This window comes from Schistosoma haematobium, chromosome 3, assembly GCF_000699445.3.
Source record: "Schistosoma haematobium chromosome 3, whole genome shotgun sequence".
NCBI classification, from domain to species: Eukaryota; Metazoa; Platyhelminthes; class Trematoda; order Strigeidida; family Schistosomatidae; genus Schistosoma; species Schistosoma haematobium.
This window is the reverse complement of record NC_067198.1, coordinates 6188001-6476358: the sequence shown is the minus strand read 5'-3', so window position 1 is coordinate 6476358 and position 288358 is coordinate 6188001. Positions and strand designations below refer to the sequence as shown.

Sequence of the window (288358 nt, the reverse complement as noted above, 5' to 3'; positions counted from 1 at the left end):
CGATATTATTGAGGTTTATCATTATCAATCCGATGAGCTTTCTAGCTTTGGATGCTTGAGATATAATGTGCTCAGAAAAGTTCAGACTGTTGCTATATCTTAAACCCAGGTCACGAACAGTATTGAGAGGTTTGAGTGTATGTGTCTGTACAGTCAGATTTAAGTTAAGGCAGCGACCAATGTGAATAAATCCACTTTTGTCAACATTAAGTGGCATATTCCACGAAACAGTCCATTCGTACAACTTGTTTATTTCCTCTTGGATTACCGCTGAAATATAGCTTTCTTTCGTGGGGGAAGAGAATGAATCAACTACTTTCAGGTCATCAGCAAAAAGGAAAGGCTTACCATACTGAAAGAGGGAACGCACGTCATTGATAAAAAGGAGAAAGAGTAATGGGCCAACCACACTTCCTTGTATAACCCCACTGGTTACATTCACAGGTTTAGAGTAGCGATATCCAAAGCGAACGATTTGGCTACGTTATTCTAAAAAAGATTTGATGTTTGGTGAACGTTGTTTTGATTATGCCTTGTGAGTTAAATTACCAGTCCCATCCTTACTGTCTATGGGTAACTCACACTAGTTCAGTAGGATGTCAAATTTCATATTGACCTGAGTAGCAATACATATCCCAGTACGTTTTCGATCCTGTTGACATCTGTATTTCGAATGACCGCAGTCTTCACTGGGTAGTCGATTTGGTGAAAATGCTCATTATGTCTGCAATTACTGTAAACTAAAATACCATATTCAAGAATGGGTAAGATACATTTTCTGTATAATAATAACAATCTCGATTCGATATTATTGAGGTTTATCATTATCAATCCGATGAGCTTTCTAGCTTTGGATGCTTGAGATATAATGTGCTCAGAAAAGTTCAGACTGTTGCTATATCTTAAACCCAGGTCACGAACAGTATTGAGAGGTTTGAGTGTATGTGTCTGTACAGTCAGATTTAAGTTAAGGCAGCGACCAATGTGAATAAATCCACTTTTGTCAACATTAAGTGGCATATTCCACGAAACAGTCCATTCGTACAACTTGTTTATTTCCTCTTGGATTACCGCTGAAATATAGCTTTCTTTCGTGGGGGAAGAGAATGAATCAACTACTTTCAGGTCATCAGCAAAAAGGAAAGGCTTACCATACTGAAAGAGGGAACGCACGTCATTGATAAAAAGGAGAAAGAGTAATGGGCCAACCACACTTCCTTGTATAACCCCACTGGTTACATTCACAGGTTTAGAGTAGCGATATCCAAAGCGAACGATTTGGCTACGTTATTCTAAAAAGATTTGATGTTTGGTGAACGTTGTTTTGATTATGCCTTGTGAGTTAAATTACCAGTCCCATCCTTACTGTCTATGGGTAACTCACACTAGTTCAGTAGGATGTCAAATTTCATATTGACCTGAGTAGCAATACATATCCCAGTACGTTTTCGATCCTGTTGACATCTGTATTTCGAATGACCGCAGTCTTCACTGGGTAGTCGATTTGGTGAAAATGCTCATTATGTCTGCAATTACTGTAAACTAAAATACCATATTCAAGAATGGGTAAGATACATTTTCTGTATAATAATAACAATCTCGATTCGATATTATTGAGGTTTATCATTATCAATCCGATGAACTTTCTAGCTTTGGATGCTTGAGATATAATGTGCTCAGAAAAGTTCAGACTGTTGCTATATCTTAAACCCAGGTCACGAACAGTATTGAGAGGTTTGAGTGTATGTGTCTGTACAGTCAGATTTAAGTTAAGGCAGCGACCAATGTGAATAAATCCACTTTTGTCAACATTAAGTGGCATATTCCACGAAACAGTCCATTCGTACAACTTGTTTATTTCCTCTTGGATTACCGCTGAAATATAGCTTTCTTTCGTGGGGAAGAGAATGAATCAACTACTTTCAGGTCATCAGCAAAAGGAAAGGCTTACCATACTGAAAGAGGGAACGCACGTCATTGATAAAAAGGAGAAAGAGTAATGGGCCAACCACACTTCCTTGTATAACCCCACTGGTTACATTCACAGGTTTAGAGTAGCGATATCCAAAGCGAACGATTTGGCTACGTTATTCTAAAAAGATTTGATGTTTGGTGAACGTTGTTTTGATTATGCCTTGTGAGTTAAATTACCAGTCCCATCCTTACTGTCTATGGGTAACTCACACTAGTTCAGTAGGATGTCAAATTTCATATTGACCTGAGTAGCAATACATATCCCAGTACGTTTTCGATCCTGTTGACATCTGTATTTCGAATGACCGCAGTCTTCACTGGGTAGTCGATTTGGTGAAAATGCTCATTATGTCTGCAATTACTGTAAACTAAAATACCATATTCAAGAATGGGTAAGATACATTTTCTGTATAATAATAACAATCTCGATTCGATATTATTGAGGTTTATCATTATCAATCCGATGAGCTTTCTAGCTTTGGATGCTTGAGATATAATGTGCTCAGAAAAGTTCAGACTGTTGCTATATCTTAAACCCAGGTCACGAACAGTATTGAGAGGTTTGAGTGTATGTGTCTGTACAGTCAGATTTAAGTTAAGGCAGCGACCAATGTGAATAAATCCACTTTTGTCAACATTAAGTGGCATATTCCACGAAACAGTCCATTCGTACAACTTGTTTATTTCCTCTTGGATTACCGCTGAAATATAGCTTTCTTTCGTGGGGGAAGAGAATGAATCAACTACTTTCAGGTCATCAGCAAAAGGGAAAGGCTTACCATACTGAAAGAGGGAACGCACGTCATTGATAAAAAGGAGAAAGAGTAATGGGCCAACCACACTTCCTTGTATAACCCCACTGGTTACATTCACAGGTTTAGAGTAGCGATATCCAAAGCGAACGATTTGGCTACGTTATTCTAAAAAAGATTTGATGTTTGGTGAACGTTGTTTTGATTATGCCTTGTGAGTTAAATTACCAGTCCCATCCTTACTGTCTATGGGTAACTCACACTAGTTCAGTAGGATGTCAAATTTCATATTGACCTGAGTAGCAATACATATCCCAGTACGTTTTCGATCCTGTTGACATCTGTATTTCGAATGACCGCAGTCTTCACTGGGTAGTCGATTTGGTGAAAATGCTCATTATGTCTGCAATTACTGTAAACTAAAATACCATATTCAAGAATGGGTAAGATACATTTTCTGTATAATAATAACAATCTCGATTCGATATTATTGAGGTTTATCATTATCAATCCGATGAGCTTTCTAGCTTTGGATGCTTGAGATATAATGTGCTCAGAAAAGTTCAGACTGTTGCTATATCTTAAACCCAGGTCACGAACAGTATTGAGAGGTTTGAGTGTATGTGTCTGTACAGTCAGATTTAAGTTAAGGCAGCGACCAATGTGAATAAATCCACTTTTGTCAACATTAAGTGGCATATTCCACGAAACAGTCCATTCGTACAACTTGTTTATTTCCTCTTGGATTACCGCTGAAATATAGCTTTCTTTCGTGGGGGAAGAGAATGAATCAACTACTTTCAGGTCATCAGCAAAAAGGAAAGGCTTACCATACTGAAAGAGGGAACGCACGTCATTGATAAAAAGGAGAAAGAGTAATGGGCCAACCACACTTCCTTGTATAACCCCACTGGTTACATTCACAGGTTTAGAGTAGCGATATCCAAAGCGAACGATTTGGCTACGTTATTCTAAAAAGATTTGATGTTTGGTGAACGTTGTTTTGATTATGCCTTGTGAGTTAAATTACCAGTCCCATCCTTACTGTCTATGGGTAACTCACACTAGTTCAGTAGGATGTCAAATTTCATATTGACCTGAGTAGCAATACATATCCCAGTACGTTTTCGATCCTGTTGACATCTGTATTTCGAATGACCGCAGTCTTCACTGGGTAGTCGATTTGGTGAAAATGCTCATTATGTCTGCAATTACTGTAAACTAAAATACCATATTCAAGAATGGGTAAGATACATTTTCTGTATAATAATAACAATCTCGATTCGATATTATTGAGGTTTATCATTATCAATCCGATGAGCTTTCTAGCTTTGGATGCTTGAGATATAATGTGCTCAGAAAAGTTCAGACTGTTGCTATATCTTAAACCCAGGTCACGAACAGTATTGAGAGGTTTGAGTGTATGTGTCTGTACAGTCAGATTTAAGTTAAGGCAGCGACCAATGTGAATAAATCCACTTTTGTCAACATTAAGTGGTATATTCCACGAAACAGTCCATTCGTACAACTTGTTTATTTCCTCTTGGATTACCGCTGAAATATAGCTTTCTTTCGTGGGGGAAGAGAATGAATCAACTACTTTCAGGTCATCAGCAAAAAGGAAAGGCTTACCATACTGAAAGAGGGAACGCACGTCATTGATAAAAAGGAGAAAGAGTAATGGGCCAACCACACTTCCTTGTATAACCCCACTGGTTACATTCACAGGTTTAGAGTAGCGATATCCAAAGCGAACGATTTGGCTACGTTATTCTAAAAAGATTTGATGTTTGGTGAACGTTGTTTTGATTATGCCTTGTGAGTTAAATTACCAGTCCCATCCTTACTGTCTATGGGTAACTCACACTAGTTCAGTAGGATGTCAAATTTCATATTGACCTGAGTAGCAATACATATCCCAGTACGTTTTCGATCCTGTTGACATCTGTATTTCGAATGACCGCAGTCTTCACTGGGTAGTCGATTTGGTGAAAATGCTCATTATGTCTGCAATTACTGTAAACTAAAATACCATATTCAAGAATGGGTAAGATACATTTTCTGTATAATAATAACAATCTCGATTCGATATTATTGAGGTTTATCATTATCAATCCGATGAGCTTTCTAGCTTTGGATGCTTGAGATATAATGTGCTCAGAAAAGTTCAGACTGTTGCTATATCTTAAACCCAGGTCACGAACAGTATTGAGAGGTTTGAGTGTATGTGTCTGTACAGTCAGATTTAAGTTAAGGCAGCGACCAATGTGAATAAATCCACTTTTGTCAACATTAAGTGGCATATTCCACGAAACAGTCCATTCGTACAACTTGTTTATTTCCTCTTGGATTACCGCTGAAATATAGCTTTCTTTCGTGGGGGAAGAGAATGAATCAACTACTTTCAGGTCATCAGCAAAAGGGAAAGGCTTACCATACTGAAAGAGGGAACGCACGTCATTGATAAAAAGGAGAAAGAGTAATGGGCCAACCACACTTCCTTGTATAACCCCACTGGTTACATTCACAGGTTTAGAGTAGCGATATCCAAAGCGAACGATTTGGCTACGTTATTCTAAAAAAGATTTGATGTTTGGTGAACGTTGTTTTGATTATGCCTTGTGAGTTAAATTACCAGTCCCATCCTTACTGTCTATGGGTAACTCACACTAGTTCAGTAGGATGTCAAATTTCATATTGACCTGAGTAGCAATACATATCCCAGTACGTTTTCGATCCTGTTGACATCTGTATTTCGAATGACCGCAGTCTTCACTGGGTAGTCGATTTGGTGAAAATGCTCATTATGTCTGCAATTACTGTAAACTAAAATACCATATTCAAGAATGGGTAAGATACATTTTCTGTATAATAATAACAATCTCGATTCGATATTATTGAGGTTTATCATTATCAATCCGATGAGCTTTCTAGCTTTGGATGCTTGAGATATAATGTGCTCAGAAAAGTTCAGACTGTTGCTATATCTTAAACCCAGGTCACGAACAGTATTGAGAGGTTTGAGTGTATGTGTCTGTACAGTCAGATTTAAGTTAAGGCAGCGACCAATGTGAATAAATCCACTTTTGTCAACATTAAGTGGCATATTCCACGAAACAGTCCATTCGTACAACTTGTTTATTTCCTCTTGGATTACCGCTGAAATATAGCTTTCTTTCGTGGGGGAAGAGAATGAATCAACTACTTTCAGGTCATCAGCAAAAAGGAAAGGCTTACCATACTGAAAGAGGGAACGCACGTCATTGATAAAAAGGAGAAAGAGTAATGGGCCAACCACACTTCCTTGTATAACCCCACTGGTTACATTCACAGGTTTAGAGTAGCGATATCCAAAGCGAACGATTTGGCTACGTTATTCTAAAAAAGATTTGATGTTTGGTGAACGTTGTTTTGATTATGCCTTGTGAGTTAAATTACCAGTCCCATCCTTACTGTCTATGGGTAACTCACACTAGTTCAGTAGGATGTCAAATTTCATATTGACCTGAGTAGCAATACATATCCCAGTACGTTTTCGATCCTGTTGACATCTGTATTTCGAATGACCGCAGTCTTCACTGGGTAGTCGATTTGGTGAAAATGCTCATTATGTCTGCAATTACTGTAAACTAAAATACCATATTCAAGAATGGGTAAGATACATTTTCTGTATAATAATAACAATCTCGATTCGATATTATTGAGGTTTATCATTATCAATCCGATGAGCTTTCTAGCTTTGGATGCTTGAGATATAATGTGCTCAGAAAAGTTCAGACTGTTGCTATATCTTAAACCCAGGTCACGAACAGTATTGAGAGGTTTGAGTGTATGTGTCTGTACAGTCAGATTTAAGTTAAGGCAGCGACCAATGTGAATAAATCCACTTTTGTCAACATTAAGTGGCATATTCCACGAAACAGTCCATTCGTACAACTTGTTTATTTCCTCTTGGATTACCGCTGAAATATAGCTTTCTTTCGTGGGGAAGAGAATGAATCAACTACTTTCAGGTCATCAGCAAAAGGAAAGGCTTACCATACTGAAAGAGGGAACGCACGTCATTGATAAAAAGGAGAAAGAGTAATGGGCCAACCACACTTCCTTGTATAACCCCACTGGTTACATTCACAGGTTTAGAGTAGCGATATCCAAAGCGAACGATTTGGCTACGTTATTCTAAAAAAGATTTGATGTTTGGTGAACGTTGTTTTGATTATGCCTTGTGAGTTAAATTACCAGTCCCATCCTTACTGTCTATGGGTAACTCACACTAGTTCAGTAGGATGTCAAATTTCATATTGACCTGAGTAGCAATACATATCCCAGTACGTTTTCGATCCTGTTGACATCTGTATTTCGAATGACCGCAGTCTTCACTGGGTAGTCGATTTGGTGAAAATGCTCATTATGTCTGCAATTACTGTAAACTAAAATACCATATTCAAGAATGGGTAAGATACATTTTCTGTATAATAATAACAATCTCGATTCGATATTATTGAGGTTTATCATTATCAATCCGATGAGCTTTCTAGCTTTGGATGCTTGAGATATAATGTGCTCAGAAAAGTTCAGACTGTTGCTATATCTTAAACCCAGGTCACGAACAGTATTGAGAGGTTTGAGTGTATGTGTCTGTACAGTCAGATTTAAGTTAAGGCAGCGACCAATGTGAATAAATCCACTTTTGTCAACATTAAGTGGCATATTCCACGAAACAGTCCATTCGTACAACTTGTTTATTTCCTCTTGGATTACCGCTGAAATATAGCTTTCTTTCGTGGGGAAGAGAATGAATCAACTACTTTCAGGTCATCAGCAAAAGGAAAGGCTTACCATACTGAAAGAGGGAACGCACGTCATTGATAAAAAGGAGAAAGAGTAATGGGCCAACCACACTTCCTTGTATAACCCCACTGGTTACATTCACAGGTTTAGAGTAGCGATATCCAAAGCGAACGATTTGGCTACGTTATTCTAAAAAGATTTGATGTTTGGTGAACGTTGTTTTGATTATGCCTTGTGAGTTAAATTACCAGTCCCATCCTTACTGTCTATGGGTAACTCACACTAGTTCAGTAGGATGTCAAATTTCATATTGACCTGAGTAGCAATACATATCCCAGTACGTTTTCGATCCTGTTGACATCTGTATTTCGAATGACCGCAGTCTTCACTGGGTAGTCGATTTGGTGAAAATGCTCATTATGTCTGCAATTACTGTAAACTAAAATACCATATTCAAGAATGGGTAAGATACATTTTCTGTATAATAATAACAATCTCGATTCGATATTATTGAGGTTTATCATTATCAATCCGATGAGCTTTCTAGCTTTGGATGCTTGAGATATAATGTGCTCAGAAAAGTTCAGACTGTTGCTATATCTTAAACCCAGGTCACGAACAGTATTGAGAGGTTTGAGTGTATGTGTCTGTACAGTCAGATTTAAGTTAAGGCAGCGACCAATGTGAATAAATCCACTTTTGTCAACATTAAGTGGCATATTCCACGAAACAGTCCATTCGTACAACTTGTTTATTTCCTCTTGGATTACCGCTGAAATATAGCTTTCTTTCGTGGGGAAGAGAATGAATCAACTACTTTCAGGTCATCAGCAAAAAGGAAAGGCTTACCATACTGAAAGAGGGAACGCACGTCATTGATAAAAAGGAGAAAGAGTAATGGGCCAACCACACTTCCTTGTATAACCCCACTGGTTACATTCACAGGTTTAGAGTAGCGATATCCAAAGCGAACGATTTGGCTACGTTATTCTAAAAAGATTTGATGTTTGGTGAACGTTGTTTTGATTATGCCTTGTGAGTTAAATTACCAGTCCCATCCTTACTGTCTATGGGTAACTCACACTAGTTCAGTAGGATGTCAAATTTCATATTGACCTGAGTAGCAATACATATCCCAGTACGTTTTCGATCCTGTTGACATCTGTATTTCGAATGACCGCAGTCTTCACTGGGTAGTCGATTTGGTGAAAATGCTCATTATGTCTGCAATTACTGTAAACTAAAATACCATATTCAAGAATGGGTAAGATACATTTTCTGTATAATAATAACAATCTCGATTCGATATTATTGAGGTTTATCATTATCAATCCGATGAGCTTTCTAGCTTTGGATGCTTGAGATATAATGTGCTCAGAAAAGTTCAGACTGTTGCTATATCTTAAACCCAGGTCACGAACAGTATTGAGAGGTTTGAGTGTATGTGTCTGTACAGTCAGATTTAAGTTAAGGCAGCGACCAATGTGAATAAATCCACTTTTGTCAACATTAAGTGGCATATTCCACGAAACAGTCCATTCGTACAACTTGTTTATTTCCTCTTGGATTACCGCTGAAATATAGCTTTCTTTCGTGGGGAAGAGAATGAATCAACTACTTTCAGGTCATCAGCAAAAGGAAAGGCTTACCATACTGAAAGAGGGAACGCACGTCATTGATAAAAAGGAGAAAGAGTAATGGGCCAACCACACTTCCTTGTATAACCCCACTGGTTACATTCACAGGTTTAGAGTAGCGATATCCAAAGCGAACGATTTGGCTACGTTATTCTAAAAAAGATTTGATGTTTGGTGAACGTTGTTTTGATTATGCCTTGTGAGTTAAATTACCAGTCCCATCCTTACTGTCTATGGGTAACTCACACTAGTTCAGTAGGATGTCAAATTTCATATTGACCTGAGTAGCAATACATATCCCAGTACGTTTTCGATCCTGTTGACATCTGTATTTCGAATGACCGCAGTCTTCACTGGGTAGTCGATTTGGTGAAAATGCTCATTATGTCTGCAATTACTGTAAACTAAAATACCATATTCAAGAATGGGTAAGATACATTTTCTGTATAATAATAACAATCTCGATTCGATATTATTGAGGTTTATCATTATCAATCCGATGAGCTTTCTAGCTTTGGATGCTTGAGATATAATGTGCTCAGAAAAGTTCAGACTGTTGCTATATCTTAAACCCAGGTCACGAACAGTATTGAGAGGTTTGAGTGTATGTGTCTGTACAGTCAGATTTAAGTTAAGGCAGCGACCAATGTGAATAAATCCACTTTTGTCAACATTAAGTGGCATATTCCACGAAACAGTCCATTCGTACAACTTGTTTATTTCCTCTTGGATTACCGCTGAAATATAGCTTTCTTTCGTGGGGAAGAGAATGAATCAACTACTTTCAGGTCATCAGCAAAAAGGAAAGGCTTACCATACTGAAAGAGGGAACGCACGTCATTGATAAAAAGGAGAAAGAGTAATGGGCCAACCACACTTCCTTGTATAACCCCACTGGTTACATTCACAGGTTTAGAGTAGCGATATCCAAAGCGAACGATTTGGCTACGTTATTCTAAAAAAGATTTGATGTTTGGTGAACGTTGTTTTGATTATGCCTTGTGAGTTAAATTACCAGTCCCATCCTTACTGTCTATGGGTAACTCACACTAGTTCAGTAGGATGTCAAATTTCATATTGACCTGAGTAGCAATACATATCCCAGTACGTTTTCGATCCTGTTGACATCTGTATTTCGAATGACCGCAGTCTTCACTGGGTAGTCGATTTGGTGAAAATGCTCATTATGTCTGCAATTACTGTAAACTAAAATACCATATTCAAGAATGGGTAAGATACATTTTCTGTATAATAATAACAATCTCGATTCGATATTATTGAGGTTTATCATTATCAATCCGATGAGCTTTCTAGCTTTGGATGCTTGAGATATAATGTGCTCAGAAAAGTTCAGACTGTTGCTATATCTTAAACCCAGGTCACGAACAGTATTGAGAGGTTTGAGTGTATGTGTCTGTACAGTCAGATTTAAGTTAAGGCAGCGACCAATGTGAATAAATCCACTTTTGTCAACATTAAGTGGCATATTCCACGAAACAGTCCATTCGTACAACTTGTTTATTTCCTCTTGGATTACCGCTGAAATATAGCTTTCTTTCGTGGGGGAAGAGAATGAATCAACTACTTTCAGGTCATCAGCAAAAAGGAAAGGCTTACCATACTGAAAGAGGGAACGCACGTCATTGATAAAAAGGAGAAAGAGTAATGGGCCAACCACACTTCCTTGTATAACCCCACTGGTTACATTCACAGGTTTAGAGTAGCGATATCCAAAGCGAACGATTTGGCTACGTTATTCTAAAAAAGATTTGATGTTTGGTGAACGTTGTTTTGATTATGCCTTGTGAGTTAAATTACCAGTCCCATCCTTACTGTCTATGGGTAACTCACACTAGTTCAGTAGGATGTCAAATTTCATATTGACCTGAGTAGCAATACATATCCCAGTACGTTTTCGATCCTGTTGACATCTGTATTTCGAATGACCGCAGTCTTCACTGGGTAGTCGATTTGGTGAAAATGCTCATTATGTCTGCAATTACTGTAAACTAAAATACCATATTCAAGAATGGGTAAGATACATTTTCTGTATAATAATAACAATCTCGATTCGATATTATTGAGGTTTATCATTATCAATCCGATGAGCTTTCTAGCTTTGGATGCTTGAGATATAATGTGCTCAGAAAAGTTCAGACTGTTGCTATATCTTAAACCCAGGTCACGAACAGTATTGAGAGGTTTGAGTGTATGTGTCTGTACAGTCAGATTTAAGTTAAGGCAGCGACCAATGTGAATAAATCCACTTTTGTCAACATTAAGTGGCATATTCCACGAAACAGTCCATTCGTACAACTTGTTTATTTCCTCTTGGATTACCGCTGAAATATAGCTTTCTTTCGTGGGGGAAGAGAATGAATCAACTACTTTCAGGTCATCAGCAAAAAGGAAAGGCTTACCATACTGAAAGAGGGAACGCACGTCATTGATAAAAAGGAGAAAGAGTAATGGGCCAACCACACTTCCTTGTATAACCCCACTGGTTACATTCACAGGTTTAGAGTAGCGATATCCAAAGCGAACGATTTGGCTACGTTATTCTAAAAAAGATTTGATGTTTGGTGAACGTTGTTTTGATTATGCCTTGTGAGTTAAATTACCAGTCCCATCCTTACTGTCTATGGGTAACTCACACTAGTTCAGTAGGATGTCAAATTTCATATTGACCTGAGTAGCAATACATATCCCAGTACGTTTTCGATCCTGTTGACATCTGTATTTCGAATGACCGCAGTCTTCACTGGGTAGTCGAGTTGGTGAAAATGCTCATTATGTCTGCAATTACTGTAAACTAAAATACCATATTCAAGAATGGGTAAGATACATTTTCTGTATAATAATAACAATCTCGATTCGATATTATTGAGGTTTATCATTATCAATCCGATGAGCTTTCTAGCTTTGGATGCTTGAGATATAATGTGCTCAGAAAAGTTCAGACTGTTGCTATATCTTAAACCCAGGTCACGAACAGTATTGAGAGGTTTGAGTGTATGTGTCTGTACAGTCAGATTTAAGTTAAGGCAGCGACCAATGTGAATAAATCCACTTTTGTCAACATTAAGTGGCATATTCCACGAAACAGTCCATTCGTACAACTTGTTTATTTCCTCTTGGATTACCGCTGAAATATAGCTTTCTTTCGTGGGGGAAGAGAATGAATCAACTACTTTCAGGTCATCAGCAAAAAGGAAAGGCTTACCATACTGAAAGAGGGAACGCACGTCATTGATAAAAAGGAGAAAGAGTAATGGGCCAACCACACTTCCTTGTATAACCCCACTGGTTACATTCACAGGTTTAGAGTAGCGATATCCAAAGCGAACGATTTGGCTACGTTATTCTAAAAAAGATTTGATGTTTGGTGAACGTTGTTTTGATTATGCCTTGTGAGTTAAATTACCAGTCCCATCCTTACTGTCTATGGGTAACTCACACTAGTTCAGTAGGATGTCAAATTTCATATTGACCTGAGTAGCAATACATATCCCAGTACGTTTTCGATCCTGTTGACATCTGTATTTCGAATGACCGCAGTCTTCACTGGGTAGTCGATTTGGTGAAAATGCTCATTATGTCTGCAATTACTGTAAACTAAAATACCATATTCAAGAATGGGTAAGATACATTTTCTGTATAATAATAACAATCTCGATTCGATATTATTGAGGTTTATCATTATCAATCCGATGAGCTTTCTAGCTTTGGATGCTTGAGATATAATGTGCTCAGAAAAGTTCAGACTGTTGCTATATCTTAAACCCAGGTCACGAACAGTATTGAGAGGTTTGAGTGTATGTGTCTGTACAGTCAGATTTAAGTTAAGGCAGCGACCAATGTGAATAAATCCACTTTTGTCAACATTAAGTGGCATATTCCACGAAACAGTCCATTCGTACAACTTGTTTATTTCCTCTTGGATTACCGCTGAAATATAGCTTTCTTTCGTGGGGGAAGAGAATGAATCAACTACTTTCAGGTCATCAGCAAAAAGGAAAGGCTTACCATACTGAAAGAGGGAACGCACGTCATTGATAAAAAGGAGAAAGAGTAATGGGCCAACCACACTTCCTTGTATAACCCCACTGGTTACATTCACAGGTTTAGAGTAGCGATATCCAAAGCGAACGATTTGGCTACGTTATTCTAAAAAAGATTTGATGTTTGGTGAACGTTGTTTTGATTATGCCTTGTGAGTTAAATTACCAGTCCCATCCTTACTGTCTATGGGTAACTCACACTAGTTCAGTAGGATGTCAAATTTCATATTGACCTGAGTAGCAATACATATCCCAGTACGTTTTCGATCCTGTTGACATCTGTATTTCGAATGACCGCAGTCTTCACTGGGTAGTCGATTTGGTGAAAATGCTCATTATGTCTGCAATTACTGTAAACTAAAATACCATATTCAAGAATGGGTAAGATACATTTTCTGTATAATAATAACAATCTCGATTCGATATTATTGAGGTTTATCATTATCAATCCGATGAGCTTTCTAGCTTTGGATGCTTGAGATATAATGTGCTCAGAAAAGTTCAGACTGTTGCTATATCTTAAACCCAGGTCACGAACAGTATTGAGAGGTTTGAGTGTATGTGTCTGTACAGTCAGATTTAAGTTAAGGCAGCGACCAATGTGAATAAATCCACTTTTGTCAACATTAAGTGGCATATTCCACGAAACAGTCCATTCGTACAACTTGTTTATTTCCTCTTGGATTACCGCTGAAATATAGCTTTCTTTCGTGGGGGAAGAGAATGAATCAACTACTTTCAGGTCATCAGCAAAAGGGAAAGGCTTACCATACTGAAAGAGGGAACGAACGTCATTGATAAAAAGGAGAAAGAGTAATGGGCCAACCACACTTCCTTGTATAACCCCACTGGTTACATTCACAGGTTTAGAGTAGCGATATCCAAAGCGAACGATTTGGCTACGTTATTCTAAAAAAGATTTGATGTTTGGTGAACGTTGTTTTGATTATGCCTTGTGAGTTAAATTACCAGTCCCATCCTTACTGTCTATGGGTAACTCACACTAGTTCAGTAGGATGTCAAATTTCATATTGACCTGAGTAGCAATACATATCCCAGTACGTTTTCGATCCTGTTGACATCTGTATTTCGAATGACCGCAGTCTTCACTGGGTAGTCGATTTGGTGAAAATGCTCATTATGTCTGCAATTACTGTAAACTAAAATACCATATTCAAGAATGGGTAAGATACATTTTCTGTATAATAATAACAATCTCGATTCGATATTATTGAGGTTTATCATTATCAATCCGATGAGCTTTCTAGCTTTGGATGCTTGAGATATAATGTGCTCAGAAAAGTTCAGACTGTTGCTATATCTTAAACCCAGGTCACGAACAGTATTGAGAGGTTTGAGTGTATGTGTCCGTACAGTCAGATTTAAGTTAAGGCAGCGACCAATGTGAATAAATCCACTTTTGTCAACATTAAGTGGCATATTCCACGAAACAGTCCATTCGTACAACTTGTTTATTTCCTCTTGGATTACCGCTGAAATATAGCTTTCTTTCGTGGGGGAAGAGAATGAATCAACTACTTTCAGGTCATCAGCAAAAAGGAAAGGCTTACCATACTGAAAGAGGGAACGCACGTCATTGATAAAAAGGAGAAAGAGTAATGGGCCAACCACACTTCCTTGTATAACCCCACTGGTTACATTCACAGGTTTAGAGTAGCGATATCCAAAGCGAACGATTTGGCTACGTTATTCTAAAAAAGATTTGATGTTTGGTGAACGTTGTTTTGATTATGCCTTGTGAGTTAAATTACCAGTCCCATCCTTACTGTCTATGGGTAACTCACACTAGTTCAGTAGGATGTCAAATTTCATATTGACCTGAGTAGCAATACATATCCCAGTACGTTTTCGATCCTGTTGACATCTGTATTTCGAATGACCGCAGTCTTCACTGGGTAGTCGATTTGGTGAAAATGCTCATTATGTCTGCAATTACTGTAAACTAAAATACCATATTCAAGAATGGGTAAGATACATTTTCTGTATAATAATAACAATCTCGATTCGATATTATTGAGGTTTATCATTATCAATCCGATGAGCTTTCTAGCTTTGGATGCTTGAGATATAATGTGCTCAGAAAAGTTCAGACTGTTGCTATATCTTAAACCCAGGTCACGAACAGTATTGAGAGGTTTGAGTGTATGTGTCTGTACAGTCAGATTTAAGTTAAGGCAGCGACCAATGTGAATAAATCCACTTTTGTCAACATTAAGTGGCATATTCCACGAAACAGTCCATTCGTACAACTTGTTTATTTCCTCTTGGATTACCGCTGAAATATAGCTTTCTTTCGTGGGGGAAGAGAATGAATCAACTACTTTCAGGTCATCAGCAAAAAGGAAAGGCTTACCATACTGAAAGAGGGAACGCACGTCATTGATAAAAAGGAGAAAGAGTAATGGGCCAACCACACTTCCTTGTATAACCCCACTGGTTACATTCACAGGTTTAGAGTAGCGATATCCAAAGCGAACGATTTGGCTACGTTATTCTAAAAAAGATTTGATGTTTGGTGAACGTTGTTTTGATTATGCCTTGTGAGTTAAATTACCAGTCCCATCCTTACTGTCTATGGGTAACTCACACTAGTTCAGTAGGATGTCAAATTTCATATTGACCTGAGTAGCAATACATATCCCAGTACGTTTTCGATCCTGTTGACATCTGTATTTCGAATGACCGCAGTCTTCACTGGGTAGTCGATTTGGTTAAAATGCTCTTGGAGTAAGACCTGAGTAGATATGACTCTCGAAATAATCACTTATGGCTTCTGCTCAATTCCAGTCTTCATTTTTCATGTAATATCCATTCCCGTTATTAAATAAATTGTGAATCCACGATTCCACTCTCATCCTGTAATTAATATGAGAACACTCGCTTCAGCTGTTCGATTGCTAGTTATGCAGTTGATTTTAGCACGCTCTCTGTGATACATGGGATATGTTTATACATATATTCTGGGTCGACTTGTAATTTTACATAGCATTTTCTGAGCCAAGATTGATTTCAACATACATGCCTTTTTAAAATTTCGCCTTGCTGACCATTGAATTGCCTTCGTTTATTCAAGATAGTTGTCTATCTTCTTTGTCGCTGTTCAGAACATAATCTATAGTGATACTTGTGTCTCTATGACCTTCGCTGGTCTATCTGAGCCAATTTTCTGGTCTTCAATTTAGGTCGCAGAGTTAATCTTTATGTCTGCCTACCATAGAATAGGCTTGAACAAAACAGGAGTACTGTAGGTTATACCTAGGGGAATCTCTAATATCCTGAACCACATCTATCGCAGTTTTACTTTGTAGAAATCCGCAACAGATTGAATTCAGTTCTCTGTGCATAGGGTGTATTGAAGTCATCTTATATAAGGTCTCCGAATCTCCTTGATCAGGATTGCATTTTACTTAAAAAATCATCAACCGGTGCTGACTAGGTATTAAAAGATCGATATCGAGCTGATGGAATGTAAATCCTATTTACTTAGTTTGTATTCTATCGACAGCTTAAGTTGGTTGATAAACCTAGATGAGTAAAGCTGAATAAGAACTGTTCTTAGGACAGGTAAATGAACATATATGGTAATATTTAACACTAATGCAGAGAACCGGAATATAATATGACCCAGTTCATACAAGTTATGTAAGAAAGACAGTAAGTGGATGTAAACATACTAACATACATATCTGTTATTATTATTTGTGATACAAGTGACATAGTTGCAAGTGAATAGTTGGAAGATTTTCACCTTGTGAAAGACAACTGACCTTTGTCGGATATCTGGGTTGATGACTCTTAGATTGCTTTCCTTGGACTTCGCTCTGTAAGAATATGCAGCATCGACGTTCTTGAGAAACCAATCACAACTCGGCTGGTCGATAAGTGAATTTCGAATACTGTTGAGAATAGTTCACCTCTAAAACGTTTTATCTTTATTGTTTCATATTTAGGAACGATTGGGTGATGGTTTTTTATAGAATGGACCATTAAGGTCAGCATGTTTGCCCTATTAATGCTAAGGTCCGTAGTGATAGGTTCGGACGTTAAGGTGCAGAAGTATCAAAATTAGGGACAAGGAGCAAGGAGTTTATTGTCATGATCTACGATTTAGAAATTTCGTGGTTGTTAGAATTTAATTTATTTAAAGTTACAAAGTAGTGTTAATCAAATGAACAGAACAACGTTGTCTAGCATAAATCATCGCTACTCAGCACTAATAAGTTTATTTATAACTTCAAGGCTTCTAAATCCTGTCCTCTCACTCCTCTATTCTTTGCAATCTGGTTTGGCTGAGGGTGTATGGGCTTGACCCTTGCTTTTCCGAAGCTTATCCCAGTCGAGTATTTCCTTCATTTCGTTTCTTACACATGTATTCTACACTGAGCACATCGGGATTTGACATGGTCTTCGGTAAATGAATTTGAAGATCTTAGTCTGAATCCAGAGAACTAAACATTTCTGCGCGCCGTGTGTTGTACCATTTCTTCAGTCTTCAGTGATAAGGATAGTAGATTAGTGAACCTGTATTAATCCTGACACATTGCTTTCCAGTGAAGGTCCAGCTTCTCCTTGAAAGTATTCACTGATGGGGCTGATACCACTTGTTCGGATAAGGCGTTCCAATCCTTGACTACTCGATGAGAAAAAAGGGACCCCACTTTAAGTTTTTTAGATCGTGGTTTATGAACCTTCTTGCTATGACCGCGGAGATTATTAGTGCAGAAGGATCAAAAAGATAAGACATATTAACACTCAAATCATAATTAAAGATATGAAATGCCAGTATAAGGTCACCTCGCGTCCTACGATACGACAAGGGGAAAGGTTTAGGCGTTTTAAACGCTCATCGTAAGGAAGTCTAGAAAGATCCTTCACTAATTTCGTTCCCACACGCCGGACACGCTCAAGGGAGTTAGTATCCTTTACCAGACACGGGCTATCAGCTAGGATACAGTACTCTAAATGTGGTCTTATATATATGGGATATAAAATTCGAAACGTTTCCTCGTCAAAAGATTTGAATGCTCGGCGAAGTGACAATAACGCACGAAAACCTTTGACAGCGGCTGCTTTGCAATGCGTAGTTGTTTTTAAATCATGACTTATTACTGCTCCTAAGTCTTTATGTTCTTGAGCACATGGAAGAGGTTTACCCTCAATAGTATGACGGTAACTATTACCGTGATCGATGTGCATTAGCACGCTCTTCCTAGCATTGATTTTTAAGCCCCACTCTCCAGTCCATCTAATTAAATTGTTTAGATCAGCTTGAAGATCCAAATGATCAGCCGCACTTTTTACTGTTCTCCAGATTTTTACATCATCCGCAAACAATATTATCGACGACCTAAGCAACAGCGGTAACTCACTAACGTAGAGAGGGAAGAGCAGAGGGCCTAAGATGGTGCCATGGGGTACACCATTTTTGACCGGCTTCTAATAGGATAGCGTTCCGTTGACCCTCACTCTCTTTCTGGGGTCACAGAAGTTTCCTATCCACTCATGTACAGTACTTATTATTCCGAAGCTCGTGAGCTTCTGCATAAAACCTACGTGTGAAACCCTGTCAGATGCTTTGCTAAAATCTATGAATATCACATCGACAGACAAACCAATATCTAGGGCTGCTGTACAATCCTCTCTCGCAATAAGCAGGTTAGTCAAGCATGAATGCTTGTTACGAAATCCGTGTTGCTCAGGGGCTAACAGATTGTGTAAATCTATGTGGCTTAGCAACCTAACCCGAATTATCTTTTCAAGTAACTTAAAGACCATGCTAGTTAGACTGACAGGCCGGTAGTTAGATACTGTCTCTGACCGTCCTTAAATATAGGACTAACTATAACGTCCTTCCAATCTCTAGCGAGTTGAGCGAGTGAAAGGGACATGTTGAAGAGTGTCGCGAGCGGTTTTGAAATAATGTTCGCAAGAGATGACAGCAACCGTGAATGTAACCCGTCTGGGCCCGGTATCTTACCAGGCTTGAGGTTAGTTATCAACAGAAGGATAGTTTCCTCAGTCACCTGTACAGATTCAATGGTTGGTATCTCGGTGTGAGTGGGACAAGTATTTGTTACAATAAACGTAGAGAAGACTTCGCTAAAATAGTCTGAAAAAGTCTCAGCTAGTAATTCTGAATTTTCGTGTAACAGTAACGGGGAGAATACCATCACTACGTTTCATTTGCCGTTTAACATACGAAAACAATCGTTTCGGACAAGTACGGCTATCATATACTAACTGTCGTTTGTAAGTGGTACGGGATTTGGCTATGGTTTTCTTACAGATATTACGGAATTTTCGGTACTCATGCTTAAATGGTGCATGATCTGTCAACAAGAATAAGTCCCAGATATGTTTCCTATGCTTTAACAGCTTCCGGGTTTCCTTATTAATCCATAGAGGGAAATGTGATAGCTTACGTGCTGACCATGGAATAAATGGCGACGTTACGGACTCGAATGTGGCCTTAAACTTATTCCATTCATCTTCGATCAATCCATCTGCGTCGACCGACCAACCAGTCGAGGTAGCACAGTTTCTGATTTCCAGAATATTGGCTCGTAATATATTGGGACGGGGTGGAGCAGATACGAATTGTATACTATGTGTCCTAAACTTAAAGTGGATTACAACGTAATCACTGTTCACTAATGGGGGAAGGTGCTGAATAACAAAGAAATCCTCTCAGTGGTGCGTGAGAGCGAGGTCCGGCGGTGACGGATCGTGATTGAAATCACTATGCGTCGGTTTTGTGATACATTCTACAAGTGCACACTGAATAACGGTAGATAAAAGGTCGCTATCGAAACCACTACCTGGAACTGTAAGCTCTATCCATTTGATATGCGGTGCCTTGAAGTCCTCAATGATGAGAGAACATTCTGCCATACTCCAAGAACAGATGTGTCTTAGGAAAAGTCGTCAGCAAGACAAAACGGACTGCATTATATTCCCCCTATAGTCACTAACCTATTTCTAGATTTAATCTTACAATATGCTACCTCACATGTGCCACTGATATGAGCCTCCGATATGGTTGATTGTATGCGAAAGTGATCCCTAACGTATAATATTACACCTCCCCACTTGCGACTTAAAACTCTATCACTTCTAATACAGATATAGCCAGCAATGATGGGAGAACATTCTATGTCTGCGGTGAACCAAGTTTCTGTAACAACAATTATATCGGGACATAATTCATCCACCATCAGACTTAGCTCGGACCTTTTATTTCTAAGACTACGAGCGTTCGTGTAGCACACACTCAAGGTGTTTTGGCAATCTATCGTTCTACCCATACAGGTCTCGGAAGCATTGGCTTCCAAGACCTGACTACCAGAAAACCCTTAATGGTAAGGTTATTTTCGTCATTTAACTTGCGGGTTCTCAATTCAGTAAGAGCATTCTTCCACTTGATTCGATCCTCAAGTGGCCAATCTGGTCGAATACGGATATTTGAGTTACGAGTTTTTAGCATGTTTTTCAATAATGTCTCTTTCTTCAAAGCTCCCGAGAACTAGCCTCAGGTTTCTTCTTGAGTGGGTCTCGCCTCCATCCCATTTACCAAGTCGTATTACTTTTGTAATATGTACCCCTGAAACCTCTTCAGGTAGTACATTTCTTACCACAGACTCCACTAACTGCGGGTCATGTGCATGCCTTCTAGCACGGTCGTTGTCTTTCGACTCCTCCAGATTCCAAATAATTAAACTAGGAAGGAGTTTAGCTTCTTTCGAAATTGTGTTAACAGCTTCCGAAAGTGACGTTGGATCCTGTATATTAACTACTGGTAAATTACGATTAGTTTTTATTGTAACAGAGTCCTGAGAGTCGAGCGAGTGACTCACAACAATGTTAGACGAGGCTTTACTTCGGGACTTTGGCGGATTGATCTGAGAGTCCACCACGGATGTGTCAAGTAAACAGTCATTAGTTTTAGCTGTCTTTCCTACTATTCTGCGTTTTCGCGTCATCCATTTTCCCTCAGTCGAAACATCTACATTATAACAACCCGGAACAGTAAGTGCCTTATCTTGATCACCAATCGCGGCTGTAGCAATATGGCCACCAACGTCTAATGAGGTGTCACTCACTGTTCGTTTCGGGGGAGAACGTTTAACTGCGGGTTGCACAGGTAGGTGTCTGGCTTGCGCCGTGACAGCGCTCACGACATTAATGCAATCTTCGCCATCAGTACCAATGTTACCAGTACGGCCCTCATCAACCTTCTTATTAGCCAACATCAGGAGGCCAATTGGTTCCTGGATGAGCAGTGTTTTGCTCGATCAACAAAAACTACAAAGCCAATGAGAGTTTGGCTTTGAGCACCTTTTATATGCAGTGGGGCTTGATCAGGTGCACATCTTATGGAACCACTTATTACACTCATCACATTGCATCCGTTCCTCCACGGGGAATAAGCAATATGGTTGTCCACATTTGTGAGCAGAGCTGGCTATCTTGAAAATCAACTACAATGGTGACACAAATAGGATATGTAAAAAAAGAATTCTCAACCCTAACTAAATAAATCAAGTAAAAGTCGATCAAGTATACTTCGATGCAATAAATACACAAAAGCAAGATCTAAACACTTAATACAATATCACTTTAATTGGAGTAGATACAATTAAAGTGTAAACAGTAGTTTTGATGCGTAATTTACGATCAAAACAGTTAATTAACTCAACGAGGAACAATACCACTGTCTTTTTTAGATAGCACGCGCTTTCTCCGTAGTGACCTGCTTTTATCAAGAGAACGCAATTGGTTTAATGGAAACAATTATTATTATAACCACTTGCACCAGTGATTGTTTTACTGTACTTGTTTGTTTAACTGTACTAAAGACATTCTAGCTTCCGTTGATTGTGAACTTGCACGCACTTACGTTTGCTCAGTTATTCCTCTTGTACTCTTTTAACACGATCTTGGTATTCTCTCGATACCACGGGATCGCCACTTCCTTGTAGTGGTGATCATAGTCAACTGCGACTCGACCCCGCGCTACATCTCTCTCGTGTGTTTGACATTTTCGATTGAATCTCTATGAGCAGTGGTGTGCCCATGATGGACTATATTGTTGCGACATGCATTATTCGTGTCGCTTGGATTTGATATTAGAATATTCATTACTTCCAATACGTACTCAGTTGGTATAAGTAACTCCATTTTATCCATAGATTACTGTTTACCTGTAGGTGGCTTTGTAGATGCCTTCAGTAGCTCAATAGTTCAAAGCGCCAGCAAAGATCTTGTGGAGCAACACGAACCACATACTCAAGAAACTATGAATTGAAATACCACTATATGAGACTGGGCTTAGTCCGGCACACACTTTATTGTGCCTCTTGTCTAACTTATCAAACTCTATCATGATTGTGTGGAGATACTCAAACAAAACTTCTATATCCTAGTGAAGATAAAATTTCGGTTAACTTCTGTAAACTAATAATGGACTAATATGTCATATATTCCTCCTATTATAAGCCTTATTTTGATCTATAGATTATTATGATACAACTTACTATTCTGAAATTATATTCAGTTTATTGATCACAGTCTCCCACACTCATAACCACATTTTGGCTTGATCTTGTATAAATATTATTTCCTATTTTGGGTGTGATGCGGTCTGTTTGGCTGGTACATAAACTAAGTATGTTTGGAATAAGTGATTCGCATAGTAGAAGCTCTTATTTGTGTTCTGGACTCAGCTTGCAGGGCTAGGAGGAGAAAGGACCATTACGGACGCTAGGCTGCTCATACCGGTCGAACGTCATTTGTTTGGCACGGTACTAAGATTGAATAAGTCGCATTACGATTGCAAACACATCACGTAATCATTTGCTGGGCTTAAAGTCACAACAAAATCTATGTAAACTGTCTACTTTAGAATCTTGAAGACTACGCTGGTTAGACCTGGTGAATGACAATCCTCACACTTATACCTCATGTTTTGGTGAAAGTAGCCTAGTAACCTACCTTAGGTTACGAACGGGTAAAGCGGACATTTATGGGATGTCTTTGAGGTAACCTGGGAATCATTCAGTTAAGTAGCGTGTTTTCTATTGAATTCAATGAACATCTCAAAGATATTGAGACAATTTCATAGTCATCGTATCCATAAAGCGTTTGTAGAATTTAAATGCGTCTCCGAAAAATATTTTTACTGTGGTTGTAATAATGTAGAAATCCTTCAACTCTATCAATCATATCATGCCAGCTTCAACATGAGACCTGCTGAAAGTGCTGGAACACCGTTCCTTGTTCACACAGTACTTGTTATCGAGCCTTTTCGGGTTTCTTTATCCCTCAGTCTCGGTCAAACATTTTGACGTCGCACATTAATTTTCGCAATGTTTGTGCATATTAGATAGCTCTTATCGCAGTAAATAGTAGTTTGACATAATTGTTAACCCTTGTAGCGTGGCGTCGAGTTGAGATTAACTGTGAACACCGCTACCAAGAAACACGTGCCAAATAGATCAGAAGGCGTAAGAAGCTCGTTCCAAATGACTCCATAAAATCCCCGAGAAGCCAAATATCAGAAGGCGATTAATGGACCAAGTCGAGGTTTATTAGCTGGCGATCTCGTGGCATCGAAAGGATACCGAGATCGTGCCAGGATACAACCTTGGTTACAGAAGGTAACCGAATTCGCGCGAAGTTACAATCAAAGTGTGTATATAAGAATGGAAGCACAAAATAGCTGTCATTAGCACAGTCAAACAAAAGCACATTAAAACAAACACTGGTACAGTTGGTTATAATAATAATTGTTTTTATTAAACCAGTCGTGTTCTCGTGATAAGCGTGAGTCACTACACCCTAATGTGATTATTGATATCGATCTAAACTCAAGAGTATGGAATTCACTGTTTATCATGTCAGAGATGGAGTGTTATAAGATTGTTTAGAAAAAGGCTCTGAAAACTTTTACATGCGGTGCGTTGTTCCAGTCTACGGTCGACGTCTTAAAATCACAGAAAATGTCACGAGTATTAGTTGACATCCTCTTTCTTGATATAGCCTAAGGTGGTGTAGGATAATAATAACGTTAGCAACCTATTAAAACAATGAGATCTATGACAGATAGCATACATCATGTTAATATCCCCATCTTATCTTTTGGGAATCAGCAGGTTCCACGTTGAATCTCACTGGTGGGAAGAACAGAGTTGATTTATTTCTTAGTATTGGTTAAATTGTTCGCATTTAAAGCAGATTAAATGGACTGGAAAAGTAGCAGTATTGAGTTAACACCAAAATCAGATCTCTTTGTGTTTGAATTGTATTTATATTGACAATGGTAATTGAAATAACTAGCAATTATATTAGTATAGAAATAACGCTGACACAATAGAATTTCAGGTAATAACATTGTCGTGAAATATATCAAGGATTAAACTCTACTAGTCTAATCTGCATTTTGATGAGATGAAAACAAACTGTCCTGAGCGTCGTCACATCTCAATTATTCATAAATCAATGTAGTAACCGAACATGATTAATGAATATATAGACACACAGACAGACAACCAGATAAAAGAATATTGAGAATCACGTACAGGTCATTATGATTGGAAGTATTTGAATTATTGTACTAACTAGGAGTTCCCGAAATAGTGCTGTTTAAGTCAAGCAAAAAATTAGATGCGTACAAATGGACGTATTGTATTTGGAATTCGCAATCGGTGGGCAAGTAGGCACAAAGGAATCATTAGTACAAATGGCACAGGCATTCAAACTAATCACATAAATGAGCATAGTTTAACCAATATCATTAAATCAATATATCTGGAAGCCACATGCTCGGTAGGATATCATATTCTAAAGTGGATTTACAATTATCTTCATTCAACATGTTCTTAGTAAGTACCATAGCTCTTCCAATAACAAGGCTGTTCACAGTTCTTGAGATAGGCTTAGTGTTATCATATGCTACATAGCTGACAGAGAATGGATTCCCTAAACAGATGTTTAGAGGCAAATATAGTGATACATTGACTGGAAGGTGAGAGTCAATGCGGAACACTATGGCTTATACTACTAAACAACTATCATTTGTTAGTTTGCAGCAACGGAAATGTCTCTTCCAATTGTTTCCACTTTTTAAAACTGTTTTTAAGTGAGTTCAGCGTTACTGTCCCCCAATAAGTTGACTGTATGAGCTTAATTGACTCGGACTGAGTATCTTTACATTTAACTATAGCCATATGTATAGAGTATTCCTGTTCACTGTCTTTATGTTTACTGAAGGCGTTTCGCCGTCGAAACCAAAGAGATTAACTACCACTTCACACACAAGAGACGTGTCGGAACATGTTATAACTTGCGGCCTGTGTGCTCTGTTAACGTATAACGTAATGGTACCTCCAATTAGAGAACAGTGAATTATCGATCGAACCAAGGACGCGTAAAACACGTGCGAGCAGTCTAGTGTCTTGATTAACCCTGCTTTCCGTCTAGCCCAGCCAGTTAAGTCCAGAACACCAGTCTCAGCCTCTACAACATGAATCATGTGTTTCAAACATACTCTGTTTATATACCAATCAAGCAGACCACATCGTACCATAAAATAGAAAATAACATTTGTACAAGATTTGGCCAAATGTGGCTGTAAATGTGGGAGGTAATGATTAATAGACAGGGAATAATTCAAGAGTGGAAAATCGTATAATAACAGTTCATAGGTTAAAATAAAGCTTATGATAAGAGAGACACGAATATGAATAGTTTAGTTCATTAACAATTATACGATAAAAATATACGTATAGTATTAGACCAGAAATAGATTCTAACAATTACCATTCATTATTCTCATCGAGACATATCACTATCGTCATGACAATTGAAATGATCTTAACCTTTATAGAAATTAAAATACAAAAAAGAACAACCTCAGAACGAACACTAGAAAATTTATAAAACTAACCATTAATAAAGATTTTTTTTAGATGGAAAGGGTGAGAAAGTAAACACTTGCATTTCAACGACTGTACTTCATATTTTGCAGTTAAAAGTTGATAACCATAATAACAACTTTTTAAAAATAAATGCCCACATACAGATATTCATTGAACTATATTGAAATTTGCATAGAATCAGTTGATTCTGTAGTATTTTGTCTAAGATGTGTATCCAATTGATTGACTAATTTATCTACCTAAAACAATAATTATAATACAAATCAATGATAGGGACTTTTTATGATGTAAAAAGCTAAAATTATAGATGGTGGAAAAGATTTGTATCTCGGGTAGATGATTTTAATAAAGTTTTGTTCTCTGAGCTGAATGGTTTGGTTGTGGAGCTAAAATTATATTATTTTCATCATAAAAAAGTGTTAATACATTTTTAAATAGTCTATAAATTAATTTACTGGACAATAAATCCATCAGTAGTCATTTGGAGGGACTTGGTTTCATATGAATGTGATGGTATTTATAACTACAAATAGAACTACAGTTACTTAGTGATAGCCAACGATGATTATAAAAGTACATCATGTTCTAAGAGTTAGTAATAAATAAAAATGTGGAATATTTTATCTAAATTAATGATGATTGTTATATTTTTCAGTGTTTGAGGTTTGACACTGAGATACAATCTTCCTATAAACGAAGCCAACCGGCTACTCAAGCGTAAAAACCGAGAGAGAAAGGAAATTTTTTGACTGAAGAAATAGATATGTATAAGTCCATATAGACTTACTCCTGTTAAGCCTCGTGGAGGAGCATAGACCGCTCACCAGCATTCACCATCCAATCTATAAACATTCGTTTCCAGCTGCTATTCCTCCTTCGCATATCTGCTTCCTATTCCTGACGCAGTGTGCTCTTTGGCCTTTCTCTTTTTCGTTTCCCTTCAGCATTGTAAGTTTGCGCTTTCCTCGTGATGCAGTTTGATGATTTCCATAACGTGTGTCCTATCCACTTCCAACGTCTTTTCTTAATTTCCTCCTCAGCTAGAAGTTGATTTGTTCTCTTCCACAGTAGGCTGTTCCTGATGCTATCCGGCCAACGGGCATTCAGTATCTTGTTTATACAATTGTTTATAAATACTCGTACCTTTTTAATGATAGTTGTGGTACTTCTTTAAGTTTCAGCTCCGTATAGTAGAACAGTCTTGAAGTTCGTACTGAAGATTCTCACTTTGATGTTGGTTGAAAGTAATTTACCGTTCCATATAGTCTTCAACTGTAAGAATGCTGTCCTTGCTGTATCAATCCTCGCCTTTACGTCTGCACCATATCCTCCACGTTCATCGATGATGCTACCCAGATATGTGAAACTTTCCAACTCCTCCAGAGTTTCTTCATCAAGTGTCATTGGGTTGTTATCCGTGCTGTATTTGAGGATCTTGATTTTCCCCTTTTGTATGTTGAGGCCAACTTCTGCTACATCGTTTATCTTGACTTGCATTTGTTGATGTGTATGGGATAGAAGGTCCAGGTCATCAGCGAAGTCCAAATCGTTTGGTTATATCCACATTGTTCATTGTAATGCGTGCTTTCCCTCAGATGTCAAAGTCTTCGAAATCCAGTCAACCACCAGAATAAAGAGGAAGTGAGAGAGTAGACAGCCTTGTCTGACTCCAGTCCCTACTTGGAATGCATCTGTCAACTGTCCTCTATGCACGACTGTTCATTGTAGTCCGTCGTATGAGTTTCAGATAATGTTGACAATCTTCTCTGGTACACCAAAGTGTGGAAGAAGTTTCTATAATGTTCTGCTATCCACACTGTCAGATACCTTCTCATAATCAAGGGATTTGATGTATAGTGACGAGTTCCATTCAATTAATTGCTCAACAATGATCCGTAATGTCACGATTTGGTCTGTGCACGTCCAATCCTTACGTAATCCAGACCGCTGATCTCGAATTTGTGCGTCTAGTGAGTGCTTTCATCCGGTTTAGCAACAGTGTTTAAAACATTTTCTGGTACTGATAGTAGTGCGATGCCTCTGTAGTTCAAGCACATGCCCAGATCTTCTCTCCTTGGTATCTTGATGAGGTATCCTTCTTTGGTTCCTTCTCAATTGTCCTCCATAGTAGTTTCTTCTTCGTTGAGTAGATGTAGAAGGGAGCTTAGAACCTATTGTTGAGAACTATCTTGAATTCGTTGAGTTCGTCAGTATCTCGAATGAAGTCTGTATTAGATTTGTAATAATGTTTTCTTATCTGTCCATTTCTTCTTTAGCTTCTGTTTCCACTTGGCAAACACCAGGTGGTGATCTGAAGCTATGTCAGTCACTCTCCTGGTTCCTACGTCTTCTATTGGCCTTCTAGATTTTTTAGTTCAAAATAGTGTGGTCTGATGAGATCCATGTGCCTTTGTGTATGTGTTTGTGTGTAAATATTGTGCCCCCTATAACCAATTTGTTGAATGCACATAGATTTGCAAATCTCTCGTCATTCCCGTTCCTTTCTTCTGGCCCATGTCGTCCTGTGATATCTTCGTAACCGTAGTTGTCTATTCCGACTCGGCCTTTTAGATATCCCATCAGAATGGCAGATATCACAGAAAATAGGGCTTGTAATAGACACGGAATACGTATGCAAAATTAATTTCATAAAAATAACGGAACAGAGAATAATCAAAACCATTTGAATGGAAATAGTAGTATAAGTAGTGAATATAAGTAGTATGATGTGTGTATTCTATGAATACTTAAATATTTATATTGAACGGTATTTTGTATACAAATACATCAGACTCAAGTTATTGAAACAGTATTAATGTCAACGTATCATGAATAAAGCTTTTATATGAGACATTTGCAAAATAATATTTTAGTATGTTGTTTTAGATATTCTAATGCCAGTTATGCCTTCTTCCAATTAAGCACGTCGGTCTCACCAGTTTAAAGTTTTTGAACGCTACCACCGAGCGTGGTGGTGTATATCAGACGAATATAGATGTTAGTTGACCTAAATTAGGATATTTAATAGTTATGTTGAACAGGGTAACCAGTTATTTACATTGATTATATTTAGGAGAGGGAAAGTAACAAATGAAATAAACATTGTCTCGTATACGAAAGTCATTATATGTACATATAATTTACGTTGAAGATCAATTATCTGTAAGTTATCTCGATAAAATATGCAATACGAGCAGTTCTGACTGTGAGGTTTATGCAGTATAGTTTTGATTGAAGTAGGGAATAATCATATACCTGAAACCCTTAATACGGATCAAACCTAAAGTGTCACTAAGATTGAAGGATGAGGTTGCAGATGTCACGCCTAACATTCCTCCATTACCCGGGCTTGGAATCGGCAGTAGCCCTAGAAGAGCTACAGGTGGAGTTATATATATTTCTTAGAAAATTTAGGCACCAGTGATGTATTTTACATGCCTTGAAAACGAAAATCGTTTCCTAATTGAACACGTGCACTTATTATTTTATCGATTTCTGATTAGTTTAATATATCGTTAACTCACTTTTACAAAACTAAGTGACTTATTCTAGAAAACAAATTCCAAGTCTCCAATGGCAACTATCATTTATTATTACTTACATCATTTTTATTCACCCAATATGGTAATTCAAATTCACTGGTTAAATTAAGTTTTTTATATTTTGCAAACATTTGATTGGCCAATTTTTTGTTTGATTTGACAAGAAAATTTGCACAATTCAAAATCACTAAAGGATTTTTACTAAAATGTTAATAATTAAAATAGATAAATCACCATAGTTTACATAATAGAAAATTTCAATTTAAATAAATACTATCCTTATAAAAATATTCATGTTATACACCACTAGGTAAATATCATAGTATAGGAACCGAGATAACCAATGTTGGAATCTCGAGCGAACTCCAAGAGTAAATGAAGTTTATCTTATGTCATATAAAACAAGCAGTTAAGAGCTGAGAATACTCAATATGAAAATAAAACAAAAAAGTGTTGCCATCATAGAGTGAAAATGATAGTATGAAATGTGAGTTAGAATAGCATACATAACCGAATAGCATTGTTTCCAATTAGACCCTCATCAGTTCCGTAAATATTGCAAGTTCGTTTTACTGACAAGCACCAACTAACAAGATACCTTTATCTAAGGTTCTCAACTGACTACCTCTAATTACCAAATATAAATGAGACAGATATACTCATTAGACTCACTTGCTTTGTTTATATGCATTCATAAAAGCTTCATAAGCTTTGGAATATTCATTTAATTTAATTAAACAATAACCCAAAAAACAATATATCATGCCAACATCATGAGTAGTTTTATGGTTATTTTTGTCATCATTATCATTTATAACAGAACGATGGATCGATCTTTGTTTAATCATATTAAACAGATTAATTGATGTAGTGATATGTTGAAATGCACTTAACCATTGTGATGTATGCATATAAATTATACCCAGATTAATTGATATTCTCCAATCGAATGGTGTTAAGTAACTGGCACGTTTAAAACAAGTAATAGACTGTTAATTTTGAAAGTGATTGACAAAATAGAGGAAGAAAAGTTAAAAATGAGTTATTTCCGAAGTTAAAATGATGTAATGGGCAAAAATTAAACGTAACCAGTCAGAGGTTTTAATTCACTGGAACACAATCAGAATCCCAAGAAGATATGACACAAGGACTTTATAGTATCCTAATACAAGAGACTAATAAATCTCGGATATTTATGGTATCAAGATGAGCATTAACAGAGTTTTAATTAAATTTGTTGTAACTCATAAACGGAAAATCTTATAATTCAACTCACTTGGTGTAGTTTACTTGTATCTTCCCATTAAGCAAAGATCTTTGCTTATAAAGCTTGTGACTTCAGGCAATATCGAGGCAGTCCACACAGAATGCACACATGCCAACAAGAGACTGATCAATTGTAGTCCTAAATAACAATGGGAAGATACAAGTAAACAACACCAACTGAACATAACTTCACCTCATCGCACAAGCAAGTGGCTGTCAGGACTCAGTAGCAAAGTAGATAACACGATGGCGTTTGAAGCAAAGGGTATTGGGTTCGAGTACTAGAGTGAACACCAATTTTGAGATGCAGGTACATTCAGCTGATGAGTCTCAAATAGGACGAAATGCGCGTCCTGGATTCCGCTGTTAGCCACTTTCCACCTTTGCTCGTAAATCATTAGTTTAATAAATAAATACATTAAATCACTCCAGAGAATCGCTTTCACTGTTCTACATTTTCCAATTATTCGTACTTCATCCACCCGCGAATCTCCAGAGAGTTAATTTACACATCTGTTGAATCTCATTAGTCAAATTATTTTTAAATTAGTCGAACATTTACATGATTTTAATATTTTTGGACTGACATTTTAAAAGGAGTTAATATGGTGAACTGTATTGATTGACACTATCTGCGTGATTCAGTGGAATTGAGTCAAATAAACTGATTCATTTAATGAATGGTATTATGGCTGAAGTTATCTGTAACGTTTTATTGTTCACCTTGTTATGTTTAGACGTCGTTTACTTATTACGTGACTGTTGAATAATGAAGGGTAATTTTCATAAGAAATATGAACCGTGGGATACCAACTCAGTGGTCTAAAGTTTACTCGCTCCTCAAGGTGCCTGAATAGTTTGCGTTCGATTTCTAAAGCAACTGTCTGAAAATACACTACGGCACAACAGCAAACCAGTGCTCCGTGGTAAAAAAAAACTACCCTCAAAACAATCGATATCCTCACCCCCATAATATATATATATATATCCAAAGGTGTAAAAGTCTGACTTTGATCAATCTGCGATATTGTGCGAATATCTTCGATTGTCTTCGATGGGTCCCTTCCTCATGCTCAGCACGATTAAGCTTTACCAGCCACGGCTTTCCACTATAGCCTCAAAAGTAGCATCTTGAAGCCAGTCACTTGTGAGCATATTATTATTATTATTAGTGAAGGGAGTCTGTGGGAATCGTGGAATTCTCATGGTTTAAACCACAAACTAATTTTAGATAGATCACTATATAAAACCCGGAAGCATTGGACGATCATTTCGTCCTAGCATATATATGTCACAAAACATTTTAATGACTTACAGCTATTAGGTTTCTTTTACCCATTAGTGCTACACCAATATTATTCCATAATATTGAACTTTCAGAAGATTGTTTTAATATTGATCGATATTTGTTCAATGCCACATCATAATCTTTATGCAGTGTAATAACTAAACCAGCTAATTGATTTGCATCAAAATGATCCGGTTTTAAAATAATTGCTGAGCTTAAACATTCAAATGCTAATTGTTCTTGATTGGTTTGGAAATATAATGAACCCAGATTAGATAAGATATCCGGATCTTCAGGTACTAGTCTGTTTTATCAAAAGAAAAAGATACAAGTTTGCATTTTATATTGTAAAGTGCCGAAAGAGTTTCATTCTCAGAAAAAAATAGTACAAAATGCTTCTTCAAAAATCGTCTGATTCAATGACTGAACCTTAATGATAGATAATGAAGTTGTTGAATTAACCGCTGCGGTTATATTGTTATTCTTATCAGTTCTGTATCGGAATAGATTCAGAAAGCTCCGTCGGTTTTTGTTAACTTCCATTACTTGTAGTGAAGTCAAGATATCAGTCTGCCAACCAAAATATAATTATACTAGGCAGTTGTTCATATTGTCTTAGTTTATGACTTCTGCCATAATAGCTACTAACTTGACTCTCTGGTTAGATTTCCTTATCGTGATGACCCACAAAAGATGTGCCGGCTGAAAAAGTTGTTCCATTAGGTTCTTCCATGCCAGGTAAATTTCTTTAAGAGTGGTAAGACTAAAAACGGGGAATTAAATTCTAAGGATGAAGTAATACTACTAAATGAACAAGACTGTGATGATAGTTCGTTGTTTCTCTCAGATAACCAGCATCTTCAGTGATGTTACCTCCTCATAAAGTAAGGGAGAGATTAAAAGTACTCGGCTCAAAAGATGTCACACTTAACCTTACTCCATAGATTTCCGTCTCTAGCAATAAGGCCTTGAAAGTAAAGAGCCAAAACATCAAAGACTAGTTCAAGAAAGGTCCTATGTGAATGACATCAAACAGTTGTCACTTGGACACTGCTGTCACACTTCCAGGTCTTCATGACTATTTCACATCCAATTATCTTTGCATGTCTCTCAAGAATCAATATCATTCCATGGAATGGGAAATTGGAAACGACAACCGCTCTTATAGCAATCGGAGGACCCTTATTCACGTTTTAGCTCTCAATATTAAAACATTATGACAAATTAGATAAGTCTTCATTAGCTGGAAAAAACATTGTAACTGTGAAACAGCCTCTGCAAGTAGAAAATACTGGCAACTTACTAGTGTTTGAACACAAACCTCTTTGAAACACTTCTTTTGTATTTTGTGTACACTAAATGAGCAATGCTGAGGTTAGACCCGGGGCTCTGGGTATGGATGGTAAACCGGTTAACGGAGTTGTGAATCGTTATTAATTGATGTATTTGAGATATCTATAACATACCTAGTATTTCTTAATGTAGCTTTCCCACGGAATGGGGTTGTTAATCCCATGCCCGAAATTCCTCCTATAACTGGGCTTAGAACCGGTAGTAACCCTATAAAGGCTCTAGACGGACTTGCATATGTCTAACCTCCACCTAAATTGACGATTGGTGTTACCTGTTGTTTTAGTAGATTAAAGTTGGAGACGACCAAAACAAGACATAGTATCAGTTTATGGGGCTATTGGTCGTTAGTTTGAACCACGTTAGCAGATGCGGACTACCTGGTTAGGGTTCATGCAATTATCATGACCTATCGTTGGAGACGTTTTGCGAATCGACTTAAAACAGATTGTAATCGCGTAGATGCATTCACGGATTGTTTTTTCGTAAAGGCTATCTTATGAGTTTTATTTCGCCAATTAACATTTTCTTCTCGAGCCATATTTACTAAGCTGAATTTCATTACAACCACTGATACTGTTACCACTGCTACTATTCTGGCATTTGTTATGATAATTCCACTTACCTACACTAATATAATGCGTTAAATTGAAGCGATTCATATATAAATGCCAGCTTCTACGCTGCATATAGTCAGCTTACTTACTTACTTACTTACCTACTTACTTACTTACTTACTTACTTACTTACTTACCTACTTACTTACTTACTTACTTACTTACTTACTTACTTACTTACTTACTTACTTACTTACTTACTTACTTACTTACTTACTTACGCCAGTTACTCCTAATGGAGCATAGGCCGCCGACCAGCATTCTCCAACCCACTCTGTCCTGGGCCTTCCTTTCTAGTTCTATCCAATCTGTGTTCATTTTTTCTCATATCTGTCTCCATTTCTCGCCGTAATGTGTTTTTTGATCTTCCTGTTTTCCTTTGGCCTTGAGAATTCCATGTGAGGGCTTGCCTCACACCGCAGTTCGGTGCTTTCCTCAATGTGTGTCCTATCCACTTCCAGCGCTTCTTCCTGATTTCTTCCTCCACCGGGATCTGGTTTGTTCTCTCCCACAGTAAGTTGTTGCTAATAGTGTCTGGGCAACGGATCTGAAGAATTTTGTGTAGACAACTGTTAATAAACACTTGTATCTTCTGGATGATGGCTTTCGTAGTTCTCCAGGTTTCCGCCCCGTGGAATAGAATTGCTTTGACATTTGTATTGAAATAATAATAATAATAAATAAAAAGTTCTGACGTTGTCGTTGGTTGACAGTTGTTTTGAGTTACAGATGTCCTTCAATTGTAAATTTGCTGCTCTTGCTTTGCCAATCCGCGCCTTTACATCCACATCAGACCCACCGTGTTCATCAATGATGCTGCCATATAGTCGACTGTTTCACATAAAACAGAATATACGCTATACATTCCAGGAATTCACTGATGTTTCGATGAATATAGACATACGAGGTCAGTCCGAAGAGAAGTGTAAATACAAATCTACATGAATGAAGTTTATTGAGTAATATTCAACTAAAAAACTTAGTAGGAGGTAAAAAGTAATGCATGCAAATGCACCAAAACAGCTAACTTCAGGACATGTAATACAGTGTCCGAAATGATCAAATTATGATTATTCAGCAAATCCAAACGACTTGATGATTTTTTGGATTTATGACATATGATGACCTGATCACCCCTTACAATTCTTTAAACTTATAGTTTTATTTCAGTTAGGACTGTTCGCCAGAGTTAGAGTTAGGCTTGAATAGCCTATGATATGATATTAAAAACAACATCACATTTAATAGTTTGATTATAATTTGGCACTAAACAACTCACATTTATACTATAGACAGAATTAATAACTAAACATTTAGGGTGGTAAGAAGCAATCAACAAGAGGCCCAACTAATTCAACTCCTGTGGTTGTTAGCACTTATCAGCAAGTCCCCTATACAATCTTCATGTAATCGATGCTATTTGTATGATTTAAACCTGTTTACAATTAGTAACGTTTCCAATGAATTATCCATGTTGAGATTTTTCCTTTTGTAAGAGGCAGATATTCACAACATTAAACATTAAATAGTAACAAGGACTTCTTAAGCTAAATTCGTAGTTCTGATCGGTTTACATCAAAACACCATGACAATGTCTAGCGATCGTGGTACTTCTTGATAGATGAAATTTAATCAGGGCCAAGAACCACACAAACATTATATTAGTCAGTTCTGCAATAGTTATTTACAGTATATCCATAAACATGGTTGAAACAAATGTTTCCAATCTTATTGATCTTTGGTAATTTCCATTTTCACCCCGTTGCACAAGCAAGTAGCTATCAGGACTCAGTAGCTAAGTGGATAACGCGATGGCGTTTGAGGTGAAGGATACTGGGTTCGAGTCACAAAGTGAACATCAACTTTTGGATGCAGGAACATTCAGCTGACGAGTCCCAAGTAGGACGAAACGCGCGTCCTGTATTACACTGCTAGCCACTACCCATCCTTGCTTATAATGCTTGGAAATCAAGGTAATATCGAGACAGTATGCACGTATGCCAATAAGAGACTGATCAACTGTAGTCCTAAACATCAATGTGAAGATTGAAGCAAGTAATACCAAGTGAATTCATTTTCTTTGTTTCCCAGAAGATGATTAGACTAGATTCTCTAGCTGATTGTTGAAATTATTTAATATTATTTGACAAAAAGTTTTATGGGTATAATTTATTCTTGATATTTCCTATAGAAGTATTGTACAGAACTGTTGAGGTATAATTGCCCAAGTTGATGACTGATAAAATATTATGATGTTTCTGGTTGTGTGAAAAATAACAATAATGAATATATATATATATATATATATATATATATATATAGAGAGAGAGAGAGAGAGAGAGATTCAACGTACGAGGTTGCTTTCTTCAAAGTTGCAATAGCAGAATTTATTGAGCTCTTTTCTAAATGAACTTTTGTTAACCATTTCAATGGTTTAATACTTTTGGTAAGTTTACTAGATTTTTTAAAATACTTTTCAGCCTAAGGAAACAAAGAAATACATTGAATGGATTAGGATAATTCATTACTACACACAAACCGATTCAAATTTTTTCATGTAGAAATAACATATACCTTGCCCAAATGGTATTTCCTGACAAAAATGTAAGAAGATGGAATTAATAGATTATTACCCAATCATTTTGATTAAGTTTTAAAGCATCTTGATAAATTTCCAATGCTTCATTATGATGACCTTGTAAATACCTGTAGAGAAACAAATGTACACATGATAAATGTTTTAATGATTAGGCCATATTTATGTTCAAAGTGATGCTTAGACACAGTAGAGTAAATAATCGGTTTATTAGAAGAGTACTTGAAATATTTCATGTTTGAATTTTGATAGCTTCTGCTTATTCAGTTATAAAAAAGCATCGGTCAGCATATTATTTTAAAGAGCAGAAACGACATGTACCATTGACAAACTAGAAAAATTGACAGACGTCGAAAGGATTCTGAGAGACAGCTCTTCACTTTGGGAAAATATCGACAATTATAGAAAAACTAAAAACCAATATTTACCTATCTTATTCTTAGGAGTGATAATGTTGAGATGACAGTCAGTGGAAGATTAAAAACTACATTAACCAGAACCTAAGCTGCTGCAAAAATATTAGTCCAGATTAAAACAAGATGTTCACAAAGTCAAAAATCAAAAAGTTCCCCTTTCAAATCACCACCACGTATGCTTATAAATTTACGTATATATTCCAAAGCGGTTAAGTTGATCTGGGTAAAAGGATTTATCTTGAATTTTTTTAACATGTTCCAAAAATATTTTGTTTATGAGGAATTAGTACTTTGCAAGGAGAAATTCCTGGACATCTCTTGAATATATGACATTGCGTCCATACTTTGAGGTCTTTCAAGATGATTAACAAACAATCATTCTCTAGTCTTCCAAAATCTTCTGAAACTATTGTTATTAGGCGTCAGGGCCCTGATTTGTGTCCAAAAGGACATAACTGTTAATACTTTTCTGGTCTGGTTACACATAATACCTTCGTTACATCATAAATGTTCGTTTAACTTTTTCTTATAATTGATCACATTGTCTTATTTTGCCATTCTTCTAAATCAGTGATTTTATCTTAACTGGCTGGAATTTACTAACTTCATTCTTATTTATCATTAGTATTCATTTATTACGTAACAACTTATTTCCAGCTCATTGAATTTTTATTACAATTGATGCTGTACAGTGTTCTTTTATAAAAGATATATTTGCAAATACAATATTTAATCTTATAAATGTATTTACATCCTTTCTGCACTATACTGTTGTGTGCTGAATTACGTAAGTAATTTTGACCAGATTCCTTATCATGATTTTCAAATATTATAGGTTGTAAGTAGTTGACAGGAACCAAACGAAATAATATGAATTGATTCGATCTGCTCTTTTTGAAATCGGATGGAGTTTGATCAATCTTGATCATGTCGATGAATAAATAATGTATTTGTACACATGTGTGTTGGGAATAGCCTAAGCTATTCAACACCGAATATTATGAACTGTCGTATAGTTACTTAATCAGAATGATGAGTATAAAGGAAACCTAGAGAAGTCATAAATAAAAACCAGATATTACCACACTGGTTACTATTCAGCAAGAATTTTCAGAAATCCATATAGAAATTGATCATTAGTTACTACACACGGTAATCGTTAATTAAGGTTGTTTTATGAGGATTTTTAGTCTTTTAAGATTTTTTCATTACGTGGAATGTTGTGGCGTATGAAGATAATTCCATCAGTATGAGGAGGTAAATTATTGATCGTACTGCATGACAATAATTCTGTATTAGGAAGTCGATTACAACTGCCAACTTCACTTAACAGTTGCGTCTGCTTATCATGATGACTCAATAGAGCTATAATGTCTGCAACGTACTGTCTTACACCACTGTGGTGCGACGATATTAAAATGTTGCCCTCGAACTACCAGCATGTGAAGCTATTCTGTTTCAACACAATGAAAGGAATGGTTATAAAAGATCAGCTCAAAAAATAGCATCTCACCTTGATCTTTAGAGTTCTGATGCTGATGAGTAATGTTTTTGGAGTACGAAGGTAATAGATTTAGTACTATTATCAATATGGTCATCCAAAACCAAACTTAATTACCTGTACCTTTGGATCTGTAGTCACATTTGCTAGATAGACAAGATCTTTACTAAGTATTTGAAATATTCTTTCGTAGTTTGGGTAACTAACGAACTGAAAACAAAGCACACACTAGTAACAGGACTTGAAATCATTTTGCTTAAAATCGGCTTCTGTAGCAGCATGACCAAGGTGTACGGTTGTACTAGACGCTACATTACTTATAGTTGTACTGCAACTTGACCACAGTTAAATATGTGAATTATCAAATCTGACTAATTTATTTTAGACTACCCAGGAGATCTGAAAGTCATGGGTTTAACGCTGTGTACGACTGAGAGTGGGGTAATTACTGATAACAAATGTTAAAATAATAAAATCTTTATTTTAATTCGAGATAATTTTAACTTGTTTTTCAACTTATATCGATTTGTGGTGAGGATTACTCTTCAGTTGTACAGAAAATCACCCTCATAAATATGAAATGAGGTACGTGGGTACTAGGTAGATCTAGTAAATCACTTAGTGAGGTTGAGTCCTGATCAACTACGGCGGTTGAAATGTGTATCATGATCCTCAACAGCTACTCATTTAAATGTGCAATGTTTTCTGGTGTAATTTGGTAGAAAGCTGAAAGCATCGATACCAAGACGTGTTACCAACCCATATAGTCACTAGATGCTGGGTTAAGCTGTGTGGATAGGCGCACACAACCTAGTTGCCATAATCAATAGTTAGATATGTTGGGTGACATAGGTCAATGGCACAGAGGTATCGATGAAATTTACAATTATTTCATGAATTCATCATTGTCGAATCTTATTTTTTACTACCACCGATACTTCTACTTTGATATGATTCTTAGTAACTAATCACTTTTCTGCACATATTTATCAGGTTCTTATTTGCATATGACTGAACGACTGATAAAATGTGTCTAGTTTCATAAAATTTACACTCTCTACCAACAGTTTGTGTCTTTTCCAATAAAATTTGAGTCATTTATCCAGTGTTCTTAATCAGTAAACTGAAAATCGCAATCCTGTTTTATATACAAAAAAAGACAAATTTTATTCATTCGAAAATATCTATATGAAGAATAATAGCAACAGCAAGGACACTTACAATGACTTTGCGATTTGCTTCATTATATCAACTGACTTGTTGTTATGCTCCAAACATTTAAATAAACTATCCAAGGATTGTTGTATACACCCACCAAGTCGATTTATTAGACTTAAACAATACAAATGGTAATCGTCATTTAACGTAAACTGCCCATTAGTACACTTTTTAATGATATCTGTACACTTGGAAAACGCTGATTGGGTATAAAGTGTATGTAATAACCAATTCACACTTCCAATTGGTTGAATATATAGAAATTCTTCGGTATCATGAAGGTATTTTTGGAAAATGAAATAACTTACCTCTATGCATTATTCAAACAAGCACTTGTAAAGATTATTTTACTGAACGACACTAACTGAATAATGGGAATAGTAAAAACGTCAGTTAAACCCCAAGCATAATGATTTAAGTTGAGAAGAAAAAATGAAATAAATTGCATGAGTATTTGTTGTTTTATTCTAAAAACAAAAGTTGGGGTTTTTTTATTAAGTGTTATGTCGAAACATTGCTTTCAAAAATCATGTAAGTTAACTTATTTGAAACTATTTTTGAAGTAAATATTGCCTCAATCAATAAAATATGGTATTTTTAATAGTAACGATGATATCAAATAAAGTTATCATTAAAAATGGTCTATTCAATAAAATGGGTAACTAAGGCTTTTGACAAACTCTGAAAAAACTCTGAAGAGAGATAAAAAACGCTGAAGACCATATACAGAGATAAAAGATTGGAGAAAGGGTCCCTCGAAACGTGAACCAGGTGTTTCGGTAGGGAGCATGATAAATGTAAGGGTAACACAAAACTTAAAAGAATGCTAACCCTCAGTGTTAATGAATGCAAAAAAATTGAAGTGGTCAGCAAGCCTGACTTCTTAACAATTCCAGGAACATTCCGTATGGCAGAAATGAAAACCAAAAAAGAAAGCTGACAAACATGGGTTGTCTTTTTGGAAAAATAAAATTAATTTACCCTCAAATTTGTAAAATAAGGTTTCTACGACCATGGTTCGTGTATTTACGTGACAAGTAATGTATACGATACTGCAGTGTAAGATATTGTCTTTGGTGCTTTTCTCGGTTACAGAACAATACAATCAATTATGCTTGTAATGCCTTATAATTACAAAAGTTTAAAAGTGTAGGAGGAATTCCATTTTTAGAGATACATACTCGCTTTATGGCTATTTCATTCTTTATGAGTAATCTAACAGGGATACCTAAACAATCACGTATTTTTTCTTGGAAATCATGTTGTGACGTATTGAAAACAACATAGCTATAACAATGAGTAAAAATTCAGCAAACCTTTAGGTAGTTCAAAAATAGGCACTAGGATCTAAAAAATGGTCATTGTCACTGTGGTAATTTTTTATATGCATTCTTTTATCACTAAATAACTAAGATGTGTTTAATAGGTCAAACATTTTTATTCAGATAGTTAAACCGAGTATGAAACCTGGAAATCCAATAACTGTGTTTATAGATAGCCTCATGTCATCGCACGTCCAGTCGATGCTTATCGTTAAAATGATAAAAATATTACCTTTAGATTTATGTTGAGTCTTAATCAAGCTAGACTCTTCTTCCAAATTCCTTCATTTACATGAGTACCAAATCAAATAAATCCTCATGATTAAGCCTGATTCGTGGCATTCACAAATTTTTGATACCATATTTCTTACTTGTGAAGTCTGATTAGTTAATTTTTCTAATTTCTTATTTGTATAATTTCACAATTATTTTAAATATTTAACATCTTGTGATTAGCACATTTATTTTAAAGATAATACTAAAATCAAGTAATTTTAATGTTGTTATTAAGTTAACACGTGGTAGAAAAACCTATTTACTATTGTGAAGCCAAATTAATGGCGTTTTGTACATTCTATATTGTTAATGCCTTATTGGAGTATTTAATAGATAGATTGTTCCTTCTTAAAATATTCGTCAAATCATAATGCGACCGCAGTCCATAAGTGAACGGCCATTGGTTTGACGCATTTTTTTAAAATGGAGGCTACATGGTAGGAGCCAACGCAACAAACCCAATCAGCAGTTGGAGACGTTTTGTGACATAGATTTATCAATCACAATAGCAGAAACGTATTTGCTTCATCGTACTTTAGATCTTCGGTGCCAGTATTTCCTCCTAGGCGAAAGGCTTTTACCACTTTCAGTTTGTGTGGACTTTCCTTCCCACTTCCTTTACCATAGAAGGTAAAGCTTATGAGAGAGAGAAACCAAAATAAAAGAACGTATTCTCACTTTAAAAGTATCTGATTTGATTTCAAAAACAAAACGATAACAACAGGTCAGTTTACAACTCTGTAAAATACTAACTAAATCAACGTCAAAATGACCCAAAAAAACAAGTAGAGCCTAAATAATTTCCCATCAGAAATGCTAATGAGAGAAGACTTGAATTTTTTATGCCACGTAGACCCAAATCATGCTCTAAACACAGAAAATTTCATTCAATGAAACATTGAGCAACTACCTCTAAGACGCACCGGCGCATTTATAACAATTTATATCATAGGAAATCTTCTTCATCTGGAGAAACCAACATGTAATAAATGAGATAAATGAGACATTCTGTTATTTCTGCTCAAAGCAAGTCCAAAACTACGTTCATCATAAATAGTCGTTGATTTTCATCTTTTTAAAAATGATACAAAAATTTGTATCGACTAAACCAGTTTTTGAAAATAATTTGAATATAACTAACTCCATCCTTTCATCCACTTAAAGCTTATCATCCAAAGGTACATTCCAAGGAAATACAGGGATCGAAATCACATCATCTACATCTGGTGTTTTACGCAAAACTACTTCTCGCATCAAGTAGTGAAATACGAGAATTCGACAACATAATATGTAATAACAACACCTTCTGATGGTGCATCTGAAGCGAGATTGAATACAAAAATTAAAAAGATTAATATAGATCGTTCGATCTTCTATCCCTAGTAGTGAAGACAAATGTTTTGCTAACCCTCGAATTTTAAAAAAAGGACCTTGACAATAGCAACGGCTTTAAGTGTCGGGTGATTGAAACAAACAAAACGTTTCTTTCCACACCCAATTGATGGGATGTAAATTCGAACTCTCGTGGAATATTTTTACAAACAAACACCAATATTGAATCAATACCTTTCTCTTAAGCTAGTAAAAGCTGATTAATTCCTTGTTGTTTTTCTGATACAGATTCAGGTATTCCATAATGTTCAGTCGGTGGTAGTCTAGCAACAAGACTCAACTAATTCTACTCAACTTGGCATTTGTTTTTCAATATTTGTGTCTTGTCGCTTCGTTAAATGTGTTTGTCGCGGCGAATAAGGGTTTCTGGATGACTTCATATATATAATTACTAGGCAGAGGTCAGTTGATTTCAGTGAGAAAAATAATGAAGATAAAATTCGAATGCAGGAAAACTATGAGATGTGCATCATTCATATGTGGACCAAATGGGATATCTCAGTCCATGTGCGAAACTGTGTTGGTCGATTTTCCTGTAGTGGCTGTGCTTCGATAAATAATCAACCTCGAACCGTTATCGTACAATCTTCAACGGTGTTTGAAATCAGAAGGTTAAAAGTAGCGGCTACCCCAGTTTAATTAACAGATAGTTTTGACCACACAGCAGAGGGACAAAACGAATGTGCAAGCGAACTACGATTGTAGCAGTAGCAGTAGAATATATATATATATATATATATACATAGGGAAATGAATGAGTCATCGAATAGATTAAGCAGCTTGTAGTGACTTACATTTATCACGAGAACACCACTGGTTTAATAAAAACAATTATTATTATAACCAACTGTACCAGTGCTTGTTTTAATGCGCTTTTGTTTGACTGTGCTAATGACGGCTATATTGTGCTTCCATTCTTATACTCACACTTTGATTGTAACTTCGCGCGGATTCGGTTACGTTCTTTAACCAAGCTTCTATCCTGGCACGATCTCGGTATCCTTTCGATGCCACGAGATCGACAGCGAATATATATCGATTTGGTCCATTAACTGCCTTCTGATATTTGGCTTCTCGGGGATCTTATGGATCTGTTTGGTCACGTTCAACCTACGCCTTCTGATTTACTTGGCACGTGTTTCTTTGTAGCGGTGTTCATAGTTAACCTCAACTCGACACCACGCTACAAGCTAATAATGAAGCTAACAGAGTGAATATATATTCGTAGGCGCTAAATAATACTCAAGCATACGTATTTCATATAATAATAAAAATACAAGTTATTACAGCATGGATGACTTTGTCCATTAAATAGGTTAAAAAAGACCTTGACTGATCTAAATGAGAATAAACTCAATTTCACGTGAGTCGCTATACTCCTCTTCGTGCTATCCGCTGATGGGGTTGTGGTCACTTCGGTTGAATGGGAACAACTCATAATGAACAAAGTGTGAAAATAGTTTATTGTTTTCCATTGTTTTGTTCAAGAAGAGTGGTTATGGTGTTCTGTTAGTGTGCTTATTTTGGGGTGGCTTGGTGTACTTTATATGTTGTATCCCATTACCGGTCACCCCTTATTCTTTTGCAACTCAATAAAAATGATCCCAGGTGTTGAAATCTGTCATCATAAGAGAATGTCAATAAGAAACTAATCATCGGTCAGGATTCGAGCTCCTAATTAAAAGGCTACTCGGACGTCTTGGAAAAAAGAGAGAGCAGCCGTATGTGCAACTCCACACCTCTGTGATTAACCGTAAAGAAAACAACTTGAGAATGTAGACCTCTTCACTATGTCCTAACGCAGATTATGAGGTAATCAGAATTTGATATTTAGATTACTGGGAAATGATTTTGAGCCTTATATATATTCTCTTCCTCTTCCTACCAGATCGATGAAACTCAGAGGACAAAACGATCTAGTAACAACGCTAATGGCAGGCTGAATTTCCGTGGAATACAGGTTTACACCCCGAGTAATCAGTTCTTGAAACCTGTTACCTGAAGAAATGGTGCCCACATCGTCACTTGTCTTATTCAAGAGAAGACTGAACACTTTAAAAAGCTTACTAAGAAGTATCTATCGAAGTCTATAGGCCCTAAGTCATTAATACATAAATTCGAGTCTGATCAGAATTTGGATGTGGATACAGTTTGAACGAACGGATGATCTTAATTTTTTAGGTCGGCACAATTTTGAGTATGTTCGTTACCCCTGGTTGTTTCCTGAAGTGGTCTGCTACTGTGGATGATATTGTTGAGAGAACATCAACCTTAATCAGCCATGCCGTTTCAGTATATGACAAAGTGGGATCATCTGAACCTGCTTCTTTTAAGTCAGTTGTTCTAGTAAATATTATTATTCAATATACTGACATTTTTCCAGCTTATGTCACTGTTTGAAGCTGGATATCAAACAGAAAAAAACGCTATAGACTTCCTTCAACATATTTCCGCTTGTAAAGCTATAAGAGACGCCAGTTATGATGCCACTCGTAGACTTTCTGATGTGAAAGTTGAATTAGAGTAAGTTAAATCTTTTTTCATTCGAATCTTTTCTACAATATTTGTTTTAAAAAAAAACAAGCACCAACTTAACCTACGTAACGAATTATTTGTAGCTGGCATAAAAACCTACAGATGTCTTAACTTAACCACCAAATCTCCCTATTTCGGCGTTTCCTCAAAAGTACCGTGATCGGCGAGGTTGTTGATCCTCTCCATAGTTTGGGGAAATTTTGAGAGTTTTGTACTGTTTTCTCAAAATTTTATATTTAGACTTCCCCGAAATTTCCTCAAAGAGGATAAAAGTTTCCCTTGAGTCGGGAAATTTGGCATTTAAATGTTTCAATAAATTTGTCGTCTATTTAGGCGAAAAGCAGACAACTTAGAGACATTCGAGATACAGAGCAACGAAATGGGTGAAGTCCTCACTATCCTTCCATGATAGGCAAAGAATCAAACATTCTGACGCGGTTTCCTATCATTGCCTTTCATTATATAACGGAATATCCCTTTTATTTCTTTTTTGTTCTCGTTTATTTCCACTTTATTTGTTGCTTGAACCCACTTGTTTCACAGCCATAAACAAATAAGCGTGTGCCTCCCATCAAAATTCAAACTATTTTTGTATCTTGGTCTGAGAGGCCGTAAGATAAATAGGGCTTACTGCGAAAATATTGAAAAACAAAAAGCCAACCGTGTTGGTTGCCATCGACTTGAGTAATCAAGAGAAAATTCGTTTAAATTGATTGCTACCTAATTTACTGGGATGTTTATGGAATGTTTGTTTTAGCCGTAAAAACGACTCACTGATATTGAATTGTACAAGGTATTCCAAACTTTTCAGCCGTTATCTGTTAGTCGTAATCTACTTTTTAACACCATATAACCCTTATCACAGTCGATCGTAATCAGGCTAACCTCCTTTTATAAAACTGTAGTTCTTAAAACGCAACATATTATCGGATTCCTGGAGTTTATTCCAGTTTAACACGACCTATGATGCTATTATTTATTTCCTCTCTATGTACTAAATGCTCTCTAATTTTAAATTACTTAAACTAGTACCATCTGTCATGTCTTACTACTATTTTTCTAAATTTTCATTGCCCAGGATGCGAAAGGACGTATTTGAGAAGTTTGTTTCAGTTCAAAAAAATATAGATTCATCATTCCCCGATGAATATCGTCGTTATGTTGATAGAAAAGTTCAGCTCGGTCGGAGAAATGGTTTGTTGCTTGTTTGTGTATGATATTTATGAATAACTGTAATTGTGAACAACAGGTCTTCATCTGGATGACGATAAAAGGAAGTTGATAGAAGCCTTGAATAAGGAAGAAAATCAATTGTGCATTGATTTCCAACGTGCTCTAAATGAAGAGAACACTTTGTTAGAGTTTACAGATGAGGAATTGAGTATGTTAACAATAACAATGATAAAGTTTTAGATTAACTGAATAAGATGTTAATGACATAATTATGATAAGCCATGGTGATTCTATGCTTTGTGTGTTAATTGTTTGCAGTGTTTTAAGGCTAGAAAGGTAGGAGATGGTTATATAAACATATCCAGTTACCAGAATTGCAGGCTCGCTAATGAATTTGTCGTGTTTTTGATTATTTTATTTCATTGGTTATGAATGTTATGCATTGGAACTGAAGAGCTATTTTTTCTTTCATGAGATAATCAACAGTGATAGTTCCCTTGAGCGACTCGTCTTGTGGCGATAAAACTGGTTTTTGTATATCTTTTGTTAATGCGACCTTCTAATATGCCTTTAGTTTAGCCACAAGTCCATTATCCAGTATCGGTGGAGTAAATCGTTAAGTTGTTGCCTCGTCAGTCATACAATTTTCAATTGATTTTTCTGTTTAATGGGTATTTGTTTGGAAATCAACAAAACAATGTATTTGTTTTTAATAGTTGTAGAAAGTATGACAGTTTAGATCCATTTTCTCTGTGTTGTTTGGTTTAGCGATTCGTTTGTGTGTTGTTATTAAAGTAGCAGAACGATGATGGATAAAACATACTTCAATGATGAAATGATGTAATGATTTTCTTGTGACAAACGGTTTTTGGAGTAGCTAGTAAAACGTTGCAGGTAAATCTATTTTCGTGTGCCGTTTTTTTATGGAAATTGATATAGTTTAATTTGTTTGTTTTTAGCTGGATGTCCTGCTGATTTCATTGATGGTTTGAAAAAGGTGATTCTGTTTTTTTACGCGTTATGTTATTCTGTAGTTGTACATTCTTGACTTTTTTTCATGCAACCTAATGTTGTAATCAGTGAGGATTGTTATGCCTCAATTGTTGATTTTGAGCTGCAGTACTGAAATTACAAGTTAGAGAATGCGAACATAGTTTGAGTAATGTGTGATATAGATAGTCAACAACAAATTGTCTTAGGTTAATTATTTAAAGAAATTGATCATTAAAGATTTGTGTGGCGCATATGTATTTGGTGCCTCCTTGTACCAATATCCATGTGTTAAAATAAATAAATAAAAATAAAAATTTGAATTTATCAACCACAGAATAAGAATCACATCTCAACGATTTCATAATAATAATGATATTAATTGCGAAATTTCCTGTACAAATTATTTATGTGCTGCCTAATATGTTATTATTTCTTTTTCAATGCACTTATGAATTAAAAATAGCTCCCTTCTGGCAAACGTGAAGTATCTCTCAAATATCCACACTACTTCCCGATCATGCAAAAAGCGTCTAATCCAGAAACAAGGAGAACATTAGAAACAGCTTTTAATTCGAGGTAAATTAAACGTTTGGCTACTGATTTTCTTTAGAGGCTTATCAAAAGTACTGGTCGTCATTATTGATAAATGAAGTTTAATGGGATTTGTATGGATGCGCTCCATCACCGTCTAGGTTTCATTTAAAATAAGTGGTTTTGTGTAACACACTTAATTTCCAACCTCTAGGTTGGAGGTCAGAATCCTGCTCAAACTAATTCGGTTTACGCTACTTGGTAATGTCACTAACCCTCCCACAACAAACAATATGGCCCAAGTCTATGAAAACAACTTTCATGAATCAGTAGATAATAGTTAGTTGAAGGAGATTTTAGAAATGTCTGGTTTTCTGACTTTTATTATGAACCTAAATTATAAATTAGTATAAGGTATTTTCTTATAAATTCACTTTGACTGAATTTATTTTCGACTTATAATTTATGTTTTTAGGTGTGTTAAAGAAAATTCACCCATATTGAAACGTTTAATGGAACTACGAAAAGAAGTATGTTATTTTATTTGTACCTGTAATTAAATAATTTCAATGTACATTAGTGGATTGAGAGTGGTTGCTATTCGCCCATCATTATCATTATCAGTACTGGTATTGCTGCAACATAATGTAGCGATGACATTCACGTTTACACACTAGACTACAAACCAAACTGTATTGTGATGTAGTCCACTTATCATGGTAACCAGCGAAGAGTGCAAACACATTGTTCACACTAGGATCCTTCTAGTATGGAACACTTCAGTGGCAGTGACATTCCGTCGCCCCAAGATTTTCAGACGTCACAATGAGCGCTTGACCTTTAAACTAATGAGTTTACATCCAAATGTTTGCATCTCTATATCGAATTGGTTAGTTTTCCTTCAATTAAGGGGAAATATGAAAATGATTTAATAAGAAAAATTATAAATCCCATACACATAGTTCCCTTTATCAATTTGAAGAAAGCAAGAAAAAAGATTCTAGCAGAATAGCATGAATTTATTTTATTTCGTTTATTTCGTTCTCGTTAGCTGCTTTTAACCTAGGATATCTAAAATATGATTACGAAATGGGTTTAAATCACTTAGGTGAAAGCGTTTAGTTGGAAGTTACGTTGAAGACACACTAGTATAGTATAGCAACAGCGTAAATGAATTCAATAGACTGAATATTGTAAATATATACCTTACGTAAAAGAACATTCTACAACATTGATTGTGACTAGAGTTCAAACGGCTAGAATATAAGTGAATACACAATGAATAAACGCTGATAGGAATAAAATGAGTAAAGCTCAGTTAATAAAATTAGATTACTAATTTGGAAGACAGTCGAAATGAAAAAAACCTCAGTTGTGTAGCAAGTACAAGAAAAAGTTTTTAAAAAATGTTTTAAGATCCAATGAAAGAATATTCGTCCTCAAGGCAAGGAGATATTAATAACCGTCAGTTTTTGAACACCTAAATCAGGTTTTTGACGTCTGATAGCAACGGCCCCAGTAAAGTTCAGAAGACTGGAGTTTGGTTGCTTACTAATCACCTTAAAAGATTGCAAGATATCGACCTGATGTCCTTTATCTAAGAGATGTTTAGTAATTGCACTGTTTAGAATCATTCTCTTTTTTGTTCTAAGGCCTTTTGGAACATTCTCGAGAAAATCCATATGTCCTTTTTTGTTCAACCAATGTAGCTGTTTTGGCAGGTACACTTAAACTTATAAACACAGTTGACGGTAACATGAAAGGGGTGCTTATCGACCTTTGATTGGGTTATTGGACATGTTGTTTTATAAAGAATTAATAGTTTGGTTGCCGAGTAAGTTCTGTCTAATGCAGAATTAAGCCTCCTGCTGATTGTGCTTGCGATGTCATTACCTTTGAAGTTGAGACTTATAGATATCGGTTTTTTATTGACTGTAATCACTTCCGTCTTGTTTTCTTTGAGTTTTTGTCAATAGATTTCTGTGGGTAGTAGTTGTCTCTCAGGCATTTTCCAACGTTCATCATTCCTCCTAATTTGTTTGTGGCACATATCTTTTCTACCCTATAAAATTGTTTTGACTAATGCTTTCTTGTAACTGATTTGATAAAAACTATTGAAATTCAGGTAAAGGCCATTCTAAGTACTTTTTGATAAACCGAACATCGAACTGTCCCGTCTCCCCTACGTTTTATGGCAATATCAAGAAAGTGGAACGTGTCATTCTGTTCGTGTTCCATAATAAATTGTATGTTAATATGTCTTGGTTACTTGTTTGAGTCTTATAAATATCAACGCGTCAGTCAGTCAGTCAGCTACAACGTAGGACCAGGCACATATATGCATCGGTCCAGGTTGCCATACCTCATTAGCACAGCAAGATGAACACCGGATTCATAGGAGTGGTTAGGTCAAAGGTGGTAATATATATGAGAAAGATTGCATATAAGGATACAGTACAGGAAGAAAGAATTAGTTAGTAGAAAGAAAGATATGAAGTGGTTTTAATCTTTTAGTTTAAGGGAAGACAGGGAGTGTATACACCTACGCCATTGTGATCGATTCTGAGCCATGTCACCAAGAGTCTCCAACCGTGGGTTACGATAGTCACGCGGACCCCAACCAAGTAGTCTGCACCTACCAACATGGCTCAGACTAGAGGTTAGTGTCTTCAAGCACTGATGCCACGTTTTGGTTTGGCCGTCCCTAATTCTCTTCCAACCATCTCTAACACCCGTTAGCATTGCACGTCGTGGTAATCGGTGTTCAGGCATACGTAACACGTGGCCCAACCATCTCAGTCGATGAAGATTAACAGCCTCATCAACTGATTTACCATCATTACCTAATACCCTGCGTCTAACCTCACTATTACTTACCCGGTGATCCCAACAGACGCCAGTAATATTTCTAAGGCATATGTGGTCAAATACCTAGTAGCTTACGGGTGTCTTCTACTCTTAAAGGCCATGTTTCGCTGCCGTAAAATAAGACAGAACGGACTGCCGCGCAGTGTACTCGTCCTTTTATTGATAGACGGATATCTCGTCTTTGCCAAAGGTGACGTAAGTTGGCAAAAGCCAAACGAGCTTTTCGAATCCGTGCTAAGATTTCGTCCGATACCAGCCCATTAAGGTTGATCAGACTTCCAAGATAAGTGAAGTTGTCGACGCGTTCGACTACTTCACTCCCTATCCTTAGTTCAAGTGTTGACGCAGGCCAGTCCTGAAGCAACAACTTGCATTTAGAGGGAGAGAAGCGCATTCCAAACATTCTGGCATTGTTGCTTAGTGCTGCCAAAAGACTGCATTTTGTCAGCGTCTTCATCAAACGGGACTATGTCATCTGCGTATTCTAAGTCGATAAGTGAACCTCCTGGTAGGAGATCAATACCCGAGAATTCAGTAGACGAGAATGTTATTTCCATCAGTAGGTCTATGATGAAGTTAAACAGAAATGGAGAAAGTGGACAGCCTTGACGAACACCACTTGAGGTTGCGAAATCAGTTCCTCATAAGCTCTGACTCGGCTAGTAGTGTTCGAGTAAAGAGCCTTTGCAAGGTTTATGTACTTCTGGGGTACGCCTTTCAATGACAGACACTACCACAGAATCTCGCGGTCTACCCAGTCAAATGCTGCTTTTAAGTCAAGAGAGACCATTGTCGGACGTCGATAAGTATGCCTGTGTTCTAGAATCTGACGAATGGTGAATATGTGGTCGATGCAGCCACGACCAGGTCTGAAGCCAGCTCGGTTCTCTCGTGTTTGCAGTTCACGAGTCTTAGTTAGGCGTCTGATAATTATCGAGGCTAGTATTTTAGATATTATATTAGTTAAACTAATCCCTCTGTGGTTGTCACAAGATGATTTTGACCCCCTCTTATATATTGGGACGATAAGTGATTGCGACCAGTCAGATGGAATAACGTCTAACTCCCAGATCTTAGCTAAAATATTAGTCAACCTAATCGCTAAAATTGGACCACCATCCTTAAAGACCTCTGGAGTCAATCCATCTGAACCAGCTGCCCTTCCTCGTTTCAGATTAACTATAGCCTTTTGAACTTCTGCTAGAGTTGGGGGACCTACTTCAATGTTCCATTCACACTGTCTGGGAATGATGGGTAGTTGTAGAGTAGCTGGAGGCCAGCTGAACTGCTTTTTAATGTGTTCCGCCGATCTTTCTAAACGTCTGGACTGGGAGTAGATGAGAGTATCGTCTTTTTCCGAAATAATCTCACACTTGACTTATTAGTTCCAGTTTCTTTTATTAGTCTATAAAGCTGTCTTGTGTTCCCTATAGTCGCCGCCTTTTTCATCTCTTTTGCTTTCGTTGCCCACCACTGCTCACGGTCGTTTCTTAGACTTTTGCTTAACCTAGATCTGATTTGTTGTCGCTCTTCATCATGTTCGGAACCTGATGGGACGAGTTTGCGAGGATCCATCAGTGTGATATACTTGGAATAAATCCACTGGTTCTTTGTAACTCTGTGGTTTAAGTCCTTAATAGATATCACTGCTGTTTCCACAGCTGCTTGTATGTCTTTCCAAGCAACATCTGGGTCAGCCTCGTTCTCAGAACTACCTAAGTGTGACCTCAGTTGTTCCTGGGACCTACTTTTGGTTTTCTCGTTACTCAACTCAGTTCTAATGGGTCTTTTTAATGTGGCTGTTTTGCGTCCAGTGAGGCGCAAGCAGATGCGTGCCCGTATTAGGGCATGGTCGGAGTCCAAGCAGGTACTCCAGAATGAGCGTCAGTGATGAATTTCCTTTAAGTGGTAAGTATTATCATCGGGAAATAGTCAGTTATCTGGCTGAAAGACAGTCTTTTTGCACTGGCATTCTGTGCTCTTTCTTATAGCATTGACTCCCTCTTCCATCTCTGTATTACATAGATTTGTGATAATTTCTCAGTTTCATAAAAAGAATTTAAAATACTTGATGGCTTTTCACACATATATTTTTAAATGTTTCTTTCATTTCTGAATCCTTGTGATTATCATTCCCTCATATTATGTCCTTACGTTTTAGCGTGCAACAGTTCTCGGTTTTTCTACACATGCAGATTTTATGCTTGACTTATATACGACTAAAACTTCTGCGAATATTAGCGAATTTTTAAATAATCTTGGTAATAAACTCGAAAAACTCCGACTGAAGGAGATTACTCGCTTACTGGAATTGAAAAAAGAAGAGGTAAGATTATTCTATGGACAAAAAGTGCTTTTGCTCTCTACATTGGTAAATTATTTCTCTTGTAATTGTAGTTATTAAAATGTGTTTTGATCACGACTTAGCTGTGAAGTTACTTAAGAGTAAGATACATTCGATCCTAGCATGTCTAGACCGCAGTAAACAAAGTTGGGAATACTAAGCTAGTGTTCTGCGAAACAAATCTGTTGTAGAGTTGAATGCATTGATTAATAGGCATTCATACTAGGGATATTAATATATATAATATATATATATATATATATATATATATAGTAAAATAAAGGCACCGGATCAAGCGTCCACACCAATTCTTGGCAAGCCAGTACTCAATTGATACAGAGCTTCACATCCCCTAAATAACCACGAACCTTCCAGTCCTATACTTGTTCACCTCTGTGAACTACCAAACAAATTATTCCTCCTAACTATTATCGTCTTCTTCCCTATTACTCTCCGTGGGGTTTTTGCGCTTTGTCCGAGTACAGTGTTTCGAAGAACTTAATGTTGGTGCCCCCGATCTGGATATTGTATCAAGTCATCTTTTGTAGTGGACCAGTTGTTTGGTTTTCTGAAGACAAGTCTGTGAGTTTGTCCCTTGCTTTTGCCTGTTTTTGTATGTGTAGATTTTTATCTTCGTCATGTTTGAACAATTGCCCAAACTTATTCAGGTTAAGACCCATACATCCCCTTACTTTACAAATCATTTCAATTTTCAGTATGAGGACCGATCAATGCTAAACCACCAGTGATTGGCTCATTATTCCGATATCTTCCCAATTCGCTGAATAAGATTGATGGTCGGTTCTGCTGTGCAAAGAAGTTTACTTTAAAGAGCACATCATGACCAATTTACATGCTAAATTCCTTGGGGTTTTTAAATCACCTATCGAGACGAACACGTACATTTCATCTAGTATGTTCGGTAATAATGTCTCTGAACCATACGAAACACTTAAAAATGATATGCCTGAAGGCAGGAGGTATAATCAATCAGCAGCGATTAACTAAACCATCCCACAACATCGAATTAGAGGAGTTAAAGGCCAAGGAATATTCGACGAAATTTGTTCAAGCAATTTTTTTCCGCACACTGAATTACTATTGAGACCATCCAACTTCGGCCGTTTCATTCTACTTGTCACTCGATGTTCCAGTCTCATGCTTAACGTGATTAAACTCTACAGGTCACGGCTTCTCACTAGAACTCTGGGCATTTGTTGGTCATCAGTAATCGCATGATGATTGTTGTCATAGTGTGTTGTGTAGATTGTTAATCCACAGTAGGTTCGTGGATGCGTACTTCCATTGAGTAGCAGTCCCCTGCTAGGTTATAAATAAATATCCAATGCTTCCCGGTTTACAACGTACAGTGATCCATATTATTCGTTTTAATAGTAATTGACTAACTGATATTTTTGTAAATAATGTCATGTGTACATGAATATGACTAAGGTAGCATACTTGCTGCATAAATTTGATTATCATGGGTCCGTTTACTTGTGCGTTTATGGGTTCGAATCACTGAGGAGTTATAAACTAGGTTAAAACAATTAATTTCGGTGCCCTTGATTTTTAATCGATTCTACTCACGTGGTATTTTCGGACCATAATGAAGATCCTTTTCAGTTGTATTCTTCTCTCCAACCTTCATTTAATGTATATACGTAGTTTGTTTCTCTCTTCCAGTGTGACCGTTTAGGATATACGTTTAATAATTGCCTAAATCCATGGGACACACGATATTATATGAATATGGTTAAAGAACGAGATTATTCCGTCGATGAAGTGGCTCTAAAGAAATATTTTCCATTGGCCACTGTAAAATCAGGTATATTGCGATTGTATCAACAACTGCTTGGTTTAAGATTTGAGCGTGTTTCGAATGCAGAAGTTTGGCACGAAGAGGTAGAAATGGTTAGTTTACAAATTTGGTATATTGATTCTTCAGTTTGGTCAAGACTGTATTGTTTTATTTCTAGAGCTAGCGGTATAGTGCTCGACTTCCCAAACTGAAGTAGTTGAGTGTGGGATTGAGACTTATTACATTGTGATTAGATTTTACATAGTGATAACACAGTGGAGCTATATTAGCTGGGAAAATGATCCATTTAGGTTCTACAATATCAGGAAGGTCGCTTGGAGAATATAGTATAGTTAAAAGCAAGAACTGAGAGCAAGTCTGAGAGCGATATCGTTGTACTAAGTGTACTGGTATGTGACGGCAGTAAGTTGGTGATTCTCTCAAACAACTAGCATTTTCAGCGATGCTGCTTTCCGATAACGGACTAAAAGTATTAGAAAGTGTAGGCTCTGAAAATATAGATCAGCTTGTCCTACGGATTTCTGTCATCAGTGGTAAGTTCTGCACGGAGCTAACACATTAAGAACTACCCCCAAATAGGCCTTGTGTGGTCGGCCTCGAACACTTGTCATTTGGGCATTGTGGTTGCGCCCCTAGGTCGTCAAAATCACAGTGTTAGCAACCAGGAAGTAAAAATCACTCTGGTTACATAGAACAGCACTCAACTGATCAACCCATCGCTATGCACACTTGTTCAAGGTAACGCTTATATTATTATTATTATGGATATCCTTCAGACTGTGTAGACGGAGCAGTGACTCTCGGTTTCGGTGTTCGACGTTTAGCCACTAAGTTGCACGTTTGAACCTCACCATGACTACTTCGGTTTCGTCAACGAAATAGCATTGATAGCCGTCACTTGAAGTGTGTCTCGAAGCCAAGCACACAAATCTGTACGCGGTTAATGATAGTATCCCTACTGCTACATCGATATATTTGTTGAGTAATGAATTTCAGAAACTCGATTATATACTTTTGTAGTTGATGATATATACGCACATATTGAATTATGTAAGGTCTATGCCTTGGTCATCAGTCAATTCAATTGTTACCTTCATCTATGAATTTAATGTACCTTGAGTGTTTCCCTGTTGAGTACTAGCGATTTATATTACTAAGCATTATTTCTATCTAATTTGTTGTATGAGGGCTAAACACAGTTTGTAAAGCTTATGTCAAACTACTGACTATTCAAGTGCAATTCAATCGATTCGTAGTGTCAATAGTTCTCATAAACAGTATGAACATGCCATATTTGTGTTTATAGGTTGAGAATTCGTTTATCTTGGAACGAAAAAGACATTCAATTTATGTGAAATACTATATACACTGTCTTAATTTTCCATAAGTATGTACAAGTGATATCTGTCCAGGTGAGCTAACTCCTTCTATTGATTCATCTGAATCGTGTAATCATTCGAGAGATAATTCTAGTGATGAGTCGTGACTGGTGGAGTCTAACGGTATCAGAAGTGGGGCAGTTATCCACCACTGATGATGGTTGCTCAATATCATATATTGGTTTGAGTTAGAAATGTAAACTGCTAGATGCGAACTCAGTGGTCTAAATGTTAATTTCCCACCACTAGTCCTGGGAATTCTGTGTTCAATCCCCAATGGTGTTGTAGATGCATACTACTGACAACTTTCTTACTGGTATGAAATGGTTATTTAGTGCTTCTAAGTCTTCAACAGTTGTTTAACTAAAGTCAGTCCTTGATGTAAACTATTTTTAAATGTTATTAAAAACTTAAAAACCATTTAGTTTTGTAATTAACTGTGAATCTTTCTCTCTGTTTGTCTGTATAATTTTTCGTTGTAGTATTCAGTGAGTGATTCTCAATCTGATAGTTTGTTAGGTTATTTCTATCTTGACCTGCATCCACGTGAAGGTAAATATGGACATGCAGCTGTATTCGGTTTACAACCAGGATGCCGTAGATTGATGAACTCCAATAATATTACAGTGGATGAACATAGTCATTCCCCATCATTGGTAACCTCTGAACGTCAATTGGATATATCAGCAATGGTTACTAATTTCACTGCACCAGATAAAGAAACTGACCAATGCTTTCTATTTCATCATGAAGTTGTGACTTTCTTCCATGAATTTGGTCATCTTATGCACCATGTATGTTCACATACTGAAACAGCTTTATTTAGGTAAGTAAATGTTTCTAGAGATTGAAATGAAGAGTAAATTTTGGTTAAATATACGTGAAATTCATTTATTCCTGGTCTATAGTTTTTGTAATCAAGCGGAATGGTGGCTCAGCAATTAAAACGCTCGACTTTCAGCCACTAAGCCACTGGTTCGAACCACTCTACAATTACTCAATTTTGACAAATGAGCTTAGAATCTATGACCCTCACTCATAGAGTGTTTTTCGAAGCCTCCCAAATTATTATGTACTTGGTGAATCAGTTGAATTATGTCGTAAATATTGACATTGGGTAGAGCGATTCATTGTGGTAGTCGGAAACCGTATGCTTTAATATGTACCTACGACGCTACGTTTCACACAATGTTCATATTTCAGTGTTTTATCACGTTATCGATGTTTATTCAGTTGTTCGATTAACAATCTGTAACGAATTATTTTTCGTAGATAACTAATTAATTAGTTATTTATACTTGACCTCCCTTTCTAAACATCATTTTCAATATGGTTGATACAATAAAACCGACTTCAAATATATATGTAGTATTTTTGTTTTCTTGCAACGTAGTTTCATCGACATATTTCTTTTGCTACTGAACTTCGTTTTGGGATTCTCTTACTCAACAGGCTAATGTTTCTTTACGAAATTGTCCTCCAATATAAAATTAATTATTTATTTAGAGAAATCAATCCTGTTTGTTAATTTAGTTAAAACAATGAACAGATGGAGTTGATTTGGAAAAATGTAATGCATTTGTGTTATGCATTTCAAACAATCTGGTCACACGTATACTTGTCAACGCACTTATACATGAAAACTAATAGTGATCGATAGAATGGAATCACCGACAGACATCAATTGATAGTTGTAAATAAAGATCATATGGAAAGAATATAAACTTGTTACATCACCATCTTACCCTATAAAATAGCTCAAAGGTTGATTACCAGGGAAGACTCAGGGTTACGAAAAATTAATTCCGTAAACATAAAGGCGTTTGAATTTGCGAGTAACCAAGGATACTATAAACCTAAGAATTCATCCATGACAATTTCTACACAATGTTTTAAAAGTTGTGTTAATGTAAATTGTATGAAGAGTGGAATAGAGAAGGGATGACAAAATACTGAAGCTACTTTTTATGAGATACTGTTTCGCTTAATTGAAAGTCTGTTTTGTGACTTTTTATTCCGAAACCTTGCCCTTTTGTCTTTACAGCTACGGTTTGATCTGGAAATGGAATGTAAAAGATCTCCGTCACGCTCTCTGCCTTATGCTCGGCTAGCATTTTAGGGAAGCGTTCAAAGCCTTGTGAAGTATGAAACAACCACTTGCATCTTCCTCACTATTCACCTACAATTTATTACGAAGTCGGATCAAGGACTTTTAAGGTTTTACTTCATCTGTCGTTACTGTAATTAATTCTAGTGTTTTTCTAGAAACTTTTCAGTATCATAAAACTGTTCTTCATTTAAAGCAGTTAGTCCCCTTCAGGTGTATAGCAATGAGATGTCATTCAGTCAGCTACAACGTAAGACCAGGTACGTATATGCATCTTTCAAAATTACCACACATAATTAGCTCAACAAGATGACCACCAAATTTATAGAAGTAATTACTTCAATGGTAGTAATATATAAAAGAAAGATTACATATAAGGATATGGTGTTGTGGTGTATGCTACTTATGTTTGCCGATATAATTAGTATGTAACACCAGTCGAAAGTGAAATGTCTGCGAACAGAAAGTTGAGAAGATTAGAATGCAGAGGAGAGAGAAGGAAATTGAAAGTAATCAAGATAACAACGAGAATGAAGGGACGGTGAAGCTTGTAATAGACGATTCAGAGATGATGTGCAAATCATATATGATTTTCACATTTTGTTAAACCACTGTGTGACCGTGCATTAAAAAATAAATTGGTTATCCCCATCTGAGTGTTCATTCACTACACTATTTCTAAACTCATTTAGACTCATCAAGATGTTTTATTCATTGACGAGATTACTTAAGGGTCGACGGAGATAGACTTACTCTGTATAGTAGAATCCAATGAGGATTTTTAATCCTAATTAGACATCAGATTGTGTGAAGGTGTATACCCCTTGAATATTGGATTTTGAACTAGAGACAAAGCATTGATAACATTTACACCATGATGAATAAAGACTTAAGTTATCCCGTTGTTGATATTGTTGACTGAATTTTGATCAGTCGTTGTTGACATATGTGTATCGTGTGTAGACTATCTCGATATAACCACTTTGTCGTAAGTCTTATGGACTCGATGCGTTGTTGTTAGCAGTAGTGAATATCAAGAACGAGATAATTCTAAACCCTTACCATTAATGGTTATGCAAACTCACTAGCTCATGGAATAGCAATTTTGGCGTTTTGAGTAGAACATACTGGGTGTGTGCCCCAATGTGACCATCGATATACTGTAATGAATGTAGATTGAGCCACGACGAGTCTCAAATAGGAAGGTGACACGGGCGTTCAAGATTTCACTGCTCTTTACTATCCATTTATTATGTTGATAACATTTGTTCTTATTTACTTGTTGTTGTTTTTTTTATCTCTGAAGTGGTACAGCTGTAGAAACAGATTTTGTTGAGTGTCCATCACAAATGCTGGAAAATTGGGTATGGAATGTTGACGGACTGAAAGCGCTACTTGGTACAAATGATGATCCAATTCCAAAAGATTTATTAGCTAGTCTAATTAATTCACGTATAGCAAATGCTGGTCTATTTTATTCTCGACAAATACTTTTAGCCTCATTCGATCAAGCCATTCATACAACGAACTGGGAAGTGAGTTTGATGCTTTTGGGTAAAGAAAATAACAGGTTCTTGATGTTCGTTTTCTGGCTTTTCCCTGGACACACTAATCACTTGTCGAAATGTTTTGATCAACCAACTCCACCATTTCCCCAATGGAATCCTCTTTTTCATTTGATGTGTGTTCCCGACCGTAGCTGCTACCTTGACGCTGTGGTCGGGCTTGCCTATCGTGATGACCCAACCGAGCTATATTGGCTGGAACATGTTTCTGTAGGTTCTACCACACTAGGCAAGTCGATTGATGAACGGTAAGACTAAAAGCAGCAACTCAAGGTCTGAGGACGAAGTCGTACTGCTGACTGTAGAGGGGTGTGACAGCAGTAAGGTGTTTCCCTCGGACGACCAGCATCTGCAGCGATGCTGCCTTCCCACAAGGTGGGGTGGGGTTAGCTAAGGTCGACCCTAAAAATGTCACACCTCACCTTACCTCACGGATTTCCGTCTCTGGCGGTAAGGCCCTTTGAAGAACGAAGCTAACACATTACAAACCTTCGACGAAAAGGCCGTGCGCGACCGGCCTCAAGCAGTTGTCCCTCGGGTTCTGCGGTCACGCTCCCGGGTCGTTAAGGCCGACATTAATTCGACTTCCTTTTCAGGTTCCTCAAGAAATACCCTTCCACGGTGTGGTCAGCCGGGAAGTGATATCAGCCCTCATACTCGTAACAGCACACAAGACCGAGTCGGTTACATTCAAATCCTTCCTACACCTCCTAATACCACTCTTATTTCCCCGACTAACCCTTCTCACGTCCTTTTATCACTTTGCACCGCTAGGGCAAATGATTCGAGTACGTGGAACGCTTTTCCTGGTCTCCTGAAACCACGCTCTAAACTTCATGTTGGAGCTTATAATGTCCAAACACTTTGCCAAATAGGACAACAGACTTCCTTAGCTAGGACTCTAGAATCTCGTGCCATCGATGTGTACTGCGTCTCCGAAACGCGCATACAGGATCTGAGTAGCATTATTCATTTGACCTCACCATGTCAAAATAAAGAACCAAATCGATTCAGAGCAGAACTAGCTCTCTTAGACTGGATCCCAGTAAACAGTCGTTTGTGCTCTGTCCGACTGAATGGAACAGTAAGGATCCGAAAAGATAGGGACACTCGTCGTCGTCTCCAACTGACTTCAGCGCAGATGATGTAAAAGATGAGTTTTACAGAAAGCTTTCCAACCTCCTCCGAAAAGCTAGGCGCTCTGATATAGTAATAGTGGCCGGTGACTTTAATGCTCAAGTAGGTAAACTAAGAGAAAGGGAAAGACACATGGATGGATTTCATGGTGTCGTGGCTGAAAGAACAGATAATGGCGACCGTCTGTTGCAGCTATGCTCAGATAACCGCCTGTTCCTTGCCAATACTAACTTTAAGCATAAGGAAAAACATCTTTTAACATGGCGACCCCCTAATTCGTCCCAACGTTGGACCCAAATAGATTACATCGCTATCAGCCACCGATGGAGGGGCTCGATAGAAGACTGTCGCTCATTCTGGAGCACATGCTTAGATTCAGATCATGCTCTAGTGCGAGCGCGTATTTGCTTGCGTCTTACTGGACGTAGGAAAGACGCTGTAAGGAAACCTCTTAGGGGCCTACTTAATGATAGTCAAGCTAAGAGTATATTTCAGGAACAACTAGGAAAAGTTTGGCAGCCATGTATGTGATGTCCACCCCGATGCAGCATGGAATGATATCCGAAAAGCTGTGGAAACAGCAGTGATATCTGCTCGTAAGGTAAACCGTAAAGTTAGGGAGAAACACTGGGTCTCAGCAGCATCTATCGCACTGATAGATGCTCGAAAACTCATTCCACCTGGCTCTGAACATAATGAAGAGCGGAGTCAGCTTAAGCGCAAGCTGACAAGAAGTCTACGCAATGATCGTGAACAGTGGTGGGTAGCGAAAGCAAGAGAGATGGAAAAGGCAACGGCAATAGGTAATAGCAGACAATTGTTCAGACTCGTTAAGGAAACCGGAATTAGGAACGCGACCGTTAGCGAAACAATCTCAGAAAAAGATGGACATATTATTCATTCTCAATCCAGGAGATTGGATCGATGGGCAGAACACTTCAGGGATCAGTTCAACTGGCCTTCAGCCACACTTCGGTTTCCCACGATCTCTAGTCAACCTGAATGGCAGGCTAATGTAGGTCCTCCGTCCCTTTACGAATTTGAAAAAGCCATAGGAAATCTGAAGCGAGGGAGAGCAGCAGGCCCTGACAGGTTTACTCCTGAGATTTTTAAGGATGGTGGTCCAGTATTAGCAATGAGATTAACCGAGGTCTTAGGTAGAATTTGGGAACTGGACGTAATCCCATCTGACTGGTCTCAATCACTGATTGTGCCAGTCTATAAGAAAGGACAAAAGTCCTCTTGTGACAATCACAGAGGAATCAGTTTGACTAATATAGTGTCTAAAATATTAGCTTTAATAATACTTCGACGCCTAACTAAAGCTCGTGAAGAGCAGACTAGAGAAAATCAGGCTGGTTTTCGACATGGACGTGGTTGTATAGACCAGATATTCACACTACGTCAGGTTCTAGAACACAGACACACATTCAGACGCCCCACAATGGTAGTATTTCTCGACCTTAAGGCGGCATTCGACTCTGTTGATCGTGAGGTCCTATGGCAGAAAGGAGTACCAAAGAAGTACATTAACCTTATAAAGCCTCTCTACTCGAACACAACTGGTCGAGTGAGAGCTTATGGCGAACTGTCATCAGAATTGATTACCTCAAGTGGTGTTCGTCAGGGCTGTCCACTCTCTCCATTCTTGTTCAACTTTGTGTTCGACGTACTTTTAGAGATATCACATTCCTCGTCTAAATTTCCAGGGGTTGAACTTCTACCAGGAGATTCACTTGTTGACTTGGAATATGCAGATGACATAGTTTTATTTGGTGAAGACGCTGACAAAATGCAGAGTCTTCTGACCACTCTAAGCAACGATACAAGCATGTTCGGGATGCGATTCTTCCCTCGAAATGTAGAATGTTGCTTCAGGATTGGGTTGCATCGACACCCGAACTAATGACAGTAAGTGAAGTAGTTGAGTGTGTCGACCGCTTCACTTATCTTGGAAGTCTCATCAGCCTTTGTGGTCTGGTGTGTGACGAAATCTCAGCACGGATACAGAAGGCTCGACTAGCTTTTACCAACTTGCGTCATTTATGGCGTAGGCGAGATATCCGTCTATCAACCAAAGGACGGGTTTACTGAGCAGCAGTTCGTTTCGTCCTACTTTATGGCAGTGAAACATGGCCAGTAAGAGTAGAGGATATTCGTAGGTTACTAGTATTTGACCATAGGTGCCTTCGAAACATTGCTCGTATATCCTGGGGCCATCGAGTAAGTAATGTAGTTGTTAGGAAACGGGTACTAGGTAAGGATGGCAAATCAATTGATGAAGTAGTGAAACTTCATCAGTTGAGATGGCTGGGACACGTGTTACGTATGCCCAACGACCGACTGCCTCGACGTGCGATGTTCAGTGGTATGGGAGTAGGTTGGAAGAAAGCTAGAGGCGGCCAGACCAAAACATGGCACAAGTCCATGAAGCCACTGACCAGTAGACTGAGGTATGTTGGTAGGTGTAGACTAGCTGGTTGGGGACCGCGAGATGATAGCAACCGATGGTTAGAGACCCTGAATGACATGGCTCGAAATCGTTTGCAATGGCGCAAGTGCGTCCACTCTTTGTGTTCTCCCAAATTCTAATCTTCTGAATTCTTCATGTTCCTTTTTTTCTCTTTCCCAATTTATTTCACTCGATTATACTCATTGAATAACATCTTGAAACCTTAATGTTTCTGATTACTGCTTATACTTTTACTACCTCTACGACTATGGGAGTAGAATCGACAATTGTATCTCTGTGCTAATGTGGTGTGGCAACTCGAACTGATGTACATATGTACGAAGTTCTACGTTGTTACTGACTGACTGATGTGTGTTGGTTCTCTTTGGAAACTATAATGACCATTATTATTATCATTATTTATCATTAACATCATATTCTTATAACTTCATTTTTTGTTTTGCATTTTAAACACAGGATGATCCTCTAGTTACTTTTACGAATTTAAGTAAAAAATGGTTGGGTATTCAACCGATACCAGATACTTTTTGGCCTGCATCTTTTGTTCATTTAACTTGTGGTTATGATGCACGTTTCTATAGTTATTTAGTAAGTTAATAAATACAGTCACTTATGTACTTGTAATCCTAAATTTCTCTCATGGCTATCGTGATTCATCATTAATGGAAATAAATCAATCACAATCGGGATTGACATTTCTGTACTGAGTATAGTTGTTCGAATGCAAACACCATTTACTACTGTGGTGTATGCTACTGATGTCGACAGATATAAGTAGTATGTATCATCAGTCGAAAGTTATCAAACTTCACTAGAGAATTAGTAAAAACACTTAAACTCAACATAAAACATAACTGAAATATTTACTTCACTTGTTGTTATTTTACTTGTATCTTCCCATTGTTATTTAGAACTGCAATTGATCAGTCTCATTTTGGCATATGTGCATTCTTGCGAATTGCCTCGATATAGTCTCAAGTCACAAGCTTTTTAAGCAAAGATGAATAATGGCTAGTAATGGTATCCAGGACGCGCGTTTCGTCCTATTTGGGACGCGTCAGCTGGACGAACCTGCAACGCAGAGTTGATGTTCACTCCGGGACTCGAACCCAGTACCGTTCGCTTCAGGACTCAGTGGTTAAGTGGATAACGCGATGGCGTTTGGAGCGAACGGTACTGGGTTCGAGTGCCGGAGTGAACACCAATTCGGTTGCAGGTTCGTCCAGCCGACGAGTCCCAAATGGGACGAAACACGCGTCCTGGCTTCCACTTCTAGCCATTATCCATTTTTGCTTGAAATATTAACTACTCATTGTTTGTAATTAATTACGCTAATTGTTTATATCAATGTAAAAATCATAAATGAATACACTTACATATCTAGAATTCGGTTACTAATCTATTCATAAGCTAGTCTATATTGATTTCAAAGACTATGATTTCTTTTCTCTCGTCAACTATTTATATGTAAAATATTTTTAAAGTAATTGAATGTGTTTGGTGTGAACGTGTTCTCTTGCTATGCTTGCATCAATAAATAATACTGGTATCCACTCTTCAGCCAATTCATGTATACTGACTCTTAAGGCCTCATGTGGGGCCTTTTCTCACCAAGCTCCGATCAAAATACAAAGAGAACACAACTGATGTACTCTCTCTCTCTCTACATGTGTATTGTCTTGAAAAAACTCACGTAATTTACTTATCGATAACGGACTACAAATAAACAACTAGATGAACTGAAAATATGTAGTCGAACAAACTTGAGGTGTTAACTGTTTTGGCCAATTAAGAGACGATGAACGTAAGTAAAATATAAATACTGATTTCCTAATGATTAGCTTCTAAACCTTGCCACTCACACTTATTCATCTTGTTTTAAAGTATATAGAATATTGTTTACTTATAGTTTTTTGGTTTTGTCTACAAATCCAATCTATTCTAACATTTACTTTTTACTTAAAGTTGAGTAGAGTATACAGCACTGATATGTTTGAATCACGTTTTCAATGTGCTATGGATAGTGGTTGCTTAAGTAAATCAGTTGGAAGAGATTATCGTGAGAAAATTCTCCGTCCTGGTGGTTCTAAAGATGCTGCAGATATGTTGAAAGATTTTCTTGGACGTGAACCAAATGATGATGCTTTCTTCAAATTATTAAATGTTAATTTACCATAATTGAAGTCATTTGTCTTTCAACTTTTATTTTGTAAAGAGATTTAATTATTTTTATTTGATTCCTTATTGTTTCTTATTTTCAATAAAAGTTTTTCCCAGCTTTTTATTACTATAGTTCTGATATCTTTTTTTCCCGAGATTCTCCTAAATAGCAGTCGTTTTTATGGAAGTTATTCCATCTTCATTGTTATTCTAGTCTATTCTGAATGAGATTGTGCACAACGGTTTCAATGCTTAATTATGATGTTGTGGGCAATATATTCGGGTATTTTCCTGAATGTTCAGTGGATAAGTATTATTATTATATATAGGTTGTATACTTTTCATAAACGCGCTTGAATAGATTGTGTGCACAATAGACATAATGATGTGCTAAAACAAACAATAAAACAGATAACTTGATGAAATATCTAGATCGGAGGAACAGGTAGCCCAGATATTCAAGCAGGCCGCCTTCATGTTAAGTGAAGTTTTCAATTTACCTACCTAAAGATATCCGTAAATGTTTGATACGAATATGTCTAATGTATCACAGTTCAGTATTTTGGAGGGAAAGCGCAGATTTCATGAAAGTTAGGGTCTGAAACACATTGCCTAATGGAGTTGATACTACAATACGACACTCATTCACTAAATGAATGAAAACATTGCCGATAGTGCTGCATACGACATATTTCTTGAACATTAAATGTGTTGTTAACAACTTTGATGTGTTATTTTAAAAAGAATGGCTAGGTTGGCCGATGGCTATTTGGTTATCGATTAAAGGAAGTATTGAACAATTTACATATTCAATAGTATACAAGATTTTCACCTCCAAATTGTTTGTTTGTCAACGAGTCACAGATTTGTCAGTTAACACGATTCTAATCGTTGACATTTTCCCCTATGAATCAATTCATGACTCTAATAACTTTTTCAGGTGGTTAAAAGTTTCTGTTAGACCGTCTTGGCATGTAGCCAATGAAAAAGTAAATTTTAAGGTGTTAGATCGTAGGTTCACTGAATTATGACAGTGTAGACTAAAGCATAAACCTAGTGGCATAATAATTACATTTCCCAAACTCTGTAAAAAAGGTTTGAGCATTACGCGAATAATGATTGTAATAAGAAAGGACATAGGGACTAGGTGAAGTTGGTTATAGTTTAAAGATTAACAAAAACTATGACGTGTATGGTGGCGACTCTCGATGACTATCTAATATGGTCCAATAACTTGCGGCATAATTGTAAAGGAGTATTACTAGAATCATAAAAAGTCCAATATTCGAACACTGAACAATACCAAGCATTTGGTCAAAATATACTCGGCGTTCAAAGTCACTTACGAAGTAGACAAAAATCCAACAAAGACAGTGAGCTTCTATCTCAGCATTACTACATCCTTAACTATGCATTTAGACAAGCTGGAAGTGTGTCTGTTTTAGGGAGTATAAAGGGCAAGGCGTTTTTATTACATGTTTTTGAACTCAGTACAATTTAACTAGTTATATTTTCCAGATTCCTATATTTTAACTTGATGCCTTTTTGTCCAATAAGTATAGAAATTAAAGTTATAAAAATTATATTTTACAAAATAAGTGATAAATCTCCCCTGTATTATCGTTAAAAGTACTCGCCATCTGTTGTGGTAAGTTTATTTTCATCTCGACGGTTACTATGAGTCATTAGATGTCGGTTACTTTTCTATTTAAGGTTTACTTGTCACATCTCCCCTATGCTTTACCATTTTACATTTATCTGTAGACAAGTGTTTTACCGCAAAATGTAAATAATTTTAAAAGGGATAAAACTAATCGCAAATCCATTGGACAAAGTAGTGTAATAAAATAGTGTAATTAAAACTTTCATTGATTAGTAGTATAAGCAGAATTCAAGGTGATATAGCACCAAGTATAATACGACGAAGAGTTTTATTATTGTTTAAAACAGCCTTTATTTATCAGTTCGTGTAATTGGTGTACAGAGTAGTACTACATTTGGTTGCAACGTCTAAAAATATGCAATCTCGTTTCCAAATCACACTTGTATGCTTCTCTCAATATTTAAGAATGCTTCAATACATCATATACAACTTAACCTCCCCTTTAAGCATGATTGAAAATTGTAGATTTGGATTACCAATCACTTTTATAACAAACTTCAATTGCGGTCTTGGATTAAAATGAAGTGCAAAACTCTACTATTAAATGACGAGACGTAGTTCTTCTATGTTACGTTATTACGTTTTTGAACTCTCAGTGATTGTCATGAAGGTTGTTTCAATGAAATTAGGTGAGTCGGGTTTCGAGCCTGAAACCCAATAGTTGGACAATAACGTGAATCTAATTGTTCAGTTGGTTATTAATAAGGCTTCGAAATGAGTGGTGATCAAGTACCACATGCATAGTTTCAGCTGAGATTGTATTATTATTTAATATAACTTCCGTATTGTGACATAGTAATTTGTGTTATTGTATATGATAACACTACGTAATCATAGATCCTAACGCGAATTCATGGTTCGATAAAGGCAAAATGACTTCGTCAATATACATGTGACCTTGAAATCAGCTCATCAGAAAACAGCCAATCAACATTCAGCTTTTATGAAAAGGACTTGAAAAAAACTGATAAAATTATAAAGGATTTAAAGTTTTAACAGGATTAATGAACATACTAGGGTTAACTATCGATACTGTAATCCGACTGACCCCTAACAGCTAAATCCACAAGAAAATCATCAAGTCCTTTCAAAACGCTAAATCTAATCAAAATCATGGCTCACAGTAACAAACTATTCACAATAGTGCTTTAAATTCGCGCTAATATCTAACGTCAGGTACCTTAGTTTTGACAGGTCCCTAACGACAATCAGTGTAGCATAGTTTTACTTATTCGTAAGCACAGTGATGACATTATTTTAAATATACTTAACATTTGGATTATGGAGATTTGTATCGATTGTATTGTCTGTACGACTTACTTACGCCTGTTACTTCTTGTGTAGTAGCATAGGCCGCCCACAAGCACTCTCCATCCAACCCTATCCTGGGCAATCCTTCCCGGTTTTTTTTCAGTTGTTATTCATCCTTTTCATATCTGCTTCTATTTTCCGACGTAATGTGTTCTTTGACCTTCTTCTTCTCCGTTTCCCTTCAGGATTCCAGGTTAGGGCTAATTTCGTGATGCAGTTTGTTGATTTCTGTAATGTATGTCCTATCCACTTTCAACGTCTTTCCCTAATTTTTTTCAGCTAGAAGCTGGTCTGTTCTCTCCCACAGAATGGTGTTGCTGATGGTATCCGGCCAATGGATGTTGAGTATCTTGTGTTGACAACTATTTATGAATACTTGTACCTTCTTGATGGTGGTTGTAGATTGTCTGTACGAACATACATCAAAATTTGCACGAATAATTTCACATAAGACATGATTGCGATCACGATAGCAACAGGAATGAAGTAACAATGAAGCTTGTACGAGACAGTTCAAAGATGATGTGCAAATGATGTATTAGATGTATGATTTTCACATTTTGTTGAATCATCGTACAATTGTGCATTAAACCATAAATTGGTCTTCTCCACCTGAGTTTTCGTTCACTACTTTCGGTGTCGCTGCCAAACGAGAGGTGGATGGGGTGAAATCCTGCGGAGAGGAGTCGCTAGTCTAAGCGGACTTGCGCGGAAAGGCGTGACTTGTAGAGTGTTTTAGCGGGGCGGCGTTGGCTGTAGCAGTCGCTGTCGTCTGAGGGAAGAAGCAGCGCGTCCAGTCTCTGGGCGGATATGGTTCAATGGGTTGCTGGGGCCACCGCGCCGGCGGACTCGACATTCCAGCGTAGCACAGACTGCGGAAAAGAAGAAAGTGATACGGAGAGCAGAACGACCGCAAGAATGACTTTCTTTTAAACGGGGCGGACAAGTACGTGTATGGTACTTATGCTGACAGGTATAAGTAGTATGTAGCACTAATCGGAAATGGATTTAATGTCAGCAGAAGGTCAAGAAGATTCAACTGAAGGGAAAAGAGAGTAGTTTCAATAAAAACGGGATCGAAAGAATCATGAGGCACGTAAAGGATAACTGAAGAGAGATGTATAAATTATTCATTTAACGTATGGTCTTTTTTTACGAAGGCACTTTGTCGTTTCGCACTAAACAATAAGTTGGTTTCCCCCTAAAAGTCTTTATCTACCACAGTAGGACGTGGGACTTGTAGATCAGTTTATTTGATTGAACAAAGTCACCTTAAAATGTCTAGAACATCAAAGTAAAACATCATTTTGCATATGTCGCGTTTTAGGTCTGAAAATTTGATAAGTTGGTGTCAGCAGTTTTTACACATGACACTAATTTTCATTGCAACATACTTTAACTAAATAAACGTATTTAGATAATTATTCTGTATTCTCATACTACTATGTTCATCATACTACTTATAATTACATTGGTTCTCAGTTGAGCATACTCAACTCATATGTTAGTAATGACTTAATATGCATATGTGTGTTGCGTTTCTCTCGAGCTCAGTTTTTATTAAATATATCACTTCCATTTCCTTGACTTTAATTACCCATTGCCATAATTTTAACACTTAATATTCAAAGACTAATATTAATCTTTTATCATGATGGAGATCTCTAAATCTTAATATTCGTTGTTTTTACTGGTTTTTTAATCTTTTCACAGATTCTCTCAACTGTGATTTCCTCTATTTCCTGTAGATTTTCTAAGTCTTCGCACTTTTCGTTGAGAGATGTCTTGAACACTTTAGTGTTGTTGGTTTCTCGAATAAAAACTTTATTAGACTATCATAGTAATAAAGATCCCACAATCTACACAAACCCTCCCTTACTAAAAATGTTGAAATTATTAAGAGGTTTCGTTTTCCTTTTGTAGGTAATAATAATGATAATAATATTTGTTGAACAAAATAATTGTTTTCTGGACTCAATAGCTCAGTGCATAATGCATTGGCATTCCAAGTGAAAGGTGCTGAACTCGAGTCTCATTGTGTACATCAACAATGGGTTATAAGTACATCAAACTGATGTCTCTCAAATAGAATGAAATGTACGTTTTGGACTCTACTGCTAGACACAACACATTCATTCTTTAAAACGTGTGATAAAACGGCTAACTCGCGAATATCTATACAAGATGCATATTTGGTAACAAGGACTGATTAACATTCTATCCTACAACGAGATAATTCAAACTCTTTCGACTGATGATACAAACGTTCTATTCGTTCAATAAGGAAGTGGATCTACTCATCGGTTTCTTGATGTTCACATAGCTTTAAATACCGTGCTATTCAATAAGCTACTGAGTTCAGATAACTGAAAACAAATCTTTAAAAATGTTCCTTTATTAAACATCTATAAATATTCAACCATTATCAAATCTATGGCAGTAGCACACAGTAACAATGTAATGTTTCTCATATAAAACCTATTCATATCCATTAAAAACCATTCGTCTAGCTCTACACTCACTTATAAACACACACTAATTGGACACTTTAATGATTGACGTACATAATCAATCACTGCTAGATTGCATGCAATCACTTACACATAATTATTCAGTGTATTTCACTGAGAAAGAGACATGTCTTGTAACAATTATATGTATATATAATAATAAACATTATTATTATTTAATTACACCATTACATAATATGTAAACATTCATATTACTGTTTGCTTTTTCTTCCATCTCAGTAAACAATCACTACATATTTGTGAATAAAGACTTCAACAATACAGTTCGACATTCAATCTATGCATGATTGTGATCATGTTTAATGGTGCATTGAACATCCTACCAATCATGGTTCAAGTGTTTTAAATCATTACAAACGTCTATTAAACTAGGTTAGTATAACTTCGAAGGGTATATACCTATATATGTCGTCATGTAACAATATGCATGTGACCAACCAACGGAAACACATTGAAATACACATTAACTATTTGTGAACAGACTGTAACACTTGTGTTGGATGTTTTGTGGGAAATATAAATAGTTTTTCATAATTTTAAACAATAAAACTTTTTTCGTCCATAGTTCATTCATTCACTGATTGTTTAATTCAATCATTGAATCATGTTTGTAACTATGGCGTTTTTACAATATAATCACTGCATATAATTTATATTCTACTTCAAATTGAAGTTTTAAAATGAGAATAATTTCATGCATCTAGTAATTTGTAAGTCGAATTCAACAGTTGTTTTCCAGGTTTAGTACTATAGAACATCTGGAAGCTAACAACAGTTGTTTCGTCCTGTTGTCGAATAACAAGTCGACTATGTGGTCACCTCAGTGGATCAATCTTCTTATCATAATCCAGTCAACTTATTCGCACAAGACAGTGTAATGTGAACATTGCCAGTGGATACTCGTTACCATTAATTCAATATTATCTGTATTACGGAGTTTTGAATATCACGTAAGGACAATTGACAGCCTAATGCTCAATATACAACTCTAATTTGTGACAAGAGAATAGATCATTCATTGTGATTCAGTTCAATAATTTAGCTAGTAGAAATGTACAGTACACAATCACAGAGCTCTACATGTTATTGTACAAAATACGATGGGATTTAAGATAGTAAAAGGTTGAAAGTGGTTTATAATACATTGAAAAATCTATGACAGGTTCGGACAATATATATGTTGTGGATGCGGAGGAATAGAACCAATAAGTATCATGTTAAGTCCAATGGTGTCCTTGGACTTCAAATGGACATTTCCTATTGGTCGATATCTGTTCACTTGTTGAGTATTGTACAAAATGTTGTTTTCTATTTTTATGGTACGATGTGGTATGCTTGGTTAGTATATAAATAGAGTATGTTTGAAATATAATGATTCATATCTCCGAGGCTGTGGCTTGTGTTCTGGACTCAACTGACTGGGCTAGACAGGGAAGCGAGACCAATCGAGATTCTAGGCCGTCCGTTCGTGTTTACGTGTCACTGTAATCGATCGATAAGTACACTGCTCTCTAATCTCTTCAGTCAAGGACACAACAATTAGCACAGGGTAAAAATCGACAGCAACTTAAAGCCATAACAATATAATTGAGTTATCACTGAGTAACTATCAGTTTCAAGTCTGTCTAATCTCCTTAGGGTTAATCGAATGCTATTGACCAACTTCCGATATGTCCACTAGTCTAAGTGACTCGACATTGCGTACACTATGTATGGTGTTCCGTGATTGTAGGTAATTAAATCCCAGGGAATATCTAATCTAGCTTTCTCAACAGTTGGCACTCGTCAACATAACATGCCCGAAAACTTGAAGGAACTAGTGATTTTTGGTGGGTTACCAGGTTTCACAATCAGAAATATCACACGGACCTATTCGTGTCACGTATGACCCCTCATAAGAGTGCGATATCTTCAATTGATTGATTATTGAGAAGTGGACAACGTCATGTTTGTGTGGTCCTATCATCTACTTCCAACCAGCCAATGTAGAAATATACTTTACTACAGTATCTCAGTAGTATACTATGAAAGTTCTTTTCTTCTTATTTTGGTTAATTATAAACGTAGGTTTGTGTTGTGTAACGCAAGTAAATTTATGAATTGTTTTTCTCTTTGAAGGAGAACACCAAGTTATTTTGTAAGTAGTAAAACCCATTGTATCATTTGAGATATTAACGAATATCATTTAAGGAAGTCAACCCTAGAAATTCTTTACCTAAATTACATGTAATCATGTATTCACGTGTGTCTACCCGAAACAATCTGACTGACAAATCAAGTGCAATATATTTATAGGGACTTAGTAATTACAATTAAGGAATTGAGAGTGATAGATTTAATAGAAACTGAACTCGAGAGAAACACAACACACATACAAATCAAATTATGCTGATATGTAGTCAGAGCACATACAACCATTCATGAGTGTAAATATTAGTAGTATGGCGTGATCATAGAATAATTATTTAAATAGGTACATTTGATTATAGTCTGTTGAAATGAAAATTTCGTGTTAAGTTGTTGAAAGTGTGCTGACATCAACGTATCATAAGAACCAAGTTAATGAGTGATTTTCACATGTTATACAAAAATGAAGGCTTCCTGTCTAATTTACCCATTCTAATTAATTGGGTGCTCCAATTAAACGTGTATGAGCACCAGAAAAACTTGGATTATGATGCTACTGTAGACAACTCTAAATAATAATTCATTAATAAGGGTTGTTTGAAGTTTTTTGATACTGAGAATTACAGTTGATCAGTCGACTTTGGTAAAATGTACTGGGTTACAGTACCGATGTGAATACCAACACTGAGGTGCAGGCATATACAGTTTATAAGTCTCAAACTGGGAGAAACGACCTTCTGAAACCTTTGACTATTTTACTATGGCGAATAATTCAACATGAAAGGACTCAAAAATCATGTAAAAATTGTCTTATCATTTTAATCTTATGACTTTTAATTCTATGTTGTTTTATAACCAGACACAAATTTCTGATGGACTAATAAGACTTTCGGGGTATTCAGTATAGTTTATTTCCATCTGTTCGGCCTCAAGATTATTTCCTGAAGTGTTAGTGAGAAGTTATGACCAATAAAGTTCAATCATGTCTATGGTGGATAAGTTATTTAACACAGATATTAGATAATAGCCATAATATATCTCCTTCTTATTGAAGCTAAGATTGCAGACGGCCTGAATTGGTGAATACGCACTGATTATTAGGTTATGAGACTAGAATAAAACAATTGTCTAACAATCTCTGACTTTGATTAGTACCACGATTGCTATTATTTATTGACGAATTTAACCTTGTAAATTAGACATTTCCGTATGTATAAATCTGAAGTGCACACACACAAGTTATTGTAATTATTACGTTTACATCAAACAGATCCATGAATTGGTATGTGTATTTTTGTGTCTATCAGCATTAACATTTATAATAAATGTGTGTTGAGACAGCAATTCTAATTTGTGATAGTTTTTACTTAAAGCCTAGTTACTTCACTAACATATAGTTCAGTATTCATCATATAGACCCGTCTTCATGTCTAAAATACTAGTAAGGAGAGAGAGAGAGAGAGAGATAAGGTGTTAAAAACGACCTATCATCGGTAGAACATGTGTCTAGGTAGTACAACAGTTCCATTGATAATTCAATCAATTGATTGTGTGTAATGTACATATGACATGATGCATGTGAAAAGAAAAAGTGATCAGGTGTAGATTTATTTAACACAGCGAAACGAATTCACAACTTTATTTCAGTACGTTTGTTATATTGATTGACTTTACATTGATAAATATTTGAATTAACCATCACTTGGTCAAACTTGATATGGATTTTATTGAAATCATGAACGGATCAACGTTAGACCACCACCGAAAATCTGGAAACACTGGACCACTGTTTCGTCACAGTACCGGACCCCTCAGTATTACACAGTCCCATACTATAACGAAACAGCATCCAGTGTTCCCAAGTTTTCAATGGTAGTTTAACATAGATCGGTTCATCATTTCAACATAACCCAACAGTCCACACTACCCTATAATGACAATCAAAACGGATTGATCAATAACTTATTTTATGCACCTAGTTCACCAGATTTTGGAAAAAAGTATCACAATCACTGAGGATAACTGACTCATTACATTTTCTCTGTAAAATTATTATGAATTATTTATTCCTGTTGTATAGCTTACATAAGATTTTCTGTCCAAAGATACCATTTATCCAAACTATACAATAGTATTTATAGTGATTTAATAAATAATGTAGTCAGTAAAAAGACAAGAAGACGATTACGTAACAATTTGTTTAGAAATTTCATATTTCAAAACAGAGCTATTTAGGGAACAATCATAAAATGATGTCTTAATATGTGAAAAGAAATTGTGATCAATCAATTGTAAATACATCTCAATCCTACAGGAGGTCAGTTACGGCCCGGACAGCTCAGTGGTGACGTTTGTGACTGTGAAGCTGGGTGACACAGGATCAAATCAATCGGGGAGTATCAGTTCCCTCGGGAATAATACAGGTACACCTTGCTGACAAGTGCCGAATAGCACGAGACTGGGGTCCATGGTTTCCTGTTGACTACCTGCAATCATCATCTTATCTCAACATAGTGTACGCAGTGTCGAGTCTCCTAGACTAGTGGCCACATTGCAACTTGATCGATAGCATTCAATCCGCACTAAGAACGACCTGACATACATGACATTGATCACCACCCAATGATCAATCAATTGTAAAGAAACTGTTCACTTGATTTATCTGACAAAAATTAAGAAAAAAATTTGAGAAACAAGTAAAGGTAGTAATAAAAAGAAAATGCCAGAAAATAGAATTAAGAACTAGTTTACTAAATATAAATTGAATCGCGTGACCATGCAGATGATTTTGATGGATATAACTTGTGGAGTATTGTAATTGATGTAAATGTTTAAAATAATAGGAAATAAGATTGAAGTTAAGTATAGGAAGATAAACAATACACCGTTACTTACAGTTGACTTCTATAAATTTGAACAACAGTGATATTAGTAATATATATTTCACTTGACATTTGGTAATGTTTAATCGATCATAAGCAAAAGAAAGAGAATGGTACTAATCCAAAAGAAATAGTAATATAGTCTTGTAGAAAGATATGAATAAGTACTGTGTACTGTGTCCATTAACTGACAATGGTACGAACTCTTCTTGTACTTGAGTATCGATAACACTCGAATTAAAAGATTGGCAAAAAAGAAGTTTATAGGTTAACCGGATCGATTGTATATCTACTCATAAATAAGGGTGTCTGTTTCATAAAAGATCACGCCTATTTTTGATTTATGTCTTTTCCTCGGAAAATAAAAGCCATCTTTATTCCAACCACATTCACTAATCATTTAGCGATTTCTGATTGATTGATTGTATCATATTCCAAAATGTTGGCATTGTTTAATATAAACTAATTTCAACCAGTTTGCCATTTTTTTAGAAATAGACTTGCTTATTATAAGCAAGTAGTAATCTAAACAAAAGAAGATTCTATTAATTTAACCTACAATTTACAAAATTTTCACTATGACACACTGTTTGATCACTGAATAGTTGTAATCCATATAGCGTGAAACTAGTCCTTAGTACCGATTGTATTTTATTAGAACCTACGTATGTAGCTTTCTATCAATGTTCAGTGGTAATATTTATGACCATTGGACTGTGTATACTGTTTCTCATAATCCCAAATTAGTATGGATTTTGTATCGTAAATATCTCAGGCATATATTGCGACTTCTTATTTACCAATCCTTTAATTTAGATATAATTATGTAAGTTCTTTAAATTAGGATACAGATAGTGTTAGCTGTCTATATCACATGTTCCAGAGAATTTAGCTTTAGTCAATAAGCTTTGGTATATCACGTCACTAAGTTATGGGAATATGTTTCATCGATTTGCGCATGAAAAACGAAGGTCATGCCATGAGAGTGAAGTCACTTTACTTATAGGAAGCAACGAAACCCTAGAATATTAGATGGAGCAATATTAATTTTTAAGAACGTTTTCCAGGAATACTATTGTAGTGAACCAGAACACAAATCGGGACAATCAAATGTACCTGAACATAAACTTAAAGCATATATCCATCAATTGTCTCAAACTTGACTGTCCCTTTTGCAAAATGTCAGTCAATCGTCTCAGACTTTATTGTTCCTCCATTTTCATACCAATCGTCGCCTTCTAATCCTGACTATCGTTACATACTACTCATGTCAATGTAAGTAGCACACACCACACTATGACTTTAGCCCACAATTATATGTAGACATCACATTTATGAACATGAGAACCAAAAAGAAGCATGTGACTCATAAATTATCTTGAAAAAGATTAACTTCTTAGATTAGGCTTTAAAATAACGCACAATGTAAAAAAATAATTCGATGTATGAATACATCAAAAAATCCAACTCGATTAACTCATAGTATGATTTGAACATAAAATAAAATGGATTGTGGGTGCGCACTGCTGAGGAGTCTCACTTTAGGAAGAAACAGTCGTCTACTGTTTCCAGGTTTTCCATGGTGGTCTAGCTTCAATTAACTTATGAACTCAACTATTAAATCAATGTATTATCCACAAAACCACTTTCTGAAAACAATGGTCAAGTGTTAATTAGGATAGCCATAGATTTTTGAAATTATGGATTGATATTTTTGCCGTTTTATGATTTATAAGATCGGCGGTTTAATGAAGAAGCACTTAATCTTGTTCTAGGCATCATTAGCGCTTAATTCGACTCAAAAGTTTGACTTTCCTTAGTCAAGTTCGCATATGCGTTTGTCTGTTTGCACCGTTAAATTTAAAAAATGGGGTTTAAGAGAATCTCAAAATAGATCATGTACCACATAGATCATATTTCCCAATATAAACGGTAGATTTTATGTCGAGTGTTCAGCAGAAATACAAAAACAAATGGAGTTAATGAAATCCCAGGATAAAATCATTCGTGGATAATGTTATCGGAACAGGTCGACTTGTCACTTGCGGAATAATTAAATAATTTACTTCTACATGAAGTAAACTTTGATGACATTGTCCAGAAAGACACCGAAAGCTTCAAATTAAACCAACGATCTTCGAGGCTGCAATATAACCGTGGTGTTTAGCTAATGGACGTTGTTACGTTGGACCAAACTCCAACTTACTTGCTCACTAGTTTGAAATGGACTAATGACAGTGTTAGTTGGTAAAAAAACACCAACAAGCGTTAGACTATAATTAAAATCTTGAATAAAAATGCAAAAATGATAGTGGTATGAAATTGGTATATGACAATGTTTATTTTAACAACAGTCTTGTCAATTCTGGATTCTGGTGGCCAATGAAATTTTGGGAAACTTGCGAAGAGCATACTTGGTGTTTAGTAAAGTTTGGCAATCACTGGGTATCAAGGAGTGGATATGGGGTGCAATAGTTATCTTTGCCACTCTATATGACCATGAAGTAAGACGCTCATATATAAACACGTGTGTGTTACAATCAATCATCAGCCAACATCTCAAGATGACATGATGGTTTATCAGGAGAAAAGATAACCGTTGCCCTTAAACAAGGCAAGTATAATCTCATAAAGTCATTGACCTTATAAGTGTTTTAAATCACAGAATTTCTAGTTTTTTAATGTATGTTTTGACATAGTACGGTTTTTGTGTTGAGACGGCCTCTAAGAACTACAACGGAGCTTCTAGAGGCCATAAGGGAGCCGAAGAGTTTCCATTCAATCAGAACATGATGGAGCTTTCTATAATATCAACGTGGCATGCTACTATTGGATAGTAGCATAACATGTCTCTTTGCGGATTAGCTGAATTATAATGTTGATTGCACCATTTAGCTCATGGAAAGTGACACTCAAATGAATGAATAACATTAAAGCCATCAAGTGTATACTGTCCTAAAAGACGTTTTACAAGGTTATGTTAAAGCGTTAATATTACAGATTGGCACAGCACGATTTAGTTCTCCTTATTTTTTAAAAAAACTGATCAATTAAAATAAACAAATTTTCAATAGGTGGGGATAGATAATCGAAATCATTAAGAAAATAAGGAACAAAGTTATAATTGTAGAAGACTGAAATCAATACGTGTATGTAAAAAGATGAAAATAGTACAATTAATTCACTGAGGGAATTCGATACCGCTTATTACAATGTACAGGCACAAAAGCAATGTAAGAATTAGTTAAACTGCTTACTAATCTTTGATAATGTCCCCATCGCTTTTTAAATATTTCTCGCATCTTTGTAATTTTATCTTTACTTGTTTCTAGTATCACTTCATTTCATTTTACTCCCCTGTCCCGGGCGACTTGCCTGAATACCTGTTCCTGCCATCTAGATATTTCAACAAATTTTCTGTTAGCCTGTTTGTTTTAACAGATCACTATGTCATATAGTTGCGTAACCTATTCAGGTACGTATTCGAAAAGTTTACGACCTTTCGGAGACATCATGATGGCTGGCAATATACATTGGAAAGAACGAATACTATTCAAATGTCGACTTCTGAAATGCTAACATCTAACTGGCCATCAATCAATATTTATCGTCAATATCGATCAAGAAACAAGAAACATAAACTCGCTGAAATTCTTTTGCTGGGAATTCTACACTGTGCCGAAAATATAACGTTGAATAAAGCTAATAATAATAATAATAATAATAATAATAATAATAATAATAATAATAATAATAATAATAATATCTTTAATCACTGTAATACAAATGTTTTAATTATCTTACTCCATTGACATTATTATCCGCTGCTAACTTGTTAATTTTACGAGACTGTTTGTACAGACAGTCTTTTCTTATAATTATTTACAATCTGTAAAGTTCGTGTTTTTCCTTTAATTTAAATTTATGTCTACTTACTAATAAATAGTAGTATAAATGAAACGTTAAAATAGTCAGAAGATGTCATTTCTGGGTCAAGGTATCTTTGCTGTTTTATCTGATCGTTCATTATTACATAAATTTATAAATATCGTTTAATGAATATACAGACACTAGGAGAACCTTGTGAGAAACGAAGTGAAAATAGTAATACATTGTAGTAAATAACTAGATAAGTAAAAGTGTAAGTTGATACTGCCTGTGAGGTTTTTTCCAGTTTTATCCAGTTTCTCAGTCCGAGAAGCTACCACTCAGCCAATCGGAACATGAACAGCTGCCCGTAAGACCAAGATATTCAAATTGATTGACCATTGAGCATTAAATAATGTTATCTTTGGTTATTCCTTAGACCTGATTAAATTTTATCGATAAGGTTACGATTTAGACTCTAGTCCAAGTGATCCGGGAATGCGTTCCCTATGTTGAAGTATTAGATGGTTGGAGGTAAGCAGCACGAAACTTTGGATTCTACCAGCACCAAAAACTAGACAAACATGTCATCTGTGAAAGCTCAGTGATCAATCGGCATAAACCGCTAGTCCTACAATTTATCGAGTTAATAAGTAGTGTAATTATTAGTCATTAAATTTATATGCAACAATTTAATTCTTAGGAAATAAAACGCTGTATTTACTGACACAGATAAGGACAAGTAAACCTTGTCTTTAGGCAAATAAACAATTGCCTCCACTTCTGTTACTTACTGTTCGAATTTGAGATACCGTGTGATCTGTCTTGTAATCGTTCCGTCTATAAGATTACTTAGTTTTGGGAAGGCTAAATCAAAACTCGAGTAGTTTTTTATTCGAGCTGGATAACAGTTATACCATAGTAAAAGACAATCTAAAATTACAGCGCGAATCAACGAATCCCGGATGATAGAGAAACAGATATCATGTCAATCACATGAAGCCTATTATATAACCAAATCCCAACTTGTGCAAAATCATAAACTTAAACAAATACCTGTTTACTACTACCCTCTTTCTAGTGTGTGCTTTCTGAGACAACCTGAAAAAAACTGGTATTTAGAGTACAAAACCTGAGATTTGCACAATGCAATAAATAAAACAAACGAAAATTGATGACAAATGAAAAATTTTATTCACTCTGCATGACAACATCTTAATGGAATACGTTAATTTATGTAAAGATATTACTTACATTTAATGATTGGTCAGTGAATATCATACATGACTGAAGATATTGGAAGTACAAAGTGAATTTTACTTTGAATTAATACAAAATGTATGCTGAATGTGTTATCTTTAATGAATATTATACTAGATTAATATAAAAGAACATTATATGGAACAATGAACAAACTAAATGAGAAAACGATCTCAAGTTTTATCCCATCTTAACACTATCATAATGGATATCAGTTTGTATTGTGAAAAAAATATTCAAATTATAATTCAATATTTATAATAATTTAATAGTTGAATTGATGAATCAGTTGAAGCTAGATCACCATGAAAAACCTGGAAGTACTAGACAACTGTTTCGTCTTAGTGCGGGACTCCTCAGAAGTGTGTATCCAAGATCTAATATCCACAAACGCCCTCTCTGGATATATTTATCATATGCTTACCGGTGACAGTGTCCAAGAGGTATTTCCTGGAGTTCTAGTGAGAAGCAGTGACTAGTGGAGTTCAACCGGGTCTATTGTGAGATAGTTACTCACTGAAGACAGTGGTGGAAATGTGCCTCAATTTCGTGAATTGGTTGAAGTTTAACATTAATACCGTTGGATGCCGACTGGCTCAGCTGTCTATAGGTTAAGCGTCCGCGTGCGGGAGCGGTAGGTCATGGGTTCGGATCTCAAGAGGCGGGATCGTGGATGTGCACTGCTGAAGAGTCCCACAATAGAACAAAATGGCTATCTAATGCTTCCAGATTTTCCACAATTGTCTAACTTCAATTGATTCATGGTCTCAACCATTAAAATTACTATAATATTCACAAAACCCCTCTCAAATTACAATATTTATAGGACGTATAATGGTTAATTATTGTTGTATAATTGTCAGAAGTTTCATGCCAGATTACAAATATTCATTTACATATTAAATATTTATAAAAGAAAACTGAAAAGCAGCAATCAAACCCACATATTTATATGTATATTTATGTATATATGTAATAGGAGTCTTTTCTTAACCGAATTTATACAACCTACCTATCTACCTACCTACCTACCTACTTACCTACTTACCTAGCAACCAAGTTTGAATGACAATTATTTGTGTATTTATTTATTGATGATTTAGTTAAGGTTTACTTCACAATTGAATTGAAATCATACAAATAAATATTTTGAAATTTATTCTGAAATTTTGGACATGTATCATTTGAACCATTGACAACATTATGAGAAGATTAAATTGTAGATAATTTGACAAAATATATTTTGGCATAGTTTAATATACATTTAAAGAAATAATAAAGCTTTGATAACTTGATATTTACTTCACTCTGAATCGTATTTTATTCATTTTTAAGTTAGTGAATGGTGATCAAACTGGACTTAAAGTAGAGTTCCAGATTGTACTGTATTGGACGAGAACACAAGCGGGGACAATCGAACGTATTCGAACACAAAATTATAGAATCTTTTAATAGAATCGGCGTACCATACAGTCAGTACTTCATTTGTACTAATGTCAATCAATTGTCTCAAACTTGACTTTTTCTCATGAAAATATCAGGTAATTGTCTCAGATTTTATTGTTCGTGAATGTTTTATACAAATTGCTTTCTGTTGCTGTTCATTCCTTCTCGACCTTCTGCTGCCACATGTTCTAATCCTGACTATCGTTATATACTACTCATGTCGATATACGTAGCACACACCACATTTACAACCATTGAATACCAGGAAGTATTGAACACAGCTATTTTGTCCTAGTACGTGAATGAAACCGGAACGTTTAGATTTACAGTCAGAGTTTATCCTTCTGACCATTAGGCCCTAATCTACCGGTTTACATTAAGTTGTCCAACCGCCTTTCAACACCATTAGTAGGTAATTGCCACATAACTGACGTGTTTGAACTTCACTAGTCACAGTCTCTGGCTAGAACTCCTGTAATTACCTCTCCAAGTTAGTCGTTCGTGACTATTTAATTGTTAAATATATATGAATATCCTGCAAAATTTGTTAACAGTCGTCCTTATGGATTTTACGCGTATAATCAGTCGACATCTTTCATTAAATTCCAGAGGTAAATATTAAATACTAGCCTGCTAAATAAATAAATAAACTTACTTGAAAAACTATGGGGTGCATCAATTGGATCCCATTAAAAAATATTTCCAGTTTATGGCAGTGCAATTATTCTGTTTGTGTTTCCACAGTTTCGAACATCTGTGGTTAATTTTTTTGCACTTCAGAAAAGAACATGAAATGATAATGAGCTGAATCTGATGAATATGGATCATTAATTAATTGTATTTTGACAATGTTGTTTGGTTTCTGTTAACTGTTTGATATGAGTGTTTTTGTTCATTTTGTCTAGTTCATTCAAATCTTACATAGATTCATTGAGTTCACTGTAAGTTCCCTAACTTAGAGTCCGATGATTAAAAGTAGTTCAGTCCTCATCTTGATTGTTATTTTATTTATTAAAGTCTCACTTTATATAACTTTTAAAAGTCTGTTGTTTATTTCTTAGATTGGATTAGAATAAATACGAGACTTTGCATTCAGAGGTTTCTGTATGTCGTTTGTCTGGACTTAGATAAAGTCAAATATTGTGTGAAAATTGATGTTTAAATCATTGTTACATCGAATTCTAAGTTGACTGACAAAATGTCGGAATTCTTGGCCTACAAAATTCCACGAATGCTATAAAATGTTCAATGGCATGGTATTCAGGTCCATCGCCGATCATCAGACACACTGGTACATCTTGATATAGGAATTTTTCGAAGGTTGTTGAGTTGTGTAATTTTACACCAGAAGCTAAATTCAGTCGGAGGAAGATTATGATCAGGAAACTCTAAATAGTTGCTTGGTCCTAATATGAAACTCCTCAGTAGTGTACATCCATAATCCCACTGGGTATTGAACACACGGACTTCACCATTTTCGATTAACGCCTAACCTTCAGAAAACTAAGTTGATATCCAGTGGTTTATATTTTTAACTTTGTTCGGGATATCATGCGATCGCCATCGATTATAATTGATGATATCCATCGAATACCTGACATGAGTGAGCTCTACTGGTGACAATACAAATTCAGTTTACCAACATATGGAAAAAAATCAATCACATGGCAATCATTCATTGAAACATAATAGTTAATAAGCATGTAAATCCATCTCAAGATTACAATGAGTACGAAGATACCCAATCACAAACAAGGTCATCAGAACGGAAAAGTATAATTTGGAATAGTTTAGAAAGCTTACCTCAGTCTAAACTAGGTAATGATAATATTGTCATCAAGAATGACTATGAAACGATCGTAATTAAACCATCTTGTTCAATACAAGGAATATTAAACAAAGTATCCTCGTGTTCATTTCAATATATGAACATATTCAACAAAGAGGCATTGGTTGTTAGTGACATTTCAAATCGTTCATAGATAATGTTATATCCTAGCGAAGATTAATTTACGAGTAACTTCTGAGACCTACTGATGGACTAATATTATCTATATATTCTTATGGTATAACTATTCACTAATTAGATTGTGTATATTTATATTCATCTTATTATAAGCTTTATTTTGACCTATAGATTATTACTGTTCTTAAGTTATGTTCAGTTTATTAGTTACAGTCTCCCACATTTACAGTCACATTTAGCTAAATCTTGTACAAATGTTGTTTCCTACTTTCTGATACAATGTGGTCTGTTTGGTTGATATATAAACCCAGTATGTCTGAAATAAATGACTCATATTGCAGAGGCTGTGATTGGTGTTCTGGACATAACAGGCTGGGCTAGGCGGGAAGCAGGACGATAAGGACTCTAGACTGCTCGTACGGGTTTTTATGCGTCATTGGTCCGGTCGATAATTCACTGGTTTCTAATTGGCGGTGTCATTACGTTATACATTAACAGGGCATACAGGCCACAAGTTATAACATATTGTCTCTTTTCTATCTGGAATTGTATTTACAGCATAAATATATAAGGAACAGAATCATGCTTCTTGCCTTCTCTCTCTTCCTATCCTACACAAACATCATAGTTTGAATGAAAAAAAATGTTTATCGGTAGATATTTTAGCAAAAGACTGAATCTTATTAACTTGCCTACGTTTTGATTTTATCATACATATAGGATCAACAATATATATGTATTGATGAAGCAAACATATATAGAATCTTTTGGGGTTGTTTGCAAGATGCAAAACTTATTGATGATTACATTGTATCTTAAAGTAGAAATCATCGATATTTAGGTACCAAGTTGGTTAAAATTAATAAAAATAGAGACAGTGTGCTCCTTTAATGTGAACACTTTATTTACAAATATACCTCTTAGGAAAACTATTAATATTTTGTGTGACTATATCTCATTGAATAACCTTCCATTGTCATTTCCTGTTAAAACTCTTAAAGACTTATTATTATTGTGTACTAACAATGTAAATTTCACTTTTGAGAGTGAGCACTTTCGACAAATTGATGGTGTAGCTATGGGTAGCCCTTTAGGGCCGTTGCTCAACATATCTGAAGACTCAATTCAAAAGATGTGTCCTCATAAACAGTACGTCAATGATAAATGTGAAGATGTGAACCACTTGTTAAAAGAACTCACAAGTCAAAAGCATATTTCTCTTACATACGAAGACGAGAAGAATAACCAACATCGTTTTCAGAACATACTGATTAGTAGGAGAGAGGATGGTTCCATCCAACGTTCTGTATATAGAAAGCCGACATGGATAGGGTAATATATTAGTTTCCATATCACTGCTCAATTTATTACAAACGTGGATTAATAAAGGGCTTATTCAATAAAATCAATCATATTTGTACTAGCGATACTGTTGAAGTAGAGACGATGCACTTGACTGAAACGTTAATAAATAATGGTTATTCATTGAAGTTCATAAACCGCTGGAAGGGTTACAGTACTATTACACCGAAAGAGTTTACATTATGTTAGCATTTAGAGCCAACACAAATAGTCTCATGTTGAAAGGGAGACTTAATTTATCCATCAACGGGACATTTTATACAGCGCAACTCGTCATAATTGAAAAGACAATGTCTATGTTTCGCCGAAAACCTAAACAACACGTAAGTGAATGCGTCACATCCCATTGAGTCTATCAGTTTACACGTATGTGTGGAAACACGTACATAGGGAGGAGCAATCATAATCTGCAAGAAAGGGTGATGGAACACATAGCCGAATTGCTGCAGATACAAATGAATTCCGGTGGTGAAATAAGATCATAGGATATACAGACATCTTCCTCCATTGCGAAACATTTGGCTGAGACTGGTCATAAGGTTGATATCAAGTCAGCATTTGTAGTGTTGTACAAGATCCTTCAAGGGCGTATACTAAAGTTTATTGTAGCCTTGGTTATACGGAAACTAAATCCCCCTTTATGTGTTCAAAAACAATTTGTTCTTACCCTAAACCTAACCTGATAATACTGATTTATTATCCAGAGTGGTTCTCGCATTATTTATTTTACCTTTGTTACGGCTTACCTTTAACCCGTCTAATTGACCTTTTAATTTTCAAATATAAATGTTCTTAACAGGCACATTATGTGTGATCAGAATGTTCGAAATGTATTACACAAATATATTACATAATTCTGATAACTTTTGTCTTCTCATTGCATCATCGAAATTTATCAAAGGGATTAATTATTTTAAAAATAGAGAGACTAGTAATTAGGGATTGTACTTTATTTCTAAAAATAGCTGAAAGATTCTTAAAGCATATGAACCTACAAAGAGTTCATCTAATTGATGCCCTTATCATCATTACCTCTAAATCGTAACGTTATATTGCAATTCTAAACCAAATTCAAATTCAATAGATCATATGTATACTTTGTTTAAAGTAACTAATTCACTGAACGGTTTCTATTTCAATGTCATGCAGAGTTTTCAGTGGTCATTTAAAGAATAACAAAATTTGCATAATAATTTTTCAAAAATCTGTAAGCTAATCAAACGACTTTATGTATATGAAATCTCTATGAATGTGTATACACAAAAATTTACACTTATATATTGGTATACACATTGACACTCATTAAGATATGTACATAATTACACTTCAATCGATAATATATTTCAATAGATGAGATCATGAGTCAATTGAAGCTAGACCACCATGGAAAGCCTGGAAGCACTGGACAGCCGTTTCATCCTATTGTTGAATAACATATTGTTTATCGTATCAATATCCATTTTATAATTGCGTAGATCATATATTTATAAATTCAGAACCATCTTTGAATAACCATTATTGGTCATATGATAAGTAGTTTTATTTTAATCACTTAGTGCATTATTGACTTTGTTGTGTTTACGCAATTTTTTGTGTGTGAATATTTTTTGACTACTTTATTCTATTTAAACACGTACGGATAGGTACAAGGAGGTACCAAATAGATATGCGCCACACAAATCTCATATGATTTGTGTAAGGGCTAGGATACTGCCCGGGTACCCAAACCAAAGCAGGTGGTCTTCTTAGGAGGCCACACCCGGAGCATTCGACCTGAAGGTTTGATCCACAAGGCAGTGGAGCAACGTCGGGAGGTGCAGTCCCATGTTAGCCGGTGACCAACAATTGGTTCATACGCCATTTGTTCCCGCAGGATCCTGGAGCCCATGTGCACCATTGGTTTGCAATCAGGGCTTTCCAACTCCTCTGGGTGGATCCTCCGTGTCCACCAACCCGGTTAAATTGCCGGACATTTGCTTTTCGTCCTCTCAATTTTGTAAACAACACCCGTGGTGTGACAAGACAGTGAGTAGGACTTCCCTGTCAGTAGTTGTGTGCACGTGGCCATGTGAGAGCATTCGGAGAGGGAAAATTGACTCTCCGCACTCTCGGCTGTACCAGGGCATTTGATAGAAAATGTTGAAGACTTTTCAACAAAAAGTATCACTTTTTACATTGAAAAAAGTTTGTTCGGTGTTAATATATAATTCCCTTTCATCTTTAGTTGGATTTCTCAAGGTGTCATAAGATCTTTGATAAGGAAGTGAGTGGAAACTACTGATGAGTTTCACACTCGAACAAAGCAATTATCTAGTTATTAATTGTATTTTCATTGGTTGTTTAACGAAATTCAGTTTTTGTAACTATCTAGCAACAAAGTTAAATCTTTAGGTAATATGAACACAAATCAAGCGCTGGACGGCCGTTTCATCTTATTTTGAGACTCTTCAGCAGTGCACATCCACGATCCCGCCTCGTGAGATTTCATTCCGGGACCTATCAGTCTCGCGCGCGAACGCTTGACCTCTAGACCACTGAGCCTGCCGGCATCTATCGTTGTTAATGTTTAACTTCAACCAACTCACGAAATTGAGACACATGTTCACCATTGTCTTCAGTGAGTTACTATCTCACAACAGATCCGGTTGAACTCCATTAGTCACTGCTTCCCACTAGAACTCCAGGAAATACCTCTTGAAGCTATTTTTTGCATAATATACATATACTAATGTTTCGAAAATCTGTGAGCTAATCAAATGACTTTGTATAAAGGATCTCTATGTGTAACAATCATCAAAATCATGTACTGAATTTGCGGTCATAACAATTCACTATTCAAATTAATTAATTTGACTGTATATTCGTGTTTATTTTCCTATTATATGATGAGCGTGAGAAGATTTGTCAGACGATAATATTGTAGTGAATGAGAACACAAAATTACAGAATCTCTTAGTAAAATCTGAGAACCATACAGTAGATTCTTCATTTGTAAAATGTCAATCAACCGTCTCAGACTTTATTGTTCTATCGTTCCAGCACCAATCATTCTTTGTTCTCATTCTCTTTTCTTTGATCTTCTTAACGTTCTGCCACCAGGTATTTCACTTCCGATTGATGATACATACTACTTATATCTATCGACATCAGTAGTACACATCACAATATTAAATGGAAGGTTTGGTATGTACAGTTGAGAAAGGAAGTATGTAATCAATAGTTACACAAGTATTTCAGTAGTTAATGGATGGAATACGAAAAATGTCACTGAAATACAATGTAAACATTATTATTATTATTATTATCAGCTTTATTCAATATTATTATTCAATATCAATGTAAATTTTTTTGAAAAAAAGCCTGATTCACTTCCTTTTAGAACTTTCACATGATCATTTAAAATAGTGTGTATGTAAGAGAAAATGTTGGTTGAAGGTGGACATGAATGAGGTTACATAACCAATGAGAGTTCTAGTGAATAATCATGTGTTCGTTTAATTACTTGATAAAATATTGGAGTTACTTAGATGACCGAATGAATAATTTGTATGTTGGATATTTCATATATTACTAAGTGCAGTTTGACATAATATGATTTGAACTATGATTTGGACTTCGCCATTTCAATAATTTTTATTGTGAGATTCCTAGAATTCCTTGGAAATATCCTCAGAAGCTGGAAAGGACCAAAATTGCTTTGTCTAATCAGTGTTCGATCAATAAGTACCGATAAACTGCAGAAAAATGAAGAATTATGTGGCATTTCCTAGCTGGATGATTACAGATTTTGTTACCAAATTTAGCATGTTCCCAGAAGATTCCAGTCTATCAACCTTCCTCATAAACCCATAAATATGCTTCGTTCTGACTGCAAACAAATCGATCGATGTGGTTGTGATACGTATCTATTATTATTATCATCAGCTTTATTCAATATTATATTTTTGGTACAATATAGAATTCTCAGCGTAAAGTATTTCAACAAGTTTCCGTTTCTTTCTTCTTGGTCGGTCCTGGCGATAAATAATGAGTGATCGCCAGTTAGATGTTAGCAGTTCAGTAAATGAACATCTGAATAATGTGCATTCTTTTCGCTGTATATTGCCAGCAACCACGTTGGCTCTTATTGAGTTTTTTGTAACTTTGACAACGAAAGGTTGTACACTTTTCAGAAACGCAGCAGAATAGGTTATGCGATTAATAAACATAATGATATATTAAAACAAACAAAAATAGATAACTTGTTGAAATATCTGGATGGCAGGAACAGGTAGCCCAGATGCTCAAGCCGGCCGCCCTTGTTGTTAAGCTGATTTGCGTCAACCACCTTAATTTTAAAGTCTGACTGGGTTAGGAGTGAATTGGGGGAAAACTAGGAGATGGTTGATCAAGATATAACCGTAATTTCAAGAAGTCATTAACTACTGATCTAAGTTATGTCGGTAGTCACCCATTACGTCTTATCGAATAAGCCGTTTAGTAGCCGTAAGTTATGATTGTTGATATTAAGTGGCATAATTCATGATAGGTCACACTGGCGTCACATTCGTATTCACTCATTACTGTCGTCTATATGTTGAGGAGGATACTTTATTCACATAAAAACACGATTTATTTAACGAAATATTGAAGAACTTTCAGGGAGAAATACTAATGCAAAGTCCAGTGAACAAAATCAAAAACCCAACACGAACTAACCGTCTACCACAAAATCAGTTGAGTTTCAAACGGTATAGGAGGACTGGTTTTCAAGCTGATCCCTTACAGAAAACTTGCTCATACGTATCCGAACCGAGAAGAGGAAAATGTTAAATAGGATTAATCCTGTAACTCAGTAAACTAACCACACTTTTTGGCAAGAGCAGTTTAATCTTATGATATATTAAAGTGTATACATGTATTAGGTTACCAGTTGATTAGTGTTTAGTACCCTCCAGTTCATATTCTTTAAATGCGATCATCGATTAGTGTAAGTAAAATATTCAAAACTCATTGTATTCAGACAATATTTTTAATTTACTTTAATACTAATTAAATCGTCACGTGTATTCATTACCTTCTTTCTTGTGTTGAGTCGCACGAGTTAATGTTCGATTATTATTTATATGCATTCAGCTGATTGATCATGTTCACATCGATACGCTTTCCATCCAGTCGAGATCTGAATTTTTTAGCTGCTGAATATTAAGTTTTCAGTCAAATTCACATAATTCAAACTACCAACCAAAATCTTTAATTTCAGCTTCCAATATATTCTTCAAATCTCTTCCAAACCAGTTCCATGTCTTCTACAGAAGATATTATTATATACTTCAGTGTGCTACAAGTCCTTAAACGTCACAAAAAAACATATCTTTAAGTTATACTATTTTATTGCTTCAAGGATCTTTCAACTTCAGATTCAGATTCATCATGATGCTCCTTGCATATTATACATATTTCTGTAACTTCTATTACTTAATAATTTTGTATACATTATGCACAGATGTTATTACTGGTAAAAATGTTGTTAAAAGTGAGCATACAATAAGCAAGACAATCGAATCAGTGAACTTATGACCCGTAAAGTACACTAATTCATTTATATTTAGTAATGAAAGCAATCAATAACCAAACTGTAAACACATAAGCGTAAGTCTGAAAAAAATCAGATCATCCAAATTAATGATATAGACTGAAGTCATCTTCATCATTTTCAATGTTCAATAATTATATCTTAGTTATTTTGCAGCAGCCTCAGCAGCAATAGATCTCAACACACACAAAGGGAAAAGCAAGATTCTCCGATACAACACAACATGTACCAATCAAATCACACTTGACGGAGAAGCTATGAAAGATGTAAAAACCTCTACATATCTGGGCAGCATCATTGATGAACACGGTGGATCTGATGTGGATATAAAGGCGCTGATCGGCAAAACAAGAGCAGCAAATTTGCAACTGAAAAACATCTGGAACACAAAACAACTATCAACCAACACCAAGGTCAGAATTTTCAATACAAATGTCAAGACAGTTCTACTTTACGGGGTGGAAACCTGAAGAACTACGAAAGTCATCATCCAGAAGATATAAGTGATTATTAACAGCTGTTTACGCAAAATACTTCGGATCCGTTGACCAGACACTACCCAATCAGCAACAAACTATTGTGGGAGAGAACAGACCGGATTACAGTGTAGGAAGAAATCAGGAAGAAGCGTTGGAAGTGGATAGGACACACATTAAGGAAAGCAGTCAACTGCTTCACAAGACAAGCCCTCACTTGGAATCCTCAATACCAAAGGAGAAGAAGAAGAAAACCAAAGAAAACACGTTACGTCGAGAAATGGGGACAGATATGAGAAGAACGAATAACAATTGGAAAGAACTAGAAAGGGAGGCCCAGGACAGAGTGGGTTGGAGAATGCTGGTTGGTGGCCTGTGTTCCACTGGGAGTAACAGGTGTAAGTAAGTAAGTAAGTAAGTAAGTAAGTAAGTAAGTAAGTAAGTAAGTAAGTAAGTAAGTAAGTAAGTAAGTAAGTAAGTAAGTAAGTAAGTAAGTAAGTAAGTAAGTAATTTTGCAGTTCATTTAGTAGATGTGTTACTTGTCAAAAATTTTCACTAAAAGATTTCATGTCAAGCTTTTGTACATGTCCGATGTAGTACAATTTGAGATATCGAATGAAAAACACAATTAAGGTGCATGAAATTACACATTAATAGGCAGTACTCACCTACTAACTGGATACAAAAATCACTGAAATTTCAGGGGTGTGATCCAGTTATTAAGTATTTAAAGTGTGGATGATTAATTTAGGCTCAGTTTTAAAGGGAGGTTTATAATATACCATCTTATTTTCAATACAAGTAAAGCCAAATGGCACCTCCCAATAACTAAACTATAAATATTGTGACTGAATTTGGAGAATTAAAACATTTTTTTCGAATTAAAATTTAGTTTTTAATTTTATGATTATGCTACAAAAAATGACTATTGAATTCATTGTGGATGATTTAAAGTTGTACTATATTTTATACCATAACAAAATGAGGAGAGAGAGGGAGAGAGAGGGTTTACTTATCGAGTTCTCTCATTTAAAGCCTTTAATGGTCACAGATTGATCTGAGTTCGGACGCCAATGAGCATCAGTATGCACTGGATAATTATTCCGTCTTGATTTGGGACTACTCAGAAGCTAACAAACATGACTTCGTTGTGGGTTGAACTCAAGGTTACCAAATCACATGGAGAACACTCACTCATTTGATCAACTAGGTTGAAGTCTTATGATGCAAATCAGTGAAACTTCAAGTTCCTGGACTTGGTCCATACTTTGACCTCGGATTCATACAGTTGAGAGGTCCAATACTAGAATTGAACTGCTGTTCAGTCCTACCTGATTTCTAATAGTGCGCGAGGTGAGATCAATCTACAACAAATAAAATCTACAGCCTAGACCATTTTCCACAAAAACTAGTCAACCATACTGATGTCTTGTAACTGAACGTTCGAATCGACTTTTTAGATGCTTTTAATAGCCTCAGGATAAACCTGAACGGCAACTTGAACACAAGAGAAACGACGTGAAGTGTAAAAAAGAACACTTTACCCCAAGGTTAGTTTATGTACATAGAAACGAGACTATTTTTACTATTCTGATGGCTTTGAGATCCTGGAAGTTTTCTGAATCATACCAAATATAGTAGTATCATAGGTAAACATCCAATCAGAAACGTGATACGTAACTCTTCATGTTTTAGATATTTCTGAAAAGCTATTCAATGTTAATTGGATAAAATGTTTCCCAGTGTTTTCTTGACCCTATGAACTTTACTGAGGAATATTTCATATTTCTCCAATACATACATTTTTTCATTGACTGGTTAATTCTATTAACTGACACTGTATTTTTCGAGTCAGTCTGTCAAAGAAATATGACCAATCAAATAAATGTAGCTACCAGTTATTTTTCCCCCTAATGACTAATAATCCAGATTATATGGACAAATACAGTTATACAGGGACTCGGTTATTTTTTGGAAGTGTTATTTATGAATGAGTTTTACAAAATAAACACAGAAACGATTTAATTTAAACCTCAGTTGACCCCGAACATAGAAGTTGATTAAAATATTTAAAAAAAATTGTAAGCTAACTGTTATATCTAAAACTTTGATTTTTAATATTAATGTGTATAACTTGAGCACTCGAACACTAGAACCTTACCAAATTGCAAATAAGAATACAGAAGACAAGTGAAAAGAATGCATTCCAAAACAGCGTCAATTATGGTGCAAAACTGTCAGGTATTTATAATTTTTAGTAAAAACGAAATCATTAATATAGTCATCCAACCCGCATACAGAGGGGGTTATTAGCATTTGTCCAATAGGGAATCTACACGTAGGGATTCTGGAATATTCATCCAAAAGATGATTGCATAAAATATATTTGGCTCTTTCTGAGCTTTTTAGAGCTTCATCGAGTTCAACTGTGGGCCGTCCTTACACTAACATGTTAAAAAAGGGAAGCTTTAAACATTTTTCTTTTTATAGTTGAATTCATGAATCAATTGAATCTAGACTACCATGAGAAACCTGGAAGAACTGGACAGTCGTTTCGTCCTGGTATGGGACTCTTCAGCAGTGCGCATCTACGATCCCGCATTGCGAGATACCAACCCATGACCTATCGGTCTCGCGTACCAACGCTTAACCTCAAGACCACTGAGCCAGTTAGCATTCAATAGTGTTGATGTCTAACTTCAACCAATCCATGAAATTGCACCACCGTCCACCACTATTTTCCGTGAGTTACTATGTGACTATAGACCCGGTTGAACTCCACTGGACACGACTTCTCACTAGAACTCTACGAAATACCTCTTGAATCCAGTCTTTAGTGAGTATGCTGAGCATGCTGAGGAGTCCCACACTAAGACGAAACGGCTGCCCAGTGCTTTCAGGTTTTCCATGTTGGTATAGCTTCAATTGACTCATGAATCCAACTATAAAACTTCTAAAATCACCACAAAACCCCTTCTGATAATTTTTCTTTATGGTGAAAAATATGCATATATTATGTGTCAGTCATTTTTGTCACTAGTAATTCCCTCCACTTGTATTAAGGCATTGGTGTTTTTCTCTTGTTTCAAGAGAATGTATGGTGTAAATCAGTATATTTGGTGATATTTTGATCGGTTAAACCTTTCCTTCAGTATGAAGCATGTTTTAGAGATATGCGAACAGTTGGAGTACATCATTTCAGTTCAAATCCAACTATGAAGCAAACTCTGAGAATGTGAATCAGAAGAAGCTTTGCTTAGGATGTTAGTTTATACTCAGAAAATGAGAGTACCCATTAGACCATCCGTAGCCTCGGGATCCTATATGTTTCTGAAAAGCTTTTTAAATCTGATGTCAAAATCGGTTGTCTTCAAGTTAGAACGATGAAGACAAAATCCATCTAGAATTTTCTTAAAGATTTTTAAAATACTTTTTGTAGACTTTTGAAGATATTTTTGAGAAATTACGAGGATCCCTCATAATTTCAGTCCTACATTATTCAAGTTATCACATGGGAAAATCTCTAGATAATATGAAATATCACCACAAATCTTCAAGTCAATTATTCAATCAATTATTAGTATTATTGTAAATTGTCTTACAGTGCAGCAAGATATAAAGTTAATTGGATGGAAAACAAACGAGTTGTAATCGACTAAACAAAATCAAAGCCTGAATGGTCCAATAATTATAATAATATAGATTACAAGAGATTTGTGAAGGCTACGAAATCAGATGGTGATGTGAAATATGAAATTCAACAATTTGCAGAGATCTTCTATACTAATATTAATCATATGATCACGAGTGACTAATTCTGAGAGATAATTATCAGTTCCAGTGAGAAACTGTGATGAATAGATTTCATCGATGTCAGGTGTGAGGCAGTAATCCACCAATGTCACTGAAAGGTAGTTGTCCAATGTCAAAAATTCATGTAAGGGATTGGATATTGATTCAGCAATCTACAGTTCGAAACCTCCCAACTAGAACTGGTGGTCCTTGGTTCGATTTCTGGTAGGGTTGTGGATGCACACTGCTGGTCAGTCCCATACTAGGAAAAAGTGGTTGTTCTAAGCTTCCAGAATTTCGGCAGTTATCTAACTTGGATCGATTTGTGATCTCACAAAATTTTAACTGGCTGCATAAACCTTATTGATGACAGACTGTCTTGAGAATTACCAAGTGTTTCTACGGATTTTATTATTGCTTAAAAAAGGAAGTCATGCTTTGTGGGTAAAGAAAAACACTTTTTCTGATAGCGGCTACAAGCAGGATCCAGGATGCGCAATTCATCTTATCTGGGACTTGATATATGGGTGTACCTCTATACAGTACTAACAATCATACTTGGACTCGAGCAAAGTACCCTTCACCTCGAACACCTAACGTTTTTTTCTACCTAGCTATTGGAAACGAACCAAATAACTGTCCAAAGGAGCTTGTAACCTAATAGCAATATTGATGCAATACTAAAAGGATGTAAATATTCCAAAAGAGAATAATTAGTTACAACAGGAAGATCTATACAACTACAAGTAAAAGAAAGACACTTCAGTGCATATAACGAAATTTCTTTTTGAAACAATGTTACCTAATTTTAGTTTTTTTTTAGTAGAAGTATCCTAAAAAAGACCACAACTGTCATATCACATCATATTCAACTTTCTTTCCTCATTTTCTTTGTAGAAATTTCATGAATGACATCTGTCAACTAGTTGGCTACCAAAGAATTGAAAAATAATGAAATGTTTTTGCGTAAGTATATATATATATATATATATATATATATATATATATATATGTTCCACGATCAATTAACCAATCAAAATTCACTCTCCCATAAATCATTATACAATTGTCCATTTTAGTTCACGATACCACATTTCTATTTCTTTTTTGTTGCCATAGAAAAATAATTAAATCTAAAAAATTTTTTTACAACGTATCATAGGTCACCCACGTGCGCACATACATCAACGTTTGCATGTAAATACAAATGAAAGTCGTCTTATGTAACGTATGTTGAATATGAATGATTTTTAATGTATACATTATAATATAATAGAAATATTAATATTATCATCAATAATGACGATCATGAGTATGATCAGTTTTTGTTACTGACATACGAAATATTATCATCATTCTAATATCAACAACAAAATAATCACTGTGTTAATGAGACCGTGTTATTTCTTCACAGCGATAAATGAATTTTTGTGTACATGTATTTCTATGCCTGTGAAAAGAAATCTGAGAAAATGCAATATATATATATATATATATATATATATATATATATAATGGTTGACATCATGAGCCGACTGAACCTAATGTCCAGTGGAGTTCAACCGGGTCTATAGTCACATAGTAACTCACTAAAAATAGTGGTGGACGGTGGTGCAATTTCATGGATTGGTTGAAGTTAGACATCAACACTATTGAATGCTAACTGGCTCAGTGGTCTTGAGGTTAAGCGTTGGTACGCGAGACCGATAGGTCATGGGTTGGTATCTCGCAATGCGGGATCGTAGATGCGCACTGCTGAAGAGTCCCATACCAGGACGAAACGACTGTCCAGTTCTTCCAGGTTTCTCATGGTAGTCTAGCTTCGATTGACTCATGATCCCAACTATTGAAATTACCATAATGTTCACAAAACCCCTTTATATATATGTATATATGGCCTCATACGAGAACAAATCTATCAGATATATATATATATATATATATATATATATATATATATATATGATAGATTTGTTCTCGTATGAGGCCATAAGCTCTAATTGCTAAGGTGTCCAAACAGTTTCTTGATTAACTATATTTGATAGCAATAAACACTTTTAAATACTTGAAACTTCATTTATTTTAATCGCTTCAGTCATTCCCACCTGAAATGTTGATTTATTAAGAGTGCTATCTTTCCTAGCTTATGTCACAAACTAATCCTAGCTAGGCAATTATCACTCAATAATCTCCGCAAACTTTTCTAATCACGTTCTCACTAGAGACTAATCTCATGAGAAAGCTCTTGGAATTCAACTGACAGTTCTTGATAATTTAAGTCCCATCAGTTCGTGTACAAGTCCAATAGGAATAGCACAATACCACGAATTAACTGAAGTTAACAATTCAAACCAGTGGATACTAGTTCAGTCGACTAGCAGTTAACCACTTACCATGACACTTGAATTTACAGGTTTCTATCATCGATACGATAAACTTACGAATGTCCATTTTCATTATAATTGGATAGTTTCAGATTACTCATATCAATCAGTAATATATAGATGCCACAAATTTATTCATCTTACTCTTTAATTGTCGTAACTATAACTGAACAGGCATCCTTATAAGCCGTTATTCCACATTGTTTAATGATGTAGCGAAAATTTCGCAACTATAACAGACGTTAATGGCTGATAGAAAGTTGAACCAGTTTTATAAAAATATATAAATAAATCCCATACAGCGCTATGTTATAACAGAGATTGAAAACAAACACATTTGTTGCCTACTTTCTTTGTTTTTTACAAATTACTTTTAATTGACAAAACACAGTTTTCAAGAAAACAACAATAAACACAGGCAGAAACTTATTTTGTCGTTCATATTAATTTTGATTGGTTAGTTTATTCCATATGAAATGAATAAATAAACTTTTGTTGTTTATCCTATTGTGATATTGAAATGAATGCTCTCTACAAGCGAACTTAACCTATTACTTGAGTGTTATGACTGAGTATGAATTAGCAAGTTATGATGGTGAATTTGACTGAAATGTATGCAAACTCATCAATATATACATTAATACGTATATCCTCCAGATAATTGAATCAAATCTCTGCTAATAGATTCAAATATCAATAGCATTCACCTAACGTTTGATCTTGACCAAGCACATATGCAGAGTTATGTGTTGTATCTGCATTGACTCAACCTATAATCATTTCTATAAGATATAAACCATTAAATACAAACTCAGTGGTCTAAAGGTTAGACGCTTGTTACAAAGCCTGAAGGCAGTGGGTTCGATCTCAAGTGGACTCATAGATAGGTACTACTGAAGAATGTCATATTAGAATGAAAGAGCTGTTTAGATAGACCCTGAATTGTTTATTTTTTTTCAGAAAATATGTTATCTCGTTGTTGACAACACATTGGTACTTAAAGCAATACACAGAGTGGATATTAACACTGAGATCCAAGTTCTATCATTTACAGTGTCTTCAATGTGGAAAAATAACTATTTCTTTTCTTTTGATTTCAATCATTTTTTTTAAGAATTGCATTTCTAATGGATCTAGATCACAAGTTTTCAGATCCCTTGACTAACTTGATGTTTCAAGACCATTCAGTTATAATCAAGTGGTCCATATTTACAATCTATAATTTTGGTGTAATCTACATTAAACGGGTAACTAAATTTCAATTCTAATTTATGAAACGTGTGAACAAAGGTCAATTATGAGTAAATTATTATACTTTAGATATTTAGTTGGCTACATATCTGACCATACGCGAATCACCAGTTTTCTCACTTAATATTTGTTTATACTGAAGACAATTAGTTCTAAACAAAGTGACGGGTCATTGAGTAGCAACCAATACCTTTGTGCCTAGTCTTTAATGTTAGTCAATGCAACTGCTAGTCTAAATGTAATTTACATCGTAATTCCCCTTATTCAATATACACACACCTACTAATTAGGGCTAAATGGGGATAATCAATCAGTTAGAATTATGATTTACAGTTGATGGTTGGGGTTAAAAATTATATTTAGGGTTTTCATCACGGACTGACATCAGCTTTAATGCCAAAACTCTATTTAGCCAAATGTATGAAGGAATTTCGCGCCAAAATACATAACTCGTTATCTTATATCTGATTGGTTCGTTTATAAATTATAGTCTCGACTAAAAATTTTATAAAATACATCTAAAACTATTCACTTACTTGATAGTTTAATATAAAAAAAGATAAATTCGTCAAAGCAAAAAAGTATCTTTCTTAAATTACATAATTATGATGTGGGTATATGGGAACATTTTAATTTCATTGATCGGCCACAGTAAAACAACAACTGAAAACCGTGAAGCACTGAACAGTGAATTCGTTCAAATGTGTAACTCTTTAATAGGGCTCATCTACAACTTCATCATAAGGAATCTGATCCACAACCCTCATTCTCATGCATAGGCGCTTAATCTCTAGACCACTAAATTGCAGTTTATTAGTTTACATGTCTAAACTCAAATTAATTTGTAATATTGCACAACCATATTGCAATATATTTGGTGAATATGTGTTTCACAATTTACGTGGTTGAACTACGGCTTGTATATTTAAAGCTGTTAAGATTATTAATTCACTTGGTATTGTTTGTTTGTATCTTCCCATTGTTATTTAGGATTGCAATTGATCAGGCTGTTGTTAGCAAATGTGGCTATCAGGACTCAGTAGATTAGCGGAGAACGAGATGGCGTTTGAAGCGAATGGTACTGGGTCCAAGTCTCAAAGTCAATATCAACTCTGGGAATTAGGTACATCCATCTAACCAGTCCCAAATAGGATGAAATGTTCGTCCTGTATTCCACTGCTAGTCACTATTTATCTTTTCTTGTTAAAATTATTTTTTTATTTCTATACTTCAAATCTTACATAATCTATACTCAAGTTCAACAATGAAATTTGGTGAAAATTCTTTCGATTCTTTAAAAAAAGAATATTGGTTCACCAATGTTCTGTTATCAAAGTATAAATGATGGTGAATTTAGAAGAAGGATCTTTGATTGGCTAACATAATATTAACCAGTCACAATTAAATTAATGAAATACATATCACACATTTTTGATAAACAAACACCGATATATTACATTTGTCAGTTAATGGGACAGTAGCTTGTTCATTTATATATATATGAAACAGAAATTATTAAAATTCAGTTAGCAACCACTTTTGCTTACACATTTCAAACTGTAGTTTGTTTGTACATATATATTAACAAATTGTTCTACACACATACATTCATATATATATATATATATATATATATATATATATATATATATATATATATATATATATATATATTCACATGTGATTTCACTCAGATGATAAATATGTATATATGACATAGTTACACAGTACCTATACTTTAACACACACACACACTCAGTAACATAGAGACATGTATTTTTTAGAAAAAAACCTCATGATGATCACTCAATCAGAGGTGCATATGAATAAATAAAGTATAATGCTCTATGAAATCACTTTTCAGTATAGATATTGTATTACTTATATTAGAGGTGTCCATGTGTGTATATAAAGAGAACAACCGATTTTAACCAAAAAATCAATAATATGAGAATACACACTATTCAAATTTGTTACTTATTCATTTGATACATGTGGTTAATAGTTAACACTATTGGTTCTATGTAGATATTTTTCTTGTATAAGCGATAAATAAACACCCCCCCAAAAAAAGCAGCAACAAACAAACAAACATGGAATTTAATCGCAATACTATTCGACAAACTGGTTACTTTACACCGACTTATTCAAATTCACCTAATGTGAAACGGCATCAAGATTTATTGAGTAATTATCAATCAGAATCATACGGATTAAATTATTTAACACAATTACATATGGCTCATAATTTCCCTACATATCACCATAGAAATATTATCAATGCTATAGATATGGGACAGAGTAATTACGATAATGATGATAATAATCATAATAATTTAAACACAAGTCGATCAAGTCATAATAATCGTGTACGAATTAATCATACACTTGATGGAAAAACACAAATTATCTATGAAACACCAAGTAGAACACGTCAGTATTGGTTAGATCGATGTAAATTATCAAGTACCAATTATATCGATAATAATGATGATAATAATGATAATGATAATAATAATAATATTGATAATACAATGAATTCTAACAAAATTATACCAATTAAACCAAATTATTCAACATATAATACTCATTTACAATTAGCTAGTAGTAAAACAACAACAATAATCAATAAAAATTATTCCCCTATTCAAAGTAAATGCAAATTAATCACATCGAAATTTCACAATTCATCATTGGATAAATACAATAATGAATCACAATTCAATACTACTGATATGTATTTATATGAATTAACTGATAATGAATTAATTTTATCTAAATTAGATCCACGTATAAATATAAAAACGAATGAAAACAAATTAATTGATAATAATAATAATAATAATAATAATAATAGTAATCAACAATTAAATTCTAATAGAAAAATGAAAGATAATGATATGTTACCTATATATCAACCAATTGAAGAAACAATATATCAGGTTAGTTTTGTGTTTCGAGATGAAATATTCGTTTCTTTGTTTTTTTTTATTTAGTTGTCATGGCAACAATTATTTATCTGAGAAAACGAATATTTATTTAATATCAGAAGGGGTTTTGTGGACATTATGGTGATTTCAATAGTTGAGGTCATGAGTCAATCGAAGCTAGACTACCATGAGAAACCTGGAAGAACTGGACAGTCGTTTCGTCCTGGTATGGGACTCTTCAGCAGTGCGCATCTACGATCCCGCATTGCGAGATACCAACCCATGACCTATCGGTCTCGCGTACCAACGCTTAACCTCAAGACCACTGAGCCAGTTAGCATTCAATAGTGTTGATGTCTAACTTCAACCAATCCATGAAATTGCACCACCGTCCACCACTATTTTCCGTGAGTTACTATGTGACTATAGACCCGGTTGAACTCCACTGGACACGACTTCTCACTAGAACTCTACGAAATACCTCTTGAATCTAGTCTTTTGTGAGCATATGTTGATTAGTATCAGAAGGGGCTTTTTTGGATATTATAGTTATTTCAGTAGTTGAGATCATGAGTCATTTGAAGCTAGACCACTCGCGGGATCCAAACCCAGGACCTATCTGTCTCGCGCACGAACGCTTAACCTTTAGACCACTGAACTGGTCGGCATTCATCGGTGTTAATGTCTAACTTCAACTACTCCACGAAATTGAGCCATATGTCCACCATTATATTCACTGAGTTACTATCTCATAAATTAATTTAATGTTGATATTCTTTATGGAAGCAGTTAAATCAAAATTAAATTATATAAAAGTTAACAATGTAAATTAGTTTCTATGAGTTTATGTTTGTTGATCGATAGATATGTTATGTTGAATATTGATGATACCCATCACCCCAAGAAATGATAGTTTATCAAAGAAACATTGCTTTAGAGTCATGTTTTGTTATGATGAGATCAGTTGAAGTATACACCTTGTCTAAAACTATTAATATAAGCTTTAGAAATACAAAATAATGACAATGTATCATTTTGTAAATCAGTAATATTCATATTGATTTCTATGTGTGTGTGAACTCACATGTGTATGGAAGATTCATTATGACTTGGATATCAGTTAAATGACCCACTAAAAACAGGTGACAAGTACCTATCTTCTTCCACTGTCAAACATACCTTAAGTTTGATCTTGACTTGGCTTTTTGGTTTGCATAAAAGTTATACAGAACGAACATAGTAAGGTAGTGGTCCGGGATATACAATATGAAACCCTGCTTGGCCAAGCTCTCGTGCCTGTTTGGCACTCTCAATGAAATCTACCTGTAGTATTGAGCGGACTGATACTCCCTGGACGACACAATCCTATGCCGTCTAACTTCATTGTCAGATATGTTATAACATAGCTATTAAGACGCGAATAACTTCGTGTAGTAGTAATGTGTATTTACGACTAATTGAGCATTGGATGGTTACCAATGTCATGTATGTTAAATCCTTCATAGTGCCAAGCAGACTCTATGGATCAACACGCAACCTTCGTTCAAGGTTTCCTTTCGACTTCCTATAACCACTATCTATTATGCCAACATCGTGGATACTATATCAAGTCACTTAGAATAAAAGCCACATTGTAATGTGATCAATAGAATTTTATCAACACTAAGGAGGACTTGACATATATATGACAATAGGGACTTTTTAGTATTCATTTAATTGTAAAAGAGCAAATACTTAGATTTACTGAAGGCGTAATTATACAAAAATTCATACTCCTATTTGTATATTTGAAAACAATTTATACTTACATTAAACTTACCCTAGTTTGATTTATTATCCAGAGTGATATCATTCTTACTACTGTTCCTCATTATCTTTATTTACTTCATCTCATTTATAAAATTTGACATTCATCTATAAAATTTTTTGAGCTAGTTAATTTGTAGCCACTATCCATCTTTGCTTATAATGATTGCGACTTAAGGCAATATCGATTCAATACGTACAGTATGCATATATGCCAATAAGAGACTGATCAATTGCAGTCCTAAACATCAATCGGAAGATTTAAGTAAACAATATCAAATGAATTTAAACTCCACCCCATTGCACAAGCAAGTGGCTATAAGGACTTCGTAGTTAAGTGGATATCGCGATGGCGTTTGAAGAGAACGGTACTGGGTTCGAGTCCCGGAATGAACGTCAACTCGGATGCAGGTGCATTCAACTGACGAGTCCCAAATAGGATGAAACACACATCCTGAATTCCATTGCTAGTCACTATCCATCTTTGTTTATAAAGCTTGTGACTTAGGGCAATATCGAGGTAGTCCGCACAGTATGCACATATGCCAATAACAGACTGATCAATCGCAGTCCAAAATATTAATGGGAAGATTTAAGTAAACAACATCAAATGAATTTAATGTTAATAATGTTTATTACCTCATCTATAAACTGATGGATCTGAATAAAAGAATGATGGATACATGTTGATTTCTTTAATATGACAAAATATTTTCATAGTTATATTATAATATCGACTTGGTTTATATTGATTAATATTTGAAATAATGAATTAATTATAATCACCTAGATGAACTCATGACAGGTTAATTAATGATAATAGTTTATCTTACATATCTGATTTAATAAATATCAGTAACTAACTAATTAACTGACTTATCCTTGATGTCTATCATTAACACTCTTTGAAGAGTTTAGTAAAATTGAGTTGTTTACATAACTGGATAATTTAAATATGGATTATGTTTTATGTGAGCTTAATTTAAAAAAATTGAAATCTTTTGAAAGAATTTTATAACACTTTTATCGATGTATATCCTTATTTATTTATTTAGACACATAAATATTGGTAAAAAGGGGCAACGAATACATATGCACCACACTAGTCACTTGGTTTGTGTGTGGGCTATAATACTGCCCGGGTACCCAAACCAAAGTAGGTGGTTTTCTTAGGGGGCTACATTCGAAGACTTCGACCTAAAGGTCTAATCCACAAGGTAGTGGAGCAACGTAAGAAGATGTAGTCTCATGGTAACCGATGACCAACGATTGGTTCATACGCCATTTGTTCCCCCAGGTTCCTGGAGCCCATGTATACAGTTGGTTTGGAATTAGGGTTTTCCAACTCTCATAGGTGGACTCTCCGTGTCCACCAACCCGGTTAAATTGCCGGACATTTGCTTTTCGTCCTCTCAATTTTGTAAACAACACCCGTGGTGTGACAAGGCAGTGGATAGGACTTCCCTGGTGGTGGCCGTATACGCGTTTTAAACCAAAATAATTGAAAATGACAGAATTTTATTTAGTGTAGAATGAAAACACTGATACGTACAATTTGCTGCAGTGGATTCTAAAAATATCAATGTTAAAGATCAAATAAGTCTATTTCACCTCAATATTTATAGAATGTCTAATTCATCATGATCAGAAAGAAAAACTACCCCATTGGGTTAGAAGAAGCAGAATTAGAATGTTGTACGACGGTGAGCTAAATGATGAAGTGTAGAACAGCAGCGCAACATGTATGTGAAGGATTCCAAAAAACCTGACATTGTTTAGTATTAGCTAATTTAAACTAGTTAGTCTCTTTTTTAAAAATAGAATTGATCAGAGTGGACTTATGAGAATCTAAATGAAAAAAAAAGCTTTCATTAACTGTCCTAGAGGAGGTTATTTGCGACCTGATCTGTTTAATGGCAATACTTGTGGATGCAAACTAAATGATGTGGATACGAATCTCATGAAAAACAACATGCTATTCAAAATTTTAGGTATCTTATCCTGATGACTAAGCATGGTTCAGTAGGTCTTTCTGTTAATTATTTCCAAAGAACACACAATTCCAGGCTTCAAATACATCGGAAAACTCATTGATTATCCCCAGATCTATTCTTACTAAAGCAACTAAACATGTGAAATAGATAGTTTTCAGAAAAAGCATGAAACTCATTATGGCTACTGTTTCGTAGTTAATATCATGAATCTATCTCAGTTAAACAGAAACTGAAAACCATGAAACACTGAACAGTGAATTCGTTCAAATGTGTAACTCTTTAATAGGGCTCATCTACAACTTCATCATAAGGAATCTGATCCACAACCCTCATTCTCATGCATAGGCGCTTAATCTCTAGACCACTAAATTGCAGTTTATTAGTTTACATGTCTAAACTCAAATTAATTTGTAATATTGCATAACCATATTGCAATAGCCCCCAAATGCCCTGGTACGGCCAAGAGTGGGGAGAGTCCGCTCTCCCTCTCGAAATGCTCTCACATCGCCACGCGTATATAGCCTCTGCCAGGGAAGTCCTACTCACTGCCTTCTCGTGGCGGGGGTATTGTTTACGAAAGTGAGAGGACGAAAAGCGAATGTCCGGCGCTTTAACCGGATCTCAAACCAAGCCAATGGTGCACATGGGCTCCAGTATCCTGCGGGAACAAATGGCGTATGAACCAATTGTTGGTCACCGGCTAACATGGGACTGCATCTCCTTACGATGCTCCACCGCCTTGTGGATCAGACCTTCAGGTCGACGGCTCCGGGTGTGGCCCCCTAAGAAAACCACCTGCTCGGTTTGGGCACCCGGGCAGTATCACAGCCCTCACACATATCGAATGAGATTTGTGTGGCGCATATATATTTGGTGCCTCTTTGTACCATTATCTATGTGTTGAAATAAAATAAAATAAATATTGCAATATATTTGGTGAATATGTGTTTCACAATTTACGTGGTTGAACTTGACCGGCTATGGCTTCTCACTAGAACTCCGGAACTACCTCTCAAAGTCAGTTACTAGCGAGTTCATTATTAATTATTTTAGGTGTTTATAATGAGCGATAATATGAACTGATCAAAGCTAAACATGTAAACTAATGGATAGCGGTCCAGTGGTCTACAGGTTAATCATCCATGCGCAAAACAAACGTACCAGGTTCAATATGATGTGGATGAATACTAATGAAGAGTTCCATGCTAGAAAAATAAACTCTTCTGTGCTTTCTACTTCTCACTGATTGTTTAACTAAGATCACTTGATGGTGATGATAATGAAATTAAAATATCATCATAAATCCCTATTTTAAAATTACCATAATTCGTTGTTTAAATTATTATAATTATGAATAAGATGACCCAAAGTGATGAGATATTCGATTCTTTCGAAGCTGAAATATTGTAATTAATATTACTACTGTAGATTTATTCCAGTTCATTAATTACGTATGTATGTGTTATATAGAGCTTAGATTCGTAATATACCGCGTACAACTTGAGCACTCGAACTCTAGAACGCTCGAAGTCGCAAATAAGAAGACAGAAGAAGACTGGATAAAGTACTTGTTGGGCAAGAATCAAAATGAACAGAAAATCATGGGTATTTATAGATATTAGCGTTTGTTAAATCAATAGTATAATTCGACCAATCAGCAAAGAGGCATGTTGTGCTACTGACGAATAGTAGCATGCTACGTTGATATTCTAGAAAGCTGCATTGCGTTCTGATCGGGCGGAACTCCTCGGCTCCCTTATGGCCTCTGAGGCTCCGTCGTAGTTCTCGGAAATCATCCCGACAGTATCTTAATCATGTAATATAGTCATACTATTTCGTGAAGTGAAAGCGCACAACCTATTAGGAAGTTGAAAATATTGCTAAATTCTAACAGAATTATTCAAATGATTAATTTATCTCTCGCTTTCCCTTTGTTTTTAAAGAAAACGAGAACATATTTTATTGAAATTTACTAGTCAATTTTGCTTGTAGTCAAAAAGGATGACATCAAAGTTGTGGTTTGGAATAGATGGAATTCAGCAAACAATAGGTTCTAGCACATGCCTTTCGTCTTACTTGGGACTCATCAGCTGAATGAATCTACATCCCGGTGTTGATAAAGACACTGAGCTTTGGACTCAGAATCCTTCATTTCGGACACCCAACATGTTATCCACTGAGTCACTGAATCCACATGGTTACTAATCTTTTTAATAAGTATGATGTCCAAATCGTGTTTATATCATTATTATCCACAATTTATTTAATTCACATAACTTATGAAATCATGACTACAAAATGCTAATAAAGGCCGATCAAAATCGTATCTTGAGGATCAACAACGTGATAACTAAAATTCTTACTAATTGTTGTTGCCGTGACCAGTGAAGCTGATCTGTGTCGGGTAGAGACAGGTATCTATCTCAGTACACTGGAAGATGGTCGCGCAATTTCGTGGGTTGATTGAGGTCAGATGCCGGCTCAGTAGTCTAGAGGTTAAGCGTCCGCGAGTGATATTGAAGGCTCTGGGTTGGAATCTCGCTAGTGAGACCGTGGATGTGCACTGCTGATGAGTCCCATAATAGGATGGAACGGCCGTCCAGTGCTTCCAGGTTTTCATTGGTGGTCTAACATCAATCGGTTCATGATCTCAATCAAAAACTTAATAATCTCCACAACCCTATACTGAAAAAAAAGGGAGTTTGTTGCACTATTGTTTATTTGTTTAGACAATCTTCGAATATAGTTTAACATATAGGGTTGGATAAAGTGATTTTAATCATTAAAATTACTATTATTATGTTTTACAACAACAGGGATAATTTATCTAACCTAGTTACTATATTCAGGTACTATTCTGACATTTCAAATTCCGGAATGAGATATTAGTTCACTGACAGTTTAATGTGAGCACCTTATTGTGTTGTATAAACCTAACGAAATAAAAAAGGACCGTTTTAGAATTACTGTGCTCAGGACCCACAAGTCATGTGTAGGTACACATTGTTCAAAGATATATTGTCATGAAACTGCTATTCAGTGCTCTCTAGTTCTTATTAAATGACTGGCTAATATCATTTCATAATTTAAATCTGTATAAAACGCCCAGAATTAAGCTGAACTAATAGTAAACCTTTATTTTCAAATGTAAAGGAGAGACGTTTCCAGATTACCTAATGTCGTTTATTTTTGTTGTAAATATCCTAGCTTTATTCCGAATTATTTGCCTTATCTTCAGCTTACGATACATTCATGAATAGAGCATGTACGATAATAAATTTGATGGTGTAACTATACTAATGATCCAAAGATGTTGTATAACAAAAATGAAACTTAAATCGAGGATGATTTGGTCGTTCAGAAGAACGATGAAAGCTCCACGACCAAACCATCCAGCTCAGGGAACAAAACTCTATCAACTTTGATATCATATTCAATTCGACTAGTATTCTACTAAGCAACAAATACACTTTACCTCATCTACTTCCCAGATAAATTTTCATACTAAATTCAAAGTGTGTTGCAAAAAGAAACTGACATTTTTCTTTAATGGATTCAATTATATCAGATATTTGATAAATATTAGGTGGCATTTATATTTAAACTACATCTTCTTTATCTCTCATCATCAACGTATATCTATTGACCTTAGAATAGCTAATCTCCTCTAATATAGGGGTTGTGGAGATTATTAAGTTTTTGATTGAGATCATGAACCGATTGATGTTAGACCTCAGTACAACGGAATTTGGTCGAGCAATTTCGTAGGTTGGTTGATGTTAGACACTGTCACCATTGGATGCCGGCTCAGTGGTCCAGCTGTTTAAGCGTTCGCGCGCGAGACCGAAGGCCCTGGGTTCGAATCCCACGAGCGGGATCGTGGATGCGCACTGCTGAGGAGTCCCCAAATAGGACGAAACGGCCGTCCAGTGCTTCCAGGTTTTCAATTGTGGTGGTCTAACACCAATCGGTTCATGATCTGAATCAATAATCTCCTCTAATCCGTATCAGCCACTTGTACAGTCTATAAGATATGAAAATATGATGAGTAAAGCTATTATTTAGCTTTTGTTTAGACTATTCTATCTTCAGTGATCAACAGAAAGATTTCAGTAACTGATTGTTCATATTTGTCTATGATTTTTTAACATGAATTATGTGATACATACATACACAGATGACGAGTCTCGAAAAGGACAAAATGCGTGTCCTAGATTCCACTGCTAGTCACTATCCATCTTTGCTTATAAAATTTGTGACTTAAGGCTCTATCGAGGCAATCCGTACAGGATCAACTGATCAATTGTAGTCCTAAATAACAATGGGAAGATACAAGTAAAATAGCACAAAGTGAACATACACGGTGATTATAATTTTTTAAATTTTAAAATCTTGAATAGTTCCAAGTAGTTGTGTTAACAAATCAAAATCCAACTGTATTTAGTTTCGTATCACCGATTGAGTTTAGTTAAACAGCCTTTAACATTTAGGAAGTAATGAACAGCTGTTTCGTCTTAGGAACGCGACTCCATAGCAGTATATACCAATAATCCCATTAAGGATAGAACCCATGACTTTGGGACTTCAAAATTTTAGTGGTTTACATTCTCTAGTTTCAATTGATTCTCGATGTTGTGCAATCATCATTCATTATTCTTGGTATATTTGTCTCATGGCAGAGATAGCTGAATTCCATCAGTCATGACTTGTTACTAGAATTCTGGAAACATCTCATTAATAAATAAATATCAAACTAATTAACTAAATTCATTTGGTTAGAATTCAACTATAGTTCATATTTATGAAGGGAATTAATTCAGAAGTTAGGGGATAAATCACCAATTGAATTTGTTATCAATAATGTCTTGACACTTAGTTAATTCATAGAAAAAAGGGTGAACTAGGATTTATAAGTTAATGTGTTTTGAATCGAATTGAATTACGCACAAGATTAAACTGCCCAATATATACCCAAAGGTAGATTCTTCAAATGTAACGCTGAATGGGTATGATTATTTTGTTCATATATCCAGTAGAAATATTCTGAATGTGATAGTAAGCATAAAATCACTTGTAATCGAATAATGTTTCATGTCAATAGACTCTAACTTCACTCTATTCCGGTCCAAATAGGTTAATAATAATGTCTCTAACTTTGATGCTGCATGATGAAAGTACGAGTTTATTGTCTTCTGTATCTCCTCTGTTAATCCACGCATAGGCTTCGTTGTGTCCCCGGTTTTACTCCACTAACTTGACAATCAGGAACCATCGCGATTCCTTGACCCTACTGCTTATACCTGAAATTCTACATAGAGTACTAATTCCTTCTAGAATTTTGTAGATCTACTCCGGAAACTGACTTCGTCTAGACAACCATTAAAGACAAAGAACTACTGAACAGTTGTTTCGTCTTAATCTAAGACTCTTCATTGATAGTGCTCGTTCACAAACCTAATAGAGACTGAACTCAGAACCAATAACATCTTAGATGCATATGAATGTATAGTTAGTTAATTAGAATAAATCCAGTTATCTCCTTAAATAATATAAAAGCATCATAGATATTGATTGAAATGATTTATTGATACTTCATTACAGCTGAAAATGTCGTCTGGAATGTCATTAAAACTGACATTTAAAAGAATGTCAAACATACACAATAAAGTTCACGACAATCGGCTGTAACTTCACTGGTTTACTAAGTGGACTGATATCAATTCATGATGAATATGACTATAAAATCGTTTGAGGTTTTTTTACAATGCTGAACTCAGTAACTCAGTAAAATGGTATTTGGAGGTAGATGACGCGAACCCTGCTTGACCTAGGTTTAGTGCTATTTGATACTTATCAGTAAGATGCACCTGTAATCGTTAGGATACAGTCAGTGACATTACCAGTGAACTATCCGGGCTGTAACTAACAACCCGTAGAACTGAGATGCAGCTCCCACCTTACATTGCAATATAGTGTATGCGATATCGAGTCACTTTGACTAGTGACCATATTGCAACTTGATCGATAGAATAAGATCAGCACTAGCAAAGGATTAAACATATATAACATTGGTCACTACTCAGTGATCAATCAATTATGAATCAATAGCTCAGTGGATAACTTGTTAGTGTTTAAATTAAAAACTATCCAACCTAAGTATTATCATTATGAAAATCAATACTGGTATGCAAATAAGTCAAGCTGATGATGATGCTTTTTCTGGTTTGTACTCATATCCACATATCAATAGAATGATCCAAACTTAACACATTTTTTGTGAGGTTATTTTAGGTTTTAAAATTAGGACTCATATCATGAATCTATTTACCTTTTTTTTTCTTTTAATAGAGAAAGGTATTCATTATTAACTATCATCGGTTAATCTTTATTTGTAAACAAAATAATCAATATTGTTTATTTATTTATTTACTTAAGGCCTTTATTATAATGAATAGACTTTTCTTTTTTTCTTTCTGATTGTCATTTTGTTTTATGAATGTGACCATTGGAAATGCATTAGATTTTTTCTATAAAGTACATGATTAATCAGCAATGAAAATATTTCTGTTATTTTAATTATCTATTCAATAACATATATGGTTAGCATTCAAAGTATTGTGCTAAATACAAAAAGTCAATGACTGGTGATTGAAGGAAGATAGTCAGTAGTTGATAGTCATCAATAAAGCGTACATGTAATTTTTGATGGAATTAACTCATCCTGTTGGAGTTAAATCCAAGTCAGACAGTTTCATAGTTTAAGACGTTACAACTGAACACAGACTAATCATTTGTGATACTAAGATATTTATGTAGTGACGGATCACTGATTATCATGCTAGTTTAGTCTTTGGTTTTGGTTGGGTTCTATTGACAGATCAGTAACAATGTCTCAGATCATGAAATCAGGATTTTATGTTTTATGATCTCCAATTTGTAGTGATTTGAAATCAATAGTCAATATCATATGTTATATTGTCCAATCAGGATTCCAATTGTCGATCAGCTTACCTATATTGCTTGTAGGATCGGTGACTTTCTAAGTCCCGATTGACATACTGACCAAGGTACAACACCTAAAATATTGATGCTTTATTGCTTCTTGAGTTATTGATAACCCGGCAGTCAATCGGTAGATATAGATAGATATCAAACTACTTCTCTATAGCACTCGATTCAATTATGACTCAAAATGCACACAACAATATACTTGAAATGATTGAGAACATGGAACATCAAATAAGAAATCATACTTTAAACACAATAGAGAGCAAAGCAAACAGTACATGATTAATTGACATTAGTTAAATGATAGTAAAACGTATAAAGACAGCTAATGGGTCCACTGAAAGCTTACAAGAAGGAGAATATAGGAGTATAACAATGCAATTGTCTACTAATTATACAATAAAAATGTAGATAATACGTATCCGAAAAATGTTTCCTTCTTAATATTTACCCCGTTATAACACATGTGAAACACACTGAGAGGATGGGCTCCTTGAAAATTCCGACGACAATTAACACAATTAACACACTCAACATCTCAACGTAGAACAGATAATCTTGAATCACATAGACTAGTGACTACAGTGGAACATCATGGATAGAATTCAATCAGCACTAAAACAAGCTCCAATTTTTACTGTTGACTTTTATGTTCACAAGGATTTCAACTACCTAACAACCTATCTCCTCACCTACCTAACTAACTAACTAACCAAAAATCAATAAAATCATTTGAAGTAACATTGTGATTTTAACTAAAAATTTAATTCAATCAATGGTCATATGATATGAAATATTATAACAATATATCAAAGTAGTTTTTCAATGGTTTAATTCATCTATACTATCACTATGTATCAAGAAGCTAGCCAGATTATTGACCTAGACTAATATAAACCATAATGTCATTCACACAATTGTATACAATGAAATGTACTATCTATCAACAAAAAAAATCTTTAAAATATATGTATAGCACAAATCACATAGAATACACAATGATTATAATTCTCTAAATCAGTTATTAGTAAAACACTTTCAATATTTGTTATTAGGAAATGAAAATGAATTCAATCTATACACCTTTACTCGTTGAAATGATTCAATCGATCAACAACAAAAAACAACAGATAAACTTCTTTCTTTAATAACTGATCGCTTTAATAATCGTCATCTATACTGACAAATAAAATTCGTACGTGAGACTGATAGGTCTTGGGTTGGAACCTCGCAGGGCGGATGCACACTACTGAAGAGTCCGTTCAGTGCTTCCAGGTTTTCTACGGTGGTTATAAAATTTGACTTATTCATTCTATTTCAGATGGTTTACATCATGGATTAAACTCAGTCAGGGAGTCGAAATAGAAGTATTAAGCATTTGCTTCCATTTAATATGGAGGTCACTAACATTGCTTACCCATGATCCTACTAGAGGTTAAATACAGAACTTTGAGAACTCTCGATGATCTGAGTTGGAATCTAGTGAATGTAATTGTCGATTTCGGTTCGTTTTCTATGTAATGCAAGTGTCATCTACTGTCTTAATTATTATACGGTTAAATATCACCATCAAGACTTCTGACTAGATCTTAAGAAATATTTCTGTGATGGAACTCAATAATATTTACATTTTTCTTATATTTACTTTAAATTTAGTTACCCATTTCAATAACTAATTTGAAACTATTGAACTATTGAACCTGATTGAAATTCGTTGAAACTAAATAATATTGGTTTATTTTATTTACTTTCGCCTCTTACTCTCAGTGGAGCACAGGCCACCGACCAGCATTCTCCAACCCACTCTATATCGGACCTTCCTTCCTAGTTCATTCTTCTTATATCTGTCTCCATTTCTCGGAGTAATTTGTCCCTTGGTATTCCTCTTCTCCTTTGGTATTGAGGACTCCAAGTAAGGGCTTGCCTTGTGACATAGCTGGGTGCTTTCCTCAATGTGTGTGTCTTATCCACTTCCAGCGCTTCTTCCTGATTTCTTCCTCCGCTGGAATAAATATTATTGGTGTACATATCTATTTACTTTAAATTATATAAAAATCTATAATTTTTTTTCCATTTTGGTAAGATCATTTAATTCACCAATTCTGGTGCCAATATTCTTATTTAAATAAACAAAAATATAATGAACATTCAATGTATCCAATGTGTTTATTTATTTGTTTAATCTTAATATACATACTCAGATACAATCCTATAGAAAAAGTAACAAATGCGTTTTACATTATGATTGACCAATTATGCAAATCTACGTGAACAGCCGACATTTTCTTCTGTTTAGGAAAAAAAAAGTACTTCGTACATATTTTACTTTATCTCTTTCTCTCCTTCTCTCACACACACACTTTATTATTTGACTATATACAGTGTGAATTTAGTAAATTAGTTAATCATGGAAAGATAGATTATAGTTCTTAATCAATAGAATTTGATCGATATTGTCCACATAGTGAATAAATAACTTTTGTTTGTTCGTCTATATGTTACTCAATTCAATGTTAAGCTCGCAGTTCTACAGGTCAGCTATATGTACAACTAGATTATTAGTTTAAAGGATCCTCATTCAATTCAACATGATATCATTTAAGTATTACATGACAGTCTAACTTTATATCATGAGACAACCATTATAAACCATGAAGTATTGGTTAGCTGTTCTGTCTTAATATATAGTTCTTCAAGAGTGTACATTCCTGATCTCATTGTAGATCAAACTCAAGAACTTCAGGCCTTATGACAGGTTTTTAGCCTTCAATCTAGAGGGTTACCATCAAATGGTTTATATTTCTAATTACAATCAACTAGAGATATTCTGGTTGTCTGAGGAAAACACCTTACTTCCATTACAAACTTGTAGAGTCGGGAGTACTATTCCGCTCTCAGACATGAGATTTGGTGCTTTTAGTTCTCCCGTTTTCAAAAGGACTTATATGTCATGATGGGATATAAATGAATGAGCATGTGTGTCAAATTATTTCAGTTAAGTTATCACACTAAACAGTTCTGACGATTATATCAAGGTAGCATGTATCCAGTGCTTCAGATAACGAAATCACTTCCGATACAGTTGAATTTACATGTCATAATATTTTCAGTAGAAGTCCCCAGTAGCTTCATACTAGGAGGAAAAACTATCCAGTTCTACAGTGGTCTTTGGTTTTTATAGCACCCAGAGCTCTTGGTGATGTGTTCATTAGTTTTCGACCAATAAATTGACATTCTACGGTTTGTATTCCCACCTTCACACAATCCGTGATGTAAATTATCAATTGTACTATCTAAACAAATATCCTATGCTAATAATGTTAGCAATGTGTTCACTGGTAACTAAGTTGGAGGAAAACTACTTAGTGAGAAACCCTGATAAGTGAAGTTCACTCATGTCAGATATGAGATATGTATCACCAATGGTAACTCAAGATGATTGCTCAAAGTTACAAATTGACTTAAGATAGAACTGTTACTCATTTAACTCGTGTACCACTGGTTTAAATCCAATGCGTTTATCACCAGGCAATAATTTTCTGGGTCTGACATTTGGTAGAATTATGGATCCGCACTGCAAAGCAGTTCGATTCTAAAACTAGATGGTTGTCTTTGAATTCCTGGTTTTCAATGGTTGTCTGGATAAATTGGTTTCATATAAACTGCATATTGAACAGCCTACTTAAATCTCCTCTACTAGTAATTTACATCAAATAACCGTGTCCGAATGCATGATTAGTGTGATGCTCAGAAATACCAGAATTGAAACGAAATTCGTACAATTTTATAAAGACTTGTTAAATCTCTAAATGTATTCACTTAAGTTTAGATCCAATAGTTTGACTGTATCCTAAACTTGCCGTGAAAGTAGAAAGCGGTTATTAGTTTCACTCTGGGATAAAGTCAATGGTATATATATATTTGTGTTCTGAGACGTTATCACTGAATTGTTAAGGAAGTGATAAACATGACATTGGTCACTACTTAGTGATTAATCAATTGCAATTATCTATATTCTACATTGGTTAGGTCGCATCACGAATTGCTCAGTCAGAACATGTCAGAAACTATGAAGGTTCCCATCCATAAAAAATCTCAATCCTTTCAATTTCCAAGCACCTTTTGTTTAAAAGTGTCAACTAGCATAAAACCTAGATTAAACAGGATTTTTACCCGACTACCACATTCTAAATAATCGTTTACCGTAAACGGTAAAAGAATGTCTACCCTAATAAATACAAGAAACAAACCATAAATAAACAGATCATAGGGTACAAGTAGATAGACATCGTTAGTGAAATAAAAGAACAATGAACAAAATGTCATTCATCAATTGTTGTCATATGTTTCCTTAAAAATAAAATAGTATTAATCATAGTGATAAACGTGTATATCTTAGTTTTTAGTAACTTGAAAAATGTACTTTATAGGATTCTATTCACTAATATAATGATTATAGTACTTGATAAGTGTATATATATGATTATGTGTGTTTATGTGTCACGTTTGGGATTGTTTCGAATATTGATTGATTGATGAATTGGTTGAAATGATTTCATGGAAATTAGCTTCATTTGTATGTTCTACACTTCAACGATTTCTTACAATTAATGTACTATTGTAAATCAGATTTGAGATTAAATGATGAATTCATTGTAAATCATCTTTAAACGATACACTTTGCATTAACATTCTATCTGAATTACTCAGGTTTCGTTGAACTTGAGGTTATGATTTACATACGATAATTTTTGTTCTGAAAAAAAACTTATTCATTTGTAATGTTGTATGGTTCGAAAAACTTGATCTCGCTAGGTGTTTCAGCGTATCTTATCCTAAGATTTATTCTCTATGTATTCATGGTTGTTCACTAATATGAATCCAATCCCCCCTCTCTACTTCAATGCGCAATATTAACCGACATAGAAACAGATTGTAAGAAATCTGATGGTAACCAAACCAAACCATGGCATCATTTCTTGAAGTCACTAACTATTAGACTAAAACACGTTAGTAGATGCCAAATATTTGATCAAGATCTCATACTTTGATTAAAATGATTCAGAATCGTATATCTATTCATCTTTTCTTTTAGATTCTTATGTTTCAAAATCATTTCATAGCTTTTGTCCTACAAATTAATTCTTTCTTTTTGATTCATATTCTCTATGACCGATTGTTTTTTTTATATCAGCGCTGATACTAAAACTTTGGTTATTATTCATTTGGTGTTATTTTACTTGAAATCTTCCGATTGTTATTTAGGACTACAATTGATCAGTCTCTTATTGGCACATGTGCATCCTGTACGGATTACCTCGATATAGCATTAAGTTACAAGCTCTATAAGCAAAGATGGATAGTGACTAGGAGTGGAATACAGGACGCGCGTTTCGTCCTATTTGTGACTCGTCAGCTGGACGTATCTGCATTCTGGAGTTGATGTTCACTCTGGGACTCGAACCAAGTACTATTCGCCTCAAATGCCATTGCGTTATCCAGTTAGTTACTGAGTCCTTATAGCTATCTGCTTGTGCAATGGGGTTAAGTTTAAATCCACCTGGTGTTGTTTCTTTTGTATCTTCCATTATTACTTAGAAGTGCAATTGATCAGTCTCTTATTGACTTGAAGACATATTACGAGTGTTATGTTAGTGACTTCTATGGCTCACGATTACTTGCCATATTTGAGAATGAGTTAAAAACAGCGTAGATATAATCAGGTTTGATATGTAGCCATGAAACGGAACATTTACATGTTAGACTCAAATTTATTTTTCCATTATAACACCTTAAAATTAGATTAAATTTAACTTACAAACGAAACTATAAACAATCCTGTTGAAGAGTTCAATTAAAATGACATAACCATGGTATTTCATCAGTTAACATCTATTTTGACAATCATTTTGATTAATACTACAGTAAAATCTCTCCTGATGCAACTATAAAATATTTACCATGAAATAATTCACTGATGTGAGTCTCGTTATGACTTATTATGTAATGAACGAGAACACGAGTGGGACCAATTGAATGTATTTGAACACAAACTTACAGAACATCTTGATGAAATCTAAGAATCATACAGTAAATACGTCATTGGCAAAATGTCAGTCAATAGTCTCAAACTTTATTATTCCTGAATTTTCATACCAATTACCTTATGTTCCCGGTCTTTCCTTCTCGACCTTCTGCTGCCAGATATTCTAATCCTGACTATCGTTATATACTACTGATATCGATATAAGTAGCACATACCACAATTATCAGCATGTAACATATAACCATTCATAAACCTCGAAAATGAACTGTTCAACAGAATTTTTACATAATTGTTCTTAGTCAATTAACCAAAACAATGTTCATACAATCCATTTTTCTAATTCATAAAATTCCCATAAGTGAGAATTATGTAAATAGTAATTATATTTTAGAAAGGGGTTTTTGTAGATATTACAGTAATTTAATAGTTGAGTTCATGAGTCAGTTAAATCTAGACCATTAGGGCATAACCTGGAAGCACTAGACAGCCGTTTCATCCTATTTTGGGACTCCTAAATAGTGTACATTTACATGGAGCTATCCATCCAGGATCTATGAGTCTCCCGTGCGAACGCTTAACTTCTAGACCACTGAACCGGTCGGCATCCAATGGTGTTAATGTCTAACTTCAACCAATCCACAAAATTCCACGACCATCTTTCCATAAACAAGAATTATATAAATAGTAATGGATTTAATGAATTCTTTTAATAAAACAAACAACCTTCATTAAGTAATTTCTTTTTTCTTCCCTCATAATTTATTAAATTAAATGAAACCAGATGAATAAATTATCATTTTTTTTAAAAAAAAACAAATATCTAAAGATGATCAAATACATACATTGATAAAAGTGAATTCATGTTGAATTTGTTATTGTCTTTTTTTCTTGTTTTAATGAATGTATTCAATATTCAATGTTCAATAGATAACATTTAAAAATAGATATATTGGCGCCAATATCAGAAAAAAATAGTTAATATATATGAAAGTCGTTTTCTATCATTACAACAATGAAATTTTTTTATGAAAATAAAATGATCCCATTTCTAAGTGATTTTTATTATCAGAAGGGATTTTATGAAGAGTTTAGTCGTTTTATAATTGAATTCATGAGTTAATTGAAGCTAGAAAATCATCAAAAATCTGGAAGCATTGGATAGCCGTTTCGTTCTAGTGTGGGACTCCTCCACGATTTCGCCTCGCGAAATTCAAACCCAGGACTTTTTGGTCTCGCGTGCGAACGCTTAACCTCTAGACCGCTGAACCGGTCAGCATCCAATGGTGTTAATATCTAAGTTCAACTAATCCATGAAATTGAGTTATCACCAACGATTGTCTTCAGTCAGTTACTATCTCACAACAGACCTGACTGAACTCCATTGGTCACGACTTCTCACTGGAACTCTAGTAAATAACTCTTATATTTATTTAGTCTATAGGAGTTATTAATATACCAATGTCTACTTGCCCACACTGAACTAAATGTAACGTATTACAACAAAATCGCTTTATTTTTAATCAGAGAATTATTGTTTCGTCGATTTTTATTAGATATCATTTAGTTGCTAACCTTAAATGAAACACACAAATTGTTTAATTTCATTGCCCATTATTGAATATTAGATTGGGATAAAACACGAGATCATCTTATAATTCAATGTAACATTGAGTTGTATAATTCCAGTTTGAAATTCATCATTGATATGTGTTATTTGTTTTCATCGTGTCCTACTGAAGATGAATAAATTGTTCATCGGTTAATTGTTATTGTTTTAGTCTCTATATTATGCAAGTCTCTGTCACCTCTCTGTTTCAAGTCCAGTTTTTTCAGTGATACCAATAAAAATTATATTTAGTAATGATATTTGTACAATGTATAATAAATCCATTGGGTATTTTATTGTTCTGTTTTCTCTAAAGCATGTTTACTTTATTGTGTTCAACCGATAGTTAGAGACCTTGAATGACAAGGCTCAAAATCGTTTACAATCGCGCGGGTGCATCCACTCTTTGTGTTCTCCCAAATTCTAATCTTCTAAATTCTTCATGTCTCTTTTTTTCTCTTCCCAAATTTATTTCACTGGATTGTACTCCTTGAATAACATCTTCAAACCCTAATGTTTCCGATTACTTCAGAACTTATCTACTGAATGAATGTAGCAGTGACATCAAGTTTCTGGTATGATAGTTAATAACATTCCAGATGACAGTCTATAAGTTAAATATAATCAAAGTAATTGGTCCCTTCGATAAATTTCGATAGTGTAATAAGAGGACGAAGATTATCAGAACTATGTGATATATTAGCGCAGTACATTTCGAACAATCTGATCGCACACAATATACTTGTTAGGAACATTTATATTTGAAGAATAAAAGATCATCTAGACTAGAAATGGAGGGTAAGAGGAGACGAACATATTAATAAAGAAAATAATGTGAAAAACAACTTGAAGCCTCATCACGCCGGATAATAAGCTAATATTACCAGGGCAGGTTGAAGGTGAGAACAAACGCTTTTAGATACATAAAGGATAAATTCACTTGGTGTTGTTTTACTTGAAATCTTCCGATTGTTATTTAGGACTACAATTGATCAGTCTCTTATTGGCACATGTGCATCCTGTACGGATTACCTCGATATAGCATTAAGTTACAAGCTCTATAAGCAAAGATGGATAGTGACTAGGAGTGGAATACAGGACGCGCGTTTCGTCCTATTTGTGACTCGTCAGCTGGACGTATCTGCATTCTGGAGTTGATGTTCACTCTGGGACTCGAACCCAGTACCGTTCTCTTCAAACGCCATCTCGTTCTTCACTCATCTATTGAGTCCTGATAGCCACCTACTTGTGCAAATAAACAACATCAAGCGAATTTAAAACTTCATGCAAATGCACAAGCAAGTGGTTTTCAGGACTCAATAACTAAGTGCATAACGTGATGGCGTTTGAAGCGAACGGTACTGGGTTCGAGTCATAGAGTGAACATCAACCCCAAGATATAGATGCATCCAGTTGACGAGTCCAAATTGGGACGAAATACGCGTACTGTATTCCACTTGTAGCCACTATCCACCTTTGCTTATAACGATAATAATTTTTTGGTTGAAACTAATGACAAAATAATCCAAAATTAGTTTCTAACTTTGATCATGTGATATCTCCAATAAATTTGTTATTATATTCGAGAAATAAATGAAAATTATGTAGTTACTGTACTTAATTACGTGTGAATATTCAACTATTACCTTAACACAACTGCCTTGATAGTGATAATTCATAAATAGTACAGAATGTATTTACTAAATTACATAACAATGTTCTTTACTGAAAATCAATAAAGAAATGTTTGTACTTCTGTTAAGGATAATAATAATGTCCGAAAACAGTTTACATAAAGCATACAAAATAATATGTAGTATTAATGGGAAGTCAAAATGAGTTTGAAACTACCAATATGTGTATGGTGTTAGACTAGGAGGTCGTTCGATTCTGTTGATGTTCATATTCAAGTTTTCTATTATATTCTCGAGTTCAACCTGATGCTTGAAACTAGAAGACAAAGAAAAACGGGTAGAAAACTCTCGTAGCTAACTGTATGAAAACTATTACAAACTCATATAACTCATTTATCCAAGGGATATCTATATATGTCCCTCGGATAATTAAGCTAACTCCAGACCACTAGCGTTTAATCACCAACAATGTTCATCTCACCATTTGGTTTTGACCTTAAATGTGCACTTATCCATGTGATATAGCTGTATTCATTGAGCCTATCATGTGCAATTATAACTTCTGACAAAATATTACGGAGAAAATTCGATATTGTTTTCGTTCAATCTATTGAATGAGTGATTAGAAATTCCCTAATTTTATCCAATCGACTAGATAATTGGAAGTTTTCTTAACAAGTATTGAATGGTAGTTATTTTACCATATTACTAAATGATTGAAGTGGAATATGTACTAATCGTAAATCTAATATCATGTAGTTCCGTCAATATACACTACTGAGAACGACTACTTAGAAGGAAACAAAACTTAAATTAGGATTTTTTTTAGTCAAGTAATATCACCAATTGACCGAATTGAGAAATGTAAATAATTGAAAATCAATTCAATGGTCTGCAATACAGTTATCTTTCTTTAGTCTTAAAAAATGTAGGTTCAGTGCCCTGTCCAATACATACTTCTGAAAGATTTCATACTTAGTTGAAAAAGCTCTTCGATGCTTCCTGGTTATCAATCATTATCCAATTACAGTTAATCCATAATGTTAAAATTCTTTACAATAGCCTATGATGAGAAAATATTTTAATTGGGACCAATTGATTTTTAAATTGGAACATCTTACAAGCACTTAATTATTAGCGGTAGGCATAAACAATTGTTTGCCTTTTATCTATTATATATAGAAATAATGTTGAAATTTAGAAAAGAATTCCGTCATAATATCATGTTACTTAGTTTCATGTCAAATTATCATTGTACTTTAATCAATAAATTCCTGTTATAAAAACATTTTATTGATTAAGTAATCAGATAAAATATGTAATCAGGATATGTATATTTAAGTAATGAATATCATTTAATTAATTAATAATACCATCATAATTGAAACTTTTGTTTGGAAATGTTGAACTTTAATAGGTAGATAGAAAATCAATATATCAGTAGTATCCAACCGAAAATTTATCATCTATAAACAATATGATACTGGACTCTATCACTGATGTAAAATGAGAGTTCAATAGTTACTTCTTATTAGAGTCAAACTCTGGGATCTAAAGTCCTATGCGTGAACGCTCATAATCCTTTAAAAAATAGCCATATAATGAGGTTGACAATGGAAAATGCAACAGGTTTTGTATTAGACCAAATATTATACCACTTTAAAATGCGTTGACTCTGTTGGAATACAATTCGCATGGGGAAAATTACGACATTAGTTAACTAATAATCTAGATGAAAATAGACATTGAAGTGATAGAAGCTACTGGTTTGCTAGTTGATCAACACATACCCAAAAAATAGTAATATACCTACATAGATCATCATTTTAGCTTACATTATAGTTATATTTAAATCATCCCCATTAAACGATATTATTTCTGAGTGTGTATATCTCAGATCACTGATATTTAAATGAATTTTATATACTATTAGCTAATTGTTAGTAGTTCAAGTTAGAATAGGAAATTTAGGAGGCTGGTTCTTGTGTTAACTCGGTTTACTTGTGTATGTTACTCGAAATTTTAAGTTTTTCGACATTTTATTATCGGGATAAATTCATGCGAACATTTCCTGAAGGTGGACATGATTCAATTTGAAGACAATTATTAACGTCAATCCTATTTTAGTGTCAGAAGGGGCTTTTGTGGATAGTAACACACTGAACACAATGGTGGATGTGTCGCTCAATTTCGCGGATTAGTTGGAGTTAGACCTTGGTGTCGGTTGATATTTGTTTTGAGTTCCAGATGTTCTTCAAATATAGATATACTGCCCTTGTTTTGCTGATCCGCGCCTTTACATCCACATCAGATCCACCGTGTTCATCAATGATGCTGTCCAGATATGCAGAGGTTTTTACATCTTTCAAAGCTTCTCCGTCAAATGTGATTTTCCACCTATACTTAGGTGGAAAAATCAGATGACACTTTAAAAAAAAGCTCGACATCATTAATGCAATATGATAAGGAAACTGTCTGAATTTCAGTTCACATACAATTTGACATAGATATATATTTAGGCTAGTAAAATGCTGATTTTTTTTACTATAGACATGTCATTGTTTCATTTAAACAGGTGTTTGTGCACATATGTATATATTCGTACACAGCTACACACACACTTACATACATACATACACATTGTTTAACGGTTTAATCCCAAACAAGTGAACTATTCGTATTTAATCACAAACATGAAGTTAACTACAAATGAAGTATAGAAACTTTCATTTATTTTAGATATAGTACATGGATTAAAATAAGAACGAGATAAGCATCTAGGTTACACGAATTCACAACAGTTTCATTGTTTACATTTGTTTAGGTAGATAAAATACATTGAAATTGAGCAGATTATCAAAAATCACTGACTAGAGTTTATTTTTGCAAATTAAATCTAAAACGTAAAATGATGTTCACATAGATATGATAACCAGAATTACTGTTTTCTAATTAGATCGAAACTGGTTATTCTCTGTGGATGATGTAAGTTCTGCACCTACAGAAAACATCAGTTCCTTCAAGATTACAGATTTGTCAACTTGTACGAAATGCAAGTCAAATATAGTATCTTCTCGATTGTCACCAATTATCTAGCTTCAAAAGCGATAGAAAAGGATTCATTTTTAATAGTTGAAATCATGAAAACCTGGAAGCACTAGAAAGCCGTTTCGTCCCAATGTGGGACCTCAGCAGTGAGGATCCACGATCCCGCCCCCCGAGAGATTCGAACCCAGGACCTATCATTCTTAGTAAACGGAATATACCCATTAAGACATTAAATAAGAGAGATTAGTTCAGCGAAGTGTTCATTTTTTGGTAATGCAATTACATTGCTAAAGCAATAGTCATACATCTGGAAAAACGGGAATTGAGTGTGCAAAAGAGATTGGTACAACCTCTTTTTCTACCATGGTCTTATTGTCTTATAATTTCTTTCTTCATACTCCTCTTCCTTTACAGCCATTTGCTTCACCTTCCACCTTCCCCTTAAATCTTCCACCCCCAACTGATTTATTTCTGTTTCTACGATCCTTCTGATTACATTTAATCTCAAGTTCAACATTTTATCATATCATAAATATTTAAGCCATTAACAATCAAACGATTATTAAACTTTCCTTGTTTTTAAACGAATTTTCTTTCAATAACCTTGTTTATTTAACCTCACTGTTATCATGTCTAAGAGAAGTTTATTATCAGTATTATTATCACTATGCAAAAATAAGTATAGATATATTTGCAATTATACAGCTTTGAAAATGAATTCGCCGAAAAAACAGGACTCTTTTCGCTGAACTAATCTTTCTTATTTAAGATTCATTTTTAGTTTTTTTTTTTACTAATCTCTACTACTAACCATGTTTCAAGTACTATCATTTACATTCTATCAATTTAGTTGACTGAATTTAGACAAGTAGTAAATCAATAAACGAATTGATCAGTGATCCATATAGCTAGTCTCTTAAAAATTCAATCCAGATCATGTTTAAAAATAGTTTTTTTCGTCAGAGAAAAAGTTAATTACTGCTCAGTAATAAATTTCTGTGGAAACCTCTCCTTTCTTGAATTGGTAAGCGACGACATTTCTAACTATGGCACTCAGTGACTTGGGTTTTAGTTTAACAGGGAAAATCAAACCCTTGAAGATCCTACATATTTTTAGATGACATATTAAAAACTGTTAGAAATGTAAATTTTCTTATATTACCCCCTTTAGCCTCATCACATGACAATGAAGGTCTAGAATATCCTATTCGATTTACACCTATCAGATCAATGACCCATTGACCAATAGCATAATGACTATGACCCATTGGTTCATGCAGTTCTTTCTATCCTCAGATGGAATTGTTTTCTATTCTGTTATCGTAAGCTTGATTTAAAAACTCACAGTATCGATCACATGACTACAACGTACCACAAATAAGAAATTATAATACATATGTGACAACCAGTTTATAATTGATATAAAATTGAGGACTAGGTCCATAACCAATTGATAATGAGCTAAGAATGGTAGAATATGTAATAACAGTTATTAAGTGAAATAGGGTCAGCATAAAAATACCATTGTTCAAATACTGACTAAATTCACAATGAAATCGGATGTGATAATTTTACTTAGAGCAGTGTATGGAACACCTAAACTCGATTTCTAATCAGTTTTTATCAGTATAATTTGGAATAAAGTATTTTTTCCTATTCGTTCTATAGTCTCTATGAATGATTTGAGGAATGTGGGTAGAAGTTAGTTGTTGTTAGGCGTTACCCTCCCACCTTGCCCTTTTTCTCCATTTACATTCTACTCCCAACCGATATTTTTACATCTGCATCCTTTTTGATTACACTTTATGTGAATTTCTACATGTTATCTAATGATATTATGCACACTTACTAACCTTTGTCCAACTTCTGTGACAGTCTTGATAAATACTGAAGCTCTAAGCAGTCAGTTTTTTAATTAAATGATTGTGTCACTATGCTCAGTAACTAATTATTCATAACATATATGTATTGTTGATTGTCACTGTGGCAAGGAGAACAGTACAGGTTTTACGATTCTACAGCTTTGAGAATCAGTTCACTGAAAAAGAGAACTCTTTATTGAATCGGTCTATTTGATTTTTAATATCTCTGTTAGTCTATTCCGCCTATTTAAGATATTTTTTATTCACTTACCACTTTATCATAGATTAGACCGGTAATTCTTAAATCTTTTTAACCAAACACGGTGAAACTATAATTTATGGACGAACCAATCAGGTGCAAGGTAACAGGTCTCGGATTTTGGCGTGAAATTCATTCGTTCATTTGGCTAAATAGAGTTTTGTCATTATAGCTGATGTCACTTCGTGATAAAAACCCTAAATCTAATTCCTAACCTTAGCAATCAACTGTAAATCATAATTCTAATTCCTCGCACAGGTTTATAATCATCATTTGCCTATAATTAACAGGTGAACACTCAAAGTCAGTTTAGCATCACTCGAAGGTCGTCCATAAATTAGAGTCTCACCCCAAACACTTAACATTAAGTATATCAGAAGGGATTTTTGTGGATATCATAGTAATTTCAATGTTTGATATCATGAATCAGTTGAAGCTAGACCACCATGGACTACCTGGAAGCACTGGACAGCCGTTTCATCCAATTGTGGGACTCCTCAGCAGTGTGCATACACCATCTCGCTTCTCGAGATTTCGACCCAGGAGCTTAAACACTAGACCACTGATCCTGTCGGCATCCAACGGTGTTAATGTCTAACTTTAATCAATCTACGAAACTCAGCGAGACATCCACCATTGTCTTCAGTGAGTTACTATCTCACAACAGACCCGGTTGAACTTCACTGGTTACTGCTTCTCACTAGAACTCCAGAAAATACCTCTTGAAGCCAGTCACTAGTGAGCATATGTTGATTCAAATCAGAAGGGTTTTTCCGTGGATATTTTATAGTACTTTCAATGGTTGCGATCATGAGTCAATAAGGACTCCTCAACAGTTGACATTCAATTGTGTTCATTATGATTTCAAGACTTATCGATCTGTTTACATTTATTACTATACGAACATACACAACGACTTGTAAAAAGAACATTTTTTGGTATTTCATTATTTTGAATTATCTTTTTTTATAGGATAACTTATCACCATCTACTACAAGACAACTTCAACAAAATCAACATCAGTATGACTGTCAACAAATGGAACATTTTCATCAGTATCCATTGGTTGGTTATAATCAATGTAAGTAAATGATTACAAATTAAAGTTATACTTGATGAACATCATTAATTTTATTGGCTTTTATCTTTTATCCATATAGGGTTGTGGAACAATCTATCGATTTGTTATTTTTGTATTAGGCTTCTTAAAATTAATGAACATCTTATAAGTAACTGAAATTAAAAATATGCATGATTGAGTTCTAAATCAATGGTTTGAAGAGAAATCTGTATCTGCACAAAGATTGAAGGTCATAGATTAAACCAGTGATCTAGTTGAGAAATTCCATATTAAAACAAAACATTCATCTATGCCTCCTTGACATTATTCTGATAAATGCATCACGATGAGAGGGAGATTTATAAAAAAAACACCAATATATACCTTTTAACGTCATGAATCTGTAAGGAGCTTGTAAGTTTGGCTAAATAGAGTGTCATATATAGATTTCACAATATGTTTAAAGATATTAATAAAGTCTAATATATTTCTCTAAGAAGAATATGTGTCGTTTCTAATCAGTATAGGTATGATATATTGACCAAGAAACAAATAAATTCTCTTTGACCATTATAGAGTCCATACTATTTTTAGTCGAATTATAAATAAGATATGATTTTCTTTCTTCTCAATCAAACAGGACATACATATCACTGAGTTAGCCCGTGATATATGTTTCACTATTCATAGCATGATTTTCTTTAAAATCCTAATTTTGTATGTTGACTAAACATTATTTCGTCGAAATTGGTTTACATATAATATCTAATATTTGTTAACATGCCAGGATCATTGATGATTATAGTATAATATTGATAACCGTCGGTTAATTGGTTCAAACAATAAACTTCTTATCCCAATATATGACAGCAATGATTAGCTGCCTGATTCATGTATTAATACATAGAGGTTTCACTAATCTACGTATTAAGACAATGGGGAATATTTATAGCTCAGGACGTGGTCGTTTGAGATATGTTCTCAACCTAACGACTTAGTTTAGAGATCTCACCTTAGGGGGATATTTTGCAGGGCTAGCATTGTTTGAATGCATCTTTGGTGTCTGTGAGAAACCAAAATTCAACATATTTATATCCTTTATCACATTAGTGAGCATTTTTACTCAATTAGAATTTGATTGGTTAACTACTCAAACACTTCTCTGATTGGTTGGTCATGATTATACGAGTTCATTCCATTGGACAATTACATTTTGTATCAGAAGGGGTTTTGTGGATACTCCAGTATTTTAATGGTTGAATTCATGAGTCAGTTGAAGCTAGACCACCATGGAAAACCTGGAAGCACTGGACGGCCGTTTCGTCCCACTACAGGACTCCTCGGCAGTGATCATCCACGATCCCGCCTCGCGAGACCCGAACCCAGGACCTATCAGTCTCGCGCGTGAGCACTTTACCACTAGACCACTCAGCCAGCATCCAACGGTCCAGGGTTTGAATCCCGTAAGGCAGGGTCGTAAATACGCACTGCTGAGGAGTCCCGCAATAGGACGAGATGGCCGTCCGTTACTTCCACGTTTTCCATGGTTGTTTAGCTTCAATCGACTCATGATCTCAACTGTTGAAATTACGTTTTGTGCCTGACAGAACAAACTCCATGAATCAAATGAAACTACAATGAAATAACTTTCATTTTTAAACTGTTAGCATTTTGACATTTTGTTATCAAATTAAACTTTCACTCGATTTTTACATTGAGGTAATCAATAATTACTATTAACGTCAATAATCATCACTTCCGTTTATTTAGACAATTAAAACGCACATTACCCAAAACAATTTTGTCTGATTAATTTGCAATTTCCTATAACTTCTAATTAATATCTGAGAGTGAAATTTCTGTGCAAATTAAACTTTATTTAAACTAATATATACACATGCACTTGTATACATATTACTTACGTACTTACTTACTTACTTACTTGCTTACACCTGTTACTCTCAATGGAACAGAGACCACCGACCAGCATTCGCCAACCCACTCTATCTTGGGCCTTCCTTTCTAGTTCATTCTCTTCATGTCTGCTTCTATTTCTCGGAGTAATGTGTCCTTTGGTCTTCCTCTTCTTCGCTGGCCTTGAGAATTCTAAGTGAACTTGTATACATATATGTGCAATTAATTTTTTCTTTTTTCTGGATTTCAGTAGTTTTGGTGCGCACAAAATCAAACTGAACAAATTTTGTTATAAGTTATTGCTATTAAGTTATATCTAGATCGATAGTAAAAGTTTTCTGAAATGTACTATTATTATGTCTTTAATTTAGCTAAACGAATATTCTTAAATTGTAAGAAACCAGTTAGTTATCCATCACAAGTGATAGAATTGGCGTTACCTTTACAGGCTCATTGGTTTACAAGTTAGAGATAGCAAACCCTGATTTCGATCCCCGATGGTGAATTGGTGGGTAGGCACTTCAAGGAAGTCCCACGCTAGGTCATGACAGGTATCGAGTAATTACAAGTTTTCAATGATTATTTAACTTAAGTCGTTTCGTGGCTTAAACTGTGGATAAATAATGATTTAAGAAGATAATTTAGGTTTAATTATTCACCAATTAAGCTTCTTACAGAATCATTTCAAGATTTTCAGTAAATGACTTTTTCTTGGGGAGTAACACAGCTTATTTTTAAACTAATAATATCCATTCGCAATTTGCATTACTTCTCAATCATATCATATTATCTAAGCATAATTTGCCATGTTTGTCTACCTCAAACTTGCTATATTGTTTAGATAATCATTTTAAAAAGTGTACTTCATTATTAAAAAGGACTATCAGTCAATAAAGTAAGCAAAGAGCAAAATATGGACAGCTTTGAGTGAACAACTAAATCGGAGTGAAGTTAAAATGGCATTGCAGATAGTTTATTGTTGAAAATCACGTTGTTGACTAGATTTCTTATTTTAAATACTCTTGATGATGTTATCAGGGTTGATGAACAGGGTGGATCTGATGCAGATGTGAAGGCGCGGATCGGCAAAGCAAGAGCAGCATATTTACAACTGAGGAACATCTGGAACTCAAAACAACTGTCAACCAACACCAAGGTCAGGATTTTCAATACAAATGTCAAGACAGTTCTACTGTATGGGGCAGAAACCTGGAGAACTACAAAAGCCATCATCCAGAAAATACAGGTGTTTATTAACAATTGTCTACGCAAAATACTTCAGATCCATTGGCCGGACACTATTAGCAACAACGTACTGTGGGAGAGAACAAACCAGATCCCAGTGGAGGAAGAAATCAGGAAGAAGCGCTGGAAGTGGATAGGACACACATTGAGGAAAGCACCCAACTGCGTCACAAGACAAGTCCTCACATGGAATCCTGAAGGTCAAAGGAAAAGAGGAAGACCAAAGAACACATTGCGCCGAGAAATGGAGATAGACATGAGAAAAATGAACAAGAATTGGATGGAACTAGAAAAGAAGGCCCAGGACAGAGTGGGTTGGAGAATGCTGGTCAGCGGCCTATGCTCCATTGGGAGTAACAGGCGTAAGTAAGTAAGTAAGTGATGATGTTATATTAGGGGACTTACGAGACACCAAATGTTAATGTGAAAAAGAATTTTGAGAGTTAAAATGTTAAGGTTTTGAGTGTTATGTTTAGAGTTAATTTTAGAGTTAGGAACAGGTTAGTTAGGTTGCTTCATTGTACAGACCAAAGCGCTTAAACTTAAGATCCTAGCCATAAACGTTGATAGTTTAGCTCTAATATTCTAATCATAGGGATGAAATTAAAATGGCAGGAATTCTATCATAGATTACTGTGATTTTCACCTCTATGAATCCGTAGTTTACCTCAAGAAGTTCATTGATCGTGTTTGTAATTTCATTATTATTTTGTGATATATAACATATTCACCATATCTGAATTCTAATTGAGGAATCTGACTCTTTTATTCATAATAATAATATGTTTATTATTCTGTTCATCGAAGCTCATAGAACCAGGACTACTATGATTCATTAAATCAGAGAATTTTATTAATTGTGACATTTCCTACTATCATAACATGAATAGATATTTCCCTTAGTTGAATTATTGCTTGTTAGTATCAATGGTGAATAGAATATCAGTTGATAAAATAGCACAAATAGAAATGCTTAACTATGTCTGTGTATCCCACACATTTCACACCTGAAACACATTAACATATACTCACTCATTTAGCTAGTTAATTTGTGACCAAGATATGAAGTGTGTGAAAAAGACCGAAATAAACTTTACAGTAAAACTATACTACACTGACGGCATAAAGTGATTCTAAGAGTGGGCATGGAATTGAAGAACTAGATATTAACCAATTACAACCGATATTTCATTATTAACATTAATGACTGATCTTAGTTAAACTACCATCAAAATACATGAAGCACTGGACAGTTTATTCGTCTTAGAATGAGATGCTTCGGTAGCTCACATCTACAGGTCGATAGGAATCGCACCCAGGACCTGTAAGTGTTTAACCTTTGAATTATTGAGGAGGTATCTAGTACTTAACATGTTTAAATTCAACAATTATTAGTTACTTATCAGATAAATGAAGACTAAATTTTGAAGCAAAGATGGATAGTGACTAGCAGTGGAATTTAGGACGTTCGTTTCGTTCTATTTGAGACTTGTCAGCTGGATGTACCTGCATCCCAGAGTTGATATTCACTCCGGGACTCAAACCCAGTAACACTCACTTAGCTACGGAGTCCTGACAGCCACTTGGTTGTGCAATGGGGTGAAGTTCTAAACATCAATGAGAAGATTCAAGTAAACAATACCAAGTGAATTTAAATATTGAAGGTCATAAACCAACCAATCGATAATGGCTATTCACTATCCCTGTTTGTCCTCTCCATATGCATGATTGTGTTGAATTTCAATAATTTTCGAAATACATGTTTTTATGAAGTGAGTTACATTTACCTAATATTTTACTTGGATGATGTATTGAGAAAACTAAGATTGTCAGAACTACATGATATACTAGCGTAAAACTTTTCAAACACAATCTGATCGCACATATACCTGTCCCAGAGTGAACATCAACTCTGAGATGCATAGGACATAGGACGAATCGCGTGTCCTGGATTCCACTACTAGTCACTATCCATCTTTGCTTATAATGCTTGTAAATTAAGGCAATATCGAGGCAATACGCACAGTATGCACATATGCCAACATGAGACTGATCAATTTCAGTCCTAAACATCAATGGGAAGATACAAGTAAAACAATACCAAGTGAATCAAACATGTTAAGAATATTTATTTATGAAATATAAAAGGTCAATACGACAAATGAAAGATGAGGTGTTTAACAAAGAGAAAGATAGATGTTTGTCATCTGCCACTAACAGCTGATTTAAGCTTTAGTTTTAACATAAGGTAGTTTGATTAACCTGTGAATGATAGAATGATCTGATGTGACAGGTGATAGAAATCTAATAGATCTCAACACACTGTGACCTTTCGACTGATTCATAAATTTTCAAAGGATTACCATTTTCTGTCAATGGTCTGTTTAGTAGCTTCACGTAATCTACAACAGTATCATTAGTACAAATACGGTCAATCCAAGATAGTCCATTAGTTAAAACTCTTTCATATTGAAGTTATTTATTTTATTTATATAAACACATAAACATTGGTATAAGGAGGCACCAAATACATATGCGCCACATAAACCATTCGATTTATGTGAGAGCTGGGATAGTACCCGGGTGCCCAGACCGAAGTAGGTGGTTTTCCTACAGGGCCACACCCGGAGCCTTCGACCTAAAGGCCTAATCAACAATGCAGTGGAGCAATGTTGGGAGGTGCAATCCCATGGTAGGCGGTGACTAACAATAGGTTCATACTCCATTTGTTCCTTCAGAATACTGGAGCCCATGTGCACCAATGGTTTGGAATCAGGATTTTCAAACTCCCCTAGGTAGATTCTCCATATCCACTAACCCCGCAAAGCCTCGGAAATTCGCTTTGCGTCCTCTCAATTTCGTAAACAACATCCCTGGTGTGAGTAGGCAGTGAGTAGGACTTCCCTGTCAGTGACTGTATACGCGTGGTCATGTGAGAGCATTTCGAAAGGGAGAGTTGACTCTCCCCACTCTCGGCCATATCAGGGCATTTACGGGCTAAAGTAGGAAGATATTTTGACTGAAGAGAGATAAAACGGTCAATCAGGAATTGTATTGTCAGTTCTTGTAAAAGTCATTTAAATAGTAATGATCTCAAAAATGAATATATATGACATAGCATAAAGTAATAGATTGTCTTGATAATAGTTTGGGTTGTGATTAGCATCACGATAGAAAAATGTTCTTTTCGTTCGATTCGATACTAACTGGCCGATATATCGCCCCTACTGCTATGAAATTTTTTTATGAAGAAACTCTAACCAAGTGCCTGTATATCATATCAAACGCTTACATATTATCAATGAAGACACTGAGTACAAATGGTCGCTAAATTGTTAGGTGTTTGTAGGTAGTTGACACAAAATCCTGGGACTAGATTTGGTGTTATTTGATACTTGTCAACGAAGTGTATCTGTAATTCTGAAGGGACTGTAAATACATCTCGACCTTACACTAGGTAACTTCCGAAAGGAATAATGGAGTAATAAATTCTCTGACTGTAATGCTGGGTGATAAAGGATTGAATCCACCAGAGAGTATCCTCCTCCTCAACCTTGCAGGTATACTTTACTGACAAGTGCCAAACAGCAGGGTTTCCTATCGACTAGCTCCAACCACTTAAAATGTTAACATAGTACATGAGATATCAGGTCACTTAGACTACTTATCACATTTTAACTTGATCAATAGACTTCAATCAGTACTAAGAAGAACATTACAGACATGACATTGCTCACTGCTTGGTGATCAATCGACTGTTTTAGTTTCTCTTATTTCATGATTGTTTTTTTCATTTATATCCATTGTAAGAAATCAACTATCGACCTCTAATGTACACATATATATTCATAGATGACCTCATGTCCTTAAATTAACGTGATATTTACTAGTGTGTTCCTACTTTATTTAAATCTGATTCATTTCACATCAAAAAAAGAATTATAAAATGTTCGTAATCATAATAATTAGAATATTTCGACCTAATTAACTACGTCAATGGTAGTACCACAGCAGAACATTACACGTAGTCATAAATGAAATACAATGGAAAGAAAGATATTTTTCAATCTTGTCAGATCTCAAATGAACGAAACTGTCTTTTCCTCATTAAATGCAAACAAAATAATTAGTTTCATTCAATATGTTGATAATAATCAAATTTTAATGGCTGAATCCATGAGTAGATGTAAGTTAAACCACCATTGAAAACCTGGAAGCACTGAACGGACGTTTCATACTAGCATGTGAGATTCGAATCCAGGACCTTCGGGCTCACACACAAGCACCTAACCACTAGATCACTAAGCTGGCCGGTACCCAATGGTGTTAGTGTTTAACTTCAATCGATCCATACTTTCACGGAACTATTCATCCATTGTCTGAGGTAGATACCTGTCTCTACCCGACACGGATTAGACTCCAGTGCTTCCAGGTTTTCAGTGGTGGTCTAGGTTAAATCGACTCATGAATTCAACTATTAAAACTACTACAATCTACACAAATCCCCCATTCTGATCATAATAATTATATTATTAGCGTCCATACTTTGTGTGTAGCTCATATTCAAGTATATGGTGAGTTACCAGTAACCTATTCTTGATTGAACCGCCCAAGTATCAAGGGACAACAGTTAGTCTACGACTGTAATGAGCTAATATTTATCAAAAATCCTAATATTCCCATACATTAAAATTAAGACTTGTTTTGTGCTAATTAGACTAATGACAAAATAAATTGTATAATAGGATTGTTTAAACTATGTAGCAGTATGAGTCAGAATCTAGTGCTAGATAGAGTTTACCACTATCGATCGGCAGCTATAAAATGTTGATTATTAATTTAACTACATCCTCTTAAGTACGGAATTACTGAGTCAGTTTTGTCCTACTCTTCCTGTGTTATGGCTATTGTTACTATATGCCTATCGTAACCGATCTAAATGAAGTACATGTCGGGTCCATTAATTTTTTAAACTTTCCCCTTGATCTGTAGTAATTATGTAACAAATGCAGAGAGCGAATTCTCTCTAATAACATTGGTTGTATCTTAAATGTAAATTGTTTTCTTTCTCGTTCAGTTTAATGAAATGAATCATAAGTGTGTGTTGTTTTCTTGTCAAAATTGTTTACATATAAAATGATGTTTATTTGTCTGCCAGTCATATGATCATTCTGTTTGACACTGTAATATACAAGAAGACTTAGTAACTACAATTTTGTGACATAATCAATAAGCTAATTCCTTAATCAGTTGTTTTAATTGATTCTATTGACGTTTCATTATATTACAATTTTCAAAATCTTTTTGTTTCACTAACAAGGATAATGATTATGAAATCAAATGAAAAATTATTTATTACAACTGATGTATGAGATTGAATGAAAGTGAAATACCCAACATTATCGAGCATTTTACCATTCATTTAGTAGCTGAGAGTTGTATATAAGAGCATGATTTCCATTCAGGATTTCATTCCAACCATCTAATTGCTATCTAAGTCTTCTATGAACATGCCATTGTAACACATCCCAACTTTCGGATGAAAAAGTCAATAAAGGGAATGTTATGGCTTAAAATGAAATCATCAATGAAAGTTATACTTTTACATGTATCACCCACCTATAAAATGAATGAAGAAAAAATTGCTTGATGTCACACACAAAATGAACACTGAAAAGTAAATGTGTTTGAATTCACGGAGGCGTATCCTATACTCGAGTGACTGACTGTTACGTTCCCGTTAGTAAATTAGGAGTTGATTTGTGCAACAAAAAAACTCTGCCTCGATACATGTGTATGTGTCAGTGTACTCATTTCAGTGTTTAATTCATAATGACATGAATAAATCAATTTATTCCATTCTCAGTGTACGTCAAAATACATTACGCAGGGGTAACCGAGGGTGATTAATTTTTCTGTCATAGGTCACTTAGACTAATCTGACTTCAGTTTTAATGAAAGAAAAAATCCAAAATTGTTAAATTCTTACTAATATTTTAAGGGCAAATCCTCTGAAACATCTAAAATTACGTACTATTTTAAGTGAGTAGTTTCATCATTGTCATATCTGTCTAATCCTTTAGTGCTGATTGATTTCTATCGACCAAGTTGTAATGTGATCACTAATAGTCTCAGTGCTTCGACATCTCGTGCAGAATGTTGAGATGGTAGATTGTTAAAGACTGGTCTTCGGCCATCTACCTCCAAGCATGTAAGAATATTTAAACTTGTCTTTTTTATTTATAACTCTTATAGGCTAATGTATGTAGATTTTAAATGAAGTTCAAATTATTTTAACCTTAGACCAATATCATCTGAAGAATCGGTCGAAACTAGGAAGCATTGGAAACCAAACGTTGTACAACAGTGAACTCTGCATATTTAGACTCCTCAAACGAGTAAAACTTTAACGAATCATGAAAAGTTTAGTTAACGGTTCACATTCAATTGTAGTGATTTCATAAAGAGGTTTATACTAGGTCAATGGTTCGATACATATTTTGTTCTTCAATTCCTAGACACTGAACTCTCTTGAAATTTTCTAAAGTACATTGATTAATTAAAGTATTTTCAGCGTTTTCCTAACTTCTGAAGTCTTTTTGAAGAAATTCATTGTTGAGGGCTCCCAATATAGTTGATAGGTTGACATAACCACTTGGACAATTTATCGACACTTTAACAAGAACTGAAAAAACTTTGAAATCAATTGGATCAATAAAATAAGATACATATGGGATTACGATCTGTCCGTTATGTCCTATGTGAAACACTCGTATATGTTAGTACGGTTAGATGAGTCACAAACTGGCATGTAAATGCCAGTTTGAATGTACACCCATTTCTACATCCTTACATCACCTTAAAATAAATAAGTTCTTATCTACTGTTGAACTATGGCTTGTTGTTAATAGTCTCACACTTAATCCGTCTAAATGTTGAACTGTTAACTTTAGCCTAAGACATGAACAGTGCCTAAACACCCTGTTGGAATCGTATAAAGCTTATACTACTAGAGATTTTTTAAGAAACATAGTGTCAAAGGTAATTTATCTTGATGTAAGTTTTTCCTCTGATCTCTCTTGGTCTTCTCAAGATTTATTGTTATAGAAGAGAGTTCTCCATCGGAATTACTAAATAAAGAAGCTGTATGCTTTTAGTATTATTTAATATCTACTTTTACGATTTGTAAATTATCATATATGATCTATTATTCTTCTTCACTGTTCTCCATTATTTTTTCCCAAGCTTTTGAGAAAAGATTTCTCTATGTTGAGGATAGTGCTAAAGATAGTTAATAAGGCATGTGGTTAATCTTTTGATTCGATTATGGTTGAGGATAAACAATTAGCATTTTGTCAAGTGCAATCATGTCAGATACTGAAAATCCACTCCATTAACATATTTATCTTTGTATATCTTTTAGTAGAAAAAAATTTAGTACATTGGAATCCATTCATGTAAGCAAAGGTATTAAAGCTCAGAAAACATACTATGCGACGAACAAGTTGGTAAAGCTGACTTAGTCAATTACATATATCCTTAAACATTTTTCTAGTTAAAATGTGTTATAACGGAATGAAAAGTCAAAAATTAGATTGAGTTATTCATCATGTTTTTTTGGTTCAACATTAATTCCGTTTTGATTCAATTTGATGATTACTCAGTGCTTTCAGGTTTTCCATGGTGGTCTACCTTCGATTGACTCATGATTTCAACCTATGAAATTTCTAAAATCCCCACAAAACCCATTCTGATAACAATCAACTGCTCACTAGTGACTGATTTCAAGAGATACTCCTGGAGTTCTAGTGGGAAGCCGTTACCAATGGAGTTCAACCAGGACTGTTGTGAGATATCAGCTTACTGAAGATAATGGTGTACGGTGGCGCAACTTCATGGATTGATTGAAGTTAGACATTAACACTAATGGATACCGGCTCAGTGGTCTAATAGTTAAGTGCTCGCGTGTGAAACCAGTAGGTCCTGGGTTCCAATCCCGCGGGGTGCGGGGTCGTGGATGCGCACTGCTGAGGAGTCCCATACTAGGACGAAACGGCCGTCCAGTGCTTCCAGGTTCTCTATGGTGGTCTACCTTCAATCGACTCATGATTTCCACCAGTGAAATTTCTAAAATCTCCACAAAACCCATTCTGATACTCAGTATAGTATTTGTTACTGTTTTCCCCTATGACATTTTATTTTGTATAACATATGATATTCTTGTATCAAGTATTTTTTTATCTAAGTGATTTATTCTGATTATTAATCGAAAATGGGTGCATGAATCAGTATATAAATGAGTGTATTTTTGACTAGAGTCGTCGTGGTGAATGCTCATGCTTCTGGCTGCTTGCAGAATATATTTCCCCTTTTCAAACTTGAACTTCTCTATCTAATTAGCACGGTTTGGATGCATCACAATACCCAGTTTATTGGTCTTCAGTCACAGAGTCTTTGTTCTTTTCGCAGACTAGGTGAACTCTTAATCACTTCAAACATAGCAAAATGTTGTTCAGATTCAAATCTTCTTTTAAAAAAAAGCATTCCACTCAAGTCCATGTAGTTTACCTACTTAATTTATGTAAATATCTAGGCAGTTATCGGTTGTTGTTTTTTTCCCCTCACTTTTTTCCCCTTTACGTAAATGAAACTTGTTGAAATACTTTGTACTGAGAATTCTATATTAAACCAAAAATATAATATTGAATAAAGCCAATAATAATAATAATAATAATAATAATAATAGGGTACTCTCTGTTTAGTTAATTATTCTGTTGTTTACTTGAATGTCTTCCAACCTTTGTTGAAATTTGTTCATTATACTGTATCTCTTAGACGAATATCACGATAATGAAATCTAGAATCGAGGTTCATTAATTTATTGATTCAAGTGATTTTGTATTTATACTATGACATTTTAATTTATTTTCAATAAATATCAGTTTACAATATATTTGCCTTCTAAATATCTACACATCAGTTCCATTGACTTTGTTAATATCAATGAACATAATGAACACCACACAATGAGAGAGATTAGTCTGTTTTGATTACAGCATTATGACAATAGTTTGTTCAGCTGGGTTTTTTTTTCTATTTTATACAAACTTCAATTTGTTAACTTATTTAGGTTCAACAATTAAGAAGAGCTATTCATAACTGAAAAAAAACAGCCTTCAAAATAGACCCAGTAGTTTATTTCTCTTTTTTTATCTCAAATCATTCGGTCAATGTTATTTGGCTCGTTTAATTGACTGAAAGCTGTGAAAATTATCTCAAGATCATCTTACCGATCTTATATCTTCATTCATATAGATGAACAGGATTAGCAACTAGTTAAGATATAGAAATGATCGAAAAACTTTATAGTTCATGAGGGTTTTTTTGGAATTTTGTTATCTCCGAGGTGGGTTGTATAATAGTAAAACTCTTATTTGGAAGTTTGTACTAATGATGTTGTCTAGGAAGAGTGTGAAACTTTCAGGATTGATTCATCCAGCTCAGATAACTCATCACCTTTGAAATCATCTGAGTTAAAAGGATTCTCCACAATCTCAAGACTATGCTTGTAATTCATTGTCTATTTAACGGTTAGAAACAGTTAAGAGTAAGTTGATGATTGGTTGCCAACAACTGATTATACTTTTCAATCTCCATAGTATTGTTTCCGGATTTAGTCAATACCCACTGATCTATTAATTTAAAAAAATACTTATTCAACCTCGTTTCCTACCATGGTGATAACTGTCCACTTCCTATTCACTGCAAACCTCTTGAATTAAATTGGCAGCATTTCCTTTCTAGTTTAATTTCAATCTGCAATTAATGATCGTACTCAGAGTACCCTTTCTCAGGCACATTACAGCATATATCGTAAAATCAGATCAAGTTTGGTTATAATTATTCATAGTATTACAACCGTTAACATTCATGTAGATTTTTGGTGGGATTGGAGGTTTGTGGAAATAGTTAAATGTTTAGTTTACATTAAGCTTTTCGATCTAGTACAGAACATCCTAATGCCAGCATACTCCTATGGCTTACGTTAGTGATTGAACCCTGAGCATTCAGGCTCCTTGGAAAATGCCTAACTTTCAGACCACTATGTTGAACTCCAGTGGTTTCCGTACTTTGTTTCAGTCAATTCAGTACCTATTGGTGATACTTACGCTACAGCTGACATGTTTGATCTCCACTAGTCATGATTATTTATAGTTGTCAGATTTCCAATAGTAACATCGGTGTTATTATACGCGCTTCTCACATGATATAACGTAATCATAATCTGTTTTTCATAAACAAAAGGCTATTGTTTATTTGTCAAGTTAAACACCGTAAATAAAAAACATCACTTGTAATAAATAATAATTGCTTCCATTTCAAATTACATATATATCGGCATGATAACTCGCATTTTACTCTGTTTCATCTCAGCCCCCGTTGTTGTCTGATTTTTGACACAGTAATAATGATTCATTGACGTTAATGAAAAGTGGAAACATTTCAGTATGTAATTAATTGGTACTATGAATTTGTTAGTGCTTTTCCGTATTCTTCTTATCTTCTCGTTGTAACTATGTCTGATGTCCTGTAAGTAGAAATCATGAATGTATTTAATAATTAAACTGTAACTAACTAAACTGTCAGGCATAGTGTAAAGATACGAACAAGATTGACTCACTTAATCAAATTATAGATCATTAAATAAGCAACAGTACAACAGGTCAATTGAGAGGAAACTCAAGTGATCATGTGCATGTACGCATACAAATAGAAACCGTTTATACATAGTATTCAAAGTATTTAGTTCAGAAAGAAGAGTAAACAGTTGTCATGATGGTCACTTCAGTTACTGACTTAAAGTTTTAAGTAGCATGATATATGTTTGTGAAAGACAATGTGGTCAATATTGAAGACAGGAAAGTAACTTTGATTAAATTGCACTCATAGAGCAAGTAAATACAAACTTTCCGGTTTATTCTAACTAATGTAATAAATACTAATATAATCAACAAAATATTTTAAAATCAAAATTTTATACCGAGCGTTGTAAGCCAGGAATGCAACCGGTTACAACTGATGAAGCACACCTTACTCGAAGACAGATTTCGTTACTGCCTGGTTTTCATTGGAGAAACATAAAACCAAGGGGGACACTGAATGTAGTTTGAGGCGATCAAGCAGTCAGTTATACATTCGTACTCATAACTATAAATGAGATCCAACTGGAATACCTCCAAACGATATCTTCCGTGAACACAATGTTTCTAGGCTAATCAACAGAAGTTGAATCACTAACATTTCTTAGTGATAATATTATTATGATGGAAACTGGTAAGTTTTCCATTACATTTAAAATAAGCCAAGTTGTTCTAAAATTTATTTTAAAATGATGGATTCATTTTTTTGCGCAGTTCTAATGAGATTACATCACCTATATATTGTGATGTGAGGTATCTGAAACTTGATGCTAACACCAATCTTCATACATACGATATATATATATATATTCTAACAATATACCTTCCAGTTAATCTGTCTTACGTACAAATTCTCGGATTTGCACATCTTAATAGCCGGAAAAATAATATCGTCAACATGCTTGTTGAGTTAACACTTTCTTTCGTTCATAAACACAGCTATACTACGTGAAATTGTCATAACACTCTTGCTGTTGAATGCGGTCATGCAAATCAACCATAAAATATCTTAGAGGTCAGAACGAAATATCACTTTGCAAATCTATATTGATAGTGATTTGCAATCAACTTAGTTTCTGCAGTTCAGCACTGACATTTTTATTTGCAGATTGCCCTTACGTATATATATTTTTAATCAATCATGGAACTCCGTCTGTAGCTCTTTTAGAGTTACTGTCGGTCCCAAGCCCGGGTAGGGGAGGTGAGTTGTACACGAGGTCGGCAACCCCATCCAGTAGAAAACAATCTTGCTAAGAAAACATCAACCAGACTAAACAAATTAAACAATTTAAACTCTACCCTCCAAAATGAAGGAAGAATTATGATGCCTCATGATAAAAATCAAAATTCTTCGGAAGTCACAAGACCGATGCCCCTTCTAATGTGGAACATCCGGACAATGTGGGAGACCGAGAGGACCAATCAAATAGCAACGGAAATGAGGAGATACAACTTGGCAATACTGGGAATCAGCGAAACCCATTGGACCCAAGCTGGACAACAAAGGCTAAATACGGGAGAGATGCTGCTATACTCCAGCCACGAAGAGGAAAATGCTCCACACACTCAGGGAGTTGTTCTAATGCTGTCCAAAGTAGCACGAAATGCACTTGTAGGATGGGAATCTCACAGATCCAGAATCATCAATTCATCATTCAAAACAAAGAAGGAGGGGATCTTAATGAATATTATCCAATGTTATGCACCCATCAATGATAGCAAAGAAGACATTAAAGATCAATTCTACGAGCGGCTGCAGTCAATCATAGAGAAGTGCCCAAGAAACGACCTCACCATTCTGATGGGAGATCTAAATCCCAAAGTCGGAATAGACAACACCGGATATGAAGATATCATGGGATGACATGGACCGGGAGAGAGAAACGAAAATGGAGAAAGATTCGCAAATCTGTGTGTATTCAACGAATTTATCATAGGAGGCACAATATTTCCACACAAACGTATACACAAAGCTACATGGATCTCATCGGACCACACTACAGAGAATCAGATAGATCATATTTGCATCAATAAAAAATTCCGAAGGACAATGGAAGATGTGAGAACCAGGAGAGGAGCTGATATAGCTTCAGATCACCACTTAGTTGTGGCCAATTTAAAACTGAAGCTAAAGAAAAACTGGATAACTGGACAAACAGCACTACAAAGGTTCAATACAGCCTTCCTTCGAGATACTGACAAACTCAATGAATTCAAGATAGCTCTCAACAACAGGTTCCAAGCCTTACAAGATCTACTGAAGGAAGAAGAAACTATTATGGAAGACAACTGGAACGGGATCAACGAAGCACTAATCTCATTATGTCAGGAGGTTCTGGGCCGCAAGAAGCATCATCATAAGGAATGGATCTCTATCGAAACTCTGATCAAGATTCAAGAAAGGAAGAGCAAGAAAACAGCATTTAACAACAACCGAACAAGAACAGAGAAAGTCAAGACACAAGCTGAATATAAAGAAGCAAACAAGCAAGTCAAGATGAGCATTAGAGCTGATAAGCAGAAATACGTGGAAAAGCTAGCTATGACAGCGGAAAAAGCTGAAAGAGGGGGAAATATGAAACAACTAAATGACACGACGAAGAAACTGGTAGGAAAATATATTAAACCGCAGAGACCAGTCAATGACAAAGAAGGCAAGCCAATCACTGAGATTCAAGAACAGAGGAACAAATGGGTGTAACACATCGAGGAACTTTTAAATAGACTAGCTCCATTGAATCCACCGGATATCAAGTCAGCACCTACAGACCTTCTAATAAATGTCACTCCACCGACGATCGAAGAAATCAACATGGTCATCAGACAAATCAAGAGTGGGAAAGCAGTAGGACCTGACAATCTACCACCTGAAGCACTGAAGTCAGACATAGAAGTAACTGCGAACATTCTCCACATTCTATTCAGGAAGATTTGGGAGGAAGAGCAAGTGCCGATGAACTGGAAAGAAGGATATCTCATCAAGATACCGAAGAAAAGAGATTTAAACAAATGTGGGAACTACAGAGGCATCACATTACTGTCAGTACCAGGAAAGGTCTTCAACAGAGTGTTGTTTAACCGGATGAAAGACTCCGTATACGTCAGACTTCAAGATAAACGGGCTGGATTCCATAAGGATCGGTCGTGCACAGAGCAAGTCGCCACACTACCGATCATTGTTGAGCAGTCAATTGCATGTAACTCGTCACTATACATAAACCTCCTTGACTATAAGAAAGCATTCAACAGTGTGGATAGGAAAACATTATGGAAAGCTCTTCGACACTATGGAGTACCAGAGAAAAATCGTCAACATCATAAGGAACAGTGCACAGTCGTGCATGGAGGACAACTGGCAGATGCATTCCAAGTAAAGACTGGAGGCAGACAAGGTTGTCTACTCTCCCTCTTTCTCTTTCTTCTGGTGTTTGGCTGAATAATGAAGACCTCCACATCTAAGGGAAAACACGGAATACAACGAACAGCTTGAAATCAGTTAGACGATTCGGACTTCATAGATGACCTGACCCTTCTATCCCATGCACACTAACAAATGCAGGTCAAGACGGTCAGTGTAGCAGCATTCTCTCGATCAGTAGACCTCAACATACACAAGAGAAACAGAAAGATCCTCAGCTTCAACAAAGAGAACACTAAATCAATCACACTTGATGGAGAAGCTCTAGAAGATGTGGAATCATTCACGTATCTTGGAAGCATCATCGATGAACGTGGAGGATCGGATGCAGACGTTAGGGCGACGATTGTCATAACAAGGACAGCATCCTTACAGTTGAAGAACATACGGAACTCAAAACAACTGTCGACCAACATCAAAGTGAGAATCTTCAATACGAACGTCAATGCAGTCCTACTGCACGGAGTTGAAACTTGGAGAACTAACACAACCATCATCAAGAATGTACAAGTATCCATAAGCAGTTTTCTTCGCAAGATACTGAATGTTTGTTGGTTGGATACAATCAACAACAGCCTACTGTTGGAGAGAACAAACCAGCTTCCAGCTGAATAGGAAATTAGGAAAAGATGTTTGGATTGGATAGGACATATATTGAGGAAATCCTCGAACTGCATCACGAGACAAGCGCTAACTTGGAATGCTGAAGGAAAACGGGAAAGTAAGAGACTAAAGAACACACTGCGTTGGGAGTTGGTAGCAGACATGAGAAGGATGAATAGCAACTGGAAAGTATTGCCCAGGACAGATCTGAATGGCGAATGCTTTTGGATGGCCTATGCTTCACCACGAAGGGTAACGTGCGTAATTAAGTAAGTAAACAATCACGGTGTGCCCTTATCAAACGTGCATGTAAATTGTTTGCACGATGTTAAATTTGAATCATGTCGTCTTCGGTTTATGTGTGTATGTGTACATAAGAATTTTAAAGCTTCAATTTTGTAGGAATTGATAAGGTACGCACTGATGTGTTATCATGAGCAAATGATCAAAACGATTATTCAATGCTCCTTAGTTTTTCTATCTTGTCAAAAAGTCTAATTTATGTGGTCATATCGCAAACTGATTCAATCTTAGTATATAGACCACTGCGATCCAACTCAGTTGTACAGAGATTATGTACTCGCAGTGACACTTTAGGTTTGATCCTTTTTAGGGATTACAGATGTATGATTATTCCCTACTTCAATCAAAACTATACTGCATAAATCTCACAGTCAGAACTGCTCGTATTGCATATTTTATCGAGATAACTTACAGATAATTGATCTTCAACGTAAATTATATGTACATATAATGACTTTCGTATACGAGACAATGTTTATTTCATTTGTTACTTTCCCTCTCCTAAATATAATCAATGTAAATAACTGGTTACCCTGTTCAACATAACTATTAAATATCCTAATTTAGGTCAACTAACATCTATATTCGTCTGATATACACCACCACACTCGGTGGTAGCGTTCAAAAACTTTAAACTGGTGAGCCCGACGTGCTTAGTTGGAAGAAGGCATAACTGGCATTAGAATATCTAAAACAACATACTAAAATATTATTTTGCAAATGTCTCATATAAAAGCTTTATTCATGATACGTTGACATCAATACTGTTTCAATAACTTGAGTCTGATGTATTTGTATACAAAATACCGTTCAATATAAATATTTAAGTATTCATGGAATACACACATCATACTACTTATATTCACTACTTATACTACTATTTCCATTCAAATGGTTTTGATTATTCTCTGTTCCCTTATTTTTATGAAATTAATTTTGCATACGTATGCTGTGTCTATTACAAGCCCTATTTTCTGTGATATCTGTCCTTCTCACTTTTCAACTTGGAAATGATAACTCTCGCTTTCACCTTGAGTCATACTAATTATCTTAACCGACTTACTTCCCGTCATTTCTAATCTGTCTTATAATTCGCTGCTTCCTGATTCCTCCGGATCACCTAGATGCTCATAAGATTTTCTAGTAGTCATATAGTCTCTTTTGTTCTGACTCATTTTGGTTTGTGTTGTTCCATTTGTTAGTTATCTGACGTTGTTGAAATCCCTAGATCACTTTGGTTCACATATGTTTAACGATTCTCGAATAAAACGCTCTATGATTGAAAGTTATTGATTTCTTACACTTACTGATTGTGTATTTATTGTACCGCATTCTATAACTTCTAGAATGGGTCAGAACTTCTGCTAGGTTCTGAGTTTCAGTATTCAACCATACAGTTTGTTTACTTATTTATTTAATCACATAAACATTGGTGCAAGAAGGCGTCAAATAAAGATGCACCACAAAAATTATCCGGCTTGTGTGAGGGCTGTGATACAGTCCGGATGTCCAAACCGAAGTAGGTGGTTTTCCTACGGGACCACACCCGGAGCCTTTGACCAAAAGGTCTAATCCACAAGACAGTGGAGAAACGTCAGGAGATGCAGTCCCATGGTAGCCGGCGACTAACAATAGGTTCATACACCATTAATTCCCCTAGGATCCTGTAGCCCAATTCCACCGTTTGTTTGAAATCAGGGTTTTCCAACTCCTCTAGGTGGATCCTCGATATTCTCTGGCCCGGTTAAAGCGCGAGACATCCACTTTTCGTTCTCTCAATTGTGTAGACAACACCCTCCCCAGGAAAAGGCTTTGAGTAGGATTTCCCTGTAAGTGGCCGTGCACTCGTGTCCATGTGATAGTATTTCGAGAGAGAGAGAGCGGGAGTGAACTCTTCCCACCCTCGGCCGTACCAGGGCATTTGGAGGTCAAATCTTTATATGATTCATTCTTTTTAAACATTATTCTCCACCAATCTTCTTCAACATAATTGCATTAATAATATTTGAACTTGTTAACTATTTATCTTGTTAATTCCACTTCTTACCATACTAATTCAAAATGGCAACGTAAATTATTACAGAATAATATCAGACTGTACATGGATTATTATGAATGAGTGAGTTTGTGCAAGCACTCTTTCTCTCTTACATACCCACGCACACTGCCAAATTTGACTTGTAACTTCTGCCTTTTCGGAGTTTTTGGTTGCGAGACAGCATACCAAATGATTGTCTGGTATGTCCAAATTCTGTTCAACAGTTGTTGGTCAGTTCTAATTTTTATTTCACTGTTTTTCAGCTGTGCAAATACTGCAATAAATTTCCAGATTTTAGCTATATTTTTTCGGATTAAATTTCAAAGGAATGATGTACTTATGCACTGCTATCCACTATGAAGCTACCTAGTATGAAATTAAGGAAAAAATAGAGATGATGCCAGTGACTATCATCTGAGTTTTTGGTGTCCTTTTATGAACCGAGAGCCGCTTACTTTAGGATTCATGTATAACATATAAGCTTTTTAGTAAAACTAAATATTCTTTAGCGAAACCGGTTGATAAATATAGAAAAACGATAGGCATTCACCAACAAAAATTCCTATTTCAACATATTTTACAAGTATTCAAATGTCCTGTGAATATAATTGGTATAGTCAAACACCTGATGTTCACTATAGCGATTCTATATATAATGCTAGTTCATGGTCAGTAGAGTTCAAACAGACCTAGTTTGAAACAGTTGACACCAATAGCATTGAATTAAAGTTGTGTAATTTCCCAAGCCGATTGAAGTTGGAAATATGTACCATTAGATGATAATCCAATGATTGTAGTAGTTGAGCACTGGATGTGAAATCTCTGGAGAGGTCGTAATGATTTTAGGACCAAGCAGTGGCTCATTACTTCATTATATTCTATGCTTTCCTAACTGAGATTAGTCCATGATGAATGACACCTATTGGTTATTATTACTATTATAAATTTTAGAAAGACATGCATCTTATTTCTACAAAAAGTATTCCAGAAAATCTTTTCAAGTTATTGTCTAACGTGACAATGAGAACTACTCATCACATTAGTTTAAATACGTTTTTTATCTTTTAATAGAGATAGAGGTGATCACTTGTTTACGGATGATCGATAACTGTGATACATAGAAAACTGTGCTACACACGTACATACTACTGATAATCTTTAATGTCTGGTTAAGTGCAAGAAAGAAAACAAACAGGATAAAACGTAATTTCACTCAGACTAATGCTTATTTTGTATATTATCATTTAATCACCTAATATTTAGAGAGAATCACGAAAAACTCGTCTCTTTTTTCAGTATTATAAATCACTAATCTCTCATTATATGCAAAGGTGGATGGTAGTTAGCAGTGGAATGCGTTTCGTCTTCTTCGGGACTCTTCAGCTAGATGCACTTGCATCCCACATTTGATGTGCACCCTGGAACTGGAAACCTGTACCGTTCGCTTCAAAATCATCGTTTTATCTCCTAAACTACCTAGTCTTAAGAGCCTACGAGTATTAAGTAGGACAAGACGTGCGTTCTGAATTCCACTGCTAGCCACTATCCATCTTTACTTATAACGCTCGTGGCTTAAGGCAACACTGAGGCAATCCGAACAGGATGCAAACATGCAAGAAGACACTTATCAATTGCAGTCCTAAACATCAATGGGAAGATTCAAACAAACAATACAAAATGAATTCACTAATCTCTCAGTTAATTCATAGAATATTTTAGAAAGTTTAATATCTCATGCATAAAAATAAACTGGAGTGAATCAAACAACTAATTGGAGAATAAGGCATCAGTGGTACCGCTAATTTAGCATAATAATATGATTTTTTTAATTGGAGTACTCATTGACAAAGTAAACGTTGTTTAAACTAGGGAGAGACCTTGAGGAATCATTGAAGACGATTAACCTTCACCCAATAATTCACAATATCCGTAAAAAAATAATCACGATATATTACATGAGTATCATCAGTTCTTTGTTATTTACGAGAGACTAGTCATGTTTTTCTGTCTAATGTAATGGATGGAGACTGAAACAATGTTGTCTGACTAGTGTTTATTGCCATTATTATCACCTCATTTACTGGGTACAAATTCATGTTCTTGGGTTTGAACCACGCTCTGATTACAAAGTTTTGTGATAGTACCCGTTGGCTCTGAACCACAGTAGATGTAATAGGATCCCATTAGCCAGAGTCATTGTAAAGCCTGATACGAATGTGAGTACAAATTATCATACTAAGTCACCACACCGATATGAAACTAACAAAGTGGATAGAAAACAAGTAGTGTGGTGTGGGTTACTTATATCTACACAAGTAGTATATAACGATGGTCAGGCATAGAATGTATTTCAGTAGAAGGTCGATGAGGAAAGAACGGGAACGGAACATAATTGGTATGAAAACGCATGAATAATGACATCTGAGACATTGGATTGATGTTTGCGACAGGAACGGTCCAGTTTGAGATGATGGATTGATATTTTGCAAACTAACGAATTAGTATGTCGTTCTCAGACTTTATTGAGATGCTCTGTAATTTCGTGCTCGAATACCTTCGGTTGTCCCCACTGGTGTTCTTGTTCATTATAATAGGACTAACTAATAATAGTGTAGTGAGCGGAAACTTGACGGGGACAACTGATTTATTGCTTAGTTTCGATAATGCAACGAGAAGACGAAGTTTATCAGAATTATGTGATATATTTGCGCAATACATTTCGAACAATCTGATCACACATAATGTGCCTGTTAAGAACACTTATATATGAAGATTAAAAGGTCATAAGGTTGACATCAAATCAGCATTTGTAGTGTTATACAAAAGCCTTCAAGGACGTATACTAGGGTTTATTGGAGCCTTGGCCATACGGAAATTGAAACCCCCTTTATGTGTTCAAAAACAATTTGTCCTACACTTAAGAATAATATTGTCCGACCGGCCATTTTTTTTTTAAAAAAAATTTTCCAACCCCAAATTACAATATTTTTCATCCCGTGTTTCGTCCAATGAAATGGCTAGTTCCAAAAATTAGATTTAATTGGTTAGTTATGTCTTGAAAATTGTTATAAATTATCAGTACTTGTCGACGAAGCACAATCTCAATCGTCATTATGGAGCAGAGTAACGTGCCGAGTACGAGCGCTGGTGTTTCTCACGTAACGGAAATGGAGGAAGTCTTTTTGACTACCTTGTTTCTGGTTGCGTTTCCATCGGTTGAAGCGTTAAAGACCACTATCACAAATTTTGAAAGATCGACTTACAGTCATTATGTAGTGAGAGATTCGCATATTGGCAGAGATCAAAAATCCTACATTAAATTTGTGTGTTGGCGAAATGGGCGTATAAGATCTAGCGGTTCGTCACAACGTATTAGACGGAGGAGGTAATTTGGTAAATTGTTTTATAATTTTTTTTAATGAAGGGCTTCTATGAACACCCAATGTCCAGCATTTATGTTTTGTAAGATTATAGACGGCTATTGGACTGTTGTACGTGGGAATGTACATCACAATCACGAGTGCAATTCCCTGAGGTACCAGGGTAATTCATGGATGCGCAGGTTAACGGATGGGGAGTTTGAAACTGTGAGACCGCTGCTGATTTCCGGTACCGCTGCATTCCACATCAGGAATTTTGCTTACCAATCTTATGGGAAATGTCTGACCGCTCAAGATGTCTGCAATATGCGGTACAAAGTGTTCTCACACGCGAACCTTCCTGGTACGGAATTTGCCAATTTATAATGTACACTATAGGTGATTACGGGAAATTGAAAGCTCACATAACATCCTTGGGTGGGCTTTGCGAATACGAATTGGACGATAAGAACTGTCTATCGTATTTCTTCTTCATGACTGCTGAGCAAGTGAATTTGGCCGGTCACTTTTGTGACGTAATTGGTTTTGACGGGACGTACAAAACTAATAACGAGAACGTCCATTTATATCAAGTCGTTGCCATGGATATGAATTTTAAGGCAATACCCATGTGCATTGCCTTTTTAAGTCGCGAAACGTCGGCCTTGATTTCTCGATTCCTCTTCTTTTTCCAACGGTGTACCAACAGTCGACAACTGGTAGGCATTGTGACCGATGATTCACCTGCAATTGCTGCTGCTATTACGCAGGTGTATCCGGATGCACACCATATTCTGTGTCGCGTACACCTTGTTCGGAATGTGATAAAGAGGGTAATTGTTTCGTTCATTAACATTAACCCAGTAACCGTTATTGTAGAGGGTGCGATCAGAAATTGTACAACTGTTCTTTCGCCTCATGTTCACTCGAACGGTTGAAAGGTAAATCAAAATCTACATAACATGATTTTGTAGTTTTAACAACGTACTTTCGTTAATCGAAATGTGCTGCTTCGTACTGGATATTGGATGGAAGCAAGATTACATAAATATTCAATGGATTGTCGGGGGAAAGCCGGTATTGGTGAGGAGCCGGAAGTACGTCGACTTCAGGAACGACTGACACCAGTTGCCTGTCAACTACTGAAGCGACACCTTCGCATTCCTATAACGCAGTCTGCATTGACGGAAGATTTATTCACCGCTATGGACGCCACGGGGACGTACTACGTACACGTCGACACTAGCCGGTGCTCGTGTCCATTCTTCATTGAAAACGGATTACCATGCCGTCACATATTGGCTTACTGCATACACAGTAACACCGAAGTGAACGTACAGTCAATTTGTGACAGGTGGTTACACTATGATGGTTATCTGACTCATATTGCAGTTGAAAATTATTTCCCAATGCAACTGAGTCAGCCAAGCATGAAGAATGCGGTGATAGCGTTAATCAGGCGAATGTCGGAGGAACAATGCAGTTCACTTCATGACTTCATAGTTCACGGTAGACTACCAACAACGCCAGTAAACTTACATGGAGAACAGCATTCGTACACCCTTTCAAGAACCTCGACTAACGTAGCAGTGCCGTTTATACAACGAGGAACTGTTGATTTGGATGAAACGCTCAGTAACGATGAGGAGGAAGTAATTTCTATTAACTCGGAAGAGTTAACTGAACGGGACATCGAAAATGAAGAAGAGCATGACGAGAATCGACTCTGCGACATCTGTAATCTTGCGCAGCCTCCGTGTGAAACCGGTGATGCGGTTGGTTGGGTTTTCTGTAGATGTGAAGCAATGTTTCATACCTTCTGTGCCTACGACCCATCGCCGAGCGTACGAGCAGTGCACTGTCCTATCTGTGGCGCCATTACAAACTAATAGTGATGACGTTCGACCGCGAGAACGAGTAAAGGCCCTTTTCAGGGCCACCCACAATTTGATTTCCATTATTTTTTATCTACTACTTTTCCGCCGCAAAGGTCAAGTGATTAAGCACTTATTAATGTCTCATGAATTTAGATATCCCTTAGAGATTAATAGTGGAAAAGCGATTATCGTTCATGTATTCGTAAACTTGTTTCTAACGTTTATTAGATATAAAGGTTAAGAAAACTTAGACAAGATTTTGTCATCTAATGAAGACTAATCTAGTAATTTTATATTGAAAATAATGTGATTAGCGTTCATGTTTTAGTAACACATTTGTAAACTATCTAATAAAAGTACATTTTGAGTACATTTTAATAGGAATATTTTAAATGAGTGAAAATCGTAATTTTGTCGTTAGGTCAATAAACTTATGATGACATTTATTAGTGAATGTAATAAGATAATTACAAAGATGAATGTGATTAAAGCTCATAGAGAAGTAAACGAAATTGAGAAAATTAACTTATTTAGGAATAAAATAATGACATTTGAAAACAAGTTGAAACCATCATCATTGAAATGATGATGGTGATAAAAGGTCATACAGTAAGTGTAAAAAGAAATAAGAATATTATCCGTTTCATAGATACACAAAACAAGAACTTCATATTCTTGTTTTATATTAAAATTTCCTGAAACCAGAACTATGCGTACGTAAGAAGTACGTCTGATCGTAAACTAAGCCTCCATAGTTATTCATAACTACTGATTATATCACCGTATTCATTTGCACACCTCATCAACTATTTATGACTGGTACAATCTCGTTGTACCAGTTAAATATTCCCTTAAAATATTCAAAAATCAAAAATAATTTAGGAAACAATCGTTTTCCTTAACTTCATCATCACACTATACAGTTATTAGTCCATAATTTTATTATTTTATAAAGTCCAAAAATAAGGCATGACATTTATGAATTTGACAATGTAATGTGTTAACAATGGTTAACGTTTACATCTGTAACGATATATATATTTACAAATTAAAAGGTCATTCACTAAAGGTCGGGATGATTTGCAGTAAAGTGTTCAGTCACAATAAGTGACTAAGCATTATAGGAAAATTGAAAATGCAAAAATTTTGTGTCAATGAAATACATAGTACAAGAATTGAATCTTGTCAATTGACATAATAATAATAATAATAATAATAATAATAATAATAATAATAATAATAATAAGGAAAATAAATAATACTAATAGCATTGTAAATGTTCATTGATACAGTTGACCTTACTCATATTTATACGTTTAAAGTCGATAAATATTTGTTGAGTCAGTCAGACGACGTAGGCTTGTTCATTTACACTTCATGAAACTGATATTTCAAATGCTTGTCAAAAATGGTTACATTCATAATGTCTAGATAATTCAGGTTTCATATTACGGCGGTTAACAATATTCACACATGACTGATTAAACAAACTAGTTTTTATTACGACCAAAAATTAATTTTAAAATACAGAACTACAAATAATTTACAAGTGAACACAATAAGCCGTTTCAATGGACTTTTACAATTTAACCACATTTAAATCTAACGTTGTCTAATTCTCATTATGAATGAACATTTACAAAATAATCCTTTACTAAATAATAAGTGTCTTTTTCGGAAAATTTATTACTACTTTCATATACTGTCAAAGTCAGTTCATTAAATGATCGTCTACGGTTGGTTCACCTGAATTATACATATTGCAACCAGTAATTTATCATGATGATTTATTGATATGTTGATTTCTTTTTCCCATTAACACACCGTGTGTTACAAAAAAGCCTATGCACACACTTTGGTGATAATTTGTTTATTAATTTGGTATTAAATATTTGACTACCGACCTCATTCAGTAATCACTATTATCAAATATTCAAACCGGTTTACAGATGCTTTTTCCCAAAAACTTTCTTTTACTGAGATACATATGATTATTCCTGTTCCGATAACTAACGACTTCAATTCAAGGTATACTTGATCGGAAAACAAAAATTGATCCCAATACACATTCACTAACAGTAGGATTGCATGGTAATGCAATTAAGTTGGTGTCTTTTTCTTCAAAAGTCTAAATTTTTTTCAAGACTAAGATTACACAAAAAAATTATTCATTATCATTAAATTTCAAATGTAAAAAATGAAAATTCTGGTATCCAATCACAGCTCCAGATGTGATTTCGATTTCAACTAATCAGATTACAAAGATGAACAGTTTACGACCAATCACAAAATTATTAAAGGTAACAAAATGTTTGTTCATTATCACTTGAGCACACACTTGCAAAACAAGTCCACCAATCAATGATACCTAAATTTTTCATTCACACCCCACAATTTTTTTAAAAGGGGTGGTAGGGAATCATATAGGCCAGTTACTTAATGTCAACCTACACTTAACCTATCCTGATAATACTGATTTATTATCCAGAGCGGTAATCACATTTTTTTGTGTACTTTAATATTTTTTCCTTTGTTATGACTTACCCTTAACTTGTCTAGTTGACCTTTTAATTTTCAAATATAAATGTTCTTAGCAGGCACATTATGTGTGATCAAATTGTTCGAAATGTATTACACAAATATATCACATAATTCTGATAAACTTCGTCTTCTCATTGCATTATCGAAATTTATCAAAGGGACTAATTGTTTTAAATTATTGCTTAGTGCCAAATTACATTAAATACATTAAATAGTTCAACTATATCACATTTTTCAGAACAACTCCATCTTCTCATTGCTCTATCGAAATTAAGTACTTTATTTGCAATCCTTCCATCATTTGTCCTTTACATCCTTCATGATTCTTCCACTTCCTTTCTGTTTCCTTCAGTTCAATCTTCTCAACCTTCTTTTGATAGGCAGTCCACTTCTGACCGTTATTACATACTACTTATGTCTGTCAACATCAGTGGCATGCACCACAGTAACACTGACATTTAGAGTACGGTATATAAATGAAGGAATACTGGAATTGAAGGTCTAAATAAAGATAAAGAGTAAATGGACCAGCTCAGTTGTGACCAATCCTGAGTAATAAGACTCAGTGTCTCCAACAACTGATCGTGGTTATCATGTGGACTCTTAACAAGAAGTTTGCGTCTAACAGCATGCCTAATACTAACGAATAAAACAGCTGCGTACACACTTGTTGATAAACAATCTTCACCCTTCCTCTTTATATTTCAGTTAGTTGGTGGTATACTGGATAGATGAAACTAGATTCTCATCGCTCATTTACTTACAAATTTATAATAAAATGGGTATACATATAGTCAAATTTTTGGCTACATGATCAGCTATATTTTCATTCATCGCTGAAGAAAATTAAACTCCGTATGTATTGAAATAAATATAAACTAAATTATTGGTCTAGGAAGATTTGTAGAGATTGTTGGATTGTGTAATTTACGTCACGGACTAACCGTAGCTAGAAAATCATTAACAAATGACATATGTTTCGTTCTAGTATGAGATACTCCATTAATAGCACTCACCCAATATAGTATAATACGTCGAATCAAGAACAGCCTGGTTTCACAGAGAGCGGTTAACCTTCCGACCACTGAGTTATTATCCAGTGGTTTACATGATAGTCAGTTAGAAATGCAGTTTAGCCCTTATCTAATGCCGTTGGAAGGTAATTGCTTCACCCTTGACATGGTTCAACTCCACTAGTTACAGATAAACTAGTTTACTATACAGTTTTCCCAGAACAAAATTAATTGATGTAAACTATTTATTTAGAAATTGTGTTAAAAAATTCATTTGGGCTATGATTCAGTAGATACAGTTTTGTTTTTATACTTGCGACAACGTGACTAAAAGTATTGATTGTATATGATACGTTATTATAAATTAGTTTATTGTAAGTTTTACAGAGAATCGATGGTCAAATAAGTAGAATAGTATTCCTTTCATTGATTTTTCGTCACTAGATCCAAAAGTTCTAAACTCGACCCCTATTATGGTATTACGATAGGTATATACTGTTGAGGAGTTCCAAACCAGGATGAATTAACTCTTCAATAAGTTTAATACTTGATTCCCAGTGATTAACTAATTGAATTTACCATTTACAATGTAATTACAATGCAATTCATGGATGCGCATTGTCGAGGAGTCCCACAATACGATGAAAATGCCACCCAGTGCTACCAGGTTTACCATGATGGTTTAGCTTCAATTGATTCATAATCTAAACTACTTTAAAAAATATTTGTTTGTTTTTCTATATGTACGGTCATAAAGATTTATTGATTATCCTTTATTACATGATCAGTTTGTTCTGACTGATTCGTTGTTTATTTTCAATACGACATTACGAGGGGAAAGAAAAACTCCACTCAAATAGTGTTAAAAATAAAAATAACAAAAGGCATCATCATGTATAAACAAGTTGTGTTTTTTTTTAAAAAAATTGTTGTCATATATATGAAATAATATAAGAAAATGAATATAAACAAAACAACCAATCAGAATGATGAACACGTTTGTAAAGTGACTATCAAATAGCGCACCTAAAAATTTCTACATCATTAACCAATCAGAATCATAGGAACTCTAAACAAACACACAATTTAGTGACAAATTAACTAACAACAAAAAACAAACAAACGAAACGGAGTAACCTTGAAAATGTTTTACAATGAGTTAAACGTGTATGTGCTTAGATAGTATTAATATTACATTTATCATTATCATCAACACTATTATGATCTTTAGTGTTATTAGACGTATATAAAATGTGCTATTTAACAAGATAAATGGACTACAATGGATTTAGAATTCATTAATTCTACTTATCATTATTATTAGAATCAATACAATTATTACAATCTAATTTATCGTGATTACAATAGTACAGTGCAGTACAGTGAGTAATTTTAGTGTTTTTTTTTGTTTTGTTTATTTGGTGATCATTAATCAATAAATCGATTGTTATATTATATTTTCATTATTTTTTTCGACAAAAACACTATTTCTATGCATGAAATGAACTCAGGAAAGATAGGTGTGCCATATAGATTACTAATGCACATTATAGATTACTTAAAAATATTAACTGTTAATGTGTAGATGTTTTGTCGAATGGAAGTTTAAATATGGATGTCTTTATGATTATTTACTATGGTTTTCTAAGATTGATAGATTCATTCTGAAGTGAATGAGAGAGAGAGAGGGTTTAAATATGATCTGGTCACTTAGTTGTAGTTCAAATATTAAATTTTAAATCTCTGTCTTAAGCAATGATGAAATTTTTGTGGTTACGTAAAACCATTAGTTATAAATCGATATATCAAGTGATGGATTATCGAATTTTTGAGGAAATTAACATGAGACAATAGTGACTTACAAATTAGAGCATTAAGCTTTCAACTAATGGATAGTAAGCTCTAATCATTCCTGATCTACTCTCAGTAGATCATAATCATATACATGAATATTGAGTTCTGAAAAAGGATATTTTAAAAACTGTCATTAATCGTTTCTTAAAATAATATATTTTTGTCGCGACTATTCATGATACTGGGGTTGTTAGGGTGTTGTATAAATTACACTTAACATATTATTCTGAAATGATTGCTAAACAGAATTGGTGTGGGTGTGAGATAGAGCATTACAAACAACTCGACAAAGGAAAACAGATCTGAACTTTTACAGAATTTGGATTTCTTTACAATTCAATAAAGGGAATTATAAATTATCTTTGCTAAGTGCGTAAATTTTTAAGCTGAAAATGAGAACAGGTTATCCTAATCGATATGAAGTCGTTTTTATATCAGTGTTATACATTAAGTATAGTTATTACTATCAAAAAGTCGATCGAATTGGTGTCGACTGTTTTAGAGAACCCACTAATTGTATGAAGCACTTGCCATTTAAACTAATGTTAACTTTTGACTCGGATTTGCTAAACACTTTTCTATTTGCCTGTCTTTATCAGTAGTAGTAGTAGTAGTAGTAGTAGTAGTAGTAGTAGTAGTAGTAGTAGTAGTAGTAGTATGAAAAATATTCATTCGATTCAAATTCTAAATGATTAGAATCGCATCTGTGGTTGTGTTGCCCAACTTATTCTGACTGTTTTTACATTTGACTGTTTATCATGTTTTGTTTTCCTCGCTTTATTTCTTATTTTTTTGGGGGGATTCAGTTTGTTTATGCAAATCGCTTAGCCGGAAGTGTGATATTTAAAAGTAGACAATTTTAGTATTTTGACTATATTTTATCTTTATAGTATCATAATTTCAGGTAATTTTCGAACGGATATTTTTAGCTGACGTTTATATTAGAGATCAAAGCTTGAGATTATTTTATAAGACTAATCTAAAACTAATCGGAAATAAAAAATGATTACTAAAGAATGAGTCAATAAATTATTAATATGTATTTTTAATTTCTTGCTATCAGTTGATATTTAGGACTGAAATTGATCCACAACGAGATACTTCAAATCCTAACCATTGAATATCATGCTTGTCAAATATGTTAATGGTTATTTGGACTCAGTAACTTAGTGGATAACAGGTTATCACTTTAAATTGTCAGTACTAGTATCAAGTCTCAATGTGAGCGTCAACACTAAGAATAAGATAGATCCAACTGACGAATCCAAGGTAGAGTGAAACATCCATCTCGGATTCCTCTGTTAGCTATTATTCAAGAAGATAGCCAAGATTTTTTCTCCTTATATGTTAGGTGTTTGAAGGCAGTCAACAGAAGACCTTGGACCTAGGTTCTATGCTGTTTGGCACTCTTTAGTAAATTTTACCTGTCATCTTGAAAGAACTAGTGCTCACTGGTGGGTTCGGGCCCATATCACCTAGATTTACAGTTTGAAGCATTACTACTGAGATAGTTATGACTTAGCTGACTTCTTTTAGGACAGATATTTGCAGTTGTTTGATCAGTGATTAGTGAATAATATCATGTTTTCCCAGTGCTTTTTAGTGTTGATCGAATTCCATCAATCAATTTGCATTGTATCCATTAGCCCAAGTGATTCGATATCTAATACATTATGCTGATGTGTTACTTGTTAGGGAACACTAATCCTCTCAAGATTACAGGTACATGTTGTTGGCGAATACCAATGGAACATGTGCGCAAATAGCTTCAAAACCAGTTAGTGCTAAATACTCCGATAAATGTGGCAAGTAGAAAACCATGTTCGTCAATAACAAAGCACATAATTGAAACGGGACATAAAATTGACATCAATAAAGCTTTTAAAATGTATAATAATTGCCAAGGATGAATTCTTAGGTTTATAGAAGCATTGGCTATTCATGTATTCAAACCCCCTTTTGCGTACAGAGACAATTTGTCGTAACTTTGAATTTCTTCTGGTGATGTTTAAGTCATTTTATGGACAAGGATAATGTGACAATTTCTTGTTAATTTTTCATCAGGATACTAAATAGCATGAAACATAAATCCAGAGTTTCACATTGCCTACCTCCAAAAATCTGGCATCAAAAAATACAACGTTGAATCAATTGGACTAGTGATGGGCTTTTGGCAACTTGATCGTTGGAATTCGATCAGCGCTGAAAAATACTAGGCAAACATTAACTCGGTCAATATTTATTGATCAGTCAATTGTTTTGGGGAATTTTTAAAGGAGAAAAATAAATAAACAGCAGTCTTTTAGAACTCATATGTAGATCGTGTTCGTCATAGACCGAATTCAATTATGAGTGAAACAGCTGTTACGAACGAGATTGGACGATTTTTGTGGTATACCGTAGACTCATTGAATTTAAAATGGTACTATTGGATGTCGAATCATTGATCCTGATGCTCGAACATTCTGCTTGAGAATATAAGGCTATTGTTTTTCATCTCTAGTGGTATCATTGTTGTCTACTGACGAGAAGTCTCGTACTAAGACGAAATACACCAGGTTTATTCTTTCCTTTAATGGTACCTACAAACAAAGTAGATCTCTATAAAACAGCCTCATCTAAAATTAATACTTATATACCGAGTACAGGTTTATGTGGTCAGTTTAAAGTAATTATTCGTTTGTGTGATGGCTGATGCACAGCTGCGTAGAACAAAGTAAATGGAACTAGGTTTGAAATTGTGACTCACTTATAAGCTGGTTTACCTGGTCAATATTTCAAATAACCCTAACATTATTGTTATTATTATACTTGGTTTTTTATGACGAGAATAGATGATTTCATAGTTTTACTTTCCCTCGCTCTTCTAACTACATAGTTAATCTGTTTGTACAAAACATCTGCAATGGCGTCATACGTTTTTTTAAAACTAAAATTTGATAATGACGGTTTCTGGTAGACAATTGTAACGGATCAGAAGGCAATGTGTGGTTCACTTAACGTATAAATGTTCGATTAGGTAACATACTCTTCACTTTCCCCTCGTGAATTACCATATCATGGGCTAATTTCCACCTAGGATAGTGGTTTCGAATGAAAAGCATACTTATTGTTTTACAAACATTCTATCTGTAACTTCCTGGTTGACTGAACGAAATTGAAAAACCATCTGGAAATTAATAAATTTAGTCTATTGAATATTGAACACATTATTTTTAAGTCGTCCAAGAATATTAAGTTCATTGTTTATTTGATCTTAGACTACTTTGAAGAGAGATTTTGATCGTTAAAAATATCAGAAAGTTGATCTACTATAGTTCGATGCACCTTAACATTACATACTCATAACTCACCACATGAATTGAAACCCACAACAATTAGAACTCATAGTGAACACGATATCATTCAGAACATTGAGTCATAATTAAACAGATAGGTCCTGGGTTCGAATCTCGTGGTGGGAATCATGGATGTGCACTACTAAGGAGTCCCATAATATAACGAAACGGCTGTCCAGTGCTTTCAGGTTTTTCATGGTGGTCTAGCATCAATTGACTCATGATCTCAACCATCGAAATTACTATAATATCCACAAAAATCCTGACATGATTAAACAGTTCACTAACATTTTCAACTTCGATCATTTATTAATGAAGTGTACTCCTGATACCGATTGATTTTGATAATATTTTTAAATTGATTCTTAAGTTAATAATCTAAATGTAACATACGTGAAACGTATGGAGGGACCTGAGTGTTTTGGATTATGGATGCATGACGTTAAAGAACTAAATGAAAACAAAATATTTGCACAAAAGACAATCGTAACTTGGAAAAACTGACAACAACAATGTGTCAGTCAATGATTAAAGTTAATCAAATGACTGTTTTTGTCATATTTCATGTTGTACATTGATATTGATGTCCACGATTGGTTTTAAAGCTGAACTTTTGACCAATATGTCGGGAAAACTGATGTCCAATATATGTATACACATTAATTTTATATATTAATTCAACTGACTTCGCCTCCTATGAAGTGACTGACCTATAATTAATGGTAAAATTTCAAATTTATTTTCATTAGCCATAATTCGTGTGCACTATTAAATTAGTAGTATATGTGAATAAACGTATGTAGAAATATCTCCATGGAGGGGGGACTCATAAACTGCTGAAATCTAGTGAGTGTGTAGAAATCTTTGAAAAAAAACCAAAAAAACATTGTCAATATATATTCGCATAAATATTTAGATTACTGTCAACAATGTTTAAGTTTAAATCTAATCGTCATGTCAATTATTTGAATTTCTTAGGATAAATCATTTGTGTGTGTGTTTTTGTTTTATAGTTTTCTAATTTGTCCGAAACATTTCGAATGTTTATTAACTGTGTCAAATCCAACAATTCCGGCCAGTTTTTTTTACAAGAGTATAGCATAGAGGTGGGCTTTAGACAGCCACAACAACTTAGAACAACATATATAAGGGGACAATATTGTTTTTGGTTAGATCCTTATCAGGCTTTACTCGAATATCAGAGGAGTTTGTTTGGATATTATGGTAATTTCAATGGTTGAGATCATGAGTCAATTGATGCTAGACCACCATAGAAAACCCAGAAGCACTGGACGGCCTGTTCATCCTATTGTGGGACTCCTCAGCAGTGCGCATCTACGATCCCGCCTTGCGAGATCCGAACCCAGAACCTATCAGTCGCGCGCGAGCGCTTAATATACAGTAATATTTATATGCATGTAAGAAATTATTAGACCAATCATGGCAGTTTATGAGTCAATAATAATAATAATAATAATAATAATAATAATGGAATAGATTACGTAAATGAGTGGAAAGTACAAATTGGTATTGTGATGATGGGTGTACTAGTTGTGATAAGAATAAAAACCGTTTGAATCAATGTTACATAATGGGAAATAGGTCAATGATTAGAAAAAGTATAGACACTAAAATAATATTCATAAAAATTATTATAAGATTACGTAATAAGGAGTGTTCTGATAATTGCGCAGTGAAACGTATATCTGAGAGAAAATAAAACAAAGTGGTTGGAGGGGGTGAAAAAAATAAACGAAGAGAGAGAGTATAAAAAATCATGATAAATTTATTAAGACCAAGGGAGAGATAAGGGTGTTACAAATTTCTTATGAACACAAAGACTTGGATTGTTGGCTCGAATTCCTATAGCTTCTGCTATGTGTAAATTTTCAACTGGTTTTTAGCCAATCAGAGAACACATTTTGTACGCATATAGTTTGTAGAAAAGAAAACAATACTACTACAAGATGTAAGCCAACTTATATAATTAGTCAATCCGGCGATGCCTACTATAGGTTACTTATCCCGTAAATAAAAGAAAACCAGGAACGTAAAAAGTCACTCTTAGGGATATAGATTATCCATTTTCTAGAACCTTTAAAACGACCCAAACAGATTTTTAGGTATCCCTAATTTATTGTTGGTCAGACATGGGTATTTTCTGTTATGATTAGTGGTTATTATCATAAACTGACATCAGCTATAACTCAAAACTGTTCTATAACCATACGGATGAATGAATATTGTACATAAACAAACAGGGTCTATTCGATTCGTCCATAGATTACAGTACTGCCAAGTTAAGCTGTTTATAAAAACTTAACTCATCACCAAATTTCATAACGGTTGTTTTCATCATACAACAACTTTCTAATAATCTATGAACGGTTGGTAGGATTTTTATGAAAATTAAGGCAACTTTTTCGATTATATCCATTTACGAACTAGAGAGTGAAAATACTGCATGTTAGTTCATTCTCCACTAATTTATGCATATGAAACGCTACCTTTAAAAATATATGATATTTATAGGTTATCAGTATTTGCTGACCAAGCATTGTTCGTGTATGTTAGGAACATTGAGCAATTTGGTCAGGGGGTTAGATGCACGATATTGGATAAAGATGACAAATCGGTTGGTGAGATTCATCTTCTTCGACTAAAGTGGTTTGAATATGTATTACGCGTGAATAACCACTATCCCTCTCGACAGTCCATGTTAGCTGGTGTGGGAGTAGGCTGAAAGAAAGTTGAGGGGTTTTTAACATGTAACACAGTGGCAGAGGGAGAGAGAGAGAAAGAGAAGTTGGGTGATACGTCTCAAAATCCAATCGTAATGGCACAAAAGTATTCACTTTTTGTCTTTCTCCTTAGACCTTGAGTTTTGAAACTATTTTATATTTTTTTACTTCACGATTTTATTATTTTTACTAAAATCATGTCGTCGATATTTAAGATTTTTCATTGTCACTGATACTTTTACTTTTCTGACATTTGTCTTGATAATTTCACTTCACTGCACTAATGTGTAGTGTGTAAACTTGAACTAACGAACATCTATGACAATTTCTACGTTGTTAATTGCTCAATGACTTGCTCTTCGACCATATGACTGATGATTGGAGCTGATCATATTTTTTAAAAGTTTAGGCGTGTAGGTTACTCAATAATCATACACAGATGTGTTTGTGTACCCTTCATTTGACTTCTACTGATACTAACTACTATCGTATTCAACTCGAAATCTATGAAACTGGGTTTCAGATATCCTCTTATCAAAATGCTTGAAAGCTGACTACTTTAACAATCATTAAGTCAGCATTCCACACACATGCACATGTACACACAATGTATACTAATCTTCATTCAAACTGTGTGCCACTTACAATTAGGGACTATTATTATTATTATTATTATTATTATTATTATTATTATTATTATTTTAACACATAGATATTGGTACAACAAGGCACCAAATATATATGCGCCACACAAATCTCATTCGATATGTGTGAGGGCTGGGATACTGCCCGGGTGCCCAAACCGAAGCAGGTGGTTTTCTTAGGGGGAGACTCCCCGAGCCTTCGACCTGAAGGTCTGATCCACAAGGCAGTGGAGTATCGTAAGGAGATGCAGTCCCATGGAAGTCGGTGACCAACAATTGGTTCATACGCCATTTGTTCCCGCAGGATCCTGGAGCCCATGTGCACCATTGGTTTTGAATCCGGTTAAAGCGCCGGACTCTCCCCACTCTCGACCGTACCAGGGAATTCGGGGACTATTGAATGAAGAATGTTTGCGCGCAATAGGCATTTACTTGTCTTCTAGGATGATTATCGATTACTGGTTGTTTATCCTCTTTTATTTTATTAGGGCAAGGTAAATGGTTCAACAGAAGATATACTAATAAACTTAAGAATTGTAATAATTTCCGCTTGTAGTGAATATACTTCGAACAATGTGATATCTTTAAGATTGACAAAGTAGGTTTACGTTACATCCTACTGAGTCTTATTTAGATTCACACATTTACTATATCTTCATCCAACCACTGAAACAAATTAGACAACTGACAAATGAATAAGAAGTTTTGCATGATAAGCCAACCGATTAGGTACACAAATCATTAGTATGTATATACACCTCTGTCCTTCCGACCCAGATAAGCATATGTAAGCTTTGAATAAGAATATATTGAGTTTCCTCCAATAGCATGTCAACTTTACAACTTCTCATTTATGCTGTGACCTCAAGATCTGGTGTGTGCACGTGCATGCCTAATAAATTTGTAAATATTGTTCAATCTGAAGGTAGTTTACATTATGGACTAGCATCAATGATCATAGAACAGTTGGCTTGTTCGAGTATAGAAATCTTCAACAGGAAGTCATGAATTTAAGTTTTATGTAAACTGGTTCAATTCATCAGCAGGCCATATAGATAATCTTGAAGAAAATGTTATTTTTTATATGAATCATTCCCTATTCTATCTAGAAACTCCACTTGTGTCCCAACTGATTGTAAATGACTTCCTATAGGACTGATTGAACGTTTATAGTAGTGCCAATGTTATATTTGTTTAGTTCCCTTGCTATTGTTAATTGTTTTGCCAATTGTACTTACTATTAAGCGCTTTGTAATCAAATTAGATTTAACTGTCAACTTAAAAAAGAATTAGTGGAGATAGGATATGTGTAATATATCCATATTTTAAATGTTCTATATATATATACATACCGTATCACGTATTTTCGGGCATTTTCTATTCAATATTCATTTCGTGAGTGATTGAGGCATAAAGAAGCATAATTTTCACTGAGGATTTCATTTCAAACTGTAACTTTCACTTTACTTGCTTTTACATCTGGACAGCTGATGTGCACTGCAGTGGTATATTCTAACAATGTAAATCACAATAAATACTTGAAATGAAACCCACAGTGAAATTCTTGCTCTTATACACAGCACTATTTCATTAAATGAATGGTAAAATGCTCAAAAATACTAAATAATTTACTTTTATTGAAGATTGGAAAAGGGATAGATGACCTGACACCATTTTTTGTTATACAAACAACAACTTCGAGCCCTGGCGTGAACATCAACTCTGGGATACAGGTACATCCAGCCGACGAGTCCCAAATAGGACGAAACGCGCGTCCTGGATTCCACTGCTAGCCATTATCCATCTTTGTCTAAAAAACCTGTATCCATGTTTTCATTTTATTAATTAGCTTTATTCTAATCCATATATATTTGCATTTGCTTCTTTTTTTATGATCAACACATTATTATGATAAAATACATTGACACTAAAACATAAATAGACATAATTTTCTGATGTCCTTTGTTTGTTCTTTTTATGTGTAATATTTATGTCCTGGATAACAATGTTTTTGTAAATGTACAGTATAATATTTAAGTGAAATTATGGGACTTTACATTGTTGTTAATGAGTCATAACTTTGAAGGACACTTGATAAAAACACTTCAGTTTATATGATGATTGGGCAATCAACATTTAACTGGTAACATTAGTTAAGGATTTGAATTATCCCTTTGTTGATCTATCTTTGTTGGTTATGTACACCCTAAGTGGATTTGATTGATGTAACAATTTTGATACAAGTATTTCTTTTAATGGATGGATTTTATGTAGTAATGGAATTTTAGAATACACTTTTCGTCCTATTTAGCACTCTTCAGATGGATGTACCTGGATCCCATACTGAGATCAAATAGATTGAATAGCGTTTGATTCAAAACATACAGTGCAGATCTACATTGGGATACAGGTATATTAAGCTGACGGGTCATGGATAGGACGAAGGAAGTGTTCTCAATCCTACCATTAGTCACTATTAGTCGATCCTAAAGAGAAATCCAACTGCTCAGATGACTTTTCATTGTGGTTATGTTTCTATTTCGAATACAATGGCAAACAATCTCAGATTCCAGTAAAGGAGAGGATATGCTTGGATTATTTCGATTTCAGTACACAAATTTGTACAAAAATATATAACTTCTGTTCATTTGGTGGTGATAATCTTAGTTAAATAGAGTGAAAGATTACGTTTTTTAGACTCGGATACAAACAACCACAAATATATGATCAGTAGACGAAGATAAATGCAATGATTCCGTATCTTACTATGACTCTGTCTAAGCAGGATACATTTCCAAATTGTTGCATACATTTTACTGTCGAATTTTGCAATAAATATGTGGTCCTATCGACTGAATTGTTGTACTTTATACTCCACAATGGGAAATATTTCGCCTTAGTTCCTGAGTTTCTCTTACTTCAATAAGTTAATTTTACGAATAATTGGTTGATTTGATAGGAGCGGTGGGGGGGGGTAGAAGGAGATATTAACTGTACTGTAATACTAACCATAAAGGATTTATTTTAAATCACCTACAACTTATTAATAACTCCATGAGCAGTATATTTCTTCTTACAGTTAAAACACTACATCTTATAAATTCTAACTCATTTTTGACAATGAGTTGATCATTGATTTTCTGCATAACCTAGAAGGGTAACTGACAGAAATTTGAGAACGGGTTTCTCCAACTATTTCCCCCTAAATGCCCTGGCACGGTCGAGGGTTTTGTTTACAAAAGTGAGAGGGTGAGAAGAAAATGCCTGGCACTTTAACCGGGTTAGCGGATATAAAGGACCCACCTAGGGGAGTTGCAAAACCCTGATTCTAAACTAATGGCCAACATATGCTCCAGGATCCCAAGGGAATAAATGGTGTATGAACCTATTGTTAGTTACCGGCTACCATGGAACTCCATCTCCTTACGATACTCCACTGCCTTGTGGATTAGACATTTAAGTCGAATGCTCCATATGTGGCCCACTAAGAAAACCACATGCTTAGGTTTGGGCACCCGGGTAGTATCATAACCCTCACACCAATCAATGATAACTACTACTGGCCTCATTGTTATTGTGTGGAGCATATGTATTTGGTGTCTCCTTGTACCAACATTTATGTGTTCAATTAAGTGAATAAATAAATTTCCAACTATTTTATTGATCAATCTTTTGATCAACATATACCAATGATATTCATTATTATATGTTTTAACCCCATCATCATATTGAATAAATCGAAAACAAAATCCTTGTTTAATTGTTATTATTATTCGAATCTAATTAGTTAAATATTAAATATAAAACTGCCAAAAAATAATTGTGCTACAATTTAATTAATTGAATTTATTTGCATAATACAAAATTATATCAAGGTAACTCGAAACCAATTTTTCTCAACAAGGTCGCATCTTGGATATGAACACTGTAAAGTATTAATAATAATTCACACATGAAACCAAATGAGCCATAGACGCACACACACACACACACACCTTATGATAATGCATACTGTGTTTCAGTTCTAAACATAAGCATAACTTAAACGTATCAACCATGTAAATGAGTAATATACTATCATTAGTTTATTGATTAATCAATAATAGTTTCTATTGTTGAGTTAAGCACCAATAGTTTACTAATAATAAAATAAATAGTTTTGTAAATAACATTGCTAATAAGTAAACCATAGTGACAAACTATAAAAAAAAATGATTAGAATATATACCATTATTGATTTGGATTTATTCTTTTTTCTTTATTTTTCTAAATTTAGAAACTATTAATATTGTTAATAGTAAATATCTATATATATATATATATAAGGTCAGAAATAATTCTACCATGCAATATATGATTTTAAAGCTGATTTGAATGAATGATGTAAAAGAATTTTATAATACAAGCTTAGTTACTAATTGCTTTCTTTGGGGGGGGAGTGGTTTTTGACTAACATCGGAATTCTGTATGTATGAAAAGATTCATACTATTTGGGGTGAGACTATAATTTATGGACGACCTTCGAGTGATGCTAAACTGACTTTGAGTGTCCACTTAATAGCCAGGGCCAAACGAAGGTTATGAACCTGTGTGAGGAATTAGAATTACGATTTGCAGTCGATGATTAAGGTTAGAAATTAGATTTAGGGTTTTCATCACGAACTGACATCAGTTATAATGACAAAACTCTATTTATCCGAATGAATGAGTGAATTTCGCGCCAAAATCCGAGACCTATTATCTTATATGTGGTTGGTTCGTCCATAAATTATAGTCTCGCCCTATTTGGAACTAGTTACAACCAAATATGCATCTGTTATCATGCTGATTTTAACATGGAGCTTTAAAGATTAGCACTATAACTTTTAGTTTATAAACTGTTCAGTTATCAAATATATTTTCTTCTGTTCAAATCCATTTATGGTTGTGCTTCTTTTTGTTCAAAGAAAGATAACTTAGTTTCAAATTTCAAAATATTACAATTTATAGATCAATTTTCAGAGACAGTTGTTACTTTCAATGATGTTGGTATCAATGAGTGAACACAACATACATTTATATTCTCTACTTAGAATGGATCAAAACAAGACAAGGTCACATTTTTCATTTGTTTACTTTCCCTCCCCAAAAAAGTGTCTTTTTATCAATAAAGAATATGGGGATGATTAACAAAAGTACAGTGTAACGAACGAATAACTTTTTTTAAAAATGTTTATAAACCGTAGCGAATATCAACACAAAGATACTAAGATTTTTATTTAGGCAATTAAGATTGTATGTTTTATTGTGCATGACACATTTTCTATCTACATTATTATTGAATTTTTCTTCCTGATTTAACCAGATAGAGAACCCGGAACCTGGTTTTTAATACTTCGGATAGTAATAAATATATTATTCTTTGAGTTTAGCACAAAAATATTAATTGTTACTTTGGGCTGGTTGATCATATGACCAATGTCATGTTTGTTTATTACCTTTCAATGTAGATCAGATTCTATCAACCAAGTTACTGTAATTTAGTCATTAGTTTAAGTAACTCAACATTGTGTTCATCATATCAATATTTTAAATGGTCGTTAATGGTAGTTGACAGGAGACTGTTTAATCTAGGTTTCGTGCTGGTTGGGACTCATCATTAAGGAGTCTACACAATGTTGAGGGAATTGGATTTTCTGTTGACTGCCTCCAACCACCTGACGTACCAACCGTCAGTGTATTACAGAGAATTGTTATAGTGTTTGGTTAGGTAATTTATATAGAACTACCCGCTTTTAGGTTAGTTCACATAATAGAATTCATACTAAATCGATAACATCAGGAGGTCTACTGTGACTACAATAACGTAGTGAAAACGTTTCAAATTTTAAAGCTCGATGATACGACTTCTAATCCCACAGGGAGTATCGGTCCTTATAAGATTCGAGGTACATTTTTCTGATGATTACCATTTAGTATGAAAAGGGAATGACCAAAAATGATGAAATTGTGAACTGGGAGTTTCGTCCTATCACGAGACGTCACAACTGTAAGTACCCACGACCTCATTCATGATCAAACTGAGAACCTTCAGCATTTGCCGTGTGCATTTTACCGTTAATCTATCGTGTTTACAATTCAGTTAATTTATAACGTTGTTACAACTCTGATTTCCCATATATTTGAACTATTTAGGTCAAAGATTCTTATTAAAACGTAAGAAAGTTTTTCGAAATCATTCATTATTATCCACATAATAATTATTCGAACCGTAGGCTTGTGGAAACAAAGACATGAATTTTTGTTTGATCTGGATACCAATATAGTCAAAACAAATTTTCTGAGTTATAGGACAATATCCTTAAATCATCGACTTGTAGCTTGCATCTTATCAACATGTTAAATAAAACATACAATTACTTAATTACTGGAACGCTGAAAGTTGATAAACATGGGAAGTTTAGCCAATGTAAACCATTATATGAGTGGATTTTCAACGTAATTCATATATTTTGACGTTTAAAAACAAACAACCAACCGCATAATTAATCATCCATATGGCTTAAAAGCATCCGCACACCCTGTTCCTAAGCATTACTCCTAACTTCCTAGCCTTCCTCTTGCTTAACTTCACATTCGGTAATTCCTTATAAAAAAATTGAGATTAACATAACCAATCATCTGAATCTCGGTGTTGTTGAACGTCAGTGACTGAATTTTGATCATTCTCGTTTGACACATGTGCATCCTGAGTGGATTACCCTGATATTGGCATACAGCCACAAGTTTTTAAATGAACTTGTTTAGTGGCTCGCAGTGGAGTATAGGATGCGCATCTAATCTGTTTCAGGACTCATAACTGGATGTAACTACACCCAAGTGTTGATGTCCACACTGGGACTCAAATCAACTATCTTCCGTATCAAACGTTCAGCGAGTTATCCTTTAGCTGCTGGAATCGAAGAGGACGAAATGCGCATCCTAAATTTCATTACAAGCTATTATATAACTTTACTTATAATTGAAATGTCTTTCTCAATTCCATCAAGTCTTCGCTGTGTTATAAAGCTAAGCATGATCTATCTACGACTTTTTTTACTTACATATTTTTCCGAAAAATAAACGGACTTAACTCTAAAATCTTTTACTAACCACAATTTTTTTTCGTGTCACCAAGACTGTACAACATCGGCCACTTGAAATAGTCAAATAGCAATATGACCTCAATGTTCGATATACATTTTTATATAAGTTCAGTCAGCTGTTGTAGTTGTTTCAAGCTTTTTCACTTTCCAAAAGTTTTCCTTTTACTTTCTTCCTCCCCCACTTTTCTTCATGCTTACTTACCTACCTACCTAACTACCTCGCTTTCTAATTACTTGTTCTGTAGTTTAAAAAACAAACACCTCAAAAGTAATAATACATATAAGTATATTATGTCATGATCCATCAATTTAGATAATAACAATGGTTATTTATCTTTTGGGCAAAATATTTGTTGATATAACCTGGCAGATAATCAATAATCAACAATAACAAATGATTAACTTGCCGCTTGAAGTTGTTGTTTCCGTTTGATCCTTTTTCTTTCTTTCACAGTAATAGAAGCTCCAAAACGTACATGTTTCTTATTGGCTTTTTTTTGTAGGAAGAGTGTTATATATGAAATTAGGTTTTTCTCGAAGTACACATGTGTATGTGTGAAATACATGAATGTTCTGATTTCATAATTATTCTTCATAAAGGAAAACCTTGTAAAACTTTTTATCATTTGTTTTGTTAATGGGATAGTTTGATAAAAATGGGTTTTTAAGAATTTAAGTATGTCCTATTAATATAAGCAAATTAAATTGTTTTTGTTTTAATAAATTGGAGGATTGTATGTTGAATGAAAGACATTAGTCAAGTTGATCTCCTATAGGACAGTTACTATTTTTAAGGTGTTGAGATCTCTCGAAAACTTCTTACGAAAGTCTTTAGAAGCTCAGCATACGGCTAAATTACTTCTTAGAAAGTTCTTGGAAAAATAATGGTTTATGTGTAGTGTCCTGATATTAACGATTTCCCCATTGATTTAACCTGATTCCAGAATCTTCTTGAATATCAAGGTTGCAAGTGGATCTTTAAGTGTATTTGTTTTTTTTTTGTACATAGATTAATTCTTGAAAACAAAACCATTTTCTACAGTTTTCTCAAATCATATTTTGTTCGTGTTTGAATTGTAAGAGATTTCTAAAAGAATAGGAAGTATTTAGAAAATCACACCGTCAAGTATTCGAGTACCTAGACACGTGAAGTGATGTTGGGAGTAAAGCCAGAACAAACATTGATGCAGAATAATATGAATTAATTATGTTTCGTGGTTTCTCGTCAGTTGCTTACAACCAAATATGTATTAGAATTTTACATTGAGATTAGAAATAGTATGGAACAATTAACATAAGTGAATGTAAATGATTGGAATGACAAATGTTATCAATGATATATATATAGAACAGGTCAGAGGTTATTAGATCTTAGAATCAAGGAAACATTAAGGATGGGTGGTATAATAGTTGAGTGAAGTTCAGAGACAGATAAGGTAAATTTTGTGATAATTATAGAGGTAATAAAGGATTCATGGAATTAAAAAACTGATAAGATGGGTTACGTAATAATTGAATAGAATTTGAAAAGTTCACATAATTTAAGAGAATCAAGTGAGCGGAAATGTGTGAGTGAAAGGGTGGTTTAAGAATTCGGTAATGGGAGAGGAATAAAACTAATAACCAAAAAAAACGACAAACACACACAAAAAAAGGATTGCCAGGGTAGTAATAAGTTTATTAATGTCTCTTTTTGAATACCTAGATCCGGTTTAAGTTTTTTTTTATCGCGATCGCTTCAGAAAAACGGAGAGCAGTCCTACTTCTTTGTCTGCTAATAATTTTAAAAGCATGAGAGATATCAATGGTATACTCGGTGTCAAGTAAATGCCGAGGTATAGCACTGTTGAGAGCCCTAGTCCATCGAAGTCTCGATTTCTTTGGAGCATGCTCAGAATTTCGAATTATCATTTGGACTAACTTGAGTTTAGTATGTTGTGGTTACGTAAGAAAATGAACGAACATGAAATTAGTGTGCAAATCTCTTTTTGATAGATTAGTATGCAGATTTTTTAAAGGAACATTTGATAAAATAGTCGTTTTATGATATTTTTATGACTTTCTTACCTATTAGAGTATAGCATGGATCAATAATGCTAGGTAACCTTGTCATTCATAAATTACAAATATATAACATGACTTTCTGTTTGAAAATGTCCCAGCTATTTGATGTACTTATTCAGATTTATAACTTGTGATAGCAGATATTTTCTTACAGTTAATGAATATAAGTTTGAACAGTACTAATAAATGGAGATCTTCAGTATAGAGGTTGTGGAGATTATTAAGTTTTTGATTGAGATGATGTGCCGAGTGATGTTAGACCACCGCTAGAAACTTGGAAGCACTGGATGGCCGTTTCGTGCTAATGTGGATGCGCACTGCTGAGAAGTCCCACAGTAGGACGAAACGACCGTCCAGTGCTCCCAGGTTTCCAACGGTAGCCTAACATCAATCGGTCCATGATCTCAATAAAAAAAAATGGAGATCTCTTTGTTCGGGATTTTGACCACATACTAATCTATGCTTAAGAACATATAAGGGGACGAGTGGTTCCTAAGTAAAACTTTTGAGACTGTATTACAAAGATTATCACTCATATCTTAATTACATAATTAGGAGACACTTAAACTGTTGTAATTTTATATTCTTCTATTTCTAAGCTTTCATTTGATCAATAAATCGTTGCCTTGTGTCTTATTATTCCAGATTTATCATTAACTAATTATTCCTTTATTATTGTAGTCTTGGATTATTTATAACTAAGTTATGTAAACATTGTAATTTCCTAATTATGTTGGTATATGTTCGGACATTTCAAGTACTTCATTTGTGCGAGTTTCGGGTCACAATTTAATTAAATACAACAGAGAACTAATCTACTCCCTATCTTTGTTTTCTGATTGGACACTGGAATAGAAGAAACTCAAGGACCAACAAGTATTAAAGTTCAGGTCATCAATCATTAGTCGATCTGTCAACTCTTAAACAGGTTATTGGTCCTTCTAGCAATATAGGTGAATTAATCGATAACCAGATTTGAGAGAGAGAGAGAGAGAGGCCACATAACTGCATTCCGGTCACTATGGCCTGACCATACGTGACTCAACACAATCCAACTTGAAAAAGCAACTTGTTGTTTTATTGAACTTTGGATTGAACCATAACAAGTAGTAGGTGCAGACTATCTAGTTGGAGTATTGTATGATATTAATCAGAATCGGGCGCAGTTGCTCAAGTGAATACACGAATTGTATTCTCTTAAATCTTCGGCTTTAGAGCGATTTTATGCTTTTTGGTACCCAAATACATTCTTTTTCCACGAATCGTCATATTATCTATGAATAATCATTTCTACTATTATCCATCCCCTTAATAGTTCTGCTACTCTGAGATTTGCCTTGGTGATTTCATCTCAACGTGTTCATATCTTCTGTGACAACCTTAACCGAAAACACGGATGCTAAATTCTACGTTGTCCATGATCAACCAACTGACTGAAAGAAACTATTTAAGACATTTTGTATACACAGCTCATGTACTAAATATCACTAAATCGATTCATAGTTGAGTAGATCAATAAAAATGGATTATTTATTAACAATCATTTACTACTGAATTAAAACTTTTTCTATCCATATGCTTGGGATAAGTAATGAAGTAAATATATTTATCTACAGTTGATGAGTCCTTATTGTGTTGGCTGAAGTATCCACCGTTTAAATTATTATTCACACGATCATTTTGAACACATATATGGATGTATGTTCAGAAACAATCGACAAAATCATCTGCCCTTGTAAACATATAAATAGGCAAACGTTTATCGTGGCGTTTAAAAAAAATCGACTTAGATTAATAAAACATCAAAACAAAACAAACGGTAATTGTAAATTCAGCATGAAAATGTTTCCCAGTTTTTTGTCCAACTCTGACATATTAACTGGACACAATTTACACTCATTTAAAGATAACTAGATAACGAGAATAAGAGGGAGAGGGAGAGAGAGAGTAATGGGAGGAATATTCAAAATGACCTAAGGGAAATCAATTGTCTACGATGATTTATTTACAAATAAAACATAATATAATTTTCTCCTTAACATCATAGCAGTTTGTTATATCTTCTATTTTATAGGAAACCTATAAGTAAATTTATTCGAAAATATTTTTTTTCTAATTTTTTCTTTCTTTACTCGATGACTTTGTTATTAGAATCATGTGACTACTGATAATAATAATAATAATAATTAGTAGTAGTAGTAGTAGTAGTAGTAGTAGTAGTAGTAGTAGCATCACTTAGAATTTTTATGATTGTATAAAATGAATTTGGCCGGTAGGTGAACGAATCAAGATGTGTTTATAACGATTGAAAGTCATTGATTGTCAGTTTTGGGCCACATTAAGGGATTCGAACATCTCGTGGGTTTTTTACCTGCTGTAGTAGTGGTAGTGATCGAATATGTTGTGATAACCCAATAGAGCAATATTATAAGGTAAACTTGTAGCGAATCTGTTATCACACGCTTACGTGGTTTGGATAGATAAAATACTCGAATTTTTTTGTCCTATGTGTTTGACCCTGCTAATTACTAATGTGTAACATTGACCACTCTTTATGTCTGTGTTAACTCTGGTGTGTTTGTGTCTGTATATTTATTTGTATCTCTTTCATGCGTTTAAAGATTGAACGGCCTAGTAATCACATAGTTGACGTTCTATGTCACTCCAGTTCTTGTGCATTTCTTATCATTCTCTCATCGTTTGTCTACATCAACAAATATCTGAAATATACGTCCCTCAAATACTTTCGTATTCGACTTTTAATATCTACGTTGTTATTAACGTGATTTGTCGACAATATATGCGAAGTAAATAGGATAAATATTTCGTCAACATAAATATCACTCGATCATACGGGATCGGATTTGCGGGCCACTAAAACCTCCCTCCTTTAAATTTTCGCATATCAGTTAAATCATTTAAAGCAAGGTACGATTGAAAGCAGAAGACTTAAGATTGGATGAAGAAATTGTTCTGCTGACTGCATAAGAGTGCTAAAGCAGTAAACCGGCTACCTGAGACAATTAGGATCTGCAATGATTCTGCCTTCTAACAACGAAAGGAAGAGTTTAGAAATGGTCCAGCCCAAAAATAACACAACTCACCATGTTCCACGAATTTCACCAGTGGCAAGGTCTGAGTTTGCATGTTAAAAGCAATTCACAAGTAGGGACTCAAGTAGTTTTTCACTGGATTCTGAAGTTATACTTTCAACTCCTCAAAACTAGACTGAACCCATTTTTAGTTTCATACCTCGGAATAAGTATCCTCTCACAGTGAATGGAACCAGGCGGTAACTAGTCTCCATATATGAACTCTAGAATAACTTGAAACCATCCTGTTCATGGTTTCAGTTCACTCGTTGTAATTGATGGTTGGAGATTGCATGATGATATATGGACTGAAACCTGAAAAACTGACAAAAGTCCCTTCAACTCTTAGTGAGATTGAAAAGGCTTTTGGTAATCGAAAGTAAGTAGGGGCAACGGGTTTAGATGGATTACCTCCGGAGATCTTTACGGATGGTGGTTTAAATTCAGAAGTTATGTTGACTAAGATGTCAGCTAGAATCTGGAAACTAAACGTAGTTTTATTTGACTGGTTTCGATGGCTTATCTTTCTAGTGTATAGTAAAGGACAAAGGCCATCATATGAAAACTAAAGAGGAATAGCCTTGACTAATATAGTGTCTAACATAGTAGCTGCAATAATCATCTGACGCTTAACCAGGGTTGTTGAAGTGTAAGCTTAGGGAAAACCTTTTAAAAGTAGGTTCATCCCTTGCGATTCATCTGCATGAGTTGATGTAAAAAGGAAACATCAGTTAGTTGGGGCTAATCATTGGGATGTGCTGGACATAGGTTTCGAGTCAATTAAACGTCTTCAGTAGTACGATAGTGTGGCAAACAGTGCCATACATACTGTGTCACATTGAATTGTCACCATCCCTTACAGCTTATTCGGTAGAATTTTCAATCAGAGCTAAGGACTATAAAAGTATGAACTCGGTTATTGTTATTACCCTGTGATGAACGTAAGAAAGGTTTTAAGAAGAATACATTGAGAACTGTTTGTCAAGAAAATACAATGAAGAAAGTTTTTTTTTATTTCAAATATTTTTCTGAGGATATATATTACATAGAAGACTTCAACGGACATACTTTTTTCAAAAGAATTAACATTCATGATTAACCGTTTGCAATTTCCCGTTGTTAGCGATTCGTAAATAGGATAAAAACGTGGATCTTTAATTTTCCAGCTATAGATTTATTAAGTGCACTAGAAATGATGACTGAAAGACTTTATCATAATAATCCACTTAAGATGCACACGTGAATGCACACTGATCAGATGTAGTTTTAAATATCAAGAACGAGAAACTACTAACTCTTACTAGTACCCTTATATCAGTCAAAGAAGCTAGTGGCTATCTGAACTCAATATCTTGGTGAATAATCCGTTAAGCGTTAAAAATTTAGGCACTGTGTCTGTAATAATGTACACATTAACACTCTAGAATGGAAGTATACTTATCTGGTGAATCTGTAGTGTGGCGTCGAGTCGCGGTTGGCTATGATCACCACCACAGGAAGACTACGTGCCAGTTGACGGATAAGATCCCCCGTAGGCCAAATATCAGAAGGCAGTTGATGGTTGTAGTCGAGATGTATTTGTTGGCGATCTCATGGTATTGAAAGAATACCGAGATCGTGCCAAAGGAGTACAAGTGTGGTTATTGAGCGTAACCGAATTAGTGCAAGGTCACAATCAACGGAAGAAAGTATGTCTTTAGTACAGCTAAACAAACAAGTACAGTAAATCAATCACTGGTACGATTGGTTATAATAATAATTGTTTCCATTAAACCAATCGCGTCCTCTTGATAAAAGTAGATCACTACAAATCTTAAATAGAACGATTCCTTACTAGTCACATATTAAATATACTGAATGAAAATTCAATATTTAAACTACTACGTAACACATATCAGAAGGGTTTTGTGGATATTGTTGTAATTTCCTCAAATTGTTCTTCTTAATATAAGCAAAATTAACGTGGTCGGTTGTGAGATAGTAACTCACTGAAGACAATGGTGAACGGTGGCGCAACTTCGTGGATTGGTTGAAGTTATACATTAACACCGTTGGATTCCAGTCGGCTCAGTGGTCTAGAAGTTAGGCGTTCGCGCGCGAGACCGACAGGTCCAGGGTTGGAATATCGCGAAGTGGGATCGTGGATGTGCACTGCTGAGGAGTCCCACAATAGGACGGGATGGCCGTCCAGTGCTTCTAGGTTTTCCAAGGTGGTCTAGCTTCAATTGACTCATTATCTCAACCATTGATATTAAATAACTGTTTACATCTATGTAATTCTGTAGAGTAATTTCAATATTTGATTATATTCAATTCTATTTATCAAGGAAGTTTCATCTTGGTATTTGAACTGGTAACAACAGATTATCATCTTTATCATTATGATAAATATTCATGTGCTATTTTGTTTTCTCCTTCTTATTTTATTTCGTTAACCAGTAATAATGCTGCTAGCTAGAGGAAGAAGAAAAACAAACAAACAAATAAACTAATCAATTCCTTTTTCTTTTTCTCCCTGTTCATTGGCAATCCTAAAAATAACTCTTCAATTTATCTGGATAGATGTTTTTTGTTTATCGCGATATATATATGACATTTTTGGCATATCCGTTTACTTTTTCACCTTACTTCTTTACTTAAGGTGTTACTTTCTTTTATGTAGCTGGGGTTGTTGTCGTTTTGTTCCTAAATTTATCCTCAATATTCCTTTTTTGTACTATTGTCATTTTTCTTAAATGTTGATGTTAATTAAAAAGATATGGTAATTATCAGTATAGGGTTGTGAAGATTATTGATTTATTGATTAAGATCATGAACCGATTGATGTTAGACCACCATTGAAAACCTGGAAGCACTGGACTCCTCAGCAGTGCGCATCCACGATCCTGACTCGCGAGATTCGAATTCAGGACCTGTCAGTTTAAATTATTCATTCATTAAATCTATTTTGCCAAAATGCTCTCTTAGCATATTTGATACGTGGTCAGTAGAAGAATCGAAGACATTCACTCCTTCCCATCTCGGATTCGTCAGCCGAATATACCTGTATTTTGTAATGTTAATATTTACACTGAGACTAATACAATACCTATCTCTTTAAATGCTTAACATGTTTTTTTTATAGAACTGCAGAGTTATGATAGTCTATAATTTATTCAACGAGTATGAAAGTATAAGGGTTTGTAATTTCTCATTTTGGATATTCAGGACTGCGATTAGTCGGTCTCTGTTTTCATATGTATATACTAGGCGTACAGTTTCGTAATAGAATTTTCCAAACATTTGATATATGACTAACAACGGAAGTTCACATTTTATTTAATAAATTCTCTGCTCGTAATCTTTCCCGGCTATTACTGAGATTTATTCAAAAATCCAATTTCTAATCTGAATGTTCAGTGAACAGTTATACTGAACAAGACGTATATTCACATCTTATTGAAATTGGACATTTTTTCAGTGTTTTTCTATTTTAAAGTGTCTTTACACGACATGGTGATAGGTAATTCATTTGAAATTATCATCATATTTTTATTTTCATAGTTTAAGTCACGAATTGGTCTTCGCTAAACCATCACTGAAATTCTGGATATACTGGGCAGTTATGTCGTCCTAGTATGACTCCTCGGCTATGAACATCCAAGAACCCACTCGCGTCCGAACGTTTAACCTCCACACAGCTAATCCTGTATCAAATAGTGTGCATGTTAAGCTCCAATTCATGAACAATATTACGCAACCATGATCCATTGCTGTGGAGTATCATACTAGGACTTAATGGCCGACCAGTGCTTCTAGGTTTTCAATGATGATCTAAGACCACTTTTTGATTTAAACTATGAAAGTTCTGTAATCCCCATAAATATCATCATACTAGTATTCCTATTTACTGTAACTTAAAGAATCTAGAAGATTATAATGATAAAATAGGAAATTTCAAGGATCATAAAAAGTAAACAGCTGAATAGTTGTGTATTTGTTTTAGTTTGTTTCCATAGACTATTTCAATCAAGATTTTTATCAGCTAAAAGGTGACTCTTTGTTCAAACACATACAAGGAGGTACCAAATAGATATGCGCCACATAAATCATTCGACTTATGTGAGGGCTGTGATACTACCCGGGTGCCCAAACCGAAGCATGTGGTTTTCTTAGTGGGCCACACCCGCAGACTTCGACCTAAAAACCCAATCAACAAGGCAGTGGAGCAATGTCGGGAGATGTGGTTCCATGGTTTCCGGCGACTAACAATAGGTTCATATACCATTTATTCCCTTAGGATCCTAGAGCCGACGTCCACCATCGGTTTGAAGTCAAGGTTTTCCAACTCCCCTAGGTGGGTCCTCTATATTCACCAACCCAGTTAAAACATGAGACATTCCCTTTTCGTCCGCCTAATTTTGTAAACAACATCCCTGGTGTGAGAAGACAGTTAGTAGGACTTCTCTGGCAGTGGTTGTATACACGTAGCCACTTGAGAGCATTTCGAGAGGGAAACCTGACTCTCCTCACTCTCAGCCGTACCAGGGCATTTGAGGGCCCTAGTATTTTCAATGTTCATTAAATGTATTTTTATCTAACACTCAGTTGTTATTTCATGTCCCTTTATTATGTGGAGTATCTTGTATATTAAAGTATAATTTTCACTTTCAAATTTCATTTCAAATGTTTGAAGTTATTAACAACTGTATTCAAGGGCTATATTCGACGTGTAGCGCGCTCCAACATGCTAGAATAAAAACACGAATCTATAGTAAATGACACTCAATTAATGAATTGAAAAAAAAGTAAAAGGAGGTGCAAAGCACTAAATAATACGTGAATATTGTAAATACTTACGAATAACCTTACATATTATTAGGCTTACATGGATATCATTTTTATGTCATTTAACTCAGAGTAAGGAATAAATCAGAAAAAAATATCGGCGAGACTATAATTTATGGACGAACCAATCACATATAAGATAACAGGTCTAGTATTTTGGCGCGAAATTCACTCATTCATTCGGATAAATAGAGTTTTGTCATTATAGCTGATGTCAGTTCGTGATGAAAACCCTAAATCTAATTTCTAACCTTAATCATCAACTGTAAATCGTAATTCTAATTCCTCACACTGGTTTATAACCCTCATTTAACGCTAGTAAGTAGGTAGACACTCTCAAGGTCAGTCTGGCGTCTCTCAAAGGTCGTCCATAAATTATGGTCTCACCAAAAAATGTGTTATCATCAATCAAACTTAAGTTATGTTAATAATCTATGAAAGTACTATCATAACCTAAGTATGATCTGAGAAAATATATAAATTGGTTTCTAGATCGATTGAGTGTTATGATATACACATTAATTTACCTGTTCATTCATGTTTAAATCTTCTAGTTCATTGATTTATAAATTTTTTTTCTAAAGCTTATACTGTTAACTGACATTTTTTAAAATGGTATATTATTGTCTCGGGTTCTGAAACACCGCTTGAATACTTTGATCTAGTCTAGTCAGGTAGATTATCTCTAATCCTTAATCAAAAGATAGTGAGTGTCTGGTCAAACACAATAGACCTGTACTCATGATAAATATATTTAATTAAGTATGAAAACTGCAATCTAGTACTTGGTATGTAAGACTCTAAATTATCATATTTGTATGTTTAGTCTATTGATTTATATCTGCTATCTCCCTTCTTCCCACCTCTCTCTCTCCCTCGCTGTATACATTTATCTTTGTTTATGTAGAAATTTGTATTTAAGTTTAATTATTTAGCTTTGTTCTAAATGCCATGGAAGAGTTTTTGAAAAAAAATATATATCCCTTGAACAATCGGTATGTTATTATATTTATTGAAAGCTAGCGGAATTCGCTGACACAATCTAATTGTCTACTCTTATTATAATACTTATGAATATTTATAACCCGTTGGTCAAATCTTATTACTATGGTTGAAATTATTTGAAACTGTTAACAGTAAATTCGACAAAACTAGCTGTACTTGTGCTAGGTTAATTATCCTTTTTCAATATTTAATAAATGCGAGATATCTAGAATTTTCGAGCGTTTCTCCGTTTATTTAATGTGTCAGTACTACATTACTTACTTACGCGTTACTCCCAATGGAGCGTATGCCGCCGACCAGCATTCTTCAGCCCATTCTGTTCTGGGCCTTCCTTTCCAGTTCTATCCAATTGTTATTCATTCTTCTCATATCTGTCTCCATTTCTCGACGTAATGTGTTCTATGGTCTTCCTCTCCTCCTTCGGTCTTGAGGATTCCAAGTGAGGGCTTGTCTTATGACACAGGTGGGTGCTTTCCTCAATGTGTGTCCTATCCACTTCCAACGCTTCTTCCTGATTTCGTCCCCCGCTGGGATCTGGTTTGTATTCTCCCATAGTGGGTTGTTACTGATAGTGTAGTGTCTGGTCAATGGATTAGAAGTATTTTGGGTAGGCAACTGTTAATGAACACTTATTTCTTCTGGATGATGACTTTCGTAGTTCTCCAGGTTTCCACCCCGTAAAGTAGAACTGTCTTGACATTTGTATTGGAAATTCTGACCTTGGTGTTAGTGCACAGACAGTTATTTTGAGTTCCAGATATTCTTCAGTTGTAGATATGTTCTTGCTTTGCCGATCTGCGCCTTCACATCTGCATCAGATCCACCGTGTTCATTAATGATGCTGCCCATATATGTAAATGTTTTTGCATCTTCCAAATCTTCTCCGTCGAGTGTGATTCGATTGTTGTATGCTGTTTTGTTCGGAGAATCTTGCTTTTCCCTTTGTGTATTTTGAGTTGTCGGTAATACATATGAGAGTGAAATTCTCACAGACCTTATTTCAGTCATTAAAACTATCAACTTACTGGATGAAAAAAGCAAATAAGTTGAAAATTAGAGCTTGCACTGAAATCTTCAGTGATAATTGTGCTTTTAAATATAACATCCACTGAGTAAATGAACAAAACAATATTAGATATTGTACATATACTGAACATTGAGAAACAGATACGCTACAGATTCACGGACACGTATCCTTTTCCATGCATTTGAAACCGAAAGGGTTAAAATACACGTGGAACTCATTATTTAGAAAGAAAATGTCTTTTGTATAATCTTATGATGCTATATTTCATAAATTAATTACGGTTTTCCAGTTAGATCATTTGCTCAAAATGGATAGATTATTTTCGGTTCCCGTCCAAATTGATTGTATTTTCAATGGACTAAAAATATCCCATTCGGTCTGATTTGTCTTAGATTTCGTTCCAATGATTTACGAAATTCGTTTGATGTATTGATTGAAATGAGAAATATAGATCATTGGTATTTGGTTATATTGTCTTTAATCTTAGATGCTCTCTGTAATACATTCAAATCTTGAGTACATACTGCTGGTAAACCTAATTCTAGGTTACCTTATCTTCAATGATTCCACAGTAAACATTATTTTGCAACGAAAATCAACATCAATCTACATAACCCTGTTTACTAAGGATTCTAATATTATTTCTCATCACTGTAATTTACAGATAACCTGTTTGTTAAGTATGATCTGACACACTCATTTATCATATTCATTAACTGTGTACATAAGTCAAATTCTGCTCAATCCTTATAGTCTATTTTACTTACTGTCTTCTCCCATCTTTGTGAAGGATTGAAATTATTCTAACACTTTTCAATTCTCTTAGTGGTAAAAAAATAAAATTGTCCACATAGGGTGCTAATCCATAACCCTATTTTTCAGTATACACCGCCATATTCATTGATAGTTTTCAAAGAAATGCCTGTAAAATAGCATGCTTTCGAAGAAGTGATTTGAGCAAGTAGACTCACTTCTAGTGGTCAGAATATCACTGAGAGTACATAAAATAATTCAATACAAAAAGTCCTTTATGGTTCGTATTATGAATGACAATATCAGTTATTTGATACTTTATTCTTCTTAGTATGGAACGATATGTGGAGATTGTAGAACTTTAATAGTTTAAGTCACGAACTAATCTTAGCTGGACTATCAATGAAAACCCGAAAGTACTGGACAGCCGTTTAGTCTTAGCATGGGGTTGGTCAGCAATGAGAATGCATCGCCCCGAAACCGGTAATCGAACCCAGAACCTTCTATCTTGAGGACGAACGCTTAACCTCTAGACCACTGAGCCAGCATATAGTGGTGCACATGTCTAACTTCAACCAATTTGCGATATTGCGCGTCCCTCATCCCTTGTCCGTCTCACATTTGATGTGACTGAACTCTACTGATCATAGCTTTTCATTATAACTCCAGAAGGTGCATAAGGTTTTCAATCGTGATCTGTCTGAGATCAATCCATGATTTAAACTGCGGGAAAATCATTATTCTTAAAAGGGCTTCAATTTAACGAACCAAAATTAGTTTTTAAATCGATCAGTAGATCGGTTACATATTGATTTTAGCACAAATGGGAAAACATTCACCGAATACATAATCAGAAAAAGAAAAGTTTACTTTACATAAACGCACTAGATGGTTTGCATTTTCCTATCTCTTGTCTGATTTGTACAGTTTAGATTTAGGCCATAAAAAAATAAACAATTGATAGAGAGAGATTTTTTGATTGACTCGAAGCTCCATTTTTTCCCATCCTGTACACACGGATGTGTGTATAAATTGAAAGTGAGTGTATGTGTGTGTGTGTGTGGAACATATGTTGTCTGATGATGACAGTAATATTACCAACAAACTATCAAGTAATACTGTTGTTTGTCGATTATTACTTGTAGCAATAATATTATTAAATAGTATTGATAACACATTGACTGACAACAACAAATGCATTTCCACAAATACCCTGCGTACTAAGCTCTCGCTATCTATACATATCATGTATGTACAAAATCTAGAAGTGTAAAAGTTACTATGACGATGAATGTGAGAAAGTATGTGCACAGGTCGTTGGTTTTATGTATATAACTCTGCTTTATAAGTAAACTGTGTTAGTAATATTGTCATTTGTAGATCAATCGTCACATTTCCGTGATGATGGAAGCATTAAATGTGTGCAATATTGTGTGCTATTCGGAGGGATTTCTGGTTGACTGAATTTAAGTGAATTGTTTGTACACAAGAAATTTAGCAAAATATTTAAGACAACTCTCCCCAAGTTGCTTAGATCTGACCAGAAACTGACAGGAATCAAATTATGCTGCTATGAGCATGAGATCAAGTTGAAATCAATGGAAATGATAAGTTAACTGAAAGACCTTAACTACTTGGGACAAACATACAGTAACGCTTCAAGGAATGGGAATAAGATTGGTACACGTGTATCGCCACATAACGCGAAGTGTTTTGTAAGGTATAAGGTCGGTATACCTTACAGATCTTATAAAATGAAGTTTTCATGACCTGAGCTCAGGAGTGCTCGCTCACGACCCAAGCAGGGATCAAATCCAGGATAAAAACTTGCAAACTAAATCAAACTCCACGAAAGTCGTTCATCTAAGCAATAACGGTCAGCTTACCGGTGACTCACTTTGAGGTGAACTCCTGAAGGTTTAGTGTGAGTTCATGACCTGTGGAGTTCAGATATGGCATTGGATGATCATGACGCTTCATTATAAATTGGTTACAGTTGAAAATGTGTACTGATGGATACAAATCTTGGGGTTTCAACAGTTAAACACTAACCATTGGACTTGAAATTCCCTTATTAGGTCTTAGATACAGACTGCTGACGAGCCTCATTTTAGGACGAAACGACTGATCTCAGTAATCTCAAATTTTTTCGTTGACTGTTTTCAATATATATATGTAGTAATGTTCCTTAACACTAAGTTCATTTGTGTATTATTGAACTAGCTATGTCTCTGTGAAACTTAATTTCAAGTTTATTTCAACTTTATGGGCCCATTAATGTTTACTGTTGACTAATCCCATACTAGGTAAAAACGATTGTTAAATGCTTCTCACATTTCATTGGTTTTTCGGTTGATATGAATTGTTGATAACGATCATTGATTGATCTATACTCTATACATACACACGTACATAGAAATCCGATTTGAAATAATCTATTTATACATCAAATAATCGTTATATTTTGGATGTGCTTGACAGCGAAATGGAAGATATGCAGTTCGTCAGATTTAGGACTTCTCAGTCTGATGTACTGAACCTTAGTGTTATTGTTTAAAGTGAAACTCTAACTAATTAACTTAAAGCTTCAAAATCTAGTCAGTTATCCACATTGAGATCATGTAAATTCTTTCGAATAAACATTATACTCATTGAGAATTGTTTATGGTTACCTGAACTCGGTAGCTTAGTAAACCATAAATTTACGCTTAAAGTGATAGGCATTCGGTTCATTGTGAACATCTACATAGGAATTCAAGTATATCCGTCGGACGAGTGTCGGACTGGAAAAATGTAATGCATTTCGGATTCCACAGCTAACTACATACTGAATGTGCTATAATTTGTCACAAAACACAATATTGAGCAATCAGCTCAGGATGTACACATGGAAAATGGAAGATTGATCAACTGATGTCCTGAATCTCATTAACGATAAAATGCAATCTGTTACTAGTCATTAATTGTCCTTAGATTTAGTCTTCTTTTTAAATTTATAACGTATGGATTACCTTGAGTGACTTTGAGAATGGCCCTGTGAAATCTCAACCACTTAAGTTCAAAATGGGGTGGGGGTCAGCATTAGAATCTCGAAATAGGAGTTTGTATTAGAAATCCGTGTTAAGGCTTTCACCACGGGCTAATAATAAGTATATTTCAAGAAATTCGGACAAAACTGCAAGGTTGAATAGTTCTTCCATAAAACATAGTCTTATCACAATTTCCAAATAAATATGGAAAATTTGTGTAGATTGTTTAATTTAAGGACGATTTAAGTGTAGAACTGGATTCAGGGATTGATAACCAGCAAAAATCGAGAATCACTGAATAGAGGTTTCGTCTAAGCACAGGACTCCTCAATCATAATAACCATTTACGACCTCACTTCATATCGAATCCATAACCTCCGGTTCATGAGGTAAACGTATTGCTTTTAAACTAATTTGATTTAATATCAGAAAGTATATGAAATCATAACAATATTTGTATTTTTTCCTTTTATACCAAAGACCGAAATTGGAGAGACTGTAATTTATGGACGAACCAATCACATATAAGATAACAGGTCTAGTATTTTGGCGCGAAATTCACTCATTCATTCGGATAAATAGAGTTTTGTCATTATAGCTGATGTCAGTTCGTGATGAAAACCCTAAATCTAATTTCTAACCTTAATCATCAACTGTAAATCGTAATTCTAATTCCTCACACTGGTTTATAACCCTCATTTAACGCTAGTAAGTAGGTAGACACTCTCAAGGTCAGTCTGGCGTCTCTCAAAGGTCGTTCATATATTATAGTCTCACCTTGAAATTGGTCAGTTCCTGTTGACAAATGCAAACTCTAAATCGTATTGCCTTGATATTTTCCTTCCTTTATTTTTCTTCTAGTGACAAATTTGAATTGTTTATGGCTAATAGTGAAACTATAAATGTTTGAAAATACAATTTAAAATAAAACATGTCATAGTAATAAACATTTAGCCCAGTGATAAATTCTATTTTTTTATGACTATTTTATGAAGTGATAAATACTGATGATTTGTTTTTGTTTTTAAGAAAAAATCAATGTTTCTGTGAGAGGAACCACTGATAATGATAATCAATTACTTTGTTATCAATGTATTACAGTAAACTACATAATGTCATAAAAATAATCATGAAAATTGACGAAAAATTAGATATGGTTATTGTTTATTTTTGAAATATGTATATCAGTTGACCTATCTAATTGTCCCTTGACGTGGTGGTTATCCTTGCCCCCCATATCCCTGGTACGGTCGAGGGTGGTGAGAGTTAGTCCTCCCTCTCCAAATGCTCTCACATGGCAACGCGTATACACCTACTGGCAGGGAAGTCCTACTCACTGCCTCACGCCATGAGTGTTGTTTATGAAATTGAGAGGATGGAAAATGAATGTCAGGCACTTTAACCGGGTTGGTGGACACGGTGGATCCACTTAGGGGAGTTGGAAAACCCTGATTTTAAACCAATGTTGCACAGGGGCTCCAGGGTTCTGGGGGCACAAGTGGCGTATGAACCAATCGTTGGTCACCGGCTATTATGGGACTGCATCTCCTAACGTTGCTTTACTGTCTTGTGGATTAGACCTGTAGGTCGAAGGCTCGGGATGTGGAACCCTAGGAAAACCACCTGCTTTGGTCTGGGCATCCGGGCAGTATCACAGCCCACACACAAATCTAGTGACTTGTGTGGCGCATATGTATTCGCTGCCTCTTTGTACCACTATTTATGTGTTCAAATAAATAATTAATTACAGAGAACGTTAAGTAGACTATATTCCAATTTCATGCAAAGCGTTTATCAGAGGTCGGAGTGTATTATTAGATTTATGGAGATGGTTGGATATTGTAGTTTATTTCATGAACTGATTTTGGATAGGCGATTATTAAAAACCGGGAAGGACTGGAAAATGAATGAATAAATACGAGGTGTCACGAATTTACCGAAGTTAGTAATACAAATTTTTGGTTGTTGATTAAACATTCTAAAGGTTAAGTGCTCTCTGTGAGACCTAAAAGTCATGGATTTAATCCATAGTAGGATCGTGGATGCTTACTCAAACTGAATGATCGTACACTAGAACAAAATAGCTGTTCAATGCTTCCTAGTTTGTAGTGGTTTTCTAACCGAAGTCAGTTCATAATGTCAAACTTCAAATAATGTAGATTATTGATTAACTTACCAACGCGACTTTTTAGACTTAAAGTGGTTGGTTTTCATTTTAAAAAGAATTAAGAAACAGTTCGAATTTCAGCGCACTAAATATCAATGAAAAATTATCGAATTAATTCTCTTTCTGGGGGTTCTGAAGGATTAACTACTGATAATACATAATTGTCTTCACACTAATCAATCGCTTATTGAAAATCAGTAAAATGCTGAATAGTCTTCAGTGCTGAGTGAATTTCAGTGGTTGATTTGTGGCATGACATTACTTCAATACTCTGTAACTGATTAGTGTAAATGTTTCCCTTTTAAAGATTGTCAGTGATTTATATTCATATGCTTACTAGTGACCAGCTCTGAAATGTCCATTTTGAGATTTTAATGCAAAAATGTGATCCAAATTGGGGATCAACTAAATTAAGAGTTCAAAATTATTTCTACTGATTACAGTAGATAATCAAAAACACACTACGCATACACTAACTGTAGTTAGAAAAAACTTATTTCCGTAGTTGAGATTATGAGTCAATTGAAGCTAGGTCACGATGGAAAACCTGAAAGTACTGGACAGCTGTCTCGTCTTGCTGTGGGACTCCTCAGTAGTGCGCATCAACGATCCCACCTCGCGAGATTCCGACACGGGACATATCGGTCTCCCGCGCTAACGCCTAACCTTTACACCACTGGGCCGTCATCCGGTGATGTTAATGTCTAACTTCAACTAATCCACGAAATCGAGCCACACATTCACCATTGTTTTCAGTAGGTTACTATCTCACAATAGACCCGGTTAAACTCCACTGGTTACTATAATATTCACAAAAACCCCTTCTAATACTAATCAGCATATGCCCACTAGTGACTGGCTTCAAAAGGTATTTCCTGGAGTTCTAGTGAGATGCAGCGACCAGTGAAGTTCAGCTTATGATTAAAACAAGTCATTCAACATTCACTTGAACTGTTTGTGTAAAAAAAACAGTATTCTTCAAATTGAACAAAGTATGTCATCATTGATAGTTCATTTCGTAATTTAATTACATAATATAAGTGTAGTCAAAGGAGTTTTTAGGAACATAAAATCTGGAATAAAAGTACACGGTTCAAGTCTCTGTACCACTTCAACATAACGAGACAAAACTATCAAGATAAATATCAAAGTAGCAGAAGTAATGACAGTATGATTGTTGTATAAGAAAACACTAAACATAGAAATTTGATTCGAGAAAAGAGAGAATGAATTCGTAAAATAAAAAGTATAAAATGATCTAAGGAAAGAAGAAGAGTAAATGATTCTAGACTGTTGTCACCGATTCTGAAGCATATAACACAACATCTCTAACCATTGGTTACGATAATTTTTTAAGGCACCAATTAGGTAGTTAAGACCTAACAACATAGATTATACTAACGGTCAATAACTTTGTAGACCAGAGTCATTTTTAGTTTGGCTGCCTGCCCTCAAATATTCTCCTATGTCGGTAAACACTGTGGTTCAAGGTGAAGTGATTGATGAAGTGTAATACATGTCTTAATTGGTTGACAGTTGTTTTGAGTTCCATATGTTCTTCAATTGTAGGAATGCAGCCCTTTGTCAATCCTCGCCCTAACGTCTACATCCGATCCTTATTGTTCATCGATGATGCTCCCCAGCTACTTGAATGATTCCATATCTTCTAGAGTTTCACCATCAACTGTGATTGGGTTGGTGTCCTCCATGTTACATTTGAGGATCTTGCTTTTTCCTTTGCACATGTTGAGGCCTGTTGATGCAGAATTTGCGCAGTGGTGGTAACGTAGCCAATGAAGTTTATTTGAGGAGCGGTTGTTATTAGTTGAAAACTACTTATGTCCCAATCAACTCATCAAAATATCATTGATCAGCACTATTATATTGGTCACTAATAATAATAATCAACCTGACGAGATATTTTTCACTCTATTATTATCTAAAACCTAGGAAAAACATCACTTAACCTTCAGCAAACCATATACATTATACAATCAGTTAGTTGGATTACTAATGAATTTATTGTAAAGTGTAATTATATGTGTAATGTTAATACGTTATTTCTTAAATACCTCCTTATCTCTGTCTCTATCATCCCTAAATTACTTTTGTTGATATGAAGACGTATCTATGTATAATTAACACCGTATTACGTAATAACAAAATAGTTGATCTTTTCATAAAAGTTGTCTATTATCAAAAATGTTTTTCGTTGAGATCCTGAACACATTGATGTTAGACCACCGTTGGAAACCTGGAAGCACTGAATGGCCGTTCCGTGCTATTGTGGATGCGCACAATAGGACCAAACGGCCGTCCAGTGCTTCCAGGTTTTCAACGGTGGTCTAACATCAATCGGTTCATGATCTCAACCAAAAACTTAATAATCTCCATAACCCCTATACTGATAGTTATCAAAAGTGTCATATCACATATACATATCATAGAGAGATATTGTACTATATTTAAGGTTTATCTATATATAATTATCATTGTTGACAAATACAAAAACATATAAAATGATTTATGCATTGGTCTGGTGTAAACAATGTTACGTTTGTGTACGTCTACTTCAGATGTACATATGAAAACATGTTTAATTTGTAGGCCTCTACATTCATTATAGATTGATATCAAGTGTGATACTAACATAAATAAGATAGTGCTAGATAACTATCTTATTTGTACAAGAAACTCTATTCAACAATGAACACTTAATAATTCATTGTGTTCAGAATGTATTACTCTATAATCTTAACCTCAATAAGAAGGCGATATAGTACATTTGTCATCCAACATTTATGTTGCATAACTGACCCATTATAGACATGATTGAACATCGTTGGTCATAACTTCTCATTAAAACTTCAGGAAGTAATCTTGAAGCCGAACAGATGGAAGTAAACCACAATGAATACCTTGAACGACTTGTTAGTTCATCAGAAATTTGTGTTTGGTTATAAAACAACTTAGAATATAAAGAGTTATGAGATTACGATGATAAAACAATTTTAACATGACTTTAGAATCCTTCTATGTTGAATTAGTAAAATAGTCAAACGATAGTGTTAAGAGTTAGGGTTGGGGTAAGATGGTACCTTGTTTCTGTAATGATGAATACTTTTTCAGATGGAATTTAAGTCTCAAGAACTTTTAAGTCACCTTGGAAATGCACAAGTCCTGTTAGGATGTTGTGTACGTTTCAGTTCTATTTGTTTACCACTGTATTTTCATGCACATTAATTATCACTTACTCGTTGTAATCTTAAGAGACGATCAAATCCGTTCGTATTATTTAGTCATATAACGGTTGTTATGTCAATTTTAAATGTCTCTGTAACTATTGGTAGATTTTATTACATCCCCATACAGCTTTTATTAAGGTATAAGCTCTGTGTCACCATGATTTGAATTTTGCACAAAAATCAGTTAGCCGCTATCTTTGATTTGATTAGTTATTCAGCCAAGTATACTTTTATCACTCAAAGTTCAGCACGAGAACATTTTATTTACAATGATTTCCTAGTAAATTGTCAGCTCGTGATGAATACAAACCTCAATCTAAACTGGTCTGTACAGATCATTCAACCAAGACTTTCCATGTTATATATTCTATAACATGAATTAACAGATAAACTGTGATCTACCATGTTCATTCATCATTTATGTTAACTTTGTACACATATGTCGAATTTGGAACAAACGTCATTTACTATTTCATTTCTCACTTTCCCTGTTTCTCATTTGTATTTGATAAGTTCTTCCATCTCCATGAGTGACTGATATTATCTTAACACTATTTTTCATTGCTTACAGATGTAAACAAATGAAATCGTCCAGACATGATACTAATATGTAACTCTGTTTGTCAATAAATACCACTTCAGTAAGGACATTAAAAGAAATGCTTGCTATTGTTTTTTCATCTAAGGTTTCTGTAGTGAATAAGTTGACTTTAAAATATCTCGAAGATCAAGCTGATATATCACTTTGTAAATATCTCATTATGAGAGCTGTATTTATGGTACACTGATATTAGCACTGTTTTTTACGACCTCAGACAAGTGTTTATGTCTATCGAGGATGGCTAAATATACATGGAATATCGAAATCATAATACCCACAATTATTATCATTTATTGTTGAATATACACTGGACCTAGTTTTGTGAACATATACTGAAGTTTGCCCGTCATATGTCTACTTCATTTCCTGTTTTCCGTATTCCCCAAGTGCAATTGAAGCGCTTTTGTGCCTTCATGATTCGTTGGAATTTTTCTAACAGTGATTAGAACTTTAGACAGAGTTGAATAGTGGCTAGTAGTGAAATTCTGGAAGGTCGTTTCTCCCAGTTTGAGACTTATAAACTGTATATGCCTGCACCTCAGTGTTGGTATTCACATCGGTACTGTAACCCAGTACATTTTACCAAAGTCGACTGATCAACTGTAATTCTCAGTATCAAAAAACTTCAAACAACCCTTATTAATGAATTATTATTTAGAGTTGTCTACAGTAGCATCATAATCCAAGTTTTTCTGGTGCTCATACACGTTTAATTGGAGCACCCAATTAATTAGAATGGGTAAATTAGACAGGAAGCCTTCATTTTTGTATAACATGTGAAAATCACTCATTAACTTGGTTCTTATGATACGTTGATGTCAGCACACTTTCAACAACTTAACACGAAATTTTCATTTCAACAGACTATAATCAAATGTACCTATTTAAATAATTATTCTATGATCACGCCATACTACTAATATTTACACTCATGAATGGTTGTATGTGCTCTGACTACATATCAGCATAATTTGATTTGTATGTGTGTTGTGTTTCTCTCGAGTTCAGTTTCTATTAAATCTATCACTCTCAATTCCTTAATTGTAATTACTAAGTCCCTATAAATATATTGCACTTGATTTGTCAGTCAGATTGTTTCGGGTAGACACACGTGAATACATGATTACATGTAATTTAGGTAAAGAATTTCTAGGGTTGACTTCCTTAAATGATATTCGTTAATATCTCAAATGATACAATGGGTTTTACTACTTACAAAATAACTTGGTGTTCTCCTTCAAAGAGAAAAACAATTCATAAATTTACTTGCGTTACACAACACAAACCTACGTTTATAATTAACCAAAATAAGAAGAAAAGAACTTTCATAGTATACTACTGAGATACTGTAGTAAAGTATATTTCTACATTGGCTGGTTGGAAGTAGATGATAGGACCACACAAACATGACGTTGTCCACTTCTCAATAATCAATCAATTGAAGATATCGCACTCTTATGAGGGGTCATACGTGACACGAATAGGTCCGTGTGATATTTCTGATTGTGAAACCTGGTAACCCACCAAAATCACTAGTTCCTTCAAGTTTTCGGGCATGTTATGTTGACGAGTGCCAACTGTTGAGAAAGCTAGATTAGATATTCCCTGGGATTTAATTACCTACAATCACGGAACACCATACATAGTGTACGCAATGTCGAGTCACTTAGACTAGTGGACATATCGGAAGTTGGTCAATAGCATTCGATTAACCCTAAGGAGATTAGACAGACTTGAAACTGATAGTTACTCAGTGATAACTCAATTATATTGTTATGGCTTTAAGTTGCTGTCGATTTTTACCCTGTGCTAATTGTTGTGTCCTTGACTGAAGAGATTAGAGAGCAGTGTACTTATCGATCGATTACAGTGACACGTAAACACGAACGGACGGCCTAGAATCTCGATTGGTCTCGCTTCCCTGTCTAGCCCAGTCAGTTGAGTCCAGAACACAAGCCACAGCCTCGGAGATATGAATCATTATATTTCAAACATACTCTATTTATATACTAACCAAGCATACCACATCGTACCATAAAAATAGAAAACAACATTTTGTACAATACTCAACAAGTGAACAGATATCGACCAATAGGAAATGTCCATTTGAAGTCCAAGGACACCATTGGACTTAACATGATACTTATTGGTTCTATTCCTCCGCATCCACAACATATATATTGTCCGAACCTGTCATAGATTTTTCAATGTATTATAAACCACTTTCAACCTTTTACTATCTTAAATCCCATCGTATTTTGTACAATAACATGTAGAGCTCTGTGATTGTGTACTGTACATTTCTACTAGCTAAATTATTGAACTGAATCACAATGAATGATCTATTCTCTTGTCACAAATTAGAGTTGTATATTGAGCATTAGGCTGTCAATTGTCCTTACGTGATATTCAAAACTCCGTAATACAGATAATATTGAATTAATGGTAACGAGTATCCACTGGCAATGTTCACATTACACTGTCTTGTGCGAATAAGTTGACTGGATTATGATAAGAAGATTGATCCACTGAGGTGACCACATAGTCGACTTGTTATTCGACAACAGGACGAAACAACTGTTGTTAGCTTCCAGATGTTCTATAGTACTAAACCTGGAAAACACCTGTTGAATTCGACTTACAAATTACTAGATGCATGAAATTATTCTCATTTTAAAACTTCAATTTGAAGTAGAATATAAATTATATGCAGTGATTATATTGTAAAAACGCCATAGTTACAAACATGATTCAATGATTGAATTAAACAATCAGTGAATGAATGAACTATGGACGAAAAAAGTTTTATTGTTTAAAATTATGAAAAACTATTTATATTTCCCACAAAACATCCAACACAAGTGTTACAGTCTGTTCACAAATAGTTAATGTGTATTTCAATGTGTTTCCGTTGGTTGGTCACATGCATATTGTTACATGACGACATATATAGGTATATACCCTTCGAAGTTATACTAACCTAGTTTAATAGACGTTTGTAATGATTTAAAACACTTGAACCATGATTGGTAGGATGTTCAATGCACCATTAAACATGATCACAATCATGCATAGATTGAATGTCGAACTGTATTGTTGAAGTCTTTATTCACAAATATGTAGTGATTGTTTACTGAGATGGAAGAAAAAGCAAACAGTAATATGAATGTTTACATATTATGTAATGGTGTAATTAAATAATAATAATGTTTATTATTATATATACATATAATTGTTACAAGACATGTCTCTTTCTCAGTGAAATACACTGAATAATTATGTGTAAGTGATTGCATGCAATCTAGCAGTGATTGATTATGTACGTCAATCATTAAAGTGTCCAATTAGTGTGTGTTTATAAGTGAGTGTAGAGCTAGACGAATGGTTTTTAATGGATATGAATAGGTTTTATATGAGAAACATTACATTGTTACTGTGTGCTACTGCCATAGATTTGATAATGGTTGAATATTTATAGATGTTTAATAAAGGAACATTTTTAAAGATTTGTTTTCAGTTATCTGAACTCAGTAGCTTATTGAATAGCACGGTATTTAAAGCTATGTGAACATCAAGAAACCGATGAGTAGATCCACTTCCTTATTGAACGAATAGAACGTTTGTATCATCAGTCGAAAGAGTTTGAATTATCTCGTTGTAGGATAGAATGTTAATCAGTCCTTGTTACCAAATATGCATCTTGTATAGATATTCGCGAGTTAGCCGTTTTATCACACGTTTTAAAGAATGAATGTGTTGTGTCTAGCAGTAGAGTCCAAAACGTACATTTCATTCTATTTGAGAGACATCAGTTTGATGTACTTATAACCCATTGTTGATGTACACAATGAGACTCGAGTTCAGCACCTTTCACTTGGAATGCCAATGCATTATGCACTGAGCTATTGAGTCCAGAAAACAATTATTTTGTTCAACAAATATTATTATCATTATTATTACCTACAACAGTAAAACACTATCGCTTACTAATTATAACTTTTTCGTAAGTATAGGAAGTTTTGTGGAGACTGTAGAGTTTTCATAGTTTAAATCACGAACTGTTCTAGTGAACAGTTTTAATGAATGTTATAGAACGATTCTCCACTTAGGGTAAAGGATAATAATGGTGCTAAATCGTGGACGGATTGAAGTTGTACATGTACAACATTGGTTGCTAGCTAAGTGATCTAGAGGTTGAGCATTCGAGTCCTAGACTGAATGTTATAGGTTCGACCCCTTGGAGATAGCGTGCGACTCTGGAAAAAATATCTGTACAGTGTTTCCGGGTTTTTAGTAATGACCTTCGTAACATTTTGTTGTACAAACCGTAATTTTTTTCTGGTTTTAGCTGAAAATTAGTGAGTTTGAAGAAGAATGACTTTTTCTTATGATATAGATCTACATTTTTCTCTTCATTGCATTCCATTTCAGCTCCTGATCTACATCGTGAAAAACATTTCAATCAACAATTATCAAATAATAATTTGACAAATAATCAAACTAAAATTTCTGTCAATGTTACAAATCTTAAATACAATTATAGTAACCGTAATAATAATGATTATTCAACATTGAACAATACTGATTACATTAAAACAAAAGCCTCAGCAACAATACCAACAACATTCACACATAATACTACAACAATTGATAACTGTTACCAAGTTAATTTGAAAAGTATTATCAATTTATCTGATAAAAACATTGATTATTTAAATACTAGACGAGCTCCAGTGAAGTTTGCCAATAATTATACGGAACAATTAAATGAAAATGTGTAAGTTTTATTTTTTGTATGATCAATATTATATCGCTGTTTTCTTCAGTGTGTTGTATAATGCTCAATAACTGTGTTGCCTAGTAGGTGAGTACTGAGAGTTAGAATGTGATTTTCACTAAATACTTCATTTTAGGTATTTCAATTTATTCTTAACTGAATATTTTGAGTGGTATCGTAAATCAAAATATTGAATAATAGAACACATAAATATTAGAAGTTAGAGCTGGTAGTTACATGTCCAATGAAGAATACACTGTTATATGCATTAATTACCTACAAAATGAACAAGGAAATGGCCGACATTGATGGGTATAATATATTTCAATAGTTGAGATCATGAGTCAATTGAATCTAGACTACCATAGAAAACCTGGAAGCACTGGACGAAACAGCCATCCACAAAAACCTCTTCTGATACTAATCAACATATGCTCACTAGGGACTGGTTTCAAGAGGTATTTACTGGAATTCTATTAAGAAGCAGTGTCCAGTGGAGTTCAAACAGGTCTGTTGTGAAATAGTCACTCACTGATGACAATGGTGGATATGTAGCTCAATTTCATGGATCAGTTGAAGTTAGAAATTAAATTGATTGGATGCCGACATGCTCAGTGTTCTAGAGGTTGAGAGTTCGCTTGTGAGACCGACTGGTCCTGGGTTCGAATATCGCGAAGTGGGATCGTGGATGTGCACTATTGAGGAGTCCCACAATAGGACGGGATGGCCGTCCAGTGCTTCTAGGTTTTCCAAGGTGGTCTAGCTTCAATTGACTCATTATCTCAACTATTAAAATTATTATAAATCCACAAAAACCCCTTGCAATATATTTGTTGAAACTTGGAAACGCTCACGTTAATTTCAACATTGTTTTCTTAGTAAATAATACGGATTGTCAGTTCATTATGATTTTCAGATTTTGAAGGTTATATGATAGATATTTTTTTCTTCTCTACTGTCGTTTGTTACTAAACTAATACTGTTGAGTTGTTTACAACCACATCTGTCCTATAAATTTTATACAACCTATGAGATCATTTAAATTTACTCATATCAATGGTTGGAAATAAGATAATCTGAAGTTATTTTAACGGGTAATTGAAATTATGTGAAATTAATTATATTTCAAAGTTAAGCTGTTTAAAATTAAACCTTAAGTCCTGTCAAAACAACTCGAATTGTTTAACTAATTGACTCACTTATTCATATTAAACACACAGATGGTTTCCTAAATGAATGATCGTGATGTCTTGGAGATTTTGATTCTTTAGAATTTTAATTTAAAGTTTCGTGAGTATTTTGTCTTTCTTTCGATTTTTAGTAGCTAATCATGTTCTCCAATCTTAATTGATTGGAGGGATCCAGTAGAAAACTTCGAACATAGGTTTAAGAACCAGTTACAACTCGTCACCAAGATGTACTTGTAATGTTAAGGGAACTGATGCTACCTGAAACATTTTAACGCTGTTCACCTAACCTCACAGTATGAGACATTAAAACTGAGCTATTCTAGCCAGACTGTGAAGCTGAATGATCCGGTCTCGAACCTACTAATTTTTTTCTGATGTCTAGATAGCATCGATTTGAATCGTGTACCATCCACTAGTCGTATCAACACGGTAAATACGACTAACTTATAAGTAGTAACATGTGAAATCCCGAAACCTCGATTGTTTTTGACTTCTAACCTACTTAAATCATTGTTCAGCAGTAGTGTGATGTGTGCTATAAGTAGTATGTATCACCAACTGAAAGTAAAATGCCTGACAGCAGAAGATTAAGAAGATTGAAGAGAAGAGAACGAGAACAGAGAATGATTGATGCGTAAACGAAGTAACAACGTAGTCTGAGACAATTGATTGATATTTTGCAAATGAACTATTTACTGTATAATTCTCAGATTTGACTAAGTTATTCTGTACTTTCGTATTCAAATACATTCGATTGTCCACACTCATGTTGTTGTTCACTACAGTAGTAGTATGAGTAGTAGTGATATTAATATTTATCATCCGGGTCGGACCACACACACATATATAAGTACACATTATCATGTTTTATTTCTAAATGGAATAATATACTAACTAATAGGAAACAAACAAATATAAACTTACATTTAAGAAACAGATTTTTCTATCCTTTACATATACATATATACGTATACAGCACGTCTCGCATTTCTTCACGAGTTGAAAAATATCAACCACACAAGTAATTTTGCAAATCACCTGTTCTCCAAGAGGAAGAACAGTTGAAAAGGTAATAATAATAATAATAATAATAATAATAATAATAATAGTCCATAATAGCAAACGATGGAAAATGTTAAACACGCGAGCTATTATACCTATCAACATATATTGTTACTATCAATATTATTATTATCATTATCACAATTATTATTATTATTATTATTATCATTTAAAAACCCCTTGACATTTAAAACTGATATTCAACCAACTAGTATATGTATGTATATATGTATATATTGATAAAGAACTAGGCATGTACCAAATCCTCTTCCTTCTATTTTCATTTAGTTGCAAAACATTTACTTCCTTTTCGTGCCTTATATAAATCAATAATAATAACAATAATAATAATTACATTTCATGTGTATCATAGTGGCATTAAAGGTCTATAGGCAATTTATATATACATATATGTAAATTAAGGTATATACAATTACCTTATCTATTTAAAATTACGATTAAATATCTAACAAACTAATTAGATTGTACTTTATGTTAAATTCACTTATATCAATAATGGATAGATTGACTATAAAATGATTTGATTATATGCTAAATTAATGGTTTCATAATGATTCAGTGATGAAAGTAAAAACAGAAGGTCCTAGGCTCGGTCACTGGTGAAGTCATAGGTGTGTAATCTTGAAGAGTTACATACTGAGACAAAATAGTCATTTATTTCATATTGATTTTTGATTGGTACTCCGAATGAGGTCAGTCAGTGACGTATATCATCTACAAATATCTCTATAAAACCTTTACAAAATTGAATGATAGATAGATATTTAGTAAATCTTCCGAATAGTTGAAAGCAAAATGACCTGGTTACAAACCGCGGAGTTATTTTGATAAACAAGGAATATTGATTATTATTAGTAATGTCGTGTCTATATAGATAATGGGTGAAGTTTGGTCTGATGGACTCACTAGTTCATCCTTTGTCGATTTGTTAAAATTTTGTTATGGTAAATAATAATAATAATAATGTATCTAATACAGATTCATGTCCAAATAGTTTTCGTGAAGCTGTATTCCTGGAAGATATTATCAGTGGTATCAACCTAATCGAAAGACGCGGAAAGTGTCAGCTACTTTACGATGAATGACACTGAACAATAATCATCCTAAATTAATACTTGTATTATGGTAAAAGTTCGAGTAAGAGAATTCTGTTTAATACTGCAGCAGACATCAGAGTAACTAATTTTAGACTTGATCTCACTTAAAACATACAGCGATGGTTGTGCATTCTGTTGCAACGTGTGGTGTCCAAGAGTTGATACTGATATGTGAACTTCTTACACACAAACCCTACCGATTAGTAAAATGAAAATGAAGTTTATTGAATAAACGAATAAACGGAATCGATATATATATAATTAAACCAATGGAGTATCTCTCATTCCTGAGATTTGGAAGCCATTTCAAGCCAATCACGTGTGCTTATTATTTGGCTGATTCCTGATTGGCCTAGTATGTCACAGTCCTGTGGGAGTCTGAAACATAGAACTAGTTCCTAGTTTTCAGTAGTGGTTTTTCTAATGATTTCAATTTTTGTTTCATTGAAATAATCTTTATGCTATTCAAGACCTACATTAAACTACCGTAGTGATTATCAACTATAATTTGTCTTACTAGTATAGAAAGTTAATAGGAATTGTTGAATTTTCTCGTATCGCATCATGGACTGATATTAGTTTTACATCTACTGAACACCACAAAACTACTGGACAACTATTTTTTTTCTTAGTATGGTGTTCACTGATTTCCATCCACAATCTCACTATAGACCAAACTCAAGATTGTCATACCTTGCGGCGAACTTCTGACTTTTAAACGATTGAGCTGACACCTAGTGATTTACATTTCTAACTTTAATTAATCCATAATGTGGTGCCGTGATCATTCAATCCTATTTGTGGGTAACTGCCTCAATCTTAACATGATCAAACTTAATTGGTCACAACATCTCATTGGATTTCCCATAATTAAATCTAAAAATTAGTCACTAGTGACTACAAAATTATTATTAGTGAACAAGCTTTATGAAAATGATTGAATTTCGTAGTTTGACCTTTGTAACTATCCAGTGTCAATGTACGCGTTGATATTTTAACCTGATACACATTTTTTTCAAATGCCAGTGTGTTTTATTTGCTTTAGCTGTTGTGTACATGTAAACTACAAGAAGGATTATTACAATTTATAATAGAAAGAAAAAGTATTTAAAGATTGTTCTCATCATAGTCTGTTATTACCTGGGGAACCGAGTAGTGCTGAACATTTATGTTATCGCAGCACAGGCACTCTATTACGTTTGTGTTTATCATCTCACTCGTATTGGATTGAACTTATGTTCATTCAATTAAGTCTACGAACAGGTTACTTAACACTACAGAGTTGAGAGATCTGTTGGTCTCCTTTTTCTAACTTCATCCTGCACTGGAAAATCAGCTTCGAACTGGAAAATCTTCATTGAAATCTCTTTTTTTTTAAATTATCGATTAAAGCTCTTAGATGAATACATGATAGTAGAGGAATTGTAGATAGCAATGGAATCCCAAATGCATGTTTCCTTTTGTTTGAAACTAGTCAATCCGATATACCTGTATTCTACTTTGTTGATGCTCATATCAAGGCTTTAACCCAATATCCTTCAATTCAGTCATGAAGGTAATATGCAATTGTTCAAAATTCCATAATTCTTCTTTCAAGAGTAACATCTTTAAGATGTAAATCTGTACTGGATAGTAGGATTAAAAAGAGTTTAAAAAACATCTAATTGTTTATGTTACATCTACATATTAACAAGTATGATAGAAAACATTTCTACAATTTTGAAAATGGCACTTTTTTAGTGTGTCAATTACTATTTAATCTTATATAATATCAAGATGATAAGATTGCAATCAGACAGATAGACAATAAAATTATAGTTGAGATTATGGGTCGTTTGAAGCTAGACCACCTTGGAAAACCTAGAAGCACTGGACGGCCATCCCGTCCTATTGTGGGACTCCTCAATAGTGCACATCCACGATCCCACTTCGCGATATTCGAACCCAGGACCAGTCGGTCTCACAAGCGAACTCTCAACCTCTAGAACACTGAGCATGTCGGCATCCAATCAGTTTAATTTCTAACTTCAACTGATCCATGAAATTGAGCTACATATCCACCATTGTCATCAGTGAGTGACTATTTCACAACAGACCTGTTTGAACTCCACTGGACACTGCTTCTTAATAGAATTCCAGTAAATACCTCTTGAAACCAGTCCCTAGTGAGCATATGTTGATTAGTATCAGAAGGGGTTTTTATGGATATTATATTGATTTTAATAGTTGACAACATGAGTCAATTAAAGCTAGACCACCATGGAAAACCTGGAAGCATTGGACGGCCATTCCGTCCTCATCAGTGCACATCCACGATCACACCTCGTGAGATTCGAACACAGAACCTATCTAGCCTTGATTAACTTATGATCTCAACTATTAAAATTACTGTAATATCCACAAAACTCCTTCTGATACTAATAAAAATAAACATAATATCTATGTCAACATATACATAGATAGTGTGTAGTTGTGTATCAATCGGTTTAAACAAATCTTTATTATTTCATATCATAAACATTATAAGAAAAAATGTATCTAAATAGAAAAGAATTATTAGGTTGTTATGTGTAAATAGTTCACGTTTTCATAGATGAATGACATGTTTTTTTTATCAGACCACACACAAATGGACATTTTTTCTCATCACAAACTTATGAGTTATGGTTTATATCATCAAATAACAGTTAGATAGGTTTCGAAAACCTGAAAACACTGGATAGATAGTTTATTCCGATATTGGAGTCCTCAGCTATATTGTGAATCTACGATCTCACCTAGGACATTTAGGTCTCGTGGAAAGCTCTTTACCTTTTAGGTGATTGAATAGCTGTTTGAATTCGACTGAAACGAGCAATAAAGTTTGTATTGTGATCAAATAAATTTGGTAGAAAAGATCTCTGAATCCAGGTGTGTATCTGATCTTGAGGGGACTGATTTTGTCTGTTAGAATCAAGCCGAACTTACTCAACCTCACAGTCTGGGATGTTGTCTCTGAGATATTGGTGTCATAGCTAACTTTTTGTACGGCTGGGAAGTTTACATTCATTGATCACTGAGGAGTAAACACTGTAGCTTGTAGTGGTGGTCGAATTTCGTCGACTAAGCTGCACTATGGATCTGGGTAGACTAGTTTGAAATCCTGTATTGTGTACCGCTCCCCTAAAGATTGAGGTTATGCTTTGTTGACGAGTACGAACTAGCACAAAACCTTTACACAGAGTTTGATTTTTGACCAATGTCAACCATCTTATTTTTAAACTAGAAATTAATGAACAGTCGATTCGTCCTAATTTTAAAAGAGTTTCTATCACTATCCACTTTCAATCCCTGTATTGGAAAGTGGGCAAATGCAATTGATTATCCCGGAACAGGACCAAGCGCATAATTTCTATTCCACCACTAGCCATCATTCAAAATATGAAAAATATATTCATAACTTACGAACAGAACACGGTCCATTAGGACTATCAGGCAACGTAGCCAATTATGATTTCAGTCATTAAACATACTCACCTGGTCCTATAGGTTCACCCACAGAATTTCATATCACAATTGTCAAGATCATTACTATTTATAGCATTAGTTACATTGGCTTTTTTATCGGACAAGGATTTACAAAAATCTTTATATTGTTGATCGAAGGTCCTGGTTTCAATCTCCGGTCGTGAGGTCTTGAATGTGCACTTCTGAGGAGTCCGATACTAGCACGAGACCGTTGTCCTGTGTCTTTTGGTTTTCAGTAATGGTCTGACTAAAATCAGTCCGCAATTTAACTTGTGTTGTACTTATCACAGACATCATACTGAGTTCATCCTGTTTAATTATCGCCCTCGACTTTTTCTCAGCGGTATTTATAAAAGATGATTAACGAATGTATATACTGTTTATAATCTAACATTACAAAATTTATTGTAGTTACAACTACTCTTGAGTGGACTAGGCACAAATTAGGCTGTTCGAATTGTTTATATGGACAGAAGAAAAATACTATTGAACTTAAATATTATCAGTGATTATTTTGTATTGTCAACGTGTATTTCATTTTATTACTGTTACTATTACTACAGTCTTTGTTTGTCTGTTGTCTGACTCGTAGTTAATCTTGGTTTTTCATTTTCCCCATAGCAAATACTTTTTACACATAAATTCGAAAGTAGTTTACATAATGAATCGACTCCAGGACTGGAAAACTACTAAAAAACTAGTCTTATTCTACTGTGAAACTCTTAAGCAATGTGCACTTAGGATAAGGATGAGTACATTTAGGCTTCTTGTGGCAGCCGGTTCAATATTATTTCTATTGGTCTGGCAACAAATGAGGGTTCAGGAATATCCCAATGTGACAGACGTTGAGAATGTGAACCGTTCTATGTCAATCCAATGGTTATGCTTTCAACGTAAGAAAAACCTAAGGGGTAATGAGTTCAAAACCTGGTTAGGTCGTAAGTGCCCATTCTTGGGGGCGGAACAGTTAATTAGTGCTTCTTGGTTCTCGCCGTTGTTTTAAGTGGAATAGTTCTATAACGAATTTCATCTTAAGATGAAATAAATCTCAAAACAGTAACATCGAGAAATATACATATATGTATGTCAGTTTTGTATATTTGTCTGATAGCATATTCTATATAACGAAACGCCCAGTTTAGTCAAAGAAATATTATTTAGATGAAAAAACACATAAATTTGAATCTACATAATCTGTCATAAATGATATGATTTTAAATCTTGATGTTTCACGAGAATCATAGGCGGCCATTTCCCACTTTCCTCTTTCTCCCTTCATCATTTTAATGAAATATGGATTTTAATGAATACAACTTATTTTTGAGCATGGAAACATTTAATAGTTTGTTTACCACACATGTTAAGCACATTAATCTATATTGGTTGTTTTGACCTTCTCATTGATGTTTAAGACTACAATGAGTCAGTCTCTTGTTGAATATATATATCCTGTGTGGATTTCCTTCATATTACCAGTAATTCACAAGCATTTTAAGCAGAGATCGATGGTAGTTAGAAGTGGAATCCAGAACGCTCGCTTCCTTCGATTGGGAACTCGTCGGTTGGATATACCTTCTCACTATTGTACAAGCCAGTGACTGTCTGGACCCAGTAGCAAAGTGGCGTTTGAAGTGGACAATTCAACGTCCAAATCTCGGAGTGAACCTCAACTCCAGGATCCAAGTTAATCTAGCCGACGAGTCCTAGGGAGGACAAAACTCGGATCCTGGATTCCATTGCTAACCATCATTCATCTCTGCTTGAAATTACGCACATTGTTTAAAGTTACTTCATCGAGTTCATCTCCATTTTCTCAAACCTTAATTTTATTGTACACTAGTCACACAAAACTCAAGTATATGACTTTCCATAGATTGATTGCCTTTAATTACGTAACACTAAAATTTAGTGAAAACATGATTTTGATTCAATTTAGTCTAGTGGCGATATTTCAACTGGATTGGTAAGATTCGATCATCAGTACAGAATACGCAAATATAACATATGTCACTACTTAGTCATCAATCAATGTAAATATCTCATTCCCACAGATCAGTCATGGTTCAAACAACTCAACAATAACGTCTCAGACCGGGAAGCTGGGTGACACAGGTTTGAATCTCACAGTGATAAATTTTCCCCTTCCTTCTGTGAATCATTCTGTTACAGTTGGCTTTGATGGCTCAGATCGTTAAATGACAGATTACTAATAAGTTTTATAATATTAAACTGTTAAATCAATCGATAGGCTGTGCTTAGATTCAATGAAGATTGGGAATTTATGTACGCATGTTACACTCTAAATGCATTCAACAGCCAAAACAATATCCTCAGTTGCCCAATCTAATAAATAAATATTGAGAACTCTAGATTAGATCAATAAATGTGGTTGGTGATTGTGGGTAGTCAGTAGAAAGTTTTGAATATTGGTTACGTGGTGGTAAGTGTTATTTCGGAATGTTAATATACCAGCTTTACAAGAGGTCATCTGAAGCTTGAATGGCTCATTAGTAATAGTGTCCCTGACCGTAGCATCTGGTGATGCGGGTTCGAGTAGAACAAAAATACCACCAGTTCTTTATACGTTGAAGTTAGATACTAATACTCTAGGCTAATCAGACATAGACATAGTGCGAGATGTTAACGGGAGCATGCTATTGGTTAAGATTTGACTTGACTTTCTAAGGAAACAAACATACTCTACCTGTAGTAAATCTGGTCTCTTTCTGAGGGAGACAGATATTTATTTATGAATGAGTCGTGCATTTATCCTCTGTCCGTGAATATATAAGTGTTTATACTTTTCCCTCATATTTGGAACCAACAAAGTATGTTTGTTTCTTTGAAAATTAAAGCTAAATCTTGACCAGCATCTCTCAGCATCTCTCACTTATCATTTGACTTATGTCTGATTGACTCAGCGTATTAACTTTTCCTGATATAAACTAAGTCTGGTTTTTTAGATTTAGCTTCAGGAATCAGTGTGGAAGGGGGTTGTATATCAAATACCAACATTAACATGAAACCTAACCTCATGATTTCATTGACAGCTGCTTCCAGTCAGTAATAATAATAATGATAATAATAATAATAATAATAATAATAAACAGTATCAGGATTTCACTATCAATCATGATTAATAGGAAAAACTTATTGTTATGAGAGAAAACAACACACGGAGTTAAACTAATTCTTGTTCAATGGGGAATTTTCTCGATATTCGCATATGTGACACCCGCAATTATAGAATTTAACAAAAATTGATATCATTGTACAATGTTTATCATATATAAGAGTAAATAATTGTCCTTGTAATTACTATTTGATATCATATTACCACTCATACACACACGTAGACATTTTGACGTTAATCGGACTTAAACGTGTTACTCTTCGTGGGGCGAAGGTCATCAATCAGGATTCTCCAACAGAATCTTATCTGGGTTCTCCTTTCCAACTGTTGCCAAGTGCTATTCATGCTCATAATATCTGCCTCTTTTCCTTTCACCTTGAGGACAGTCTATGTTACTTCTTCTGAATTCCAGATATCACCAATTACCGGAATGCTATTCTTATTTTATCAATTTATGCCTTTATATTTGCATTAAACCCACATTATTAGAAACTCTGATCAGATAATTCGATGTGTAAGTCAAGAATTTCGATCGGTATTCAATAATAAGCCCATTTCAAATTTGTTTTGTCAAACATTACAATCACAGATATTAACTAACACTGATCTACGATTGACCATTTTGAAGTTAAGTTAGTCAATCAAAAAACGATACTAGAACTGACACTTATCTATCGGTCCAAATTACCACAACATGGAAACACAGTGAGGTGAAATAATCAAAAGAGAAAAATGAGATACCAGAATAGTAGAAGCAATGACAGTATTATAGATAGTAGAAAACGTTAAACGTAGACAATGTAATTTGAGAAGAATTAATAAATTTGTCAAGTGAAAAGTTTAAAATCATTTTATAGCTCATGATCCGAGAGAAGAAAATGAGTGAACTTATCTGCGCTATTGCAACCGTTCCTTAACCATATCACACAATTTCTCCAAGCATGAGGACACCAAATATATATTTCACACTTACCAAAATGGCTCGATCCAACTGTGAGTAACTTTAAGAACTGATGTTACATTTCGATTTGGCTACTCTTATATTTCTTTCAACCTACTACTATACCAAGTAACATTACTCACTGAGATAGCCGGTTTTTTGGGTATATGTAGCATGTTACAACCATCTCAATCAATGAAAATTCGTTACCTCATCGATCGATGTGACATTTTTACTCAGTGTCTTGCGTCCAATCTCAGTATCCTTCACTTGATAATCCCAACATACTTCAAATATCCTTGTGGATGACTGAAATCAATAAACTGATCAATCGTTAGTTAACTAATGATAACTGTTATGATATCATTGTTCTGATGATAAGTAGTTGTAACTAGTCACCTGAAAAACTTTTATTTACGTTTGGTATATATATATATATATGGCCAAGTATTAAATACTTTGTAATGTAAAACTTTCTGTCAGATTGAGAATTATATTTTTAAATTTTCTAAAATCTCGATGTCAAATCTAACTGTTCACTATTTATGTGGATTACTTACGCCGCTTACTTCTCGTGGAGGAGCATAGGCCAACCACCAGCACTCTCCATCCAACCCTGTCCTGGGCAATCTTTTCCTGTTCTTTAATTTGTTTAATGTGGTTGGCGTTTTTTAGCAAGATTTTTTTCTACGGAATAGGGTTGCCGACACCATGCCCAGCCCTCCTCTTTTATCAGGGCTTGGGACCGTCAGTAAATCTAGAACAGCTATAGGCGGAGTTATTTATATAGACTAGTGTTTTATAATTATCATTATACATAATAATCAATTTTACTTCCTGTTAGAGATCTGTTATTAAATGCTTTATGGTTTAAAAGTATTGTAATATAGACAACAGATTGTAATTTTAAGTTAACTGATTAGACATCGTTTACTTACTTGGTCAATGTACATAGTTTTTTTAACATCATTTCTCTATCTCTCTCTATTTGTAATTTGAAACCGAAAACCCTTCACTTACGGCTCATGTTACTATCGTAAGTGATATTTGAACTCAAATGAACACTTAGTAGTACATCATATGTTTGGTTCACACTTGTTCAGTACTTCATAAAGAATCTTGGATACGTGATGTTGAATATATCCATATAGAATGAAAAAGGTATTCAATACCTTCTATGTTTTCAATGTTTATCTAATTATAATCAGTCCATGATGTGGAACTTCAAATTCAGCGATTTCCATAATATTATAATAAGAATCATTATTCATTCACTAGTAATTAACTTTGAGAGGTGATTCCCGGATTTCTAGTGAGCAAACACGTTGGTGGTCAAGCAATTATTGAAAAACCTTAACAAATTATTATCTCGTAACATTGCAAAATGATTGAAGTCAAATTTGTAAATCATAAAGTGGTAGTTCGTTCATTTAATGGTTAGGCACACTTCATGAGATTTTGATTTCCTGGATTCGATATTTGATGAGGAAGTGGAAACACACGGTTGTTGTAGTCTTATACTAGGAAGAAACAGCTGTCTAGTAATTCCTAGGTAACGTGAAAACATAAGATTTCCTGTTATTGATTTTCAATTAGTTGTACACTCCATTCTTATGGTGATTTAAGTCTATAATCACTGAAATGATTAACATTTCTATCAGTTCGTAAAAAGTTATTCCGTCTACTGATTGTTCAATTTTCCCATTTTTGCATGATTCATCGTTACAAAAATAGTTTAATCATTATACATTTAACTAATTTCATTCATTAAATCTACTTAGTAGTAGTAGTAGTAGTAGTAGTAGTAGTAGTGTGACTTGATTAAACCTATACAATTCGACTGTTTAATAAACGGATATATAATCACATGTATGTATATAGATGCATAGAATGTTGGACAGTTCATAGTTCAGCAAATGTATTTATCTATTTATATTCTGTCTATTTAAAATAAATGCAAACTTACCTACCACGTAAAAATGTTTTACAATATAGAGAGAAAATATCATTTAGTGAGGCGCCAACGGACGTTTATAAATAGACTCCCGTCAATATATATACCTTTCAGTTCCCAAGAATGTAACAATTATATTCTTCACTTTTCCACAGTTTTTCTTCTGTCTTTTCTGATTTCTTTGACAGTTTTAAGTTGGAATTATTTGTTATTAACAGTACGTTTTAACACATACACACATGCCCAAATGTGTACACAATGAATACATTTGAAGATTTCACACTGATTCAAGTTATTTAATCGGTAACACCATCATCTAAATATTTGTAAAGTGATTGTTTTTGTTAATAACTACACTACAAGGTATAATTATGTAATTAGAGATCTATACAATGTAAATCATTGAATGACAATTTAGTGGTCTATAGGCTAAGCGATATCTTTCAGACCTATGAGGTGTTGATTTTGTATCGCATCTTAGTAAAAACGATGAAGTCATAGAGGTTTCCAGTTGGCCCACAATAAATTCTATTTACGAGCTAATAAAGGTTTCTCTAACATAATATAATGAATAGAAACTTGAATAGGTTGAAAGTTTGCCACACAACAACGATTCAACGTTAATAATCCACACGATTATAGAGAAGATAGGACTTGTAGAGTAACTTTAAGTTCTATACAGAAGTCAAGCTTGGAAATGAAGATTTTTTTTTATAGTTGCATCCAAAGTCCTTGGGATGCACAACAAAGCGAACGAAAAGACAAAACAGCCAGTCAGGTAACACTAAATGCTATTGTGAACACATGAATTAGGAAAATATCACTGAAGTTATCCTTTAAAGAAAGAATCGACACGTTATAATAAAAATTAGACAACCTGACCTCTTAGTAATTAGGTCCCTAATTAGACCATGAATGCCAATATGTGCAGATATATGTGTAGAGATTGAGAATGCTACAGTAAACTAGTCAGGCTGTTACTTCCACTGACAAATCATCTGAAAATACTATTACTTTGTACAATTCTATTTATTAAAAACCGTTAATTATTATGATTATCATCAGCAACAGTGATAAAATAACACGGCTATCAACACTGAACGTGTAACACGTAGACAGTTTCGTGATTAATGGTATTTTTTGAAAAGAATATAGTAAGTAATCTGTTAAATTTTCATGGTGATCAAATTGCAAATCAATTAGAAATAGGCGAAAAACGTCAATTATTCTTCATTTACTGATCGCTGAGTGGTGATCAGTGCCGTTTTTGTCTAGATATTTGTGTGCTGACCTAATTCTATCGATGAAGTTGCTGTGTGGTCACTGACTCAAGTGACTTGTTACCGTATATACTTTTTTTTATGTTAGGTGATTGGAGATAGTTTGAAAGAAAATCTAGAAATAGGTATCATGCTAACTGGCAGTCATCAGAAAGATCTATCTACAACCCTATGGGGGAATTGTTGCCTCTTTTAGGATTCGAACAAGTATCACTCCTTTTTCACAGTCTGATATGTTACTATTTAGATTTTGACTTCAAAAATGTATTGTAAATCCCTTTAATAAAAATCGAATTAATGACGTTTTATATTCTTAATAAATAAAATGTTTCATCGGGTTAATGTAGAAATTTACTTACTTTCTACAAAGGAGAGTTTTTCTTCGAAGATTTAATTTTAATTTCAGTGGTTGAAATCATGAGTCAGTTGAAGCTAGATCGCCATCAAAAAGCTGGAAGCGCTGAATGGCCTAATCTTCTTGTGTGACTTCTCAGAAGTACTCATCCATTTAATTTTAACTGAAGAAATTTGAAAAATAAATAAAAAGTCATTAAAAATTACTGTTCTGATATTGTCTGGAACTTTTTACCAATGTATACATAAGAGGTTTACACTTGAGATTAAGCCTATAGGACTCGGATACATTTGGCTAATTATCATAACCGTTGGAGACATGTATGTTTGTATGTGTATGTGTGAAACTATGTATACATACTGACATGATTTCATTTCGATTATCAATGACTGTGTATAACAATGTGTGATATGTTTCAATATATATGAATGAATGAATGAATGAATGAATGAATGAATCATAATAATTTGCATAACGTTTCTTTAAAGATATTACTTAGGATTTTGTAAATTTTAGTGATAAATCATTTTATCGATACACTTTGTAGAATAATAATCTATGCACTGTAATCATGGTCTTTGTTGTTGAATAGGTCTAAAAAAGAAACGACATTTTACTCACCTTTACAATAATAATTAAACTGTACATTCAGATATTCACTGTGGTTTAAACCCTTTATTTATACTCCTTCCCTTGAGCATTATTGGACAATTATTCACACCTTCCATTTCTACACTCCTCAAACTTGTCCCCCAATAGCATTAATAGTTTAAAAGAAGGTATAATCGTTTGTGATTGTTAGACACTGATCACCACTCAGCGATCAGTAAATGAAGAATAATTGACGTTTTTCGCCTATTTCTAATTGATTTGCAATTTGATCACCATGAAAATTTAACAGATTACTTACTATATTCTTTTCAAAAAATACCATTAATCACGAAACTGTCTACGTGTTACACGTTCAGTGTTGATAGCCGTGTTATTTTATCACTGTTGCTGATGATAATCACACGATCAGTAGTTTAGATTCATGTTTAGATGTGGCTAAAGACAGAGATAATTTGTTTCACAACATGCTATATCTTCATATATTTGGGCGAACAATAGTGTGCACAAAGACATATTGAGCACATATTTCGATTATAATTAAACCAATTTTTACATAAGTTTATGGTCATACGCTTAAAATTTATCGTTAGGGATCAAGGAAAATGTCACTGTTATTTTAATGTCATCTGATGACCCTTAACTAACCTGAAACCTAGGTCAAGTAGTGTTTTTGTTGAGTATCTTTAACCACCAAACATAAGTTGTGCCTAAAATGATATTTTCTGAGCATCCTATCTGATCAAACAGTAAATTATATCAATGAAATTCGTCATCTGACTTTTACTAATAACAAAATGCCTATATCTCTAGGCTGACGAATCTTAAATAAGACGAAACGCGAGTCCTGAAATCTGCTACTAACCATATTCGATCTATTCTATATATGCCTAGTTTGAATTAAGTACACGAAATGTAACTTCATTATATCCTCGTTTCTCTTTTTCCTAACCATAAAACGTAATTTACCACCAATAAACTAGTATCGATTGATTCATTAACTGTAAAATCTATTTCACTATCCAACTACCATCATTATGAGAGTCATATTTAAAACATCCTTTTTTTAAGCTCAAATTATATGTTCTTTTCAATATTTTGAATTGACATATTTCGAAGCGGGGGTAATTACATTCTATTGGTTTAAGTACAAGATTTATGTTAGTTATACTTACTAACATCATTATAAGATGTCCACAACAACAAGAAAACAAAACAAAATGTTATAATAGGACGAAACGGTCGTCCAGTGCTCCCAAGGTTTTTAATGGTGGTCTAATATCAATCGGTTCACGATGTTAATCCATCAATGAAATGATTGATTTCTTTCAAAAGGGGTTACATTTGAAAATTATTTTACAACTGACTCATTAACAAAGTATGCTGAGTATTTATTTTTATAATTAAATTATGTAAAATGTTAGTTTAATGTTTAACTTTCTAATCATAATGACGTTGAATATATTAATATTGAAAGTAAGTAAGAACTATATAATGCCATTCATTCTAGACTAATCTAAATTAGTGATATATTGAGATTCGAGGAGTACTTGAGTACTACTTTCTTATTTTTGTTTAAAACTTCTCAGTAGCTATCGGTAATGAGAAAAATAAATAATTTTAAACAAAAGATTTGAACCATAGTTAGAATGATTGATCTAGACTAATCCTCATGATAACCATGATCAGCAGTCGGAGATTTGGGATAAATCAGTCACGGTGACCTAGATGCATTTACTCTTTATTTTTACTTAGATCTTGAGCTTAAGTCTTTCGTTATTTATACATTTCCATTCTGTTAATTTGAATTATATTCTCAATACATAGTCTTTCTTATTACCAGTACAATTAAATTCTATTTCATCTCCTTTGTTACTCACTTTTTTACTTTCATTTTGTTGTACTAATGATGTAAGGGAACTTCAGCTAACTCTTTTCTTGATTAAACTGTACCGAGTTAATGCTTGAGTAACTGGGGGGGTATTTATTTATTTATTTGAACACATAAATATTGGTACAAAGAGGCACCAAATAGATATCCGCCACACAAGTCACTTGATTTGTGTGTGGGCTGTGATACTGCCTGGGTTCCGAGACCGAAGCAGGTGGTTCTCTTAGGGAGTCATACCCGGAGCCTTTGACCTAAGGGCCTAATCCACAAGGCAGTAAAGCAGCGTTAGGAGATGCAGTCCCATGGCAGCCCGTGACCAACAATAAGTTCTTACTCCATTTGTTCCTTCAGGATCCTGGAACCCATGTGCACCATTGGTTTGGAATCAAGATTTTCCAACTCCCTTAGGTGGATCCTCCATATGCACCAACCCGTTTAAAGTACCAGACATTCGCTTTTCGTGTCAATTTCGTAAACATCACCCCCGCTACGAGAAGGCAGTGAGTAGGAATTCCCTGATAGTGGCTGTATACGTGTAGCCATATGAGAGCATTTCGACAGGGAGAGCTAACTCTCCTCATCCTTGGTCGTACCAGGGCATTTGAGAGCTCTCTTGGCAGGTTTCCCAGGTTGTGTAGGTAAACTGGGCGGACAATTGTTAATTTTAATATTGTTGAGTTCTTTGAGATGGACAGTTTACTTGTAGAGCTTACATTTTCAATCTGGACAAGATCATTAACGCTTATTACATGAAGTTCCACAATTAAACTATCCAGCTCGGAAAGATTAATAGCATCGGTTACATTTGCCTAAACAGGAAATTTTCTCCATCATAATTGTTAATGTATCAAATTACGGGATTTATTTTTATTTATACACTGCTAACGGATTTAGTTGTATTAATGTATTCGTTCTAATTAACACTGCCTAGATGATCTGTTCCATACATACAACTGAAGAGTTTATAAAGTTAGCGGTGAAAATTTGCATTTGGTTTTGTTTGTCTTGTAGTCAGATTAATTAGCTTTTCACTCTATTTGTACGTTTCTTCACCAAATTTGACTCCAACTATGGATTTGTATTAACTGACGAATAATGGTGATTCTGAAATATTATATTTCATTGTACAGATTTAGTTTTTAACCTTCGGCTCATATTTCGGGTATGATGGCTGATGGAACTATTGAATGGTTCAAATCAAAATAGGTGGAGTAAACTATGAACTGCGACTTAATAACTAAAATCTGAACGCTTTAATTATTGAATCATTGCTCTCAGCTAGATTTGATCAATTCAAGTATGATCAATGATAGTCAAGCATATGTAATTAAGATTGTAATCAGGCGGCCGAGTTGTGCAGAAAATTCCAGTCTCAAGAGACATTGGTTATTTGAAATATGATACAATCATTCTGAACAATAAATATAACATTAAGCGTGTACAAGTTTTGAATTATGAGGTGATCAGGGATCAAGTACACTGTCAGAAGCACGATCAAAGAGTAATCTCAGCCTTAAAGTAAGTGGATACTAAAATAAAGTTATATCAATTACCACCTGTAACTAGAAAACGGAGTACGACTATATCAAGAGAGATTATCAAAGAATAACGCTTTATTTATACGAATATTCGTCAAGATTAGAACGAATGGTTTGACAGTAATTGAGCGCCGAGTATAGAGAAGTCATTATATGTGAAAATTATCAAAGTCTTTGATAATTTTGATTTTGCTTATTACCCTGAAGAAGTCCAGACAAGTTAGCTGGACGAAACGTTGGAATTAGTTATATTTCAATCGCTGAGAATATTTCAAATATAATTTTCACATATAATAATGCTTTATGTTTCGAGGAATATCGTTTAAGACAGAAAAACCTAGTTCAACTAAATTTTAACAATGAAATGAAGGAAGAAAACTAACAGGAAGCACTAATACAAATATTTTAATGAACTAGACAACTGAAATAAAAGTACCTTCATCTATAACAGGCAACTCTTTGCAATCATGTCATACTTGGTGGAACATCAAATGTTTGCAAATAACTCAAACTACTGAGTACGATTAAGTAGTATATTTTAAATACAAAAGTCAAAGTGTGTGTAAAACGTAAGACAAACTTCACATATGTATGACTATTTCATTATCGAATATATGATCGTCATGTTTTATTTTTTATTCTCTCCTACTTATTCTTTCCAGTTTAACTCTTAAAAATTGTCCAACACGGTATCATTCAGAGAGAATCAATCGGACAACAACGAATAGTCATTCTAATGATCAAATTACATCTATAGAAATCAATCCATCCAGTGCACCGTTCATTAATAGACAAGAGGTAATTATTATGTCTGATAACAAGAATCATAAAAATCCAGTCAGTGAATTACCATCATCAACAACAACGACTACAACAGGGAATGTACAACATCATCGTCATCATCAACAACAACAAATATATCAAGTTACAAGTCAGCCGCCTCCACCGATTCAGCAGCACCCACAGCAATTTACGTCAGGTTATGTAAAAGACAAGTCTAATTCACTTAATATTATTGTTAAACAGGTAAAAAACGTCAAAACATTTCTCAAGTTGGGAATATCTGTCATGTGTTAAAGTGGATGATGATATTTATGATATTGTTTCTTACTTAGTTGTATCTTAACTTTTCTCTTCCACTTTTCAATAAAGTTGGTTATTTATTAGAAGTGAAATTCAGAATGCGTATTCCATCCTATATGTGATTCATCAGTTGGATGTATCTGGATCTCAGTGTTGATGTTTTTATTCAAAAGAGAACCTGGTATCTTTATGTCCAACGTCCAACATTTTATCCATAAAATCGAGAGTACATTCATCTAACGAGTCCCAAGTAAAATCAAACGTATATCCTGGATTTCATTGTTAGCCATGGATCAACTATACTAAATCTCGTGACTGTATGATTATATCAGTACAATCCACCCAGGATTTCAGAACATAATTATCATTTGAAATCCCTAACGTTAATCAGTAAGATAAAAAAGAAACGCTTCGTAAACCACTCTTCCAGTTCTTTTTTATCTACTCATCGAACGAAATAAACTGTTACCCTGTTAAACGATTAATCAAACTGAGGTTATCCAGATTTAAAAATAATGTTGTTATATCTAGAACTTAGATTCTTTGTTACACGGCGTACAACTTGAGCACTCAAACGCTAGAACCCTCCAAGTAGCAAATGCGAAGACAGAAGACGAGTGAAAAGGAATGCTATTCCAAACAGTGTCAAATATAGTACAAAATTCTCGGGTATTTCTAGTTCTTAGTAAAAACAAAATCAGCATTATAGTCATCCAATCCGCATACAGTGGTTTTTAGCATTTGTCCAATAGGGAAGCTACATGTAGAGATTCTGGAATATTCTTGCAAAGATGATTGGATGGAACATTTTCGGCTCTTTCTGAGCTTCTTCTAACTTCCTTGAGTTCACCCGTGGGACGTCCTCATAAATGTAGTACTGAATATTTTCACACCCTCATTTAGGTTATCCATAAAAACCTTGGAAGATCTTCAGAAGTTAAACACCATAAAACTGTCAAGTTGTTTTGTGTTTCCTTTTAATTCACTTTATCACTAGTTATTCACTCAGTTAATTGTTGATTGGAAAGTTCAAAAAACCTTTAACTTATCAACATAGAACGCAGTTGATAATCCTCTTGGTCTCTCAACATAATACTTACATCAGATGGGTTTTTGTGGATATTATAGTAATTTCAATGGTTGAGATCATGAGTCAATTGAAGCTAGACCACCATGGAAAAACATGAAGCATTGGACGCCCATTTCGTCGTATTATGGAACTCCTCAGCAGTGCGCATCCATGATCTCGCCTCGCGAGATTCGAAACCAGGACCTATCAGTCTTGCGCGAGAGCACAGGACATCAAGTGGATACACTTAAATCCTTCAAGGTGATTAATAAACAGTCAAACTTCAGTCTTCTGAAATTTGCTGAAGCCATAGCGATCAAATGGCTTTAAATGGGACAGTTATATCTTCAGATAGTATAGCATTACTTGAGTTTAACTGTTTGTCGATAGTATTTACAAAAGTAACAGTAGTTATCTGGTCTGAAGTTAGTGTTGGAATTTCGAATATATATGGCTTAGGTTATCTATAACGTGAATAGTGTTGAATAAGTTTACTATATCAAGCATCTTCGTTCATTTATTGCATAAGTGATGGATATTAAAGTTCCATTGAAGATATCATTTCAAGTTCTAACGCACACTATATTTGTATTTTTGATGTTGAGCTGTGTGCGCTACATTGAAATGTTCATAACAGACAGCTGAAGATGGCTTTACACACTTCGAATGAAATCTTTGGTAATAACTAAACTACAGTATATCAGTTTGTGATTCAAACTATGAAAATTCTATAATGTCCACAAAGTTTCTCTATACTAATATTAATCATCTGGACATTATAGACTAGCTTCAAGATACAATTCCTGAAGTTATAATGGCAAGGTTTAACCAGTGGAGTTCAACCATATTGGGTGTAAGACAGTTATCCAATGCAGTCGATGGATTAGAATTGTGTAATATATATATATATATATATATATATATATATATATACATATATATATATATATATATATGCAATCGGGTCTAGGGATTGGACGTTCATATACAAGATTAAAGGTCCCGAGTTCGATTCCTGGACTCGGGGTAGTGGATGAACACCGTCATTCAGTGCTTTTCGATTCTCAATGATAGTCTAGCTAAGATCAGTTCATGATTTATACTATGAAAATTCAACAATCTTCACAAATCCCCCTATACAAACTCCAGTATATATCATTCACCTACTAAATGTATGTGAAAACGGGAGAAATTACTGGATATACCATACTTATTAAACATTTAAAACGTTCTGTATAACCTCAGCCATTTTCAATAATAAATTGTTCAACTCTTTTTATGGTCTATTATCATTACTGTTATTATTCTATTGCCTTTTTATGTACACAGAATACTTCAGATAAACTGAAATTGGTCGATTCAAGACGTACAACACCGAGACAGTTGAAACAATATCAATTAAAACGTAATCAACCAATTACTCATTCATCATTGACTACTAGTACTGAGTCACCACCCTCAACAACAGCAACAATGATTTCACCAGAATTATATCAACCAAAATATACAATTGCATTAAATCATTCCCATTTAGAAAAAGCAAAAACTATCAATTCACCTGAAAATTTTCATAATCCCATGGAAAAATCAACATTTCCTCAACAAATGACCTCTAGTGATTTAGCTACATCATTTATTCGTACGGCAAGTTTACATTTAAAATCGACACTATCACGATTGAAACGTTCGAATAGTGGAAATTCAAATAAGCCATCAGATGCAATAACTACGACTACTATTCATACTGACGTTTTGCCTTCGGTTAAAACAATTGATGTTAATGAGGCGGTAATGCGTCATAGTTCTCTTCCTTTTGATAATAATGATAAATCTATAAAACTAACTGATGAAATCAATGGAAATACGAAACAATTGTATAAAGAATTAAATACTACTACTACTACTGAGAAAAATAATAGTAATTTATTTTCATCATCACCTGGATGTACAAAATGGTCTACACGTTTAGGTCCTCCACCATCCCCATGTAAAACGACAGATATTAATACTGCTGTCATATATCCTAAATGTTGTATATCGACAACATTCCATGGAACTAACACATCTGAGACAGTAGTCACAACGACAATAAATTCTACACAACTACCATTAAATAGTTTAAATCATAGTAAGAAAAATGTTTTAATTTTGAAAAATACAACAATGATGACTACTACTAACTCTGTCAATATAAGTAGTGTATCCCAAGTATTGCCTGAAAATGAACGGAATGAATTGAATTTATCATTAACTGGTGGTGATGATTGTGCTGATGTTGGAGCATTTGGTCGAATTAATTTACGTACTGGAAGTTTTATGGGTCGTTATCCCAATTATTCACATTCGAATTATCACTTAATGAATTATGCCCAAAATGGGCAGCATAGGCAATATTTATTGAGTGGTAACGATAATAGTAGTAGTATACAAGAACAACAACAGCAACGTCAAAACGATCAACAAAACCTTTCAGATTACAGACCACTTTATTTATCTGTCCAACCGCATACAACATCACCATCTGGGAATACAACCCGATCAGCACCATCACCGAGTCTTTCATCAACCATATCAACACAAGGTATTCCAGGTTATAATGAATCTTGTCAACAACAGCAAATTGTATATTTTCGTCCTCAGAGTAAATCGATCAATTTGAAAGCGTCATCATCCTCTTCCGTGACAATGAAACGTTCACCAAGAGTGAATTCTATGCATAATCCACAATTGTTGCATACAATAGATAATCCAGATGATCAATACTCAATACCTATAACACATCCTCATGAAATGTTATTATTATCTTCTTCATCATCTCCGTCTTGTGTAAGTCCGCATCCAGAATTGGATCCAATTTTAGAACGCCTGTTACTGGATGTAACAAGTATTGATGAATATAGAACAGCATTACATAGAAATGGTGAGTGAGAGATTGAGAGGTACTGGTGGTGATTAATATTTATGGCAAGACTATAATTTATGGGCGAACCAATCATACATAAGATGACGGGTCTTGGATTTTGGTGCGAATTTCGTTTGTCCATTTGGCTAAATAGCGTTCCAGCATTTAAGCTTATGTCGTGATGAAAACCTTAAATGCAATTCCTAGTCCCAACCATCAACTGTTAATAAGAATTTTAATTCTTCACACTGGCTTATAACCCCTCATTTAGTCCTAGTTAGTAAATGATCATTCTCAAGGTCACTTTAGAGTTGCTCAAAAGTGGTCCATATTTATTGATGGTTGATTCAGTGTTTATTTGTACTTGTGTGTGTGTGTAGAGGGATGGCTTTTCATATCTTCTACTATACTAAGTTAATAAGTGTTTCATAAATATTTGTACTATGTAACAAAAACCCTTCATTAGTATAATAGGTTTTTGGAAACTTGATTTTTGTTATTTTGCACAACTGATAAACTTAGAGATCTTTTGTCTAATTTAAAGAGCTAGTTACCAGATCTTTAGCGAGAATCTATGACTGGTGGAGAGTTCAACCACATCGGAAGTTAAGCATTTAACCACCATTGTTACAGTAAAATGATTATACCGTATTGAAAATTGACTGAAGTTTAAAATGTTAACCATTAGATGCCGATTGAGTGGTCTGAACGTTAAGCACTTACTGATGAGAACTGAAAATTCCGGGTTCGATCTTTAATGGTGTGGATGTCCATCATCACTTAGCAGTCCCATAACGAAATGAAACAACTATCTAGTGTTTCCTGGTCGTCAATGGCTGTCTAACTATAATCAGTACATGATGCAAACTTTATTAGTTCATAATCTCCGAAAAAGCCCTCATATTTATATATCCATCTTTTATACACTATATGTTTTCAATTACTCTCACAGATTCAGTTACTCCGCCATTATCGACTAGTCGACAGCGTACTATCAATCGTATACATACTCCGTTAGGATCAAGTGATCCTGAATCAATTTCACGATCAGCTGATCATATAACCAATGTGAATTTATCAAATAAACAATTAAATATTTTACATGATAATATATGGGATTTAAATAAACAAATTAATGATTTAATACAAATGGAATTTAATTATAAACAGAAACAACCAACCATTAATAATAAATCACAATTATCACCATTTGATAATTTGAAAATAGGTAGTTCAACAGTTGGACCTAGACGTTCAGCTCCAAAGTAAGCCGATCTGTATTAATTTTAACCTTTTTTATATGTTCACATCAATTACAAGCGTTTGATGATAGAACTCGCTTGGGATTACCTTGTTTTATCATAAGACTAATGATCTATTGTTTAACTAATGATATTAATGACATAAACAATAATTGGAATGTCTTGATGCCTATTGGTTCGTTAGATTCCCTCTATCGTTAGTGGCCAATTATAATACGAAAATACCAGACAGATTTAACTTCTAATATTGTGTTATCTTTTCAACTTGTAAAGCTCACATGATTATATGCATCAATTATATGACTACAACACATCACAAACGAACCTGTGTCAGAAGTGTCAGATTCACTAAAATAACGCTTGAATTCACCTGAGGTTTGCTTCAATCAGACGACTGTCTTAGTTACTCGATAATAGTTATATATAAGTAGATATAAATAATATATGTGATTCTACAATAAGTGATAGTCAGTTAAATTTAAGCTTACATTCAAGGTAATGAAACAATAACAACAGTCATTCCTAAAGCAGTTAAACATAAAAAGTGACAAGTTCAAAATGACTTTCCAAGCAAACTACTTTTCAACCAATAAGTACGTATAATAGTTGAATTCATTAGTCGATTTAAGCTAGACCACCATAGCCAGCTTGTTAATTTAACCAATGGATGAACACTGACTACATCAGTAATATAGTCATAAAACAAGAATTTCTCAATAATAACTAATAACTGGTTTCTTGATGCAGTGGCTGAATTAGTATTTGGTAGCAACTGTTTGACAGTACTTATTTCTTGAAACCCTATCATGTTTAAAATACGTCGGTATAGAAGAAGGTAAGAATCGCCAGAGGTAACTGGATTAAAGAGGTATTACTTTCATTTGTACACTGAGCATTTATCTTGTATACTTCGTGTTAATAAAAAACTAGAACACATTTGCGATGGAGACTGTTAACGATTCGTAAACATAGGAGTTGAAATACGAGTCATTATGGAATATTATATTTCATATATTCATGATTATAGTAGACTAATTATATAAGGTATGGAGGTTGAAAGAAGAGTAAATGAATGAGTGATTGGATGAATTGTAAAATGAATTCACACATAAGTGGTCGAAAGAACTAACATACTACTGACTTTCTATAGGAAAGAGATATTTACATCGACTGATCACTGTATAGAGTTAGTGCTGAGTGAGTTTTATCAATCAAGCTGTAGTACACCCGTTAATCTAAGCTTCTCGACATCGTATGCATTATGTTTCGGTATTAGGTAGGAGATGTGAATTGTTCTTCAATCCTGTCCCTAATTGCTTGATTTCTTTATTTATTATTAGCTTTATTCAATATTAGATTTTTGGCACAATATAGAATCCTCAGCACAAATTATTTCAGCGAGTTTCCGTTTCTTATTTCTTGATCGATATTGACGATAAATGTTGAATGATCTCCAGTTAGATGTTAGGATTTCAAAGGTCGAGATTTTAAAAATATTCATTCTTTACAGTGCATACTGCCAGCCATCACAATGTCTCTGATTATATGTTTTTGCAACTTGTACAGCGAAAGGTCGTGAACTTTTCACAAACTCACCTGAATAGATTATGCAATTAATTGACATAATGATCTGTTAAAACAAACAAGGAAACAGATAACTTGTTTAAATATCTAGATGGTAGGAACAGGTAGCCCAGATATTCAAGTAGGCTGCCATCATCTGAGTTCAAACTACTGAGATCAAACACGATGGTTCGAAGTGCTACCCAAACAGTTTACCGATAAGGATCCAGACAGAGAACCTTGAGCATAAAAACCTGAATACCCCTAGGAAACACCCACTCTCAAAAGATTGCAGCAACGTCTTGTTTGTGTGTGTTGAACGGCACAAAATTCAGATTCAGAGTTTTTTTACCGACTACTTCCAACTACATAGCATCTTTAGTGGTAAAATTTAATCACCACTAAAAGACTAGAATACATGAAATTGGGTACAAATCAATGGTCGACGAATGTATTCCAGTTTCTGCTTTTACGACATAAATGTTCGGCATCCAATTTCAAATTGTAAATCCGATAAATGTTAATTGTTAAGCATGAAATAAAGTTATTTATTACCTTAAAGGAATAAATTGGATAGCATTTATATCTGGCCTTGAAGAATTCATGTTATTTGCTATTTTTCAGCTCGAAAACCCTTTTTTCTAGAAATTAGTTACGCGATTACATAAGGTTGGTCATTGATGACAGCATTTTCAAGCACAGTTGAACATCAGATAGTAGTGGAATCCAGGTTGCGTTTTGTCCCACATGGTACACCTCCGGAATTCTACTTCTAACTTCTGTTCAACTATGTTTGAAAGTACTTGTGGATTAATGACGATATAGAGGTAACCCAGAACAGGATAGAATTATGCCAAAAAAAGGTTGATCAATCACAATCTTTAACAACAGGAAGATTCAAATGAGTAAAGATGAACTATTGGCGTCAGTAGTTTTGAGATTAATATTTTAATACTACTAATAAGTAGTTAAGAAAGTCTCATTTAAAAGTTTATCATATTTTTTTCTCAACAGTGTTCAAGTTGAAGAAGACGGTAAAACTGAAGCTGACAGTCAATCAACTAAACAACAACAGCAAACAGACGAAGCATCCCCTACCACTGGCACAAAATCTGGAAAATATACATCATTTAGAAAACATCCATTCCGTTGGTCAAGTCGGACAAGATCATCATCACATAAAAAAATGATTCTAACACATACACAATCATCTGTTGGACGAAGTGATCAGCATATTAATAAGGATGATCATACAGTTCATTTATCTACGAGTTCTTTACAAGCTACACCAACCAAATCAATAGATAATACAGGAAGTAATAAATCTACTAAAAATTATCCAATTAATAACTGTGATAATAATAATAATAATAATAATACGTCGATTAGTTATAATCAGCTGAATAGTGAACAACATCCAACAGTAATATCTAGTCGACTGAATACATTGAATTCAAGTAGTAATTTATTAGATACGAAAAAAGATGATTATGTAACATTTTGGTCGTTATCAGTTGGACAGTTAACAATATTAAGAAAATTTGCTCTTATACAATTAGCTAGTATAGCTGATAAACATTGTTCCATAAATCGATCTCCATTTAGTTGGTAAGTTAAGATGATATAACTTTGTTTAAAATAGTCATTTTTTAGTTCACTGTTAGTTGCATAATGTTTAGGTTAGATGAAATTTTGATGATTATAAATCTGCATCTACTGAGACGGTTGAGATATGGTTGACGTATGCCTAAACACTGAGTATTTCAATGGGTTCTGTTAAATATTGTGGAAGTTGAAAGAAGGTTTGTAGTAACGAAAGTAAAATGTGGTATCAGCATCTAAATTCACTAACTGTTGATCTGAGCCATTTAGGTAGATTGAACCTACTTGGTCGGAGTCGGCATGATAACCAATATCAGTCGTTGGAAATGATTTATGACATAACTCATAGATGTTTACATTGGTACCGGTGTATTCATTGTTTATCTTCCTCTAGATCTCCAACTCCAATATTCGTTTTTGGATATCTTTTCTCTTTGTCTTTTCGTAACAACGTTTAGTTTTTTTCCCCATTATCATCGTTATTACATTATTCCAACAACTTTTGCTACTCATCTTGTTAATTTCACGTCTATGGGGTATGGAAACTTGGGCTAATGAGTATTTGTACCAGACCCGATGTTCATTATGATTGTATGACTGACTGATTTATTATACATGTATACTAATTACTGTAAATGGTTTGTATATTTACTGTTGTTGACATTCAAGAATGATAGTAATAGATCTTTGTTGATGTATATGATCCTGGAATTCCGTTTACAAGTGATATTCTAGGATTACAGAATCTAAATGTTTTGAAATGGGATATTAGTGAATCAGTACCGATCCCCAATCTTCCTATCCACGAGCCCCATCTGCTACTCAAGTGCGAATAGTGAAAGTGAGAAAGGCATTTAGTGGTCACTCACGTTCACTTATTATTAGACGGATTTCTGGTTAAGCTAATGTAGCACTAAGACTCAGATGTAGTCCTATTATTTTTTATCGACATACACTTTTACATTAATTTTCCTGTCGAAATTTGAACCTGATACTTACCAATTTGGGATGCAGCGGTTATCTATTACGGTACTGAGTAATGTTAGATGCCAGTAATATGTCAGATACTAAAGTGCTTGACAGTGAAATTCTAGCTGCTTTCTAATCATCTTCTTAGAAATCTCTTACAATCAAGCCCGAGATAGAAGACAAAATACGAGAAGTTTGAAAATAAGCTTTACTTCCAAGGCTACTTTCGTCGCATAAAATAAGGATATTTATAGATAAATATGTGGCCTTTATATTGCAAATAGTTTTTGGAAACAGGTTACATTTAATAAACAAATTAGTAACTTTTTAATGGTGGGGATCATGAGTCAATTGAAGTTAGACCACCATGGAAAACCTGGAAGCACTGGCTTCAAGAGGTATTTCCTAGAGTTCTAGTGAGAAGCCGTGTCCAGTGGAGTTCAACCACGTCTGTTGTACGATAGTAACTCACTGATGATAATGGTAGATGTGTCACTCAATTTCGTGCATTAGTTGAAGTCAGACATTAACGCCAATGGATGACGACAGGCTCAGTGGTCTAGATGTTGAGCGTTAGCGCGAGAGACCAATAGGTCCTGGGTTCGGATTTCGCTGGGAGGGATCGTGGATGCACACTGCTGAAGAGTTCCGCAATAGGACGAGATCGCCGTCCAGTGCTTTCGGGTTTTCCATGGTGGCCTAGCTTCAATTGACTCATGATCTCAACCATTGAAATTACTATAATATCCGCAAAAACCCCTTCTGATATGAAATCAGTAACTATCTGGTCTATATATAACACATAATCCATCGAGATTAGATGGTGGTTGGAGGTAGTCAACAGGAAACCCTGGACCCGGGTTTCGTGCTACTTGGCACTCGTCAGCAAGGTGTACCTGTAATCTTGAGGGAACTGGTGCTCCCTGGCGGATTCGATCTCGTGTCACCCAGCTTCACAGTCAGAGACGTTACCACTGAGCTATCCGAGCCGTGACTAACCTCCTGTAGGACTGAGATGTAATCACAATTGATTGATCACTGGTGACTACCTCCAACCACCATCTAATCTCAATACATAGTGCCCGCAGTGTCGAGTCACCTAGACTAGTGGCCACATTGCAACATGATCGATAGCATTCGATCTGCACTATTAAGGACTAGACAAGCATGAGATTGATCACCACCCAGTGATCAATCAATTGTGATCATAATCCATCGTTTTCATAGAACTCTCTCTATTGAAAGCTGATTAGAAAAATTACTTCTACCTCTTGTCTATAAATGAAATTCGATACTGTTAACTTGATCATCAGAGTAAGGTAATGGAAACCAGCATTAAATGCTTATGTTTATTTGTTAATGTATCGATGGAAATTCCAACAATTGAAATTAATATGTTTCGATGTTTCACATGGTAGTCTATTTCACAGAGATCTGCATAAAGCGAACTAAAGAAAATTCATATCAATTGTTTAACCTCTTATTTCACATTTTTAGGCGTTTTATGAAATATAGAGCACTTCTAACTTCTGGTGATTCAAATTTGCTATCCAACTCATTAAGTACATCTCCATTATCCGATAAGAAACCATTTTCTAGTATAAATAATGAAATGTTTGTGAATAATCTAAATTCAAATGAACCAAATAGTCTTTCTCATTACCATCAGACACAACCACCAGGTTGTGAACGTATACCTCAATTACCTATTCGTTGTATATCCTATACTGGACCAGTGTTTGGCCAATCATTATCAAGTTGGCAACGTCGTTTAGGTTATCCTCTTCCACCAGCTATTTTGCATATGATGGATCATTTAGAATTAAATGGTACTACAGCTCATGGACTGTTTCGACGTCCAGGCGGTAAATCCAGAATATTAGCATTGAGAGAAGAGATTGAACGTGACATAAGTAAGTCTGTTCTCTTTTGAATATTCATCTTAACTACTTATGCCTTTTAAGTAGTTACTTCCATATTGTTAATGTGATTGATCAGTCACTCGATAAATGTTGAAAACTGAAATTCTATCAGGCTTATTACTGTGGTTTATGAGATTTGGACAGAAGTGGGGTTTCGCATAATTCAATGGTTGGCTTACTAAAATATGATTGGTCTGGATACTAGTGTTTTGTCTATCAACGTCAGTATGTGTTCGACTTCACATTCAGTCACATAAATCCGATGTTTGACAGTTTTAAGCAATCAATGGAAACCGTGGACTTAGATTGTTTTGTTTATTTTCTCTAGTCAGCATATTTAAATATTCAATATTCCTCACGTTTTTCATATCGGAATCATTTAGTCCCACAGTGCAGGACGTTACTATTGTGTTATTCAGGTAGCGATTAGTCTTCTGAGGACTGAAATATTTACGCTGATTAATCACCAATACCGTATTATCTAATAATTAGTGTTGATCGAATACTATGGGAACAACTAAATCCCTAATATCTCCAGGAAGAAATTTTGTAGACATTGGTATGATTTATAGATTGTATTCAGTTGACCCCAGTCGGTGTACCGTTGAAATTATGGGAGGACTGGACTATTAAGTCATCCAACAATGAGACCCCTAGCAACAATATAAACCTAAAACTCACCAAGATCATTCTTTAATAATAGGTATTAGGTTAAAGCCACAGTGTGATTATCAATTTCATTGAAACTCATGCTTCTTTATTGGATACATTTATTCCTTATTTTTTCTTATACAATTTCAAGACTGGAGTAAATTCAGTGATTGGCAACCATATGATATAGCAGACTTATTGAAACAATTCTTTCGTGAATTACCAGAATGTTTATTTACCAGTAAATTAGCTACAGTGCTTGTCAATGTTTATATATGTGAGTTAATTATATTTTTTTGTACTTTTAAAACAATGATATGAATATAATTTTTCAGTATAGGGTTATGGAGATTGCCGAGTTTTAACTTAGATCATGAACCGATCAATGTCAGACCACCATTGAAAACCTGGAAGTACTGGCCGGCCGTTTCGTCGTAGTATGGGACTCCACAGCAGTGCGCGTTCACGATCCCACACTTGGGATTCGAACACAGAACCTGGTTCATGATCCCAACTAAACATAATTTCCAACCGAAGGATTTTGAAAGAGATTAGTTTCATTATTGCCACAGATTGATATCAGTTATGCAAAATGTTATTGAAAACTAGCAGTCATTCAACAGTTGTTTCTCCATAGAATAAGTGGATGACATAGTTCTGATTGGTTAAGAAGGTGTTACAATATAGAGTCTTCTGACAGCCTCGTTAATAATATAAACATCTTGACGATGAAATCTGCACTATCTAAGTGCGAAATTTCGCTTCACGACTGAGGTATATCAATATCTAAACTGATGATGGAGAGTGAAGTATATGAATGTATCGACCACTTCACTGGTTTCGGAAGTCCAACCAGTATTGGCGGGTTGATTTCTGACCAAATTTCAGTATGGATTTAGAAAACTCAGCTGGCATTCGTTGATCCGTGGCTTGAGCGAGATGAACCTCTGCGAACCAAAGGACGACCACACTGTCCAGCACTTCGTTGTTTCCAACCTGTGGCTGTGAAACATGACTTTTGAAAATAGAGGACCTCGAGGGTTAGTAGTATACAATGATGTATGTCTTTGAGACAGCACTTAAATGTGCCGACACCACTAATTCAGCATTGTTGAGATCAGACTCAGAATACTAGGTCAAGATGACAAATCATTTGATGATATAGGAAATGTTCACTGATGATTGATGAGATACTCATTACACATGTCTTAACACCACCTATCTCAACTTGCAACGTTAGCTGGAGTAAGAATATGTTTAGAGAAATCTAAGGTTGGCCAAACTAAAACGTGACATAAGTACACGAAATCACTGATGGTTGATCTGAGATATTTTGGTTGAAGTTTTCACTGTTTTGTCTGGTCTTCGCTAATTGTTATGTCTGAATTGCTTAATACTTACACATGGAACCACTGAGATTCCCACGACGCAACGTAAAAACACCAAGACTGGTACAAGTGATGATTTATTAACTTCAAAACACAACGACAACCCTAGTCGAAAATACATTCATTTGTATATTGGTTGTACACCCATTCTGAATATTAATAAGGATGAAATCACATATATAAGAAAGATGCCCATAGTTATAACAAATCACATCCTGCATGTTATGCTGAGCATAGTTCAGGTTAATTTAATACAAGAGTATCGTATCTTGGATAAACATCACACTCAAATATATCAGTGTTATACCGAATAAGGTATCATACTGGGAAACATAACAAATATTATATGGAGTTACAAACAGAAGTAATGTTGATCATAAATCACAATGACTTAAAATTGTTATTTTGTTTCTTCATCCAGTTATGTCATTCACCATAATCGTAACCAGCAGTCAAAGATGTTGAGAAACACGACTCAGAATCTGCCACAATGGCAATGGTGGATTTACTTACTTGTTTCACTTAGGTCTTGAGTTTCAAAATTATATTTACTCCACGAGTTCATTCATTTGTATTTCAGCCCAAACTCCTTGACTGTGAATAAACATATACTCATTAGCAACTGAATTGATAATCTTTAAGTCTTGAGGCAAGTAATACTTCTTTAAACTATTAATTCGATAACCAACGGTCAACATTTATAACTTTGATCAGTCGGCAATATAATCTGATCATAACTCAATGGAGTCGATGATAGTTGTCTTATTTTCGACGTGATTGTACTCCGTTGATGATGGATTCCAATTAGAACTTGAAGAACTGCAAACTGCTGAACAACGAACATAAGATTATTGTTAACGTATTTTTGTACATCATTAATTTAATAGTTAGAAATGTATACCACTAGTTGTCTAATTATATAATGCTTACTGTGTTATCCTAAGCTTTTAGGCCCGATCCCCTATAGGGTCACGAGTTCCCATTATCAAGGAGTCATCCTAAATTATATTTATTCCCAGTGGCCTTGTATTTCAAGTCGGTTCATTACAAAAGAATATCTTAAAAATTATATCCCATTGTTGACATTGAGGATGGAATATTGATCAGTTTTTTTTAGTATATATGTATCCTATCCAAATTCCTTCAACATACTCGTTACACAAATTAATAATGATCTAGACTCGGCAGCTTAGTAGATCATGTTTTTGGGGGCATTTAAAGTGAAAGGTATTAGCTCAGAGTTCAAATGTGAATACCAACACTTTAGGGTTCAGATACATCCAGATGACAAATCCTTACAATGAAATACTCATCCTTGATTCCCTTGATAGCCATAATCTATTTTGCTTTATTTCTTGGAAACTGTATAATCACTTTCCCTATCTTTTCTCATGATTTTCAAAGTAAATTGATATTCTGTGTTCTGTCTTTATATTGTTACTATTTGTATTTCTTTCATTCTTGTATATATGTATCTAACACACATTATCATTATAATGTACATATATTTATTCCTCATTAATATTTGTAAATTAGGTGTTCCAAATTCAGTACAAATTGATTTACTCCGTTGGATATTAATTAGTTTACCAGATGAAAATCGTCTTATTCTACAAAAATTATTGTATTTACTCAATCATTTATCACGTCATAGTGATGTAACTGAAGTGAGTGACAGTTGTTCAAATATATTTACTTCTTTTTGATTGCTAATATATTCTTATCTGTCCAGTTTTTTTCTTTACAGTTTTACACTATGAATTGACTTTAGTTAGATAACTAGTTGGAACTATGAAGTATTGGATAGATGTTTCACTCTGTTACCGGGCTCCTTAGAGGATGTACTTATCTATAGCCCTACCAAGGATCGAACCCGGGACCTTCAGGCCTAGAGTCGAATGTCTAGCCTTGAAGTCACTGGGTTGGTATCAGGTGATTAAAGTTCAATTCTTGGTAGGTTCATGCGTGCGCTCTTCTGAGCAATTAAATACTAGGAAGAAATAGCTTTCAAATAATTCCTGGTTTTTATTGGTTATCTAACCTAGGTCAGTTCGTCATGTAAACTACAGAATTTCAAAATCTCTACAAATATCTTACACTAATCAATTGTTGTTAATTTTTATTTCAGATGAGTGCTAGTAATTTAGCTGTTTGTTTTGCACCATCCTTATATCGATTAATTAAGCCATCATCTTTATCTACTCAAGGTGTAAGTCTTAGTCCAAGACGTTTAAGACGAACAACTAGTGGACCAGATCCCAAAGATTTAGCTGATCAACATGCCGCACAATTAAGTTTAAGTGCTATGATTACGTTGGCACCAAACTTATTTCAAGTGAGTAACAATGTGTGTATTTCTATGCATGTATGTATGTGTTTGTTGTGTGTGATCTGTATTAATAATCGCTGAATATTTAAAGGAAACCGTTAGAATGCCTTGAAAGTAGGTACCATTTTGAAGTGGATAAAGTAGTGGAACCAGGGTTTGGTACCTTCTGTGAGATATTTGTCGCTTTCCCAACGCACTTGGATCCAGAGATCCGCTAAAGTAAGGAAATATTCTTCGCTTCTTAAGATCCTTATTTATGAAAAAACCTAAACAATGTGTAATGGTATAAATACAGTTCAGTGGTAACGTCTTACACTGTGAAGCTAAGTGAAACGGGATCGAGTTCACCAGAAACCAACATTTCCCTCAAGATTATGGGTAAACCTAGTTCATGAGTGCTAATTGATACGAAGCCTATATCTATACAATAATTTTCTTCAGTTAAAATGACTCACACACTGACAAACTCAGAAATGACTGTCAGTCAACAACACAAACAGGTACAAAAATAATCACTTCAACACATCTAGACAGACAAAACGTGTCAGTCAATAAGTGACCTCCTATACTGATCAGTTAAGAAAATAGTTCGTTTACAACTAATCAGTAAAATATTAGAAGACTAATTATACAATGAAAAAACTTGTTACTCATGAGTAGTACAATTTCAATCCACAACTATTACGTTTGTTTTTATTATTTTTATTACCACTAATACCATATAGATCTCCTGCTCTTTATTAGATCATTCAACTCTTCTGACTAGTTTAACTCCGTTAGCACAAGATTTAGAGTCATTAATACCAAATGGTGATTGGCCTCAATGGATACAAAATTCATTAACTGATCTTATACGTGAATGTTCTTCATCAAAATCTAAAGGATGGAACACGATTAATCGTGATGTTATGAAGCATTACAATGCTGAGTAAGTTTAAGTAGTTTGGGAAGTATTATGTTCTTTTACTGTCCAGTATTCCCCAGCAAAAAATAATTGAGAGCGAACAGTATTCTGATATTAGAGATTACATAGAATTTACATAAGGACTAGACAAGCATGAGATTGATCACCACCCAGTGATCAATCAATTGTGATTACATAAGAACCTTTCAGTAACTTCTTGATTCGCAAATTAGAACCAACTGGTTAAAAAATGGACCAACCAGTGCATTCTGATTTGAGCCTCCCAACGAATTCAGTATTCAAGACGATTCCGCTAACACAACGCATGTAGAGATGGCTGGACTTTGTGGTTTAATACGAAGGAATAGCCCTGGTTAGACAACTACTGGAAATTAGAAAGCATTGAACAACTGTTTCGTCCTGACCTTGAACTGTTTGGCTGAAGTGGGGATTCATTTACAACACTAGGAATCGAACTTCGGACTTTTCAGTCCTGTTTCGAGTTCATAACCTTCAGACAACTGATCTGACATCTAATAATTTATATCTCTTAACTTCAATCAATTTTTAGAGTTCTAATGGCAAGAAGAAACAATAAAAGAGTATATGAGATAGAAAATAAGTATTAGGGTCGAGTGCAAATGAAATGCACAGAGTTTAAAATTGAATCGAGTGTTTCCTAATCCTCTGCAGTGCGGAAGTTTACATCGTCATTGAGCTAATTCCTTTAACCGTATGGATGACTTTGAAGAATAATTATTGTGGGGCAACGTGACTATAAAAATTGAACTATCGGTTGACTTGCTTACCGTTTTGACAGTTAGGAAAATTATTGCATGGAGACGCGTTTTGAAGAGGCTTGGTTTATTGGACTAATATGACCGGTTTCAAAACAGCAAATAAACATGTATTTATTCATTAGTGTGACTCAAAGTGGAATCTCGCCCCTGGCACACCCATGAATCAAAGTTCACCTGATGAAAACGATACAAAGTTTAGCATTAAAGAGTGTTTTTGTCAATCGCTTTGAAATCTTTTTTAAAGATATCTATAAAGTTATTTCTCTTAAAATTAATCTCCTTGAAAAGAGTTTTCTAGAACCCTCCAAATACTACTTCATGTTTCTCGTTTTGTCATTAATTTCCTATTGAGGAACCCTTAGAGGATATTCATTGTTGGTAAGTATCTAATCTGGGTTTTTCCAGTTCAAATAACGACCACACAAAATAATCCATTGATTAATCAAGTTCATAAATAAATATCACCATCTAGTTGTGTTATGACGAGATGAAAAGTCAAAATTAGATTGATTTACCCATTATCATTTTTGTTCAACACTGATTTTCTGACGCATGTGGGTATCATCAACCACAAACGCAAACGCTTCCGGTTGAAGTCGCTGACTGAAGATCAGTTCAAAGCCCTCATTCTCATCTGCAGTCTCCAATCGCAAAAGTTCAGTGACATCAGAACACAGTCGTTTAGTCGAATGGACCAAGACCCTAAACTGACTCTTAATAATATTCCGAATGAATATCAACGTCTAATTATTCTTCAGTGCGACACTATGATGGTTCCGATCGCCCTGAAGTACATGTAATCCAACAACCACCCAACCCGGCTAAATCCACCCCAACTATATCTAGTCCATCTCACTCGAATTCAGTTCAACAGGCGAAGAAAACTTGCTTCAAACATAGTAAATTGGTTAGTATTAAATATTTCAACATTGAATAACGCTTTATTTCTTCATTTCCTACAGTTTCTATCCCATTCTTTTTCCATATTTGTTGTCAATTAGTTCGGGTGCTAATGAATTATTGGATAATTTTGAAATTCATTACAAAAAAATACCAACTTCAATTGAGTCGAAAATTACATCAAATTCATTACGTTTATGGCGTTGCTCATTGTATATACCTGAAACTAATCCACGTGTAATATTAAATCGATTTGTTGAAACTAGGTAAGTTTATTTCACTCATTTATTGATTGATCACTTCATTAATTAAACATCTAATTTGTAACTTTACTTAAGATTTTTGAAAAATCTTATTAATTCAGTTACTGGGCACATATTCGTTTACTTTACTCCGATTTACACATGATTCACACTCACATTTTCTATTGTCCAAACTAAACCTGGGGCATAGTGATTATTAGACGAACTCTTTAACCACTCAGTTATAACCCTATGAAATAGCCAACAGATTAGTAGTTTCACAGGTTGAAATCATGAGTCAATTGAAGCTAGACCACCATGGAAAACCTGGAAACACTGGACGACCGTTTCGTCCTAGTATGGGACTCCTCAGCAGTGCGCATCCACGACCCCGCACACCGCGGGATTCGAACCCAGGACCCACTGGTCTCGCGCGCGAGCACTTAACCACTAGACCACTGAGCCGGCATCCAGCGGTGTTAATGTATAACTTCAACCAATCCATGAGTTGCGCCACCGTACACCATTGCCTTCAGTGAGCTGATATCTCACAACAGTCCTGGGTTCGAATCCCGCGGTGTGCGGGGTCGTGGATGCGCACTGCTGAGGAGTCCCATACTAGGACGAAACGGTCGTCCAGTGTTTCCAGGTTTTCCATGGTGGTCTAGCTTCAATTGACTCATGATTTCAACCAGTGAAATTTCTAAAAATCTCCACAAAACTTATTCAGATTAATAGTTGACAATATTGAAATAAATAATGAAATGTTGATAATACTCGGCTGATGAGTCCTGAATGGGATGAAACACATATTCTGTATTGAATTATTATTAATCATTGATAAAAAAACAATAGTCAGCCTGTAGTTCCAAGTAATACATACAGACAATTTTCTCAGGTTGCATATATAATCTAATAGAGATTGATCGATTCCATCTCCTAACATCAACAACAGGGAAATATAAATCCATACAAATATGATGATTACATGATTACATCATTACATATTTTTTTGTAATTTTCGGAAATTGTTTTTTGAAAGTTAGTTATCCATAGGTATATCAGCTGGAGCTTCAGAAATTTCTTCAATAATCCTCTTATTATGATATTAGTTCATGATGAGAACCTGAAACCACCCAAATATCATGCTAATAGACAAGTGTTATTAAGTTTTTTGCAAGATGACAATTATACTAAGTGACCTTATTTAAAACCTTATTGCCACTAGATAGTTGTAAAAGGAGTTGAAAGGATTGAGTAAATCTTTTTTATGATCAATTTCCGAAACCCCTTCTGATAATGATCATCCTATGCTCACTAGTGACTGGCTTCAAAAGGTATTTCCTGGAGTTCTAGTGAGAAGCAGTGACCAGTGGAGTTCAAATGGGTCTGTTGTGAGATAGTAACTCGCTGAAGATAATGGTGAATGTGTGGCCTAATTTCGTGGGTTATTTGAAGTTAGACATTTACACCACTGAATGCTGATTGACTCAGTGGTCTAGAGGTTAAGCGTTCGCGCGCGAGGCTGATAGGTCTTGGGTTGGAATCTCACGAGGCGGGGTTGTGGATGCGCACCTCTGAAGGGTCCCATAACTGGATGAAACAGCCTTCCAGTGATTCCAGGTTTCTTATTGTGACCTAGCTTCAACTGACTCATAATCTCAACTTTTAAAATTTCCGAAACATCATGTCTTATTTCTATCCTTTTGCACTTTCTCTCTACATATTTTTCTTCTTAAACCTAGATCATCATGGGATCCAGAAGTTGTACAAATGACAATAGTTGATCAAATATCTGATTGTGTTGACCTTTGCGAATTACATTTATCTTCAACTTATCCACAACCAAAATGTCTATTACAATTATTACGTGGTATACAATATACATTGGATGATGGAAGTTGTGCCATGTTAAGTGAATCAATATGTAATTCTGCATTTTCCAGTACAAACACTACTCATTCTTTAACAACATTATCAACAAGTCAGTCGATTAATGTTCTAGGTCATGTGTATGAAGATCATGTCTATATTCGTCCAGATAATAATGGTCGAGGTTGTCGTGTATACTTATTATCTCGAGTTGACGTAAAGTAAGTTGTCTTGTTATATATACATTAAGAAAAAAATGGAATTCTTAGATTTAATAAATCCATAAAACAACAGTTCTGACTCAACGATTCAATTGAGTCATAACAACTCATATCAGTCAGTCAGTTAATTAGTTATATCTAATGTAGAACCTGGCACATATATGCATCGATTCAAATTGCCCCATCATTTAGGCATAACAAGATGAAATTATCAAGACAGAGTATTACAAGTTATTATCTGGGCAACGTTAATCGATATCATTTGCGAAGTTCACCATTCAGAATTCCGATTATAATTTTTCTACTTCACTTTTCTAGCATCCTTAGCCTTAACCAATGATACATTCTGACCGATACAACTATTCGTGATCGGATATAAGCTTTGCTCCTATCGGTCAGTAGGTCAGTCAGTTACAACATAGGACCAGGCACATACATGCATTGGTCTAAGTTGCCACACCTCATTAGCACAGTGAGATGAACACCGGATTCGTAGAAGCAGTTAACTCAATGGTGTAATATATAAAGGAAAGATTTTATGTAAGGATATAGTACAGAAATCCTATTGGTTCAGTGATACACATGCCATCTCCTATTCTCAACCTTGAGTTTGAAAGTGAAAACTCCAGCTAAGCCTCGATTATTATTTGTTGTAAGCAAACTAGTAGAAATAATGACAATATTAGTGGTTATAGGAAAAAAATTGATGTCAACAAAATGGTTATTCAACAAGAACAAATGATATCATAGAATAAAACAAAACGCCAAGTTTTCTTTTCTTAGTAAGGAAAGGTAATACTCTGAGTTAATCAGATACAAGCCAAGCAAGAGATTTTGGTAGGCTCGTACTCTTGGTTTCCTTACTCGAGTATCCGGTTTTGGCATATATTTAGGAAGCTTATGACTAGGACAACCATTCAACATAATAAATAAATACCTAAGTCTGTCAAACCTAAAAGGTTATAATCTATTTCAAAGTTGAGTACCGCATTGAAATTATGATTAAATAGAAAAATCATCCTCTAGATCCTTCAGAATAGCTTGGCTGAAGTCAATTAGTTACTAAACTGTTTAAGTTTTTTTCAGAACAGACACGTTAATAGTTATACAACTCATAATAAATAGTTCAATTTATAGGTCTGTATTTAAGTTGATTTAGAATTGATTGGGTAATGATCAATTTCATGTTTGTTTGCTGATAGATTTCTATCGAACTAGTTGTAATGTAGCCACTAGTCTAAATAATTCAACTTTTTGTATACCATATTGAAATGTTAAATTATCAGGGGTAGTCGGTAAGAATCCCTGAAGATACATTTCACACTAGTTGGGACTCGTCAACAAAGCAAATCTGTAGTCTTGTGGGAGCTAGTACTCCCTATGTGACTCGGGTCTTATTCAATCTCTTTCTAATTCTGATATATTACCACTGGATTATTCAAGCAACAACTGACACACATTCAAGGTGGTAAAAATCTACGACAACAACAATAGCTAGCACTTAGCATAGATTAAGTTAAGAATAACCAGTTCAATATTGGTTAGTCAGATAGCATTTACTTCAATCGATAAATTACAAGCAATAAAATAGTGCAGTTTGTTATAACTACTCATAAGCTAGGATTCACAAATCTCATATGGCAGATAAGAATCAAACTACAGCTGGTAATGTAAACCATACATGAAAACGCATGATGTACATTTATTGAGAAGTATTATCACAATTTATGTAACATAAATTGGACATTAAGTTTGGAAAATAAGTAGATCATTAATAACAGAATAAAGCATAAAAATGGGGTAGGTTACACAAGAGTTGAAAGAATATGCAATAAAAATTTGGACATAAACCATTATAAACTGATATATTCAGTGATTAGCTTAGACTTATGGAGTATTATTAGTCCTCTATTTCATTCGTGTTCACAAAATTTGTTCATAATTATGCTAAGAACAACGTTTATTTCTGTCACCTTGCCTACTGGTACTATCATCAGTAGTATAAAATGTTTACAAAAATAAATGGGGTTTATATGCGATGTTCGCTGTAAATCATTCGATACATAGGTCAAAGCAAATAAAGTAGTCCATGAAACTAGAAAAGGTTTAACCATTACTGTTGATTTTTATCAGTATTATTGGCTTTTAAAACATAATTGTATTACTTATCACTTGATTATCTCTTACAGAGGATATGGACCTGATTGGTATGTGAATCAATGGGGTCATACATTATGTCGACGATTAATCAATTTGCGACGATCACTTCAAAAGTCGAAATCACCAATTTTAACTTATGAATTAGAAGATTCAATATCTAGACCTTCCCCACCACCATATTCAACTATAACTGTCAATAATTTAACAACAACAACAACAACTACTACTGCTATTACTACAAGTACACATATACCAATTTCATCATCAACTACAGATACATCATCAGTATCAACTGATATATTAATTAATCGATTTTAAGTGTGTGTTTTTTTGTTTGTTTATGAAATGTAAACTAATCATCGAGTCATTTCAAATCCACAGGAAGATCTATTTAAATGAAATATAAAATAAAGCCTATTTGTATATACAATTTTCATGTATTTGTACTTATGAATATGAAATTATACAAATATTTTTGTTGTTGTTGTAGTTCTTTTTTTGTTCTTTATCAATATTTTCTTCTTTTATTCAGTTCATTTTTTAAAAAAAAATAAATAACTTTGTTTATCCATCCAGATAACTTACATGTACTAGATACCTATTAAAGTTGTTTTAACATTTATATCTTACAAATTGAATACAATATAATAATGTGTGTGCTTGTGTGTGTGTGTGTGTAATTCCCTTTTTTTCTAAACGATTTTTCATGTTTGTGTTTCCTATTTTACAATGGTAACAATATTCGAACTTTTAGTTTCAGATACACATACACATGTGTACACACACCCATATACGCACGCACAAATACACACACACACACACATGGAGACATTGTAGTACTTGTTTTGTAACTATAATGTTTACATTTAATTTCGTTGAATTTCAATCTCTTCTTTAAGACGTAATTAGAGTTGAAATCTAGCTCACCTCTATTATTATTATTATTATTATCATCATAACGGTGTATAAATGAAGATGATGAAAATCACAAGAGAACTATTTGAAATGATTATCCCAATTGTGTAACATACTGAAATGAATTCATATGTATATTTATATTTATTATATATAACAGATTATGTTGTTCTGATTAGAAGATGCTATTCAAAGAAGAAAGTTTATAATATTGTACATAATATAACAAACAATATATAAAATAGAATTCATTTTTTCTCTTTTGAATATATATACTCTTTCCATTAATCTATCTATCTATCTATCTAATTACTTTCTTTTCTTTTTTCTTTGGCTTTCTGTTATTGTGCACCTCCTTTGGTATTATTGATTTTATCGACTTCTTGATTGTATATTGACATAATGTTGAGTTTTATTACGTAATAGATTATTTTTTAAACCTGATATTACACTTTCTCTAATGATAGTTTTTATTTTAATAATCATAGTTAATTTGTATTTATAATGTAGGGGGGGTTGTTTCTTGGTCCTTGAATGTATAAATCATATAGATAAGTATTAATAGCCTCTCGTTTTCTCGTGTGTGTGCGTGTGAGTGCTTTTTTTGTTTCCTTGATTAACTATGTGTGTGTATGTTTTGTTTCCTTATTAATGGAGAAATACACTCAACTCAGTCCAGTTAATTTGCCTATTTTTTTTATTAATTCCAATCAAGTGTCACCATCATCAGTTTTCTATTATTTTTGTTTCTTTCAATTCATCTACAATCTCATCGTTTTGAAGATTATGTCTTTCTATCTTATTGTTGCTAATATTATTTGTTTACTATATATATATATATATATATATATATATATATATATATATATATATATATATATATATATACACATTTTTTTCGTTTCATGTTTTCTTTCTTTGTTATTTCGTTTGATTAGTTTTTTTGACGAAAGTTTAACAAGTGAAGTGGAGCACAGGCCACCGACCAGAATTCTCTAACCCACTCTGTCATGTGCATTCCTTTACAGTTCTATTCAATTGTTATTCATTCTTCTCATATCTGTCTCCATTTCTCGACGTAATGTGTTCTTTGGTCTTCTTCTTCTTCTTCTCCTTTGGTTTCGAGGATTCCGATTGACGGCTTGACTTGTGACACATGTGGGTGCTTTCCTCAATGTGTGTCCTATTCACTTCCAACACTTCTTCCTGATTTCTTCCTACACTGGAATCCGATCTGTTCTCTCACACAGTAGGTTGTTGCTGATAGTGTAGTGTCCGGTCAACGGATCCGAAGTATTCTGAGTAGGCAACTGTTAATGAACACTTATTTCTTCTGGATGATGACTTTCGTAGTTCTCCAGGTTTCCACCTCGTAAAGTGGAACTGTCTTGACATTTGTATTGGAAATTCTGATATTGGTGTTGGTGCACAGATAGTTGTTTTGAATTGCAGATGTGTTTCAGTTGTATATATGCTGTTCTTGCTTTGCCGATCGGCGCCTTCACATCTGCATCAGATCCACTGTGTTCATCGATGATGCTGCCCATATATGTAAATGTTTTTGCATCTTCCAAATCTTCTCTGTCAAGTGTGATTTGATTGGTGCATGCTGTGTTGTATCGGAGAATATTGCTTTTCCTTATGTGTATGTTCAGACTTATTAGTGCTAAGACTGCTGCTACACTGGTCGTCTTCTCCTGAATTTGTTGTTGCGTGTGCGATAGAAGAGCCAGATCATATCTGAATTCTAGATCGTCCAGCTGCATCCTACCTGTCCACTGTATCCCATGCTTCCCCTCAGATGTTGTTGTCTTCATGATCCAGTCGATCACCATGAGAAATAGAAAGGATGAGAATAAGCAACCTTGCTTGACACCGGTCTTTACTTCGAACGAGTCTGTCAGTTTTCCTATTTCATTCATCAGTTATTTATTAATACTCGATCATCTCATACTTGGTACAGTTGAACTCTACTCCTCACTAGAACTTTGGTGATTACCTCTTGAAATTAATTTAATTATATCAGGCGTGAGGCAGTTAGTTACCTATCAAAGACAATAAATTACGATTTGGCAATATCACGAATTAATTGAAGTTTGACAAGTAAGCCATTGGATATTGACTGATTAGTTTAAAGGTTAATCGTTTGCCTCTAGACTATGAGGTCTTGAGTCCGACCCTTGATGGAATCTTGGATACACAGCTAAGAAGTCTCATACTATCTAGAAATGTCTGTCCAGTGTTTTATGATCTTCAATGACTGTCTGACTTAGGCCAGTTCGTGATTTCAGTGATACTCCATAATTGACTAATTTGTCTATATTATTATTACTGCTATCATAATTATAAACTGAATGGGACCTTAGACGAAGTGAAAGATTCTAACCATACTATATGAATAAACATACATTATGTCTATACTTATGCAAGTCTGCTTTTTCCGTTACAGTATATCTGTATGTAAGTATACGTATGTGCACTGAATGGTGTAATTTGGAATTCGGTAAACCTTCAAAAAACTATTGTACCATATAACTGTAGGCATTAATACACTGAGAGATGGGATATCAAAAACATATTTTTTATTTTGAAACAGCTTACGATTATTTTGAATTGTGTACAGTCGGAAGATGTTTCCTAATATGAGCTGGATCTATGCATCCTAGAAAGCTCAACGCATATTCTTGACAACACTTCAATATTAATCTTTTATACAAGTGAAAATAAAAGCAATGAATCCAGGAAGAGCATGACATTTCAAGGACTCAGAGTTGTAGTATAACAACTTGATCTACATAGTGACAGCTATAGCTTTAGGGCATATAACAAAAGCAGCAAAATGAAAGCATGACTAATCAGTTAGATAATAGAAAGGACCAGTGGGGTAATATAAGTTCAAGAAAATTCGCCGAGGTCTTTTATTCTCATCAGAACTATAATTTAATATCGTTTAGGACTTCGGGGTGATTGAATGCCGTCGTTCAAATTGAAATATGGTTACTAATCCTAGTGATTTTACATCACACTGTATTTTGTTTTGTGACATTGTGGTTTCAAATATTTAACACAACGTCCTACTGAAAAGATTTCATACTATTTGAGTACTTGTAATCCTGAATGGAATGATCCGCTACTTTATACTCTACACAACTTCATCAGTTAAAAATGTTACAGTTTAGTTACTCGATTTACAGCTAAGTGCTTCATCGTGGATTTCAAATCGTTCCACTATGTGTACCATAGTTAGAACAGTAGATAATACAACAACCGTCGTTACTCTCCAGTGATCTTACAAGCATTAGCTGATAATAGCTCTGTATTCTACAGGTATCAGCTTAGGATCTATTCGGCTAACAAACTCATTTTATTTTAAAAAAACAAAACAAAATCCAAATTATGTTAAGCTTTTTAGTTCTAGTTTTCAATCATCAAAGAAGCTAACACCATTAATTTATTTCTATATTTCCAACCATGTTGATTGTGAGATAGAAATAGTTCACAGCATTAGATGACCGTTATGCAGTATTATCATTTGACTGGAATTAATATCATAAACAAGTGAATTTTAATTTGATATCTGAATAGTGTCACATTTATCTCAACAATTGACAGTCCTGAAGCTGTAATTGGAAATATCTGAATAGTTATGGAATAATATAAAACAGGAAACTGCTCAATGTTTCCTAAGTTCTCAATGCTTCTCCTGCTGATGTCAACTTATGATTTTTTTGTAACAAATTATAGTTACCTTGATATCATATTGTGATCAGTAATGAAATCTCCGATGATGGGGAGTTCCATACTAGGACGAAACGGCCGTCCAGTGCTTCGAGGTTTTCCATGGTAGTCTAGCTTTAATTGACACATGAATTCAACTATTGAATTAGTTTGCTTTTTATTCTGGTCTCCATACCAGTGCTCATTGATGATCGCATCAAGTTCTTTCGGTCACTCAAAGATCAAGATACCGAAACATTTAGTTTAAGAAATTCGGTAGAGATCGTTTTTACTTGAAAGATGTATTCATCATAGATTTGTCTCATTTGAGGTATCATGTCATGAGTGAAACGGTTTTCACTGATAGCATCACCACACAAGTCGACTGAAGCTGATATTGTAACATTGAACACTGAGCCAATGATCTTAATGGTTATAGGTTGGCCTCGAAATCTGAAGGTCTGGAAGTGCATACCGTTGAGATATCCAATATTCGGACAAACTAATCTTTTAAATTTAATGATACCTCATTGTGATCAGTTTGTAACGAATACAACTTACCTAGTGAGTTTATTATTCAGTTCAATAGTCAAATATTTAGAAAACTAAAAAAACCTAACTTGACTGATAAAAATCCAATCAACGATTTGTAATTAAACACCATGATTTTATTGACATCATGAACCGATTGATGTTACATCACCATTGAAAACCTGGAAGCACTGGACGACCGTTTCGTCCAGTACTCAGTAGTGTGCATCCACGGTCCCGCCCTCGGGATTGATTGAGATTATACATGAACACTCTTGAATGTCGACCGGCTCAGTGGTCTAGAGGTCCCGGGTTCGAATCTCGTGAGGCTGAATCAAGGATGCTTAATACTGAGGAGTTCCAAAATAGGACAAAACGGTCGTCCAGTGCTTCCAAGTTTTCAATAATGGTCTAACATCAATCGGTTTATTATCTCAATTAAAAACTTAATAATCTTCATAATCCTATACTGATAATTACCATAATTTTAGTTACTATATAGACAATTAAAAATTTCACTTAATTATTACCTAATTATATTTAGAAAATAGCACATCATTAAAAGCAGATACTTGTTTTACCATTATCAATCATACAGTTGTCAATTTTAATTGGTACTAAGATTTGAACAACGAATATATATAAATATATATATGTGGGGGGGAGTATAGAGAGAGGGGGGACAGTGAGAGATCTAAAGCTACATATTTATAATAATTACCTTTTTTTAATTAGTCTCTTTAAGTCACGTGTGCTTTATGGTTTCTAAGATTTCACTTAATTCATTTTATCATAATTATTTTAAACATGTGAAATTTTGGAAAAATTTTCTTGATAGAAAATTAGGAAAAAATGTAAATAAATCAATATATGTATGTAACCTCAGAAACAATATGCATATGAAATATGAAAATTAAACTGGGAAATAAACACTTTTCGTTTGAATTTTTTTTTTTTGAATGAACTCATTTCATGTGATGTATATGCAAGTGTATCTAGGAATGTGTGACATTCAATTTAAATATATAGATGAATTGTAGTTTCTATGATCTAATATGATTTCATTGGGATATAATTGTCACTATGATTGTTATGATCAATAATTGACAGTTTTGTAACATATATCTTGGAATAAAATTTGTTAAAAGTTTGTAATTTCCCATTGTTGATAATCATGACTACAATAGATTAGTCTATGTTGTTATATGCCCCTTAAGAACGTATTGTTTCAATATAGTGTTATGTCACAAGTTTTATCATTTGGTTTATATTGGAATTTATAACTAATGTTTCGTCCTATTTTGGACTCGTTAGTTGGATGTACCTGAACCCCTATGTTAATATTCACACTGGCTACCAATTAGTAAGTTAGTGACTATCTGTTATAACGGTTGGGTTTCCACTTTTACACGTATGGGACGTTAACTTACCTTAGACGAATATCTAAACTAGATTCCCTCCTAGTGTCTATTCTACAGGATGTCAACACAACTCAGATCGAGAACATGTGATTAGCCTGACCATAACGTAAATATATTTCCACACCAAAAAACCGACAACAATCCAACAACAATAAACAATCAATAATAATAATAATAATAATAATATGATAATAAAGATAGGGGAATGCATAATTCATCTGACACCTGTCAGACTATCTACATGTCTTGATTAAGCAGACAACCAATCATTATCTTTCTTGCCCACACATCATTATCCAAACTCAGAAGATCAGCAGATAACAATTTAAAGACTTAAAATTCTATTAGGGTTGTTATAAGAGTTCTAGAAGACGGATATCCATATACATGAACCCATGTTATAGTTTCTTTCATTGTACAGAAAGAACAACCAGTAGAAGACTTCCATAAATCCATGAATCATAAAATGATTATATGTATTCTATAATATTATTGTTTTCTTTCTCATAAACTTATCCGTTTATATAACTGTTTTCCAATTGATAAATAACTGTCTGAAAATCAATCGTGTTACTCGGTTTAAATTCATCTTCATACTAAACTTAACAATGATGGAGAAGATTTGTAGCTCAGATAGATGATTTTGATGGAGTTTTGTTCTCTGAGCTGGCATCAGATAACATGACTAAACCAACCAGCTTAAAGAACAAAACTCCATCAAAATATATTCAAGAATCTCGAGTTAAGAATGTTCTGTTTATTTGTTCCAGTAATTGTGTTTCACTCATTCGATCTTTTATTTTATAATTGGAAGTTTAAAAAATTACAAATTTCCATGTCTTGTCGATTAGGTAAACAAAATACAGTAATATAATTGATGAAAAATTTTTGTCAGTATAGAATAGTAGACATAGTCAGTATGTTGATCATACAAACTATGACTTGTGTACAAAAATGAATGATTTATTTAGTTTTGTTTGTTTATAATATGTGTGATTTACGTGAAGTGGGTTAATTTTAATGAACTCCATACAATTTACCTATTCGTGATAATTTGTAGAGATGCGTTAATGGGTAGTACTTGTGAAGTTAAATTATCAAAGAATAGTAATTGGATAAATGATCTCAGGAACATTTGACATATATATGACCCAATCAAAAGCATCTATCGGAAGCAAAATACAATGTAGATCAAGTATATTCCTTATTCATTATCATGTAGTTGTAATTTTAACAGCTTGCTTGAATATCTGAGCTACCTGTTCCTAGCATCTAGATATTTTAACAAGTTATTTGTTCTCCGTTCGTTTTAATACATCATTGAGTCTCTTAATCACATAACCTATTCAGACGCGTTTGTGGAAAGTTTACAAATTTTCACCGTATGAGTTACAAAAAAATACAATTAGAGGTATCGTGGTAGTTGGCATTATTATTCAGAAGTCAATTCCTGAACTGCTAACATTTGACTGGCGACCACTCGATATTTGTCATTATGATCGATCAAAAAATAAGAAAAAGAAACCTGTTGAAATATTTTGTGCTGTTTATTTATTTATTTATTTGAACACATGAACATTGGTACAAACAGGCACCAAATATATATACACACCACACAAAGCATTCGATTTGTGTGAGGGCTCGGATACTGCTCGGGTACCAAAACCGAAATAGGTGGTTTCCTCAGAGGGCCACACATGGAGCCTTTGACCTGACGGTACAATCCACAACGCAGTGGAGCAACGTATGGAGATGCAGTCACATGATAGCCAGTCACCAACGATTGGTGAATACATCATTTGTTCCTTCAGGATTCTGCCGTCAACCCATGTGCACGATTGGTTTGGAATGAGGGTTTTCCAACTCCCCTAGATGGATTCTCCATATCCACCAATCCGGTTAAATTGCCGGACATTCTCTTTCCATCCTCTCAATTTCGTAAACAACAGAAATGACGCGAGGAGGCAGTGAGTAGGATTTCCGTGGTAGTGGTTGTATGTGCGTGTCCATTTGAGAGCATTTGGAGTGGGAGGACTAACTCTCCCCACCCTCGACCGTATCAGGGTATTTTGGGGCTTGAGTACTGCATGACTCGAGTTTTATAGTTTCATATGATTGAATACTTATGCAATTACTCCATTGATTCCAACTATAAGTAAATTTTGAGTTACTTTGAAAAGATCTATAACCCATAATTTTTGTTCCTTAATCTTTCCATGTTTATTAACTTTTGACATTTTGTTAACCAAATATTTATGAAACATAAGGTATCTATGAGGAATTAAAGAGGAAGAACGTATTTGTAAAGTCTCAGCGAATGAATTTGAAGTAAATCAAACTTTTCGCCTGGCAATCTGGTTCAAGTTTTTTTAAGGAAATATAATCAAACATCAAAATTATCGAATATAAATAGGTACATGGTTCTTCGGTTCACTGTGTACTGACTGAATAGGTCATCCAATCAACGTTAACAAAGTTCAAAGTAGGTGTTTGCATTATTGTGTAAGAGACATGAGATGTGAAATGAAAAGTATGTTAAGATAACAGATTGTGTTTATACTTAAGTGATTTCAGAAGCGATTTCATTCACTATATATTGTCTTTGGTCATAACATTTTGGATTTCAACAATAAAAAATAGAAGACTTCAGGAGTCTGTACAAACGTTTTGGACTATTTTTTAAAAATCAAATTAAGTACGCTGCACAAGTATTAGCCTTTTCAGAAACATTCCACTACAGGAGCAGATATTTCTTTCTATTTAACTTCCATATCATATCGTATTTATTGTGTAATTCAATAACAGGTATGTGTAATGATTTCAAACATCTTAGCAACTAAATATAGGTAGTTTTAACTGAGCACTTAACAAGATCATGAGTTAATTGAAGCTAAACCATCATGGAAAACCTGGAAGCACTAGACGGCCATTTCGTCCTATTTTGAGACTCCTCAACAGTGCGCATCCACGATCTAGCCTCAGGAGATTCGAACCCAGGACCTATCGGTCTCGCGTGCGAACGCTTGACCATTAGACCATCGAGCCAGTAGGCATCCAACGGTGTTAATGTCTAACTTAGATAATTATAATAAGAGCGTTCCGTGTCAAATGCATCCATTGTTATTTACATTATATGCTAATCAATTCTATCACCTTTTGATTAATCATGCTTACAATTACTTTATATACCCAAATGATAAGTTATGTGATACGTTTCTTGAATCTTCCTTGTTATAACTATTACTTTAAAACTACATCATCCGTTTTCTAGTTACCACTTACCATAACACTATTCTATCTAACATGTTGAATTTAATTTGTAATGATTGAAACTATTTTGTCTTTGAATTTTAATCAGTCTACATACTGTACAGATTATTTTTCTTAGGTCCCAAGATTACATAATTGTATTCTATCTACAGAATAAAAAAGAAGTCCTTCACCAAACTAAGTATGATTAAGTTAGACATCATCTTTAAACTATATTCTTGTGTTTATAATACGATAATAACCAATAAATATATATATATTAGATTGGTATTTGGTTATGAATGCTGTCGATGAGTGTTCGTTAGAGAAGAGATAGAATAAATGGGTAATGAAATCTGTTTAAAGTATTGTGATTTTAGAAAGTCTATCATCAGTTTTCCCATTTGAACATTATTAAACTATCGTTACATAATCTCATTTGTCTGGGTGAAAATATATTAAAACTAAAAGATTTTTTTCTAAATCTTTTGCATAGCCATTAATACTTTGATAGAAAATTCTTCATTGCTTACGAATCATTCATCCATAAATTCGCTGAAGAGTTAGTTGGGTGGAGTTATAAAATAATGGTATGAGGAAGTTATAAGTAACAATCGTTATCTATTGAAGTAGTCTTGCTTTGTCAGCTCAATCTGAGGGTTCAATCTGAATAAACTGCTCAATTTTATCCATGTTTGATCATACTTACCACTGATTATGAATACATACTGAAAATCTTAAGGGAACTGATGTTTTCTGTGTAGTTCAAATCCAGATTATCCAGTATTACAATCAGAAATCATATCAGTGAATTATGTTCGTTTCATGAATATGATCATTATCGTCGTTTCTGAACATGTTGATAGCCTGAGAGAATTCAAACATATTAAGCATTTGTGCTCATTTACTGCCTCAAAGCCAAATGATAGGTAAAGAGATGATAAACAAGGCATTTTATTGAGTGAAGCCGGTTATGACTATATGTCATTGTCTGAACCAGAAGGATAATTATATATACACCTATGATCTGTAAATATGTTGTGCGTTTTTTGTTTTGACTATTGAATTTCCTTACTCACTACAGCCTTCATATGTATAGTATTTTGACCAAACGTATAGAAAGCGTGTGTATCTATATTCATATCGAACGGTTGTTAAACGTAATATATGTATTGCCTTTCATGATTTTCAATAGTTGAGGTCATGAATCAATTGAAGCAAGAACACCATAGAAAACCTGGAATCACTAGACGGCCATTTCGTCCTATTTTGATGCTCCTCAACAGTGCGCATCCACCATCCTGCACTACGGGATTCGAATCCAGGACTAATCAGTCTCGCGCGAGAGTGCTTAACCACTAAATCACTAAGCCGGCCGGTATTCAACGCTGTTAGTGCCTAACTTCAACTAATCCACGAAATTGAGCGACACATCCACCATTGTCATTAGTGAGCTACTATCTCACAACTGACCCGGTTGATTTTGTTTATATTAAGAAGAACAATTTGCGGAGAAAAAGTATTTATACATTCTACAAGTTGATTGAGGTTATAAAACACAATTGTAACTGTTAGAGAAATTACAATAAAGATCGATGATTCATGAACAAACTTATACACATTCTATGAAAGTGAAAAATAAATGAGAATGTATGAAAGAATGACAGATGAAGGGGGGGGTTGGACAAAAAAATTACAACACAAAAGTCAATTGTTATAGTTCTGTAGAAATAAAAAGTTTTTATTTTCTCTTGTTGAAACTATTCATAGAATAATACAATTGGCTTCTATCACTCATACAATATACCATTATCATTATGAACTTTGAATTATTCTAAATGTTTAACAAATTTGTTGCATACTTGAACATAAGTCATCATCATATGGTAGTTGAAGTGAATAGGTTTCATCTTTAGAAACACTGTTACCTAAAATTTAAATTTTGGAACAACTGAAACATCATTTTAAACAAAATTTAATAATCGGTATAGGGTTGTGAAGATTATTAAGTTTTTGATTGAGATCATAAACCGATTAATGTTAGACCATTATTGAAAACTTGGAAGCACTGGACGACTGTTCTGTCCTATTTTGGGACTCCTCAGCAGTGTGCACCCACGATCCAGCCTCACGAGATTCGAACCCGGAGCCTTTGGTCTCGTGCGCGAACCCTTGACCTCTAGACCAATGTACCAAGTCTAACATAAATCGGTTCATGATCTCGTTCAAAATTTAATAATAATGACAGAAAAATTCTAAGTATAGGGTTGGGGCAATTGTTTAAATTTATTGGTATCACGAACTGATCTAAGTTAGACAACGTTGAACAAATGAAAGTATTCAACTTTCGTTTGTACTGTCCATGATCTTGAAACTGGGATCAAACACAAAACCTGTCTTAGACAAGAAAGCTTAACCTTTAGATCACTAAGCCGGTATTCAATGGTGTGCATGTCTAAAATGGGTCAATATCAAATCTTTAATTTCATAATTGTTCTTTTCATTATCATGAGTAGACGTGATTTTACATTGAAAAAGTGTTGTGTTCTCACTACATTAATGAATTCTTGAATGGTATATATTTCATTACATTAATAGATAGGAATTGAGAACGTTTATATAGGCTAATGATGAAGAAATATTATGTTTTGAGTAATCGAATTTGATCTCTATGGTTTATGCTCCAATAGTATTATTAAGTAAATAAGTAGCCAGGCATGGGTTGAAAAGAGTCTGTATTTCTTTTTCTCAACATCGAAATATAGTGCATATACTGGGTAGTCTTTTAGACTACCGACTACACTGCAACATTATTCATAGACTTCAATCAACACACTAAGCACTAACTAGCAAACATTAACCTGATCACTAGTCGATGATCAATCAGTCTCTGTCATACAGGTCAATTGTGGCATGAATAGCTTAATAGTAAAGTGTCAGATTGTGATGCTAGATAACGCAGATTCAAATAACTTAGGAATTATATGTAGATCTTGATGATGAATGCTAGCCAGTACGAAAATCATATTGAGTAGGGTATGTTGTTGACCATCTCTGGCTCCAAATTTTTCGGTATTTGACTATCGAAGATTTATAAAATTGAGAAATTCCGTTTAAGTTAAATTAATTTTCATAGAAATGGAATGAACGTTTATTAGTTCATCTTCAGATTTCATACTGAACTGGTTTGACACCTACTTGTACGCATTTATAACTATAATCAATTCACGAAGTTGCCCGATGATGATTCATTTCTACTGGTAACAAATTTTTTACTCCACTGGTTACTTCTCACCACAGCTAACGGTTATAAATTAATGTGAAGAATCGGGATTATGAGTTAGAGTTAGAAGTTAAGCTTAGGGATTAGAGTCAAGGTTTTCATTACTGAATACGGTCACTTTTAATGTCACATATAAACCAGGGCCCCTAAATGCACTGGAACGGCTGAGGGTGAGGAGAGTTAGTCCTCCCACTCCAAATGCTCTCAAATGGACACGCACATACAACCACTACCACGGAAATCCTACTCACTGCCTCCTCGCGTCATTTCTGTTGTTTACGAAATTGAGAGGATGGAAAGAGAATGTCCGGCAATTTAACCGGATTGGTGGATATGGAGAATCCATCTAGGGGAGTTGGAAAACCCTCATTCCAAACCAATCGTGCACATGGGTTGACGGCAGAATCCTGAAGGAACAAATGATGTATTCACCAATCGTTGGTGACTGGCTATCATGTGACTGCATCTCCATACGTTGCTCCACTGCGTTGTGGATTGTACCGTCAGGTCAAAGGCTCCATGTGTGGCCCTCTGAGGAAACCACCTATTTCGGTTTTGGTACCCGAGCAGTATCCGAGCCCTCACACAAATCGAATGCTTTGTGTGGTGTGTATATATATTTGGTGCCTGTTTGTACCAATTTTTATATGTTCAAATAAATAAGGTTTGTTTAGACAGAACAAAAAATGTGAAGTTAAAGAAAGGAACATGGACGTTGTCAAAAGCTCATTGTGTTTTGTACTTACTTCTCATTCGTTTAAATTTCATTCGTCGATTTTGAAACCAAACTTTGACCTAATAATTAAAAGAGTGAGAAATTATAGATTAGTAATAGTATTATTATTAGTAGTAATAGTAATTTGGTATGTAAACGCAGTTTTGCAGTAATTATTTTTATTTAACTGGAAAAGCATTTTCGATTATATAAAATAAGATAAAAAGTGGATTTCCGGCTTACAATGTAGATCAAGATGCGTGTTTCATCCTATTTTATACTCATTATAGATGAATGTATCTGGATCTCTCTATTGATATTCATATCGAGATTCTAATTCAGTATCTTCAGCTTAAAGCTCCCAAAACGTTACCCGTTGACCTACAGAGTCTGAAGAGCCACTAACTTGTGTAACAGGTATGATATTTATAACACTATTAGAAAGAATTCAGATTATCTCATTGATTATCTTGACTGAAAAAGTGAATTCTAGGGTCTACCGCTGAACACAACCCGTCTATTTCATTAAAACGTGTAATAAAAAGTGATTATATGAAGGCGGTTGGCATGTATTACACATAATCGACTAAGATTGATAGAAGTTCAGTCAAAATTACAAACAATATGATAATTTAAATCCTTTCTAATCATAGCATATAGAATGTTAAATGGTTCGTTAATCGATAGCAACGCAGTATTGAATAACTATTTTATCTAATTTTGAGAGTACACAACAATATACAGTCCTCAACAAACATCAGGTGTCTCGATATTATAAATTATGGATTAATGTGTAGATTTTGAACCTTAAATTCACAATATATAATAGATTGAGTGAGATGGATAGTGGTTACATCCAGCTGACTAGTCCCAAATAGGACGAAATCCGCGTCCTGGATTCCACTGCTAGCCACTATCCATTTTTGCTTATAAAGCTTGTGAGTTGGAGCTATATCGAAGCAATTCACACAGGATGCATATATTGCCAACAATAGACTGATCAATTACAGTCCTGAATAACAATCGGAAGATACAAGTAAAACAACACCAAGTGAATTTAAATTGACAGATAGTTTACATTAATTGATCAATAAATAGTAATTAGTGATATGTTTACTAAGTACTCAGTGTACTGCAGATCAAATTACAATGTGGTCATTAGGTTAAATAACTTGGTGTTAACTTGGTGTTAATTGGTTAGAGTTTAATGGTAACGTTTCATAACGTAAAACTGATTAAAATGTATTCATATCTCATAAGAATCATTTGTTCTTTCAGAACTGAAGATGCTTCATCGTGATAAGTAATCGACTAGTAGATAAATCTATCTCTAAGTCTCTAGCTAGTTAATATCATTATTGTTTTGTCCTAAAAAAATATTAAAATTGATCACAATAAACTATTTAGATAGACATATAATGATGTGTCGCTCAATTTCGTGGATTGGTTGAAATTAGACATTAACACCGTTGGATGCTGACCGGCTCAATGGTCTAGTGGTTAAGCGCTCTCGCGCGAGACTGATAGGTCCTAGGTTCAGATCCCGTGGTGCAAGATCGTGGGTGCTCACTGCCGAGGAGTCCCATACCAGGAAGAAACGACTGTCCAGTACTTTCAGGTTTTCCATTGTGGTATAGCTTCAATTGACTCATGAACTCAACAATTAAATTACTATAATATCCACAAAAACTCTTTCTGATAATATATACGTTCCAGATGCTATGTGAGTAAGCTAAATTTAAATTAATTTATCTGATAGACAAGTAGATAGATAGACTCATGCACTTGTAATAAATTCCCATTTATGCTAGGGAATTATCATAAAGACATTGTTTTTCCTTATTCTCAATACTAAAACACTATTTCCACCTATTCAGTCCGACAAATAACAATGTGATTACCTATTTTCTATATTTGATTTATAATCAGAAAACTCTATAATGAGACTATAAGGGCTAAATGACGGTTATAAAACAGTTTGAAAAATAAGAATTATGGTTTACAGTTGATGGTTAGGGTTAGGAATTCGATTTAGGGTTCATATCACAGACCGATATCAGCTATAATGCCAAGACGATATTTGGACGAATGAGTGAATGAATTTCGCACCAAAATCCATGACCTGTTATCATAAATCTGATTGGTTCATCCATAAATTATAGTCTCGCCAACTTTATTCCTGCTGAATGAATTTTTTTTTAAAGTTAGTGTTTATGTTAGTAACAAATATCCATTTGATCACAGTGTTATTTATAGGTTGTTGTTGTTGTTGTTATTGTTTTATATTTTGGATTTAATTTTACCTTATCAACTATACTTTTTCAATCATAATGTTACAAATTGGCAGACTAAACGAATTGATATGTATATATATCCTCGTAATAACCATTGAATAGATAGAAACATATGTGTGTCAAAAGAATCACACAAAGATTAACATTGATTGATATCCTACCAAAATAGATCTTAATCCTATTTTGTCAAACTATTTTATACTTATCCCTCTAAAAACAAACAACTGAATGAACTATTCCATGGTATTTTCATAGACAGTTTCATTATTTGTTCTATTTGATTGATTTCTTGTTTATATGAGATAAAATTTAAAAAAACAAAACCCAACCCAATCTGTTATCAAGTTTATTGATTTATTGACACGTGAACTGACAAGTCAATAAAAAAAAACAGGGTTAGCAACAAGAAAGAAATATTTCTATAAAAAAAATGAGACTAAACAAATGTGAATTATTATTATTATTATTATTACCATATTACAATTATCATTATTTTGTAATCCCTTAAAGAAATAAAATTACTTCCATTAAGTGAAGTTTAGTGAATCTTTATTTATATCAAAAGGATTTTTGTGGATATTATAGTAATATCATTGGTTGAGACCATGAGTTGATTGAAACTAGACCACCGTAAAAAACCTGAAAGCACTAGACGGCCAGTTCGTTACATTATGGGACACCTCAACAATGCGCATCCACGATTCAGCCTCACGAGATTCGAACCCAGTACCTATCAGTCTTGCGCGAGTGCACTTAACCACTAAACTACTGAGCCGGTTGGTATCCAATGATGTTAACGTTTAACTTCAACTAATCCACGAAATTGAGCGACACATCCATCCATCATTGTCTTCAATTAGTTATTATCTCAAAACAGACCTGGTTGAACTCCACTGGTCACTGCTTTTCATTAGAACTCCAGGAAATAAATAATCACAATAAATAACATGTAAAATATCTTATCATTCAATTGCTATCTACTCATAACATCGATGATGCAATTCAGTTAATAGTACTCTATGACTTAATGGCAGAATTTAAGACACTTCAACTTCAATTCTCCAATCATGTAAATCTCTTACAATACTAACTGAAAAATTTAGTAAATTTGTTTCAGTATTTTGTTGATTTAGTTAAATGACTACACAAATCCCTACATTCTCATTTATTGAATCAGAATAGCAAAATGATAGGTAAGTGTTCATATATACTGGAAGTTCGTGAAACATTAAACAAGTGTTTTCTCCTAGTTTATCCCTTCTTAATGGTATACATCCCAGACTATATCAGATTTCAAATACAGTAATTTCAATCGTCATAAATCAACTGTTTGATAAGTAATTTCAATGGTTGAGATCATGAGTCAGTTGAAGCTAGACCATCATGGAAAAATTGGAAGTACTGGACGGCCATTTCTTTATATTATGGGACACCTCAGCGGTGCGCATCCACGACTCCACTTTGCGAGATTCCAACACAAGACCTGTCAGTCTCGCGCGAGAGCGCCTAACTTCTAGACCACTGAGCCTGCAGCCAATCAACGGTGTTAATTCCTAACTTCAGCCAATCCACGAAATTCAGCCACAAATCCACCATTGTCTTAAGTGAGTTATAATCTCACAACCGACCCGGCTGAACTCCACTGATCACTGCTTCTCACCAGAACTCCAGGAAATGCCTCTTGAAACCAGTCACTAGTGAGCATATGTTGATTCATATCAGAAAGGTTTTTGTGGATATTATAGTAATCTCAACTACTGGAATTACTATAATATCCACAAAACCCTTCTGATATACTTGATAAGTATCAATTAATTATTTTATGAATAACTATGTAAGTTCTGTTTTTTTCCGAACACCCAATTAACTGAACACCTACTTACCTATCTATCTTCTACATTTTTGGTCACTAAGAGAGATCAAATAAACTTCTGTTAAATTATATTGTACAGACTATGTACAACTAATTATATTCGTGATCTTAACAATATTTATGTGTTGTTTTCCTATTTTCAGACACAGTTTAACATGAATTAACGTGAGATCTGTACAGATCTACATAAACACACACACAATTGTCATAATTAAATTGTAAACTTGACAACAGAAAATATCTCTTACTATGAGTGTCTTTTTATAGATTCACATAAAAAAATACCCCATACATAAACCCTATGATCCATTTTGTGGGTTAGTTTCTGTGTTGAAATATTTATTGTAGACTACCTCATATCTCCGCCTCTCTCTCTCACTCTCACTCTACTATCCTGCAATGTTGCACATTTGAAATTCTAGAATTATAAAATGGGGAAAAACAATTCAACCTGAGAAACATTAAACGTATTGACAATGTTTAATTCAAATCTGTCTCTGTGTATGTGTGTGTTTATATCAGGGTGACTAAATGATTTGATATTCTCTTAGGATCAGTTTAGGATAAACAAAAAAGGAAAAGAAATCTTCCATTTTTGTAGGCATAGATATTCAGTAGACATAAGTATAAATATTGTTGTATGTGTGTATGAATGCATGTATTCCAGTAACTAAACTTATGATGTATCTGACATAAAAATATTATTAACTATAGGTCAACATTTGACTTGGCAACTATACTACACCATTAATAAATACGTGATGCACAACTAGAGTGACGATATATGTGCCATTTCTAAAATTATGAAAATCACTTGAATTCTTTGTAAATTATGCATTATATTACCCTCACCCTTCTACAGTCTGTCTGTATTTATATATGTGTAATTAATCCTTGTCAGGGTGTATATGCGTGTGTGTGTGTATGTACGCATGTAAGTGAGCAAATACAATATAGTACATTCAATTCCTTTCTATCTAAAAATACAGTGTATAAATGAACATGTGGGAATTGGTAAATCCGGTAATAATAATAATTATAATAATTCTCAAATGATTTATTTCACACTATCCACAACACTAAACAAAACTATCACTCTACCGATGATAATAAAGAAAAGATATTCATTTATTTTTTGTTTGATTTATACTTATACACACAAATACACATCTACAAATCTCTATATTTCTAATAGGTCTCAACTCTATTTACTATGACTACTATATCATATTCATAATAATAATGATTACTAATATGATCAGTAGTAGTAGTTGTTGTTGTTGTCTATGAAGTAAAATTGTAGACATAGTCATCAGAATTCTACAGTAACGATTGTTGTAGAATAGTACAAATGTACATATAATGTTAATGATCTTAGTAAACATGAATACCATGGCAATACAGTCCAATATTAGTTTTCGGGGTGGGTATTCATATATTGAGTATCATTATGATTATGATTAATCGAAAAGTAATACACACAAAAGGAAGGCACATGTTTGTACACAGTGATCTGTATAGCTTTGCACCTGTTATTGTTCATTTCATTCAAACAATGAATGAAATACATATTATTTTTTTCAAAATTTAAATAAGCAACTGAATTCCTTCTAGTTTCAATAATAATCATAGTGATAATTGAAAATCAGATCTGTTGTGTCTTGTTTTATCAATATTTCCTCTGATAGTTTTATTTTACTTACGTCTGTTACCCCAATGGAGTATAGGTCGCCGACCAGTATTCTCTAACCCACTCTATCATGTGCATTCCTTTACAGTTCTATTCAATTGCTATTCATTCTTCTCATATCTATCTCCATTTCTCGACGTAATGTGTTCTTTGGTCTTCTTCTTCTTCTTCTCCTTTGGTTTCGAGGATTCCGATTGACGGCTTGACTTGTGACACATGTGGGTGCTTTCCTCAATGTGTGTCCTATTCACTTCCAACACTTCTTCCTGATTTCTTCCTACACTGGAATCCGATCTGTTCTCTCACACAGTAGGTTGTTGCTGATAGTGTAGTGTCCGGTCAACGGATCTGAAGTATTCTGAGTAGGCAACTGTTAATGAACACTTATTTCTTCTGGATGATGACTTTCGTAGTTCTCCAGGTTTCCACCTCGTAAAGTGGAACTGTCTTGACATTTGTATTGGAAATTCTGATATTGGTGTTGGTGCACAGATAGTTGTTTTGAATTGCAGATGTGTTTCAGTTGTAGATATGCTGTTCTTACTTTGCCGATCGGCGCCTTCACATCTGCATCAAATCCACCGTGTTCATCAATGATGCTGCCCATATATGTAAATGTTTTTACATCTTCCAAATCGTCTCCGTCAAGTGTGATTTGATTGGTGCATGCTGTGTTGTATCGAAGAATCTTGCTTTTCCCTTTGTGTATGTTCAGACTTATTAGTGCTAAGACTGCTGCTACACTGGTCTTTTTATTTTAGTGGTAAAAATTAATTGATTACTGACTAGTGTGATCGATATCATACTTATCTAGTTTTTAGTGTGTTGATCGAATTCTATTGACGAAACTGTATTTTAGTTACCAGTCTAGTTGTTGATTCGACATCACGTGTACTTTACTGAGATGTTAGGTGTTTTGATAGGGTTTTTCGACGCCCCCAAATGATCTTAAATTTATTTCACTAAGATAATTGAAACCGTGGATTAGTAATCGAGAAGTATAGGATACTAAACACATCTTTACCTCATACCATCTTCAAAGCCTTCACTGCCCTCGCAGAAACGTTTGTTCCATTTTTCAATGTATTATCTTCGTAATCACCTTTTAACATTTCAGATATTTCCAGAAAGTTTCACCTTGTTTCTCCAGTTCGTTTGTTTATTGAACAAATCACTCAAATATATACTTAAAGTTTAAATCTCGATTGTGCAACTTAGAAACAGATATATGACTAACTTCATCATACAATACCTAAAAATATGATTAGATATACAGCAGATGGATTGCGACTGACAGTATAATTCAGAATGTGTGTTTCCTTTCATCTTGAACTCATTAATTGGACGTACTCATCTCCTTGTATTAACATCGAGACTCAAACCCGGTGCCTTTTGCTCCAAACACCCATTGGTTTGTTCACTGATAGAATTATTCCGGATGGTCACTAACTTGTTTACTGTGAACCAGACTTTGATTTTACTAAAACTTATGATCAAAGGCTATCCGTTCAGGAACCAGATATGTCAATAAACGATGATAAGTCTCAGTTCTGAATGTTAACATAAGAATAATTCAAATCCCTACTAATAATGATATAAATGCATGAATACAGATTAAATGTCTACTACGAAACCAAAGGCTTTGAGTTTGGTCCCTGTTGGGGTGGCAGATGTGCACTGATAGAGGTTCATGTACTAGGATGAGACGACCTTTTAGTGCCTCCTGATTTTCATTAGTTGTTTGAATATGATCAATCAGTAACGTAAACTAGAAACAGGTTGAACAAATGTTCAATGCATCAATATCAATGAACTGTGAGTCAAAAACTCTTTCAGACTTACTTGTCTTTCAGTTAAATTCAACGCTACAGCTATTTCATATCGTCGTAATCTTGTTAAATAACTATGAGTAGTAAATTCTTTTTCTAATTCACAAATCTGATGTTTAGTAAATGCAGTACGTTCTTTTCGTGGTTTATTATTACTATTATTATTGAGAATTTTATGAAAATTACATGATACGTTTGTTTTGTCTGTCATTAAACAATCTCCATCATTGGCGATATCATCATCTTCATCATATTCATCATCAGTTGTATCATTAATATTATCGTTTCTGCTAATATTTGATCTTCGGTTTATTTCGCTGTTTAACATTTGTTCCTGACCTTGAGTTTTATTGAATGTAACATGTTCAATATATGCTGATTTAAGTCCATCATCGATAAGCGAACTATTATTAAGATTATCATCAATAAACTGTTGATGTGATATATGTTTATTATGATGAATATTACTTAAATGATTAGTAGTACTACTATCAGTAGCATATCTGGATTTCTTAGAATTTACAAATTGTTGTATGATAGGATTATTGAATTCATTTGTTTTAAATTCCCCAGTATGTGAACGATTACGATTACGATTACTAATTGGTTTCTTATTATTGTTACTATTATTATATAAAATGGATTGATTCAATATTTTAGTGCAATGCAGTGTTGATGTTGGGGTTGTCAATGCTGATGATGTTAGTACGATTGGTGATGATGATGAGGATGCTATTACAGAACATGGACTCGGTATTGATTTGATCTGTGGATTTCCTTAAAATAAAACAGAAAGAAGAAAGTTTTGAAAAAACTTGCCTACTGGATTCGGTTGCCAAACTAACAAAAACTTGTAACATAAATACAGTTTTCAGGTGTTCTACTCAGGATTCACATATAACAATAGAGAGTGACAAGTTGTGGTCCTTAGTATCAACAGCTATGGGAATGCAGATCCAAAATACAGTAATCACTTGTTTATTACAATTATATAACTCAGATAAGTACACAACCCTGATTACTATCTTCGTTAAACTTGGAAACATGATACCTCATTCTAAATCAATCACAATTAAATTGTGATATTTCCTGTTGATATGAGGGGCAGTACATCGAACAATAACAAACCTGAACTATAAAATTTAACAACTTTCTAATTCATTTCGTAGCCTTTCTTTAATCTAATAGATCTATTTAACTTCAATGGTTAAGATCATGAGTCAGTTGAAGCTAGACCACCATGGAAAACCTGGAAGCACTGGACGGCCGTTTCGTCCTATTGTGGGACTCCTCAGCAGCGCTCATTCACGATCCAGCTCCCAGGTTTTCCATGGTGGTCTAGCTTCAACTGACTCATGATATTAACCATTGAAATTACTATAATATCCACAAAACCCATCAGATCTATTTAACTTGATGAAAAAGGTTGAATGGGTGAATACTTAAGAAAATTCCTTTGTAACGAAGGAGGAACAAAACTCAGTATTCAGTTGGAAATGGGAACTATTGGATTACAACTGATTGATCCGAAAGTTAAGAAGTTCCCAGATTCAACTCCTGATGTTGTTGTGGGTTAGGTATTCTGAAAAAACCAAAACTGGGACGAAACAGCTGAATTGAAATGGTTGTTTAAACTAAATCAGTCAAGAATTTTGAACTTCGAATTTAATAGTCTTTACAACACCAAAATAGTAGTAACATTCAAACGTAAATTAACACGTCACCATTTAGTGATCAATTTCATGCTTTTCTACTATTTTAGTAATAATCAAAATCTATTGATCCAGATGGAATGTGATCACTAATCTTGGTTAGTAGAAATCATACGTACTGAGTATTGATGTTGAAATGGCGAAAAAGATTCCTAGCCCAGACATATGTTTCGGCTGCGTTTTGTCATTTGGATTAAGTGTATTTGACTCCGAAACTTTCGTTATCGTTCTAGACGACATCATCAATGTCTGTCCCACATGATAAAAGAGAGCACAACATAACTTAATGTTTTTTGATATTTAGTGGCTGGATGCAAACGGTAAAATCTAATTACTAATAAGGGCTAGACAAACATTACCTTAGTTAGAATTAAGTGGTTCATTAATCTAAATACCTTAACCCAATGATAATATCTCGGACTGTGAAATTGGATAAGGTGGATTCCAGTCCTACAAGGAGCATCAGTTACAGGTACAAGTAGATGAGAATTGCCCACTAAAATGAAATATATGTCCAGAGTTTCCTACTGACTAGATCTAGCTTCCTAATATATATATTTAAATATCAACTAACTAGTTAGACACTAATATAAAACATCTTTAATGATAGAAAAAAAAGTCGAGCATTTATGATCTAGAGAATTGTGGCTGAAAAAAGTACTAACTAAGAATTGTAATCAAATGAAGGAGTGAAGCTGTGTGCATTTCTAGCGCATCTACTTTTCAATGTTTGATATGTATGCAACGCCTAGCGTTTTTACATTCATTTCGTTAGTGGATGTCGCATATAAGTAGATAATGTTCACTAGGGATGTCATTTTAGGCTTTAACTTTCAATTTAATTACTTTTTTCATTCTCTAAGTTGGGATACACTATAGTAGCCTGTTCACAGAAGGCATACGTAGATAACTTTTATTGATTAAAATAAAGTCTTCAGTGAATATTACACTTTTCTACATATACTACTATACACGCTAAATAAGCACAAAAAATGTTCGAAAATGATAAATATTTCATTCTTATTGAACATTGGAAAAAAACGATGATTATTCTCATACATAGAAACAGAAAATGACAAGTATTCTTTAGCAGTTTTTAACTAATTTGAATGTACTTCTTCTCACCAAGACTGTGATGCAAATGCATTTAACTGATGAATCTCAGATAAAATGAAATGCGCATTCCAGACTTAACTACTACCTACAATATAAAAGATCTCTGTTGATCAGTAGATCATTCTGTTCTCGTCAATCAGAATTCATCATTTTCCAGTTTGTGGATGTTGCACGTCGGGATTTAATGATTCATAGATTTCGATTGTAAAATACGTCTAGTTTGAACATCTAAGTAGTATAATTAACTTTCACATTTAAAGTTTGGGTTAAGACGAATTAAATAAACCTTTAATTAATTAATAAATTATATTAAATATAATTTAGGATAATCGAACTGAAATGTATATTGATGTTGTATGTATTTCATAACACCGATTCATTTTCGTTGTTCTCTTCCATACAGTAAATTTTAATATTATTGGCTGGGCAATATATATATATTGCTTGTAGCAGCCGGTATACCTCGGTGGTAACATTTCAGATTGTAAAAATGTATGACATTGGTTTGAGTTTAATCAGGAGTACTGACTTTCTCAAAACAGCAGGTATACTTATGAGTGCCAACTGGTTCGAAACCTCTGTCAAGTGTTTTTTCCCCACTATATCCAACTACCTAACATGTTAAATATGGATTAATAAATAGTATCATACTAGAATGAACATCTATTTGACATTCATTAATCGACGATATTTTTTACCGTTCATAAATTATAAATAGTTCACTATATACCCATTACTTAGTTACCTAGTTATGCAAAAATTGCGATTTCAGTAATGTTATCCTCTTGTAATTGATGAGTATTATCATATAACTTTTAAGACAAAATATATAAGATAAACTGACTGATTTTTCTTTGTTCTAATTGGGCAGATAGACATGAGAGGGTGGAAAGAAGTAGCATGAGTCACTCAGACTCAATATGTAATTACTGGAGTTTTTGTGAGAAACCATGGCCGGTGGAGCTTAGTCCGTGTTGGGTGTGAGACAGCTATCAACCTCAGGAAATGGACAAAGGGATGCACAAGATCACAGATTGAATGGAAATGAGTGGTCTATAGATCAAACGTTCGTGTGGGAAACTAAAAGTCCTTCTTCGAGTCTCGTGTGCAAGATCGTGGATATACACTCTTGAGGAGTCCCATAGTAGGATGAAACAGCCATCTAATGCTTTCATATTTTCAATGATGATCTAACTAAAATCAGGTCGTAATTTCAACTATAAAAATACTACAGTCTCTATATGCTCCTTATGTTATTAGGATTTTATAGTAAAGTGATTGAAATCATGAACTGATTGATGCTAGACCACCATTGAAAACCTGGAAGCACTGGATGGCTGTTTCATCCTATTGTGGGACTCCTCAGCAGTGCTCATTCACGATCCAGCTAGAGGGATCTATTCTATTCAGTGAAGTTATATCACAACTATTTGAAGTCTTTTATTCATTCAATTAATCTAAATTGCTCATTTATCGCCTAAGAATGTTTTAATCAGTTATTTTTACTTACAAATCAAACAACCATTATCTATACAGTATAATAAAACCATATTAAACTCAATTTTTTACTTACTCATTTCTAATGATTGATTATACATTATGTCTTCCGTTGACCAATATTTTTCTAATCCATCATTATTTGTCATTATACTACTATTAGTAGTATCAACAGTTGTAGTACTACTAGATGTATCTGTAGTAGTATAATTACTAATAATATTTGTAGTTTTTGATTTATTCATAATCATTATGTCATTTTTTGATAAATTCGATGGTTTACATCCGAATATATTCAAATGTTCATTGAATGTTAACATATTTGGATACCAATTTGTTTCAGTGAAATGATTAGGTAAAGTACAATCTGAATTATTATGATTATTAATAGTAGAATGATATTGATTAATTGTATGAATATGATCACTATACCATGGAATCAACTCATGATTCAATACTCTTAATAAATGTGCATTAGATTCAGATTGAAATGAAGAAATTGGTAATACAGATGTAGATGTTGTTTTTACTGATGATGGTATGAATAAACTAAATGGATTAATCTTTCCAGTAGACTGTATAGATGATGATGATAATGTTGGTGATATTGATATAGAGGTGGATGATTGTGAACAGATTTGATCAATTTGTTGATAATCATTCCAACAATGTACATTTGTATGATCCAATAGTGATTCATATTGACAATCTTTTCTCTGTATTTTATCTAATGGAAATAATCGACATGTTGGAAATAATTCTTCATTAGAAGAATTTATTGGATTTGTTAAATCCATTGGATCAATGTTTTTAATTTTATTACTTGGAGATGATATACAACATGTATTACTACTATTACTACTACTACTGTTACTACTACTATCACTGCTACTCCTAATACTACTAACACTACCACAACCGTTACTACGACTATTACTAATATCAGTAGTATATGTTTGTCTCATTTTCAATTGTAACTGATATGATTTCTTATCATATGGATAATAATGATGATGATGAGAAGGAGGAAGATGTTGAAGATTTTCATGATCATTTTTATAAGCCGATGATATAGAATTTAATGGTTCAATATATGTAGGTAATGAATTTAGACAATTACATTGATTTATTGGACAATGACATATATTACGCATATAAGTAGTTAATGTCATCGAGTTCGATTGTAACATGAATGTAGTGATCAAGATTTATCGTCCAGAAATCTAGAAAAGATACTAAAATTGCTGTACAATTATGATGAAGATTCCAAATTATTTATCAATTAAAAAGGTGCGAAAAAAATGTGCACACCTAAGAAAATCTTCCCTATTTTAACAGAATTTATCTTATTTAATTAATTTGTTCAAAATTATTTATTAGCGAATAAAAAGATTAAGTGTTATAACTTATTCGAATCTGATTGGTTATTTGTTGTTTGTTTTTTAGGAAAGAAATATGTTATGAGTGGGCGTATGTGCATTACACAGTGTCTTTAAGCTGTAGTCGAAACGATCATTGAAAAGAAAGGGGGTGAAATATTCAATGATTTCTAGTTTTGTATGTGTGTGCATGTGTTTTGTGTATATATGTTCACTACTTTCCGTGAAATAAACTTCCTGGCCAGTAAGAAAAAAAAGAAGGTTACTCCGATCACAATTAACTAAAACTTTCGAAAAATATGATGTAGGGTGGTTCATGGTGTAAAATTTAAAGTTTATGTAACATCTTAATTCATGTCATTTTGAATTTGTTTGCTCGATCAACTTGTTTTTTTTGTTGTGTCCTCATAAAAAACACATTACATAGTGATGCTCAGTCGATAGGAAGTATGAAAGGTAGGTTTTATCCTGATTGGTACCCGTCAACAAAGAGTATCCATAATCTTGAAAGAATTGGTGCTTTTTCTGTTATTAGAATCTGTGATGTGTAATTTTACACTCTAACATTTAAACATGAAGTTATCCATTACAAGTCTGGCTTCCCGAGATTGATAACTGACATTCCAAACTCAATGTCTTACTTACTTACTTACTTAAACCTCTTACTCCCGATGGAGCACAGGCCACCGATCAGCATTCTCTAACCCACTCTATCATGTGCATTCCTTTCCAGTTCTACTCAATTGTTATTCATTCTTCTCATATCTGTCTCCATTTCTCGACGTAATGTGTTCTTTGGTCTTCTTCTTCTTCTTCTCCTTTGGTTTTGAGGATTCCAAGTGAGGGCTTGACTTGTGACATAGATGGGTACTTTCCTCAATGTGTGTCCTATCCACAACCAACACTTCTTCCTGATTTCTTCCTTCACTGGAATCCGATCTGTTCTCTCACACAGTAGGTTGTTGCTGATAGTGTAATGTCCGGTCAACGGATCCGAAGTATTCTGAGTAGGCAACTGTTAATGAACACTTATTTCTTCTGGATGATGACTTTCGTAGTTCTCCAGGTTTCCACCTCGTAAAGTGGAACTGTCTTGACATTTGTATTGGAAATTCTGATATTGGTGTTGGTGCGCAGACAGTTGTTTTGAATTGCAGATGTGTTTCAGTTGTAGATATGCTGTTCTTACTTTGCCGATCGGCGCCTTCACATCTGCATCAAATCCACCGTGTTCATCAATGATGCTGCCCATATATGTAAATGTTTTTACATCTTCCAAATCTTCTCTGTTAAAATAACGCCAACCAGAAAAAATTATTCAAACTCATTGTCTTATTAATAATTTAATTTTATAGATTATTTATTTAGAAGCCTATAGTAAAGAAGACTTCATTCCAGGTTTTATTATTATCGATGATATGATTTTCTTTGCCTCCCTAACATTACTTAGATGAGTTGGCGATATGAAGAAATCATCAACTATACTCATCAATTTGTTCATAGTAAAGTATCATACTCTGTTATGCTCAACCAATCTCACAAAAAATAAGTTTCTTATAGACTGAATATTTAGTTGTAATGTTCAAACTATGTTATTGTCCTACCCAAATCTCTTAAACAATGTATACTAGTAACCATCCCGGAAAGAAAAGAAAAATTTCAAGATCTAAATGCAAATAGGACTTATTCAGTGTTCTAATTCCCAAATTCAATGAATATTTCATAAAGGATGATTTTTATTCAACATCATTAAGGAGCTGTTTTCTGATTTATAACGGTGATCATAAAACATTCGAAAATTCAACTAGAGCATAGTAATTAATAAGTTAGTAAGTAAGTAAGTTTGATAAATTGACGATGAATACTAAACTGAAATGGGTGAACAATCCTTATTGGAAATAAACAAACAAAGAAATCGATACGTACACAACTAGATGAAGTGAACATATATACATAGATGTTTGTAACTTAAAGTTTATGTAAATACATATATATGTATCGGTTATTCACTTATTGATACTTAATCAAACTAAAAGAAAAAGGAAAATTGTATCTTGTCATGTCATTTTATCATCAATGAAGAGAAAAATATTCGTTATTAAACTATTAACATGAAATATCAATCTTCAATATGTCACTAGTTTTATGGAAGATTAGAGAATAAGTAGAGTTTTAAGAAGATGAAAGTTATAAGAGATGATGATATATGATCTTGTTATCATTTCTGTAATGTTCTAGACTTTTCCCTAATGATTGATAATGAATATATTAACATACAAGATTAAGTGTTTTACTAAATGTGTGAAAGTGGATGATACTTCAGAATAAACCTTCAACAAATTACAACTTCATTTTTTTCTCCACTTCATTTAGTTTTGTTTAAAATATATAGTAGGTGTGTGTGTGTGTGGGGAGATTTATACTGTTGCATGATTGAACTTTTCTGGTAAATTAACATTAGGGTTAAAACAATGAAATGAGATTAGTTTATACACATAGTTCCCTTTATCATTTTGGAAAGAACAAGAACAAAGATTCCAACAGAATAGCATGAATTCGTTTTATTTCACAGGTTGTAAGCAGATGACGAGAACTTACGAAATAAAATGAATTCATGCTATTCTGTTAGAATCGTTGTTCTTGCTCTCTCCAAAATGAGATTATGTTAACTTGTATGTGATATTTATCATGGATTATTGTCAGTTGAGATTTTATTGAAAAACATAAAGTATTAGACAATTGTTTCGTTCTAGTATTGTGGTTCATGAACAATATCTGTTCACAATTCCACAACAACAGTCGGAATCGGAACCTTCAGGTTTTATAACAATCTCTTAACCTTTACACCACTGAGTCATTCTATAGATGATTTAAGTTACAAATGTAAACTTTTATATACCGTGCCAATAGTTTAAAAGTTAATAGTTAATTGTGAAGCCTGAAAGTCCTGAATTCGATCCCTTGTGGGTCGTGAATTCCTACTAATAAAGAGCTATAGACTAAGAAGAAACAACTGACTAACACTTCTTGGTTTACACGGATCTTTTAATCAAGATCAACTCGTGAAGTCAACTATGAAACTCTACAGTCTCCGTAAAACCTCTTATGATATAAATCAGTAATTTAATGTATACTAATGAAAAAAACTAGTTGTGTTTACATCTATTCCTTGAGCTAAATCTCAGTTAGAATGATACACAATAATGTAGAACACATCATTGATAAACAGAATATTAGATTAGTTTCAATAGTTGAGATCATGAGTCAATTGAAGCTAGACCACCATGGAAAACCTGGAAGCACTGGACGGCCGTTCCGTCCTGTTGTGGGACTCTTCAGTAGTGCGCACCCACGACCCCGCCTCGTGGGATTCGAATCCAAGACCGATCCGTCTCACGCATGATCTTAACTATTGAAATTACTACAATCTTCACAAAACCTCTTCTGATAATAAATTAGTGTTTATCAAAACTCATTTTAATAAATACTTTATGAACAATATGAATGTTACGTAAACTCATTTACGAATGGTAGATTTAAAAGTGAATTGACCTAATTCACGATTAATATGGTTAACTTAAAAACTTCCACAGTAAAGCATCTCTCTTCACAGTGAGAGTTCTGTTATTGTACATATTTTTTTAAATACTAATACCATACTAACTAATAAGCTCAGTTTGACAACAATAAACAACTTAGAACGTGACACATGTGCGCCTGATTAAGCTATCATACTATTTCAGGAGAGTGGGATGAAATTATCAAAAAATCATAACAGAGTGGTAATAGAAAAGATTCAATAAGGATAATACGTTTCTAGAAGAAAGGATGGTTAAACTAAAATTTATGGGCGACCTTTGAAGGATACTAAAGTGGTCTTGAGAAACTTCACTTACTAGGGTTAAATACGGTTATAAATTAATGTGAAGAATCGGGATTATGAGTTAGAGTTAGAAGTTAAGCTTAGGGATTAGAGTCAAGGTTTTCATTACTGAATACGGTCACTTTTAATGTCACCTATAAACCAGGGCCCCCAAATGCACTGGAACGGTCGAGGGTGGGGAGAGTTAGTCCTCCCTCTCCTAATGCTCTCACATGGACACGCACATACAACCACTACCACGGAAATCCTACTCACTGCCTCCTCGCGTCATTTCTGTTGTTTACGAAATTGAGAGGATGGAAAGAGAATGTCCGGCAATTTAACCGGATTGGTGGATATGGAGAATCTATCTAGGGGAGTTGGAATACCCTCATTCCAAACCAATCGTGCACATGGGTTGACGGCAGAATCCTGAAGGAACAAATGATGTATTCACCAATCGTTGGTGACTGGCTATCATGTGACTGCATCTCCATACGTTGCTCCACTGCGTTGTGGATTGTACCGTCAGGTCAAAGGCTCCATGTGTGGCCCTCTGAGGAAACCACCTATTTCGGTTTTGGTACCCGAGCAGTATCCGAGCCCTCACACAAATCGAATGCTTTGTGTGGTGTGTATATATATTTGGTGCCTGTTTGTACCAATGTTTATTTGTTTAAATAAATAAAATAAATAAATAAAAACGCTAACTAACGAAATGGATGGATGATTTTCGTAAGAAAACCCAATTTTCGTTATCTTAAGTTCAGTCGATCCTTTCGCAAATTGTAGTCCCACTAAAAGAATAAACTCGTGGAATCAAACAAAGAGTGCCATTGGATCGATTTTGGTCATATCACCCAACGTCTCCAGATGCTTTTTGCGAACCAGGTGGTCTGTATCTACCGAAAAAGTTCAAATTAACAGTGACTGATTTTATTGGTTAACGTTACAACTTGGTTTAGACAGCCTCTAGTTTTCTCCCAACCTATTCCTAAACAAGCCAAAATGGAGCGTGAGATAGAACTCTAAACGATTCTTTATGTGTATAACGATCTAATTTTTATCAACAATAACTTGATATGACTTCTAATGATTCTGTCTAAATTGAAGAGATAAACATTATTTAATCTAAGAGAAAATAACACTATTTTATCAATTTCGATGAGGCAAATGATGAACATTATTAACTTGAAATTAGTCAAATTCTCAAGTATATGAAATTACTCTCTTCCCATAGGAAATAAATTAAACAACATCAGTGATTTTAGGTATTGATAAAGAGTTTGACTTTTATAATGAATTGGTCAGTTAAGTGGCTAGAAGTATTCAGTAAGGAACACCTTACCTACATTTCGTGCTAGTTTGTACTCGTTAGCAAGTGTGTTTGATTGATGTTCCTGTTGAATTTGAAATTAGGCTATATCACAACTTGACCTGTGGAATTCGACTAGCTCTAAATAGTAGACAAAAAGACATTGGTTACTACATGATGAACTATCAGTTGTAAATATCTCAGTCTTACGAGAGACTAATTGCAACCCGAATACCTCTGTGGATGGTGTGATTTTTAATGCAACAGAGAGCATCTTCATCCCTAAGATTGCAAGTACGCTTTGCGGATGAGTAGCAACTGTCGCGAATCCTAAATTAGGCAGGTATTTTGCTGATCACTGCCAGCCACCTAATATCTTAACGTAATGCATACGATGTCGAGTCATTTAAACTAGCGACCACATTACTATTTCATTAGAGCTATAAGACTAGACAGACATAGAATTTGTCAGTACTCAATGATCAGTCAGTGTAAATTAGTTATTTTGTTATTTTCTTGTTAATAATAACTTGGTGATTGAAGTGATGAGTACTCCGTTATAATCGCGGTTTTATTGCATAATCTTGGATATACGGAAATATACGGGAAAATTCAAATAAGATCAAAATAAGTGGCCTGTGTTCACTTGTTAACATGTTTTCCAGATTCGAGTAGTTTTAACAAAGTTTGATGTAGATACGAGTATTGTATTTAGATTCCAGAAAGCTGATAGGGCATTTTTCGCTTGAAATTCACTAACTTATTGTAAGACTGTTAAGCCTCAGAAACTAATATTCATACTACAATTTGTTTTCAGGGCCCCATCTGAGGATTTCGTCCCCAAATCACCCACTAATCCTATAAATTACGGCTGCGGAGTCCTATATTAGGACGAGACAGCTATTTGATATTTTCTAGTTTTCAATAGCTAAAGTCAGTTTGTGATGTGAATTATCAAATCCCATTAGCTTTTAAAGTTTGACTTCATTATCTAAACTGTAATTATATTTGGCTTATTATTTAAAGTATATTGATGTTGGCATTAAATTATTCTTTGTAAATCTGGTCTGATTTGGTCAATGCTTAAATACGTATAAAATTAGATAACTAGAAATATTGATGGGTGGTCTATTAGTTACGAAATTAAGACACACACACACAGAGAGAGAGAGGGTGGTGGTTTATTAAGACTATTCTAGCATAATTATACAGTATAACACTTACACAAAGACTATTGAACAACTTGGATTAAATTCATATATAGTAAATTTGAAATTTGAAAGCATAATGATAATGGATATCTGTGTAACAATTAACACAAACAGAAACTAGAAATGAAGGAACCAGATAGATAAGTTTTTCTTTTCCTTACTCCTAATATACAGATGTTTTTTTGTTCACGTGGTTGCATAGAATGCTTATTCAAATATGTATCCATGTATATTTATATGAAGGTAGCGTAGAAATACATAGATATATACAGATATACATGTAAGTCAGGGCGTGCCCACACATGATGAAACAAATCTGTCTATCATTTAATCAAAGAAATAAATTTGAACAAGTGAAAATAGCACAATGTTGCCGGCTTTCAAATTTCATATTAATTAATTAATTAATCCATTCAAACAAACTTCGCTTTAAAAAAAATCCCGCTCTTTAACTTTTACGTTGTTCCTTCTTCCTCCTCTTCTTCTTCTTCTGCTTATGAGATGGACAAATTAGTTTGTTACATATGTACTTCATGGTTAAAGCGTGTTATTTCTGTGATTCCTAGCTTTTACAATAATTCAAATACTTCTAATTATCACAATTCACTTCTTGTTGTTTCAGTTCGGTCTCTGAAACTTGGTAATATCGATTGGATGCTGGTCTAGTCACTCGATGTAACTAATCCTAGTCAGTCTGGTAGTTATTTGTAGATTTTATATGCTTGTAGTTTAGATGAGCACGTTCACCTTAAGACAGTAGAGATCCTGGATACTAGTAGGTATTACATTACCGCACAAACTTCAGGTGGAAGTGAAGTGTTCGAATTTCTAAACATGTGGTTCACAGCTTGTTCTGTACACCTCGATGTTGATTGGTTCTTGTTGACCTTAAACCTGTCATTGTTTACTTCTTATTTACGATGAAAGCTCCACGACCAAACCATCCAGCTCAGAAAAAAACTCCATCAAAATCATCCACCTGAGCTACAAATTTTTCCACCATTTTATCATATGAATGCTAAGAGAAGACAACTGTTTTAAGAATAATAAATAAGTCAATTTATTAGTAATGGGTAAGAAAAGGGAACTGAAAGAATAAAGTAGGAAACGGAGATTATGACAAACAAGTAGTTACTGATATCAATCTCAATAAAAAAGGGTTATATTTAATTAAAACAAGTTTATTAAATCCTGTCTTGTGTTTTATTTATTGTTAAATCTTGAAATTAATGTGTTCTACGACGTTACAGATATAAAAATAAGAATGATTGAAATGTAACCTGATTGATTAGTTAGTTACATTCGTAACTAATGGATTTCATTAATGATCTGATAAATAGGAGTAAATCAAAGTCATATAGGCTTTGTAAGTTATGGACAGTCAGTCAGTCAGTTACAACGTAGGACCAAGCGCATATATGCATCGGTTCAAGTCGCCATATCTCATTAGCACAACAATATGAGCACCAAATTCATAAAAGTACTTACTTCAATGATAGTAATATATAAAAGAAAGATTGCGTATACAGGAAGAAAGAATTAGTTCATAGAAATAAAAGTATAAAGTAATTTTAATCTCTTAGTTTACGGGAAGACAGAGAGTTTATGGATCTACACCATTGTGATCGATTCTGAGCCATGTCACCCAGAATCTCCAACCATTGGTTAAGATAGTCACGTGGACCCCAACCAAATAGTCTGCATCTACCAACATGGCTTAGACCAGAAGTTAGTGACTTCAAATACGTGAAGGAGGTGGGATTTTATGAGGTGGACTATTACATTTATTGTTATTACATATTAGTCAAATAGTTGGTCGAGGGTATATATATTTCGTCATGCATAAATCATAGCTAATAATTGATGTATTTGTTATGCAGTTTCGTACTATAAATAACCTAGTTATGTACAGATCGTGATTTGTCATTGATAGAGCTTTGTGGTCTTGTAATTACTGTATATTATCAAGAGTTATTATTGACTAGCATATCTCATATTCTGATTGGGGACAAAAAGAATATTGTGTGGCTCAATCAATGTCAGAATAATTAGTGGGTAAAGCATGTACAGTGAAGGTTATTCGTATTACTGGTGTAAGAGGATTAATCGTAACACACTCAATAAACTGGGTGATCTTATTAAGTGGACATATTGAATTGAAGTTATATTAAACTTATCTGAATATGTTGTATGCAAATGACAGATTTGAATTTCTGTTTTCAAGGCGGCCTGCTTAAATATCTGGGCTACCTGTTCTTACTATTTCAACAAGTTATCTGTTTTCTTGTTTGCTTTAACACATGATTGTGTCAATTAATTGCATAACCTATTCAGGTGCGTTTGTGAAAAGTTTACGACCTTTCACTGTACAAGTTACAAAAGAGCCTAACCGAAGACATCGTATTTGCTGGTAATATGCATCGAAAATGATGTACATTAATCAGATGTCGTTACCTGAACTGCTAACATCTAACTGGCGTGCACTCAATATTTATCTCAAGAGTCGATCAAGAAATAAAAAAGGACGAAACGGCCGTCCAGTGCTTCTAGGTTTTCCATGGTGGTCTAGCTTTAATTGACTCATGAGAAGGAACCCAAATATATCGGAAGTGTGATAGATAACGTCAATGATATTGATTAATTTTTGTGCCATTTATATTACAAAATGACTAGATTTAGAAATGTATATAAGATTGAATATTGTTTCAGCAGTCTGACGATATCAAACTTCCGGATGGATCTGACAGTTACAGTTTTGTTTCTGTGGGCTTTATATACGTACAGACTATTTTATACAGGTTTCATACACTACAAAGTTGGGTAAAATCGAATTAGATGACATTGGTTCCAAGTTTTCGACTTGATTAGTTGAAAGATTAGTGCTTTCATCAGTAAACTACCATTCTACAGTAATTTATGTATGTAGGCTGTTGAAGTATTCCACAGTAGAATAAAAAGATTAATCAGTTCACTTTGTTTTTCAGGTACCATTATAAACCAAATATATTTGTTTCGTCCCAGTATTGTACTCTTCACTGGTAATTTACATTAACAACTCTTTCAAGGATCAAAATGTGGGTCATTAGGCTCTGAGATAAGCACTTAATAATTCGGTCACTGAATTGCTGATACTTGTTTGATGGTTGGTGTGTTTGAATTCCAGTGGTTATGTATTCATATGTTAATGTTCTTATAACAGTTTTCATTGATAAGAAATATAAACTTACTTGGTATTGTTTACTTGTATCTTCCCATTGATGTTTTGGACTGAAATTGATCAGTCTCTTATTGGCATATGTGTATACTATGCGTATTGCCTCGATATAGCCTTAATTCATACGCATTATAAGCAAAGATGTATAGTGGCTAGCAATGGAATTCAGGATGAGCGTTTCGTCCTATTTGGGACTCGTCAGGCGTATGTTTTGTTAATTACTCCAACATTTCAAACATATTTTTCAATATTTAATAAGATTTATTTATAATTGTATATTTATCGCTTACGTGTACCTATAAACACAGTTAATCACACAGAAACATACTTATCAATGTACATGGGACTATATGACATACAAGTGTACCTACTTACTCATTAACTCACATAAGCATACAGACATGATCTGGAACGTGCTTTGCAAATTGTAAACTCTTGCAGTGCACAATATTTACTTACAAATTCAATGAAACAATCTTACAGAGATTAGTATACATGAAATATGAATGCCAAAACAAAAGAAATAATGCAAAATAACTAAGAATGAAACTATGAAGATATTAACTAGGTGTGTGTAAAAAGAATTTCTAATTGATGAACTTTGGACAAGAATAACAAGGTGTTAAAGTAGATGGGTAGATAGATAGTTAGATGCGTAGGAAAAATGGGGGGGGGACAGAGCAAGGGGGGTATTTAAAAATGGACGAATGTTATATTTTGATACAAATGCAAAAAATCTAACCTGGTAACAAATAAACAAAACAGCAGAAATGATGAAAATACAAATAGTTATTTGTTGATAAAAACAACAACAACAATAACAATACCAAGGTATCAACAAGCTATCAAAACAAAACGATATGTATACACATCTATATATTGAAGCATTGAACATCTCCCTTGAGGAATAAATCCATTTTCCAGTGTTTTTAAATCACATTCTTTCTGTTTAGTTTGTTTTTCATTTTAGGAAAAAAAATAATTGAAGATTCATGAAATTGAAAAGTTAAAATAGAATGAATTTCGACATTCATTTTTAGCGACCTGAGATCTAATTTGAGTTAGATCGTATAGTTGATTGGTAATGAAATATACATATCGTCAATCCTCGTATATGTAATTATCGACATTAGATCGCGTTAGTGAATAATGGAATTAAATAAGTCAAATATAAGAATAGATATTTGAATATGTATGTTTTGTACAATCATTGATCGAAACAGATAATCAGAGAGACGTAGGAAGGAAGTGAAGAAACGAGACGGCACACAGTGGAGGAAGGCGTGTAAGCCAACTCGATTTAATCGAGTGTTAATTAATATTTATAGTCACAAAAAAACAAGCTACAGACATGTGATGAGTAGGATATGATGTACACACGCACACATACACTCATATAAAATCAGTCAGGGTTGATAAGTGAATAATTAACAAGGTCAAAGTGTAGCTTGAAAAGGATGGATAAATTAGCTTATCCGGAAGCTAGAATAAGCTATATGGGCTCAACATAGGATCAGCCACTATATATTGAACATATTTTAATGGAATAAGTTAACTGGAGATTTATTTATATAATTTAGACGGCAGATTGACTTCAGTTTGAGGGAACCTGTTATAAAAATACTACGATTGATAATATAAACTTTTGGCTCATAAGAGATCATATGAATAAAGTCGATGATCGTCTGTTTGATGTCTATGATAGTTGCTTGGAGAATTTTTCCAAAAGTCAGGAAAATTTAAGCAAATATGGATAGTGGCTAGCAGTGGAATCCAGGACGCGCGTTTCGTCCCATTTGTGACTCGTCAGCTTGTGACTTAGGGTTATATCGATGCAATTCGCACAGGATGCACATATGACAACATGAAACTGATCAGTTGCAATCCTAAATAATAATGGGAAGCTATAAGTAAAACAACACCAGGTAAAGTCAGGAAAATGCTTAAAAAATATATGTCCATGGTTAGATTTTTCTTAGAACTCTACAAGAAAATTCTATAAATGTTAGAATGTTCTCCTGAAACTTTTAGTATTTTAAAGTTACATATAGTTCAATAATTATTACTGTTATCTTCAGGTAAAATAACCTTCAAAGTGACGCTCCTCCCATACTTCTTGTTCTTTGTTTTCTGTTCGGATTTCAAGAGTAGAAGACTTCTGATGACGAAAAAGCAATTAGTAAGTCTATGTCTAAGTGTTCAAACACAAGGGGTATTAGTGTTTTAATCATTTGTAACAAGTTTACAGAAAAGCAATTATATAGTAGTAGTAAGAAAGAAATGCAATGAGACGTTTTGAAATAGTTTTCATCATGGATGGATTTCAAATGATGAACCATTAAGGAACAAAGCACAATGGACATGTAGATCATTATGATACGGGATTCATCAGCTGTCAGTAACAAAAAATACTCTTAAATCACGTTGCATTCATGTTCATATTAAAAATTAACTTTGATATGAATTCCTAAAGTTCTGATAGTAATTTATGATTAGTTGAGTTCAACCATGTCAAGTATAAGATAATCATCATAAATGATAATATTCAGTCATTGCATTTCCTATCGAAAGGTGATTTGAATTGAAATTGTATATCATTGTATACGACTTGAATGGTCCAGTTGTTTAATACTCACCGTGAACCCTTAACATAATAAAAACCTGGAACGCAACCATGCGAACGGCCGAAAGATCCTAGCGGGTTTGAAAAAGAAAAAGAACTCTTCGAATAACCACTACTTAAAACTTACTCCTACGTATCCATTTCAAGAAAGCGGGAGGTGATATAACTGAATGAAGAGACAAAACCACAATTTTAAGTCATTGTGATTTATGATCAACATTACTTCTGTTTGTAACTCCATATAATATTTGTTATGTTTCCCAGTATGATACCTTATTCGGTATAACACTGATATATTTGAGTGTGATGTTTATCCAAGATACGATACTCTTGTATTAAATTAACCTGAACTATGCTCAGCATAACATGCAGGATGTGATTTGTTATAACTATGGGCATCTTTCTTATATATGTGATTTCATCCTTATTAATATTCAGAATGGGTGTACAACCAATATACAAATGAATGTATTTTCGACTAGGGTTGTCGTCGTGTTTTGAAGTTAATAAATCATCACTTGTACCAGTCTTGGTGTTTTTACGTTGCGTCGTGGGAATCGCAGTGGTTCCATGTGTAAGTATTAAGCAATTCAGACATAACAATTAGCGAAGACCAGACAAAACAGTGAAAACTTCAATCACATTGTCTGGACTTACCAAAATATCTCAGATCAACCATCAGTGATTTCGTGTACTTATGTCACGTTTTGGTTTGGCCAACCTTAGATTTCTCTAAACATATTCTTACTCCAGCTAACGTTGCAAGTTGAGATAGGTGGTGTTAAGACATGTGTAATGAGTATCTCATCAATCATCAGTGAACATTTCCTATATCATCAAATGATTTGTCATCTTGACCTAGTATTCTGAGTCTGATCTCAACAATGCTGAATTAGTGGTGTCGGCACATTTAAGTGCTGTCTCAAAGACATACATCATTGTATACTACTAACCCTCGAGGTCCTCTATTTTCAAAAGTCATGTTTCACAGCCACAGGTTGGAAACAACGAAGTGCTGGACAGTGTGGTCGTCCTTTGGTTCGCAGAGGTTCATCTCGCTCAAGCCACGGATCAACGAATGCCAGCTGAGTTTTCTAAATCCATACTGAAATTTGGTCAGAAATCAACCCGCCAATACTGGTTGGACTTCCGAAACCAGTGAAGTGGTCGATACATTCATATACTTCACTCTCCATCATCAGTTTAGATATTGATATACCTCAGTCGTGAAGCGAAATTTCGCACTTAGATAGTGCAGATTTCATCGTCAAGATGTTTATATTATTAACGAGGCTGTCAGAAGACTCTATATTGTAACACCTTCTTAACCAATCAGAACTATGTCATCCACTTATTCTATGGAGAAACAACTGTTGAATGACTGCTAGTTTTCAATAACATTTTGCATAACTGATATCAATCTGTGGCAATAATGAAACTAATCTCTTTCAAAATCCTTCGGTTGGAAATTATGTTTAGTTGGGATCATGAACCAGGTTCTGTGTTCGAATCCCACGAGCGGGATCGTCGTCGTGTTTTTGGGTTAATAAATCTTCACTTGGGCTAGTTTTTGTGTTCTTACTTCGCGTCGTGGAAATTGTAGAGGTTATAAGCGACGCGGATACAACCAAGGTTATTATATTGTTTATTCTAACCGTAATTTATATTTATAGTATTGCATTGCCAATCATCTTTAGTTTCATTTAACTTAAATAATCATTTCATTGTATTTGAGTCCTATGGCTTTTGTGCATTTCTGTTTATTGATTTTGATATTCTCCAACGCATTTATCGACAGAGGACGTTGTGTTTTCCCCTGTATAGATGGATATAAATTTTATTGATGAGATGATGACGGAATAATAATCTTCAAGTGCTTATGATCTTTTATTAAAACTATGTTATTTTGATTCTTCTACTCATTCAAGTTACTTACTGTGTAGTGATCAATGACGTGTGTCAGGTCCTTCTTAGTGAAGATCGAATCCTATCGACCAAGTTGCAATGTGGCTACTAGTTTAAGTGGCTTGACAATGAGTGCACTGTGTTGAGACAAGATGGTGGTTGGAGGTAGTCGATAGGAAACGCTGGACCTAGGTGTAAATTATGTGGCATTATTGTATTATAAAGGTCATAGTACATCAAGGTGTAGAACATCATGAAAATACTAATTTCAGCCAAAGTTAAATGGTGATTAGTGAGTTTGATCGATCGGATTAGAAGGAAATGGTAAAAGCCCAAAATTTGCTTCTCTTTAAGTATAGTAGGTTGGTAGCCAGCAGCGGAATCCAGGACATGTGTTTTGTCCTATCTGAGACTCGTCAGCTCGATTTATCTGACGAGTTACTAAAAAGACGGAACGCGCCACCAGTCATCAACCAACTATGCTTGAAGTACTTGTAACTTAATAGTAATATCGAGGCAACTCGCACAGGGTACAGATATTCTAGAAGAGATTGGGCGATCGCAGTCCTAAATATCACTGGTAAGATTCAAACAACCAATAAAATGAATTCACGTCTCTCTATTGGTTGTGACTGAACAGAAACCTTGTACACCACTGATCAGTAAAGTGAGTATAAGAAGTATACTTGAGAAGTACATTTGTGTAAAGATTAAGAGTATTACTGTGTGTGTGTTCAAGTCAAAGTACATAGAATCAATTTCAAACGTTTGTCTAGAGATATTTGTCACTCGAGTGTTATGGTCATCAAGCCACTGTTCCACAGACAGTTAGTCAGTTAGTTATATATAGGGTTGAAACACCGGTTCCACTTCAGTATATAAATAGACTTGTGTATATCATTTCAAATGATATCGTGAATGAGATCTATCTATGACAAATACAACCTGCAAGTTAAACTACGCTTTACAGAATCCTTTTAAATAAAACTATGATAATCATCTTACAAATGATTCAGTTCATAATGATCCTGAAGTTCTATTGAAAATTTTTAATTGGTCAAGTTCAGGGAAATTGGAGATGAGACACCTATCACCAATGAAATCAAACGACAAGAGATTGATTGAAGTTGTAATTGTTCAATTTGAGGCTGACTCGGTAGCTTTGATGGTTAAACGTCGGTTGTAAGGTCTAAAGTTTCTAGGCTCACTTATAGATGGACGGTACCAAAGAATACCAATACCAGGATACATTAGTTCCACTAGTTCCTACTAGTATCCTAACGAGTATAGCCTACATATAAAATTAATCGTTATAAATCTCCTTCAACCAAAATACCTATCTGCTGATTTAGCAAAATACTTCAATCTTTAAAATAAATTAAAATTTAAAATATTAATTTCTTCTAGGTCAACTTGTGATTTTCTTCTTCTTCTTCTTTGGTGATAACAACAAAAGACTAACAAACATAACAAGTGCACAAATAAAATATTATTCATTCTAAACAGTATAGTTTTATTTATGATGAAACAACTAAATAAGATACTGTTATATTTCCATAGTCATCGCCTTCTTCTTCTTCTTCTTCTTCTTTTTCTCTACTTTTTTTCTTCTTCAATTATTAAATGCATTTAACAGATGACAATAATAAAAAAAAAAGGAAAGAATTCTAGTTCGATTCTAACCTGTTTTTATTTATTTCTAATAACGAACTGTCCAGATATATCCATCTGTCTGTCACATTATCTCTATCCTAGCAGTTATCCTATCTACTATTTATTTACCTATATACACATTTCTAGTTACCTCTATTTCATTATAGAAAAGTATGTTTATATGTACATCTGTATTGTGTTAAAAATTCTGCCTTGATTTTCAAATAAGTTTGGTATTATTATTATTATTATTATTATTATTATTATTATTATTATTATTATTATTATTATTATTATTATTATTATTATTATTACCACTTTTGACAATAAATGAAGTATATTGAATTACGTATCGACTAACCCTGAGCAGAAATTGTTTAAAAAACTATTTAGCTACTTGTAAATTGTCAGTAGATAAATTAGAAACGTGAATATTTCGTAACAACTACGTACATATGATTGAATGTCATTAAACAACTGGCCATTTTTGTAATTTTTTTAATAATTTTTTTTCACCCCTTTAAAAATGCTTTTTTATCCCATTTTCCAATATTTTTCATCCCGTTTCGTCCAATTAAATGGCTAGTTTTAAACTCGATATAATTGGTTAGTTATGTCTTAAAGTTGTTATAAAATGTCAGTACTTGTCGACAGAGTATATTTTATTCAAATTATGGAGAAGAGTAACGTACCATGTACAAGCTCTGTCTTTTCTAACATTATCACAGAAACGGAGAACTTATTCTTGAATACATTGTATCTCGTAGCGTTCCAATCATTATGTGGTGAGAGATTCTCATTTACTCATAATTCAATGTCCCCTATAGTGATCATTGTCTTTTCTTAAAGCCTTAGTTATTTTAAAAATTTAATTTGTCTAATTTGGAGTTGTCAAAGCCGAGTTATACGTTCATGGGCTTACATTATGTCAGAACGAAGATTGAAGGAATGATAACTCACAGAACTAGTGTATGGATTAATATTATATATTCTTATTATATGCTTATTAAGTAACTAGATTACTAGGTCTATGTATTTCATTTATTATAAGCTTTCGGTTAACCCATAAACTACTATCATTACAACTTAATATTCCTAATTTGTTGTCAGTCGATTCCCTATAGTCACCTAAATTCACAGCCACTTTGAGCTTGTTCATGCATATTAGTTATTTTTTATTCTATGGTGTGACGATATATCTGTATGTAAATCACATCTGTTTGAAGTATAGATTTAATAGAGGCTGGTTACTACTTCTGAACTCAATTCAGGGGATAGAGAGGAGCTTTCAGATGACGGACCAATAGGAAATTAGCTGTCTTTTAAAGGTCAATAGGGAAAGTCGGGCACGTAATTGGTCAGTTTGAGGACACTATATACTGTTGAGGAAATAGTAGACGTGAAATAGTTCGAATTTGAATTAGGAATCTGAGTGGTGATTTGGCACGTCCAATGATTTTATGACATAACAACCTACTTCTCTGTTCTACAATGTTTGATCAAAGTAACGAGAATATATTCACTTAGATTTTTTAATAATCATTTGCCCATATGGAGGAATCTTTGTTCTTTGTTGTACTATATTTAATAGAAAGATCCAAATTGAATTACTCTCAGCATATTTTTTCCCAATTAAAAATGCCGATTGACTATTTCGTTAATATTCCGATTATTATCAATACCCACAAGGATAATACAACGGTCAAAGCCTAACGGTAAATAAAGTGAAAGTATGAGGGGAAGATATTGTAATTAAGTACACTATTCACCAAACCAAAATCATCTCTCGTAAACCTTTGTGTTTGAGTTACATTCCAGGAATGATAACAAGATGATACTGTTATTACTAAGTACAATCTTTAGTGTGATTATGCTAGGGAATATAGCAAGATTTGTCAGTAAACTACAATAATGGATATAGTGTTATATCTCATGGCCTTGTGCCTTATCAATGTATGACGTAATGATACCACCAATTAGAGAAAAGTGGATTATCGACTGAACCAATGACGCATAAAACCCGTCCGAGCAGTTTACAGCCTTTATTGGTCCTTCTTCCTGTCTAGCCTTGCCTGTTGAGCCCAGAACACAATGCTCAACCTCCACGACATGAATCATGTATTTCAACCATACTGGGCTTATATACAAACCAGCCAGACGACATCGTACCATAAAAGGGAAAACAACATAAGTACAAGATTTAGACAGAAGTGACTGTGAATGTGGGAGACTGTAATTGATAGACTAGGCATAACTCGAGAATGGTAAATCGTATAATAATAGTTCATATGTCAAAATAATGCTAATGATAAGAGGAACACGAATATGAATAGTTTAGTTATTTAAAAACCATACGATAAAAATACACATATAGTATTAGTCCGTAAATGGATTATGACAGTTGCCATTCATTATTCTCATCAGGATACAACAATCTTCAGTACACATATT

General features: G+C 34.5%; 5 protein-coding genes across 7 annotated transcripts; 3 read left to right on the top strand and 2 right to left on the bottom strand.

Annotated features, from left to right (window-relative positions):
* Window positions 1-23811: 23811 nt before the first annotated feature.
* Window positions 23812-42999, bottom strand: BBS4 (Bardet-Biedl syndrome 4 protein). Its single transcript, XM_051207959.1, has 10 exons — window positions 42972-42999; window positions 40274-40329; window positions 39969-40230; window positions 36868-36940; window positions 36774-36827; window positions 36588-36715; window positions 32295-32571; window positions 30386-30702; window positions 29773-29914; window positions 23812-26410 (listed from the first exon to the last, which is right to left on the bottom strand). Exons 2-10 carry the CDS (start codon window positions 40281-40283, stop codon window positions 26327-26329), a joined length of 1347 nt encoding a protein of 448 aa, XP_051068795.1. The 5' UTR covers window positions 40284-40329; window positions 42972-42999; the 3' UTR covers window positions 23812-26326.
* Window positions 43000-45141: 2142 nt separating this feature from the next.
* Window positions 45142-66164, top strand: THOP1_1 (Thimet oligopeptidase). The gene is made up of 13 exons (XM_051212871.1): window positions 45142-45301; window positions 45339-45478; window positions 46569-46684; window positions 46740-46871; window positions 47623-47660; window positions 48120-48232; window positions 48663-48717; window positions 53217-53381; window positions 55086-55313; window positions 57083-57426; window positions 60014-60242; window positions 64339-64470; window positions 65848-66164. The coding sequence occupies exons 2-13, from the start codon at window positions 45342-45344 to the stop codon at window positions 66058-66060; spliced, it is 1902 nt and encodes a 633-aa protein (XP_051068794.1). The 5' UTR covers window positions 45142-45301; window positions 45339-45341; the 3' UTR covers window positions 66061-66164.
* A 35448-nt stretch (window positions 66165-101612) lies between these two features.
* DLC1_1 (Dynein light chain Tctex-type) lies at window positions 101613-244631 on the top strand (the record flags this gene model as incomplete). Of its 3 annotated transcripts, XM_051212869.1 has the most annotated exons (15): window positions 101613-102877; window positions 129101-129209; window positions 200142-200487; window positions 219727-220090; window positions 222546-224136; window positions 225071-225383; window positions 227958-228551; window positions 231012-231427; window positions 232239-232364; window positions 235012-235142; window positions 235604-235810; window positions 236530-236732; window positions 238510-238674; window positions 240396-240743; window positions 242933-244631. In XM_051212869.1, 15 exons carry the CDS (start codon window positions 102029-102031, stop codon window positions 243219-243221), a joined length of 6051 nt encoding a protein of 2016 aa, XP_051068793.1. The 3 variants fall into 3 exon arrangements, with proteins under 3 accessions (XP_051068793.1, XP_051068792.1, XP_035590039.1); XM_051212870.1 differs by lacking the exons at window positions 101613-102877; window positions 129101-129209 and adding exons at window positions 159407-159581; window positions 193434-193861 and having other exon boundaries at window positions 235604-236732; XM_035732900.2 differs by lacking the exons at window positions 101613-102877; window positions 129101-129209 and adding an exon at window positions 196646-196688 and having other exon boundaries at window positions 242933-243221.
* Window positions 145098-145748, top strand: MS3_00004894 (uncharacterized protein; the record flags this gene model as incomplete). Its single annotated transcript, XM_012938452.2, has 1 exon — window positions 145098-145748. One exon carries the CDS (start codon window positions 145098-145100, stop codon window positions 145746-145748), a length of 651 nt encoding a protein of 216 aa, XP_012793906.2.
* A 19131-nt stretch (window positions 244632-263762) lies between the features above and the next one.
* On the bottom strand, window positions 263763-269935 carry MEOX2 (Homeobox protein MOX-2; the record flags this gene model as incomplete). The annotated part of the gene is made up of 3 exons (XM_051218944.1): window positions 263763-263843; window positions 264434-265197; window positions 268822-269935. The coding sequence occupies 3 exons, from the start codon at window positions 269933-269935 to the stop codon at window positions 263763-263765; spliced, it is 1959 nt and encodes a 652-aa protein (XP_051068791.1).
* Between the last annotated feature and the right edge of the window lie 18423 nt (window positions 269936-288358).

Excerpts from the sequence above, each read along its gene's own strand:
- BBS4 (XM_051207959.1), bottom strand. Across the intron at positions 32,572-36,587 it reads ACTTTGAAGAAAGCAACCTC|ACTAGTACCTGAAGATCCGG; the intron begins GTACGTTGAATC and ends TTGATAAAACAG. Across the intron at positions 26,411-29,772 it reads ATTGGGTGAATAAAAATGAT|GTAGATAAATTAGTCAATCA; the intron begins GTAAGTAATAAT and ends TTATTGTTTTAG.
- THOP1_1 (XM_051212871.1), top strand. The coding sequence starts at position 45,342 with ATGTCACTGTTTGAAGCTGGATATCAAACAGAAAAAAACGCTATAGAC. Across the intron at positions 48,233-48,662 it reads GAAACAGCTTTTAATTCGAG|GTGTGTTAAAGAAAATTCAC; the intron begins GTAAATTAAACG and ends TTATGTTTTTAG. Across the intron at positions 57,427-60,013 it reads ACTGAAACAGCTTTATTTAG|TGGTACAGCTGTAGAAACAG; the intron begins GTAAGTAAATGT and ends TTATCTCTGAAG.